The sequence below is a fragment of the Mesoplodon mirus genome (genome assembly GCF_964341445.2).
Source record: "Mesoplodon mirus genome assembly, chromosome: 6".
In the NCBI taxonomy this organism is placed as follows: Eukaryota; Metazoa; Chordata; class Mammalia; order Artiodactyla; family Ziphiidae; genus Mesoplodon; species Mesoplodon mirus.
Window position 1 is genome coordinate 91,246,329 of NC_138982.1, and position 288,358 is coordinate 91,534,686.

General features: G+C 39.1%; 2 protein-coding genes across 2 annotated transcripts; one reads left to right on the forward strand and one right to left on the reverse strand.

The window, feature by feature from the left end:
* Window positions 1–9,005: 9,005 nt before the first annotated feature.
* LOC309806491 (uncharacterized protein C3orf85) lies at window positions 9,006–24,576 on the reverse strand (the record flags this gene model as incomplete). The annotated part of the gene is made up of 3 exons (XM_082625342.1): window positions 9,006–9,095; window positions 10,131–10,264; window positions 24,528–24,576. 3 exons carry the CDS (start codon window positions 24,574–24,576, stop codon window positions 9,006–9,008), a joined length of 273 nt encoding a protein of 90 aa, XP_082481468.1.
* Window positions 24,577–40,501: 15,925 nt separating this feature from the next.
* Window positions 40,502–231,943, forward strand: MORC1 (MORC family CW-type zinc finger 1; the record flags this gene model as incomplete). Its single annotated transcript, XM_082626190.1, has 26 exons — window positions 40,502–40,671; window positions 44,179–44,232; window positions 48,418–48,452; window positions 54,640–54,708; window positions 57,848–57,938; window positions 58,594–58,702; window positions 62,235–62,394; window positions 64,189–64,294; window positions 105,882–106,007; window positions 111,005–111,081; window positions 111,811–111,884; window positions 114,252–114,316; window positions 116,546–116,689; window positions 118,902–119,056; window positions 138,501–138,629; window positions 141,946–142,051; window positions 146,835–146,984; window positions 164,145–164,427; window positions 178,180–178,284; window positions 200,402–200,471; window positions 202,826–202,892; window positions 206,120–206,266; window positions 214,155–214,242; window positions 215,692–215,745; window positions 228,075–228,269; window positions 231,851–231,943. Exons 1-26 carry the CDS (start codon window positions 40,541–40,543, stop codon window positions 231,941–231,943), a joined length of 2,883 nt encoding a protein of 960 aa, XP_082482316.1. The 5' UTR covers window positions 40,502–40,540.
* Between the last annotated feature and the right edge of the window lie 56,415 nt (window positions 231,944–288,358).

Here is a 288,358-nt window from a genome sequence, read left to right on the forward strand (position 1 = left end):
CTCCGCAGTGGGAGAGGCCACAGCAGTGAGAGGCCCGCGTGCCGCAGAAAGGAAGGAAGAAAAGAAAAAAAAAAAGATTAAGAACGTTGATATGGGGAGATTATGCTGGATTATTCAGGTGCATCCAGTCTAATCACAAATCCTTAAAAAAGGAGAACATTTCCCAGCTCTGGTCAAAGTGTGAGGGGAGAAGAGAAAGAGAGAGAGAATGATGATTAATAAAGGGGGAAAGGATGTAACATTGCTGGGGTTTTTTTTTTAAATAAATTTATTTATTTATTTATGGCTGTGTTGGGTCTTCGTTTCTGTGTGAGGGCTTTCTCCAGTTGTGGGGAGTGGGGGCCACCCTTCATCGTGGTGCACGGGCCTCTCACTGTTGTGGCCTCTCCCGTTGCGGAGCACGGGCTCCAGACGTGCAGGCTCAGTAGTTGTGGCTCACGGGCCTAGCCGCTCTGCGGCATGTGGGATCTTCCTGGACCGGGGCATGAACCCATGTGCCCTGCATTGGCAGGCAGATTCTTAACCACTGTGCCACCAGGGAAGCCCCAACACTGCTGGTTTTGAGGATGGAAGAAAGGGACCGTGAGCCAAGGATTTCCTAGAATCTGGAAAAGACAAGGAAACAGATTCTCACCAAGGTTGTTCCGAAAGAAACAGCCCTGCTGATGTTTGACACCTGTGAGATGGGTGTTGGACTTCTGACCTACTGAACTGTAAGATTATAAATTCATATTGTAGGAATATTACCCAGCCATAAAAAGAAACAAATTGAGTTATCACTTTGTTATTTGTAGTGAGGTGTATGGACCTAGAGTCTGTCATACAGAGTGAAGTAAGTCAGAAAGAGAAAAACAATACTGTATACTAACACATATATATGGAGTCTAAAAAAAAAAATGGTTCTGAAGAACCTAAGGGCAGGACAGGAATAAAGACGCAGATGTAGAGAATGGACTTGAGGACATGGGGAGGGGAGAGGGTAAGCTGAGATGAAGTGAGAGAGTAGCATTGACATATATACACTACCAAATGTAAAATAGATAGCCAGTGGGAAGCAGCCGCGTAGCACAGGGAGATCAGCTCGGTGCTTTGTGACCACCTAGAGGGGTGGGATAGGGAGACGCAAGAGGGAGGGGTTATGGGGATATATGTATATGTATAGCTGATTCACTTTGTTATACAGCAGAAACTAACACACCATTGTAAAGCAATTATACTGCAATAGGATGTTAAAAAATAAATTCATATTGTTGAAGCCACTACGTCTGTAAACTGATGCAGTTAGCTACTTAAGACCAGTTGGTCAGGGATGCTTTCACTGAGGAGGAATACTTGAGTTGAGATCAAAATATAAGAAGAAGCCAACGTTGTGAACCTCATGGGAAAAAGAATCCAGGCAGAGGGAAGTATAGGTCCCTGGAGCAGTTGGAGCAGACTTGGCATGCTTTACAATAATGGTGAAGGCCAGTGTGACTGGAACATGTCATGAGTGGGAGCCCAGGATGAGATCAGAGGTACAGGCAGACACCAGGCCACTGAGAGCCTTTTGCTGCTATAACTACCACTGTGGCACTTTCATCACCCCAGCTTACACCTAAGGAGACCCCTCATTACACTTGAGTCCCTTGAGATCCTTAACAGCAGGGACTGCTCCCATTCATCTCTGACACCCAACACAAAGTAGTTGTAGTGGTTCAAACATAGCAAGTCACAAATGTATAGCTGTGGGGTCAATGTTTGAGATTCTTTAGAAAAAGAGAACAATAGTAAGATTAATCTCTGTTGTTTTGGAAATACCCGCACTTGGGAGCTCCCTGAGTTTTAATTTCTTCCTGCTTGTCATCATTTGGGTAACCATTTTATGGTACATTAAGGGAAAATGATCTATGTTGGTCTGTGAACTAAAAAGCAGAAATTCAGGTGATAAAATTGTTGACTGGGGTCCTTAGTGGAAATGTTTTCAACACTGTTATCATAATCAGGTATATTTATAGCTTAAAAAAGAAAGTATCCCTTGTGTGTTTATAGGATGAAGAATTTTCCTAATAGTTAAATCTATTTTGGAAAACAAAGTGGAGATACATGCATTCCATTACTGCAAGCAAGAATTTGTAGAAAGCCTATTTTGTGCCAGAAGCTTATCTCGTGCAAGCCCTGTGCCACCCCACTGAGGTCGGTGCACTTATCATTCCTGTTTCACAGATGGCAAACTCAGCCACAGCGGGGATAAGTGACATGACCAAGGAGATAATGCTATCCAAGGAACCATGACCCCAGGCCTCTGGCTCCAGAGATTACACTCTTAAATACCAGACTACATCCTTCCCATCCCTCAAGGAAGAGGCAGAATTAGGAGTTAAACTTTAAGCCTCTCAGGAAAAATGTCAGAGAGCTGTGAATGGTAAATTTAAAGGTTTCTAAAATTTCAACTATACTACAAGTCATTGTTTTCCTCTCCGTAGTTACTGCCTGGATTAAAGATCATCAAAGAACCCCTTTTAAAATATACTTTTGATGGAGCAAAAGAGGGTAGGCCTAAGAAGGCATACCTTTCCTGAAACTGTCTGCTAAAAACTAATTAGCTTGTTTTCTAACATTATGATCATAAGGAGAAAATGCAGCTGCTTTTGTCACTGTGATGGATGGCATAAAATATTTTGAATTTAGATAATTTATTTTATTTTTTATTTTTACAATTGAACTGCCATCCAAGACAGTTCCAATTTGTGATGTAATCTCCAAAGATTTGTTTTTTGTCTCTAATTTGAAGGAGTCTGGCAATATCTCTGCTTCAGATGGGTAGTTTATATATTTAACCAGTCAATGCTAAATTACTTTCAACAAAATTAATTCAGGCTGCCACTATCATTGAAGATAATATATATATATATATATATATATATAGATAGATAGATAGATAGATAGATAGATATAGTCTCTGCTGGTTCAGTTGCCTAAGATGTCCTAGATCAGTTTGAAGAAAATAAATAGAATAAGTAAAATCAACACATGAAAATAAATAACTTCATTTTTAATTTTTTCTATATGTACAGTACTCCCATTCATTAGTTATTCTATTTAAATTATAATGAATTGCCACAGGAGGATGGATGTCTTTTGAGATTGGGTCTGCTCTGTGGATGAAACTAAAGGCTAGAAATGAAAAAAAAAAAGTTATTGAGTTCTCTTATTGATTCACTGGATAAATTATATTGCATCTTATTTGTTTGTCCAGCCACTGATACAAGAAGGTGCCTTAGTTCATTTGTGCTGCTATAACAGAACACCATAAACAACAGAAATTTATTTCCCATAGTTCTGGAGCCTGGGAAGTTTAAAATCAAGGTGCCAGTAGATTTGGTGTCTGGTGAGAGCCTGCTTCTTGGATCCCAGGTGGCCATATTGCTGTGTCCTCACATAGCCGAAAGGGAAAGGGAGATCTCTGGGGTCTTTTTCATAAGGGCACTAATCCCATTCATGAAAGTTCCACCCTCTGACCTAATCACCTCAAAGTTCCCACCTCCAAACCCATTATTGGGGATTAGAATACAACATATGAATTTGGGGGGAGTCACAAACGTTCAGTCGATAGCAAAGGGTAACAGGAAACTCTTGTGAATACTACTTACCTCCCTGATAGTCATGCTTCTTAACAGTACCAATTGATTCATCAAATTCTCACTGCATACCAGGCACCGTCCTGGATATGGGTGGAGTTGCAAATACAAATCTCATGTAAATCTTGATCTTAAAACACATACTACAATAGTGTAATAGTATAAATTTAGACTATAATAATATTAGTTTAAATATATACTATAAGTATAAAATATAGTATCATAGAAAAGCTGTCATTATAGTGATGGCATATATATGTTATTCCTTTTTTTTTTTTTTTTTTTGTGGTACATGGGCCTCTCACTTTTGTGGCCTCTCCCCTTGCGGAGCACAGGCTCCAGACGCACAGGCTCAGCGGCCATGGCTTACGGGCCCAGCTGCTCCGCGCATGTGGGATCTTCCCGGACCGGGGCACGAACCCGTGTCCCCTGCATCAGCAGGCGGACTCTCAACCACTGCGCCACCAGGGAAGCCCTACATGTTATTCTTACGTGTCCTTTGAAACCTAAATCTAAAGCTATCTCCTCAGTGAAGCTTCCCCTGACGCCCCCAGGCTGAGTAAGCTGTCTATCCTCTGTGCACACATGATTTGTAAATTGAGTTTCTGTAATTCATCTGTATTAATACAGTGGATACTTATCTCTCTTCCTGAATTTAAAGCTCTGTGGAGAAGGGAGTGTGTCTCAGTCCTCTTTGTACCTCTACCTTGACTAGGCCAAAGGAAGATGGCCATGGTGTTTGTTAAATAAGTAAATAAATGAATCAATAAAGGATGCAAAGTAGCAAGAGTATTTGAGGAGAGTAGAGGAAATAATAGGAGAGGGGCGAGATCATGGGGAGCTTTGAGTTCTGGGCAACAGAATTCAGGAGAAAAATTGTGATACAGTGAAAAGAGCATGAACTGTCATAAAACCTTCGGCAAGGGCTTCCCTGGTGGCGCAGTGGTTGAGAGTCTGCCTGCCAATGCAGGGGACACGGGTTCAAGCCCTGGTCTGGGAAGATCCCACATGCCACGGAGCAGCTAGCCCCGTGAGCCGCAATTGCTGAGCCTGTGCTCCGCAACAAGAGAGGCCGCGATAGTGAGGGGCCCACGCACCGCAATGAGGAGTGGCCCCCACTTGCCACAACTAGGGAAAGCCCTCACACAGAAACGAAGACCCAACACAGCCATAAATAAATAAATAAAATAAAATTAAAAAAAAAAAAAACCTTCGGCAAGGTAAGAATAATAGCTAACTTTTTTTTTTTAGAATAGCTGACTTTTATTGAGTGTTTATTTACATGCCAAGCAGTGTTCTAAGTGCTTTATGTATATCATTTTAACTATTCCTCACATTAAGTAAGTCCAATTATTCCCGTATTACAGAAGAGGAAACTGAGGCCCAGAGAGGTCATTAATTCCACAAGATGGCATAGCTAGCAATGGTGAAGCCAGAATTTAAATGTAGACATTCTAATTACTATTTTAGAGCTACCTCTAGTTAGCTCTATCTGGGGAATATATCTAAGCCTTATTTTTTTTCTTTAAGATGGGATCTGCAGGACCTATCTTATGAGAATGTTATCATAATTTAATATAATAAAGTATAAACTGTCTAGTATAGTACACAGCAAAGTCTATGTCAATAAAAAAACATGTTATTTCCTCCCCTCTTCATCAGTCAAAAGTTTTAAAACAACAGGTTTTTGAGCAGGATATATAACAATATTAGAACCATGCTTCTCATGAATTGCATTGAGGAAGACTTGGACTTATTTCCTTGGACCAGGTTAGCATTGGAACATCCACTGGGAAACTATGAAACAGAATTACAGGAATACTAGAGGGTAGAGCGTCCAAGAGACCATTAAAAGGGTCAGTCTGATCTTTGGCATATTTGTTGACTGGTTCTATAAAAATGCAGGAAAACTTAACAGATACTGTTTATGTAATAAGAGTGAAGTTGGTGAGCCTCAAATTTGCACTGAAGTCTCAGGGGAGTCTGAATTTAGTGGGAATATCATTATCAGTCACTTCCACTTAAATACTGTGCCTACTTAATCAGTCAGACAAAGAGGGCAAATCAACATGGTTCCCTTTAGACCTTAAAATGAAAACCTTCTACTTAGAAGAATTCAGAGTCACCACAGCAGTTATGTTCTTAATGCTGTAGTAGAACATGTAAACACCCAACCATGGAGATCATGTAGAGGCTCAGGAAGTAAGTGAGGAAAAGTGTCATCTCTGATCCTCTCTATTTTTCCTAATATTGTCCAGATTGCTTTAGTTTTGTTCTGGTCTCTTAAAAATGTTGAAAGAATCTTCAGTCTTTAAAAAGGCAGATTTTACATACAATTTATAAATTAGATACAGATATAAAGGACTCTCCCACCCCGCCAAAAAAAAAATCACTATGTCAATTCACATACCACTGGGAAAATAATCAGTTAAAGTGAGTCAGCCAGATGATTGGTACCTCAATATGATCAATATCTTTAAGCCCTGAATTCAGAGTTCTTGTAGTCTAAGGCAATTTTGTATGCAGATGCTAAATACGTATTACCTGGGTTTTCTTAAATCCTATCTGTACAACTGAGTACTCACCTCTTCCTGCTCAGCTATGTGGAAGTTAACTACTAGATTTCTACATAAATTATCTTAGGTGGACCTAGGTTGTCTTTGTTTTGTTTGTTCGTTTTCTGACATCCTGTTAATTTCTAATAATTTCTTTAAATTGTTTAGATAAGATACTGCCTTTCCATGCTTGTTTGATCAGATAACAACCTAACTGCAGAATTGCTTCTTAGTGTTATCTAAATCAAAATCAACTTGGCAGCTAACTTATAATTTCCCATTGTTAGTGCCCCACAAGCCACCAAGCTTCTTTCTTGTGGTATACTGAAATGAATGGATGAAAGTCTTTTTCTTTATTTTTCCACCATATGTTGCTCCAATCACAGCTTGGTGAGTGTGTGTTGACAATCTAAATAACTTAAAATGTGTTGTAATAGTTAATTTTATGTGTCAACTCAGCTGGGCCACTCTGCCCAGATATGTGGTCAAACGTAATTCTGGGTGTTTCAGCAAGTGTGTTTTGGATGAGATTAACACTTAAATTGGTGGACTTTGAGTAAAGCAGATTGCCCTCCATAATGTGGGTAGGCCTCATCCAATCAGTTGAAGGCCTGAATAGAACAACAGGCCAACCTTTTCTGAGCAAGAGGGAATTCTACCAGCACATGGCCTGAGGACTTAGACTGCAAGATTGGCTCTTCCGTGATTTTCTAGCCCAATGGCCTTTAGACCTGCATTGCAATGTTGGTTCTTCTCGTCTCCAGTCTGCTAACCTACCCTGTAGTTTTGGACTTGCCAGCATCTGTAAACATGAGTCAATTCTTTAAAATAATTCTCTTTATATTTATATACACATTCTATTGATTCCAACTCTCTGAGAAACCCTGACCAATACATAGGCATTCTGTAATTTTTTATTAAACAGTCAAAGAGTAGAACTTTTTGGTAGCAAAATGTATATTACTGTTGTCAAATTTGTTCTTAATGCAAAACCAAATGATTCGTTTTCTTTCTTTTGTCCATTCAGTTGTGTTTTTATTTATTTATTTTTTAATGGTATTTTCTTATATTTAAATAATTAACATCAATTTTCAAGTAGTTCTTTTTATTATTACAATATTCTATCTTCCTATTTATAGCCACCTTTACTAAACTCACCATTCTGCTACATAATTTAAAAATCTACGTTTATATGTATTAGAGATGAATAACAGTTAACACAATAAATTACGTATTAGCCTCAAATTTCTCACTGAGAATACCTCTAAGGGATGGGATAAGAAATGTGGAATATTGAGTAGCTGCTGGTGCCCTTTTGGAGAAGAAAATGCTGAGCCAAAGTCTTACAGTGCAGCTTCTTGGCATCTGATTTTTGTTGCTGAAAAAGTGCTTAAGACTGTTTTAAGACCACATAAGACCAACTATGGTCTTGTGGGGGATGCTTCTATTTACCAAAAGAAATCCCTGCAGAGACCAATTGACCTATGTATACAGAGAAGTAGACTTCTGAAGGCAAAAAATCCACTTATCTGTGATTACAGGGGGCAGTCTTGGTGATTGGGTATATCATCTCTCAGTACTTCTCAAGCTAGAGTACTGAAGTATTCCATGGATATATGGGAAACTATAGGATAAATGTAGTCCAGTTTTCCAGAGTCCATTTTTCAGCTTTATTGGAAAGATTAATAAAAGCACATGGCCAGTAAGTTTAAAATGTTATTTCTTTCAGTTTTTTATAGCTACAGAAAGTTTATTAGTGGTTACTAGGGGCTGGGGCATGGGGGGGTTGGGGAGTGACTGATAACAGGTGTGAGATTTCTTTAAAATTAATTCATAGTGAAACAAACATAAATATATTATGGACCAGAATGCAAAACCTGCACAAATTTTACAAAATTGCTAAGGAAGACTTTACAGATACGTGGCTTCCAGTGGATTCCTAATCATCATGTTTCCCAGTATGAGTTAAGATTTGATTCTCTATTGCCCACAGCAATACAGCTTTTTTTTTAACTTATTTATTTTACTTATTTACTTTTGGCTGCATTGGGTCTTCATTGCTGCATGTGGGCTTTCTCTAGTTGTGGTGAGCGGGGGCTACTCTTGATTGCGGTGCGTGGGCTTCTCGTTGCGGTGGCTTCTTTTGTTGCGGAGCACAGGATCTAGGCGCCTGGGTTTCAGTAGTTGTTGTGCACCGGCTTAGTTGCTCTGCAGCATGTGGGATCTTCCTGGACCAGGGCTCGAACCCGTGTCTCCTGCATTGGCAGGTGGATTCTTAACAACTGTGCCACCAGGGAAGTCCAGCAGTACAGCATTGATTAAAAACAGTTTCAAAAATATGGTCTTGGAATAGACTGGCTTTAGGAAACAACAAGTATTGAAGAAAAGAGGAGAGGATGAGCTCCATTTGAGAGATCCCATTTCCTTCCTTGAATTAAAAGTGAACTAACTCTCCCAAAGAAGAGGCAATAGAAAGCAGGAGCTACGAACAGAGAGTTTTTTTTTTCTTTTTGGACAGACAGTTTTAATGACACAACTGTTTTGTTTTATAGTTCCTTTTCCCATGAAAGCCCCTTTTTGGTAAATGTTATTACTACAGTCTCTATTTTAGTTCTCATTTTAAGAGCTACCATTTATTGAGAACTTCTAATTCTAGGTCTGTATGTGGGTTTTGGTATTTACTCCTTTCAACAGCTCCACGAGGCAGACATAATAAATAACCTAGTAGATGGTATGGATTTGCCCTCAGGTCTCCAAAGCTGGTTGTTTGGGTACATCACCACTTTTTGGCTCCCTCTATTCTTGCTATCCTGGTTTAACCAGAAAAGCACATTTACTGGGCAGTAGACATGTCAAGGGTGAAAGTATTCACATTCAGATAATACTGTGCTGTTGTTTTCAAAGCAGTCCATGTTTCATGAGCCTGCAACAAGAGGAAACTCAAGTCACGATCTCTGAGTATTTAGAACACATGTTGCATCAATTATTCTGATTATCATGCAGGTATTCTTAAAAGACTGAGAGAAATACAGTGGAATAATAATACTGAGTAAGGTTTGGTTTTCACACTTTTAGTGACCTGTTTACTTCAGTACTCAAATGTTTTGGAGTATGTGAGGGGCCACAGTATGAACAAATGTAGTAGGGTCTTGTTACATTATGGTGTCTGTCAGTTGATTACAGCAATGGTCTACAATTATAGGCAGGAGTGTACTTGCAAATTTCAATATTCCATAAAGAAGACACAGTCTACCAGCTTATGTAATTATTTAATTTGCTGAATAAACAAATGTCTTGTTTTAATACTTCTACATGATACCTGTTGGAGAAAAACAGGTATAAAACTAAATGCATTATTCAAGCTGGTGGTTTTCATCAACAAATGCTAAGCAGAAACTGATCCTAGTGGATGAACTAAAACCCAGCCAAGCAGAATAAGGATAGGACCCAGGCCCCAGAAGAACAAGGACTTCAATTTCTTTATGACATTATACAACCCTCATGCCTGGTGATAGTGAGAGCCTGATACATGTGAAAAGAAAGAAGAATAAGTGAAGGAATTAATTAATTTATTAATTGTACATTTTTGTTTTCTAAGTTGCTAAATTGTAGAGGGAAATCATGAATAATTGAAATTCTCAGATAATTCAGCAGTTTCGTTTTACCCGGAGTTTCAATGTCATCTTCCATCAAAAAGGTAAGCACAACACAGCAAAAAATAATTAATTAATTAATAAACTCCTACCCCCAACATCTTCTTTAAAAAAAAAAAAGAGAGAGAGATGGTGTGTATGTATAACTGAATCACTCTGTTGTACACCTGAAACTAACACAACATTGTTAATCACTGTACTCCAATATAAAATAAAAAGTTTGAAAAATAAAAAAATTAAATTAAAAAAATAAAATAAAATAAAAAGAGAGATGGTGAAAGGCCATTTGTTTCTAATGCAAATACCTGATCAGCCAGTGTGTTTCCCCATGTATTCAGACTGTGGTCTGGGTTCCAGTAATCCTGAAAATATATGTGTCTTTTGAGATGTAGGAACTGGTTTGATGGGTCCTCCAATAAAAATGGTGCTCCCAACGCTCCTGTAATTGAGTCCAAAGGCACAGCATCTCTTAAGGCAATGTTTTACATTTCAGTGTTTCCTCTTAAAGAGTATCCTTTTAAAGCAGCTGTGGTCTTTGGGAGGATGGACAACTGAGAAGGAAACTCTGGAAAAGCTATGCCCTGGGGGAGAAGGCTGCTCCTCAGTCCTTTGGCATTATTGTACTGTCACAACCCTATGTGACCTGCATATCATACAGCATGAAAACCAGTGCTGTGTGGTGGTGGATAAGATTTTCAGAATTTCTGTTCATGCATGGGAGCCTGCAGACTTAAATTCAAATTTCAGCTCTGTCACTTTTTTAGGCAAGTTGCTTAGTTTCTCTGAGCTCTAGATTTCTTGTCTATAAAGGGTACAACAATAATAAAAACAATAATAACATAGTAAGACAATAACAGCCTTACTATAAGGATTGGATACATTAATACATATAAACCACTTGGCTCAAACCTGGAAGTCTACAATCTTATTCTTGCTTTCCTAGCCTTCCAAAATAGAACATATCTTTCATTTTGAAGTAGACTGACCCAAATCTGACACTGTAGTTAAAATTGTTAACATTGATAGAGCCTTCTTTAAATCAAACAGGCTTGCATTTTCTATCTTCTTCCCACTCTAGAATTAAGAAAAAAAATATTTTTTAAAACCCATACTTTTTTAGGATCTTGAAATTTTAACAGTCTATATTGTGCTTTCATTCTTTTTTTTGCAGTATGCGGGCCTCTCACTGTTGTGGCCTCTCCCGTTGCGGAGCACAGGCTCCGGACACGCAGGCTCAGTGGCCATGGCTCACGGGCCTAGCCCCTCCGCGGCATGTGGGATCTTCCCGGACCGGGGCACGAACCCGTGTCCCCTGCATCGGCAGGCGGACTCTCAACCACTGAGCCACCAGGGAAGCCCTGTGCTTTCATTCTTAAAAAAAACTGCAATCACGTTCAGAGTTGTAACTTGAATCAATATAAAGGAAGAACATACTCCTGACTTATTCATGATAACAATATAATTTGTTCATTGCTTGTGATAAAGAAGCATTTATTAAGAATCTAATTGTAAGTAATGTTACATTAGACACTCTACATCTTCATCATTAACAAGCCTTCATTGACCAATAATCTCTATAGATCAGGGTTACAGTGAGTTTGCTATAAGATATGAAACCTCCCTTCTATAGGAGAGGGGATGAAGGGTCCAAGATACAAAATAAAACAAGGCAACACAGGATTTGATTGTGCTAAGGGAGCTTAGGAGAAGGTGTTGATATGAAGCATTGGAGCACTGGAGCACAAGCAGACATTTTCATGGTCAGGGAAATTGCTTAGCCTATTCCTTGAAGAAAAGAATATATTTAGCATAATGGGAGAAGGGGCAAGTCTGTTAATTTGAAGCTGAAAGAATGATGTGAACAAAGGTATGACATTAGGAATCTAAAGACCAATGTCTGAAAACAATGGTTAGAGGTGGCTGGATTAGAGTTTTAAATAAATAAATAAGTAAATAAGTAAGTAAATAAATAAATTAGTTAACATTTGTTGAGCATTATGCTGAATGTTTTACCTGAATTACCTTATTTAATACAACAAACCTAAGAAGTGGTACTGTCTAATTTATTATGTAGACAAGGAAACTAAGGCACAGAAAAGTTACATAATATGTTCAAGGCTACAGAGCTAGTGGGAAGGGGAGATGGAATTCTCTCTTCAGAGCCACTGCACTATATTATTACTAAGAGAGAGGAATGCTTGGGGCCAGATAGCAGTAACAGTAATTATACAAATATTTTGTATTTACAGAAAAAAGGAAATAATCATTCTTTACACATTCCTTATGATCTCATGCTTTCCCAAGCTTGGCCTTGAGCTCTAAGCAGCATTCTAGTTATCAGCTCTATTATTTCTAGTTTAATTTGTCAATCTAGTCAGCTCTAGTTCTAAACAGGTATTGAAAATGACAGCCTCTCTGGATATTATACATCAATCAAGCTGCCTCTGGGTGCAAAACACTGTACTACTAATGGAGGATTGAAAAATGACTCAGGGGACTTCCCTGGTGGCGCAGTGGTTAAGAATCCGCCTGCCAATGCAGGGGACACGGGTTCCAGCCGTGGTTCGGGAAGATCCCACATGCTGCAGAGCAGCTAAGCCCGTGCACCACAACTACTGAGCCTGCGTGCCACAACTACTGAAGCCCGCCGACCTAGAGTCCATGCTCTGCAACAAGAGAAGCCAATGTAATGAGAAGCCCGTGCACCACAATGAAGAGTAGCCCCCACTCGCCGCAACTAGAGAAAGCCTGCATGCAGCAACAAAGACTGAATGCAGCCAAAAATAAATAAGAAAATAAATAAATTTAAAAAAAAAGAAAAAAGGAGAATGACTCAGATGTATTGTCCATTTATAAAAAGTTAGCAATTTTATTTATTCAATGATTTAAAAATAAAAAGCAAATGTCAACTTCAGAAGATAATAGTAACAGATGCCAGAAGTAATACTAACCCGCTGCTAGGTAATCTAATCAATATAATCAAACTAGCATGTCTGTGGAAGCTGTCCTCTAAGATGACCCCCAAAGATCACTGCCTCCTAGTATTCCTATCCTGTGTTGTCCCCTCTTTCACTTAGTAGGGTTGACATGTATAACCACAGGATACTGAGGCAATGACAGTGTGTGATTTCTGTGGCTAAAACATAAAAGACATTACCGCTCCTGCAGCGCCCCACTCTTGGATCACTTGCTCTAAAGGCAGTCAGCTGCCATGTGAGAGGGCACTCAAGCAGCCCTGAGGGAGAGGCCCCCATGTCAAAGAACTGAAGTGTCCCACCAACAGTAATGTAGGTGAACCACCTGGGAATCTAATGCTTTTGCTCCAGTCAAACCTAAAGAAGACTACAGCCCCCATTAATGTCTTTACTGCAACCTCATGAGAGATCCTAAGTCAGAACCAAATTGCTGACCCTTAGAGACTGTGAAATAATAAGTGTTCATTGTTTTAAGCTGCTAAGGTATGGGGAAATTAGTTATGCTGTAGTAGATAACTAACACAATGCATTATAAGCACTAACAAATGTCAAGGTAAACTGTTAATCACCAGAGTTGAGACTAGGATGAAGTGAGGTCAGTAGGGCATAAAATATAAGAAGGAATTAACTCACATAGAAAATGAACTTATGGTTACCAAAGGGGATAGCAGGGGGGATGGAGGGGCAGAGAGATAAAACAACAAAGACCTACTGTTTAGCACAGGGAACTCTACTCAGTAGCTTGTAATAACCTATAATGGAAAAGAATCTGAAAAAGAATATATATATGTATAGCTGAATCACTGTGCTGTACACTTGAAACTAATGCAACATTGTAAATGAATCATACCTCAATTAAAAAAATACAAAAAAGAAGGAATTAACTGTTAAGGTTATACAAATTTTGTGCCATAAGACCTCCACTTGCCTCACCCTAGTTCCTACTCTGAAAATCATCATTGCATGGAAAGACAAACAATAATCCTTGCCACTAAGGAACTCACATTATATTCAGAGTTTTAAAATAATTATAAAAAGATCTATTGTGACTAGGTATCTGAAGGGGGAGTGATTAATTCCAATACTGGCAGGAAGACCTCACAGAGAAGTTGGTTTTGAGTTAACCTTCAAAGGATGTAAAGTTTCCACAGCCAGGAGGAAGGGAGTGGAAGCAAAGAGCATACATGTCAGGCTGAGGAAGCCTGGAGAGCCGAGGCACAGAGGAGCAGAGTAAGGCACGTGTTCAATGACCCTCGCTTTGCCCATGTGATTGAAAGGTAGGGTTGTTTGTGGTGTAGATGTGTCAGAGGTTATGTTGGAAAGATGAGCTGGAGCTCCATTCGGAAGGATTATTGCCATCATACCAAGGAGTTTGGACTTTATAAATAATTATCATTTCTGAACAAGAAAAATGATAGGATAGATATACTTTTAAAATTGTTGTTTTATTGTGATAAAATATACATAACATAAAACTTACCATTTGAACCATTTTTCTGGGGTTTTATCTTGTTCCTTCATCTGGTACATAGCCCTCTGCCTTTTCATCTTGTCTATCTTTCTATGAATGTGGTTTTTGTTCCACAGGCTGCAGGACTGTAGTTCTTCTTGCTTCTCTGAACCCCCCCCTTTTTTTTTTTGCGGTACGGGGGCCTCTCACTGTTGTGGCCTCTCCTGTTGTGGAGCACAGGCTCCAGATGCGCAGGCTCAGCGGCCATGGCTCACAGGCCCAGCCGCTCCACGGCATGCGGGATCTTCCCGGACCGGGGCACGAACCCACGTCCCCTGCATCGGCAGGCGGACTCTCAACCACTGTGCCACCAGGGAAGCCCTGAACCATTTTTTATTGTACAATTCAGTGGCATCAAATATATTCACAGTGCTATGCAACCATCACCACTATCTCCAGACTTCATCATCCCCAGTAGAAACTCTGTACCCTTTAAACAATAACTCCCATTACCCTCTCCTCCAGGCCCTTGTAACCACCATTTACTTTCCGTCTCTATGAATTTGCTTATTCTAGGTACCACAAGTAAGAGGAGCCATGCAACCTTTGTCCTTTTGTGTCTGACTTACTTCACTTAGCATAACATCTTCAACGTTTACCCATGTTGTAGCATAGGCCAGCATTTCATTCCTTTCTAAGGCTGAATAATATTGTGTATGTATATGCCAACGTTTTGTTTATCTATTCACAGATTAACCTTTGCAAAGTCCATTGTCAGTATTGTGGAGGACAGGTGGTAAAAGGAAGAGAGCAGAGTGAGATACAAAGTCGATGCTCTTCGAATAGTCCAGATGAGAGATTAGTAGGACCAGAATCAGGTAAGTGATAGCAGGAATGGGAAGACAGGATTGATTTGGAGAGAACAGAAAACTCTCATTCATCTGGGCTGATTTCTCTGGATGAACCAGCATCAAAATTTTGGTTTTACCTGGGATGTGTTAATAGGTGACTTTTCAAATTTCTCTTCATTCTTTTTGAAGAAAATGTGTCAGTTACAGTGCTACATGTTTAATGTAGATTTTTTCTATTAAAAAAAGGGAAACAAAGGTAGTGGCTAGGCAAGTAGACCCAATACCATCAATATCTAATAAATATTTCTAAAAAAACTATGTTTAGAATATAATTTACAGCCACATAAGAAATTACAGTAATTGCTTAAAATGGTGTTACTTGGAATCATCCAAAAGTAAAACCAATATTCTGTACCATAATTATCCTGGTGCATTGTACAATAACTAAGAAAAAAATGCTATTCATAAATCTTAGCAGAGAGGCATGCTTTAAAATATAAGCCATAGCTATTTTAAGCTCTAATAATTCTGTCTTTTGTAAATCTTCTATCTCTTTGCTCATGGAAAATGTTCCATCTCTTCTTCCCCCCACCTCCCAGAACAAAGTTCCTACCTCAGCATTATGCGCCCAACAGGCACCCAATAAATATTAATTGGTGGTGATAACATCACCCATGAGAGAGACAGAAAGCAGTATTTATTATCCTACTTCACAAATGAGAAAATTGATACATAGAGATGAAATGACTCACTCAAGGTCACATAGTAAGTCAGTGGCAGGGCTGGAAATAAAATGGAAGTAATATAGAAGGGCATGCTATTATCCTCTCTGCTTGAGAAATTTTCCCTCCCTTTTTCATTCTGTCTGATCAACCCTGAAAGTTAGTGAGAGCAAGATCAGAGTTTTGTGTTTGTAAGCCTAGATAATACTGCTGGGGATTGAAACTGAACCCTGAGTTTTATTATTCTTTCGGTTTTTAAATATGTGTGTATGTGTGTGTGTGTGTGTGTGTGTGTGTGTGTTTTAATGTAGGCAGTATCAGCCAGGTTAGTTTTAAACTTTATAATCATAAGTTGTAAAAAAAATCTTCCTCTCTTCCTTTCCAACTCCCTATATACCCTCCTTGCTTTCATGCTGTATCACAGTCAGTTGTAATAGGACCTGTCAAGCTTCGTCCTATTATCTAAACATTTCTGGAATATCCTCTGCAGAAAAGTCTGTGTGACAGAAATAAGGCAGACACTTAAGAGTGTGGAGAGATTTGAGATCACAGCTCTCCCCATGCAAGCCCAGAAGGATCAGAGATCCAGAGTCACTTCTTACTCCTGCATCTCCATTTTATGCTCTGCAAAACAAGGCTGGATCATATGATCTCTTTCAGCTCTAATATTTTGAACTGGAATATATTCATAACAAATAGGTCCTTAACTGAAAATTTCTTTCTCTGTATGGTATTATATCATTGGAAGCATACAGAATATGCTAAATGGGCACTAGTACTGTCAAGGACTTTACATGCTGAGACTTATTTCTGTCTGAACTGAGACAGACAGAAATAAGTGAAAGGGAAGTCAAAAGAGACCTGGCCAATAATTAAAGCAAAACAAATAAAAATGTATTCCCATTAGGCACAAAGAGATGAGTGCCCATCACGGGCTGATAGGCAGTGTGGAAGTAAGGAAGCTATATAATTAGAAGTGGAAAGACTTCCTATATTGCCATCGCCCAGAGGAGGTTGAAAAAGAGTCTTTAAATTTGATAATGAGGAAATGACTGAATAGTCTATATACTATGCTCATGACCGTGAACTGGTCTATATACTATACTCATAACTGTTCCTACTTGTGGTAAGAACCTATACACTGAAAAGATCAGAAAGCCTGATGTGCAACTTAAGACGCAGAATGGAAGGGCAGAGTCTGATGGCAGATTCCTTTTTCTCCCATGCAGAGGGGTCTCATTTAGAGCTCCCTCTTGGTAAATCCAAGAGACATAACTTGGCATGTCCAGCTTATTCTTCCTTTTTCTTCTTGAGAGTGAGCTGCCCTTTCTCAGAACTTGCGGTTCTGGTTCTGCAACCTGAAATCGTATATGATATTCGCCCAATTCTGGGGTCCCGTCACCTGGTCCTGTACATACTTATACTATGCTATATTTTCCTAGTTAGCCTCTCAGTGATAAAGGAAATGGGTTGCTTTACATAATCAACTCTGGTTTATTTCTCAACTTGATCAAAACCAGGACTCAGAAGGGGAGTGTTGTGTGTCAGAAGGTGTCAGAGAATCCAACAGGTGTGTTGTCACAGAGCCTCACTAAGAAACAGGGAAAAAAAAATTAAAAAAAGAGCATAGACCAGGGCACTCAACTAGCAGGAGCTTGTCTTCCCTGGATGGCTGCAACTGTAAACTCCTTCCCTCATGTAACCTTCAATGTCTATGAAGGATTCGATGGGGACAAAAGACACTAGAAGTCTGGCAGATTCACAGGATAGGCCCTCATCTAGCTATTTCCCTTAGGCGCTGGGTGATACTGAAGTTTGTACTGGAGATGGAGATTAGCAGTACAGTCCTGCCACAAGCTCAAAAATACTTAGGAATGGGATTCTGCAAGTAAAGCACTTAGCACTCAGTATAAGCAAGTAAAGAATAATATTTTTTATTTACTATTTTGTTGGACTGAGTCTCCATCCCTGTCCTTAAAATGTTTATGTCTTTAAAAAAAATGAAATAAGTGCCCAGGCAATTATGTGTGCTTATAAATTAAGTACTAAAATAAAGTATAAATGGTCACTAGTAATTAAGTACAAAAAAGGATGGGGAGTAAAGGATATACAGATGTCTTGGAAATATGATAAAATTTTCAAAGATCTCTCTAATTGTAGGAGAAATTTTATAATTTTATGAGAGATTAAAATACGCATGTTTAGGTTCATAGTTTTTGGACTTGGATATTCTCTGCGTTGTAAAGAATTTTCTTTACAAATAATGAAATTGTTATTTTTTTCCTTCCCACTCTAAACTTTAGTCACTGACCCAAAACTTTGTGGCAGAAGACTGAAGAGTTGTATTTTAGTATAATAGATTTTCTCACTTGGCTGCAATTCACATAAAGTTGAGAGAGAGAGAGAGAGGAGAAATTTGGGTTGTGAGAGAAAAACTGTGAAGAAGAAAAAGAAAGGATGAAAGTGAACAGAGAAATCAAGAAAAGAAATCAAAGGAAGGAGAGCTGGAAGAAGGGAGGTTACAAAGGTTACAAATGGTGAAAAGCCATGGGGAAAGGGGCAGGGCAAATAGGGGAAGTATAGGCAGAAAACAAAGAGGGTTGATGGAAGCAAACTGGAAAAAAAAAGATGCTGAACTACAGGACCAGCTTACAAATCCCCATGATTTTATTAAACGGTCTGTTAATAAAACACTTCAAAACTGAACTTTTAACTTGGGAACTTCGGCTTTATTGACGTTACCATTGCCAATGTGTCGAGTACTTTGAAAAGCAAACAGAAACTGGTATTACCTGAGTTTAACTTCAATCTGTTTTAACCCGCTCTCAGTGCACTAACGTACACCCACATACGTGCTCACATGCATGGCCATGTAATTCCCTGGGGCATAGTTTTGACGCTGGCAGGCCTTTTATTAGTTCTGAATTTTGTGGACGGAGACATCTGTGACTCACAAAAGGCAGCATTTTATATGATTCAATCAATGGTGACCCCTTCTGTGTCACTGCCTATGTGTGTGTGGACGGGATTCCCAACTCTAGAGCCATGACCAATGGTGGTACGTGGGTAGGAAAACAGTTTTTCTACAACATCAAGAGTGCTCAGTGAATCTAGTCACAGGCAGTGGCATTTTTTCTCCCACCAAGTTATTTTCCAGTTTACTCTCACTACCCACCTCTTTGACAGCATCAATCAATCTTAAGCCAAAGTGAGTAGGTAAAATTAAGAACAAAATTTTTTTTTTTTTTATAGTTCCCATCTGGTTAGGTGATGCCTTTCAAAATTGAGTTCTTTTTTTTTTATTTGGTTGTGTCAGGTCTTAGTTGTGGCGGGCGGTAGCTGTGGCATGCAAACTCTTAGTCGTGGCATGCATGTGGCATCTAGTTCCCTGATCAGGGATCGAACCCAGCTCCCCTGCCTTGGGAGCGTGGAGTCCTATCCACTGCTCCACCAGGGAAGTCCCAAGAACGAAATCTTATATAATAAACTAAAACTATATCAGGGAATACAGGCTCTCCGAGGAAGTGGAGGGCTGCAGTGATGACTGAGAAGGTCCATTCCTTCTATGCAGAGAGGAAGGCAAAGGGAAGGATTGGAGGTGCTGACAGTGTTGTGGGGAAGAAAGTGTGAGCTTAAAAGCTCTCGTCAAAAACAAACAAACAGGGCTTCCCTGGTGGCACAGTGGTTGAGAGTCTGCCTGCCGATGCAGGGGACACGGGTTCGTGCCCTGGTCCGGGAAGATCCCACATGCTATGGAGCGGCTGGGCCCATGAGCCGTGGCCGCTGAGCCTGCGCTCCGGGGCCTGTGCTCCGCACTGGGAGAGGCCACAACAGTGAGAGGCCCATGTACAGCACAAACAAACAAACAAACAAACAAAAACAAACAGAAAAACCTTCCAAGACAAAGAGGACTTGGTTACTAACTCTGGTTTGAAAAACAAGAGCTGGAACTATGCTAGAGAAACAGGCCAAAGGCAGTTTATTTCTTCCCCTGTCTAAAACCGGAAGGCGTACTTGTACTTTATGGATAGATCTGACCATAAGCCAACAATATGGGCATGAACCCTCAAATTGTTTCATGGATGGGTCAACCCCAAGGACTGCTTTACTTACCCAGTGAAGCACTTTCCAAATATGTGCATTGTCCATATTTCCTCTTTATGAGAAATAGGGCTGTTTCATTTTTAAAAGTGCCCTGTTTCAATACTACAAAACTATGGTAATCAGAACAGCATGGTATTGGCATAAAAACAGGCATATGAGAATAGAGAGCCCAGAAATAAACCCACACACCTTCAGTCAATTAATCTTCGACAAAGGGGGCAGGAATATACAGCGGAAAAAAGACAGTCTCTTCAGCAAGGGGTGTTGGGAAAGCTGGATAGCCACATGTAAATCAATGAAGTTAGTACATTCCCTCATACCATACACAAAAAATAATTTCAAAATGGTTTAAATACTTAAATATAAGACATGACACCATAAAACTCCTAGAAGAGAACATAGGCAAGACATTCTCTGACATAACTCATAGCAGTGTTTTCTTGGTCAGCCTCCCAAGGCAAAAGAAATAAAAGCAAAAATAAACAAATGAGACCTAATTAAACTTAAAAGCTTTTGCATAGCAAAGGAAACCATAAACAAAATGAAAAGTCAACCTACAGATTGGGAGAAAATATTTGCAAACAATGCAACCAACAAGGGCTTAATTTCCAAAATATACAAACAGCTCATACAACTCAATATCAACCAAACAAACAACCCCATCAAAAAATGGACAGAAGACCTAAATAGATATTTCTCCAAAGAAGACATAGAGATGGCCGACAGGCATGTGAAAAGATGCTCAACATTGCTAATTATTAGAGAAATGCACATCAAAGCTACAATGAGGTATCACCTCACACCAGTTAGAATAGCCATCATCAAAATGTCTACAAATAACAAGTGCTGCAGAGGGTGTGGAGAAAAGGGAACCCTCCTACACTGTTGGCGGGAATGTAAATTGGTGCAACCACTATGGAGAACAGTATGGAGGTTCCTTAAAGAACTAAAAATAGAATTACTATATGATCCAGCAATCCCACTCCCGGGCATATATACAGAAAAGATGAAAACTCTAATTCGAAATGATGCATGCACCCCAGTGTTATACAATAGCCAAGACATGGAAGAAACCTAAGTTTCCATCAATGAATGGATAAAGATGTGGTACATACATACAGTGGAATATTACTCAGCCATAAAAAAGAATGAAATAATGGATGGACCTAGAGATTATTGTACTAAGTGAAATAAGTCAGACAAAGACAAATATGATATCACTTATTTGTGGAATCTAAAAAATGATACATGTGAACTTATTTACAAAACAGAAATCGATTCACAGACATAGAAAACAATCTTATGGTTACCAAAGGGGGAAAGGGGCAGAGAGAAATTAAGAGTTTTGGATTAACAGTACTACATATAATGTAGATAACCAACAAGGACTTACTGTATAACACAGGGAACTATATTCAATATCTTGTAATAAACTATAATGGAAAAAAATCTGAATTTGAATCACTTTGCTATACACCTGAAAGTAACACAACATTGTAAATCAACTATACTTCAAAAAAATTAAAATAAAAGTGCCCTGTTGAGGTGGAACAAGTTGGGTTTGGGACTTTTCTTTAAATCAGTACAACGAGGAACTGTTCTTGATTATGTCCTGGTTTGACTCTATTTTCTCAGATAAAATCACCCAGCTCCCTAACTTCTGACCTTTTCTTGTGGAACCAATGGCTACCATATTGGCTATATTACATTTTTGGGAGGAGGTCTTGTTGTGTGTTCTGCTGCCTATCTGATACCTGCATATCCCATACCCGGCGGTGCAGTGACAGAGGGGACAGTTTGTGTGGCAGAAAGAAGAGTTTTGTTCTCAGAAGACCTGGATGTAGAATTTAGATGTATATCTGGCATTGATAATTTTTTAAAAATTTTATTTATTTATTTATTTATTTATTTTTGGCTGCATTGGGTCTTCATTGCTGCACGCGGGCTTTCTCTAGTTGCAGCGAGCCGGGATACTCTTCACTGTGGTGTGCAGGCTTCTCACTGTGGTGGCTTCTCTTGTTGTGGAGCACAGGCTCTAGGCTCATGAGCTTCAGTAGTTGTGGCATGCAGGCTCAGTAGTTGTGGTTCACGGGCTCTAGAGCACAGACTCAGTAGTTGTGGCACTCAGGCTTAGTTGCTCTGCGGCATGTGGAATCTTCCTGGACCAGGGCTCAAACCTGTGTCCCCTGCATTGGCAGGCGGATTCTTAACCACTGCACCACCAGGGAAGTCCCTGGCATTGACCATTGACTGACTGTGTAGCTTGGTCATTTAACTTCTCTAAGCCTCAGTTTCCTCTTTGTATGAGACTCATAACACCTATTTTCAGAGTGATTATGTGAGTTGAAGTAACATATGGAAAGACCCTGACACATAATAAAGATTTAAAATAGTAATATTACTATTTGATGTCTTATTATAGGAGAAGGCAATTCTGGACCTAAATGCTAAAGAGAGGATTTTTGTTTTGTTTTTTTAATCAAATCATGACACTTAGACTTCTAATTGTCTGACCAGGGAATCAGCCCCAATGTGTATAAGTTACTATTTTGGGAAAATCAGTAAAATAATTTGGGGACTCTGCTCATAAATTTAATTACCTGAGTAGGCTCTTCATCATTTTTGGCTTCAGCTTTACCACTAGGGAAATGGATAATGAGATCTTTTCCCTACTTACTTCATATTAAGTTCTAGACAAAAGTAATTTATTAGACAACTAATCTGTAACAGAGAAAACTTTTTTAAATAATAAAAATGAACTTTTAAAAATTGTTGTTTTCTTATGACAAGCAGAAGGGCTCCAGGAAAGTGCAGATGAATAGGCTACATTCTTAAATGAAAAAGGAGGGGGGGAGTGGGTGGGGAAAGAAAAAAGTTGGTTCAAGCTACTGTTTCCTACTTTAGAGCTATGTGATTTAGAAAATGTCAGTTAAACTAGTTTTTAGTGTAACAAATGAATCTGGTTCTAAAGACTGCAGTCCCCTCCTCCTGTAAGCAGTAAAGGATTCTTTCCTGAGATCTGTAGGGTTAATCCAGCAGTGTAAACCTCCCTCTGTCCTTGGATTCTGATCCTCAACTTGTTCTTTCATGAACTTCAACTACTTAATTTTACTTACTTATTTATTTATCAATCAAGTAAAGTTAGTCAAACCAGTCATCTTTATAGGTAGACATATTTTCATCTCATCTGGAGTTAAAGTTAATTCCAACTTGTTTTTAAAGAAGGTCAATGAAAGTCAGTTTACAGAACCATTTTCCTTTTGGCCGTTTTTTTTTTTTTTTTGTGGTACGAGGGCCTCTCACTGTTGTGGCCTCTCCCGTTGCAGAGCACAAGCTCCAGACATGCAGGCTCAGCGGCCATGGCTCACAGGCCTAGCCTCTCCGCGGCATGTGGGATCCTCCCGGACCGGGGCACAAACCCGTGTCCCCTGCATCGGCAGGTGGACTCTCAACCACTGCGCCACCAGGGAAGCCCCGGCCCGTATTTTTGACTCTGCAGTGTTCACAGGTGAATGTGGACCAACTGTAGTGCTTTTACCCTTGCGATCATCCACGATCACCCACTCTAAAGTCAGCTGCATGGACAAGCAGTTAAGGCAAAGCATTGTACTGATGGATTATAACCAGCCCCTGACTTCAGTTTACAGTTGCTCCTCAGACACACTCTTAAACTGAGCCAGCCTCACTTACCTCAGCTGGATGTGTGGGCTGTAACTGGGTGTGACTGTATTTGCCTTGATGATAACTTCTTAATAATAACTTGGCTAAAATTTGCTAAATCCTTTGTTTAAACATGTCCTAAATGCAAAGTGCAATATAGATGATTAAAACTCTTTGTTAAAATTATTCATATGCTTAGGAATAAAGGGCTAATCATATGCACATATATATGTGTACACACATATCTAGATTCATACTCTAAATATATATCTATATCTATCTGTGTGTGTATCTCAAGCGAAATACGTATTTCTTTTGCTTGGGTCTCAAGCTTATCATAAAATTAGAAATTTATTCTGATTTAAGCACCTTCATCAGAAGTATTTATAAATTATAAAAATTTAAGCATGAAAATAATTTACACCTTTATAAGTATTTGCAGTTTTGGATACAAAATGACCTCTCAGTTCAATTCAGATATAAGCCACTGAGTTACTGGGTCACTTTGGCAGCAAATCATCTGGCCTTCGGTGCCTTCAGCACTTCTCTGAGCTACAGCTTGCCTAAAAGGTTAATGAATTCACACTCTCAAGGTCCCTTAGGTTTCCACATAATTGTATCATGTAAGTATTACAGTTTATAAAAGACATTGAAAATTTTTCTTTGTTCAAAGAGCACTTCTTTGGAGGTAGCAGTTAAATAGACTTCTTAGCAACAATAACATGTTAATACATAATTAGGAATAGAATGATCGCACATACAATTAACACTAACATGTCCAAAACCACAGCATGACACAATAGTTTGGTTTCCCCAATGCTTTAGAATTGGTCTATGAACAAAACATGTCTGTTCATTTCTTTAAAAAGTCAAAAGGGGTTATCAATCAACCTAACAGTTGTAAAAGACATGGTAAAAAAAAAAAGAAATAGGCTCTTACCTATAAGCAATGTTGAACACAGGGCCACTTGAAGCATTTTATAGGCCATGATTCCTGTTTTGGAAAGAAAAGATTTATTTATTTTAATTTAGACTGAGCAAAGCTTTAGGGCATATGGGGTACTTTACAGGAATATGAAGCATTTGCTGCATACCTGGAGGCCGTATGAGCTGAGACAAGTCAGAGAGGCTGCTGCATGAGATGGCCTTTTTATATAACTCCTACCTTTTTACCCTTTGGACTTTTTGAATTGACTTTTTACAGGCTGTTCTTATATGGGCTGTGTATTTATTTACTAATTTTACCATCCACACAGACTAATGTAGTGTTAAAAAACATACCGAAACAAAACAAAAAAGGTGAAAAAACTGGCTCACTTACACATCGCTGTGGGGATAGAAAATGGTACAGTCACTTTGGAAAACAGTTTGGCAGTTTCTTACAAATCTGAGTGTACAACTAACCATACAACCCAGCAACTGCACCACTAGGGATTTATCTCAGTGAAATAAAAACTTGTGGGGCTTCCCTGGTGGCGCAGTGGTTGAGAGTCCGCCTGCTGATGCAGGGGACACGGGTTCATGCCCCGGTCCGGGAAGATCCCACATGCTGCGGAGCAGCTGGGCCCGTGAGCCATGGCCGCTGAGCCTGCGCGTCTGGAGCCTGTGCTCCACAACGAGAGAGGCCACAGCAGTGAGAGGCCCACGTACCGCAAAAAAAAAAAAAAATTGTGTTCTTACGGAAACCTGTATAAGAATGTTCACAGCAGCTTTATTAGTAATAGGCAAAAACTGGAAACAATCCAGATGTCCTTAACAGATGAATGTTAAATACATTGAGGTACATCTACACCATGGATTACTACTCAGCAATAATAATATAATAAAAACTATCGATAGACACAACTTGGATGAATCTCTAGGGAATTATGATGAGTAAAAATAGCCAATCTCAACTGGTTACTTCCTGTATGATTCCATTTATTCCTTCTTGACATGACAAAATTATAGATGAAGAACGTTTTAGTATTTATTAGGGATTAGGGATGGATGCGGGTGGGTGTGGTTATAAAAGGGCAATACAAGGGACCCTTGTGGTGGTGGAACTATTCTGTATCTTGACTGGTGGTGGATTTGTGAACATAAACATGATACAACTGTATCATCTTCTTAGATTCCACATACAAGTGATACAAATGAACTGATTTACAAAACAGAAACAGACTCACAGACTTCGAAAACAAATTTTTTTAAAGATTTTTTTTTGATGTGGACCATTTTTAAAGTCTTTATTGAATTTGTTACAATATTGCTTCTGTTTTATGTTTTGGTTTTTTGGCCACTAGGCATATGGGATCTTAGCTCCCTGACCAGGGATCAAACCTGTACCCCCTGCATTGGAAGGTGAAGTCTTAACCACTGGACCGCCAGGGAAGTCCCCCAAAGCAAATTTATGGTTACCAAAGGGAAAGGTGGGGAGGAGGGATAAATTAGGAGTTTGGGATTAACATATACACACCACTATATATAAAATAGATAATCAACAAGGACCTACTGTATAGCACAGGAAACTATACTCAATATTCTGTAATAACCTATATGGGAAAAGAATTTGAAAAAGAATGGATATATGTATATGTATAACAGAATCACTTTGCCCTACACTTGAAACTAACACACACACACACACGAAACATGATAAAATTGCATAGAACTAAATACACCTCTCTCCATCTCTCTTACATACATACACACACACAAATGAGTACATATAAGACTGAGGAAATCTGAATAGGATTAGTAGATATATCAATGTCAACATCCTGGTTGTGATATTGCACTGCATTATAGTTTTGTAAAACATTACCATGGAGGAAGTTCAGTGAGGTCACATGGGATTTCTCTGTATTATTTCTTACAAGTGCGAATGCTTCTACAGATCTAAAAATAAAACGTTCAATTAAAAACAAAGGAATGTTTAACTGAGTGGTAAAATTTGCTTGTTTCCAACAAAAGTACATAATGAATACAATCAGAACACTTTTTTTTATTTTGATTTTTCAAACAATTCCCTTTTTCGGTGGCATGATTAACAGTTAAACGAGTAATTTCATCATCATACAGTTTATTCTTAACAGAAACTATGCATCTTTTAGCCATTCTCATCAATATTATGCAATCTGTAACAAGTAAGGTGTAGGGATAGAAAAGTGGTAGGAGATGACTTTCTGGATGTTTACCTTTGAATCACAGAGTGTTTAGAAACCTGGATCTACCTAGCTGGGAGCTGTGCTTCCAATTACTGATGGAGGGCTTGGGAAGACAGGTATCTGGAAATAAGCACAGCAGAGTCTTGGCAGCCTATCCCATGTGTCCATCTAGAAAAGATTTTGTTGCTGCAACAGCTACTGCCACATTTCTGTAAGCCTCCTTGTTTATTACTTGATGGAGTGGTATAAATATGCACCTGTGTGATAGACTAGAAGAACCTAAAGAAAACCAAAGGGAAAGTACTTTCTTGTTATTTAAAGTTTATAGAACCAAAGGAGAAATTCATCTTTCCCTCTTCTTCTCTTCCTTCCATCATTTTTCAACTTTTGGCACCTAAAATGAGCCTTGTCTGGAGGAGGGATGGGAGCAGGGTTGCATCCTATCTCTTTTACTTCTTTCACAAAATGGGTCATTAGTTGTTTTGGCTGAAGTGTATAATGCAAGTATAAAGTAATAATAGTTCTTCCATAAATTATATATACAGTCTCATTTAACAATTTTATGATGAAGGTATTATCATTTTACAGATGGGTAAACTGAGGCTCAGAGAGATTTAATAACTTGTTGAAGGAGTGTCCCGAAATTACAAGGTGAAACTTTGAAGCAGAAGTAGAGCGCTGCTTGTGCTTAGAGGCAAAAGCCAGTGAAATGAAACAAATTTAGGTGAATGTGGCCCCAATTTGACCCACAGGTGAAGGTGGCCTCAGCAACTCAGGTTCGCAGGGGAAGTAAAGGTATTTGATCCTTCATGGGCCAGAAAATCTTGTACTTCCTGGTGGATGAAGCCATCTCTGATCCCCCAAATCAGATTTGGCTGCTCTTTCTTACATTTGCACATCCTTAGTACATAGGCCATCCCTCTCTGTATTATGGTTATGTATGTACATTTCAATGTTCCTGAGTAGATTACACGCTTCTTGAAGACTGGTGCTGCATTTTACTCCTATTTGTATGCCTTCAGCACCTAGCACAGGACCTTTCATACAATAGCTTCATATAATAGCCCTCAGTAAACATGATTGAACTTAATTGAATCAACTGATTCAAGTTAAATTGAACTGCGTTAAACTGAGTCTATTTTCCTGCACTAGTCTATCAATATACAGCCTTATCCTACTGGCAGCAAAACAAAACAAAACAAAACAAAACAAAAAACAAAACTAAAATGCAGCTGTTTTGTTTTTATGTTAAGCTTTGGTTTTTGAATAGTGTTCCCTATAGCTTGTCTCTTCTTATGATCTATGAAAGAAAAAAGCTAGATCCATAAAAATTGGCAATCTTAATTATAAAGACATAGAAATGCTCTTGGAAATGAAACTGGAATATCTATATTTGAAAAACAGAAATATCAAGTGGCATGAATTGAAAGTCACCAATGGAGTCTGTTTACAACTTTGACGCTTTATATTTAGAAATTATTACTTTAATATGGTCTGATAGACCTTGGTAATATCCCATGGCCTCTTCCATATCAGTGAAATATAAATGTTAGAAGAAAAATGTGTGAAATCAGATCTAATACTATAAAAAAAATTTTTAAACAAGAAAAAATAAAAGAAAGAAAATGTTATTCTACCAAGGAGCAAACTCAATTTAGTTTCTGCTCTGAGTCATGCTACAAATGCAATCAGACCCAACAAACTGCAAAGCTTTGTAGAATGCAATGCTCATTTATAAAATTCTGATAAGAAGTGATGGGGGGCATGGTGCAGCCTAGCATGATTCAGTGACATCATCAGCATCAAGAAAAGGTGGAAGGTTAGTCAACGTGTTGAAGGAGAGGATACTATCCCTTGTAAACATTGTACTGAGCTTTCAGCAGCATTCGACCTATTGAAAATAAGCTGGTGATAGCATTTAGTTTTGTGAAGTTATTTGAGATTCTCAAAGAGTTACTACCTGAGAACAAAATTTTACCATAGCACCTGGTAAAGGAGTCAGTTTGTTTTTTTTGTTTGTTTGTTTGTTTTGCGGTACGCGGCCTCTCACCATTGTGGCCTCTCCCGTTGTGGAGCACAGGCTCCGGACGCGCAGGCTCAGCGGCCATGGCTCACGGGCCCAGCCGCTCTGCGGCACGTGGGATCTTCCCGGACCAGGGCACGGACCCGTGTCCCCTGCATCGGCAGGTGGACTCTCAACCACTGCGCCACCAGGGAAGCTCAGGAGTCAGTTTTAAACTGATTTTACTGCAAATGGGTTTGATACAGTTTGTATTCTAAGATAGAGTATTAACATGTCATTTTTATCATGTCATGTCATTATTATCAGGTCGAACCTCTTAGAGGTACCATTTCCCTCCTAGGACTGAGGGAATAGCCCATTACACTCATGGTTTTGTTTTACATTTAGGCAGAGAATGACACAGCAACTATATCCCAAGATTGAACGAGAGTTTCTGTAGTCTGTCCGACAGGCAGAAAGTAGCTGTTTAGTGAGGCACAAGAAGTCAGATTCAGGCTCAGTTGGTAGAATGCAGAAACTATTTTTGAATTACTATGTAGAATATTGTTTTGTCTTGGAAGCTGGAGCTTTTGTTGTTTTTTTTTTTCTCAATTTGTGAGTAAAACGAAGCCCTGTTGTAGGCAAATAGAAGGTATAGTCTTTCTTTACCTTTTCTCTCCACTTAAGTACACTATATTCCCTCTTACCATCATAACTATTCCCGTTGCGGAGCACAGGCTCCGGACGTGCAGGCTCAGCAGCCATGGCTTACGGGCCCAGCCGCTCCACAGCATGTGGGATCTTCCCAGACCGGGGCACGAACCCATGTCCCCTGCATTGGCAGGTGGACTCTCAACCACTGCACCACCAGGGAAGCCCCATCATAACTATTGACTTTTCAATGCTGTTGTCAGGACATGGGGGCATGTACCCCATCCCTTCATATATTAATAGCAGGAGCTGGATTCATTTGGAGATATTAGCTAAAATGTTGGAGAAAAGTATTCTGCTTTGTATTCATTTTCAGTGTGACTGCTACAGATTTTAAAACTTGCTACAGCTTAAGATGCGTTCGGTTTGATGTGGTTTGGTGAAGTTTAAGGACTTGCCTAATAGACTTCTCTTTTACTAGATGTAGGTGGTTCAGGGTCTTTGAAAGTTTGAGCTGATCCTTCCTGGTTTGGGGAGGAGGGGAGAGCTCCCCACTATCCAGGCTCATTGTCATCTTGAGATCTAGGCTACCCCTATTGTGCGGGGTTCCTCCGCCTCCCACTTTCCCATTTATTTGCTAATCTGGACACCCACTATAGAGCTGTATGAAGACAGACAACGGGGAATTTACAGATTTATCCTTCAGGTGTTCCTTCACTCACCTATTTACTGGGCACTTCCTATGATCTAGGCGCTTTTCAGAATCCATCTATTTTGAACACATTCCATATACATTGTTCCAAGTACTAGAGTTACAAAGATATGTCAAACATTGTTTCTTGTGTGGGAGAAGATCATTTCAGGGAAAGTCTCCCAGTGAGGCCAACTGGATATTTTCGTGAGGACAAATCCAGTTGAGGGAGGAAGAAAATTCCAGGAAAGGAAAGAGGATGGGTATAGCTCAAGGTGCTCAAATGGACACAATACATTAGTCAGCTGTCATTTGAGGCTATCACAATAACATCTGGGAATATTGTACTTAAGCAATCCTCTATGTTATTGATGTTCAATAATTTCAGTGATTTCTACTGGTTTTCACCATAAACAAATTGGAGTAATTTAAAGACGTGTCATTAATACAAATGTATACAGTCTAGCAGTTTAAGTAAAAATACCAATCTGTTTTATGATATGGTGTCAGAATCACACAACTTCTTGATTAAGCTTTGAGATAATGCATGCCAAGGCATTTTCCTCATTATACACTGAATAATTGATAGTTGATGATATGTGACATTTATTGAGCGTCAGCAATGTGCTAGCTAGTTTACGGAGCACAGAACTATCAAGGGACCTTGCCCAATTGGCTCACTATCAAAACACAGTCTGTCATTTGCTACGTCTTCCATGCTCCACTAAACTAAAAGCAAAGAAAGCACTTCTTGAGAATCACTGCAGTAGTGAATGGGGCTAGATTTTTCTCTGCAGGTGGCTCTGTGGACATTAGTATTAGTTCCATAGGGAAACAATCTGTTCCCATGGTTCTGGTAATCTCAGAAGATAAACTTGATAATCTAGTGTAGATCTGAAGTAAAGGCTGTTCTATCATTTTATGATGCTTTTTTTTTCTCTGCTGCAACCTGTAATTGAGCCCTCACCAGTGTGACTTACTCAGGATCAAAATGTAAGGGCATGTGTTTCGGTCTAGTGTATAAAAACAACAGCTGGACTCTCCAGGGAAAGGAATAGCTTTAAAGGATTTAAGTTATTGCTTGAAATGCCTTGTTCCTTGAGGAAAAGATGGGGGAGTTAAGATATAGGAGGTTATGGATGAGGGCATTTGAAAATGAAATGCCATGGATGGGGAGGCAGATTGGGGAGCATAAACAGAAAATCTTGAGTCCTGGGTTGGAAAGGGCAAGAGGTTAAAAGGAGAACATCTGTTGGCACAGTGGCTGCATAAGGATGGTAGAAATTGCTTCCCATTAATTGTTGGGTGGCGGGTATTAGTTTGTAATATGCTAGAGCATATTACAGCTAGGGCATGTAATATGGCAGCTAGAGCTGCCATAGCAAATACCACAGAATGGGTGGCATAAGCAAAGGAAATTTATTTCTCACTGTTCTGGAGGCTGCAAATCCAAGATCAAGGTGTCGACAGACTTGCTTTCCTCTGAGACCCCTCGTTTCAGCTTTTCTTTAGCCTCCCTCTTGCTGCCTCTTCACATGGCTTTCCCTCTGTGCACGCACACATCCCTGGTGTCCCTGTCCAAATCTCCTCTTCTTACAAGGACACCAATCAGACTGAATTAGAGCACACCCTAACATTCTCATTTTAACTTAATTACCTCTTCAAAGGCCCTGTCTCCAAATACAGTCACATTCTGAGATACTGGGGGCTAGGTATTCAACATATGAATACATAAAGTTTGGGGGGGATATAATTCACTCCATAACAAGTTAGCAAAGAGAAGAACCTTCAAACTTGGGTAATTTTGCTTTTCCCAACTCTTGTTTGTCCATAAGGAATAGGAGTATTTGGAAAGTTGACCAAAAATAGTGGATGGAGGAAGAGTCCCCCTGAGACTCTGTCAGCTGATGATGTTTTCCATGGTGAAATTGTTTTTCTCTCTTCAGTAAAAGAGAGGTTTGAGAAAGATAAGAAATGCTCTCTCACAAGCCTCTCTTTCTGTCTTTCCTGATTCAGATTCCATCCTAGGACTTTAAAAATTGTTGAATTATTTATATCTCTGGGTCAACATGTTGAGGCTAATGTAAAATTTTAGTTTCCATTCCCACGGAGGTTGACCACCAGGTTGATGGATACATTTCTTTTCCATGGACGCAAACTGTATTGGGACAGGTATAAATGGGCAAGAATGAATTAGAGAGCTTGGAAAGAGGCCTTTGTACCATGGCAGCACTGGTTTCATTTTTAGCAGGCTATTCAGATAGAGTTCACAAATTTCTCATGAGCCCTAAAACCAGATTATTTGGTTTATTCCTGGTCATATAATAGGCATTAAATGCATTATTATAGTCATTTTTTTGTTATCCCCTGTAATATAGTTCTCAAGCAATCCTGAGAATATTATCCTTTGGAACTAGAAAATCAAATTTAGTGTAGGTTCCAAGGCTCTTGAAATTGTGATTATCCCCATGTAGAGGGTTACTATAAGGAATAGAGATGTAACTTTTAATAGAGGTATAATGACTTTCAATGTCCCAGTCCCCTTTAGGTCACAGAGATGTCATATTCTCTACTGTCACCATCAGACTTTCTGCTCAGGATTAATAATCCTTTAGTTACTCTAGATGAGAATTGTGATGCCACAAAGAAGAGAACTTTAGGTGGGGATAAGAATGGAGGGGTAATCCTGAAAAGGAGGATGAGAAAAAGGAAGAGACTCCAAACACAGAAAGAATAAGCATTAGGACTCAGTCTAAGATAATTAAACAAAGGTATTTTATGGTCTGATTGAGATATGGTTATAAAGACAAGACCATGACAGAGTTTGGGGTATGTCTGTGTTCTAGGGGAAAGTGAAAGACAGAAGAGAGGGTGGGTAAATTACCAACTATATACTATTTTATCATGCACATAGCTGTCTTGAAGAAACTTTTGAATACATAAGTTATAAAATAATGTGAGGCAATATTTAATAAATCCAGCCAAGTCTAATGAGCCTAGTCCCTCGAACTCCTCAGCATATGATGGCATGCTTCTTTGTGGGGGAAGATCCTGCCGTTGGAAAATTGATAATAATAATTACTTATCACCTCAGGTATTATGGGGATTTTTATCTATTAGAGTTAGGTACAAGAAAAAAGGAAATTCCACTTTTGGAGTGGTGATATCCACTGCAAATATGACTTTTCAGTGGTGAGAGACTACCTAGGGATGGGGGCCCCTTAAATGATGGGGTGATTAGCTTTGGCAGGAAGTGATGTTCTGAACAGAGACAACAACCCAATCGACAAATTCGGTGGTTAGTGATCAGAGGGTAGAGAGTGCTTTTCCTAGGAATGGGGAGGAACAAGTGAGAAAGTTAAAGAAACAGCGTCCCCAAAGAAAGAGTGGTGGAGAGAAGCATGTTACAGAAACTGATACAAAGTCAGGAAGCCACTGTGAAAAGGATTCAGGCTCTAAACCAATGACTCACTTCCCACCCCCAACCTCCCTGTGCCACACTCAAACTGAATGATTTGGGGTGAAAAGTTGTGGAATTTGGAAACTCGAGAGTTGTTATGAACTCTCAATCCCCATGTGCATACTTCATATCAAAGCCTGTTGGCATTTTTTGTTGATTAGATGTTTTCCAATAGCATTATGTGTTATCAGTCACCACACCCAAGAAGATGCTCCATCATTAACCATATCACTGGGATAAGGTCTAAGAGCAAGTTGCCTCTTCTGGACGGCACTCCAGTCCCCATCCAAGGTAGGGATATCGAGAAAATACCTCTGAGCCAGAAGAGCAGGATGGCATCAGTGTTTGAACTGGGAACCTTGAAACTAGCTACTTCCACATTCAGCCCACATTCAGTAATTCCTCTCTGCCACACCCTATGATTTCCCCCAGCAGTATCTGTGAAATGAAAGGCTTCACACCTTGTTGAGGAAATATCAGGCTACAAATAACAAGATGGTAGAGTGTTAGGCTGATGATAGATGAGCCCTGATATCACATCACAGGCTCATTTCTTTTACATGTTGGATTTTTTGCATTACTTTTTTGTTATATTTATGGTAGAACAAAGATAATTGAAGTTCAACAGTAAAATAAAACCAAAAACTATTCTAAAACTGTTGTGCAGTTTTGATTGTAGACAAAATTTGTCCCTGCTCTAAAAACTTGTTTTTCATTACAACATTCTTTGAGCATACCTCAAATAACAGAAGTCTGGCAATTTGATATGGGAGGGATATGATAATAGTAAAAATAGTCAGCAAATTTTATATTAAAAACAAAAGTTTATTTAAGTTTCTGAAATATAGCAGGCATTTCCTGGATGTTATTGTGGTATGTTCTGGGGGGAAGACAATACAATTATGGGTAAGAGAGGTCCCCAGACTGAAAATTGTCCATTGGAGAACATACAGGACAATTTGTTTCATTTCAAAGGTCTGCAATTTGAGTTAGATAAGAAATTTTAAGAGGTGGTTCTTTTTGCCACAGCAGGAAAAATGTGCTTACCTCTCCCTTTGAATTGTCAGTGATTCATTGCACGTCTGTAAGTGCTGTTCTCAAAGGTCAGGGTACGAGTCTTACTTACATGTGTGAGGTTTTTTTCACCTTTGAACTTTTTAAAAGACTCATTACAGAGTGCCCCAAAGATCAATGTGTGTTGTTTTATCACTTTGCTTTCTAATAATGCACTAAGTTTGGCTATTTGCAATGATTTTTTTCTTTCTTTTTAATTTTTATTGGCGCATAGTTGATTTACAATGTTGTGTTAGTTTCAGGTGTACAGCAAAGTGAATCAGTTATACATATACATATATCCACTCTTTTTTAGATTCTTTTTCCACATAGGCCATTACAGAGTACTGAGTAGAGTTCCCTGTGCTATGAAGTAGGTCCTTATTAGTTATCTATTTCATATACAGTAGTGTGCATATATTAATCTCAATCTCTCATTTATCCCTCCCCTCCCCCTTACCCCTGGTAACCATAAATTTGTTTTCTATATCTGTAACTCTATTTCTGTTTTATAGATAAAAGGGTTTTGTTGAAAGAAGATGGAAAGAGTTTGAGAGGGATCTGGACACATTATTTCCCCTTCATTTTTTAATGGACAAATCCCAGGAAATACAATTATAAAAAACACTGTCTTGTCTTCTCAGGGTGAAGCTAGTGTGTAATTCTAGGCAGCCTATAGTTGATATACAGCCTCAATTCAGAAATTAGACATCCGTATGTAAACGGGGGTTCAGGAGGGAAAATTTATTTGCAGATTTTTTTTGATCAGTCTTGACAAATATTAACTCATAGCCACAAAATTCGCATTTCCCCATCCATTCACCTGAGGGTGTCTCTTTTCTTCCTGGTATCTTTAACCAGCTTCTCCCATTCCCACGAGCTTCTCAGCCTCTGACTTCAGAGGCACACAAGGCTCAATAACTTCACTAATATTTTCCATAACACAAAATTACATTTTGTTGAAAAATGACAACCTGTTGTTAGCTAACTCCATTGAAGACAGGAAAACCACATATGTATTTAAAGTGTAAGACAATACTCTACTTGGATGTGCTGTTTGTTTCATGCGAAATCCTAACATGACAAAAATGAACTCATTCTCTTCTATCTTTCAAAATGGTAATTTTGGGTGCCTTACCCAATACTGTCAACAGCAAGACCATCTCCCCAGGACTTCAAGCTTAAAACCATGGAGTAACTTTTGCCCTTTCTGTCTTTCCTACTTCCCTCAGACCCCTGAAGGACTAAGTTAAGCCAACCAAACTTGTATTTTCTCCTTGCATTTACTAGTATCTTGTGGTCCCATTTAGGAATGCCCACTCCCAGGTTTTCCTAATAACGACCTTTCTTATTCATCTCTTTCTCTCCATGGGCACCACTCCAGTCCTCATTTCCATGGTTTCTTCTCCACTTTATTGCAAGTCTTCCAGAGATGACCTTTATGGCTACCTAAACTATCAGGGCATCCAGTTCATCTCTTTCCCACATAATATCAAATTCTCCCCAGCTCAGGAGGCTATTTCTCACTTTCTACTACAACACTCTGCTAACTAGTCTTCCTGCTTCCGGGCTTGAACTCCTCCAACCTAGTACTCACATGCATCCAGAGCAATCCTTACAGAGCACAAATTCATTCATAGCCCTCCATGGCTGAAGGCCTGACTCTGGTTTCCAACCCCCACAAGATCCACTCCAAATTCTTCAGTACAGCATTCAGGGTCCACCATGACCTGACTCCCACTTCCTTCCCAGTCCTCTTGAAGCTTGCACCCCCTCCTCTCCTGCCCCACTTTGTGCCCCTCACTCCAGACACAGTGAGCTACCTATTGAACGTCTGTGTAGCTTCACATTTTTCCTTTTTTCAACTGAGCACTCTACCTAAAATGCCAGTCCTGATTCTGTTCACCCAACAAGTATAAGATAATCTTTCAAGGCAGTGGTCAAGTGCCATCGCTTCTTTGAAATCTTTCCTAACCCACCTCCCTCCTTGGAACCCAAACTTCCCTCACAGGACCTGTAACACCTTCATGCATGAATGGAGGCTTTAAAAGTCCATCAGTGTGGTGGAAACTGTGCATCGTTTCCCTTAGTCTCCAAGCACCTTCTCTCTAATCCCTCCAGTTAGAGAGACTGAAAAACTAGAAACTATACTTAGATTCTGGATGTAAAAAATATTGTTTTGTTTTGCTGCTACTAGGCAGGACATGGGATGTGAGTGCGCAGAGGCAATGGGCAGCCTCAGCATTCCTGTACTTGGAAAATGTTTAGCTGGAGGCAGTTGCAACAGTGGCATCAGGAGGCTGCTGCCCTCTGTTCTGAAGCTTCATGGTGTGAGGCTGAATTCAGCTGTCCTGTGGTGGGCCCCTGACTCGAGCCCTACTATCTCTTCCATGGATTTTGTCAATATCCATTTCCCTGCCTCATATTACTTGGTGTCTGACGTATGCAGAATGGTTTCTGTTTCCTACATTGAAACTTGATACACTCTGCCTCTATTAAACTGTAACCAGAAACATGCTACTTATATTTTTATATTCTTGGAACCTACCATGGAGCTGGCTCTCACCAAATGAATGACTGATCCACTGCATGAGCCAATAATGGCTCAAAATTATACATCACTCTAAACATAAATTTCACCCCGACATTCCAACTTCTCTTTAACGCTCTCCTTCCTTATCTGGCCAACACTGTCTCTTCCTGTGCTTTAGTCTAACAAGTCTAGTTATGATATTCTGTATACACACACATGTCTTGCCCCTTCCTCTCTCTCTTTGTTCTAATGGCTCCTGCAAGTGTCTTCCTCTCTACTGACATTTACCACTTCTGGCAAGAAAAGACTTATAAATCACAGTTCATAACAAATAATCTTCTGCTGATGCCCAGTGATGGAAAGAAAGTATGCTTCTGGTGCTTTCTGGCATTATGCTTTGTCTTTATTTCTATTGGTTAAGAACAGTTTTGGCTACAACTAAAAGAAAATCCAATTATAATTACTTAAACCAATAAAGATAAAGTTTTGTTTCATAATGAAAACTCTGGAGGTGAGTGACTTCTGGCTTTGGTTTAGTAATTCAAGAATGTTTGGGACTGCTTCATGCAATTCTCTTTGACTTTCCCTCATGGATGCAAATGACACCTCAAAATCCTGTAATTGCACCTGTATTTAAAGCAGAAACAAGAAAGAAGGGAGGTAGAACCAGCCCCGACTGTGCCTTTTATCTAGTGGTTTCCTAGAAATCACTCAACACATTTCTGCTTTTATCTTATTCAAGAGAACTAAGTCAGATGGCCACCTTTGCTGCAGGGGAGTCTAGAAAAGCAAGTTTTCAGCTTTGATAGTAGAAAGAGGAGAGTTGGGAAAATGGCTAGTGGGTTAGCCAACCCAGAGTGAATACCATATTTTCTAACTAATTTACTACCACCACTATTCTTTGAGCAAGTTTTGGGCCTCATATTTTCTACCGTCTGCAGGGATGCTTATCACAGTGCTGAATATTTGGAAAGATAAAGATGGTCAATTATATGGGTAACAGAATTTCTATAATGAAAACTCCACCATTGTCTAACCTGGAGTGGATTGGAAGAGATGAAAACACACTGACTAGTTTCACACAAAAGCAAGAAAATGAGCAATAATGGTGTGAGGTGCTTTCAGAGACATTTCATTATTATCGATTGAGGGTTATTGGCCTCTTTCAACATTATCACCTTAATAGCATTTGTTTTCTGTGTTTATTATCTTAGGACGACATCACTTCTTATAGTTCTTAGGAGATGGCACACCACTGTGCATGGTTGGAAGGTACAAGTGTCCGTTTTTTATGTTTATAAACTTTGTTTTGAGTTTAAACATGTTTGTGTAGAGTAATGAAATGTTGGTTCATACACAGTTAGTTAAGCGAAAGGGGGAAAGTGGAGTTTGAAAAATTTGAGCCGCCATTTGTGATTAGTACATGATTGTTGCAAAGCTGAAATGTTTGGTTAGGAAGAGCTGAAGAGTCTCGTATCCCAAACTGACTGTTCTTAACATCAGGATCAACCATAAGACGAGCAGATGATGTTCTCATTTTAAATTTCTCCTCCCTGTTATTCCCCTAGTATTTTTATCATGAAGTAATGTTAAAATGAATCCTGAGGCAGGGCTGAGGGAGGTGGCCGAGACAGGCAATCCCCAAAGTATACCTTAAAGAGGAAGCGAATTGCCTTTATGACAGCAGATTGGCAAAGCAGAGTGGAAATGGGGAAAAAGGCTTTTGGTGGATTGTGCACAATGATCTCAGGGCTCTTTTTCAGCACCATCTAATAGATCCCCCCTGCGTGTCTGTCATCCAGGCCAACCAGAAATGTCTAGTGCTTTGGGACTGCCCACTTACTGTAGGAGGGCTCTGCTCAGATCATTAGACGGAGTGCTTCTGTGATAATCACACCCTTTCCTCTGGTAGAAATTAGGTATTGCAGCCCATTACTAATTATAGGCTAGTGGCTCTGGTGCCCTCCCAAAAGTAAATTTCTGTGAGGTAGCAGCTGGAAATTGGGGGTAAGAAAATAAATCCAGAAGAGGCTCGTCAAGCTTTTCTTACCCATAAAATGAAAATAGAATATCATACTTTCATTGAAGTTCTATGAAAGGAAAAATTGGAAAGATAGCTCACGTTGCTGAGTAAAGAGAATTTTGCTATCAAAACACCATCATAGCCACTGTTAAAACAAAAATGCAATCAGGAAAATTACTTGAAATGTTTGTGTTTACTACCGGTTTTCAAATTAGAGCACCATGTGCGCTTGGGTTGCCATTCAAATTCTCTCTTCCTCTATTGAGTCTTACAAATGTAGTAACAGATAAACTTCTTTCTTTGGAAGTAGAATGAGTACCCCAAAACTGACATTGTTTTTCTTTTTTTGTGAGCCTCACTGCTTGTGTAATGCCTGGAAATCACAAACACATCTAGTCCAACTTCTTTATTCCATAGATGCTTGTTTCTGATTTTAAAACTCTCATATAAAACATCTGCTGAGTACTATTGAACTACCTTATTTGCAAGTCATAGTGCCTTAGAATGAATGAGTTTGAGCACTTAGAGGTCACGAGGTCTACTAATTTGTCATCCCAGCCAGCACCTTTCCAGACAGAACACATCCTTGACAAATCTTGTTTCAGCTCAGGTTTTGGTGACTCAGTGCTTTGTATCCCCTTTTGGACAGCTGGCATACACAGCCCTTCCTTATATTTATCCCCAATCCCCCTCTTTCCACCTTCCACTTGCCCAATTCTGTCTTTTGGAACAATACAGAATGTCTATTCTTTGAATCGCGCCAGCACATCAAACAATTGAATGGCAGCTGACAGGTGAAAAAGGTTCTCACGGAACACAAGCGTCCACATTCTGTTCTGATTGCCTTTGGTTCTTCTTTCCTTGCTCCCTCTGGCTGACCGCTTTTCTTCTTTCTTTCCTTCAACTGGAGAAAACACAACCCAAGGGACACGGGTAAGTGCTGGGGTGAGAACACAAAGGGCCTTGACCTCTGCTGTGTAACAACCGCAAAAGGGAAACTATCCATTTTCCTTCCCTACCGTCCCCAGCTGCCTTACCGACCTCGCCACCCAGCTTCTTCCCATTCTGTGTGTTTATGTGTGTATGTGTGTGTGCGATCATTTTTGATCGAATTCTGGCCCCAGCCCTGGGCTCAATTTTCCAGTTGGGGAATGACAGAAAAGAGTGTTTAGTAAGGTTACGTAAACCTCAATTCGGGAAGAGGAGCCTAGCCCAGACGCCTTATCACCACGTGGATCCAAGACCAGCACCAGACTTCACTTGCCAGACACTCGGGCCCACAGCGCAGGGTGAGCTTCGCGCTCCGGCCACCAGGGAGAGCGCGTGCTCGCCGAGCCAGGTGTCCGCGCAAGGGCGTGGGCGTGCGCGTGGGCGTGCGCGTGGGCGTGGAGATGGGCGAAAGGCTGCTGGGCCCAGCGTCTGGGTCCCCGAGGAGCGCGCGGGTCGCGTTCCAGGCCATGGGCGACAAGTATGCCGCTCTGCGGCGGGCCCAGCTGCATCTGGACTTCATCCACGCCAACTCGTGAGTGCCCTGGCGTAGCCGGAATGGGGGAGCCTGTCCACACAATGGAGACGTTTGTCCATCTCCTCATTCTACCATCCTGGCCTATCTCTAATGATTTCTCTCCCTAACACACTGATATTTTAAAGGTTAAAGTTGCCCTCCAAAGAGTAATTTGTATTTATCGATTCCAGCCGCTGTTGCATCCTGAGTCTTTCTGAAAATGTAACCTCTATGAGGATAGGAATCTCACATTTTAGTTATTACTAGGGCACTGTTTCTTCTCTGTCAGGCCAGAAAGTACCAGTTGATAGAAAGGATGCAGCAGATTTGAAACCACAGAAATGGAAATGTAAAGAAGCCAGGCCTTGCTGCTTGGGAAAAACAGTGTAATTTTTTTTTTTTTTTTTTTGCGGTACGCGGGCCTCTCACTGTTGCGGCCTCTCCCGTTGCGGAGCACAGGCTCCGGACGCGCAGGCTCAGCGGCCATGGCTCACGGGCCCAGCCGCTCCGCGGCATGCGGGATCCTCCCGGACTGGGGCACAAACCCGCGTGCCTTGCATAAGCAGGCGGACTCTCAACCACTGCGCCAGCAGGGAAGCCCCAAAACAGTGTAATTTTTACAGACAACAGAATAAAACAAACAGGTAATAGTCAGCAGATATTTAGTTTTATCTTGTTATCATGGAGAATGATATCAAGCTGGAAAGGATGGTACAAGTAATTTAAAGTTAACTGAGGTAGAAGACAAATGAAGAAATAGCAATTTTGAGCAAGTTGAAAAATTATAAGCTGAGTGCTGGAAAGACTATGAATTTTATCTTAGAAAAGTTCCTCAGCCTCGGTTTTGCATAGTTTCTATAGCTATTGCTCCCCACCCCACCCCCCATACTACCCCATTATCAGTTGGTGGTCTGGTAACTTAACAACAAAAAAGACAGCAGCGTGAAGCCACAGCAACAAAATCAGATACAAATTGGTGTAGTCTTAGCTCCCAGAGATAAAATTCTTATCTGAGACTGGCCTCAGTAAAAACAGGAGTGATTTTTTATTCCTCCTTTGCTTCACCCCCACATCCAATCCATCATCAAGTTCTCTTCATGTCATCTCTGTGTCTCAAATTCATCCATTTCTCCCCATCTCTACTGCCATCTCCCCTCTGGATTTCTCATAGCCTCTATCTAAACTAGGTTCTCTGCTTCCCCTTCTTGCTCCCCTATGATCCGTTTTCCTAAAAGCTGCCAGAGTGAGCTTTTAAAAACTTAAACCAGATGGGTCACTCTTCTTTTTTTTTTTCTTTTTAATATTATTTATTTATTTATTTTTATTTTTGGTTGTGTTGGGTCTTCGTTACTGCGCGCGGGCTTTCTCTAGTTGCGGTGAGCTGGGGCTACTCTTCGTTGTGGTGTGCAGGCTTCTCATTGCGGTGGCTTCTCTTGTTGCGGAGCATGGGCTCTAGGCGCGCGGGCTTCAGTAGTTGTGGCATGTGGGCTTCAGTAGTTGTGGCTCATGGGCTATAGAGTGCAGGCTCAGTAGTTGTGGCTCACGGGCCTAGTTGCTTCGCGGCATGTGGGATCTTCTCGGACCAGGGCTCGAACCCGTGTCCCCTGCGTTGGCAGGCGGATTCTTAACCACTGGGTCACCAGGGAAGCCCCAAGGTGTGTCACTTTTCTTAAAACATGACAGTGGCTTCCAGTTGCATGGGGACCAAGTATGAGCTTCTAACCATGGAGTAGGAAGCACTGCACGATCTGGCCATCCCATATCTTGATGTGATCTCCCCGTTTTACCATAGCCAGAGCAGACTGGCCTGCTTGGCTCTTTTCTGCTTCAAGGTCTTTGCACCTCCTGCTCTTGCTGGAGCATTTTCACTCCAGTTCTGCAAGGGACTGAGCTCTCATCTTTCAGGGTTCAGCTCATGTCTTCTGTGAAGAAAGGCTCTCCCTTCCTCACCAGTTACTCTTCCCCATACCTCTTTCTTAGTAGCATTTAATCATTATCTGTGTTATCATCTTTATATGTTTGTTTACTTGTGTATTTTTCATATCCCCCACTAACTTGAACCCGCAAAGTGTAAAGAACATGTCTGCCCACGTTGGCACATAGCAGGCAGTCAGTAAAAATCTCGAGTGAAATGGTACAGAAGCTTATATGGCATTTTTGGCGGGGGGATCAGAATGATTGCAGTTACTTTCCTGAAGGATTGTTTAGAAAGGCTTGTGGTTTGAAGTGCTGCTTTTGTAAAGCATGTCACCGACACTTTTCTTTTGCTCTGTTTTAGATTTTTAAGTACTAACTTTCTTTTGAGTGAAGGACACCTTTTTGCAATAATTGCATTTAGTAGGTTTATGCTTTTTTTCACGAACAGTGCATATTTACTAAAAGGCAACTATTTTATAAGAGCAGCTAAGCTCAGAAATCAGAGACATCTGATGTCTGCCATTAAAGGAGTTAGTTCTACTGTAGGGTATAATTAAGAGTCAAATGAATGGTGTACTAAGCAATTAGGATAGTGGTTCACAAACTTGTCTCTTCATTAGAAGCATAGTAGGTTTATTCTGATGACAGATTTGAAAGCTGACTGGAGTCAAGAGACCCCTCATCAGCATGTGTTTATAGTTTAAAATTCCAAAAGTAGATATATGTATTTTTTTCAAATAAATTTTTAGCTAACATATCATCCTGTGGCCTGAGGTATTTGGAGTCACTGAGATATTGCAGATTATCCTTCCTCCTGTACAAATGAGCAGGTGTTTTTTGATAAATGGGTCTCTCTTGCTTCTGCTACCTGCTTACTAAATATAAAAAGAAAATTGCCTACTGAATCTTACCTTAATGCTGCAATAAGGTTGCTGATTGACATATCTACAACAACAAATGAAAAGCAAGTGTGGGACCCTGAAGATGGCTTGATATCACCCCAGAGGAACATTCAGCCTTCAAAGTATAAATAAGGATGGCTATCTAGTGTGTTCTATTGCCCAGGACTTGGCAAGAGGGATACAGGGGAGAGTGACCACTGGTAATCTGTGAGATTATTTAAGGATCAGCGTTGTCCAAGGTGAAAAGATTGCACAGAAAAATGTAGGTTAGTGGTGCAAACAGGGTCCCCTGCCAGTGCCTGTGTCTGCAGATGGAGTCTTAAGGTCTTTCAGTGAGCCTGGATTCTGATCAAGGTTTTTCAGAAGTAATTTGGCCTTAAATAATACAGCTTTAATGAAACATTCTCTAAAAAAAACTTGAGTAAATGCTTATCAAGCAATTATAAAATGTCAAAATTTGCTTTAAGTAAGTCAGGTCCTTGAAGTCTTTATTAGGAGTAGACAGGATATTTTGGCAATAGTGTTCTTAGCCCTGGCTTTGTCATGTACTTCAGAACCTTGACCACGCTGAGAAAGTAGTTTCTAGAACAACTCCATAATTGATTATCTGCCTAGAACTGGAGAACATTGTCTGAACATGTCTTGAACCTTTTACATTGATTACAGAGTTGGTTTAACTTTGATTTTCCCTCTGTCTCTTCATCAGCACCACTCACAGTTTCCTTTTTGGAGCACTGGCTGAATTGCTGGACAATGCAAGGTAAGGCTTATGTGTAAACAAAGGTTATTCAAAGGGACAAAGGAATTTTATGACATTAATAAAGTCTAGTCATATTAAGAGATGAAAATACGTTGTCATTTCCCCACTTGGAATGCTTTGTGACTTGATTTCCTATAAAATCAAGGTATTATAGGAAAAAGAACAGATGAAAGGAGGAATTATTCATCTTTATTCAGTTTGTATTTATGATCATACTTGAAGTGCAGGTAAATTGGACATCTGTTTTTTTTTTTACATCTTTATTGGAGTATAATTGCTTTACAATGGTGTGTTAGTTTCTGCTTTATAACAAAGTGAATCAGTTATACATATATATATATATCCCCATATCTCTTCCCTCTTGCGTCTCCCTCCCTCCCACCCCTCTAGGTGGTCACAAAGCACCGAGCTGATCTCCCTATGCTATGTAGCTGCTTCCTACTAGCTATCTATTTTACATTTGGTAGTGTATATATGTCCATGCCACTCTCTCACTTTGTCACAGCTTATCCTTCCCCCTCCCCATATCCTCAAGTCCATTCTCTAGTAGGTCTGTGTCTTTATTCCCGTCATGCCCCTAGGTTCTTCATGACCTTTTTTTTTTTCTTAGATTCCATATATATGTGTTAGCATTCGGTATTTGTTTTTCTCTTTCTGACTTAATTCACTCTGTATGACAGACTCTAGATCCATCCATCTCACTACAAATAACTCAGTTTCATTTCTTTTTATTGCTGAGTAATATTCCATTGTATATATGTGCCACATCTTCTTTATCCATTCATCTGGACATCTGTTTTTGTGTTTATAACCATGTAATAACATATATTCATTTGGATTTTATTTGAGTTATGTATCAATATATACTATGTGTTGAGAATTTAGATTTGGGTTTGGGCATTTACTGAAGTCTGCATCAAAGTGAATTGCGTAGTTAAGGAGAAAAGAGCTAAGTGTTGTTGATCCCCTGCTGTGTATCAGATCCTCTTCTAAGCTCTTCATGTACAGGTATTAACTCATTATTCTTGACAACAACACTTGGACCTGGGAATCATTATTTGAATTCCCCAGATGTAGAAATGGATGCACAGAGAGGTTAGATGACCTATTCAAGGACATACAGTTAATATTTGGCAGAGCTAGAATTCAAATTCAGGCTGTCTGGCTACAGAACTCCCTTGCCCCATTTTACTGTCTCTGACAAAGGTATTGATGTTTAAGGAAATCTCTTTAACAATTTAAGACCTGCTCAATAGTGTGTTTGTGAAGGAGTCAGTTTTTCAGCTCACTGAATATGGCATTTGATTGTTTTATATTTGTATTTGCCTGTAACAGAAGATTTTGTCACCTTTTCTGCAGAAAGCAAAGTCCACCCAGGGAGTAGTATGCGGTTGTTAGATAAGGGATCTCAGTGGGGAGATCTAAATTCCCTGCCACTGATTGATCGATGACTGTATTACAATGTTTTGCATTTTCCCCTCGTTTCTGGCCTTTGAAGGGAGGTGACTGAGTGTGACCACAGGGTGTAGTCATTTAACCAGCCATCTAGAACTTCCTGCACAGCCATGCTCAATGCTAAGTAAAAAGTCCCTAGCTCCTCTTTATATGAAACTCTGCAGGACTAATGGAATCACAGTCATCACAGAAAGGGAGGGAAGAGGAGAAAAAGAAATTTGCTTGGTCAGAAGAGCTGTGAATGCAACTTAGGTGGAGCTAACAGAGATGGGGCTACTACACATGAATGTTCATGGTTAGTCTCTACAGGAATTCAGGGTTTCTACTGTTTGCTTCTGCAAACAGAGCTTTGAAGCAAGGCTCCTCCTGTATCCATTAGTCCGCTGTCCTACTCAGTGTCCATTTTCAGCAACTTAACCTCTGTAACTGTGAAAGAACACATTTGTCTCTTTTGCCTACTGTCTTTTCTCCTATAAAGTTGTTTCATTCATTCATTTCAACAAAGGAGGGCAAGTAAAATCAGAATGTAGAAGAAATAGAACAGTGGGAACGGTTTATGGAGTAGAGAGGGTGATTAGCAAAGAAAGATTGACTGCAGACCCAGGGGAGTGAGGGAAATGTGATCAATCAAGCAATTCTTCAAGCAGCATTTGTAAACTGGCAGCCCCTGAACAAGTCCAGCCTGTCTCATGTTTATTTGACTCATACTGAAAGTTTGCACAGTACTTATAAAGACTAAAAAAGAAAAGAAGGAATTGTTTGTAAAGTTTGAGAGGTGCCATGAGGTGCCACATACAAGAATCTGGATCCCATGCTTTTTTTTGTTTTTTTAAAGATTAGACGTACCAACCTTGAGGCTGCCTTCCTCAGTGGGATCAGGTGTGTAGCAGGTGCACTCTTGGGACCAGCCTGTGTTTTCAGCTTTGCCATTCCCAGTGTTCCCCACGGCCAGCCTGAACTCTTCGGCTCCTCTGTCTTCAGGGGACACTGAAGTTTGTCACCACTGATTAGATGCTAGTAATTGACAGCAAATGAAGCTATTTAACAGACTTATGCAAGATGCTCGGTTGGTCTTACAGAGGTCTTCATAAAGTCCCTGTGTTACTCTAAGACGTTATTTTATATCATTGTATTCAAGATTTTGATGATTTCCTGTGGTTGTCAAAATTAGAACTGGAAGGTATTAAAAGAATGTTGTGGAAAGAGGAGGAAAAGATGTGACGGGATAGGAAGGAATTGTTAGGGGACTCTTCCTGATACAACAGATGTTCAGAGAGAAAGTACCTGGGCTCAAGTACAAAGCTTATTATGAAATGTCTTAATATGCTGTAAAGGTGAATGAGTGTTCTTTGTCTCATCCCATGGAATTTTTCTATGAAGAAACTGTTTCTATGAAAAAAACCTTTTAGTACAGTGGCGTTTATCGAGCAATTATTGTATACATGGTACTTTGTATAACGTGTAATTATACAATGGAGATAATGATACCTGTGTGTCATGGGTCTGTGGTAAGGATTAGAAGGGAAGGTTTAAGATTTATTTGTCACATGGATAATGCCCAAGAAATGACAGTGGTAACCCCAGAATTTCTGTAGAGGAGGCACTTAGAAGCAGCAGTTGGCTAGAGAAAGGAGCTAAGGGACCAACTTTGTAGAACAAGTACATTGTACCTACTCCAATTTATCTGGGGTAATTTTGGGTCAGGACTGATGGAAATTTTGGGAGACACTCAGATTTTCCCATCAGAGTCCCACTGGTTGTTATTAGTCTGAGCTTCCTTCTAGACTCTTCCTTCCTTCAACATACCCACTTCCTCATCAGCTAAGCCCTCATTGTCTTTCTCCTTTCTCTCATAGCCTTCATGTGGAAACCAGGATCTTCTGGCTCTTTCTCCTTTCCTTTTAAAGTTTCTACTTTAAAAAGTAATTTAAGAAAATACATAAATAATATCTGTGAATTGTAGAAAACTAAGAAAATAAGAAAAAAAGAAAAGGCACCAGTAACCTCATCATTTGTTGGGGGGGGGGGTCCAGCATACTTCTCTGTGCAAGACCAAATATTAAATATTTTCACCTTTGTAGGCCATGTGTTCTCTGTTGAAACTACCCAACTCTACTATTGTAGTGTGAAGGCAGACTATAGGCAATAGGTAAATGACAATATGTAAATAAATGGTCATGGTTGTGTTCCAGTAACTTTATTCACAAAAACAGTTGGTGGTCCCATAGACCATGGATTGTCAACCTCTGACCTAGAGAGAACCACTGTTAACATTTGATTTCTTTCCTTACAGATATGCACATGAATATCATATATGTTCTTTAAAAATGTGATTATATGGTACACAGTACTTAGTAATTTCCTTTTTCTTTTTGTACTAAAATATGTCATGAAGGTCTTCATATGACTTCTGGATTATTCTCCAACCATTTTTTTTAATGTTCATATCCATTTTCTTTAGCTTCTTGTGTAACTACCACTAAATTCCATCTCTTCTTTTAAATTTTTGAGTTTCAGGCTTTGTGACATTCTCAAATTACGAGTGATCATAGGTCTTAGTCTACAAATGCAGGGTGAAACATATTAGTAAGTGTTTTTAAAGCAATTTAAGCAGATTTCTCCATTATTTGCTATCTGACAGTAGATCATATGTCACATGAGCAATTCAGATTAATGTAATTTTTAAAAATACAATTTCATACTGAAGCAATATTTTTCTGTTGGTTTCAGAGATGCAGGGGCTGCAAGACTTGATGTGTTTTCAGGTGAGCAGATTTGCTTTCTCCTTTTTTCTTCTAATGGAAAAGCCTGTAGTTATTTAGATTTTCTTTTATTTCATGAAAATCAAACCATATTCTATAGATTTTTAATGTAATCTAAGTGATTTGTGAGTTCAGTGACCCCGTGGGGAGCCAGGTTGAGAACAATATACTCTTTGAGTGAAATTGTACACTTGTTAGAGGGCTCATTTACAAAATTAGATCTTCCAGGGTTTTGTGAAAGCATCAGAGTGATTTGGAGCAGTCAGTTTGTCTGCCACGAGAAAACAGTTTTATTTTAAAATGCATATTAACTTAATGGTTATTCATAATTAAGTATACATCATTCCCAACATATCACAGTTTTAAAGTGTGTAAGTGAATGTGCAGTATGAATGTTTGAAGGCTATGAAATTCAAACCAAGCATGTTTTCTTTACTGACTTCATTTCCAGTCACCAAGTATTTATTGCACTTATTAGTTCATTTCACTGAATATGATGCAGAGGAAGTTAGGTTTTGTGATCCAGTCCTATAGTTAACACTACCTGGAGAAACACCTATGGTGATCCCCAACCCAGATTCTATCAGCTCTCCTGTAAATATTGGCTGTTGGTCACAGGCCAGAGAATGTGTTCCATGATATAAAGTCTTTATCATTATTTAAAAAGCAACTCAGTTCAATTCAGTTTTCTAAGTGTTTTAAGATTTTGTGCTAGGTGGGTGCTTCTGGTTCACGAGGAGGAGAGACATGGACATCTTGAGAGATTTGAAGAAACATAATAAATGACACTCTTCTTCCCTTTCTACTCCCAGGTTCTGAGAAGTTTGAGAAATCAAATAAGAGTCAGTCTGCATTGCTGATAAATGCTAGGTTGGACTGTGGAGCTTAGTGTAGGAGAGCATCGGGCACTCGCCCACCTAGTGGAGTCACGTTCTCTGCAGGCAGCTCGCTCTCAGAGGGAACAGGAGAGATCTGAGCAGAACCTTCTTAAGTTACTTTTCCCCAAATTACTAGTCAGATGAGTGAGCTCACTGCTCAGGGAAAAAATGGTCAAGGTACAGAGAAGGGCCCCTTTAGTACTGCTGATTGAACTCCATTCTGCATAGAAGGAAATGCCAGTGGTGGAGAAAAGGTGGTCTTTCCCTATATATCCAATTATATAAGAGTAAAAGAGAATAAGCATCTCTTGCCTAGGAGAGACTCAAAGCATGGTGGGAACACGGAGAAAGAACACCCCATATTAAAGAGCCAGGGCTTGAAATATGGATGTGATTTGTGTCAGGTAGTGTAGGAAGAAAAGAATATTCCTGTCTGAGGAATTATTACGAAAAAAAGAATGGAGGTAGACTAGTTCAGAGACTCATTCATTTATTCAATAACAGTTTACTGGGTATCTATTATGAATGAGCCAAGCAGTTTTCCTAGGTGCTGGGGATAGAGCAATGAATAAAGTGTTTGATTAAGCCTGTGCTCTCATGGAACATGCATTCTAATGAGGAAAGATAGACAATAAAGAAGTGAACAAATAAATATTATACCAGGTCACGATAAGTGCTAAAAAAAAAAACATAGTGGGATAAGAGAACAGAGAGTAATGGGAAAGATGTACTATTTTTCACGTGGTGCTCATGGAAAGTTGCTCTAAATAGGTGATATACCAGCAAAGACCTAAATGACATGAGGCAGTGAGCCATGTATATATTTGGAGAAAAAGCATCCAGGAGACAATGATGGGGCTTGGTTGACTAGGGCTAAGTGTTAGAGCCAAACGGATGAGCACCTTGAATACCATACTAAGATTTTTTGTTTGTTTGTTTTTCTGTAGCCAGTGGACCATTCAAGAGTTTTGAGCAATGTCAGTTGGCAAATTATTCAATAGAAATGTGCTCTTTTCTTTTTAAAGAAAGATACTCTAGCAAGAGCATACAGGATGGTTTGTAGATGGTCTGTAGAAGTGTGAAAGAATGATAGCAGGGAATGGGGCTATGGATGATCCACACAAGATTATATGAGGATTTGAACGAAGGCAGTGGTCCTAGCAGTGGAGGAAGGAGAAAAGATTCAAGCTGAATTTCATTCAGAGCACACATATTATTGAAGGGTCGAAGGGTTGAGAAGAATTATCTGGAATCACAGAAAGTACAACAAATGTGATCAGAATTCACACATTATGTTCTTTTGGGTTTGTGCAAGACATCAGGCCATGGCAGTATTCACTTCACCCCACTTTCTTTAGCACTTGGCATTGTCACAAAAAATAAAAAAGAATCTTTGCAATTTGATTTGAAAGGGGCACTTCTTTCTTTATTTAGGTAATATGTGTTATTGCAGCAAACCACAATATGGCTATCAGCTTTTTGTTGCAGCAAACCACAATATGGCTATCAACCTAGCAAACTGATTTTTCTTCAAAAAATAAAAAAATAAATAAGGCCAGGGCTTATGCACCAATAGATAGAATTGATATGGGGGTACATAATTAATCTAAGCATTGGACTAGTTTTTAAATAATTTACTGAGGCGTGTGAATTACTTTCCAGTCTTAAGTTTTCTTCAAGTAACTTGAGGGCTATAAAATTCAAACTGAATATGTTTAGCCATGGATATTTTATCTTTCTGTGTATATTATTCTAGTAAACATGGATATGCATTCAGTACATTTTTTTAGTGCTTACCAAGTGGCGGGCACTGGGCTAAGTGCTGAGTACACACAGTGCCTGCTTTTAAGGAATTGGCATCCTAGTAAAGGGATCTGTGGAAAATATTGTGTGCAGCTTCACTTTTATGGGTAGAAGGCCGTTGAGCTTTCATCACATCTCTGAGGCAACTGAGTCCCAAAAAATGGAAGAACCACTAGTCTGAAAGAGAAATAGATGCATGAACAGGTATTTGAATATACTTTGAAAAGTGGGAAACACAGATTAGAAAGGAAACATTCATTATGGGCACCTGATCACGTGGAAGGATTAGGAAGGCTTCCTAGAAGAAATCATGTATGAACTAGAGACCTAAAGGGAAAATAGGCCTTAACCTGGAGAATCAAGGATGGAAAGGACGAAGGAGAAGAATGTATAGTCGCTTGAATCTGGAGAGAACATAGGACACCCTGATGGTGTTGAAGAAATGTTTGAGATGTTCAAGATTAGTCCCAGGTGATTATTTGTGTGGAAGTGGAAGAGTGTAGTATGGGCAGGGGAGGGGATGACAAGAGATGAGCTTGGAGGGGTTCTTCAGAGAAACAGAACCAATAGTAGATAAATAGATATCTCTCCCTGCCCCTTCCTCTCTCTCTCTCTGTCATTCTATCTATGGATATACATATAGTAGAGAGGGAGGAAGAGGGGGGATTATTTTAAGGAGCTGGCTCCCATGATTGTGCGGGCTGGCAGGTGTGGAAGCTGTAGGGCAGCTGGCAGGTTGGAAATCCAGGTCAGAGTTGACGTTGCAGTCTTGAGTTCTAAATCTTCAGGCAGGCCAGCAGCCTGGAAACTCAAGCAGGGTTTCTGTGTTGCAGTCTTGAGGCAGAAAATTGCTGTTTCTTTGGGAAACCTCAGTCTTTGCCTTTAAGGCCTGCAACTGATTGGATGAGGCTGACCCACATTATAGAGGGTATCTGCTTTACTTACAGTTAGCTGATTATAAATGTTAATTGTATCCACAAGTACTTTCATAGCAACATCGAGTTGACCAAGCAATTGGACAACATAGCTTAGCCAAGTTGACACATAAAATTAACCACCACAGAGAGGTTGGAGGGTCAGGTGATGAAAGGCAAGCTAGATTTGTTAACTGGTTGGGTTGCACCCTGTGGGCAGTGGGAAGGCATGCAAGGGTTATAAGCAGGAGAGGAGTGAACTGCATGACTGGCTGCAGACTCTCAGCGTGCTCTGATTTGTGGGAGCAAGAAGTGGGGGAGCTGCTACTGGAATCCAGAAGAGAGGTGATGGTTTCCTGAACTAAGGCAGTGTCATGGGGATGGAGAAAGTGGTCAGATTTGAGAGATGTGAGGAGGTGGAATGGAGAAGACATGTCTACATGGGGCGAGGAGGTGGAGAACTTGATCTTGAGCCTTTGACTTGGGCAGCTGAAGCCTAATGGCAGAGAGATGCCATTTATTGAGCAGGACACACCGGAAGGAGGAGCCAGTCTGCTTGGAGAGAAGGTGCTGTGGTTTGTTTCGGACATGCATGCTTAATGGTTAGTAGAAATCGATCTCAAATACATAGTTTTAAGGAATTGAAACAAATGAGACCAAGCCTCTGAGTGGGTACTTGGGGAATATTAAATTTTGAGGCTGTGATTGTCTGTTGATCTTCATGGGAATTTATAGAAAAATTAAACACTCTATTAAGACTCTTGGGAATTTTGAGCCTTTCCCACCTATTCACCAAAGAAATGCCCTGCTTTCTTACATGAGAACTATATACAAAGAGCTGCAAAATCAACTGTTGCAACTTCACAGGCTGAGGCTTGTGTTAGGTGGTTCCCAGTTCTGATAAACCTTAGGATAACAGGGAGGAGTTTTTATTCCTAAACTGCATCCAAGACCAATTAATTTAGAATATATCCCGGTGATTCAAATGTGCAGCCAAGGTTGAGAGCTATCGCACTGGGCAAAGAACTCAACAAGAGTTGAACAGTGGAGACGTGTCAGCCTTAGTCAGGGGACAGCTGAACAGAGCACATACCTAAAGCGGGGAGGAATATTCTGACACAGAAGTTGAGGTAAGCAGACCAGAGGACCAGGTAGGCAGAAGAACTGGGGAAATGAGATGGTAGGGAAGATACAAAGGGTTTGTAAACAGGAGGTGAATTAGAGAGAGGAGGGGGGATTACAAGTGGACATGTGAGCATGAAATTATGAACCCAGAAAACTTGGGTATGACTTTTAGATATGTATTTATAGATTATTTTGAACATTTAAAAAATGTAATTAGAGGTGACCATTGAACCCAGAGTTGACTTAACTGATGTGCTAGAAATGAATCTGTAAGGATGGAGTTAGTAAATCCATGGCTGCCTGGGGATGGGGTCGGGGGTGACAGGGCATGGGAGGGGCAGAAGGCAGAGACTACGAGGGGCACGAGGAAACACCTGGGGTGATGGTCATGTTCACTGTCCTGATTGTGGTGATGCTTCCACAGGTATTTACATATGTCAAAATGTGTCACATTGTACACTTTAAACGTGTAGCTTTTTTTTTTTTTTTTTCTGTACGCGAGCCTCTCACTGTTGTGGCCTCTCTGGTTGTGGAGCACAGGCTCCGGATGCGCAGGCTCAGCGGCCATGGCTCACGGGCCTAGCCGCTCCGCGGCATGTGGGATCCTCCCAGACCGGGGCATGAACCCGTGTCCCCTGCATCGGCAGGCGGACTCTCAACCACTGCGCCACCAGGGAAGCCCTAAACGTGTAGCTTTTTTGTGTGTAAGCTATTTCTCAATAAAGTTGTTACATTAACAAAAAAAGAAGAGAGAGATGTGCTAGAATTCACGTATCCAAATGTTGAAATTACTTCAAGAGCCAGATTACAAACTGTGCATTAACATTACTCTCATTACTTTTAGTTACACCTTCAAAATTTTTTAAACAAGAGATTATATTATGTAATTTAATATCACTTAATCATCAAAATTGACTCCAAATAACTTAGCTATTTTCAAAAATCAAATACATTTTCAAGAGGCAAATATTTGCTGCCACTAAGAAGCATGCACGAATGGCTCTTATGGGAATTAGCTACTTGGAAGAGAGCCTGATGAATTTAATAAGAATGACCTGGATTGACTTTAGAATTAGTGCTTTGGTGGAAGGGCATCAGGATTGATCAATTTGATAGAGGGATCCTGGGACCACATCACTGGCTACCTTTATTCCCTCCCCCAGGGAGAAAACACCTGAAGTTTAAAGGACCAGTCAGATTCCAGAACAGGGCATGTCATGCTGTATACATAATTTATTAATATGTACATGTTTTATGTTAATTTAAAGCCTTTTTGTTGCATGATTGTTCTCCCCCTGCAGTTTCTCATGAAACTGTAGCCAAGATGCCTTTCTGAGCTTTATCCTTGTGCCATAACTCTGTCACTCAGTGGCTGCATTTGAGGAGGACAAATAATTATGTGAGCAGCATGACTCTCTGATGAACAAATTAAGCCCCCTATTTATTAGTAATAACTGCTTTCTCTTACAGTGGATAATGAAGAATTGCAGGGTGGATTCATGTTGTGCTTCCTGGATGATGGATGTGGTATGAGCCCTGGTAAGTTAATTATCTAGATTCCTACCTGGCTGTTAGAACAAACAGCCTGAAAACCTATAAAATAAATAAAAATAAATTGAGCTATATATATATATATAAACAGGTATGGAGCTATTAGGGAAAATAAACCCCAGACTTAACATATTGTTGAGCTTTTTAGGTTTAAATATACCAGCTGACAGAGTAAATTCATTGTAGCCATCTAAAGCAAGACCAAAAGTGAATGTAAATATTGCCAGAAAAATGACAGGCACAGGGCACAGATTTCTTGTAAGGAACAGCATCTGGGAATGAATGGAAAACAAACACAGACTGTGAGATTGTCTTTAGCACACCCTTCAGGTACTGCTTGCAAGAGACCCGAGGCAGTTTCTAGTGTCTTCAGGCTATTTTAAATTTTTTGTTTAACCTTGAGGTAGAGGTCACCTCTCCTTGTTTTTAGCAGTTTGTGTTTTTTCCCTGCACATTCAAAGGTTTAGTTGCTTCTTGAATGTTCTCATCATAGTGAAAGCATCTACAATGCATTGCATGATTATATTCGTATCTTCAAGGCTAGCAAAAGGCAGCACAGAGTAGGTACATAATATTGTTTGCTGTGGAATTGAGATGTTATTCCTTCAGATAAAGGATTTGCATGAATTGGGATACCTTATCCCTGAATTCTTATAACACTTGTGTATGTCCCTCAAGCTAGGCTTTTTGACCACCGGATTTAACAAACAGTGAGGGAGTTCAAATAATATGGTAGTGTTCTGGTCAGTTCCACACCAGAGGAAAGAATGATCATCGGTGCTGATAGAAGCTAAGAATAAAAAATAGAGCAATTATCTTCTTTTGAGTCTCCAAAGACCCCTTTGGTCTGAATGGTAAAAGACTATGTGTGACATATTCTAAAGCAATTCCTTAAAAAAAGAAGCAACTCCTTTATATGGGTCCACAAACAAAATAATCAAAACACAGGCAAGTGACAAATATTCAGATCTTCAGAAGAAACTCACTTCAGTTGACATATACAGTTGTATTTTTAAAAGGCCCAGTAGTGTTGAGAGCAATTCTTTATTAATGTTGGGACTCAGGTGATAAGTTGGAAGAGTTTTTCTGATGACTGAAAATAGAATCCGTCTGTTGTCCAAGCTGAGCTCGATCAATCTTGACCCTTAGAAGATGACTGTGGTGATTTCCAAACTCTTTTCACTTGCAGTCTTGCCCCATTACAGTGCATGTCCCACACAGCCATCCTGAGTGGATTTTTTTTCTTTTAATAGATCATATTGATGCCCCTGCTTAAAACCCTTAGTGGTTTTCCATTACTTTAGAATAAAATTCATATTCCTCAGCAACACTTTCAATTTCTTGCATTATTTGGCCTCTGTCCACCTCTTTGACCTTTTCTCATACCTCGCACTTCCTTGCTTATAGCACTCCAGCCACACCTGGCTGGCCCTTCATCATTTAAATCTCATCTCAGATGACACCTTATGAAGGAGGCCTTCCCTGAGCATTCTATCTGCAGGCTACATTCTTGTTAATTCGCTGTAACATTACCCTGGTTTTATTTCCTTTACTTAGTGCTCTCCGAAAGGATCTTGTTTGTCTCCTTCTTTCTCCTACCATGACATAAAGTTATTGAGGAGAGAGTCATGCCTGTCCTATTCAGTGTTCTGTCCCTGTGCTCAGAACTCTGGCCACCATACATGGGCGTCTGTATGGTGTGTGATAAAAACCATGGGATTTGGTCTTCTGCAACTCTGGGTGATAGTTCTGTGGGTACCATTTATCAGTGTGACCTTGGGAAAGTTACATAAACTCCTAAAACTTAAATTTCCTCATCTGTAATGTGTAGATAATAATAATAGTATCTTCCTTGTAGGCTTGTTATAAATATTAAGTAGTTGGTGCAAATAAAGTATATGATATAGTACCTGGCACATACTAAATAATAAGCAGTAGCTAACATCATTATGGATACCCTCGTCTAATAGCCAACCCTTAATAAGCACATGTGATAAAATGTCCAGTTAGCTTCAGACAAGCGGAGTGTCTTTACACACCTCCTGCCATGTGCCACTGAACTATAGCATGTCTGCCCCCAGACTGACACAGGGTCCTCAGGACAATTCTGGAGCATGTATTCAGGTAGCCCAATTGGGAGACCCATTTCTGTCTTTTCCTATTTCCCTGGGAGCATTCTTGTTTCTTGGAGGTATGTGTATTCTGGAGTTCAGAGGATTCTTCTCTAGAATTCCAGAATGCCCTGGAGAGATCAGGAGAATAACTCTCAAAGTCTGAAATAAGCAGCCCTTCCCAATTAGTAGCAGACCAAAAGCTATTCTGCCCTTCTCAGTCTCACGTGGGACTGGATAAGTGCCAAAAGCATAGAAAATTACTAGTGGTACAAATAATTATAGAACCTTTAATTTATTAGCATTTATTAAATGGCATGTATTGTCTTTAAGGTTAACACATCATCTCATTTAATTCATTTTGTTTATCTCCATCAACAGATCTGTGATATAAGTGTTAGTAGTTCCCTTTTAGGGACAAGAAAATTTTGTTTAATTAATTAATTTTTGGCTGTGTTGGGTCTTTGTTGCTGAGCGTGGGCTTTCTCTAGTTGCGGCAAGTGGGGGCTACTCTTCCTTGCGGTGTGTGGACTTCTCATTGCGGTGGCTTCTCTTGTTGCAGAGCATGGGCTCTAGGCGCATGGGCTTCAGTAGTTGTGGGATGTCGGCTCAGTGGTTGTGGCTTGCGGGCTCTAGAGCACATGCTCAGTCGTTGTGGCACACGGGCTTAGTTGCTCCATGGCACGTGGGATCTTCCCGGACCAGGGCTCGAACCTGTGTCCCTTGCATTGGCAGGCAGATTCTTAACCACTGCACTACCAGGGAAGCCCAGGGACAAGGAAATTAACGCTCTACTTCCCCAGAGTCATGTGGCTCGGTCTGTCTGACCTCCTTCAATATATTGCCGTTATGATCCTGGTCAGAGATTATGGGGCCTGACAAGGATCCTTGTCTTTGGACTGACCCAACAAGTATGGATTTGTCCTAATATATGTGTGACATTCTGACAACTGGACCTCTGGCCAGTGTGAATGACTCATAAGTCCTAACCACTTACATGTCTTTGTCAATTATAGAGGAAGCTTCAGATGTCATTTACTTTGGAACATCCAAGAAACAGTTACCAACTTTGAAGTTTATTGGGCAATATGGCAATGGTCTTAAAAGGTGAGAATTGTTTTCCTTAATGCATATATTATTGATTTTGATTATTGGGAATAATATTTGGTTAAAGGAAATCTTAGAAACAAATATAAACTTGAGAGTCCTATCTTGTTTTAGAATTTCCACTACCCATAACTGACTTGAACCTTTACAATGTTTTAATATTTAATTAAAATTTAAATTAAAATTTAAAATGTAATTCTTAAATAGATGATGAATCTTTTTTTCAGAGATGGCTGAAGTAGCACCCCTGTAGCTTAAAGCTTCATCACATCTCTATGTCCTGTTGTTTCTCAAAGTGTATCTTAGTGTAGGTGTTATATGTGTCCACGGCTTATGTTAGTGGTCTGCCTCAAAGAAAAGTGAGGACATGAGGCTACGATCACCTGTGTAGCACCTGCCAGGGACAGATGATTGTTCTTTGCTGGAGCCATGGACAGCACCTTATCTCAAGCCAGAATGTGGGCCTGGATTAGTTCAAATTCTGCTCTGCTTTGAGAAAAAAAAAAAATCATACACTCTTGGTGATGAGTCAGCAAAACAGTGGAGTTATTTCTATGAAAAGAACAACCTGGTACAGTACACAATATCATGCTCGCCTGTTCCTTCTTTCTAGTGTTTGAGATGTAAACCGTTATGTTCTTGATTTTTAATATAGTGGATCCATGAGGATTGGAAAAGACTTTATTCTTTTCACAAAGAAGGAAGAAACGATGACCTGTGTGTTTTTTTCTCAGACATTTTGTGAAAGAGAAGGTCTAAGTGAGGTAAGGGTTGAGAATTTTCCTTCGGTTCCCATGGTAATGGAATTGTTTTCATTTACCGTTTCAGGAGGTAAAGTCTACCATGGGTTCTTTCTGATTATGCTTTAGAAATTTAAGAGTATATTTTGGAAATGGAGAGAGGGTAGCTGGCCATTCTGGGGTCATTGGAGGCCTGTCCTATTGATCCTTCCTTGAGTAGGTTTGTAACTCCTAGACAGTTTTCAGAACTTTATTTTTATTATCCACGTACACAAATTTTCCAGAATAAGAGGCTCCCTTTGGCACAATGAGCTTTTTGGAAGAAGCTTGTAAAACATTTCCACCACTTGTCTGTAAATTAGAGTATCATTTTTAAAATAGAATATTGGATTCAAAAGACTTGGAAAACAACATCTAAAGAAATTGAATGCAAAGCAAACTTAAAACTGTAACTCTGTTGACCATAATTTCAATTCCATTTGCTGACCCAGAGACATTTTATTAATTTGCAGTGTCTGAGTTTAGTATTATGAACATCAGTTATAATTCAATATAGCAAATACATGTTGAGGAGCTGCTGTCTGCCTAGCACTGGGTAGACCCTGTGGAAGGTAGAAAACAAGCGGGACCACCTGACCATCAGTATTTTCAGTCTTATCACCAAATAAGGCAGACACATATGAACTGGATAAATTAAAAAACAGGGGTGTTTAAAAAGCATGCTGTTCAATGAGTATGTGTTCCTGCTGTTACTCAATTGTCAAAAGCAGTGATATGGATGGAGAGATGAGAGAGCCTTGAGTGGCCAATGAGGGTTTTATGGGGAGAGGACAACGTGTAACTGGAAGGGTTGGTACATGGTGAGAAATGGCATGTGGCAAGTCTCAGGCCTGAGATGACTGTGGGGTTTGGAGCGACAGTCCAGCAGGAGCCCAGCATGCCCGCTGGCAGCAGTGGAGTGGGGCTGGTTAACAGGAATAGTCTGGAAGCAATAGGGAGTAGCTGAGTGGGATTCTGACATGAGGAAAAGCAATACTTTAAGCATTTATATTGTACTTTTTGTACGTAAAGGATATGGGAAATTGGGCCAAAGCTGAGGTTATAGTTTTCCCAAAATGGGCCATTTCCTTTTATTTTTTTTAAACTAAAGCCTGCAGCCCCTTTCCATTTCCACTTCTACAGAGGCAATCTCTTTCAACAGTATTAGCTGATTCTTTTGCTATTTTCCTGTAAATTTCTATATAACATGCTTGTATTGCTACTTCTTGATTTGATTTAGGCATTATCTATTCTATTAACCTCCCACTGTAAAACAGGAGGATTTATCTGTTTCTTTTTCTTTGCTCCCATCACACATACATACCCTTCCAATTCTCCACCCTCAATATGGCTCAGTTGTAATTTTGGTTGTGCCAATATTCACTATTTACATTAGAGACTATATAGGCACTACATACAATTATACCATGTCATAAACTATTATTTTTCTCTCTCCTGCAAAACTTTTAATTAATAATTACTAATTGCCTGCTTAGTGTTCTGTATGCTTATCGCTATCACTGAATATTTGCTTGGTCTTATATGTCTTTTATCACTGTGTTAACCCCAGTCTCAACCTATTATTTTGATGGTTCCACCGTCTTGAAGGACTCTATTCTGGAATCTTCTTATGTGCTGCACCTCACATTCCTGCTTTCCATGGCTGGTATTCAGCTGCCATCCTGGGATATGCACCTGCCATCATTCTGGCAATTCTCTTTACTTCTCTTCTGTGTCAGGTCTTTCCTACTGTGCTCCCTCTTCTTGGTGTAACATATCCTCCATTAGCTTTCTCAGCAAGAGTGCATGAGGGGTAAAATATTTTGAGACTTCACATGCATGAAAATGTTTTTATCCCACCCAAACACTTAATGATAGTTTGGCTTGATGTTTTTTCTTGGAATTAGTTTTCTTTCAGGATTTTGAAGGCATTGCTCCATGATCTTATAATTTCTAGTGTTGAGAAGTCTGAAGCCATTTAGATTCCTGAGTTTTCTAGGTGACCCATTCTTCTCCCCTCCCCCTCTATTTTTGGGAGGGCTTTTCCCCCTCTGTTCTGATTTCAGTGTTTTGCCTTTGGGTGGGTCTATTTGTACCCATCGTGCTGGGTGATTGTTGAACATTTTCAGTCTGGAAACTCATGTCCTTTAATTCTGGGATATTTTCCTGTAATATTTCATGATTTTCTTCCATCCATATTATCTTCTCTCTCCTTTTACAACACCTGTTCTTAGCTCTTGGATGTCTAGAGACAGTTCTTTAGTTTTCTTACCCTTTCTCTCCTGTTTTCTGTCCTTTATATTTTTGTTTTGTTTTCTGGGAGATTTTCTTACATTTATCTTCCAACCCTTAAAAGGAAAGTTTTTTCTGTAATCATATTCTTTACTTCTAAGGAGTGTTTTTAGTCTCTCAATATTCCTTTTTAAAGATATGTGGCTCTTGTTTCATGGATACAGTATTTCTTGTTAGAGCTCTGAAGATATTAACTATGATTGATTTTTTTCCCGTGAAATTTTCATCTTTTTGGTTTTTGTTACCACTGAGTTGCTTTGTTTGTGCTTGTTTATTTGGTCTCTGTCTGTCACATTAGAGGCTTTTCTTAGATGACTGTTAATCCTGAATACTTTAAAGATTAGTTCAATAAAGTGCCAGTTGAAAGCTCTGAGAGTGTGGGTGGGGCTTGACAGCTATGCAGGTCACAATAATGGGATCTAACTGAGATGTTTTATTGGAAAATCCTCAATATAATTTGCCTTATGCCTTTCCTTCTGGGCTGGTCAGATATCTCAAAGAAGACTCCTACAGGCTTCTGCCTGAAGGTCTAACTGACAGCTTCCTGGGAGCCAAATGAGAGAAGAGATCTGGGGTTCTCAGCATCCAATATGTATACTTTTATTTAATCCCTCTAATCTAAGTAAGGTCCCCTGCCAAGTGTGCCTGATATATCCTCTAATCCAGACGTGCTTTGTTCCACTCTTTCCAGTTAATAAACATCAGTCCCTGTGGAGGTGGGGGAGGAGCTATTGCCAGGTGGGGATCTGGATGCTACTTCTAGCTCTCTTCTCCTTTTACCCTACCTCCAGAGTTAATTCATGCCATCAGTCTCTGAGCCTTTTAGCAGACTCTGAATTGTAAATCAGGCTAGTGCTTCTCCTGCCTGGCACGGGCTTTAGGTTGGTTACTTGGATATGTTGTCATACTTGGATATGCTTTTCAACTTCTAACATGCTGATACTGTTGTCCCCTCTGCCATTCTACCCATAATTCCACAGGGGGCTGAGGTAGATTCCATCTGTTCCCACATTCTACAGTGGAACATTTTAGAATAAAACTCCAAGTATATATATTTGTCATGTGTCTCTTCCTTATAAAACTAGAATACCTGGGAAAAGTAAACATTTAACTTAGTGTTTTATAATTTGGCTGGATGGTAAATGAACTGAATTAGGATCAGACAAAAGAATGATGATTTTTCTATGTCTATTTCATAGTAAATTGATGTGTGTTTTTTTAATAGGTTGTGGTTCCACTACCTTCATGGTTAACAAGAACCAGAGAATCTGTCACAGATGATCCTCAGAAATTCTCAACGGAATTGTCTATAATTTATAAGTATTCTCCGTTTAAAACTGAAGCTGAATTGATGCAGCAGTTTGATGTGATCTATGGGAAATGTGGTAAGATCATCACAACCCTGAAATTTTGATGTGAAAGTATTTGTTTTCAGTGTCTTATGAAAGACTATAAATATGATTTCGTATTTTCTTCTATTTACAGTATCACATGGAGTCTCATATGGGGCAGTTATTCATTTTATTTATATAAGTTTTGTCTCAGGAGAATCCAAACGGGAATAATTCTTAAGTCCCTGACATAGGGAGGAAGGTTTGTACTTGTGTGAGCTTGGTGACACTGGGTAAGAGGAGGATGACACAGGCTATTACCGCAGGGAATCACAGTCTCTGCACCAGATGCTTTCCTGCAGCCTCCAAGATTAGATGATGCCAGGGTTTATAAGAGAGTTAGCAATTTATAAAATAACGAATCCAGGTTTCTGTGCCCGTCTTTCTCCAGACTTCTACCACTTTTCATATCTGGAAGCAAAAAGATTCCTACTCTAGAGAAAACTATTTGCATACTACTTTTTGTAATGTTTATATGCAAAATTCTGTTATGTTTATATTAAAATTCTGTTTTATGTTATGCTTATAGCAAAATTCTGAGAATTTTTTTTGTGACTTGGCCTGTGTTACCTTCAAAATTTCTTCTCTAACCTGTGGCATTTTGTTTAAAAGTGATGTTTTATGTCATCCTTTTCCCTTTCTCACAGCGGAAAAATAGTGGCAATTAAATAAATATTCATTTCATTAACATATGTGGCATACTTTATGGACAGTTAATGTAATCTCTTAGTTGCCTTCTAATGGTGAAATACTCATATAAGTGAAAGATGTACTGTTTCCTGAATACTTTTCTAAATGCTTTATAAAAATTAACTCATTTAATCCTCTAAACAACTCAGTGTTTTAGGTACCTCATGAGCTCCGTCATATACATTAGAAAACTTAGGTTCAGAGAGGTTAGGAAACTTACCTGAGGTCATTGTGCTAGTAAATGGTTGATCCAGGATGTAGACCCAAGTATTTAGGCTCCCAAGTCCAAGTCCAAATTCTTAGTCACTCTGCTGTTCTCCCTTCTGTTTTAGTATTACCAAAAAAAGTGTAATTGGTTGTTCTTAAAATTTCTCTGACAATGGTGTTTGTCTTTATGTTACAATCAACTTCATAAAGAATTTGGATTTTTTTGTTTACTGTGCTTTAGAGCAGGGGTCAGCAAACTCTAACGCCTGCAGGCCATATTGGCCCCATAGCTGTTTTTGTTAGTAAATTTTTATTGGAAATAGCCACATCATTCATTTGTGTATTCCCTATGGCAGCTTTCATGCTACAACTGTGGAGTTGAGTTGTGAGTAGATCTGAGAGGCCTGCAAAGCCTGAAGTATTTATTATCTAGCCCTTTACAGAAAAAGTTTACCAACACCTGTTTCAGGGTCTAAAAGCAGTACTTCATATTTATACAAATGTTGAAAATTCATCTTTGTTCTTATGTGCATTGATTTCAGTTCTGCCAGTGAGAGCTTTGCCTATAATACAAACTTGGTTCAGGCTTCTAACAGTTTTTGTAATGCAAATTGTGAAAAGAGTTCCAAAGTTTAAGAATCCACATTGAAAGACATAATGAATTGAATAGTCAAGAGAAGCGCTATACTGTAGAAGCTCAACACTCTTTGGCAGAGAGTGGAATTTGCTACAAGACGTATATCTTGGAACTTATCCAAGCATATTATTTACTGAAGTACAAAAAGGAATTTGGTCTGTAGCAGGTTTAATTCCATGAGTGAGATAACAGCACCATGACTAACACATAGTCTAGTTAACTCTTGACGGGTCAAATATCTATTCTTCCATTAGGTACTTTGCTGGTTATTTATAACTTGAAGCTTCTGCTCAATGGAGAACCTGAGTTGGATGTTAAAACTGACAAGGAAGATATACTGATGGCTGGAGCTCTTGAGGAGTGAGTAATACGAGTGTTTGTCAGAACAGGTGTCAACAATGGCAGTGAGCTGGAGTTAGGAGCTCTACATCCTCGCGCCACGTCGGGGGCCACCACGCCTTGTCTCTAGAACGATTAATTTTACCCCAGCTACAGATGAAGTGAGTTAGGCTAGATGACTGATTCCCAAACCTGGCTGAGCCTCTGAGTGATGTAGGTAGCTTCTTGAGAAGTATAGGATCCTATCTCATCCCAAAGGTACTGAGTCAGGATTTCCAGATATCAAGCCTAGGAATCAATATTTTTCATATGTTCCACAGGTGATTCAGAGGAATATGACTGAATGACAATTCAGAATGGCCCTATGAACTGTATACTTGCAGTTTATAAATAAATAAATGGACATTCATTTTTCTTGGCTACTGGGGATCCATAGGAAACAGAATTGAGAAAACAGTAGGGGGCATGGGTGAAAAAGTGTGGAGAAATATGAAATAGTAATTAACCCTGGATTTCTCTAAAGTAAGTTTGAATTTAAAACTTATTAGCTTGAGCCTATAGTCTCTTAGTGTCAGCATGCTAGAGCTAGACGGGATTTATTTTTTTAATATCTTTATTGGAGTATAATTGCTTTACAATGTTGTGTTAGTTTCTGCTGTGTAACAAAGTGAATCAGCTGTATGTATACATACATCCCCATATCCCCTCCCTCTTGCGTCTCCCTCCCACCCTCCCTATCCCACCCCTCTAGGTGGTCACAGAGCACCGAGCTGATCACCCTGTGCTATGCAGCTGCTTCCCACTAGCTATCTATTTTACATTTGGTAGTGTATATATGTCCATGCCACTCTCTCACTTCGTCCCAGCTTACCCTCCCCCCTCCCCATGTCCTCAAGTCCATCCCCTACATCTGTGTCTTTATTCCAGTCATGGCCCTAGGTTCATCAGAATCATTTTGTTTGTTTGTTTGTTTTAGATTCCATATATATGTGTTAGCATATGGTATTTGTTTTTCTCTTTCTGACTTACTTCACTCTGTATGACAGACTCTAGGTCCATCTACCTCACTACAAGTAACTCAATTTCATTTCTTTTTATGGCTGAGTAATATTCCATTGTATATAGGTGCGACGTCTTCTTTATCAGTTCATCTGTTGATGGACATTTCGGTTGCTTCCATGTCCTGGCTATTGTAAATAGTGCTGCAGTGAACATTGTGGTACATGATTCTTTTTGAATTATGGTTTTCTCAGGGTATATGCCCAGTAGTGGGATTGCTGGGTCATATGGTAGTTCCATTTTTAGTTTTGGGGGTTTTTTCTTTTTTTTTTTAGTTTTTTAAGGAACCTCCATACTGTTTTCCATAGTGATTGTATCAAATTTACATTCCCACCAACAGTGTAGGAGGGTTCCCTTTTCACCACACCCTTTCCAGCATTTATTTCTAGCATTTTTGATAATGGCCATTTTGACCTGTGTGAGGTGATACCTCATTATAGGTTTGATTTGCATTTCTCTAATAATTAGTGATGTTGAGCATCTTTTCATGTGCCTCTTGGCCATCTGTATGTCCTCCTTGGTGAAATGTCTATTTAGGTCTTCCACCCATTTTTTAACTGGATTGTTTGTTTTTTTGATATTGATGTCCACGAGCTGTTTGTATATTTTGGAGATCAATCCTTTGTCTGTTGTTTCATTTGCAAATATTTTCTCCCATTCTGAGGGTTGTCTTTTTGTCTTGTTTATGGTTTCCTTTGCTGTGCAAAAGCTTTTAAGTTTCATTAAGTCCTATTTGTTTATTTTTTTTTATTTCTGTTAATCTAGGAGATGGGTCAAAAAAGATGTTGTTGTGGTTTATGTCAAAGAGTGTTTTTTCCTCTAAAAGTTTTATTGTGTCTGGTCTCACATTTAAGTCTTTAATCCATTTGGAGTTTATATTTCTGTATGGTGTTAGGTGGTGTTCTAATTTCATTCTTTTACATGTAGCTGCCCAGTTTTCCCAACACCACTTATTGAAGAGGCTGTCTTTTCTCCATTGTATGTTCTTGCCTCCTTTGTCGTAAATTAGGTGCCCATATGTGCGTGGGTTTATCTCTGGGCATTCAGTCCTGTACCATTGATCTATATTTCTGTTTTTGTGCCGGTACCATAATGTCTTGATTTCTGTAGCTTTGTGGTATAGTTTGAAGTCGGGGAGCCTGCTTCCTCCAACTCCGTTTTTCTTTCACAAGATTGCTTTGGCTATTCGGGGTCTTTTGTGTTTCCATATGAATTGTAAGATTTTTGTTCTAGTTCTGTAAAAAATGCCATTGGTAATTTGATAGGGATTGCACTGAATCTGTAGATTCTTTGGGTAGTATAGTCATTTTCACAGTATTGATTCTTCCATCCAAGAACATGGTATTTCTCCATCTGTTTATGTCATCTTTGATTTCTTTCATCAGTGTCTTATAGTTGAGTACAAATCTTTCACCTCCTTAGGAAGGTTTATTCATTGGTATTTTATTCTTTTTGTTGCAATGGTAAATGGGAGTGTTACCTTAATTTCTTTTTCTGATTTTTCGTTGTTGGTGTACAAGAATGCCAGAGATTTCTGTACATTAATTTTGTATCCTGCAACCTTATGAAATTCATTGATTAGTTCAAGTAGCTCTCTGGTGGCATCTTTAGGATTTTCTATGTATAGTGTCATGTCATCAGCAAATAGTGACAGTTTTACTTCTTCTTTTCCAATTTGTATTCCTTTTATTTCTTTTTCTTCTCTGATATCTGTGGCTAGGACTTCCAAAACTGTGTTGAATAAGAGTGGCGAGAGTGGACATTCTTGTATTTTTCCTGATCCTAGTGGAAATGCTTTCTATTTTTCACCATTGAGTATGATGCTAGCTGTGGGTTTGTCATACATGGCCTTTATTATGTTGAGGTAGTTTCCCTCTATGCCTATTTTCTGGAGAGTTTTTATCACAAATGGGTGTTGAATTTGGCAAAGTTTTTTCTGCATCTATTGAGATGATCCTATGTTTTTTTTTCTTCAATTTGTTAATATGGTGTATCCCATTGACTGATTTGCGTATATTGAAGAATCCTTGCATCCCTGGGATAAGTCCCACTTGATCATGGTGTATGAGCCTTTTAATGTGCTGTTGGATTCTGTTCGCTAGTATTTTGTTCAGGATTTTTGCATCTATATTCATCAGTGATATTGGTCTGTAATTTTCTTATTTTGTGATATCTTTTTCTGGTTTTGGTATCAGGGTGATGGTGGCTTTGTAGAATGAATTTGGGAGTGTTTCTCCCTCTGCAATTTTTTGGAAGAGTTTGAGAAGTGTCGGTGTTAGCTCTTCTCTAAATGTTTGATAGAATTCGCCTGTGAAGCCATCTTGTCCTGGACTTTTGTTTGTTGGAAGATTTTTAACTACAGTTTCAATTTCATTACTTGTGATAGGTCTGTTTATATTTTCTAATTCTTCCTGGTTCAGTCTTGGAAAATTGTACCTTTCCAAGAATTTGTCCATTTCTTTGTGGTTGTCCATTTTATTGGAATATAGTTGTTTGTAGTAGTCTCTTATAAACTTTTGTATTTCTGCAGTGTCAGTTGTGATTTCTCCTTTTTCATTTCTAATTTTATTGATTTGCATCCTCTCCCTTTTTTTCTTGATGAGTCTGGCTAAGGGTTTATCAAGTTTGTTTATCTTCTCAAAGAACCATCTTTTAGTTTTATTGACCTTTGCTATTGTTTTCTTCGTTTCTGTTTCATTTATTTCTGCTCTGATCTTTATGATTCCTTTCTTTGTACTGACTTTTGGTTTTCTTTGTTCTTCTTTCTGTAGTTGTTTTAAGTTCAGGGTTAGATTGTATATTTGAGATTTTTGTTGTTTCTTGAGGTGAGATTGAATTGCTATAAACTTCCCTCTTAGAACTGCTTTTGCTGCATTCCGTAGGTTTTGGGTTGTCATGTTTTCACTGTCATTTGTTTCTATGTATTTTTTAATTTCTTCTTTGATTTCTCCAGTGATCTCTTGGTTATTTAGTAGCACACTGTTTAGCCTCCATGTACTTGTGTTTTTTACAGTTTTTTTCCTGTAATTGATTTCCAGTCTCATAGCATTGTGGTCAGAGAAGATGCTTGATATGATTTCAGTTTTCTTAAATATTCCAAGGCTTGATTTGTGACCCAAGACATGATCTATCCTGGAGAATGTTCCATGTGCACTTGAGAAGAAAGTGTATTCTGCCACTTTGGGGTGGAATGTTCTATAAATATCAATTAGATATATGTGGTCTATTGTATCATTTACAACTTGTGTTTCTGTATTTATTTTCTGTTTGGATGATCTGTCCATTGGTGTAAGTGGGGTGTTAAAGTCCCCTACTATTTTTGTGTTACTGTCAATTTCTCCTTTCATGGTTGTCAGCATTTGCCTTATGTATTGAGGTGCTCCTCTGTTGGATGCATAAACATTTATAATTGTTATATCTTCTTCTTTCATTGCTCCTTTGATCAATATGTGGTGTCCCTCCGTATCTCTTGTAGCAGTCTTTATTTTAAAGTCTATTTATTTGATACAAGTATTGCTACTCCAGCTTTCTTTTGATTTGCATTTGCATGGAATATCTTTCTCCATTCCTTCACTTTCAGTCTGTATGTGTCCCTAGGTGTGAAGTGGGTCTTTTATAGAGAGCATATATATGGGTCTTGTTGTTGTATCTATTGAGCAGTCTGTGTCTTTTGGTTGGGGCATTTAATCCATTTACATTCAAGGTTATTATCAATATGTATGTCCCTGTTACCATTTCTTAATTGTTTTGGGTTTGTTTATGTGGATCTTTTTCTTCTCTTGTGTTTTCCGCTTAGAGAAGGTTCTTTAGCATTTGTTGTAAAGCTGGTTTGGTGGTGCTGAATTCTCTTAGCTTTTGCTTGTGGGAAAACCTTTTGACTTCTCCATCGATTCTGAATGAGATTCTTGCTGGGTAGTGTAATCTTGGCTGTAGGTTTTTCTCTTTCATCACTTTAAGAATATCCTGCCACTCCCTTCTGGCCTGGAGAATTTCCACTGAAAAATCAGCTGATAACCTTATGGCGATTCCTTTGTATGTTATTTTTTGTTTTTCCCTTGCTGCTTTTAATACTTTTTCTTTACTTTTGTTAGTTTGATTAATATGTGTCTTAGTGTGTTTTTCCCAGGGTTTATTCTGTATGGGACTTTCTGTGCTTCCCAGACTTGGGTGACTAATTCTTTTCCCGTGTTAGGGAAGTTTTCCACTATAATCTCTTTAAGTATTTTCTCAGACCCTTTCTTTTTCTCTTTTCTTCTGGGACCCCTATAATTCGAATGTTGGTGCGTTTAGTGTTGTCCCTGAGGTCTCTGCAATTCATTTCATTCTTTTTTCTTTATTCTGCTCCTTGGCAGTTATTTCCACCATTTTGTCTTCCAGCTCACTTATTCATTCTGCCTCAGTTATTCTGTTATTGATTCCTTCTAGTGTATTTTTCATTTCAATTCACTGTGTTATTCATCTCTCTTTTTTGTTCTTTAGTTCTTTTAGATATTTGTTAAACATTTCTTGTATTTTTCTCAACCCATTCTATTTCCAAGATTCTGGATCACCTTTACTATCATTACTCTGAATTCTTTTTCAGGTAAATTGCCTATTTCCTCTTCATTTATTTGGTCTTATAGGTTTTTACCTTGCTCCTTGCTTTGCTGTCTCATTTCTTTTTTTTTTTTTTTTATGAGTGGGATTGTGTTCCTGTTTTACTGGTTGTTTGGCCTGAGGCTTCCAGCACTGGAGTTTGTAGGCTATTTGGTAGAGCTGGATCTTTGTGCTGAGATGAAGAACTCTGTGAGACCTCACTCCAATGAATATTCCTCGGGTCTGAGGTTCTCTGTTAGTCTAGTGGTTTGGACTCAGAGCTCCCACCACAGGAGCCATGTGGGGTGCCCCCCCCGCAAAAAAGAAAGAACAATAACAAAGTAAAAAATAAAATTAGACTAGGAAGCTAAGAGATATAGAAAGAATATAAAATAGAAAGAATGTAAAAATAAAAATATAGATGTGTCAGCAACTGGAAGGTACATCAGTACCACAGTAATAAAAAAGAGGAGGAGGGAAAAGAAAAAAAAACGGGGTGGGGGGGTACGGGGAAGGCCTTGTCTGTGGAGACCAGGGCCTAAGCAAGGGCAAGGTTTGGGTGGTGGGCGGAGACAATGCTCAGGACCCACAGGGCTGGAAAAGGCCCTGGGGACTGTGCGGGGTGGAGCTTACGCTAAGGAACAGAAGGGGCCCAGGTGTGCCTCCCACCCCTGGTCTCAGAGGGCAGGGGACCTCACCTGGGAGCTTATCAGGCTTCCTGGGCTCAAGTGGGCAGAGTAAATGCCCTCCTCTCCTCTCCTGCTTCTCTGGTTTGGGAAGGGCCCTCCCACCTGCCTCTCCTGATCTCCCCAGCCTCCCTCCTATGCCCCCAGGACCCACGTGACCTGAATGGGGCCTTGTGGGGGGGTTACTGGCTTGGGAGCTCAGCAGGCTCCCTGGCCCGAGTGGGTCAGGAGATCGCCCTCTGCTCCTCTCCTGCTCTTCCTGGAGAGTCCCTCCCACCTGCCTCTCCTGATCTCCCTGGCCTCAGGGGCGCCAATCTTGTCTGGCCTCCACTTGTCCTCCCCGCCCCAGTCCCCCTGTGTCCTACCAGTTCACTCTGGGGTTCCTTCTGTCTCCTTGGGCATCAGGGTCTCCTACCAGTGGCTGGCAGGTGCCCTAGTTGTAGGGAGACGCTAACTCCGTGTCTTCCCACACCTCCATCTTGACTCCTCCCCCCAATAATGTTTGTATTTAATCTGGTATATATAAAATATTATAATTTCAATTTCTGTATGCAAAATATTGAGACATTTTACATTGTTTTTTTTTCCATTCTAAATCTTTGAAATCCAGTGTGTGTTTTACACATATACCACATATCAATTTGGACTAGTGCCCAATAGCCACACATGGCCAGTAGCTACCGTATTGGACAGTGCAGCTTTAGACTAAGATATTGAGACCCAAGTAACACATCAGCTTAGACAACTTCTTTTTCTTTTTCCATGGAGGTGAAATTTTGAAAGTTCTTTTACCAGTTAGAGAATTTAACATTTGATAACCTACTTTAGATTAGCTTTTCTATATTTTTCTAATTTATATTTTTTCTCATCTCATTCTAACATGTGGAATTCTTAATTTACACAGAAATGGAGGTTTTTTTTCCTTTTGGAAAAAAATATCCAGCCTAATTACTGTTCTGCAATTGCTGGGAACCGTTTTGCCAACATTAATGTGCCAATGTCAGAAAGGAGGCTCAGAGTTGTTACTGGCAACTCCATTACTGGCAACTCCTCCTTTTCTTGCTGGCCTTGTCCTCTGCTTAACAACTGGTTTGAAAAACAATATCTTATACTATTTAAAAGCTTTGAGCTCAAATTTTCCAAAAGTTATCTCAGAGTGCCTTGGCATTTCAACACTAGCATCAGGAAACAATACATTATTAGAGGAATAATTTGACAACTAACTATTTGGGAAAAATTCTTACTGTTTCCAGATTGTTTAATGAACCAGAAGCTTCTTAAAGCATTTAGGCAGTTAATTACAAAATAAAAAAATGGATCAGACCCAGGACATGTACAATTGACATGGAACATTGTTCACATTGGAATTTTTGGTTTGTTTGATTTTTCAACAAAAGTTTTCACACTTTAATCACAAGAGAAGTTTTTTTAAAGACAAGGATGGGGTTTTATGAGGAAGGATTATTGTAAAGAGGAGGCATAATTTCTATACCAAAGATGCTATACATTTCATGGCTTCTGATGTGAGCACCTTGATGGTGCCAAGAAGGGACAGCAGTATCTCTTCCTGGGGATGGGATAATAATGCCACTGTAGTTTTCTCCTCTAAAAAGTCAGTGGATTCTGACAATAACACCTAATTCCTCTTCACTAAGGGACTAGAAAAACATTAACTCTTAAGGCTGAAAGAATACATCTGGTCCCAAGGTGGATCTTTTTCTGATTCCTTTTCCATTTATGACTTCTGATCTTTGAACTTCTAATCAGGTACAGTTTACATAATCTTGGTTTCGAGAGCAAGTAATATAACAACTTTTTTACTGTTTCTTTTTCTTCTGGCTATTGTATCCCCTCAAAGCCATTGGGCATAATTTGACATCTGTCCAAAACAAGTTTCAAACCTTCCAACTGTGTAATTTTCACCTTTAGTCTTAGATGGTGTGGTCCTGCTGATTCTGAAAATAATTTAATTTTCTACATAGGAATAGGAAAATCCAGGCTTCAGACTTTTGTTTGGCCTCAGAGAAGAGGTTTCCTGGTATTATTTACTTTCTTCCAATTTTGTTTATTGTAAAATCAAAAGTAAAACAATACTTTTTAACTTTTTAAGGAAAAGAATTTCTACATCATAATTGATTATTTTTTTAATGTATTTGTTTATTCATTTATTTAATTTTTGGCTGCATTGGGTCTTCGCTGCTGCACACGGGCTTTCTCTAGTTGCTGAGAGTGGGGGCTACTCTTCGTTGCGGTGCACGGGCTTCTCATTGTGGTGGCTTCTCTTGTTGCGGAGCATGGGCTCTAGGCGTGCAGGCCTCAGTAGTTGTGGCACATGGGCTCAGTAGTTGTGGCTCGCGGGCTCTAGAGCACAGGCTCAGTAGTTGTGGCGCACGGACTTAGTTGCTGTGCGGCATGTGGGATCCTCCCGGACCAGGGCTCAAACCCATGTCCCCTGCACTGGCAGGCAGATTCTTAACCACTGCGCCACCAGGAAAGCCCCTCATAATTATTAATTTATTATTCCGTTCTAGTGTTTTTTAAGTGCAGTTTCTCTTTTTTCATTTATGATTTGCTTCTAAACTTTATTCTAAGTTATACAGTCTTAATAAGCCTCATTTCATAATGATTTCTTGATAAGTGACCACTGAACTGATTCGTCAAAATTTACGTAACAATTCCTGTATTTTTGGACAGTCTCAGTGTTTCACATTATTTGTGGATGATGTTGGAATAAACATATTCATACAGATTTTTTTTTTATTTTTTGAATTATTTTCTTAAGACAGATTCCCAGGATGGGAACCAGTGAGTCAAAGGGTCTGAACTTTGACACAGTTCTTGTGAATATTTGGTATCAGTTTTAAACTTAGGAATCAAACCCTTTATCGTTCTGCTTTGGGCTGAGTCTCTAAGAGCAGTAATCTGACCATTGGCAGGGCCATGTTTCAAGATAACAGTAACCTCATGAAAATTTCATTAGGAGTGATGTTTAAGCACAGGGCAGTGGCATGTGCTTTGGCAATGTCAGTCTAAAGACAACTTGTTTTCCCTTAAATTAAAAAAAATTGTATGTAGATAGATAACAGTCATCTCAGAATTTCAGAATGCAGATGAGGCAGAAGTTTGCATTTCATGTGTGATATATCAAACTGCAGTTTGAATCTGTGACTGTGGTATGTGGAGAATGCCAGGGAAGCGTACAGAGGTTCCAGGGTGACATGCAGAAAGTGAGTTGTATCTGTAGGGAAAGAATCATGTTGAATTATATCATGTTAAACTTAGTTCCCAGAAAGGGAAGAAGATGATATGAAAAGTAGCTTTGTAAGAAATCAGAAGAAAATCAAGAGTTTGGAATAAAATGGAGGTGCAGGGGAGGGCTGAGAATACTGAATATTAAAGAAATAAAAGTGGGCTAATAACAGAAAACAAGATGTTTCTTTAGGGCCTGCTTAGACAATTTTTGTTTATTAGTTTATGTTGTGGTAATTTTTAGAACTCTGAACCAAGTCCCACACCTCAAACCTTTGTAACTTTTCCCCCCACCAAGTTGTATCTTTTTCCTTTGAAGTAGTCCATTTGTGCAAAACAGAATCAAGTTAATCCATTTTCTCCTTCTCACTGGTGCCTGTTAGTAACCTTCAGTCACAGTCATACAAATTATTGAAATTTAGAGTCATTTTCAAAGGTCCTGTATTGATAGAGTGCAGTAGGACTAAGCAAATGGAAGATGACAGGCTGGTGGAGGATTTTAAAATGAGTCAGTGCCCATCACTACCTCATATGTGGTTAGTATAAATTGGCATCTGCAAAATCTGCAGGGTTGTAATTCTACTTCGGCATTCCTTACTCAGAGAGTTTAGGTAGATGCCAGGTGTGGAATTATAATTCTGTAATTTGGATGTTTTAAATTTCATTCATAAGACATACAGCTTTTTTATGTGGATACTGGTATGGAATTATAATTTCATAACTGAGATTTTGAAATTTGATGTAAGATATGCCAGTGAATCCTGGATCCATGTATTAGTTTTCTTTATTCTCTCCTATATCTCACTCTTCCTTGTTTACCTGGTGGTGCATCACCTGTTCCAGGGGCATTAATCTTTGGGGAAGAGGGTAGAATGTGTATGAAGGGAGGGGCTTCAAGTAGTACACAATATTAATTTATTGAAAACTATTCAAACCTGCATAAACACACAGATCAGAGTAATAGTGCTTCCTCATTCTCCACACCAGTTCCCTTAGTCTCTCTTCTTCTATAGAAATAATTCTGCAAGTTCAGTTTTTAAATATGTCATCTAGTTTTTTTCTAGTAATTGTCACTTTATATTAGATTTAACTCAGACATTTTTCTTCTTAACCTTTTATTTTGAAATAATTTAGACTTTTCAGAAGGGTTGCAAAGATAATACAAAGAATTCCAGTATACCTTGCACTCTGATTCCACAAATGTTATTTTACCGCACTTGCTTTATCTTTCAACCTCTCGCTCTTCCTCTCTTTATATGTACTATGAATCCATGGATTCTGTCTTATTCTCTTTATTCTAAGGGTTATAAACCATCACTATCAATATGAATTTTGTGTCTAAAGTTGTCCTAGATTTGGCTCTGGCTAGTAGGAGCCTGTTTAAGCTGAATCTTATGTTCTTTTCACGTCACCATCATTTTTGAACATTTCTGTACTTGCTGGAACCACAAGATGTTCCAAGCTCATATTATACTCCTATTTCCCCTGTCTGCAATAGGCCATTTCACCAAGGAACCCTGGTTCTCTTTAGTAGATAGTGCTGTATTTCATTTTAAAAGATGACTCTTTTAAAGATGGTATACTTAATTTTTGAAATAGCTGTATACTGATCAATTACTGTATGTCGGTATATAACAATTTTGCATAATATTCAGTTACTATACACTGTAATATAATGTATAGCATGATATTATACATCAACACTCTCCTATTGATGGGACTTCAGTTTCTTCACTCTTTTAACAATGCTGATCTTTATACTTATATTTGGGGGCACATGCACAAGTATTGATATTTCTTTAGTATTCTCAGAAAAAATATTGCCAGATTAAGTGGTGGTAATTTTAAATTTAAATAGTGCTAAAGTATTGTGTGAAATGCTTAAATTTACTATGCACCCAACCAAGGGTCTGAGTTTTCTTAATGCCCTGATTCTTACCAAGAATTTATATAATCAATCTTTAAAATTCTGCCAGATAGCAAACGATCAGAACCTAGGCAAAAGTCAGGGAACAGATTTTTCTTCACAGCTCTCAGAAAAACAAACTATGGTGACATCTTTTTCTCACACTTCTAGCCTTTAGAACTGTGAGACAATGAATTTTTCTTGTTTTAAAAAAATTTAGCGGGTAGATTAAATATTTCTCTGCACTCTAGTTTTCTCCTAATTATTGACAAAATTGAGTATATTTTCATGTTTTTTGAACACTTACTTTGCTTCCATAATTTGCTTATGTGTTTTGCTTATATTCCTTTTTTTTTTAAATAAACATTTTATTTCTAAATAGTTTCAAACTTAGAAGAAAGCTGCGACAGTAAACATAGTAACAAGGAACACTCCTAGAGCTTTTATCCAGATTTATTTACTGTTAACATTTACATCATTTGCTTTGTCATTTGTGCTTCTTTTTTTATAACAAATTTAATCAGTTATACATATACTTATGTTCCCATATCCCCTCCCTTTTGCGTCTCCCTCCCACCCTCCCTATCCCACCCCTCCAGGCGGTCACAAAGCACCGAGCTGATATCCCTGTGCTATGCGGCTGCTTCCCACTAGCTATCTACCTTACGTTTGGTAGTGTATATATGTCCATGCCGCTCTTTCGCTTTGTCACAGCTTACCCTTCCCCCTCCCCATATCCTCAAGTCCATTCTCTAGTAGGTCTGTGTCTTTATTCCTGTCTTACCCCTATGTTCTTCATGACATTTTTTTTCTTAAATTCCATATATATGTGTCAGCATACAGTATTTGTCTTTCTCTTTCTGACTTACTTCACTCTGTATGACAGACTTTAGGTCCATCCACCTCATTACAAATAGCTCAATTTTGTTTCTTTTTATGGCTGAGTAATATTCCATTGTATATATGTGCCACATCTTCTTTATCCATTCATCTGACGATGGACACTTAGGTTGTTTCCATCTCCGGGCTATTGTAAATAGGGCTGCTATGAATATTTTGGTACATGACTCTTTTTGAATTATGGTTTTCTCAGGGTATATGCCCAGTAGTGGGATTCCTGGGTCATATGGTAGTTCTATATGTAGTTTTTTAAGGAACCTCCATACTGTTCTCCATAGTGGCTGTACCAATTCACATTCCCACCAGCAGTGCAAGAGTGTTCCCTTTTTTCTACACCCTCTCCAGCATTTATTGTTTCTAGATTTTTTGATGATAGCCATTCTGACTGGTGTGAGATCATATCTCATTGTAGTTTTTGATTTGCATTTCTCTAATGAGTAAAGGTGTTGAGCATCCTTTCATGTGTTTGTTGGCAGTCTGGATATCTTCTGTGGAGAAATGTCTATTTAGGTCTTCTGCCCATTTTTGGATTGGGTTGTTTGTTTTTTTGTTATTGAGCTGCATGAGCTGCTTATAAATTTTGGAGATTAAGCCTTTGTCAGTTGCTTCATTTGCAAATATTTTCTCCCATTCTGAGGGTTGTCTTTTGGTCTTGTTTATGGTTTCCTTTGCTGTGCAAAAGCTTTTAAGTTTCATTAGGTCCCATGTGTTTATTTTTGTCTTTATTTCCATTTCTCTAGGAGGTGGGTCAAAAAGGATCTTGCTGTGATTTATGTCATAGAGTGTTCTGCCTATGTTTTTCTCTAAGAGTTTGATAGTGTCTGGCCTTACATTTAGGTCTTTAATCCATTTTGAGCTTATTTTTGTGTATGGTGTTAGGGAGTGATCTAATCTCCTACTTTTACATGTCCCTGTCCAGTTTTCCCAGCACCACTTATTGAAGAGACTGTCCTTTCTCCACTGTACATTCCTGCCTCCTTTATCAAAGATAAGTTGACCATATGTGCGTGGGTTTCTCTCTGGGCTTTCTATCCTGTTCCATTGATCTATGTTTCTGTTTTTGTGCCAGTACCATACTGTCTTGATTACTGTAGCTTTGTAGTATAGTCTGAAGTCAGGGAGCCTGATTTCTCCAGCTCCATTTTTCGTTCTCAAGATTGCTTTGGCTATTCGGGGTCTTTTGTGTTTCCATACAAATTGCGAAATTTTTTGTTCTAGTTCTGTGAAAAATGCCAGTGGTAGTTTGATAGGGATTGCATTGAATCTGTAGATTGCTTTGGGTAGTAGAGTCATTTTCACAATGTTGATTCTTCCAATCCAAGAACATGGTACATCTCTCCATCTATTTGTATCATCTTTAATTTCTTTCATCAGTGTCTTATCATTTTCTGCATACAGGTCTTTTGTCTCTTTAGGTAGGTTTATTCCTAGATATTTTATTCTTTTTGTTGCAATGGTAAATGGGAGTGTTTCCTTGATTTCACTTTCAGATTTTTCATCATTAGTATATAGGAATGCCAGAGATTTCTGTGCATTAATTTTGTATCCTGCTACTTTACCAAATTCATTGATTAGCTCTAGTAGTTTTCTGGTAGCATCTTTAGGATTCTCTACGTATAGTATCATGTCATCTGCAAACAGTGACAGCTTTACTTCTTCTTTTCCGATTTGGGTTCCTTTTATTTCCTTTTCTTCTCTGATTGCTGTGGCTAAAACTTCCAAAACTATGTTGAATAAGAGTGGTGAGAGTGGGCAACCTTGTCTTGTTCCTGATCTTAGTGGAAATGGTTTCAGTTATTCACCATTGAGGACGATGCTGGCTGTGGGTTTGTCATATATGGCCTTTATTATGTTGAGGAAAGTTCCCTCTATGCCTACTTTCTGCAGGGTTTTTATCATAAATGGGTGTTGAATTTTGTCGAAAGCTTTCTCTGCATCTATTGAGATGATCATATGGTTTTTCTCCTTCAATTTGTTAATATGGTGTATCACGGTGATTCATTTGTGTATATTGAAGAATCCTTGCATTCCTGGAATAAACCCCACTTGATCATGGTGTATGACCCTTTTAATGTGCTGTTGGATTCTGTTTGCTAGTATTTTGTTGAGGATTTTTGCATCTATGTTCATCAGTGATATTGGCCTGTAGTTTTCTTTCTTTGTGACATCCTTGTCTGGTTTTGGTATTAAGGTGATGGTGGCCTCGTAGAATGAGTTTGGGAGTGTTCCTCCCTCTGCTATATTTTGGAAGAGTTTGAGAAGGATAGGTGTTAGCTCTTCTCTAAATGCTTGATAGAATTCGCCTGTGAAGCCATCTGGTCCTGGGCTTTTGTTTGTTGGAAGATTTTTTTTATCACAGTTTCAATTTCAGTGCTTGTGATTGGTCTGTTCATATTTTCTATTTCTTCCTCATTCAGTCTTGGCAGGTTGTGCATTCCTAGGGATTTGTCCATTTCTTCCAGGTTGTCCATTTTATTGGCGTAGAGTTGCTTGTAGTAATCTCTCATGATCTTTTGTATTTCTGCAGTGTCAGTTGTTACTTCTCCTTTTTCATTTCTAATTCTATTGATTTGAGTCTTCTCCCTTTTTTTCTTGATGAGTCTGGCTAATGGTTTATCAATTTTGTTTATCTTCTCAAAGAACCAGCTTTTAGTTTTATTGATCTTTGCTATCGTTTCCTTCATTTCTTTTTCATTTATTTCTGATCTGATTTTTATGATTTCTTTCCTTCTGCTAACTTTGGGATGTTTTTGTTCTTCTTTCTCTAATTGCTTTAGGTGCAAGGTTAGGTTGTTTATTCGAGATGTTTCCTGTTTCTTAAGGTGGGATTGTATTGCTATAAACTTCCCTCTTAGAACTGCTTTTGCTGCATCCCATAGGTTTTGGGTCGTCGTGTCTCCATTGTCATTTGTTTCTAGGTATTTTTTAATTTCTTTTTTGATTTCTTCAGTGATCACTTCGTTATTAAGTAGTGTATTGTTTAGCCTCCATGTGTTTGTATTTTTTATAGCTCTTTTCCTGTAATTGATGTCTAATCTCATAGCATTGTGGTCAGAAAAGATACTTGATACAATTTCAATTTTCTTAAATTTACCAAGGCTTGATTTGTGACCCAAGATATGATCTATCCTGGAGAATGTTCCATGAGCACTTGAGAAAAATGTGTATTCTGTTGTTTTTGGATGGAATGTCCTATAAATATCAATTAAGTCCATCTTGTTTAATGTATCATTTAAAGCTTGTGTTTCCTTATTTATTTTCATTTTGGATGATCTGTCCATTGGTGAAAGTGGGGTGTTAAAGTCCCCTACTATGATTGTGTTACTATCGATTTCTCCTTTTATGGCTGTTAGTATTTGCCTTATGTATTGAGGTGCTCCTTTGTTGGGTGCATAAATATTTACAATTGTTATATCTTCTTGTTGGATCGATCCCTTGATCATTATGTAGTGTCCTTCTTTGTCTCTTCTAGAAGTCTTTATTTTAGAGTCTATTTTGTCTTTTATGAGAATTGCTACTCCAGCTTTCTTTAGGTTTCCATTTGCATGGAACATCTTTTTCCATCCCCTTACTTTCAGTCTGTACGTGTCTCTAGGTCTGAAGTGGGTCTCTTGTAGACAGCATATATATGGGTCTTGTTTTTGTATCCATTCAGCCAATCTGTGTCTTTTGGTGGGAGCATTTAGTCCATTTACATTTAAGGTAATTATCGATATGTATGTTCCTATTCCCATTTTTTAAATTACTTTGGGTTCGTTATTGTAGGTCTTTTCCTTCTGTTGTGTTTCTTGCCTAGAGAGGTTCCTGTAGCATTTGTTGTAAAGCTGGTTTGGTGGTGCTGAACTCTCTCAGCTTTTGCTTGTCTGTAAACGTTTTAATTTCTCCATGAAATCTGAATGAGATCCTTGCTGGGTAGAGTAATCTTGGTTGCAGGTTTTTCTCCTTCATCACTTTAATTATGTCCTGCCACTCCCTTCTGGCTTGTAGAGTTTCTGCTGAGAGATCAGCTGTTATCCTGATGGGGATTCCCTTGTGTGTTATTTGTTGTTTTTGCCTTGCTGCTTTTAATATGATTTCTTTGTGTTTAATTTTTGACAGTTTGATTAATATGTGTCTTGGCGTATTTCTCCTTGGATTTATTCTGTATGGGACTCTGTGCCTCCTGGACTTGATTAACTATTTCCTTTCCCATATTAGGGAAGTTTTCAACTATAATCTCTTCAAATATTTTCTCAGTCCCTTTCTTTTTCTCTTCTTCTTCTGGAACCCCTATAATTCGAATGTTGGTGCGTTTAATATTGTCCCAGGGCCTCTGAGACTGTCCTCTGTTCTTTTCATTCTTTTTTCTTTATTTTGCTCTGCAGCAGTTATTTCCACTATTTTATCTTCCACGTCACTTATCCGTTCTTCTGCCTCAGTTATTCTGCTATTGATCCCATCTAGAGTATTTTTCATTTCATTTATTGTGTTTTTAATCGATGCTTGATTCATCTTTAGTTCTTCTAGGTCCTTGTTAATTGTTTCTTGCATTTTGTCTATTCTATTTCCAAGATTTTGGATCTTGGAAATAGAATGTTGGATCATCTTTACCATCATTATTCTGAATTCTTTTTCAGGTAGACTGCCTATTACCTCTTCATTTGTTAGGTCTGGTGGGTTTTTATCTTGCTCCTTCTCCTGCTGTGTGTTTTTCTGTCTTCTCATTTTGCTAATGTTACTGTGTTTGGGGTCTCCTTTTTGCAGGCTGCAGGTTCGTAGTTCCCGTTGTTTTTGGTGTCTGTCCCCAGTGGCCAAGGTTGGTTCAGTTGGTTGTGTAGGCTTCCTGGTGGAGGGGACTAGTGCCTGTGTTCTGGTGGATGAGGCTGGATCTTGTCTTTCTGGTGGGCAGGTCCACGTCTGGTGGTGTGTTTTGGGGTGTCTGCGGACTTTTTATGATTTTAGGCAGCCTCTCTGCTAATGGGTGGCATTGTGTTCCTGTCTTGCTAGTTGTTTGGCATAGGGTGTCCAGCACTGTAGCTTCCTGGTCGATGAGTGAAGCTGAGTGCTGGTGTTTAGATGGAGATCTCTGGAAGATTTTCGCCGTTTGATATTATGTGGAACTGGGAGGTCTCTTGTGGACCAGTGTCCTGAAGTTGGCTCTCCCACCTCAGAGGCACAGCACTGACTCCTGGCTCCTCAATTTGGGATGATTTGTTGTCTATTCATGTATTCCACAGATGCAGGGTACATCAAGTTGATTGTGGAGCTTTAATTCGCTGCTTCTGAGGCTGCTGGGAGAGATTTCCCTTTGTCTTCTTTGTTCTCACAGCTCCTGGGTCTCAGCTTTGGATTTGGCCCCGCCTCTGTGTGTAGGTCACTGGAGGGCGTCTGTTCTTCGCTCAGACAGGACAGGGTTAAAGGAGCAGCCTCTTCGGGGACTCTGGCTCACTCAGGCCGGGGGGGAGGGAGGGGCACGGAGTGTGGGGCGAGCCTGCAGGTGCAGAGGCCGGCGTGACATTTCAGCAGCCCGAGGCGCGCCGTGCATTCTCCCAGGGAAGCCGTCCCTGCATCCCGGGACCCCGGCAGTGACGGGCTGCACAGGCTCCCCAGAAGGGGGGTGTGGACAGTTACCTGAGCTTGCACACAGGCCTCTTGGCGGCGGCAGCAGCAGCCCCAGCGTCCCACGCCCGTCTCTGGGCTCCACGCTTTCAGCCACGGCTCGCGCCCGTCTGTGGAGCTCCTCCAAGCAGCGCTCTTAATCCCCTCTCCTTGCGCACCAGGAAACCAAGAGGAAAGAAAAAGTCTCTTGCCTCTTCGGCAGCTCCAGAGCTTTCCTGGACTCCCTCCTGGCTAGCTGTAGCGCACTAGCCCCCTTCAGGCTGAGTTCTCACCGCCAGCCCTAGTCCTCTCCCTGCGCTCTGACCGAAGCCCGCGCCTCAGCTTCCAGCGCCGCCTGCCCCGGCGGGCGAGCAGACAAGCCTCTCGGGCTGGTGAGTGCTGGTCGGCACCGATCCTCTGTGTGGGAATCTTTCCACTTTGCCCTACCCAGGTATGTGGGGAGTTTCCTGCCTTTTGGGAGGTCTGAGGTCCTCTGCCAGCGTCCAGTAGGTGTTCTGTAGGAGTTGTTCCACGTGTAGCTGTATTTCTGGTGTATCTGTGGGGAGGAAGGTGATCTCCGCGTCTTACTCTTCCTCCATCTTCTCCAGAAGTCCTGCTTATATTTCTATTATGTAGTTTTTCTTGTTGATTTATAGGAATATTTAATTTAGTCTAGCTATTAATATTTTGGGTGTTAAATATGCGGAAAATATTTTCCTCCAGTCTGACACTTGCCCTTTTTTTTTTTTTTTTTTTTTTTTGCGGTACGCGGGCCTCTCACAGTTGTGGCCTCTCCCATTGCGGAGCACAGGCTCTGGACAAGCAGGCTCAGCGGCCATGACTCACGGGCCCAGCCGCTCCACGGCATGTGGGATCTTCCTGGACCAGTGCACAAACACATGTCCCCTGCATCGGCAGGTGGACTCTCAACCACTGCGCCACCAGGGAAGCCCTGCCCTTTTTTTAATTGAAATGTTCATTGAGATAATTGTAGACTTACATGCAGTTATAAGAAATAATACAGAGAGAGGCCATGTACCCTTTACCCAGCTTGTCCAGTGTTGGCATTTTGCAAAACTATAGTGCAGTATTCCAACCAGGATATTGACATTGATACAGTCCACCAACTTCGATGCAAATCCATCAATGCATCAGCACAAGGATCCTTCCTTTTGCTTTTTATAAATACACATACCTCCTTTTCTCTCTCCCCACTTGACTTTTAACATTGTTAATATTGTCCTTTGTCTTATAGATATTTTTGATTTTTTGAGGTCAGTTCTGTCAGTGTTTTCCTTTCTGTGCTTCTTACTTTTGCATTCTAAACTCCGAAAGACCTTCCTCAGCCAAATGTGTTTTTTCTTATAATCTCTTTTAACATTTGTAGTTTATTTCTTTATAGCCTTTTAATCCATCTGGAATTTGTTTTTGAAGTGTGCACGCACGGGGAAGGATAGATTAATTTCATGTTTTCCTCATGGATATAGCATTTTTAAAATAGTCCAGCCTTTCCTACTTATTTGAAATGCATTGTCAGTATAAACTAGATTTCCACCATACATGGATCTGATTCTAGACAATCTGTTCCTTTTCAGTGATGTAATATTTTATTCCTGCCCCATTAGAATTTCTAAATTGCTATAGCCCTTATGATCTGTTTTGTTGTTTAGTAAGGGAAGTACCCCTAAGCTCTTCTTTAAATTGTCTATGCTTGTAGATGTTCTTTTCTGTATGAATTTTTAAAATAAGCTTTTTAAGTTTTATTATAAAAAATTCTTGGCATTTTGATTGGTAGTCCATTGAACTTATAGATTAATTGGGGGAAAACTAGCATATTTATGTTTTGGTTCTTATTCCTGTCTTCTATTATATAGCTGAGTGGAGTTTTATAACAGCATAATATATCAAACTAATGAAGAACAGAGCTTTGGTAATGAGACTGTCTTCAGTTTATACTTCTACCTCCTGTGTTATTATGGGGAAGGTAGTTAACCTCTCAGAGCCTCAGTTTACCCATTTGAGAATGCTAATAATAATAATAGTATTATATCACAGGTTGTTGTGAAGATTAAGCAATATATGATGTAAAAAGTGCTTAAAACACTTCTTGGCACATAGTTCATACCCAGTAATTGTTAGCTATTATTATTTCTTCATATAGCTCTTGTATATTTCTTTTTTTTTTTAGATTTTGAATTTTATTTTATTTATTTTTTAATATAGCATGTTCTTATTAGTTATCCATTTTATACATATTAGTGTATATATGTCAATCCCAATATCCCAATTCATCACATCACCACCCCTCCCCCCAGCTTTCCCCGTTGGTGTCCATATGTTTGTCCTCTACATCTGTGTCTCAATTTCTGCCCTGCAAACTGGTTCATCTGTACCATTTTTCTAGGCTCCACATATGTGCATTAATGTACGATATTTGTTTTTCTCTTTCTGACTTATTTCACTCTGTATGACAGTCTCTGGATCCATCCACGTCTCTACAAATAACCCAATTTCTTTCCTTTTTATGGCTGAGTAATACTTCATTGTATATATGTACCACATCTTCTTTATCCGTTCATCTGTCGATGGGCATTTAGGTTGCTTCCATGACCTGGCTATTGTAAATAGTGCTGCAATGAACATTGGGGTGCACGTGTCTTTCTGAATAATGGTTTTCTCTGGGTGTATGCCCAGTAGTGGGATTGCTGGGTCACATGGTAATTCTATTTTTAGTTTTTTAAGGAACCACTGTACTGTTCTCCATAGTGGCTGTATCAATTTACATTCCCACCAACAGTGCAAGAGGGTTCCCTTTTCTCCACACCCTCTCCAGCATTTGTTTGTAGATTTTCTGATGCCCATTCTGACTGGTGTGAGGTGATACCTCATTGTAGTTTTGATTTGCATTTCTCTAATAATTAGTGATGCTAAGCAGCTTTTCATGTGCTTCTTGGCCATCTGTATGTCTTCTTTGGAGAAATGTCTGTTTAGGTCTTCTGTCCATTTTTGGATTGGGTTGTTGGTTTTTTTAATATTGAGCTGCATGAGCTGTTTATATAGTTTGGAGATTAATCCTTTCTCCATTGATTCATTTGCAAATATTTTCTCCCATTCTGAGGGTTGTCTTTTCATCTTGTTTATGGTTTCCTTTGCTGTGCAAAAGCTTTTAAGTTTCGTTAGGTACCATTTGTTTATTTTTGTTTTTATTTCCATTACTCTGGGAGGGGGATCAAAAAAGATCTTGCTGTGATTTATATCAAAGAGTGTTCTTCCTATGTTTTTCTCTGAGTATTATAGTGTCCGGTCTTACATTTTGACCTCTAACCCATTTTAAGTTTATTTTTGTGTATGGTGTTAGGGAGTATTCTCATTTCATTCTTTTACATGTAGCTGTCCAATTTTCCCAGCACCACTTATTGAAGAGACTGTCTTTTCTCCATTGTATGTCCTTGCCTCCTTTACCATAGATCAGTTGATCATAGGTGCGTGGATTTATCTCTGGGCTTTCCATCCTGTTCCATTAATCTATATTTCTGTTTTTGTGCCAGTACCATATTGTCTTGATTACTGTAGCTTTGTAGTATAGTCTGTAGTCAGGGAGTCTGATTCCTGCAGCTCCATTTTTTTCCCTCAAGATTGCTTTGGCTATTTGGGGTCTTTTGTGTCTCCATACAAATTGTAAGATTATTTGTTCTAGTTCTGTAAAAAAATGCCATTGGTAATTTGTTAGGGATTGCATTGAATCTGTAGATTGCCTCGGGTAGTACAGTCATTTTCACAATATTGATTCTTCCAATCCAAGAACATGGTATATCTCTCCATCTGTTTGTGTCATCTTTGATTTCTTTCATCAGTGTCTTTTAGTTTTCTGAGTACAGATCTTTTACCTCCTTAGGTAGGTTTATTCCAGGGATTTTATTCTTTTTTTGCAGTGGTAAATGAGAGTGTTTCCATAAGCTCTCTTTCAGATATTTCATCATTAGTGTACAGGAATGCAAGAGATTTCTGTGCATTAATTTTGTATCCTGCAACTTTACCAAATGCATTGGTTAGCTCTATTAGTTTTCTGGTGGCCTCTTTAGGAATCTCTATGTATAGTATCATGCCATCTGCAAACAGTGACAGTTTTAGTTCTTCTTTTCCAATTTGTATTCCTTTTATTTCTTTTTCTTCACTGATTGCTGTGGCTTGGACTTCCAAAACTATGTTGAATAATAGTGGTGAGTGTGGGCATCCTTGTATTGTTCCTGATCTTAGAGGAAATGCTTCCAGTTTTTCACCACTGAGAATGATGTTTGCTGGGGGTTTGTCATATATGGCCTTTATTATGTTGAGGTAGGTTTCTTGTTTGTTGTTTCTTGAGGTAGGATTGTATTGCTATAAACTTCCCTCCTAGAACTGCTTTGCTACATCCCATAGGTTTTGGATAATCATGTTTTTGTTGTAATTTGTCTCTAGGTACTTTTTGATTTCCTCTTTGATTTCCTCAGTGATCTCTTGGTTATTTAGTAAAGTATTGTTTAGCCTCCATGTGTTTGTGTTTTTTACATTCTTTACCCTGTAATGGATTTCTAATATCATAACGTTGTGGTCAGAAAAGATGCTTCATATGATTTCAGTTTTCTTAAATTTACTGAGGCTTGGATTGTGATCAAAGATGTGATCTATCCTGTTAAAGTTCCATGCACACTTGAGAAGAAAGTGTAATCTGCTGTTTTTGGATGGAATGTCCTATAAATATCAATTAAATCTATCTGGTCTATTGTGTCATTTAAAGCTTGTGTTTCCTTATTTATTTTTTGCCTGGATGATCTGTCCATTGTTGTAAATGAGGTGTTAAACTCCCCCACTATTATTGGGTTACTGTCGATTTCCTCTTTTATAGCTGTTAGCAGTTGCCTTATGTATGAAGTGCTGTTATGTTGGGTGCATATATATTTATAATTGTTGTATCTTCTTCTTGGATTGATCCCTTGATCATTATGTAGTGTCCTTCCTTGTCTCTTGCAACATTGTTTATTTTAATGTCTGTTTTATCTGATATGAGTATTGCTACTCCAGCTTTCTTTTGATTTCCATTTGCATGGAATATCTTTTTCCATCACCTACTTTCAGTCTGTTTGTGTCCCTAGGTCTGAAGTGGGTCTCTTATAGACAGCCTATATATGGATCTTGTTTTTGTATCCATTCAGTGAGCCTGTGTCTTCTGGTTGGAGCATTTAATCCATTCACATTTAAGGTAATTATTGATATGTATGTTCTTATTACCATTTTTAACTGTTTTTGGTTTATTTTTGTAGGTCCTTTTCTTCTCTTGTGTTTCCCACTTAGAGAAGTTCCTTTAGCATTTGTTGTAGAGCTGGTTTGGTGGTGTTGAATTCTCTTAGCTTTTGCTTGTCTGTAAAGCTTTTGATTTCTCCATTGAATCTGAATGAGATCCTTGCTGCGTACAGTAATCTCGGTTGTAGGTTCTTCCCTTTCATCACTTTAAATATGTCATGCCACTCCCTTCTGGCTTGTAGAGTTTCTGCTGAGAGATCAGCTGTTAACCTTATGGGAGTTCCCTTGTGTCTTATTTGTCATTTTTCCCTTGTTGCTTTCAATAATCTTTCTTTGTCTTTATTTTTGTCAGTTTGATTACTGTGTGTCTCAGCCTATTTCTCCTTGGTTTATCTTGTGTGGGACTCTCTGCACTTCCTGGACTTGGGTGGCTATTTCCTTTCCCATGTTAGGGAAGTTTTCAACTATAATCTCTTCAAATATTTTCTCTAGTCCTTTCTCTCTCTCTTCTCCTTCTAGGACCCCTATAATGCGAATGTTGTTGCGTTTAATGTTGTCCCAGAGATCTCTTAGGCTGTCTTCATTTCTTTTCATTCCTTTTTCTTTATTCAGTTATGCAGTGGTGAATTCCCCCATTCTGTCTTCCAGGTCACTTATCCGTTCTTCTGCCTCAGTTATTCTGCTATTGATTCCTTCTAGTGTATTTTTCATTTCAGTTATTGTATTGTTCATCTCTGTTTGTTTGCTTTTTAATTCTTCTAGGTCTTTGTTAAACATTTCTTGCATCTTCTTGATCGTTGCCTCCATTCTTTTTCCGAGGTCCTGGACCATCTTCACTATCATTATTCTGAATTCTTTTTCTGGAAGGTTGCCTGTCTCCACTTCATTTAGTTGTTTTTCTGGGGTTTTATCTTGTTCCTTCATCTGGTACATAGTCCTCTGCCTTTTCATCTTATCTGTCTTTCTCTGAATGTGGTTTTTGTTCCACTGGCTGCAGGATTGTAGTTCTTCTTGCTTCTGCTGTCTGCCCTCTGGTGGATGAGGCTATCTACGAGGATAGTGCAAGTTTCCTGATGGGAAGGACTGGTGGTGGGTAGAACTTGGTGTTGCTCCAGTGGGCAGAGCTCAGTAAAACCTTAATCTGCTTGTCTGCTGATGAGTGGGGCTTGGTTCCCTCCCTGTTGGTTGTTTGGCCTGAGGCGACGCAACACTGGAGCCTACCCAGGCTCTTTAGTGTGGCTAATGGCAGACTCTCAGGGAGCTCACGCCCAGGAGTACTTCCCAGAATTTCTGCTGCCAGTGTCCTTGTCCCTGCAGTGAGCCACAGCCACCCCTCGCCTCTGCAGGAGACCCTCCAACACTAGCAGGTAGGTCTGCTTCAGTCTCCTATGGGGTCACTGCTCTTTTCCTTGGGTCCTGATGTGCCCGCTACTTTGTGTGTGCCCTCGAAGAGTGGAGTCTCTGTTTCCCCCAGTCCTGTTGAAATCTTGCAGTCTAATCCCGCTAGCCTTCAATGTCTCATTCTCTAGGAATTCCTCCTCCCATTGCCAGATCCCCATGTTGGGAAGCCTGACATGGGGCTCAGAACCTTCACTTCAGTGGGTGGACTTCTGTGGTATAAGTGTTCTCCAGTTTGTGAGTCACCCACCCAGCAGTTATGGGATTTGCTTTTATTGTGAGTGTGCCCCTCCTACCATCTCATTGTGGCTTCTCCTTTGTCTTTGGATGTGGGGTATCTTTTTTGGTGACTTCCAGTGTCTTCCTGTGGATAATTGTTCAGCAGTTAGTTGTGATTCCGGTGCTCTTGCAAGAGGGATTGAGAGCACATCTTTCTACTCTGCCATCTTAAATCAATCTTCTTTTGTATATTTCTTGTTACATTTATGCATAGGTATTTTGTGACTCTTCTTGGCATGCAAATAAGACTCTTTTCTTCCTCCATTTCTTTTTTGAATTATATATTTATTAGTGTTCAGTTGGGAATGCCATTGACTTTTTGCCTGTTGATTTTATTTAAAAAAATTTTTTAAATATTTTATTTATATACTTATTTATTTGGTTGTGCCAGGTCATAGTTGTGGTAGGCAGGCTCCTAACTGTGGCTCGTGGGCTCCTTAGTTGTAGCCTGCTGGCTCCTTAGTTATGGCATGCTAACTCTTAGTTGTGGCATGCCTGCGGGTTCTAGTTCCCTGACCAGTGATCGAATCTGGGCCCCCTGCGTTGGGAGCTTGGAGTCTTAACTATGACGCCAACAGGGAAGTCCCTGCCCATTGATTTTATATCTCAACATTTACTGAACCATTTTATTCTAATAGTTTTCAGTTAAATTTTCTATATAGTTTTTATTTTCAAATAGTGTTGGTTTTGTCTTCATTTCTGTTACTTATACTTATTTCTGTTTTTCCTGTTTTAACTAATTAGCTAGTTAAATAGAAGTGGTAATAGCAGACATGGTTTTTTGACTTGTTTTTGTCTCATGGGGTTCTTTTATGTTTGACCATTAGGTGTGATACTTGTTCTAGTTATTCTTCCTTCAAATCAATGTCTTTTGTCAAACTGAGGAAGTCAGTTATTCCTGGTTTACTGAGTCCCTTTTATTTATTTTTCACATCAGGAAATGGGTATTAAATTTTAGTCAATGCTTTCTGATATATGTTGAGGTTATTTAGTTTTGTTTTTCTCCTTTAATCTGTTAAAGCAGTGTATTATTATTATTATTATTATTTTTGCGGTACGCGGGCCTCTCACTGTTGTGGCCTCTCCTGTTGTGGAGCACAGGCTCTGGACGCACAGGCTCAGTGGCCATGGCTCACGGGCCTAGCCGCTCTGAGGCATGTGGGATCTTCTCAGACCGGGGCACTAACCCGTGTTCCCTGCATCGGCAGGCGGGTTCTCAACCACTGCGCCACCTGGGAAGCCCTAAAGCAGTGTATTATTATATTAGAGTTTATGATGTGGAACCATCCTTGCATTGCCCAGATTAACCCAACTAGTTTATGATGTATTATTCACTGTTTTGATTTTGCTAGTATTTTATTTAATGTTTTTTGCTTTTATGTTTACACATGAGATTGACTATAATTATGCTTTTATTATCCTTGTTTTATTTAGTATTGCTGTATATAGACTATAGTAGAATAAGTTGTGAAGTATTTTACCTCATTTATGATTTGGAAGTGTTTATAAAATGAATCATTAGTTTACCTATAGGTTTGGTAGAAGTTCCCTGAAAAATCTGTGGTCCTGTTACTTCCTTTTTACGTTCAGTACTTTTCAATTGTGTTATAACTGTTGATCTATTCAAATTTTAAAATTCTTGGGCCAAATTTATCACCTATAACTTCTTATAAAAATATTCATTTTATTAGATTTTCAAATTTGTTGATATGGTGTTTTATAGAAAATATTCTTATAAAATTTCTCTTTTCCTCAAATCTTACAGTTGTGTCCACTTTTACTTCTTTTTTTTTTTTCTGGAATGAGGGCCTCTCACTGTTGTGGCCTCTCCCGTTACGGAGCACAGGCTCCGGATGTGCAGGCTCAGCGGCCATGGCTCATGGGCCCAGCTGCTCCGTGGCATGTGGGTTCTTCCCAGAGCGGGGCACGGACCCGCGTCCCCTGCATCGGCAGGCGGACTCTCAACCACTGCGCCACCAGGGAAACCTTTACTTCTTTTTTTAAATTTAATTTTATTTATTTATTTTTTGGCTGTGTTGGGTCTTCATTGCTGTGTGCAGGCTTTCTCTAGTTGTGGCGAGCGGGGGCTACTCTTCATTGCTGTGCAAGGGCTTGTCACTGCGATGGCTCTCCTGTTACGGAGCACAGGCTCTAGGTGCACATGCTTCAGTAGTTGTGGCTCGCAGGCTCTAGAGCGCAGGCTCAATAGTTGTGGTGCATGGGCTTAGTTGCTCCGTGGCATGTGGGATCTTCCTGGACCAGGGCTTGAACCCATGTCCCCTATGTTGGCAGGCAGAATCTTAACCACTGCGCCACCAGGGAAGCCCCCTTTTACTTCTTTTATCATGTAGTTATGCCATCTCTTTTTCTTGGCTGGAGATACTTAATTGTTTCAACTGTCTTTAAAAATAAAACAATTTTGGATTCTTTTTATTAAGTCTGTTAGGTTTATGTTAATTATATTAAAAAAATTTTTATATATTCTTTGGATTTATTTCCCTTCTTTCTATTTCCTTGAGGTGTGTATTTTATCTGTTCACTTTCAATCTCATTTTCTCTTTTTCAAATATATTTTTAGTTTTTTAAATAGATCTTTATTGGAATATAATTGCTTCATTTTCTAATCTAAACAATTAAGGCTCTTATTTACCCCCTGCATATGGCTATATTGTGCAGATTTCAAAATGTAGAACTATCATTGTTGCTTATTTTTAAATAATTTATAAATTCCATTTTATTTCCTCTTTAGCTCAAAAATTATTTTTAAAAATATTTAAAATATCTACAAGAGTTATATTGGGGCGTATCAAATATCCTTTTACTTATTGTTCTAATTTTATTATATGGTGTTCAGAGAATGTAGCCTGTATTATATCTGGTCTTTGAAATCTTCTGAGATTTTCTTGTGACCTAATGCTTTAAACATTGGAAAAAATGTGACACTCTGATAAGGTGAGATTCTGATACATCAAGCTTTCAAATTAAGATATTCAAACCTTCCATTTCTTTTTTCCCCCTTAATCCCTCAATTTCTGAGAGAAGTGTGTTAGAACCTCTTAAGTGCCTATAAATATGTCCATGTTTCTTGTATTTCTATTAATATTTGCTATATATTTATCTGAGTCATTAGATTTGTGGCAAATAACTCATTTTGCTTAAGTGAACCTTTTATTAATTTAAAATATCCCTTTATGTTCCAGCTAATGCTTTCCAATAACTTTGATTCTACTTTTGTCTAATATTAACCTATGCTCTCTTTCTTTTAGTTAATATCCTCTTACTATATGTTTTACCACTGCTTTACTAACAACAGTGTTATTTTGGTTTTGGTCTGCCTCATATAAGTGTTATAAAACTAGATTTCCTACTCAGTCTAAGTGCATCTATCTTTTAATAGGAAATTTGTCTAATTCACATTTATAATGACATCTGATATAGTTGGAATTACACTGCCTTCTTATTTTACGTTTCATTTTTCTTTGCTTCCTTGGTTGCTTTGTTTACACTTGGCTTTTATTTGTTTTATTTTGTTCTGCTTTATTTTTCCTTTCTCCCCTTTTGTCAGATTGGTTGAGATCTGATTTCTTTTTCTCAAGGATGAAGATTCATTTATTTTCCATTCCACGTTTGAAAAATTATACATTCCATTCTGTTCTTTCAGTGGATTATCTTTACATCTTAAATAAACATATATAAACTTACATATAGTTTTCTTATTAAAGTTTACAGTTAATCAGTATCTATATCTCACAAAGAAGGCCTTAGTATGCTTTTATTTCTCTTCCTTACCAGTTCCTACTTTGAAAATTATTTTATATTAAATTTATTTACAAATTTTTAAAATATTTTATCACACCCTGCATAAGTAATTATTTAGACTAAATTATAAGATTAAGAAAATTTTTTTTCTGCTTACCACAAAATCTTCCACCCCGTATCTTCTTTATTTCTTTATTGGTTAATTTACTGGATTATATTCTCAAATAATTATATCAGAGTCTATTGGAGGTAAATTTATGGAAGCTTTATATCCGTAAAAGTGCCTTTATTGAGGGGGATTGGTTCAAGATGGCAGAGTAGAAGGACGTGGACTCACTCCCTCTTGTGAGAGCACCAGAATCACAACTAACTGTTGAACAGTCATTGACAGGAAGACACTGGAACACACCAAAAAAGATTCCCCACATCCAAAGACAAAGGAGAAGCCACAATGAGATGGTAGAAGGGCCACAATCACAGTAAAATCAAATCCCATAACTGCTAGGTGGGTGACTCACAAACTGGAGAACAGTTATACCATAGAAGTCCACCCACTGGATTGAAGGTTCTGAGCCCCACGTCAGGCTTCCCATCCTGGGGGTCCGGCAATGGGAGGAAGAATTCCCAGAGAATTAGACTTTGAAGGCTAGCAGGATTTGATTGCAAGACTTTGACAGGACTAGGGGAAACAGAGACTCCACCCTTGGAGGGCACACACAAAGTAGTGTGCCCACCAGGACCCAGGGATAAGGAGCAGTGACCCTTAGGAGACTGAACTGCTAGTGTTGGAGGGTCTCCTACCTGCTAGAGGCAGGGGGTGTCTGTGGCCCATGGCAGGGACAAGGACACGGGCAGCAGAAATTCTGGGAAGTACTCCTTGGCGTGAGCCCTTCTGGAGTCCACCAACAGCCCCACTAAAGAGCCCCTAGGCTCCAGTGCTGGGTTGCCTCAGGCCAAACAGCCAACAGGGAGGGAACTCAGCCCCACCCATCAGCAGACAAGTGGATTAAAGTTTTACTGAGCTCTGCCCACCAGAGCAACATCCAGCTCTACTCACCACCAGTACCCCCCATCAGGAAGCTTGCACAAGCCTCTTAGGTAGCCTCATTGACCAGAGGGCAGACAGCAGAAGCAAGAATAACTACAGTCTTGCAGCCTGTGGAACGAAAACCACATTCACAGCAAGACAGACAAAATGAAAAGGCAGAGGACTATGTACCAGATGAAGGAACAAGATAGAACCCCAGAAAACAACTAAATGAAGGGAAATAAGCAACCTTCCAGAAAAAGAATTCAGAATAATGATAGTGAAGATGATCCTGGACCTCAGAAAAAGAATGGAGGCAAACATTGAGAAGATGCAAGAAATGTTTAGCAAACACCTAGAAGAATTAAAGAACAAATAAACAGAAATGAACAATTTAATAGGTGAAATGAAAAATACACTAGAAGAAATAAATAGCAGAATAACTGAGGCAGAAGAATGGATAAGTGACTGGAAGACAGAATAGTGGAATTCACTGCTGAGGAACAGAATAAAGAAAAAAGGATGAAAAGAAATGAAGACAACCTAAGGAACCTCTGGGACAACATTAAAAGCAACAACATTCCCATTACAGGGGTCCCAGGAGGAGAAGAGAGAAAGAAAGGACCCGAGAAAATATTTGAAGAGATTATAGTTGAAAACTTCCCTAATGTGGGAAAGGAAATAGCCACCCAAGTCCAGGAAGTACACAGAGTCCCAGGCAGGATAAACCCAAGGAGAAACACGCTGAGACACATAGTAATCAAATTGGCAAAAATTAAAGACAAAAATTATTAAAAGCAACAAGGGAAAAATGACAAATAACATAGAAGTGAATTCCCATAAGGTTAATAGCTGATTTCTCAGCAGAAACTCTACAAGCCAGAAGGGAGCAGCATGATATATTTAAAGTGATGAAACGGAAGAACCTACAACCAAGGTTAATCTACCTGACAAGGATCTCATTCAGATTCAATGGAGAAATCAAAAGCTTTACTGACAAGCAAAAGCTAAGAGGATTCAGCACCACCACCTCTACAACAAATGCTAAATGATCTTTTCTGAGTAGGAAACACAAGAGAAGAAGAGGACCTACAAAAACAAATGCAAAACAATTAAGAAAATGGTAAAAGGTGTATACAGATTGATAATTACCTTAAATGTGAATGGATTAAATGCTCCAACCAAAAGACACAGGTTCACTAAATGGATACAAAAGCAAGACCGATATATATGCTGTCTACAAGAGATTCACTTCACACATAGGGACACTTACAGACTGAAATTGAGTGGATGGAAAAAGATATTCCATTCAAATGGAAATCCAAATAAAGCTGGAGTAGCAATACTCATATCAGACAAAATAGAACTTAAAAAATAGAATGTTACAAGAGACAAGGAAGGGATACATACATAATGATGTATGATGTATGTTGTATTACATACATCATTATGATCATATTATATGATCAATATATGATCATATCATATGATCAGTAATATGATCAATCATATTATTGATCCCTACATAATGATCAAGGGATCAATCCAAGAAGAAGATACAACAATTATAAATATATATGCACCCAACATAGGAGCACCTCAATACATAAGGCAACTGCTAACAGCTATAAAAGAGGAAATTGACAGTAACACAGTAATAGTGGGGGACTTTTAACAATTCATTTACAACAGTGGACAGATCATCCAGTCAGAAACTAAATAAGGAAACACAAGCTTTAAATGACACAATAGACCAGATAGATTTAATTGATATTTATAGGACATTCCATCTGAAAACAGCAGATTGCATTTTCTTCTCAAGTGCACATGGAACATTCTCCAGGAGAGACCACATCTTGGGTCACAAATCAAGCCTCAGTAAATTTAAGAAAATTGAAATCATATCAAGCATCTTTTCCAATGACAACGCTATGAGATTAGATATCAATTACAGGGAAGAACCCATAAAAACCACAAACACATGGAGGCTAAACAATATGGTACTATGGGCCTCCCTGGTGGCGCAGTGGTTGAGAGTCCGCCTGCCGATGCAGGGGATACGGGTTCGTGCCCCGGTCTGGGAGGATCCCATGTGCCGCGGAGCGGCTGGGCCCGTGAGCCATGGCCGCTGAGCCTGTGCGTCCGGAGCCTGTGCTCCGCAACGGGAGAGGCCACAACAGTGAGAGGCCCGCGTACAGCAAAAAAAAAAAAAAAAAAAAAAAAAAAAAAAAAAAAAAACAATATGGTACTAAATAACCAAGAGGTCACTGAAGACATCAAAGAGGAAATAAAAAGCTACCTAGAGACAAATGACAATGAAAACATGACGATCCAATACCTATGGAATGCAGCAAAAGCAGTTCTAAGAGGGAAGTTTATAGCAATACAATCCTACTTCAAGGAATAAGAAAAATCTCAAATAAACAATCTAACCTTACAACTAAAGTAACCAGAGAAAGAAGAACAAACAAAACCCAAAGTTAGTAGAAAGGAACAAATCATAAATTTCAGAGCAGAAATAAATGAAATAGAAACAAAACAATAGCAAAGATCAATAAAAATAAAACTGGTTCTTTGAGATGATAAACAAAATTGATAAACCTTTACCCAGACTCATCAAGAAGAAGAGGGAGAGGACTGAAATCAATAAAATTAGAAATGAAAAAGGAGAAGTTACAACAGACACTGCAAAATACAAAGCATCCTAAGAGACCACTACAAGCAACTTTATGCCAATAAAATGGACAATCTGGAAGAAATGGACCAAATTTTAGAAAGGTATAACCTTCCAAGACTGTACCAGGAAGAAACAGAAAATATGAACAGACCAGTCACAAGTAGTGAAATTGAAACTGTGATTAAAAGTCTGCCAAGAAACGAAAGTCCAGGACCAGATTGCTTCACAGGTGAATTCTGTCAAACATTTAGAGAAGCGCTAACACCCATCTTTCTCAAACTCTTCCGGAAAATCACAGTGGAAGGAACACTCTCAAACTCATTCTACGAGGCCACCATCACCCTGATACCAAAAGCAGTCAAGGATACTACAAAAAAAGAAATGTACAGACCAATATCACTGATGGATATAGATGCAGAAATCCTCAACAAAATACTAGCAAACAGAATCCAACAATACATTAAAAGGATCATACACCATGATCAAGTGGGATTTATTACAGAGATGCAAGGATTCTTCAATATATGCAAATCAATCAATGTGATACACCATATTAACAAATTGAAAGAGAAAAACCATATGATCATTTCAATAGATTCAGAAAAAGCTTTTGACAAAATTCAACACCCATTTATGATAAAAACTCTCCAGAATGTGGGCACCGAGGGTACCTACCTCAACATAATGAAGGCCATATATGACAAATCCACAGCAAACATCATTCTCAGTGGTGAAAAACGGAAAACATTTCCTCTAAGATCAGGAACAAGACAAGTATGTCCTCTCTCACCACTATTATTCAGCATAGTTTTGGAAGTCCTAGCTATGGCAATCAGAGAAGAAAAAGAAATAAAAGGAACACAAATTGGAAAAGAAGAAGTAAAACTGTCACTGTTTGCAGATGACATGATATTATACATAGAGAACCCTAAAGATGCCACCAGAAAACTACTAGAGCTAATCAATGAATTTGGTAAAGTAGCAGGATACAAAATTAATGCACAGAAATCTCTTGCATTCCTTTATACTAATGATGAAAAATCTGAAAGAGAAATTAAGGAAACACTCCCGTTTACCACTGCAACAATAAGAATAAAATACCTAGGAATAAACATACCTAGGGAGACATAAGACCTGTATGCATAAAATTATAAGACACTGTTGAAAGAAATCAAAGGTGACACAAACAGATGGAGAGATATACCATGTTCTTGGATTGGAAGAATCAATATTGTGAAAATGACTGTACTACCCAAGGCAATCTACAGATTCAGTGCAATCTGTATCAAATTACCAATGGCATTTTTTACAGAACTAGAATAAATAATCTTAAAATTTGTATGGAGACACAAAAGACCCCGAATAGCCAAAGCAATCTTGAGGGAAAAAAACGGAGCTGGAGGAATCAGACTCTCTGACTTCAGACTATACTACAAAGCCACAGTAATCAAGACAATATGGTACTGGCACAAAAATAGAAATATAGGTCAATGGAACAGGATAGAAAGCCCAGAGATAAACCCACGCACCTATGGTCAATTAATCTATTACAAAGGGAGTAAGGGTATACAATGGAGAAAAGACAGTCTCTTTAATAAGTGGTGCTGGGAAAACTGGACAGCTAGATGTTAAGGAATGAATTTAGAACACTTCCTAACACCATGTACAAAAATAAACTCAAAATGGATTAGAGACCTAAATGTAAGAGTGGGCACTATAAAACTCTTAGAGGAAAACATACGAAGAACACTCTTTGACATAAATCACAGCAAGATCTATTTTGACCCACCTCCTAGAGTAATGGAAATAAAAACAAAAATAAACAAATGTGACCTAATGAAACTTAAACGCTTTTGCACAGCAAAGAAACTATAAACAAGATGAAAAGACAACCTTCAGAATGGGAGAAAATATTTGCAAACGAATCAATGGAGAAAGGATTAATCTCCCCGATATATAAACAGCTCATGCAGCTCAATATTAAAAAAACAACCCAATCAAAAAGTGGCTGGAAGACCTAAATAGACATTTCTCCAAAGAAGACATACAGATGGCCAAGAGGCACATGAAAAGCTGCTCAACATCACTAATCATTAGAGAAATGCAAATCAAAACTACAATGAGGCATCACCTCACACCAGTTAGAATGGGCATCATCAGAAAATCTACCAACAACAAATGCTGGAGAGGGTGTAGAGAAAAGGGAACCCTCTTGTACAGTTGATGGGAATGTAAATTGATACAGCCACTATGGAGAACAGTATGGAGGTTCCTTAAAAAACTAAAAATGGAATTACCATATGATCCAGCAATCCCACTACTGGGCATATACCCAGAGAAAACCATAATTCAAAAAGACACATGCACCCCAATATTTATTGCAGTACTCTTTACAATAGGCAGGACATGGAAGCAACCTAAATGCCCATCGACAGATGAATGGATAAGGAAGATGTGGTACATATATACAATGGAATATTACTCAGCCATAAAAAGGAATGAGATTGGGTCATTTGTAGAGACGTGGATGGACCTAGAGACTGTCATACACAGTGAAGTAAGTCAGAAAGAAAAACAAATTTGGTATATTAACACATATATGTGGAATCCAGAAAAATGGTACTGATGAACTGTTTTGCAAGGCAGGAATAGAGACACAGATGTAGAGAAGAAACCAAGGGGGGAAGTGGGGGCTGGTTGTGGGATGAATTGGGAGATTGGGATTGACATATATACACTAATATGTATAAAATATGTAACTAATAAGAACCTGCTGTATAAAAAAATAAAATAAAATTCAAAAAAAGTACCTTTATTTCCCCTTTCTACCTCAGTATTTGTTTAAATGGATAAAGGAATATTGGTTTAAAAATTGTTTTTCTCAGTACTTATTACTCGTTTGACTTCTTGAATCCATGTTGTTAGTGAGAAGTCTGATGCAGATGTAATTATTAAAATTTTGTAATACTCATTTTTCCTGTGCATAGCTTTTAGGATTTTCTCTTAACCTTTAATATTTCCATAATGTGGGTCTTGGTTTTCTCTAATTCTTCATACTCAGCAGTTGGAGGACTTTTGTAACTTATTACTTTCATATGGGCTCTGCCTTCAAATAGATCCAGATCCAACCACTTATCATCTCCTCTGCTGCTACGATCCTGGTCCAGGCCACCCTCATGTCTCACCTGGATTATTGCAGAAATCCTCCCACTGGTCCACTGGTCTTCCTGCTTCCACCCTTGGCCCTGTAAAAACTATTCTACCCTTGCTCCTCTGTAGCAGCCAGAGTAGTCTTTTAAACAGTCTGTGTATAGAATTCTCCAGTGACTTCCCATTTCACCCAGAGAAAAAGTCAATGTCTGTACAGTGTTCTGCAGCATCCTGCATATTATTCACCTATATTCCTCTGATCGTCTTTCCCCTTTTTCTCATTCCTCTCTAGGCACCCAAGCATCCTTACTATTCTTCCTTGGATTTCAGCAGGAGACTAGTATGTGTTCTAAGTCTACCAACTTGATTCTAGCTATGTCTGATTTTTTAAAAAATATTCCTTTATATGATGTCATGGTCTGTCAGCAGAGACATTAGGGTTAATTGAATGAATGGGCAGCATTTGTAGTCTAATGCCATATCATATATTCTTTGTAAAGTCCATACAGAATTAGAAAATATGGGCACCATATCCTTGAATCCTGTTCTGTGGATGGAGTTGAAGGAGCCAGAACCTCAGGCTTACAGGCATGTAGGGGCTGTGGATGGAGGCTGCCTGAGCCCGTCCACTAATTCCCACCACTCCGCAGCAGTGCTGTGCATCCAGCCACTCAGCCTTGGAGGCAGTAGGTACATTAGAAAAAGCGTGGACTTTGTAGTCACTTAGAACTGGTCTCAAATTCTGGTTCTTCCACTGAGTAACGGACTATAGATAGATTCACTTTACATTCACTCATTCAGTGGATATTTATTGAGTGTAAGTATCAGGCCTTGCTTTAGGATCTGGGGATATATCAGGGAAGAAAACAAATATCTCTGCCCCCAAGTGGCTTGAATTCTGTTGAGAGAGCTTTTATTCTAATGGTAAGTTATTTGTAGTCTCTGATCTTCACTGTTCTCATCTACAGGATGAGGCTATTGCATCATCTACTTAATACGAATACTGTAGAAACAGAAGAGGCACAGTACTGGGCATGTGGAAGTTCTCAGTGCGTTTTAATTCTGTCCATTCTTCTTCTCCCATAGCACTTCTTTCTAGCACTTACTATAATGCTCTGTAAACTAACTCAGTGCCTGGTACGTAGCAAGTAACAAATGAATTCAGGTAAACCGAATTGAATGTCAATGTCTAGGTAATTTTCTAAGGATATTGCAAATACTTTCATTGGAAGGTGCTGGCACTTTCCGTAGTGGGTTCTACTGTCCTCCATCCCTGAAGATCACTGGGGACCTTTATTAGGATGAGAGAGGGAGTTTTAGGAAATTTTGTAAAGTGCTTCTGTTACCTTTGAAATCTTTTTTGACTTCCAAACTGTGAAGGCTTGATCACTCCTATAGCATTTTTCCTGATTCCCTTTTGGGGGGCCAGGATCATATGACCATTTCACGTGGTCTGTTATATATGCAATTTCCTTGTGCCCATGTTGTTTTCAATTACTTAATATCTTCTTAACATATTCAACTTTATGAAAAAATGGAAGAAACCACGGGCTCTAGTAAAAAAAAAAAGGCATGTCATGGAATTGGCTGTCATCAAAAGGGCCTTTCTTGCCCCTGGAATCCATCATGGCTCAGGATCTCAGGCAACTAGAGGACTCCATCCAAAAAAAAAAGCTCTGAAAGTAATGATATAATATGGAGTAATGGAGTTGAAATTTTGTGCTAAGTAATGTTTTGAAATTAGGTGTCATGTTGCCAGTGTGTTTCTAAATTGACAGTCATTGGGCAGCATTCCATAATGTCTCTAGTTTATGTCTTAACTGAGCTGGCTAGGAACACATCAAAAGTCACAGCTTCAAATTGTTATAATGTAGTGCTTGCCATACTGTGCTTATGGCAGAAACACTTTCATTACTTTGCGTAGCTTATAACTTTTCTTTTAAATTGCCTCTTTGAGTTGACATTTCTCTTAGGTATAATCTACCCTGAGATTAAATGTGGTTATCCCCTTTATAGTTCAGAACTTAAACTAGTTAAAAATCTTTATGCACTTCTTTATACAAGATAATATAGGCCTTGTTAATTTCAACTTCAAGAACTCTTCAGAGATTTTATAGGGACTTTAGCAATAAATTTAGAAAATTATAAACCAGTTTTGGTTATAGTATACAGTATTTTCATGAATAGAAATATAGCACTTAAGAGATACTCCAAAAGAGATTTAATTTAGTCTGGTGCCCAGATTTTAGAGGTGTTTTCTCAACTATGGAAGGTAGCTCAGTGGTTGGACTGGATAGGAGTCTGTTGTCTGTGTACCCAGTGTAGATAAATGTGGAGGGTGTCCTAGGTCCAAACACCTTCAAGAGATTGTTCTGCTCCCTTCTTTCAGGAAAACTGCTTTGCATACTACCCTGTCCAGTAGGTCTACCAGGCAATGGTTCTTAAAACTGGTAGAGTTAAAGAAACACCTGGATAGTTTTAAAAAAATTCACATTCTCAGACTCCAGCCACAGAGAATCTGAATTGGTAGATAAAGGAGATTGGACCTTGGTCATGAGACCCCTCTTTCTGGACCCTCTCCTACCCTTAACATAGTTTGGTGGTCCCAACACACCAGTCCACCCATGATATGCCACGTATGGAGCAACACTTCCAACAGCAGGAGGACAGGGTGGATAGGCTGGGAGAAGAAAGAGGCCACACAGAGGCCACAGCCACAGCTGGAGGCTAAATTTGAGACTTTTTGAGAATACCCATTGCTGAGCAGGGGACAAGCACATAGATTACCCCACCTCGTCCTATCATATTCCACAGACTATAAAGCCAGTTTCTGCCTGAAAATTTTCCCTTCTCAAGTCTGTCATGTGACGGTGTGTGTGTGTGTGTATGTTAGGGAGCTTGCTCTCTTTCTTCCTTTCTCAGTTTATTATAGCCAGTTAAATAGAAAGTAAGAGAGAAAGATGATACAGGCAAAGAGAGAGAGATATGGATACTTCTGGAAAACTTTAGGTTGGAAAAAACATTTAGGAGGAAACGAGAGACAAACACCTCTTGGAGAAGATATATGAAGCAGCTCCTGCATGATGGAGAGTAACACTATATTTTTTCTTAGATCTTCTGAAGATACCATGATGACAGAGTACATTTGTATCTCAGTTTCCCCAGTGGGTGGCTTTATTTGTAAACACGGGTAACATCATCACTGAAGATGATCAGTCACTAAAAAGTCTTATATAGGGAACCCTCTGTTGTTCATTCTAAATTAAGCCAAGGAAGTCCTGAATAATTATCATTTATTCAACAAATGTTTATTGATGAGGATGCTAGCCTCATGGAGGGTACAGCCTGATGGAGATACAAGTAAGTAAACAGTCAGCGACACCACAAAGTGGCAAGTGCTGTGGAGGGGGCCACAGAAGAAGGAGGGGAGCACCGGAGGAGAGTGATTCACCCAATCTTGGGGAGTGAGGGAAGGCTTTGAGAGGAAGTGCAATCTGAAGCGTGAAGAGGAGCTAACTGAAAATGGCCACAGAATTGAATGTGCCAAGGCTTGGGGGTAAGAAAGCATGACCCCATATCTGGAGAACTGAAGTGGTCCTAAATGGCTAGACTGAAGCTGGCAGGAGACGAGGCTGGAGAGTTAAGTGGGTTCCAGATCGTGAAGGACCTTATGTATCACATAAAGACATTTGAAAGTGACATTGGGTAGCCTGTTTCATATACAGATGTCATATTTAGCCTTCTTTGTCTTTCTATCACTGACATGATAATAGCATAAGAAGTATTGCTGTTCTCTTTGTCACAAGTAAATAGGAACTTTCAAAAGTAGGTGTGTGTGTAGAAAAGGGTTAATGCTAGAAGTCTTGCTTGCAAGATTGGCTCTTGGCTGGCTTCTGGGAACTTGGCTGGTAAACAGTTTCCCTCACTGATATAAAACTTTCCGTAACAGGTGAGGGTGGCTCACTGTATCCAGACTGTGCAAATAACATATGCTGAAAATCTACTTTTTTTCTGGGACTCTGGAATTTTTATACATGCTAGGCAGAGGGTGTTTATATGACCAGCCCCAGTAAAAAAACAAACAAACAAAAAAACAGAAGCAAAGAACAAACAATGATGAAAAAGCCTTGAGGGCCCAGAGTCTCTAATGGGCTTCCTGAAGCAAAAGCATCACACACACGTTGCTACATTTTCATAGCTGGGGAAAGAGTATTCTCTGTGTGACCCTTCATGAGAAGGGGAGAACATAAGAAAGCCACACGAGGATTCCTCCAGACATCACCTTTCTTTTCCATAAGAGCCATTGTATATCCTTACTTCATCACCATGATAAAGCTTAGCCATGAATACAATTACATGCTAAGTCCCATGAGACCTTCTAGCGCATCTTCCTCACATAGGGGAGGTCTTGAGGATCCCCAGCACGCATGCTATGGATATTTACCTATAAATATTAATGGAATGAGTAAGGAAGTGACCTATTAAGAGGTAGACATATTAGTGTCCTTATTTTATATTTGTATAATATTTTTTTTAACCAAAACTTGTCTAACCCAGTTGGATCTCTCACCAGATTTCTCAAATTCTCAAACTTGTCTCTGAATTACTTTTGACTTTTACCTTCAAATGACAAAGAAGTGTTAGCTTTGAGGAGAGTCAAAAGAAGGAGTTTCTAGCTGTAAGGGCAATTTCAAATCAGGAGATCCAGAAAGGATTTGAATAATGGCAGAAGTCCTCAGAATTTTTATAGTGTCCCAAGGTGACTTTTTTTTTTTTTCTCTTAACAGGGGAGGACTTATTTGACTGTGCAGCTTCTGGTATACTAATAATTGACTACATTACTGTAGTCATGCAGATAGCCTTTCGTGTCACATTAAAGCTGCACTTGTATTTATGGAGTAATAGCCATGGACTAGATACTTTTACATAATTTATATTGGGAAATTCTACTGAAGGCTTACTTTTTAAACAACTAATAGAAATTCCTGACTTCATAATGAGCTATAGATCCTGCCTGGAGGAACTTATAACCAACCAGGAAATCCTTGGACTGCCTATGGATTTTGTCTTCATTTTTGTAAATTCCTTGGAGCTCGGTTCTTTCTTACTGAGTAATTGCCAATAATGTGACCCCATTGAGCAGCCACCCCCCAACAGGCTTTATATTTCCTTTCCACCAACTTGTCTCCCTCTGGACTGAGGTAGGATTATAAAAGTGATAGGTTTACTGCTCCCTGCTTTCTATTTGTGCCTTGTAGCCCTTCCTTTGTAGACTTTTCTAGGACCCAGTAGATGAAGAGCACTGCTTCTTAAGCATGGCTGGGCCTGTTTTTGATCTTTATTTCTTGTCTAATTGGAGAGGATTTACAGTTCACAAGTAGACTTTAATATAGAAGGTCCCTGGAGTTGTTATACAGCAACACAGCGACTTCTCAACAATGTGCAGTTTTACAAGGGTAGTTTTCTTCATAGGCTATTTATGTTGTCTCTGCTCCCATTTTATTGCCTTTCCACCCTTTATTTTTCTCTTTTCTTTTTCACTTATCATGTTATCAGACTCCTCCCCTCAGTTGGCCATTAATACTTATTTTAACACTTAATTGCACTTACAGAATGAAGTTTTATGTTTCTTGTTTATAATTTTCAAAGCAAATGAAACATTTTATTGTATTTCTCTGCTTGCAGTAACTTCATGGAAATGTATTTCATTCATGTGGGCCTAGATTCATTTTGTTATGTTTGAGCAGGGGGATTGTTCTGTTTATTTGACGCGGTTTTGTCTTTCTGGGCTGATAGCTTTAATGAAAAGTATCTTTTCTATTGCTGATGTAAGTCTACTTTGAATCAGCTAGTTGCCAACCAGAGTTCAGTTCTAATCAATGTGTAGGTTATTCACGGAAGCCCTTGTATTTAGGGGTGTGTGAGTGTTGCAGGATTTGCTGGTATTTGTTGTGTCATTAGTTTTAGAAAAAAGTTCCTGAAGCTGCTAGTAGTAACCATTATGACTTGGTAGTCTTATTTTTTCTCCTCAAATAATGTCATTATTACATTGTCTACAGTATGACCTTTGATATTTTCTTTTCTAGTTTTCCAGAGAGATGGTCATTCAGAGCCTATACATCTATTCTGTATTTTGACCCTCGGATGAGAATATTCATTCAGGCCCAAAGAGTTAAAACAAAATACCTATGTTATTGCCTCTGCAGACCCAGGTAACTCACCTTTGTTCAAGTATCTTCATAGAGTTTTCATTTGTAAAATACCTCCCACCCCAGTTGTTAAAGTGATTTGATAGTAAGATTTTTATAATTTGATAGTAAGATTTTTACAATTGCAAATAAAATTCAAACTGCATCCTGGAAGGTTTGCTGAAGAGTAATTATATGAAACAAATATTTGGCCATAATAGTAACATACTGCAGTGAACACTAAGTTAGATGGTCCCCCCAAGTAGGAATATGTTATTTACTTCAGTGACTCCTAGGTGCTTTGATTGTAATGGGTTCTATTAAAAAAATCTGTTCACTTATATTTTCTTTTTACTCAAATATATTTGAACTATTAAGTCATATACATATATGTGTATATATTTTATATATAGAATGCACATATGTATAGATATACATCTGGTTCACTTATATTTTAATTACCATTTATATTTTAGCATAAGCTTTTTTTAAGCTTACATTTGCCTATTATATAACTTATCTTGCACAACTATGCATGCTATGAGAACAGTTTTTTTTTCTTGGTGTGTGGTGTGTGGGTGGTCATTAATTTATTTTCTAAACATTTATCAAAACCTTCTGTTAGTCTGAGATTGTGCTAGAAAGATAAGATTAGTTCTAGTTTTCAGGAATTTACTATCTACTGGGAGGAACATTTAATACTTGTACATTGTCTATATGTACGCCTTTTTTTTTTTTTTTGCGGTATGCGGGCCTCTCACTGTTGTGGCCTCTCCCATTGCGGAGCACAGCCTTCGGACGCACAGGCTCAGCGGCCATGGCTCATGGGCCCAGCCGCTCCGCGGCATGTGGGATCTTCCCGGACCGGGGCATGAACCCGTGTCCCCTGCATTGGCAGGCGGACTCTCAACCACTGCGCCACCAGGGAAGCCCTATGTACACCTTTTGATATACATTATGTTATTTAATTTTTGCAGTGGCCCTGTGGGTTATGTTTTATCATCATTTAGAAATAAGTAAATGTCAGAACTAGATAAGAACTCAAATCTTCTGGCTCTGAATTCTTTACCAATTCAAATTCCATGCTCTTTCCCCTATACCACACTAATTCTTTATAACAGACCCACATTTGTTATGTTGTCTTATTTCCATGAATAAGTAGTTGCTGTTCTGGGGCCTTGCAATCACTCATATTGATATTAATATTAAAAATTGTGGATCTCTGAATTGAATGCCCTGACCACACACGAATGGATTCCTCAAAAGCTTTACTTGGATTTCTGATTCTACTGCAGGTCATATTTTGAAAAATGAAGTATACCAAGCCTGAGACTTACTCTATAAATCTGTTTGTTCCTTAATTCGTATGAAAGTGATACTTCCTTTTCATCAGTCTCCTTCTTCTGGGAAGCACCAAGGGTTTCCTGGATCAATCAACATAGCTGATCTTTTCAAATTAAATTATTCCTCTCTTAGTGAGTTTGGGTAAAAAATGGTTTAAGCCAGTGGAAAATGTGGATTTATCTCTATGTTCTGAGGGAATTTTATTAAATTGAATTTCGTCTACCTAAATTACTTATATCAAGTGATGGCTGTTTCCCACCCTAGTATATTTTTTAATGCACCTTTCAGTGTAATATTCTTAGATATATCTTACCAGGGAGTAGATATAATATAAATACTTATTCCTTAAAAGTTACTTAAGGAGGCTCTGATACTTACATGGGGCTCTGATAAACTGTTAAGTCTGATATGTTTTGGGATCTACAGTCTAGACAGGTTTAATTTTTCATAGCTTTATCCCTTAGGCTTAACTTTCTCTCCATTTGACTTATTTACTTGCATATTGTTTTCCTCACAGCTTCTCTGGTGGCAGAAGTTTTGTGTAAGAAATATGTGGCGTTCTCTCCATGTTATCTCACCCCTAGTGGGGTGACCCTTACTTTATTTCTTCCCTAAATGGTACTCTAGCTCTAATGGCTGTATGGAAACAAATTAAAAGCTGGGAATGACCCTATAGGACCAGAGTAGAAGCATGTAAAATGTATTAAAAATGATTAAATACTCTGTCCACTTGACCATCGAGGCTCCAATAAACTTCTAGACATGAACCCTGAAGTATTATTTATAATACATACCTATACTTTATGGTCAGCCATTTCTCTATATTTTCATAGCAAACAGAAAAAAGAAGATTGGATTGACTTACAGTTGCTGTAGTTCCTTTACCCCAATGTCTCTAACAAGTTCAGAAGGGGCTAGGGGGGAATTTTTGGTGTCATGTCATTGGTTTCCTCCCTTAATCATATTCTGTTCAGTGTTTTTATCAATAGCTTGGGTAAAAAACAGGCATGTTTGAATTCATAATAGACCCTGAACTAGAAGGATTATCTTACATCAGGCATAATGCAAACAAGATGTGAGAGAGTTGAAATACAAAAGATAAATGTAGTATAAATAACCTACAGTCCCGAATTTAGATTTAAAAAATCTATTGTGTTAATATCCTAGACTTGGACAGTGATTTACATGAAAAAAAATAGATGTTTTCATTGACCACAAGTTTAATCTAAGCTGATAGTGTGACAGGGTTGCTGAAAATATTTATGGAACTTAGCGAGCAGCACAAGATGGTAGCCATCCGTTCTCCCCCTGCCCCGCCGCGGGTCCCAGCGGCTCGGGTGGCGGGAGCAGCGGCAGCAGCCAGGCAGCCCAGCTTCGCGAAGGCTCTGTGCCTGCAGGCACCCAGCCTGCGCCCGCCCCGCCGCCACGATGCCCAAGAGGAAGAAACCGGCTCCTGCAAAAGTAGAAACGAAGCCCAAAAAGGCGGCAGGAAAGGATAAATCATCAGACAAAAAAGTGCAAACAGAAGGGAAAAGGGGAGCAAAGGGAAAACAGGCTGAAGTGGCTAACCAAGACACTAAAGAAGACTCACCTGCAGAAAATGGAGAAGCTAAAAACGAGGAGAGCCCAGCTTCTGATGAAGCAGGAGGGAAAGAAGCCAAGTCTGATTAATATCACACACCTGGTCCTATCAGGGGTCCCTGTCTCCCTCCTTGTACAATCCAGAGGAATATTTTTATCAACTATTCTGTAAATGCAAGTTTTTTAGTAGCTCTAGAAACATTTTTAAAAAGGAGGGAATCCCACCTCATCCCATTTTTTAAGTGTAAATGCTCTTTTTTAAGAGGTGAAATCATTTGCTGGTTGTTTATTTTTTGTTACAACCAGAAAATAGTGGGATATTGAATATGGGAGGTTTTGATTGTCTTGGGTGTCAGCTTAACATTCCACAGAATAGCTGTGGAATGCTGTGGCGGGGGTAGCTTTTATATCCTATAATACAAAGCATACTAAATGACAGTTTGGAGGCAGTTGTGCATTTAATGTCTTAAACGCTTTAAATTACTTCTCTTCCCATGTTGTTTTTGGTAGAATTGTTTCCTAAAGGAAACCACTCACCCCTTGATCTTGGCTCTCCTGGGCAGAATTTTGTGCACTTTGTAACATCTTTGGTCATGGTAGCCCAGTTCTTCTAGTAACTGTTAATGTGCTGTGAATGACTGACAATTTGAGTATGTAGTGTATATGATATTAAATTGTGAATTAGTGGGACTTACGATGTAACAGCATATTAATATTTGAAGGTATTGGTACTTGATATCCTGTGAAGGAAAATTTGCCTCCAAATTTTAAGCTGGAAAGTCACTGGAATAACTGTTCAGAAAAGAATCACAACTACATGATTTTTTAGATTTTTGGTACGTATATTGAGAATTGTGTACAAATTGAAATGTCTGTGTACTGATCCTCAAAACAACCAATAAAATCTCAATTATGAAAGAAAAAAAAAGAAAAGAACAAGATGGTAATACTACCAATAAACCATGTCCTGCTTATACCATGTCTGGAGGGTGATGTTCAGATGAGGATGCTTTAGGAGGGAAGGGACTTCCTAGCTCACAGTATAAATTAACTGTCTGGTTATCCGGTAGGGGGTCATTGGTGGAATGGAGCATCATGCCGTGGATGAGGGAATACACAGGGCCTGAGTGAAAATGTGAAAAGCTGCCATGTGATGGTTGGAATTCTAGAGGGCAGAACTTGGATGGCTGGATAGAAGTGGAAGACAGAGCTAGCTCAGCATGAGAGTGTTAGGCTGTTTTTGCAAGGCAGAGACACACAGATTACCTTTTTCTATCGGTGTTTATTTATTTAAATTTATTTGTTTATTTATTTATTGGCTGAGTTGGGTCTTCGTTGCTGCGTGAGGGCTTTCTCTAGTTGCGGTGAGCGGGGGCTACTCTTCGTTGTGGTGCATGGGCTTCTCATTGCGGTGGCTTCTCTTGTTGCGGAGCACAAGGTCTTAGGTCTTAGACTGTAACAGAAACAAGCTGCGAGCAGTATTTTGCCTATGCCTGGCATAGGCTCATTGGGCATATAGATGTAGACTCTCTCCTCTGCCTGAACAGATGCCTCTTTTTATATGTCTTTAAATGTTCCGGCTTCAAGAGATGTTCTAGAATTCTCCATCTACCTCTCACTGCCTTTCTAAACATTGCCTTTCTGCACATTGACGTTATCAGAGAATGTTAAGCTCCTGAGTCTACATGGGTATCAGACAAAATTAGGGACTGGGAGAAGCAGTTTATTCAGTATCAGTGATGATCTGGGTAAGAGGGCTAGGTATATTAACCAGAAACTTTGATAATGGAGCAGTTACATAGAAAATTTTCTTTTTAAGAAAATTGTCCTATTTTACATGTATAAGTAACATTTATGTGGGCAGAGATTTTCTTATATCTCTCCTGAAGTTCCCTTACTAAAGCAAAATTGCCAAGTATTAAAAGGCAAGAAATTTTTCTTAGGTCTAAACTTTGCTGACTTACAAGCTGAATGCAACTTACTTGATGACTTTTTCTTAATAATAACATCTCTGGAGCATATAGTCTTCCTAAAGAACATTTTTGTATTATGAACTTTAAAATGATAATCTGACTTACGTTCTTGTTTCATTTCAGAAAGTATCTGTATGTCACATCTTTTAAAGGGGCATTTAAAAATGAAGTTAAACAAGCAGAAGAAGCAGTAAAGATAGGTATGTAATTACCTATGGCCTACATCATTATTGTTAATTTATTCAGCAGATGTTAATTGAGCAGTTATTCTGAGACATACCCTGCTTTGGGCATTATAGGAATAAACACAAGTAATCAAATGTAATTCCTACCTCTAAGGAACTTCATAACACATTTTCCATCTTTGGTTTTGTCTAAATATGATGTTATTATTATAAAAGTAATTCAAGTTCTGAGTACACACTTGGAACTAGATTGATGTATATTAGGGTTGTCCTGATGCAGAGTTAGATCACTTTAGAGACTGGTGTTACATCCACTTTAAGAAGGCATGCTCTACACATTCACTCCTCCTCCAAAAAGACAAAGCCATCCTTCCCCAGTGATCCAGGAGTGAGGAGTAGCTCTGTATCCATATTTCATGGATTTTAGAGAGTTTTCAGTCAGCCGAACATTCAGTCATGACTTTTGAATTTGTATGTATATATATATATATATATATATATATATATATATATATATATATATATATATATATATATGCCCTATATGTTGTCATGCCTTAGAGGACCCTATATGGCTACCTAGTCTTGGAATGTGTGAAAGCTGTAGAAGGAATACAGGAGTTTCTGAGATTATTATCTGTAAGCCATTCTTACTGGTCATGGATATATTATATATATGTAATATTCATTTAAAGATGCTTGAAAGGATTTCATTTTATTGAATTATCTTGCTTCTGTTTCTAGCTAAACTCATATTGAAAGAAGCACAAATCAAAGGAAAACACTCTGACAGAACTTCTTTGTCTTTTCCTGCCAAGGTATGACATATAGAGTAGTCTTCTTAAATGGTGAACAGGGTCATTTGCTTTTTCCTGTACACAGATGACTCTTATTTATCACTTACTTCTTAAACCTTTAAACAAGCTCAGAAGATTGTTAATTTTAACACAGGTAAACAGAATAGATGGGTGCAGAGAAAGGGGAGGAAACTCAGCAAGTGGGGGGAAGGCTGAGATTGAGAGCAAAGGTGATCAAAATGTGGGGTGAATTGAGAGGTAGGGAAGATCATCACAACTCATTTCTTTAAAAGGAAGGGAAAAGTAACAGAAAAGGAGAAAATAATGAAAAGGAAGCAGAAAAAACTAGCCTATCAAGTCTCCCTGAAAATATCTCTTCAAATTTTAGCTCACTATGGACCTAAATAAATAGGGAGAGCAAGGAGAAGACTAATACGCAATCCTTCTTTCTAGTGCTAAGAATTATATACTATAATTATGAATATTAACAACAATGCTTCCAGCTTACAAAGCTCTTTTCTTATGAGTTGCTCCACACAGCTCATAAAGATTCTATATAATCCTTGCAATATGCCCATGAGTAAGATAGGTTATAAAGAACTATTATTATTAATTATAATGCATAGCAACTAAGAGAAAAAGAATATTGTGGCAGGACATGTATTGTAAGTTTGCTAACTTTTACCAAAAATATGGTACCAAGCTTTCTACCACAGTAACTCATTGCACAACATATTTACGTGCTTGCATGGGATAAGGAGGTATAGGGAGAAAAAAATGCTTCACTTCACCCTTCCTTCATCCTCTTCAGTGCACTCAGTATATGAATTCTTTCTGTAATTTGCCCTCAAACTTTCAAGAGCGTGTCTGATAAAGAGCTCTCATATCTAATGGTCATGAATATGGGATGAAATCAAAGAGTAGCACATGTTAATTGCCCAAATCTATCCATGACTGTCCCCAAATTCTTTTACCTTTTTCACTTATTTTTTTAAGGTAAACATAGACCTATCTTATTGTTGTTGACTTTTTTTTTTGCGGTACGCGGCCTCTCACCATTGTGGCCTCTCCCGTTGCGGAGCACAGGCTCCGGACGCGCAGGCTCAGCGGCCATGGCTCACGGGCCCAGCCGCTCTGCGGCATGTGGGATCTTCCCGGACCGGGGCACGAACCCATGTCCCGTGCATCGGCAGGCGGACTCTCAACCACTGCGCCACCAGGGAAGCCCTTGTTGTTGACTTTTAAGGAAAAGTTTAAGCTTTCTTTATTTTGTCTCTCAAAAAATCAGTTTCCTTGGCTGTATGTATTTGGGAGACAAGAGAAACAGACTCTTTCTACCCGGTCAGGACCTTGCTTTCTTCTTGCCTTAGCCAGTTACCTCTCGCTGCCTCTTTGCTCTGTGCTCTAAGTTCATTGACAGGAAGGGCAGGGATGTCTTTGAGCAGCTTGCTTTGTTGCTCTGATGCACACTGGTTTCTTTAACTCAGAGAAGAGAGCTAAGCAGAATGACCTTGGCTTTTGACCTCTTAAATTCCTCTAGGCAGTTGGGTGGTTGAATTTGAAGTGAAATACTTACCAAGCATTTACCATTTTCTTTTACTTTAAAGGCCGTGAAAATAAGGTTCAGTCAGTGGTATATCCATCAAATGAGATGCCCATCTTTCACATCAAGTGGATGGAGCACATTAAAAGTATTCTTATTTGTGAAATAATAATAATGCATTGTTTTTTTTCTGCCTGGTTATAGAGAGCATACCAGAGATAGGGTAGTAAATGAGCCTGTATATCAAATTAAAAGAGAAGAAAAGAAAGACAGGTGGGTACTGGTATTGAGGCACTCTGAAAGGGAGAAAGCCCAGGATGGATATCCTATAAAGGGAAAGTTTGCGGAGGATTAGTTAGGGGTATATGGAACTTGATATAGAGGAGACATTTTCTTTTGGCCTCTGATAAAATTTTTTAATTACAATTTTTTTTTCCTGAAGGAAGCCTTAGTGATGGATCACGTGATTCATCATTTTCTGTTCTCACAGACAAAAGCCAGAGTCTAGATGCATTGAATGACTTTCCCAAACTTTCACATAGTTTGTGTGAAAGCCACTGTGACATTACAGGAAGCAGTGACTCTTTCTCTAAAGCCAGAGAGGACATTGGGATATGTGCAAAGAGAGAACTGTGGGCTTGGATTTGGTTTGTCTTCTTAGCTATTGGAACTTAATCATTTATCAAGTATTTATTGAGTATCTGCTCTTGTAGAATTGCATCAGGCAATGTGACCTATCACTATTACCCTTGTGAAACATTTAGATAATAGGATAATAAATATCAACTCAGCTCTCATTTATTTAATGGCATTATGTGCTCTCCTAACCAAATGTACTTCTCCAGGATGTATTACGGAAAGCTTCGGAAGATGTAAAAGCAAAGCAGAAGATTCTTCAAGAGAAACGGAGGTAAGACGTAAGATTTTCTGTTTGCTAAAATCCTCTGTACTATGTTAAAACAAATTCTGATTTCTGAGTAGGCAGATTTGGTGATTATTATGACAGTTTCTCTTCCTTAGCTGTGACATCTTATGATATTAAGCATAATATGGTCAAAATCCCCCAACCAACATAATCAATGGAAAGTATTTGTAAAGTATATATTTTCGTGTACACATATGTTAAAACTTCTCAATACAGAGTGAAAGATTAGTTCAGTGTTTGATTAGATAAGGAAGAGAACTGCCCAGGGGTCCAGCTGACAACTTCACTTTCCCTGTGTCCTTTGCCATTTAAACTCTGGAGGGTTGGTCCCAGTTCCTTCCCTCTTCCAGTACTGCTTACAATTTAAGATAGAGTATGCTTCAAGTAAAAGTATCACTTATATACGGTTAAAATAAAAAGAGCAAGCCTATATTATAAAACCATTGTTTACATTGGTAGGGTTGACTTGATGTCCAGTTCAGGTGTTAAGCAAGTTAAATTGAAAATAATCACTGTTGTCCAAGTAAAGTCAGACTTTGGAAGCTGTGATAACTTTGAGAAACAAATTTTTAGGGAAGTGTTATTAGTTTTCGGCATTTTTTGGTGTGTGTGAACCGTGATGTGCTATATAACCATAACTTTCTTCAAAACTTAAATTTGAAACGTTAATTATGCATTTATCAAAATAAATATAAAATAAATGTCAGAAATCTTCAATGAAAAGCAAAGGCCTCTTTAAAGCCTTCAGATAGAAAAAGCTGGTTGATGACTTTTTTGTCATCACAATGATAGGTATGAAAGGTGACCAATCCTATTACAATAATGCCATTTGGTGTGAACTTATTTTTATAGCAAAATGCTTTTTTTAAAATTTGAAAACAATCAGTGTGCCATTTACTGTCGCAGAGTGATTATGTCATACCCTCCAATACTCTGTTTTGGGGTCCCTTACAAAGTCAGTATTCTATTTAGTTAAACAACGGGAACCTAATTATAGAGTAGACATTTTTGAGAAAAACTTTGATTCATATATATTTAACCCTATATGTATACGCATTTAAAAAATACATAATATATTAATTCATGTCAGTAACTCCCTCAGAAAGTCTGATGTACTCTGTATATCATATCCACATAGAAGGACTGATATACAACTTTGTCATTGTCCTTTAATGATAGATATATTTAATCAGTCCAGTAAGTATATTATGTCAGTTGTAATAGCCCATGGTCATGAATTTGAAAAGAAAAGCTGTTTTTGTGTAATGAGAGGAGCTACAGGGTGGGTGGAGGGAAAGAATTATATTTGGTACCATTCTTGGTTGGGAAAGGAGAATAACATTTGCCAGGCACCTAATGTCTTCCTAGTTTATATGGAACATTATCCGTTTTACTCCTCACGGAATCCCAAGTGGCTAGGCAGGTATTATTCCCATTTTTCAGACGAGACAGAAAGTTGAAGCGACTCATCCATAGTCACATGGTTGTTACAAAGACAAGCTTGTATTTGAAGTCACATCCATCTTTCTGGTTCTTACATCCAGGTGTTTTTCATAGCTCCAAGCAGCCTCCTGTTATTATGACTGTTTCTGTCGTGTCTGCTATGTCTCATTTTCTATTTTTACACTTTTAATACAAAAGCCACATAAAACATAGTATAGCAGACAGAGTCAGAAAAACAGGAGCTAATGTCTGTTGCCCTTGTAAACTTGCTTAATTAACTTTGGTTTACCTTTGAATTTGGAAAAAGAGAGAAAACTAAAGAATATCTTTTGGCACATTCCAATCTGTGTAGAATATTTGGAGGTTTGAGAACATGCTGAAAGTTAGAAATACCTAAATTTTAAAATGGTCAAATCATCATTTTTCAAAAAATGCTGTGATGTACATATTAGACCAGTTAACATTTCACAACTTGCACTTTCTAGTTCTTGTAAACTGTAAACTTTCTAGTTCTTGTAAATTTAAATTGGCAAACTCATTTTTGAATCAAAGAGTGCTTGTGTTTGACTGGTATTGTTATTGCCTATCATGTTTATGCAAAATGCTTGGCCATACTGAGATACCGAGTGTGCTTACTAAGTCTTGCAAAATACCTGTATATTTTATGTATATAGTTCCTTTGATATTTATCATCTGAGTTTGTTTATTAACTGTTTGTAAACTGTATATTTTTATTAATATATTTTTTTAACTTTCTAAATGTAATGCTAGAGAATTTAAAAAAGCAAGGACACTCACCCTGTTCTTTGGTGTGAACGTAGAAAACCGAAGCCAAGCTGGGATGTTCATTTACAGTAATAACCGCTTGATCAAAATGCATGAGAAAGTGGGCCCACAGTTGAAACTGAAGTCCTTGTAAGTATGTTTTTGTTTTCAGAGGCACAGGCAGGATGAGGGAAGTTGCAGTAAGATTTTGTCTGTGGAGTTAAGTGATTAATCATAATGGGAGCAGGTGTCATATCCCCCATCCACCCTTCCCATCAGTGTGCAGGCATTCATCTGCCTAATTTATAATGTCAGTGGAGCTGTGTGCCTGCTCTAAGGAAAAAGCACACTTTTGGAAATTTTACCATTTCTTGTGCCATCTACTAAGGTTAAGTTTCTGATATTTCACCAATTAAAAAATAATTAAGCAGAGTAAAGAAATTTTAGAAAAGAAAAATCCATAGTCTTATACCACAGACCTGTTAACATTTTGTGCAGCCCCTGCATGTATGAGTTCCTGCCAGTTACCTGCATGAGCGTATATTCTTAACACTCTTCAGCCTGCTTCGATCCCAGAGTAATACATTCTGGTGCTTTCCCAGTGGCGGGTCTGAAACTCCACAAGCTGCTCTCATGAATTATGTAGAGTTCCGAAGAGAGACCATAGAAAAGCACAGAGTCAGACAGGATAACCGCTAGCAATAGGATGGCTCAGGGGGACAGTTTTTTATCTTGTTCCCTCACTCTCAAGGAATTAGTGATTCACTCATGTGTTCATTCAACAAGCACTTGTATTGCAGTATCTTGTGCCAGGTACTGTACTAAGCTCTGCAGACAAAATGCTGAAAACCTACTACCTTTTGCTAAGGAACTTACAGTCCAGTGAGATGGACAAATGTATAAATACGTATTTATTATTGTGTGGGAAGAGCAAGAATGACCTTTTAAAACATAATTTAGTTTAGTCTCTTGCTTAAAATCCCAGTGCATGTAGAATAGAACTTGTTTTCATAGTCCGCCAGTGATCTGGCTGCTGCCTGGCTCTGGGACACACCCCACCCATCCCCAGCCTCTGCCTGCATTCCCCTCACACCAGCAGGCTCCCTGTTCCTTTGACATCCTAAGCTTGTTCCTGCCTTAGGGCCTTGACATTTGCTATTCCCTCTGCCTTGAACCTTCTGTCCTCAGATCTTCTTACTTCTGGTCCTAGCATGTCACTCAGGCACCAGCTCTGAAGTCTGCTCCACAGGAAGGTCTTCTTAGACTGTCTAATTAAAATCAGCCCCTGCCATCACCCCTCTCTACCTTTTCTCTCTTCACAGATTACAGCACCTGCTGTATTTTCCTTATACCACTTATTGCCATCTGAAATGCCCTTATCACCCTTAATGTCTGTCATCCTTTAATAGAAGAGAAACTTCATAAACAGGGACCTTGTCTTTCTTATTCATAATGTATTCCTAGTTCCTCGAATAGGGCCAGGTGCTGAGCGTGAATGAATTGATGAATGAACAAATATATGTTAGAGGCAAGTGTCAGGTGCACAAAGCCTCTTAGGAGGGGCAGTAAATGAAACTGGGGGAATTTAAGTTAGGTTTCCTGGAAGAAATGATGCCCAAATTCAGACTTACAGAATGACTGGCTGAAGGGAGGGCAGGGCGGAAGGGGAAAGTAATGAAAAACATGATAGGCAGCGGCCCCAAATTGGGAAGGTGTGACTTGTGTGCCAGGCTGCGGGCACTGGGGAGCCCCTGAAGAGCTAGACTTCTGGATGCCCTTTCCCTAAACAAGTTATAGCACTAAGCAGAATATCCCAGCTACACACATCGTGAGCTGCTAAAAATGTGAAAAAAAAAATTGAGTTTATCCATCAGACTGTTACTTCTCAGATAATACAGCCCATGTATTCCCACTGAGCACCTGTGGACCTCTGCAATGATGAGGAGAAATCCAACCCGACAGGTGAAATGAGGGTGAAAAAAGTGACTGGCTCATATTGTTAAGAGGACCATGTCAGTTTATTGCTGTAAGGGATTGTTAGGGATGTTTATTGCTAAACGGCCTCCTCTTCCCACCCACCTTGACTCCCCATGTCAGGTTATAGGTTTGGAAAAGGAGTCATATTAAGTCAGTAATGATGTATTTAAGAGATTTTGTATTATGGGACCAAGCACAACCAGGATAACCGTAGACTTACATTAAAAAGTACAGTTATAAGATAACTTGTTAACTTTGACATGGTCTGGACCAAATGACTGAATTTGTTTTTTAAAAAATTGATTTTGAAAGATGAGGGTATATTAGCTTTTTCTGTTTCCTTAGCTCAATTTCGTATAATTCCTATATGTATTTATTCTTCCAGACTTGGTGCAGGTGTGGTTGGAATTGTTGATATACCCTTGGAGATCATGGAACCATCCCATAATAAGCAGGAATTTCTCAATGTCCAAGAGTATAAACATCTTCTAAAAGTTATGGGACGATACTTGGTCAAGTACTGTAAGGACACTGGAATCAGTGAGTATTCAGTAGTCATAGTAAGAGATACTTAATGGGAGATTAACTTGGTGATGTCTTTAAGCTGGAATGATTGTACTGATTCGGGTAACCAGTAACCCCAAACCCTGAAAGAGAGTGCCTGCATTAAAAAAACAAACATAAGGGAAATTAGTCTTAAAATCTTCCCCAGAATATTGCATGAGAAATAAAGCAGCAGATTAAAAATTCTAAGAGGAGGGCAATCAGAGAGCACTATGAAGTGGCAGCTGATCCTGTAGAGAGGGGGCAGAAGTTTGCTGGAAATAAGCTGAGAAACCCCCAAAGGACACTCCAGGACTCTACTGTGTAGGAGTGCAGAGTCCCACATGGACGTGAGTAGCACCTGCAGTATTGTTATATCATGCTGTAGAATAATCATTGTTGACCCTGGATAATTGTAGATATATTAAACCATGTTTTGTATATCTAGTAAGTCTTGAATATGTTAACTCCAGAAAGATTTAGATGAAAAAAATCACTAAAACACATATGCTTGGAAACGTAAAAAGATAAACTTTAGTTATCTGGAAAATTTGACTTTTTCAGATCACCTCACTCTCCAGAGACACCTGAACAGTGGTGTGCTGTGCATTAATTAAATAAACTTCCTTTAAATTATGCAGACATAGGGCTTAATTTGTGGAAAGAAATAGGCTACTGTGTATTTGTTCAGTGAATTGCATGAAGTATGTATAATTCCTGCATATCAAAAATTATGTCTCTAACCTTGAGACAACTTAAAATCTTATTATTGTCCCACTTGAAGTTGTAATCTTAGAATATTTTCTTTTCTTTTGTACCCACTCTGCTTGGTTCTGAAATTTTCTCATACCAGTGAAACAGGAAAGAGTGCAGGAACTCAGGGGAAAAAATGTAAAGGGGGAATGACGTTGAGGGCACAGATTTCCTGCCCAGACTGGATTTTCCTGTCACAGTGTTAAACCTCCTCAGAGTGTGGTCTGTGGACTGGCAGCATCAGCATTACCTGACAGCTTGTTATAAATGCAGAATCTCAGGTCCCACCCAAGAACTACTGGATTAAAATCTGCACGTTAGCAAAATCTCCAGGAGATGTGTATGCACACTGAAGTTTAAGGAGCACTACTCTGAAGAGTACATCTTTTGCTTAGCATAGGTATACTTTTTCACATGTGTTTTTTTTTCTCTCAGAGACATGTTTGAAGTTATACTAAATGTAGGAATGACTACATTATTTGGCTAGCTGTGCTTAAAACTGTAGAAGACATAGGAATATACAGGGTGAGGTGGTATAAATCAATGATCTACTTGCTGGTCTTTAAATGCTAGCATGATATGGTTCAAAAAGAAAACGCTGAGCATTTGAAAATTATGTCACTTCCCCCATCCTCATATTTTCTCTGGAAGCTCCTTTGTGTGGAGTGTGGGTAGACTCCAAACTTTGTACTCTCAACTCCAGGGTGTGACTTGCCAGCCTTCCCCCCTGTATGTAACTTCCTATTTCTATCTTATCTACCTAACTTTTTCAAAACCTTCTTAGTAGATGTAATAAGATTCAAGATTAGTAAGTTATATTTGTATTATAATTATTGATGGTTAATAACATGTTGATTTCCTAATTCCATAATTGTCTATGAATTGATTTAGGGCTAGAGGATACTCTCACAAAAGATGTTCCTCTAGAAGGAAAGCAGAGAGTGGAGAAAGGACAGTGAGCATGTGCATTTGCTCACGTATCTCACAATTTCATCCCCAGACATCATTATCAAACTGAATCAAGTGATCAGGGTCAGAATTGGTAGTCTCAGGAACTGTGCTGAGGAGATCGACCTTCAAGGTCTTTGCTTATTAATTCCCACAGGAGTGAGCAAAGTTATGTAATGTTTAACTAATACTCTGAAAGCTAGTATTACAGGACACGCAATTTTAATGAAAAGTATTTGGGTAGATTTTTTGCCTTATAAATAAAAGATGCAGTCTTTGTATTTGCTGCAAGTCTGATCAGTTTCTATGGAAAACTGGGCCCTTGTAAAAATAGAATCAGCAGAAAGGGGAATGGAGAGGTAATGACTTTTGTGTCATTTGTCAAATCTGCATTTACTTTTGGCACAGTTCATGCTAAGAATCTCAGAAGCGTTTTTCTTGACTCTGAGACTGTCCTCACCTCACTGTCTGCTACTGTGTTTTCTGAAACTTTATGCATCCTTTATGCATCCTTTCCAGTAAAATGGAAATATTAATCATCAGCTTTTTGGAATAGGGAGAGAAGGAGAAGAAGAAGATAGAGGGAAATATCAAATGAAATTTGAGTTGGAGCAGCAGCAATTACGTAGAAGTGTATTACTCAAATTTTCCAAAATGGATCAGAATATAGCTGACGTGCTACAATGAAATCTATGATGTAATAAGCACAGTCTTTCCTAGCAGCACTCAAATCATAGGGCCTCAGGTTGGTAAGAAGGTTAAAAATCATTTAATTGAGTCACTACCTCCCACCCCATGCTTTAATTCCCCTCTACCTCATGCACCCCTGCCCTAGGCAAGTGGAAGCCATTTTAAGCCTGTACAAGGGTTTTCCATGAAAGAAAAATCACTACTTCTTGAGGCAGCCCATGAATCTATGCACAGTTCTGTTAGAAAGTACATTTTCATGTTAATGTCAAATCTGTTTCTCATATGTTCTTTTACTCATTCGTCTGTGCCAGGCATGGAGTGTTATAGGACCAACACATCAGATGTGGTCCACCCTTTCTGGGAATTTACAGTCTAGCAGGGCTAACGGAAGTTCGCAGTTAGAAATGGGATTGGTGCCCAACAGAGAAGAAGTGGGAGCCAGTGATCAGGAGCTCAGAGTTTAGAGGCCAGAGAAGGCCTCCCTGAGGAAGAGATACTTCCTGAAGGGTGAGGAGGAGTTAGCAAGGGTAACTTCATTCTCCCCCCTTGGGGTCAGGAAGGATAGGTCTAAAGCCTTTTCAAATGACAGCCCTCTATTTGAAGTTTTCTGTCTCTCTTCAGTCTTATATTATCCTAACATTTCCAAGTTCTGTTGTTATTCTTTATTTGACAAGGCATTAAATATATTCACCATTTTCACATTATTTTTTGTGAAGTCTATTACCTGGAAACAAAAGTTTCAGATGAAACCTTGAATAAAATGGGATCATCATCTCTTTAAGTTGTAATTCTGTTGCTATAGCCTAATATATTCTGAGTAAGCACATTATTGACCCTCAGTATCTTTATTACCAATTAAAGTTCTTAATAAAATGCTTAATGGGTGTTCTTGTTAAGCCATACTTCTTTTATATTTTTCCAGTAATTGTTTTTGGACCCTGGTGTAGAATCCTACATTTACTCCTATTAAATGTTATCACCTTATTAGGCTCATTTTTCTCATGTTGTCAGGACCGTTTTTGGAATCTAATGGTGACTTTTACCTAATGTGCTATTCTTCCTGATATGTTAGGTTTGGCCAGTATTTTCTCTCTGATTTTATTTAAATCCTGTTGCACAGGATACAGAAATCAAGCACTTGGCCCTCCACCGATGACCTCCAATGAGGTAGAAATGGGACACTGAGTGAGGACAATTAACCATATTAATTTCTCAGCTTGTGTAATTTTGAAAGTAAGGGATACTATTTGTTAGATGAATAATTCTTTTAAAAATAGATAACTCTCTATGCCTTAGCTTGGGCTGCTATAGCAAGATACCATAGACTGACCAGTTTATGAGCAACATAAATTTATTTCTCATAGCTTTGGAGGCTGGAAGTCCAAGATCAGGGTGCCAGCACAGTTGGGTTCTGGTGAGAGCCCTTCTTCCAGTTTGCAGGCTGCTGACATCTTGTTGTATCCTCCCATGGTGGAAAAAGAGTGAGTGAGCTTTCTGGCCTCTTCTTATAAGGGCACCAATCCCATTCATGATGGCTCCCCCTAATGACCTTGTTACTTCCCAAAGGCCTCACCTCCAAATACCATCGCCTTGGGAATTAGGCATCAACATAGGAATTTAGGAGGGACACAGATGTTCAGCCCATAACAGTCCAGTAGCCAGATGTAGCTAGCTGCTCACAATAAAATTTTGTTTCTCTTATTATATACTTAAGTCTCTCAGATCTCAGGAAGGCACTTCAAGAAAAGTGAAACACAACGTTCTGCTAGGGATACACGTTGAGTGAGGAAGCCTGTGTAAGTATTGAAAGATGAGGCTATGAGACAAGTTTATTTGAAGGTGTAGGTTGAGAAGCAAGTCATTTTTTTAAATTCAGTTTTTGAAGTTACGGATTTTATGTGTTTATTCTATTGTATTTTTAAAATATTGTATTTTATCTTTTATTTAAAAACATTTTTATTATGGTGGTATGGGCTGAATTGTGCCTCCCCTGAATTTGTATGTTTTAGTCCTAACTCCCAGAAACCCCCAGAATGTGATTGTGTTTGGAGATAGGACCTTTAAAGAGGTGATAATTTTAAACGAGGCAGTTAGGCTGGGCCCTAATCCAATGTCATTGGTGTCCTTATATGAAGAGGAAATGTGGACACACGAAGAGACACCAGGGATGGGTGTGCACAGAGAAAAGAATATGTGAGGACACAGTGAGAAGGTGGAGAGAAGCCTCACAGGAAACCAACCTGCCAACACGTTGATCTTGGGCTTTCAGCCTCCAGAGCTGTGAGGAAATAAATCTCTGTTGTTTAAGCCACCCAGTCTGTGGTGTTTTGTTATGGTGTTTTGTTATGGTGTTTTGTTATGGTAAACTAATATATATGGGAAATTGCAAAATTAGACAGATTTAAGGAAAATGAAATCCGTAAACCCTTCATCCAACCTCAGCAGTTATCAACTTCTGGGCAAACTGGTTTTATCCATGCTCCCACCTACTCCCCCACAACTGGGTTATGAAGGACATTCCATACACTTTATAATTACATCTGTGTATATATATATATATATATATATTTAAACATGGAAGAACTTTTTAAATAAATTTATTTATTTATTTTTGGCTGCATTGGGTCTTCGTTGCTATGCGCGGTTCTTCTCTTCTTGCAGCGAGCGGGGGCTACTCTTCGTTGCGGTATGTGGGCTTCTCATTGCGGTGGCTTCTCTTGTTGCGGAGTACAGGCTCTAGGTGTGTGGCACCACAAGCTCTACTTGTGGCACACGGGCTCAGTAGTTGTGGCTCACAGGCTCAGTAGTTGTGGCTCACGAGCTCTAGAGCGCAGGCTCAGTAGTTGTGGCTCACGAGCTCTAGAGCGCAGGCTCAGTAGTTGTGGCGCACGGGCTTAGTTGCTCCGTGGCATGTGGGATCTTCCCGGACCAGGGCTTGAACTCGTGTCCCTTGCATTGGCAGGCGGATTCTTAACCACTGTGCCACCAGGGAAGCCCCATATATATTTTAGCATGTATTCCTAAAAGAAAGAACTCTGTTTAAAAACATAACCACAATACAAGTATCACACCTAAAAAATTATCAATACTTTCTTAATATCGTAAAAATATCCAGCCTATCTTTTATCTTTCGAATTATTTTCTGTTATAAATCATAGCGCCTCTACCCCATCCTCATATTTCTCTTTACTGCTCACTCTCTCTTTTTTTTTTTTGACAGGGGGAATTTATTTGTAGGAAAAACTGAGTTGGTTGTCTTATAGTTTTCATGGTTTAAATTTTGCTGACTGAATTACTGGGTGTAGTTTAACAAATTCTTCCATTCTGTTTATTTCTCTGTAAATTGGTAGAATCTAGCAGCTTGACCAAATTCAGATGCATTTTTTTTGTTGTTGTTTCATCAAGATGCTTCAGAGGTGGTAGTGTGTTCTATCAGGAGCCATAAGTCATTTGATTGTCTCTCTTTTAATGATATTAACAGTTAATGATCAAAGCTCAGATCCCTTAAGAGTTCCAAAATCTTATATTCTAATTCTTTCATATTTTCTTTGATTATTAACTCTAATACTTCTGTAAAGAAAAACTTTTTTCATCTACTATTTGGTTACCCATGTTAGTTGGTAATTTACTATTTGACAGCAGAAACAATAGAACTCTATACGACTAAACAAATTACATTGGCTGAAAGCTTGATTTGAGAGGAATTAGAGATAAAATTAAAATATTAAAAAACATTATAGACATTTGCCTAACTGATTTATATGGCATAAATATGTACTCTGTTTAAAATTGTTACTTTGTGCCAGCTCCCAGCAAATAGCAGGATGGTTCAGGAGTTCAGTGGATTGATTTCTGTTTTTTAAAAATGATCACATTCTTAGATTTTATCCATTTACACTGCTTTCACCTGGTAATTGAAATTATCACCATTGACAGCACTTACGCTTCCTTTTCTTTCTGACTGCACTCGTATTATTATCATGATAATGACATTTTTTACATCTACAATGAAGTTTCTTGCTAAAATATCTCAGAGGATCTCACCTATATTGCAAATAAAATATGAAAAAGCCAGCCCTTCTTCTTTTGTCTGGAACTAAATACACTTTGATTCTTACAGTTTGATTTTTCCCTGCCATACCAGAAGCAAGTCCTCAAAACTCTCTTCATTAGTCTGCATATGTGTACCTTAGAAGAAAGAGTAAGTTGTATCTAATGACTCTGATATTAAGACAGTGCAATCAGAATTAAACACAAGTGGTATTAACAACAGCGAAAAGAGTCTTTACACTTTTGAGACCATTAAGTCAGTTAGGGGGCTTTGTGTATGTCTGAGTAAGGTAAAGAGAGTCCTGGTAGAAAGAAAAATTATGCTAATCCAGGTATTGAGGAGACTTAGGTAACTAACTAGGCTATTGCCCATGATAACACAGAATGTTTTATGAATATATTTCTATTATTATGTCTAATTTTGATTTCCACATTTTAGAAAGAATAAGAAAAAATGAGTATATCTAAAGAAAGCTATGAACATGACGAAATAAAAGTATAACCTAAAAAGGGAAAGTAAAATTGCTCCTTTATAAGGAAAGAACCAGTAGAAACCTAACTCTCCTGAGGTTTGTTTTTGAAAGTTTGTCACCCTGAGGCCTCCATCCATCTTCCTTCTAGTGTCCAGTGTGCAGAACGATGTGGTTCTGAACGGGTAGACAGGAAGCCCTAGGGGACCTTAGAGGGTCGCTTGGAGTCCTTGAATCCCTGGCTACCAGTGATTGTCTAAGATGGCATTATGTCTTGTACATGTACATGCTACAGTTTTTCAAATACATATGGATGTAGTTGTGGGTAGTAAGATGTAAAATCACACAAAAGTATGATTAGGGGCTTCCCTGGTGGCGCAGTTGTTGAGAGTCTGCCTGCCGATGCAGGGGACACGGGTTCGTGCCCCGGTCTGGGAGGATCCCACATGCCGCGGAGCGGCTGAGCCCGTGAGCCATGGCAGCTGAGCCTGCGCGTCTGGAGCCTGTGCTCCACAACGGGAGAGGCCACAGCAGTGAGAGGCCCGCGTACGGGAAAAAAAAAAAAAAAAGCAGCATGATTAAATTCATGATTTATTTATTTATTTTGTCATCATGTATTTTCTCAAGTCGGGAGCAGGAGGTGGTTCTAAAATCATTTTTGAAGCTTAAGCAGATACTTGTGGGAAGCAGCTGATATGGAACGAGAGAAAATGATGTGACCTTGTCAGGTGAAGTAATGACCTTACTATGAAGTTGGACCAACTCCGCAGATTCCTGGAGTCTGCGGAGTCTGCTGTGCTCGTGCTCACAGTAGAGTGGAGAAGGAAAGGTATTCAGACTGCAGCTGCCACCTACTTCTGCCATTGACTGTACTGTACCATGAGACTGACCCAACCCCACTCCGCCACATCCATGAGCCAAGAGAAAGAATGGCGCTGGAAGCACCTTCAGCACCACTGAAGACATCTTGCCTTGTTTCACCTCACCTCAATTTAAATAGAGTTCTTTGGGAGGTGATCATATAGGCCCTCTCTCATGTCAAATGCACCACACGTTCTCTAAGCCATCATGGCAGTTCTTCCTGATAAGTGGCCACTGGCCTCAAGAGTGTACAGGCTTCACTACCAACTGATGGGAGTTGGCGTATCAGTTGAAACCAGTTTGCTATCCCTAACCCAGAGATGCCATCAAGACTATAAATGATAAATGATCACACCATGGATCAGCTTAACAAGGGTCTCATGTCTAGCTTAGCTAAGAATGACACAGGCAATGACAAATAGGACAATATTCAACAGACGAGGATGTGTGATCAACAGTCCTCTGAGAATGGATGTGTAATTTCTATTTGAGATCTTTAAAAATAGAATATAATCATCTATTTAGGTGCAGAACTACCTGAAGGCAGGGACCTCATTTAAATACCTTCTCCATCTTAAGATTTTCCTGGTGCTTTGATTTCATAAGCTGTTTTAGGTTTCCTTATTTTGATTGAAAACATCAAAGCTTTGCTTTGGTAGTTTATTACTGAATTTTATTACTTCTCCACTTGGCTAACTGATTCCCTGAATGTCATTATACATTCTATGAATAGATACGCAACTGACATCTAGGAGGCTGTTAACATTTCTCCTCTTTTTAAGAGGCAAAATCTATGTGAACTGCTCTTTTAGTTACTGGTTTTTGACAATTTTTTTAGTAAGTTATTGCACTAGTTCCCACTATTTTTTCCTGGTTTTAAAAGGCTCCTGAAAAATTTATCAAATTAATTTAAATGTTAGGAATCTTCTGAATACAGTACTCCATACATAGCAATAAATTAAATTTTCACAGATTTTCTCAGATACTTATTCTAGAAATCAGGACTTTAATTCTGTGTGCATTAATCCCTGATTATTCCATTAATTTAACAAGCTTGTTGATTATTCAAATAAGAGTCTCAAGGTATGTATTCTATAATTTTGAATATTACAAATATTTCCTGTTTATAAATGTAAACTGAATTTTAAAATCAGAATACCTTGAGATTGTTAAAATAATATAATTGTGAAATTAATAAATTTTGGGTTACCTACATAACATTCTCCATTGGCTGGAAATATTTAAGATGTATTTTTAAAAGTCAAGTACTTTTTCATATTTTGAAATTTCAGTTTTTTTCTCTTAATAGACTTCTTGATGAAAGGGCAATTTAAAAACCTTCATTAATACACATTAACAAAAAATGGTTTATTAAAACCATATATTAAAAATATCCATAATTGTATACCACTTCATATGTTAAGGCCAAGCTGGTTTAATAAATTTTATTATTAATTTTACTACTTCTTGCCAGACTAGAATAGACAAGAATTTTTTTCCAGGTTTATTGGGCTATAATTGACAAAAAAAATCGTGTATGTTTATAAAGTGAACAACATGATTCATGAAATATTTGTGAAATATTTACCACAGTCAAGTTAATTAAAACATCTGTCACGTCACACAGTTACCTTGTTGCATGTGTGGGGGATAAGAATGCTTAAGATCTACTCTCTTAGCAAATTTCAAGTATGCAATACAGTATTATTAACTATAGTCACCATGTTGTACATTAGATCCTCAGAACTTACTGAGTTTATAACTGAAAGCTTGTACCCTTTGACCAACGTCTCCCCATTACCTCTGGCCCACAGTTGCCAGCAACCACCATTCTACCTTCTGTTTTTATGAGTTCAACTTTATTATTATTATTTTTAGATTCCACATATAAGTCATATCATGTATTTTTCTGTCTGGCTTATTTCACTTAGCAGTAATGACCTCCACATTCATTCTTATAGCAAATGGCAGGATCTTCAAATTTTTTATGGCTAAATAATATTTTATTCTCTCTCTCTCTCTCGCATGTGCACACACACACACACAATTTTCTTCAACCATTCATCCATCGTTGGACACTTAGGTGGTTTCCATATTTCCATATCTTGCCTGTAGTGACTAATGTTGCAGTGAACATGGGAGTGCAAATATCTTCTCAAGATACCGATTCCATTTTCTTCAGATATATACCCAGAAGTGGGTTTCTGGATCATATAATAGTTATATTTTTAATTTTTGAGGAAACTCCGTACTGTTTTCCATAATTCTCATACCAATTTACATTCCCACCAACAGTGCACAAGGCTTCCCTTTTCTCCACATTCCCAGCATTTGTTTTATCTTCTCTTTTTGATAATAGCCATCCTAACAGGTATGAAGTGATATCTTATTGTGGTTTTGATTTGCACTTCCCTGATTATTCGTGATGTTGAGCACCTTTTCATGTACCTGTTGGCCATTTGTATGTCTTTTTTGGAAAACTGTCTATTCAGGTCTTTTGCCCATTTTTCAGTAGGAGTTTTATTGTTGTTATTCAGTTGTGTGAGTTCTCTGTACATTTTAGATATTAACCCCTTATCATATAAATTACTTGCAGATATTTTCTCCCCTTCTGTATGTTACCTTTTCATTTTTCTGATTGTTTCATTTGCTATATAGAGACTTTGCAGTTTGATATAGTCCCACCATTTTTTTTTTTTTTTTTGCTTGTGTCATGTCAAAAAAAAAATCATCACCCAGACCAATGTCAAGGAGCTTTTTGTATGTTTTCTTCTAGGAACTTTATGGTTTCCCGTCTTACAATTAAGCCTTTAATTCATTTTGGGTTAATATTTATGAGTGGCATAAAATAGTTTCATTCTTTTGTGAGTATATCCAGTTTTCCCACCATTTATTGAAAAGAATGTTCTTTATGTGTGTTCTTGGCACCCTTGTCAAAGATTAGTTGGCTATATATGTGTAGGTTTATTTCTAGCCTTTCTGTTCTATTCCACTGGTCAATGTGTCTGTTTTTATGCCAGTCCCATACTGTTCTGATTACTATAGCTTTGTTATAATTTGAAATTAGAAAGTGTGGTGCCTCCAACTTTGTTCTTCTTTCTCAAGATAGCTTTGACTATTCAAGGTCTTTTGTGGCTCCACACAAGTTTCAGTATTGTTTTTTGTACTTCTATGAAAAATGTCATAGTAATTTTCATAGGGATTGCATTGAATCTATAGATTGCTTTGAGTAGTATAGACATATTCTTTCAATCAAATATTCTCTCAATCAAAGAACACAGGATATCTTTCCATTTATTTATGTCTTCAGTGTTTTTCGTCAGTCAGTAGATTTCAGTGTATAGGTCTTTCATCTCCGTGGTTAAATTTAATCCTAAGTATTTTATTGTTTTTGATACTATTGTAAATGAAATTGCTTTCTTAATTTCTCTGTCAGATAGTTCATTGTTAGTGACAGAGACGCAACTGATTTTTGTACATTGATTTTGTATCTTGCAACTTTACTGAATTCCTTGTTTAGTTTTTTGGTGGAGTCTCTAGGTTTTGCATATATACTATCATGTCATCTGCAAACAGAGAAAATTTTAACTTCTTCCTTTCTGATTTGGTTGCCTTTTGTTTCTTTTTTCATGACTAATTGCTCTGGTTAGGACTTCCAGTACTATGTTGAATAGAAGTGGCAAAATTGGACATCCTTGTCTTATTCCTGATCTTGAAGAAAAACTTTAACTTTTCACTGTTGAGTATGATGTTGGCTGTGGGCTTGTCGTCTATGGCCTTTATTATGTTGAGGTACATAGTTTCTGTAATTCATTTGTTGAGAGTTTTTATCATAAAGTGGTGTTGAATTTTGTCAAATGCTCTTTCTGTACCTATTGAGATGATCATATGATTTTTAGTCTTCATTCCATTAATGTAGCGTGTCATATTTATTGATTTATGTATGTTGAACTGTTTTTGCATCCAGGGATAAATACCGCATGATCCTTTTATTGTTCTGTCGAATTTGGTTTGCTTTGTTTTGTTGAGGATTTTTGCATCTATGTTCACCGGTGATATTAGCCTATACTTTTCTTTCCTTATAATGTCCTTATCTGGTTTTGGAATCAGGGTAATACAGGCCTCATAAAATGAGTTTGGAAGGGTGTCCTCCTCTTCAGTTTCTTGGAAGAGATAGAGAAGGATACGTATTCATTTCTTTAATGTTTGATAAAATTCACCACTGAAGCCATCTGGCCCTGGGCTTCTTATTTGTTGCGAGATTTTTTTAAAAAAATTTTATTGACATAGAGTTGATTTACAATGTTGTGTTAGTTTTAGGTGTACAGCAAAGTGAATCAGTTATATCCACTCTTTTTTTTTTTTGATTCTTTTCCCATATAGGCCATTACAGAGTATTGAGTAGAGTTCCCTGTGCTATACAGCAGGTTCTTATTAGTTACCTATTTTATATATGGTAGTGTGTATATGTCAATCCCAGTCTCCCAATTTATCCCTCCTGCCCCTTATCCCCTGGTAAATATAAGTTGGTTTTCTACATCTGTGACTCTACTTCCATTTTGTAAATAAGTTCATTTGAACCCTTTTTATTAGATTCCACATATAAGTGATATCATATGATGTTTGTCTTTCTGCGTCTGACTTACTTCACTCAATATGACAATCTCTAGGTCCATCCATGTTACTGTAAATGGCATTATTTTGTTCTTTTTTATGTCTGAGTAATATTCCATTTTATATATGTACCACATCCTCTTTATCCATTCCTCTGTTGATGGACATTTAGATTGCTTAGATGTCCTGGCTATTGTAAATAGTGCTGCAATGAACATTGGGGTGCATGTATCTTTTCAAATTATGGGTTTCTCTGGGTATATGCACAGGAGTGGAATTGCTAGGTCATATGGTGGTTCTATTTTTAGTTTTTTAGGGCACCTCCATACTGTTCTCCATAGTGGCTACCCCAATTTACATTCCCATCAACAGTATAGGAGGGTTCCCTTTTCTCCACCCCCTCTCCAGCATTTACTGTTTGTAGATTTTTTGGTGATGGCCATTCTGACCGGTGTGAGGTGATACCTCATTGTAGTTTTGATTTGCATTTCTCTAATAATTAGTGATGTTGAGCATCTTTTCATGTACTATTTGGCCATCTGTATGTCTTCTTTGGAGAAATGTCTATTTAGATCTTATGCCCATTTTTTGTATGGAAACACAAAAGACCCCAAATAACCAAAGCAATCTTGAGAAAGAAAAATGGAGCTGAGGAATCACTCCCTGACTTCAGACTATACTACAAAGCTACAGTCATCAAAACAGTATGGTACTGGCACAAAAACAGAAATATAGATCAATGGAACAGCATAGAAAGCCCAGAGATAAACCCATGCACCTATGGTCACCTAATCTATGACAAAGGTGGCAAGAATATATAATGGGGAAAAAGACAGTCTCTTTAATAAGTGGTGCTGGGAAAACTGGACAGCTACATGTAAAAGAATGAAATTAGAACACTCCTTAACACCATACACAAAAATAAACTCAAAATGGATTAAAGACCTAAATGTAAGGCCGGGCACTATAAAACTCTTAGAGGAAAACTTTGGCAGAACACTCCTTGAAATAGCAGCAAGATCTTTTTTCATTCACCAACTAGAGTAATGGAAATAAAAACAAAAATAAACAAATGAGATCTAATTAAAATTAAAAGCTTTTGCACAGAAAAAGAAACTGTAAAGAAAACAAAAAGACAACCATCAGAATGGGAGAAAATATTTGCAAATGAAGCAACTGACAAGGGATTAATCTCCAAAATATACAAGCAGCTCATGCAGTTCAATATCAAAAAAAAAAAAACCCGATCAAAAAATGCTGGGAGATTTTTGATTACTGAGTCGATCTTTTTACTCACTCTTGGTCTGTTCATATTTTCTATTTCTTCATGATTCAATCTTGGTAGTTTGTATGTTTCTAGGAATTTACCCATTTCTTCTTGGTTATATCATTTGTTGGCATATAATTGTTCATAGCAGTCTCTTAAGATCCTTTGTATTGATAGTTCTGTGGTATCAGCTGTAATGTCCCCTCTTTCATTTCTGACTTTATTTGAGTCTTCACTGTTTTTCTTGGCTAGTCTTATTAGCAGCTTTACAATTTTGTTTATCTTTTCAAAAAGCAGCTCTTAGTTTCATTGATCTTTTCTATTGTTTTCTGTTCTCTATTTCATTTATTTCTGTTCTGATCTTTGCTCTTTTCTTCCTTCTGCTAACTTGGGCTTAGTTCTTTTTCTACCTCCTTGAAGTATAAAATTAGGCTATTTGAGAATCTTTCTTGTTTCTTAATGTAGGTGTTTATCGCTATGCGTGGGTTTATTTCTGGGCTTTCTGTTCTGTTCCATTGATCTATATTTCTGTTTTTGTGCCACTGCCATACTGTTTTGATGACTGTAGCTTTGTAGTATAATCTGAAATCAGGCAACCTGATTTCTCCAGCTCTGTTCTACTTTCTCAAGATTGTTTTGGTTCTTTAGGGTCTTTTGTATTTCTTTTTTTTTTTTTTGCGGTACACGGGCCTCTCACTGTTGTGGCCTCTCCCGTTGCGGAGCACAGGCTCCAGACGTGCAGGCTCAGCGGCCATGGCTCACGGGCCCAGCCGCTCTGCGGCATGTGGGATCTTCCCGGACCGGGGCACGAACCCGCCTCCCCTGCATCGGCAGGCAGACTCTCAACCACTGCGCCACCAGGGAAGCCCGTCTTTTGTATTTCTATACAAACTTTTAAATTATGATAGGGACTGTATTGAATCTGTAGATTGCCTTGGGTAGTATGGTCATTTTAACAATATTGATTTTTCCAGTCCAAGAACATGGTATATCTTTCCATTTGTTTGTGTCATCTTCAGTTTCTTTCATCAGTGTCTTATAGTTTTCAGAGTATACGTCTTTTGCCTCCTTAGGTAGACTTATTCTTAGGTATTTTATTCTTTTTTTTTTTTTTTTTTTTTTTCTTTTTGCGGTATGCGGGCCTCTCACTGTTGTGGCCTCTCCCGTTGCGGAGCACAGGCTCCGGATGCGCAGGCCCAGCGGCCATGGCTCACGGGCCCAGCCGCTCCGCGGCATATGGGATCCTCCCAGACCGGGGCACGAACCCGTATCCCCTGCATCGGCAGGTGGACTCTCAACCACTGCGCCACCAGGGAGGCCCAGTATTTTATTCTTTTTGATGTGATGGTAAATGGATTGTTTCCTTTGCCCTTTTGATTTTCTCTTTGACTCTTTTGTTGTTCAGTAGTCCATTATTTAATTTCCACCTATTTGTGAATTTTCCAACTTTCTTCCTCTTGTTGATTTCTAGTTTCATTATGGTCGGAAAAGATACTTGATATGATTCAATCTTTGTAAATTTGTTAAGATTTATTTTGTGACCTAACATATGATCTATCCTGGAGAATATTCCATATGCATTTGAGAAGAATGTTTATTTTGTTGCTATTGGATGATATATTGTGTGTATGTCTGTTAGGTCCATTTTATCTAATGTATAGTTCAAGTCCATTTTTTCTTATAATTTTATCTCTGGATGACCTATCCATTGTTAAAAGAAGGGTAATGCAGACTCCTACTATTATTACATTGCGGTCTATTTCTCCCTTTAGATCTGTTAATATTTGCTTAATATATTTAGGTGCTCTGATATTGGGTGTATGTATTTACAACTGTTAATAGCCTCTTGATGAATCAGCTTCTTTGTCGTTAAATAATAACCTTCTTTTTCTCTTCCTACAGTTTTTGACTTAAAGTATGTCTTGTCTAATAATAAGTATAGCTACCCATGCTCTCTTTTGGTTTCCATTTGCACGGTATCTTTTTTTCCATCACTTCAATTTGAGCCTATGTGTGGCCTTAAAACTGATATGAGTCTTTTATAGACATCATATAGTTGGGTCTTGGTTTTTATCTATTCAGTCACTTTACATCTTTTCATTGGAGAATTTAATCCACTTATATATGAAGTAATTATTGATAGATAAGGATTTACTACTGCCATCTTATTAATTGTTTTCTGGCTGTTCTGTAGTTCCTTTGTTTCTTTCTTCCTCTCTTGGTCTCTTCCTTTGCGATATGATAATTTACTGTAGTATTATACTTTGAATCCTTTCTCTTTATCTTTTGTACATCTGCTAGAGATTTTTGCTTTGTGGTTATGAGGCATACATAAAACATGTTATAGTTATAACAGTCTATTTTAAGTTTACAACAACTTAACTTCTATCACGTATAAAAACTCAACTGTTTTACTCCCTCCCCCCACAAGCATTTTATGTTCTTTATTTCACAATTTACATATTTTAATATTGTGTATTCATTAATAAATATTATAGCTGTGGTTTTAATACTTTGTCTTTTAACCTTTATACTAGAGTTAAGTAATTTATATACCATCATTACAGAATTAGAGTATTCTGAATTTGACTATATACTTACCCTTACCAGTGAGTTTTATATTTTCACATTTTTAAGTTACTAATTAGCTTCCTTTCATTTCAGCTTGAAGAACTCCCTTTAGCATTTCTTGTAAGGCAGGTCTAGTAACGAACTCCCTCAGCTTTTGTGTGTTTGGGAAATTCTTTATTTCTCCCTCATTTCTGAAGGATAGCTTCAATACAGGTAATGTATTCATGGTTGGCAGGTTATTTTTTTCTTTCAGCACGTTGATTATATTATTCCACTCTCACCTGATCTATAAGGTTTCTGCTGAAAAATCCACTGATAAACTTTTGGGGTTCCCTTGTATGGGAGGAATTTTTTCTCAGGATAGTTGTATAAATCTCTACAGACTGAGTAACACATGAAAGAAAACAGAAACTGGTGTGGTATGTTTCCTCCTACTGCCGTTTCTCTGGCCAACTTACTTATCCACTTGCTGAAGCATCTACCTAGTCTTCAGGGTCCACTCCATGGAAATTTGTTTTAACAACATATTATAAATTATGCATATTGGAGTAGCTGCTGTCTGAAGGAAAAAAAAAAGTTCCATTGGCAGTTAGGAAAAGCAATTTCTGATTCCCAGATTGAATATCTCTGGTTATTTCCTTTGTCCTGATATCTACTTTGAATAGTATAATACCTTCTGTCAGTCCTGGTCATTAGATGTTGGGCTACTGAGTGTTCTCATTTATATCTTTGATAGCCAGTAATTCTTTAGTATTATTTCATCTTATAAGTAAACATTAAGCTCTGAGTGTCAGCCACTGAAAGCAAGCTCCTAAACATAGCCATTGTCTTCAAGGATTTCACTTTCTAGAGGGAAAATAGACATAAAGTGAACTGAAATGTAACGTGTAAGCATTGTAAGAGTGGTGTGACCACAGAGCAGGTATCACCCCACCCTTGAGAGGCATGTGCCTGTGTTTCTAACATGCTAGTAGTTTTATCGCTTTTAAAATATTTATTTTGGGATTCACAGTTGATGTTCGTTTTATAAGTTTGCTGGGTTGTGTTAACTGTGATTAGTTAATGTTTTCAGGGAGAGATGCTATTTCACTTCCATTTTATCCCAAACAAAACATTAATAAGCTATTTTATCAAGAATGGCAGCAAGATTTTTTGAGGGCTTATTAGGTGCAGGTTGCTGAGCTCTGAGTTGAGGACATGCATAGTGATAAAGCACAGTTCCTTGTTTGCAAAAGTGAGGTCTTTTTGGGGAAGTAACGTTTAGAGAGAGAACAAATACAGAACAGCAGTAACTTAAATTTCTGCACAGCACTACTGTTTTTAATGCACCTTCATATTTATTCTTAGTGATAACCATGTAAGGCAAGTTATTGTAAACACTTTATGGATAAGAAAATTTACTGGCTTTCCCACAATTACACAATAAATCTGTGATAGATAGCACTCAAAGTCACCTGACTTTAATCTACAGCACTTCCTGCCTTGACATAATAAGAACTGAGTAGTTCATGTGGAAATCAGAGAACAAGGTCTCACGAGCCCTGTCCAGACACTAAAGAGTGTTTCAGGATCTGGTGTGCAGCGAAAAAGTGGAGTCTGGGCTGGGCCAATACCAAATGCTGAGCGAAGAGCAGAAAACCAAAAGTCTGAGTTGAGAAAAGCCCAAGAAGCAGGATCCAAAGGGAAATCTGAGGCAAGAGCTGGTAGGGACTTTGTGAAGAAACAAGGTAGGAGACCAGGGAATTTGTGAGGGTAGCTGTCAGCCCAGCTCAATTGCAAAGCCCCTTTGGAAGACTGAGTTCCTTCCCTGCTGGTCTTAAAGGCATATAGCATTCTGAACCTAAATTTTAAAAGGTATAGGAAAGTGTAAAGATGTTTACTGGTATTTTGCCTGGATTACACAGTCAATTGTTAAGGTTGATGTAAGGCTGGCCCTATTTCATGTATTTTTTATTTCCAAGGTATATATTTTAGAATATTACTTTTTGAACTTTGTACATTGATGAAATGTTCTCTATCTGCCACATTTCAATGCTCAGTAGCCACATGTGGCCAGTTGGTTACCATATTGTACAGAATGGTAAATATGGATGCTTTTTTCAAAAAAGTACTTCTAAAGTAATACATGCACATGTAAAAATACTCAAAGTGTTCAGAAAGTAAAAAAAGAAAAGTGAAAGTACCTTCCCCTGCCTTCCTCTCTACCTCTGTCCTTTCTCCAATGGTATCCACTATTAAAACTTTCTTTTGTGTCCTTTTAGGAAAAGAAAAGTGTGTCCTTCAAAATTTTATACGTATATGCTCTTTTTTTACATTACAAAAGTTGATTATACTAGGTTTGCTATTTTACATCTTTTTAAAAAATTATTATTAAAACTCTGTCTTGGAGATCTTGATGCAATAATATATTTAGCTCTAACTCTGTGTTTTAAAGTTTATCTAATGTTCCCTTGTTTGAAAATGGGATTTGTCAGTTCCCTATTCTGGACTTTTACCTTGTTTCCAGGTTTTTTTGTTTGTTTGTTTTTTTGTTTTCTATTCAAACAGTGCTATGATATATACAGCCATTGTGTTGTATGTTTGTAGGGAAGATTCCTAGCAGTGCAATTGCTGGATCAACAGATAAGAACACAGCCTCTTAAGGAGGACTCCTGAATGGGCCTCCATGACAAGTACTGTTCTAAGCAAGGAGGAAGTTTAGAATCTAGGGCAAGGGTAGGGCATAAACAATAGAGACTGGAAGAGAAGGGAACCAGAGATAAAACAGAAACTCTTGACTGTGAGACAAGATGATAAATATTTGTATCAATAGTCTTAAGGGTGGCTTTTAAGTTTAATCAGTGCAGTCCGTCCTAGGAGTATTTAAGAAAAAAGTTTTAAGTGTCAATGTATTTTATTGCAACAATAAAAGTGTGTATTATTTTTATAACTGCAATTGTGTTCAGTTTTATTATAAAGATGTTGCATGTTTATTACATATAGTTTGGAAAAATGCAAGAAAGTGTAAAGCAGAAAACAAATTTCATCCATACGCAGAGGAAACCAGTGTCAAATATTTTAATCACTTATTTCTGTATATATATTAGTTTTTACATGTTCGAGATTGTATTGTATATACATGTGTTTATGTCCAAATTTCCTTTTGCTTATCATCTTTATCTTACTGATTTTATTTTCTTTCATTATTCTTTGCCTGCTTTTTTCTTTCTTTTTTTAGGTAATAGAAATCTAACATTGTTTTGGAATGAACTTGGATACCTGAATAATAAGGACATGGAGAAATCTTCAGATTCTATTCAATATCAAAGAAGACAGGCCATGGCCATCCCATTCATTATTCAGTGTGGTGAGTGTTAAATTTCATTCCAATTAGCAAACTTTTAGTGAGAGCCTAATATGCAAGTTGTTGTGTTAAAAAATAGGGCATGAGGAAGACAAAGGTGGGTAAGACAGGGTTTTTGCTTCCAAGGAGATTAGGGTCTAGGAGAAAGGTTAAGATGAGTATGAAAATAATTGTAATAGAGGTGAAAATAGTGTAAATGATGTAAAAGAAGCCTAAATTTGTTTGAGGGTTCAAAGAAAGGGAAGAGGAGGAGATTAAAGCAAGGCTTCATGACAGAGGTAGCTTTGCCATGGTCTTTAAAGTAGACTTTTGAAGGGCAGAGATGTAGCTGGAAATCTGTGTTAATATCAGGTGTATACTTCAGCTAATATTTTTGTGGTGGATAATAGAAAGTCATTTTTTTTTATTTTTAATACTTAACACTATGTTAAATAAGAGTAGGTACTTAGTAATTGACTACTGACTGAACGAATGATGAATAAATAATAGAAGAGAAAACTGTTAAGTTGAGTAAACATGCTAAATGGCCTTGAATGCCAGGTTAAGGAGTTTTTACTTTAATAAGCAATGGAGAGGCACCAGAAGTTTTTCAGAAGGAGAGTGATATCATTGAAGCACTGAACACTTATTACGTGTCTCTACTGTCTGCAGGGAATCGGCCATTCAGTGGGGAAGGCAGTCAAGCAAACAAAATATCACCCTGTAGCTATTTACACAGGGCCAAGGGAACACCTCCCCAACCTTGAGCCTGGGGTGGTCCAAAGAGGACCTGACTGGTTAGATGTCACTTGTAGTAAGGTTGCTCTGGCAGCTTAGTGCAGTATGATTTGGAGGAGGGCTAGAGCAGAGGTTGGGTCAGACCTCTGACGAGACTACTGACATAATCCAGGATCCAGGTGAGAAATTGTAAATGTCTGAATAAAGGCATGGCAGTGAGATTTAAGAGGAACACAAATGACAGACAGATGCTTAGAAGGTATAACTGAGGAAATTGATGACTATATGCAACAGCCTATTGGATGATAATATTACTGGCTAAAAATGACAGTGTTTTTGACATGTGCAAGGTACTGCCAGAATCCAATCTCCAGTACCTGAGAGCTGTGTGAAATTGGGCAAATTCCTTAACTTCTCTAAGCCTCAGTTTTCTTATTTATAAAATGAGGTTAGTATTTGTAGTTACATCATGAAGTTTTGTGAAAATACAATTAATTCACACATGTAAAGTTTAGTAGGTGCTTGGGATAGTGTACTAGGGTTTTCCAGAGAAAGAGAACCAATAGGATAGATAGATTTATGGACGGATGGATGGATAGTTAGATAGATATTAATTATAGGAAATTGGCTCACATGATTAAGGAGGCTGACAACTCCCAAGATCTGTAGTCAGCAAGCTGAAGACCTAGAAGAGCCATTGGTTTAATTCCAGTTTGAGTCTTAAGGCCTGAGAACCAGGAGACCTGATGATGTAGTTCCAGTCTAAATGTTGACAGGCTCAATACCCAGGAAGAGCCAATGTTTTAGTTCTAGTCTGAAGGCAGGAAAAAACTGATGTCTCACTTCAAGACTGTCAGAGGTTTCTTCTTACTTGCAAGAGTGTCAGCTTTTTTTTTTTTTTCCTCTATTCAGGCCTTCAACTGATTTGTTGAGGCCCACCCATATTAGGGAAGACAGTGTGCTTTACTCATTCTACCAGCTCAAATGTTAATCTCATCCAAAACACCCTCACAGATACACTCAGAATAATGTTTGACCAAATATCCAGACACCCCTTGGCCCCATCAAATTGACACATAAAAGTAACCATCACAGATAATACCTAGCAGTGTTGGCTTTTATCATTGTTATTATATCATATAATCCTCAGGAGCCCTTTTAGGTAAGTAGTAATATTAATCTCTTTTTACAGATAATGATACTGAAACATAGCGCAGTAATTTTTCTGAGATAATAGAGATAGTCATTGTGGAGCTATTCAGATTCTTTTTTTCTTTTTTGCAATCAAATTTTTAATAACAAAAATACTATATTTTAATATGGTGAGATACATTTGGCTAAGTACAGATTTTAAAAAACAAAAATGTCTAGCCCAACAGTACAACCATACAGCTTTGTACAGAACATTCCATAGATCAACAGAAAATACATTTGAGCACAAAAATAAAAAATATTTAAAGAGAATCTCTAAGCAGCATTTTATTTCTTCAAAACAGACATATAGTACTGATTAAATATCTATAAATGCTTTTCCTTTACAAAAATACATATATTCTTAATAGACTAAGTCATTAACAATGACCTGGTAATCTTTCACTTCAATTTGAATGATTTATAAGCTAAATCTTACAACTACAGAAAGGTTTTTATTTGTATGTTAAGATGTTACCACTTTTGACCAAAAAGAAAAAGCTTAAAATATTTTACATTTCAAAGGAAAATTAGCAACATAACTGTACAATATAGTCTATGATGGTTTTATTTAATGTGAAGGCTACCCTATTAAAAACTGGTGCTTGCTGTTGTGTTGCCAAATGCAGTGAGATGTAGGTATTGGTTGTGGGAATTACAAAAATGAGTGAGTTTGCCATAACTTTAATTTTCCGGGCTATTCAGATTCTTAACCACTGTGCAAACTGCCTCCATCTTATATGAGCAGAGGGAAGTATTTACCCAAGAGCCATTAACAGTGGGTCTGGAGGGAGCTTAGGATTAAAGTGAGGAATAGCCTGGGGAGAATAGAGTGCCTTAGTCCTAAAAACCAGGAGGGACTGAAAGGGAGAAAGGGATAAAGAAGTCAAAACTGTAGACTGGAGAGTAGGATAAGACCTATAAAAAACAAAAATGCAGAGCAAGGAACTATGTGTAAATGGTAGAGAGAGCTTGATTTGCCTTGTTATGTTAGTCATGTGGTTGGAGATGAACAGTGGTATTGTTGGCAGATAGATAATAGGTCAGAAAAAATGGGAGAGTCAGGTCACTGGAAGTCTTCATATGGTTTGAGAAGAGGTAAAGAGGGACCTATTAAGATTCTTCTGGCTTAAACTAGTAGCAACCAACTGGAAAGAACTTAAGCAATAATGGTGATAATAATAATAACAGCAGCAACAATAATAATTTATTGATGGTGTCCTAGGGTAGCTCATAGAATCCTGAACTATTTGTGCCATCAAATATAATGGTATATGATCAAGGATTCACTTGTCTTTGGATTGAAATACCTCATACTTTCGGTATATGCAACCTGACATCTTACTATGTTAGATTCACTTCTGATTGTGGTCTTTCTTGTATGTATGTGGTTTTGTTTTTATTATTTTAGATCTTTGCCTTAAATGGAGAGTCTTGCCTCCCTCTACTAATTATCAGGAAAAAGAAAATTTTGACTTCTGGATTTGTGCTAATAACACTAACCTCTTGGAATACAGGTAGTTTTTGATAGTTTTCTAAAATTCTTTATTCATTTTTAATTCCTAAAATATATATGTGTGAAACTGGATACACAGATAATTTTTAGCTTAGTAGCTGTCATCTCTTCTAACTCTTTCTAGCCCCTTGCCACCTCTGGAAGGATATTTCGTTAGTGCTCTTTTCCATCAAGTTAAGAGAGTCCTGGGTGTAACTTTTTGTCAGCATTTGGTGTGCAGCTCTGTGCTTCCACTGGCAGGAGACCTACCCTGGTGTTTAAGAGTTCTGCCTTCCAGTTCATTTACACGCAATGTACAATCTTATCCTGCAGGAGTCTTATCTAGAGGGTGTCTCTAGAGGCACTAAACTGTTAGACTATGTGCTTTTCCTGTTTGAGTCATATATTGATTTCATTGCTTTGTGCTTTTGGAGGAAGAAGTTCAGACTAAAACAGGAAAAAAAAACCAATTAAATATTGATGAATGTCAATGTTACTACAAGCCCTTTTTGACTTACTTCTTTTCCTTGTGGGCAAAAGAGTTAATACTCCCCTTTAACAAAGGCACCCTTAAGTGAAGCATCGCTTTTCCATGGAGTTTATTCTAAGTACTTTGACCTGGATAAGTGGATCAATATTGCTAATACAGACATTAGGGTAATAACTCTTGTTTATTTTTATCCAGCCCTGAATTTTAAAAAAAGACCGACTGAATAAAAATTAGAAAGAAGAAAGCATTTAGAAACTGCTACTAAAACCCCTTCCACCTGGAGTCTCCAGGTTAATCATATTTAGAGGCTAACGAAAAATGTCAGAGGTGACAGGGGCTCTTAGATTTCACATGGCCCAAGGTGTTTTTCAGTCTCCCTTTCTTGGTTTGCAGCAGAACCTTTTTTTTTTTCTCCCCCAAATAAAATTTGTCTCTGACCTCAAGTATATAAAACAGATAACAACAGAACTGTCCTGATTGAATTGGAGGTTGAGAATCTGGGGGCCAGAGGTATCCACTTCTCAGTTCTGTCCCTACTCTCTCTAAAAAGCTTAGAGCTCCAGGGAGCATGATTATAAAACAGTGATATAGTCTCACTTCTCCATTTTAGAGAAATGGAAATTGAAGCCCAAAATGGGGGGTGAAAAGCCTGTTCATGAAGCCGCTGGCCCAGGTCTTCTAACGCCCAACCTGATTCTAGTCCTAACTTGTAACTTAAATATCTCCCAAATAGGAACACAGTGGTGGCTCATTTTCAATATTAAGAATAGGTAGTGTTTTCATTGTCATTGTCATGATTTTCACCCAAGTGTTGTTTAAGAGAAGTTTTGTTGTTGTTTTGGTTTTGATTTTTAAATTTCTGCGTGGAAAGCCTTGTGCTAGGAAATGTAAGTAAAATTGGTCCAAGCCCGCAACTGTCAAAAAAAAAAAAAGTTAATAATATTGATCACTTTCTGTGAGCTCAGAACTTTCGTACAGTGTAGGATAGTGTTTAGAGTTCAGACTCTGGGTCCAGACTGCCTGGGTTTGACTCCTGGCTTCATTAGCCTCTTAAGCCTTGGACAAATGATATAACCTCTCTTTAACTCATCTTCCCATCACCTAGGATGGAGTGTAATAATAGTACCTTCTGCATGTTTTCTAGGTCCAACTGAGCCCCTTTTAAGGACAGTCTAAGTCCCTGGTCACTGGTCACTGGGGGCCCCTTGGTAACAAGCCATGAGAATTTAGATTCCTCCCCACATTCTAACCATATACCCATTACTTCTCACCCCAGTCTTAGGCCTTCTCGGACCCACAGAACTGGGAATCTATCCTCTGTAGCTTCCCTTTTCTCAAACTTACAATTGTCCTTGAATTGGCATGGTTTCCCCCTCTTCTCCTTGAAAAGTGATGATGCCATCACAGAACGTTATAAAATTAGTTTCAGAACTGTATTAATTCTCTTTTACACATCAAAACACTGCCACTTGTGATGACAGGCAAGATAAATTTGCCATGTTGGCAGAAAACTGATGGACCTTAAAAGCAAAAAATCTTATATTTATAATTTCTTAAGTCCTTGATTCTTTAAATATACTGACATAATTTTGACCATCTGTATTTCATTTCCACTGAAAAGATTAGGACAAAAAATATGCTTAAAGTGATAGCAAGAGATTTAGAAATGGGAGCTGTAGAGAAAAACTCCTGATTATAAGGGCAGTTTCTTGAGAGCTGGCACTTCCTTTATGGGAGATCGTTAACAGTGATGCAGATGAAGATTCCCAAGGGAAGAGGAGTTGATCTGATGACCTCACTCAGTCCTCTGATTCAGTATGTTTGGATGGACTGTGCATAATTTGAGACTAAGCCATGAATTAGCAAAACCCTGATACATATGTGTTATTGGATTTGGATAGAATCACATAAAATAAGTGTGTTAAAGTGATGAGACATGAAATATAGTTATTTATTAGGCAACATTTGATGAGTGGAAGGACAGAGTAATGGGGCGAAAAGTGGCATCGTCTGTATTTACAGAAAATACGGTTTATTGTCAGCAGTTAATTGCCAATTGTCCTCAGGGTTAATGCCACTGAATAGCATTTGAGTGAACAATGTCCGTGTAACCAGAACTGGGGCAGGAAACATAATAATAGCTCTCTCTTACATAGCAATTACACATTATGTCATTTCTTCTTTACAATAATCACGTGAGCTTTCTCCATTTCTCAGAGGAGAAAACAGTGAGGCTAAGGGAGGTCCAGTGACTTGTCCAGGATTCCTCCCTAAACCTGAAACTTGAAGCCAAGCACTTTGATGCAAAACCTGTACTCCTTCTGCCTTACTACATCACGGACTCTCCGAAGGGATCCTTATCTCAGGAAGCCTAATTCCAGACAAATACTTTTTAGTGACAAAACATATCATTTTACAAATGGTAGTATTTAGAGTTGGTGACCCAGGCAGGGTAAAAAGGAGCCATTCTTTTTCAGACCACCGAAGCCTCTTTTTGTTTTCCACCTTAAGCACAGAGGGAGGCTACACATTTTTGTCACAGTACCCAAGAAATAAATATCAGTGTGCTTCCATTACATTCATTCTGTGCGTTTCTGTGTATTGAAAATAGGGTTCACCAGCAGGGTAAAAATGATGCCTATCATTTGACTAAACCCAAAAGTCTGAATTTTGAAAAGGATGTTAAAAAATATCTGTGGCTTGTATTTCATATTAAAATTTAATTTGTTTCTAAAAATATTTGAGGACAATTGGATGGATTGCATTTTAATAAAATATCTGAGGTTTCTCTTTTCTAAGTAAAAACTTAATGCTGCCACAAGGTTCTTTTCTCAAATGAAATAGAAACCTGTGTAGGCACCACCCCACAGATGTCTTCAAATGAACACTGCAGGTGGTTATATATATATAGGTAGGTGTCCCCTGATTTGTTTACCTACCACCTTTCTTTGAAAAATAACAGTAAAAACAAATACCATATGTGGGTGGAATTAAGTGTTTTTTCACAGTAGTAGTTGAATTTGATTGTAGTCCTCACTCTTCTCTGCTGGTGGGAGCAAGAAAAGTATATGCTGCAGCCTTGAAAAATAGAGGAATATAGTGGGTATGATATGCTTTGCTTTTCCTACACTGTTTCAGGTGGGAGAAGTCCTTTTCTCTATTTTCAACCTCCTCCTCCCTTTCCTAGCTTAATACCCATTTATTTTAGAACATGAACTTCCCCCTCTTTTTGGTCCCTACCAATGATGAAAAATCATTCTTGTGTAAAGCAGGCTCTAAGAATCGACCTCAGCATTTTGTTCCCTCCTCCCACCCCCCCACCATGTCCCCAGCCATGCTCTGAATTGAGGCCTTGTCCAATGGGAATGGAACTTCTTGTCTCTGCCAAGCCTCCATACCAAAGTGAATAAGATGATATCTCAATTTTTCAACAATTTGGCTAGCTCAGCTCCCCAAAACATAGCCATGAAACCAGAAGTAGGAAAAAAAAAAGAGGCCTCAAACCTCTCCAATCATATGTCTCAAAAATCATTAGTATTTTTTGTAACCATAAAGATGGATGCCTTCATGCACAGCCTTTTTATTGCAATTGAAACACAATTCTACTTGACTATGTACAATAATACATGTATTAACCTACTAGTGGTTGGAGACAGCACATCAGTAAGGCTGGGAAACAGAGTGCCCACCAGCAGCAGGTGCACTGACAGCAGCAGGGAGAGGAGGGTGCTAGGGTGCTGCATCAGGTCACTGGGAAGCTTGATGAAGGGCTCCACTACGCAGCTCCGTAACCCCCAAGGTGGTCCCTGAGTACCGCCTCCCATTGCAGTAGTTGCTGGTCTTCACAGTGATTCTGAGTCATCAAACGAAGGATCTCTATGTTTCAGAAGCAGAGTTATTTGGTATCTTTTACAGAGACATAGAGATTTCAATCCCAAATTTTTTTGGAAGAAGAAAACCACTTGGTAGTAATAAGGTAAGCTTCAATTATCTAAAAAACATTTTTGCAAAAGGCCTCATTTCATGATAACGCAGGATAAATGAAGCATTAGTAAATAATGAATATTCTCCCATTCTCATAAATATGTACTACCCTCCACATTTTCCAGTAAGTTCTTTTCCAAGCAAATTGGAGATTTAAGGTCATGTATTACCTAAATTCTCAATATAATGCTCTATTTGAGCAATGCTGCATTTGAGTTTTGGATATAAGCCAGAGAGTTACTCCTGGTAGAAGTAAATAATCTTTTACGGACAGTAAATAGTTTTATATTTCCTCCTGATGTTATCTTTTGTACTTATTGATTGTGAAAAGTTGTCATCAGACACAACGACTACCTTCCATCCCCCTGGGCACTACAAGAACAGTATCACGATCAAAAAATGAGAAAGACAAGCAACTTCGAAAGTCAGTCCAGACATATCAAAATCGACAGGCAGAACCTCATCAACAGGTGAGCTGTTAGTTATTCTTTCCAAAATCTACCCAGAGTCTTGAGCTGTTAATTTTGTGTGTGCAAATTGACTGATGTGGTTTACCCGAGTAAAATATGTAGCCTCTTTTTTTCATCTTTTTTTGTCACCTCCTTTTAATTTTGGATCTAAGGACTGTGCTAGAGGTGATCACAAGTACTCCAGGGGTCCAGAAAGGAAAAGAACTTCTTCAAATAATACTACATTTTGTACGTGATATCAAAGTCCATCTCCACAACAGTGCGTGTGAGGAACAGGGGAATATATTTCCACTCTAGGATGTAGAAGTCAACCAGCGTGTTGAAGGTCACAGGGTCAAGTTTGGGACACTGATCTGTATGACTCCAAAGATTAGGCTCTTTTTATTTCTTTGGGCTTCTTCCCTGGGTTTTTGAGATAAAGAGTTGTTCTTTTAAAATATTAGCCTATTAATACAGCAACTTAAAGTCGTATTTAATTATTAAGAAAATTCAATAAATAAAATATTACTATCAGTAAATGTAGGTAACCATGACAATTGCAAATGAAAAAGTGGCATGCAGAATTTTTCTTTTAATCTCTTAGCTAATAAATTAATTACATCTCTGTTTATAGATTTAGCACCCAACTTCAGCATTTTTTAATTGTGTAGCCTGTCAAGCTCCTCAAATAGGAATTGAGAAGGTCTGCAGCATATGTCCAAATATGTTGACTCCTGTGTAGATGTCAGGAAATAAAATGCTTATTTGAGTAGAAAACTGCCGTCCTGGGTGGGAGTTAAGACATCCAGGCTTACCACCTGATTATTACATGTATTCCTGGATTCTTAGAAGATGAACTTTCTTTTCTATCCCAGCTTCATCTTCTTACCACTCCGACGTTGCTGGGGATCTGCCATGCAGGTCAGCCAGCACCTGTGATCACAGACAACAAAACCTGACCCTCCCTTTTTAGTCTGGAGTCTCAGGGTTTCTTTTGGGAAGATAACTGAGAGTTGTTTAGAAACATATTCTAAGCATTCTTCAATCCCTAAAAGTGGCTCAACTTTTTACAATTCTTAGAGCATCTGGTTGTGTTTTGTTTTGTTATTTTCGGTACGTGGGCCTCACACTGTTGTGGCCTCTACCGTTGCGGAGAACAGGCTCCAGACGCGCAGGCTCAGTGGCCATGGCTCACAGGCCCAGCCTCTCTGTGGCATGTGGGATCCTCCTGGACCGGGGCACGAACCCGTGTCCCCTGCATCGGCAGGCAGACTCTCAACCACTGCGCCACCAGGGAAGCCCTGGTTGTGGTTTTGATAACAGGTCAGATGTAAAAATATCACCACCTGTGGGTTTTTTTTTTTGCGGTACACGGGACTCTCGCTGTCGTGGCCTCTCCCGTTGCGGAGCACAGGCTCCGGATGTGCAGGCTCAGCGGCCATGGCTCACAGGCCCAGCTGCTCCGCGGCACGTGGGATCTTCCCGGACCGGGGCACGAACCCATGTCCCCTGCATCGGCAGGTGGACTCTCAACCACTGCGCCACCAGGGAAGCCCTGTGGTTATTTTTATAAGCAATTAGGTGAAGTCAAATCTTTTCAGTGTGAAATATCTTAATTTGTTTTGTTTCTTATTTTGCTTACCACTTCTTGTAGCTTTGTGAAGGCATTCAGAACATCCTGAATTGATTTTATCTTTATTGTAGTCTCTGGATATTTCTTTTCTTACAGAAGTCAGAGCTGATCCTTGGACAGTGATAGTGCCAATCACTAAGTCTTAACTACTTTGTCTTTGTATGGGATTGGATGTTTTATTCATCATTGAGGTAGAGATTTTGATAGAGGCTGATGGAGTAACAGATCTGGGCCATCTGTTCTACTTATTCTTTCTTTCTTGGTAGTTGATTTTTTCATAAAAAATTTGAGCCAGGTTTATAGATTCAGTCTGCTTTAGATATAAACAAAGAAGTTTTGGCAGGACTTAAATAGAAACATACTCCTACCAGTTGAAAGGACGTTAAGACTCTTCACCATCCTCCCCTACCCCATTTTATGAAAATAATCCTCACATCTTTTTTCTTCTTTCCTTTTTAATTTTTTGGCTGCATCGTTCGGCATGTGGAATCTTAGTTTCCCGACCAGGGATCAAACTCCTGCCCCCTGCAGTGGAAGTGTGGATTCTTAACCACTGGACTACCAGAGAAGTCCCAATCCTTGCATCTTTAACACACTTCCAGCATGCAGGGCCCTTCACTGACCCTGTTTTTGTGGTAGTCAAGGAAAAGTTTGGCTAGGGGTCACCTAACCACGGGCAACCAGTTGATTTTGATGTGGTCATTGAACACACACTTGCCCTTGGGTCTGTCCCATGCTAAGCTTGGTGGGGAATAGAGTGACTCTAACACCAGAATGTAAGCCCTGTGACTGCAAGGCTGGTTTTGGTTTTGTTCATTGTCTGTATTACCAAAAACACTGCCTGGCATGTAGTACGTACTCAACAGATAGTTGTTGAATCACGGGATAAAATATGCCCTCAGATAATACACAGTCCCTTTGAAGACCAAGTCTGACAGCTATTTAAAAGATAGCCACTACTGTAAGACAGTACTAGTTTACTACTTGTCTGATCATAGTGGAAACTGAATTAGAAGTTTATTACAAGGAGATAGTGAGGGCAGCTTCATTCAAAAAAGTTTCATAGAGGAAGTGGCACTTAACTTGTATCTTGAAGCCTATTTAGGGTAAATAAAGGGAAAGTACAGGGCATTATAAGGGAGAAGAACATTATAAATGTAGACTTGGAGATGAGCATGGGCTTGTTCCTTCATAGAACCAATCTTTTAAGTTACATGCTAAACTTATGTATTTTTAAAAATAAAGTCAGCATTTGTGTGACATATTTGTCTTTTAAAAATGGTGTAACTCATTATAAAATATGGTAATTACTGAATAGAGGACCTCTGAAAGGTGACCTCAGTTCCCCTTTCACAAAAATAAATCATGAAAGTACTCAAAAACTAATTAGGTGATAGCTGCCTGATGCCAGAAAAAAGACTCAAAACCATCCAACGTTCAGTGAGAATTTACTTTCTTCCTGACTGCTTTTTAGAAGTGCTGTTAGACTGTGACGTAGGAAGGGTGGGAAAACTATAAAAACAGGACGTTGGTGCCATTCAGGTTCAGGGCAGATGTGATTCAGGTGTAGGGTAGGCACCACTGGAAAATGAGGTAATGGCTAGTATATTACCATGATTCCACTGTCTATTAATGGTGCCCAGTCTCTCAATATCAGGAAATAATGAGCTGCATGCCATGAAATTATGGTTTGCCCACCTCCTGTTCTCTCTTCCTGCCTCCCACTGCCAATGCTCACTTATCCATTGATTAAATCTGGGGAGCAAATATAAAAATGACCTGTATCCGCACACCCTATTTCTTACTGTCTTGCATTTCAGCTTTAGTGGCAGAAGGCATTCTGATCTGGAAAATGAAATGTTGACTTGGTAAATCAAAGACCTTTCTGGATCTTAGATTCTTTGGTTCTGGGTTTTGTGTCATTGACAACCAAAAGGGATAGAATAATGGTAGGAAGGGTAGTATTATGGTACTAGTATCAGAAATCAGCAGCTACAGCCTCTTTTCCACCTCTCATACACCCTATTGGTATGTAGAGTGACGAAAGTCTAAATTTTAGGTGTCCTACCCACAGGGTGCCCTAGTTACAAAATATTCACAGTGATTCAGAAAACTTTTCTGGTAGAAGAGGTACCTCAATGATTAGATCTTGTCCTCTAGGAGAAAATGAAATAGCTAGGCCCAAAGCTGTCATTTCCACAGATGGTATCATATTTAATCCCCACAACATTACAGCTAATTATATCAATTATAGCATCAGAAGGGGAGTGAATTTCAGAGAAGTTCGATAACTTGAATCAGTCAAACATCTTTAAATGGTGAAGTTGGACTTTGTTTCCTTTTTGCCTAATTCCAGCACCGATCTGCTCACAGTATCATATGATAAATACAGACAAAAAGGATATGAGAACATTGACAAAGGTAACAAACTGATATAATGCAAATCATGTTTGTTAAGGGAAATGTGTAAGTTCAGTAAACCTAATAAGAGGGCTCAAATCCAAGATGTAATTGATAAGCTGTGTCAGCAAGCCAAGGGCTCTTTATAAATTGTGCTTCTGGAACAGCCCATTCTTTTTCTCCTTTCTGAATAGATGAATTCCTAACTCCACGTTTCCCCTCATCCTTCTATATCGAGTGACAAGTGCCACCTGCTGGCCAAGCAATGAAGCATTTTCATTTTCATCATCTCTCGTGATTGTTTAGCTACTAATTGGCCTATCATCTAGATAATTGTTATTCTGTTTTTCAGTAAGCCTAGACAATAATTTTCAAACCATAAGGTAGAGTTACAGAGTCAAGTCCTCTGCATTTGAGGACTTTCCAGTCCTCAATTTTGCCCCTTTCTCAGTTTTAACTCACAATTTACAGTCTCTTCTACCTTCTGTTGTACGACAGGACAACTATGTCATAATCAAACACACGGAATATAGTTTTAGGTCATTTCATTCAGGGATTTTTGGTATCACTTCAAATCCACTTAATGTCTTCAAATCATTATAAGGCAGATGATAACGTGATTCCCTGAATGAAGCCTGCTCTATATTTACCCATTTGTACATAAGTATAGTTAATGGGTAGTATATTTATATAATCAATATGTTTGTGCAAATGTGCTGTATTGCTTATATATTCTCTAGGTCTTTCTGGGTTCATCTTTTCTGATTCATGTTTATTTCTCACCTGGAGCCATAGTTCAGGCTCTCTCTAATCTGACACTACTCCTTTTTTGGCCTGAGTTTCTTCCCTTCTGCAGCATTCTCCCACTGAGCTGCCCCACGTTCCTTATCTGCTTTCTCCACTTCCGTGCAGCTGAGTGTCTTCGTTCCGCCATTTTTTCTGAAGGGACCTCTGCCCCTTCCCTAGTCCTTCAAGATCCAAAACTAATGTCATTGCTGTATGAAGTCTTCTCTCATTTCCCTACCTGTAAAAATATCTCCTTCCTTCCAGTCCCCGTTGCCCTTGATGTCTGTCTTTCTCAAGAACATGTTTCACTTTCTACCTGGTATTACAGCTAGTTGTGTATCTGATCGGTCTCCTGTATGCGACTATAAGATTTTTGAAAGAAGGGACCATTCTTATTTATTGCGTTTCCAACAACACCCAGGCCTGGCCATTTTACAGAGTAGGTGTTCACCAAACAACGAGTGAAGGACTGAAGGAACAATTTGATTTGTTCCTTCACAAATAGGTACAAAGAATTCTTCACAAATAGGTAGAAAGATAATAAATAGTTTACATTGGATGGGTTGAAGTTATGTAGGTTAGACTTAAAATCTTCTGCATATGTTCTTGGAGACCATAATGTTCTTACACTTGGTCAAAATAAAGTGTTGCATTGGAGTGGGAGTATAGACTATATTTGGATTTCATTTGTCACATTCATAGTTTTTGCGTCAAATGAATAGCCTTTGTAAATTTCCATGCCTGTTGGAAAGGAGCTCCAGCAATAGCATTCTGTTCTTTTGCAGTGCTCATGTGGACACACAAACTGAAACTGTATAGTCTGGCAATTCCCACATTGGTCGTTTTAGCGGTAAATGTGGAGCAAAGAAGGCTTGCTGAACTTGTAGCTGTGTTTTTCAAATCGAAATGGCGTATCTGAGCACAACTTTATAATGAAGAATGTGGATGCATTTTCCCATTTAGAATTTAATCTTTTTAATGTGTCCTTATTGTGTAGGATGCTGAGATTTCAAATCTGTATAACTATGGAGACAGATGCTTTAGAAAATATATTTATTCATTGAGTAATTTTCAGCCTCCTTACGTAAACTGCCATGATCTAAAATTTATGACACCTAAAGACCCTTGTCTAACAAGAGGCTAATATACTCCCTGTAATTGAAATGTTTTACTTTATTACTCTTGCTACAAAGATCCCATTTTTCTGTGGTGATGCATTGCCTTCCCAAAAAGGATAATGCATGATATACTCACCCTCGTGGGCCCTGTGTTCACAGCATAGCAGACGAGATGTTATCGCTCATGAGGAACTAATGTAGAAGTTCCTTGAGGGCAGGTATCATGTGTTCATCTTCTCATGTACCTCTCACCATCACATCTGGCTCATTGTTGGGCACAGTAGACGTTGAACTGCAGCTGTTCAACTCCTTAGCTTGATTTACTTGTCCAAATTCTTTTCTTTTTTTATTGAATTATAATTGACATACAGTGTTATAGTAGTTTCAGGTGTATAACATAGTGATTCTTTTTTTTTTTTTTTTTTTTTTTTTTGCGGTATGCGAGCCTCTCACTGTTGTGGCCTCTCCCGTTACAGAGCACAGGCTCCGGACGCACAGGCTCAGCGGCCATGGCTCACGGGCCTAGCCGCTCCGCGGCATGTAGGATCTTCCTGGACTGGGGCACAAACCTGTGTCCCCTGCATTCGCAGGCGGACTCTCAACCACTGCGCCACCAGGGAAGCCCATGATTCAATATTTTTTATGTGACAGAATGATCACCACAATGTTTAGCTACCATCTGCTACCACAGAGGTTTATTACAATATTGTTGACTGTATCCCTTATGCTCTACACTACATCCTCTTAACTTATTTATTTTATAACTGGAATTTTGTATCTCTTAATCACTTTCACCTATTTTGCCCATTTCCTCATCCCCTTCCCCTCTGGCAGCCACCAGTTTGTGTCTATGAATCTGCTTCTGTTTTGCTTTGTCCATTTTTTTTTTTATGCTCCACATATAAGTGAGATCATGTGGTATTTGTCTTTCTCTGTCTGACTTACTTCACTTAGCATAATACCCTCTAGATATATCCATGTTGTCACAGATGGCAAGAGTTCATTCTATTTTTATGGTGGACTAGTATTCCATTGTATATATATATGCTACATCTTCTTTATCCATTCATCTGTCCATGGGCATTTAAGTTGTTTCCATATCTTGGCTATTGTAAATAGTGCTGCAGTGAACATAGGGATACATATACGTTTTGAATTACTGTTTTTGTTTTCTTCGGATAAATATCCAGAAATGGAATTGCTGGATCGTATGATAGTTCTGTTTTTAGTTTTTTGGGGAACATCCATATTGTTTTCCATAGTGACTGCACCAAGACAGTTCTGCCAGTGGTGCACAGGGGTTCCCTTTTCTCCACATCCTCACCAACACTTGTTATTTTTTGTCTTTTTGAGAATAGCCATTCTGACAGGTGTGAGGTGTCATCTAATCTCATTGTGGTTTTGGTTTGCATTTCCCTGATGATTAGTGATGTTGAGCATCTTTTCATGTGTTGATCAGCCATCTCTAGGTCTTCTTTGGGAAAATGTCTATTTAGGTTCCATGCCCATTTTTAATTGGGTTGTTTGGGTTATTTTTTGATACTGAGGTTATGTAAGTTCTTTATGTATTTTGGATATCAACCCCTTGTCAGATTTGCAAATATCTTCTCCCATTCAGTAGGTTGCCTTTTCCTTTTGTTGATGGTTTCCTGTGCTGCGCAAAAGCTTTTTAGTTTGATGTAGTCCCAGTTGTTTAGTTTTCCTTTTGTTGCCCTGTCTCAGGAGACAGATCCAAAAAAATATTGCTAAGCCTGATGTCAAAAAGTTTACTGCATATGTTTTCTTCTAGGAGTTTTATGGTTTCAGGTCTTACATTTGAGTCTTTAACCCATTTTGAGTTTATTTTTGTATATGGTATGAGAAAATGGTCCTCCAAATTATTTTCTTATTCATCGTTTCTTGAGGAGCTGATGTCACACTACCTGACAGAACAGCACTGTAGTTTACTAAACAAACCAGGATAGTACCTGTGATAGGAGCATCAGAACATCCTGGCTTCAGGGAACAGTGTGGTGTGGGGAGTCTATGACAGTCCCAGCTCCTGGCTTCGTACGTCACCCTGTTTTGTCCTGGAGGTTGGAACCAAGGAATGCCATCCATTGTTGTCTGCTCCTGGGTTTCACATAAGTGACCAAATGTTGTTACTGAGGGACAGTAGGAACTCCAGAGGGAGCTCATCCTTCCTCTGAGAAGGACAGAAGCAGCTTTGACAGTGGCTGGCAGGCTTGCCGCATTACGTCCCTCTCTGCATGTCAATCAGCCATTCTTAGTCACATCTGCAGAGATGCAGAGAGAAGGAGAGGTTTAGGTGTGTTGCCTGAATGATTTTCACTGCAGAGAATACTAATTTGGGTTTTACTGCAAATACACCTATTTGATCAGTGCCCATAAGCACCTGAACTCTATCCACACCAGTTTTTGATGAGTGCACGTACTAATCAGGAACAGTCAGAGGCTGCCTCATATCCCAGATGCACCTCAGGGCCTGTTTCCTGACTCTTCTCAGAGTGAGGTTCAGGTATTTGGCCTCCTTCCAGAGCAGGCTACTCTCTGGTTCCCTCTGAAGGAACCCTGTGTGTCTGAGCCTGTACCTCTGAGCACCAGCCCTCCTGAGCCCTCCCCTCTGAGCTTGAATACTGTTTCTCATCCGTTAGACCTAATCTCACTTCTTACTCAGGACCCAACTTCACATTTTGAATTCAGTTTAAGGAAATGTACCTCATGATTTTTCTGATTTTGAACTCAAACCCCATAGCTTGTGCCCCTCAATTTAACCTTGTTAAGTCTTTGTCTCCTGATCATATTCTTGATCTGAATCTGTATTCTTCTTCTGTCCTAACTCCTGTAGGCTTAAGCAGAATTTAAACTTAATCTCACTTGAGTTACATTTTCCACCTTGTCCTTTACCAGTTTATGCTTTAACTCCAGCTCCTCCAGTCAGTCTTGCCTGGCTGGGCCCAGCCTTTTAACAAAGGGCATGGGGTCTCTTGACACACTGGGGGATTCTAATCCAGTCCAAGAGAAATAACTGATGTTTGTCCATGACTTTTGCTTTGCAGTGGTCTAGAAGCATCCCTCCTCTACTCTGAGAATCCTCAAGAAGGTCTTCTAGCCAAGACCACTAGTAGTAATACCTGGCATTTGAAAATAACTAAGTATTATTTAAAATACTTCTGAACAAGGGCAGATCTAGTTTTCTGGAGTCTGAGGTTTATACATTTTGGGGGATCCCCTTCAAAAAAAGAAGATGCAAAATTATAAACATGAAGTGAGACACAGGGCCATGGAAGGCCCTGTGTAAGGGAGGGGTCCTGAAGCTCACACTTCATTTGCTTCATGATTTATCTGCCATGTGGTTCTGCACATACTATACCATTTGATCACCACAGGGTTTTTGTAGTAAAAGATAATTGCATAGTTTTCGGATGTCCAATTCCCTTCTCTCCAGTTGTTCCCTAAGATTTCCATAATGATGTATATTTCGGTGAATTCTAAAACTACCCTGAATGATTACTCTAACTGTACATATTACATACATGTGGAAACTTAAATGAGAAGGATGAATGGAAGGATTAAATGATAAGAGCACTTACAATGTGCCACCCTTAGAGGTGCTTTATTTATTTATTTAAAGTTATTTATTTATTTATTTTTGGCTGCGTTGGGTCTTCGTTGCTGCGTGCGGGCTTTCTCTAGTTGCGGTGAGCGGGGGCTACTCGTCGTTGTGGTGCGCGGACTTCTCATTGCGGTGGCTTCTCTTGTTGTGGAGCATGGGCTCTAGGCATGCAGGCTTCAGTAGTTGTGGCACACAAACTCAGTAGCTGTGGCTTACAGGCTCTAGAGCGCAGGATCAGTAGTTTTGGTGCATGGGCTTAGTTGCTCTGCGGCATTTGGGACCTTCCCAGACCAGGACTCGAACCTGTATTCCCTGCATTGGCAGATGGATTCTTAACCACTGCGTCATCAGGGAAGTACGACATGCTTTAAATATACTGACTCATTTAATCCTTATGACCATCCTGTGATTGTTATGAGTCCTGTTTTATCCACGAGGAAACCGAGGCACAGAGAAATAACTTGCCAAGTGTGGGGTTAGGAATCTGCAGAACTGTGATTTCAACTGACACAGTCAAGCTCCAGACCCCTCATTCTATTACTAGACTATGTTGCCTCTCTGGCTGAGGTCACAGAAACAAGGTAGGAATAGAGCTAGATCAAAAATACGAGATTGAAGGCCTTCCCTGGAGGTCCAGTGGTTGAGACTCCGTGCTTCCACAGCATGAGGCACAGGTTCAGTTCCTGGTCAGGGAACTGAGATCCCACATGCCACACAGCATGGCCAAAAAAATTAAAAAATGAGATTAATTCTTAGTTCAAAGCTGTTTGAACTACTCTGCTCTCCTGCTTTCAGTTTGGATTGCTAGCTCTTCAGTGTGGGAGAAATTGGGTAATTAATAGCTAATGGTAATCAGATTTTTTGTTTTTTGAGGGGCTCTGACTATATTAGGCAGAGTTGGAGGGCAGTGATCATTTTGGAAAGCTGTGCAGAGGGAGGGGTGCTTAGGGGCTCCTTGAAGAAGGAGGCCGTGGAAGCAGAATATGGCGGACAGTACACTGGCCTGCTGTCAGGATACCTAACTTCAGGTCCTGGCTCTGCTGTTTATAAGCTGAGCGACCTCAGGTCTGTCTGATGTCACTAGTCCTTGATCCTAGTATACCCCTCCCCCTCCAGCTCGGTAAAAAGGGATTAGACTAGATATTTATGAAGACACATCCAATTTTAGAGCCTATGCGTATTAGTTGCCCATCTTCATTTACAGGCGAAGTTTAAAATATCTATATATATTAATTTTTATTCTGAATGCAAACATGAGGTTTCTGGAGCAGAGCAGATCATTATTTAATTATAGCAAATAATCGTGCTGATTCCCTTTTGCCCTAATTTGTACCCCTGGGGCAACGGCTGAGATGAGGCAGATCGTATGTTATCCTACATATACTGGAGTTTGTACCACTAGCATGGAACTCTGAAAGAAATGAATCTGGATATTTATATAGGAGAGGGACAGCCATCTCCCTAACCCTACACTACCCCCTGACAGACAAACACACTTCTTTGCTCTTTGAGAAGGATTCTGGGTTCGTACTCTTACCCTTTGGAATATAAATAAATCTCTTGGAGGCAAGATAAGACTACCTTCTCCGGCCATGTCTCCATGGCCCCAGATCTCATTCCTTCCTTAAAATGTAAACACATACCTCCAGGGAGGTAAATTTCTTCAGATGCTCTCTCACTAATAATTAGTCATAAATTAAATTCCAAGATTTGTTCTCCTAGGCTAGGTCTCAAGTTTTGGTAAAATTTGATCAGAAAGGCTTCACGGTGCAGAAACATAAAAATATTTTCTCTACAGTCCCACAAAGCATGGATATAAAATTAAAAGGGAGAATCCCCTGCCTTCCAGGGCTGTGAGTCTATGATGATTGGGCCATCTGTGTAAGAACTTCACATGTTTGTAAAAATGCAGGTTCCTGAGATCTACAGCAGACTGACTGAACAAGAATCTGTGGGACAGAAGCCTTAGAATCTGCGTTTCTGCACAGCTCCCCACACGATTCTTATGCACCGCAGACTTTCTCTTCTTTATTCCTGAGTTAAGGATCCTTCAGTTTTTCTGCTGCCAGAGATACTTCATATTATGCAGCTTTTGCTATTGAATCTGTGATTTTCAGGACTTTCCAAACATGTAAAGAAATGTAACAGTCTTGCCGGGAGAGTTTATGAGTGTCATATAAAAATAAATACTGATATTAGAAAGGTTTCTAGGGTGATGATGATTCTTTGAATTCTGAAAAGGTGATGGTGATGGTAAAGATGATACCACTAGTAAATAACTACTCGTTAAGTAACTGAGACAGAATTTGAAATGGATTAGCTATGTTACATGGATTTCTGTTTTACAAAAACATGCAAAGATGTGCCACCATTATTGATATTTTTCTATTCAAAATGTAGTTGAGACATTTTCTTTTTTAATATTTTATTTATTTATTTATTTGGCTACACCGGGTCTTAGTTGCGGCATTTGGGATCTAGTTCCCTGACTAGGGAATGAACCTGGGCCCCCTGCATTGGGAGTGCGGAGTCTTAGCCACTGGACCACCAGGGAAGTCCTTAGTTGAGACATTTTTGCTGTGTTTTTCTATGATGTCTGAAGTTCTTTTTTAGAAACACAACTCTGAAATGAATATAAAAAGAGGAAAACTAATGGAATTAAATTTTTTTTTTATTACTCACAACTCTAGTGATGAGATTAGTAGTTCAGGTCAAAACTCATTACAGTAAAATTTTATAGCCAAAAGTAATTATCTTTAAGCTAGCACCAAAATTATACAAACCCAAATGATTTAAGTGTATCATACATTGTTACTAGGCTAGGCTCAATCCATTTTGCTATTTAGGAACAAGACACTGGCATTTAATATAAAGCATCTCAAAGATATGATAACATCTGACAGGTAGTGGAGAAGTTTAGTCACATTATAAGTGCAGAATAGACTTGTGGCAGTGTTTCAACAGTGGAAGAGGTGAGCAGTAGGCCCTGGGAGCATCTGTTAATCCTGTTAATCACCAACGTTTTACTGAGTACCTATAAAGTGCTAAACATTGTGATAGGTACTACAGATAAAAAATGACTTTGAGAGTTTACAGTCTGTTGAGAGAGATACCCGTGTTAAGACAGTGTGATACATACCATGATAAATATAGGTAGAAAGGGATATAGGAGGCTTCTGCTATAAATATGGCTATATAGATGTAGCATCTTCCTGTTTTTCCTGGGAGTCTTCTAAGAGCAACAAGAAAACAGAAAACAAAAATGCAACTCCAATTTCAGTCAAGCTAGGAAACATAATACCAAAATACTGCAGTGCTGCCAAAAGCAGTCAAGATAATGCAGGAGCTCCACAGGAGGAAAGGAAGAGAAATGGAAAGACGAGCCCAGCAATAGCACCTCTAAAGAATTAACACAAATACACTTACTGAAGAAGCGTTCATCTGGAGATGGAAAAGCTATAGCCTTTATCTACAATAGCTGGGAGGCAACAGGAACCTTACTGGACCTGCTTTGGTTCACAGAAGTAGAAGATGTGGAATGTACATGAAAGTACTCCAAAAAGCCGTATTTGCAGAAGCAGTGTTTTTTGGATAACAATTAGAAGAAAAGAGGTTTTGCTTGTGGAAAAAAAAGAAAAAAGAAACTTGCCTAGACTCTTATCCTCTACCTACCCTTCCTATAGAAAATTCTGGCAAAGAGCTAGTCCTGGAAAACCTAACTCTTATAATGATGTATTTAAGAAACAAACTAGTACAATAGCTAAATATCTATAAAAAAAATCCGGTAAAATATGAATATGGCACCACATAAATAAATAACATATAAATATCATAAACAAAAAGGAAACAAAATCCAGTAAGATATAAATGACAAAAAAGGAGCAACTACATCCATTGCTGATAAAAAAAAAAACTCTTAGCAAATCAGGAACAGAAGAAAACTCCCTCAGTGTGATAAAGGACATCTACAAAAACCTTACAGCTAAAATTGTACTTACTAGTGAAAGACTAAAATCTCTCCCCTAAGATCAGGAATTAGACAAGGAGGTTTGCTCTCATCACTCCAATTCAGCATTTACAGGAGGTTCTAGAAGTACAAGAAAGACAGAAAAGAAATAAAAGTCATTCTGACTGCAAAGGAAGAGGTAAAAGTGGTTCTTTTCAGATGTGATAGTCTACGTAGAAAATTGAATGGAATCTGTTAAAAAGTTACTGGAATTGGTAAAATGAGCTTAGCAAAGTTGCAGGGTTCAAAATCAGTATATAAAAATCAACTATTTTGACTTACTAGCATTAGACAATTGTAATTGAAATTTTAAAATATAATACCATTTCCAATAGCATTAAAACAGATGAAATACTTAAGGAAAATTTTGACAAAAGATGAGTAAGACCTGCACTGAAAACTACAAAACACTGATGAAAAAATTAAATAAAGCAAATAAATAGAGAGATAACCTATGTTCATGAGTTTGAAGACTCAATATTGTTAAGATGTCAATTCTCTCTAATAGGTCTGTAGATTTAACCCAATGTTAATCAAAATCCAAGCTAGTTGTGTGTGTTTCTTTCTTTTTGTAGAAATTGTAAAATATAAAATTCATATGGACTGCAGAGGATTTAAAATAACTTTGAAAAAGAACAAAGTTGGTGGGGTTGATGCCATCTAATTTCAAGGCATTATAAACCTATGGTAATCAAGACAATTTGGTATTGGTGTTAAAAGAGACAAATAGAACCATGGGACATAATAAAGAATACAGAAATAGACTCAAACATTTGTGGTCAATTGTTTTTCAACAAAGGGACCAATACATTTCATTGGGAGAAAGAAATAATCTTTTCAACAAATGATACCAAAACACTTGGACAGTCATATATACCTCAAAATAATGAACCTTGACTCTTAACCTCAAACCAAACAAAAATTATGTGAAATGCAGCATAGGCCAAATGTAAAAGCTAAAACTATAAACCTTCTAGAAGAATGCGTGGGAAAAAATTTTAGTGGCCTAGGGTTTGGCAAAGATTTCTTAAATATGATACAAAAAGCATGAGCTATAAAAGAAAATTTAACAAATTTGACTCCATCAAAATTTTAAAACTTTGCTCTTCAAAGGACACAAGAAATCAAAAAATCAAGCCACAGACTGGAAGAAAACATTTACAAAACTCTATCTGATCTGGACTGATATCTAGAATGTATAAAGAACTTTAAAAACTCAATAATAAGACACACAACACATTTAAAAAATAGGCAGGTTTGAGACTCTAAACAGAGGACCCAGCTGAGCCACACTGCACTTGGGTTTCTGACCTATAGAACTGGTACTATCAGTTCTTCCTTTTGTCCCTCCAACCTGAGGGCTCTAAGAGCTTCCTGCTTTTGCTAACATCTAGGGTACCTTCCATCTCCTGGTAGTCTCCTCAGCCTCTTCCGTCTCTTCTGTTACCAATCACTGTAGTAAATTCCTTCTGCTTTAAAAAAGTGGGAAGAACATTTGAACAGACATTTCACTAAGGGAGATATACAGAGAGCAAATAAACACATGAATGTAAGCATACATCTACACAAAAACTTATACTTGTATGCTCACAGTAGTTTTTCTTTTATATTTTTTAAATTTTTTAATTTTTTGACATCTTATTAGAGTATAATTGCTATACAATGGTGTGTCAGTTTCTGCTTTATAACAGAGTGAATCAGTTATACATATACATATGTCCCCATATCTCTTCCCTCTTGCATCTTCCTCCCTCCCACCCTCCCTATCCCACCCCTCTAGGTGGTCACAAAGCACCAAGCTGATCTCCCTGTGCTATGTGGCTGCTTCCCACTAGCTATCTATTTTACGTTTGGTAGTGTATATATGTCCATGCCACTCTCTCACTTTGTCCCAGCTTACCCTTCCCCCTCCCCGTATCCTCAAGTCCATTCTCTAGTAGGTCTGCGTCTTTATTCCTGTCTTGCCCCTAGGTTCTTCTGACCATTTTCTTTTTTAGATTCCATATATATGTGTTAGCATATGGTATTTGTTTTTCTCTTTCTGACTTACTTCACTCTGTATGACAGTCTCTAGGTCCATCCACCTCACTACAAATAACTCAGTTTCATTCCTTTTTATGGCTGAGTAATATTCCATTGTATATATGTGCCACATCTTCTTTATCCATTCATCTGTTGATGGACACTTAGGTTGCTTCCATGTCCTGGCTATTGTAAATAGAGCTGCAATGAACATTTTGGTACATGACTCTTTGAATTATGGTTTTCTCAGGGTATATGCCCAGTAGTGGGATGGCTGGGTCGTATGGTAGTTCTATTTGTAGTTTCTAAGGAACCTCCATACTATTCTCCCTAGTGGCTGTATCGATTTACATTCCCACCAACAGTGCAAGAGGGTTCCCTTTTCTCCACACCCTCTCCAGCATTTACTGTTTGTAGATTTTTTGATGATGGCCATTCTGACTGGTGTGAGGTGATACCTCATTGTAGTTTTGATTTGCATTTCTCTAATGATTAATGATGTTGAGCATTCTTTCATATGTTTGTTGGTAGTCTGTATATCTTCTTTGGAGAAATGTCTATTTAGGTCTTCTGCCCATTTTTGGATTGGACTGTTTGTTTTTTTGGTGTTGAGCTGCATGAGTTGCTTGTATGTTTTGGAGGTTAATCCTTTGTCAGTTGCTTCATTTGCAAATATTTTCTCCCAGTCTGAGGGTTGTCTTTTGGTCTTGTTTATGGTTTCCTTTGATGTGCAAAAGCTTTTAAGTTTCATTAGGTCCCATGTGTTTGTTTTTGTCTTTATTTCCATTTCTCTAGGAGGTGGGTCCAAAAGGATCTTGCTGTGATTTATGTCATAGAGTGTTCTGCCAATGTTTTCCTCTAAGAGTTTGATGGTGTCTGGCCTTACATTTAGGTCTTTAATCCATTTTGAGTTTATTTTTGTGTATGGTGTTAGGGAGTGTTCTAATTTCATTCTTTTACATGTAACTGTCCAGTTTTCCCAGTGCCACTTATTGAAGAGGCTGTCTTTTCTCCACTGTATATTCTTGCCTCCTTTGTCAAAGATAAGTTGACCATATGTGCATGGCTTTATCTCTGGGCTTTCTATCCTGTTCCATTGATCTATATTTCTGTTTTTGTTCCAGTACCATACTGTCTTGATTCATAGTAGTTTTGTATGTAATAGCCAAACACTGGAAGTCACCCAAGTGACTATCAATAGGTGAAAGGACAAATTGTGGTATGTCCATTCAGTGGAAAGCAACTCAGCAATAAAAAGGAATGAACTATTGATCCACAAAGCAATATGGATTAATTTCAAAATAATCGTTCCTAGTGAAAGAAACCAGATGAAAAAGATTTATGATTCCACTTAAGATAGTCAGGAAGCACAGTGTATTCTCAATTTGGGGTCTTTTGCATCCTCAAAATCAGAAAGTTTCTTGACTCAGCCAAGCTCTGCTAAATCAAATTCTGAATGGGCCATTACAGCTGTATATATTTGCCAACGTATTTGCAACATACATTTGCCAAAATTCTAAGCTTCTGATTTTTAAAATTGTTATTAGAAATAAATATCATCTAATGTCATAAGATTATAAGGGAAATGGTAATTAATTATAAATAAGCCAGCTGCCAAAAATTAAAAGCATGTTCTTTGTTATTTAAGGGAAATACGAAAATTCAGAGAATCAGGCCTTCTGGTGATGACTTGAAGCATGAGTCTCTTTCATCCTTTGAGCTTTCGGTCAACCATAGAGGCCAGAAAAGTAACACAGGAGAGGCCGATTCCGATGTAGAGTATGTTTTAGAGACTAAAATTACGAAGGAGCCTATGCAGAAGAAAGTGAAACCTCAACAGTGGAGACATCCAGCCGCCCTGCTGGAAAATGTCAAACTAGCTGAGAGATCCCAGGTGTTTTTTTTTTTTTTTCTTCTCTTATTCACAAAATGTATAGTAATTCACTTTTCCAGGAATAGCATTCTTTAAGGGTTTTGCTTCATTTTCACATTTTTTTTTTTTTCTTTTTGCGGTATGCAGGCCTCTCACTGTTGTGGCCTCTCCCGTTGCGGAGCACAGGCTCCGGATGCGCAGGCCCAGCGGCCATGGCTCACGGGCCCAGCCGCTCCGCGGCATATGGGATCCTCCCAGACCGGGGCACGAACCCGTATCCCCTGCATCGGCAGGCGGACTCTCAACCACTGCGCCACCAGGGAGGCCCCTATTTTCACATTTTTAAAGCACTCTAATTATAGCATACACATTGTAATCTGAGTTTCCTGGACAAGGTCCCAATTTTTTTTTTTTTTCTATATTCTCTCTTTTGGAGCAAAAGTCAGTTCGCTAATACCAGCACTGAAGGGCTCCTAAAGAACACCTCTGTGGGATAAAGATTTTAATCTGTATTTAAGAGAGAAATATTTATATAGGATAAACCTGTAATCTTGAGGATTTTGCATTCAATGCTTTATAGCAAAAATGCTTAGCCAAATTTTACATACGTAGTTATCCCTGCAGTCAAACTTCATTTTTGGGTAGCTCATTCTCTTAAAATATTTGAAACCCAGTCCCATATAATTTTGAAACTATGGCCCTAAGTCTTTTCTTGAGACTATAGAAGAAGCTAAGCTGAATCTGTCTACAATCTTCAGAATTTTACTTTGAATTATGTATCATATTTGAATGTAAAAATTTATCTGTTCAGCAGATACTCAACTTCTGCTATGTCTAAAAAACTTCATGCTTATAGTATAAAAAGTAGTTGCTATTACTTTATAGTTATATCTCCTTTAACCCCTGATTTCCATTCATCAGCTGTGGAATTTCGAGATTTGGGATTTGTAGGCTTATTTTATGGGTGGATTGCATGCTCCATAAACAACGTACAAGTGATCACAAAGTTGAAGTGAGCCCAGGTGTTAGAATAACACATTTTAGACTTTAAATATGGAGATTCACATATGTATATGTGAATATATATATGTATATATATAAAATCTTCTATTATGTGCCATTCAGTATGCCAGCCAGCTACAGGGGATTCAACTATGAGCAAAATCACATATGGTCCCAAATCTCCACTGAATTTACAGTCTAGTGATGGAGACAGACAATCCAATGATTATACAGACAAATGTGAACTGCTACTGTGGTAATTTTTATGAAATAGTAGCATGAGTCCTTGTAATAGGAGATTTGACTCTGGGAGGACAGAGAAGTCTTCCCTGAAAAAGCAATGACATATAACTTTTAGGATTGAATTCCAGCTAAGTGGGTAAGAGGAGAGGAAGAGCATTTCCAATCAATGCAAACATCATTTGCTAATGAGGGAACATGTAATACAAAGTAACTTAAGAAGACAACTAAGCTATGGTGGGGCAGAGAGGGAAAAGGGGGCTGTGGTGTGAGATGGGCGGGGAGTGATCCGAACCATGCAGGCCTATAGGTTTTGATAAGTGGTTTTGTATTTATCCTGAAAGCAATGGGAAACCACTGAAGGGTTTTAAGCAGGGAAGTGGTGTGATCATATTTTCCTTTAGAAAAGATTGCTTTGGTTGAGTATGAAAGATGGATTAGTAGAGAGCAGAGTGAATGTGGGTAGAGCAGTTAAAAGGCTATTGCAATGGCCCTGTGGGGGAATAACGGTGTGGGTGAGGGTGATCCTGTGGAGTGAAGAGGAGTGGATACTTTGTTCCTTGTGTGTTTGCCTTGAGGAGGGATCACTGACCTGTTTGTTGAGATATTGGGTGTAGATGGTCAGAGAAGCTGAATTCTGCTGAGAGGCTAACTCAAGCAGGCAAAGGCCTAAAAAGTCCATTGACTTAATGACTTAGCGGTAATAGGGATGATGACAGGAACAATTTTATTGTTGTTGGACTGGAGAGAATAGAAACCAGATTAGAATGGATTGATTAGCAAGTGGAAGGTAAAGAAATGAAGACATGTTGTATGTCAACTCTTGGGAAGATAGGTTTACCTCAGAAGATAGTCTATACTAAGAAAATCTGGAAGTGAAGTGGATAGATCAGGAGACTGAAATTTTTGATAAGAACTTGAAAAATGAATTTAGTCAGGTTTAAACTGCAATTCAAAAGGCTTTTGATTACTTGAGGATTATTTGCAGTACATTCTAATCTCCTATCCAGTTAACACAACAATAGGCATTACCACTTCCAGACAGAGGAAGTACAGGAAGTGTGATTAATTTTGATATTAGCCTAAGTAGATGGAATTAGGAAGACAGGCTAAACACTCCAACTAAATCTTATCATGTGTTCCAAAAGCTTGATAAAAATGGCTCTGGAATTAGCCAGTGTTTTACCTTATATATACCACAATTCAGCTCTCTTAATACAGGTAATTAATTAATTGTTCTTCCTAGAGAACTGTTTTATCACATACTTGAATTTCTCAGAAGATTCCACTTTTTTTATCCTAACCTCCCCCCACACACACCATTTCCTGAATGGGGCTCCCAATCAAAATAATATATTTGTTTCCTACATCTGCAACTTTTAATTCCTTTGAATTTTCCCTCAGTTTCCTTGATTAATGCATTTCACTCAACAAACGTTTATTAAGCATTTCCTCTGGGCTGGGTGCTGTGGACTCAGAGATAAATAAGACAGTTTTTGCCCTCAAGAAGTTGAGTCTACCTCTAGCCATTCCAATCAAAGGAGACCTTTCCCTGTATCATAAATTTTTCATTCCAGTGGTTTCTCACCTTTTCAAGTATGAAGAGACACTTTCCAATATCAAAAAGTGACTGCATTTAGGTCTTTAATCCATTTGAATTTATTTTTGTATATGTTGTTAGAGAATGTTTTAATTTCATTCCTTTACATGTAGCTGTCCAGTTTTCCCAGCACCACTCATTGAAGAGACTGCCTTTTCTCTATTGTATATTCTTGCCTCCTTTGTTGGTAATTGAGCATAAATGCGTGGGTTTATTTCTGGGCTTTCTATCCTGTTGCATTGATCTATGTGTCTGTTTTTGTGCCAGTACCATACTGTTTTGATTACTGTAGCTTTGTAGTACAGTCTGGAGTCAGGGAGCATGATTCGTCTAGCCTCTTTGTTCTTTCTCAAGATTGTTTTGGCTATTTGGGGTCTTTTGTGTTTCCATACAAATTAAAACATTTTTTGTTCCAGTTCTGTGAAAATGCCATTGGTAATTTGATAGGGATTGCATTGAATCTGTAGATTGCCTTGGTTAGTATGGTCATTTTAACAGTATTGATTCTTCCAATCCAAGGACACGATATATCTTTCCATTTGTTTGTGTCATCTTCAGTTTCTTTCATCAGTGTCTAATAGTTTCCAGAGTACAGACCTTTTGCCTCCTTAGGTATGTTTATTCCTAGGTATTTTATTCTTTTTGATGTGATGGTAAGTTGGATTGTTTCCTTAATTTCTCTTTTTGATATTTCATTGTTAGTGTATAGAAATGCAGCAGATTACTGTATATTAATTTTGTATCCTGCAATTTTACCAAATTCATTGATGAGCTCTAGTCATTTTCTGGTGGTGTCTTTAGGATTTTCTATATATAGTATCATGCCATCTGCAAACAGTGAGTTTTACTTCTTCCTTTCCAATTTGGATTCCTTTTATTTCTTTTTCTTCTCTGATTGCTGTGGCTAGGACTTCCAAAACCTATGTTGAATAAAAATGGTGAGAGTGGGCACCCTTGTCTTGTTCCTAATCAAAGAGGAAATGCTTTCAGGTTTTCACCATTGAGTAGGATGTTACCTGTGTGTCTGTCATATATGGCCTTTATTATGTTGACATATGTTCCCTCTATGTCCACTTTCTGGAGAGTTTTTATCATAAATGGATGTTGAATTTTATCCAAAGCTTTTCCTGCATCTATTGAGATGATCATATGGTTTTTATTTTTTTTAATTTTTATTTATTTATTTATTTATTTATTTATTTATTAAATTTTTTGCCTTATAACAAATTTAATCAGTTATACATATACATATGTTTCCATATCCCCTCCCTTTTGCGTCTCCCTCCCACCCTCCCTATCCCACCCCTCCAGGCGGTCACAAAGCACCGAGCTGATCTCCCTGTGCTATGCGGCTGCTTCCCACTAGCTATCTACCTTACGTTTGGTAGTGTATATATGTCCATGCCGCTCTTTCACTTTGTCACAGCTTACCCTTCCCCCTCCCCATATCCTCAAGTCCATTCTCTAGTAGGTCTGTGTCTTTATTCCTGTCTTACCCCTATGTTCTTCATGACATTTTTTTTTCTTAAATTCCATATATATGTGTTAGCATACGGTATTTGTCTTTCTCTTTCTGACTTACTTCACTCTGTATGACAGACTCTAGGTCTATCCACCTCATTACAAATAGCTCAATTTCATTTCTTTTTATGGCTGAGTAATATTCCATTGTATATATGCGCCACATCTTCTTTATCCATTCATCCGATGATGGACACTTAGGTTGTTTCCATCTCCGGGCTATTGTAAATAGGGCTGCTATGAACATTTTGGTACATGTCTCTTTTTGAATTATGGTTTTCTCAGGGTATATGCCCAGTAGTGGGATTGCTGGGTCATATGGTAGTTCTATTTGTAGTTTTTTAAGGAACCTCCATACCGTTCTCCATAGCGGCTGTACCAATTCACATTCCCACCAGCAGTGCAAGAGTGTTCCCTTTTTTCCACACCCTCTCCAGCATTTATTGTTTCTAGATTTTTTGATGATGGCCATTCTGACTGGTGTGAGATGATATCTCATTTTAGTTTTGATTTGCATTTCTCTAATGAGTAAATATGTTGAGCATCCTTTCATGTGTTTGTTGGCAGTCTGTATATCTTCTGTGGATAAATGTCTATTTAGGTCTTCTGTCCATTTTTGGATTGGGTTGTTTGTTTTTTTGTTATTGAGCTGCATGAGCTGCTTATAAATTTTGGAGATTAATCCTTTGTCAGTTGCTTCATTTGCAAATATTTTCTCCCATTCTGAGGGTTGTCTTTTGGTCTTGTTTATGGTTTCCTTTGCTGTGCAAAAGCTTTGAAGTTTCATTAGGTCCCATGTGTTTATTTTTGTCTTTATTTCCATTTCTCTAGGAGGTGGGTCAAAAAGGATCTTGCTGTGATTTATGTCATAGAGTGTTCTGCCTATGTTTTCCTCTAAGAGTTTGATAGTGTCTGGCCTTACATTTAGGTCTTTAATCCATTTTGAGCTTATTTTTGTGTATGGTGTTAGGGAGTGATCTAATCTCATACTTTTACATGTCCCTATCCAGTTTTCCCAGCACCACTTATTGAAGAGACTGTCCTTTCTCCACTGTACATTCCTGCCTCCTTTATCAAAGATAAGGTGACCATATGTCCGTGGGTTTAACTCTGGGCTTTCTATCCTGTTCCATTGATCTATCTTTCTGTTTTTGTGCCAGTACCATACTGTCTTGATTACTGTAGCTTTGTAGTATAGTCTGAAGTCAGGGAGCCTGATTCCTCCAGCTCCATTTTTCGTTCTCAAGATTGCTTTGGCTATTCGGGGTCTTTTGTGTTTCCATACAAATTGTGAAATTTTTTGTTCTAGTTCTGTGAAAAATGCCAGTGGTAGTTTGATAGGGATTGCATTGAATCTGTAGATTGCTTTGGGTAGTAGAGTCATTTTCACAATGTTGATTCTTCCAATCCAAGAACATGGTACATCTCTCCATCTATTTGTATCATCTTTAATTTCTTTCATCAGTGTCTTATCATTTTCTGCATACAGGTCTTTTGTCTCCTTAGGTAGGTTTATTCCTAGATATTTTATTCTTTTTGTTGCAGTGGTAAATGGGAGTGTTTCCTTGATTTCACTTTCAGATTTTTCATCATTAGTATATAGGAATGCCAGAGATTTCTGTGCATTAATTTTGTATCCTGCAACTTGACCAAATTCATTGATTAACTCTAGTAGTTTTCTGGTAGCATCTTTAGGATTCTCTATGTATAGTATCATGTCATCTGCAAACAGTGACAGCTTTACTTCTTCTTTTCCGATTTGGATTCCTTTTATTTCCTTTTCTTCTCTGATTGCTGTGGCTAAAACTTCCAAAACTAGGTTGAATAAGAGTGGTGAGAGTGGGCAACCTTGTCTTGTTCCTGATCTTAGTGGAAATGGTTTCAGTTTTTCACCATTGAGGACGATGCTGGCTGTGGGTTTGTCATATATGGCCTTTATTATGTTGAGGAAAGTTCCCTCTATGCCTACTTTCTGCAGGGTTTTTATCATAAATGGGTGTTGAATTTTGTCGAAAGCTTTCTCTGCATCTATTGAGATGATCATATGGTTTTTCTCCTTCAATTTGTTAATATGGTGTATCACGTTGATTGATTTGCGTATATTGAAGAATCCTTGCATTCCTGGAATAAACCCCACTTGATCATGGTGTATGATCCTTTTAATGTGCTGTTGGATTCTGTTTGCTAGTATTTTGTTGAGGATTTTTGCATCTATGTTCATCAGTGATATTGGCCTGTAGTTTTCTTTCTTTGTGACATCCTTGTCTGGTTTTGGTATCAAGGTGATGGTGGCCTCGTAGAATGAGTTTGGGAGTGTTCCTCCCTCTGCTATATTTTGGAAGAGTTTGAGAAGGATAGGTGTTAGCTCTTCTCTAAATGCTTGATAGAATTCGCCTGTGAAGCCATCTGGTCCTGGGCTTTTGTTTGTTGGAAGATTTTTTATCACAGTTTCAATTTCAGTGCTTATGATTGGTCTGTTCATATTTTCTATTTCTTCCTGATTCAGTCTTGGCAGGTTGTGCATTTCTAAGAATTTGTCCATTTCTTCCAGGTTGTCCATTTTATTGGCATGGAGTTGCTTATAGTAATCTCTCATGATCTTTTGTATTTCTGCAGTGTCAGTTGTTACTTCTCCTTTTTCATTTCTAATTCTATTGATTTGAGTCTTCTCCCTTTTTTTCTTGATGAGTCTGGCTAATGGTTTATCAATTTTGTTTATCTTCTCAAAGAACCAGCTTTTAGTTTTATTGATCTTAGCTATCTTTTCCTTCATTTCTTTTTCATTTATTTCTGATCTGATTTTTATGATTTCTTTCCTTCTGCTAACTTTGGGATGTTTTTGTTCTTCTTTCTCTAATTGCTTTAGGTGCAAGGTTAGGTTGTTTATTCGAGATGTTTCCTGTTTCTTAAGGTGGGATTGTATTGCTATAAACTGCCCCCTTAGAACTGCTTTTGCTGCATCCCATAGGTTTTGGGTCGTCATGTCTCCATTGTCATTTGTTTCTAGGTATTTTTTTATTTCCCCTTTGATTTCTTCAGTGATCACTTTGTTATTAAGTAGTGTATTGTTTAGCCTCCATGTGTTTGTATTTTTTACAGCTCTTTTCCTGTAATTGATGTCTAATCTCATAGCATTGTGGTCAGAAAAGATACTTGATACAATTTCAATTTTCTTAAATTTACCAAGGCTTGATTTGTGACCCAAGATATGATCTATCCTGGAGAATGTTCCATGAGCACTTGAGAAAAATGTGTATTCTGTTGTTTTTGGATGGAATGTCCTATAAATATCAATTAAGTCCATCTTGTTTAATGTATCATTTAAAGCTTGTGTTTCCTTATTTATTTTCATTTTGGATGATCTGTCCATTGGTGAAACTGGGGTGTTAAAGTCCCCTACTATGATTGTGTTACTGTTGATTTCCCCTTTTATGGCTGTTAGTATTTGCCTTATGTATTGAGGTGCTCCTATGTTGGGTGCATAAATATTTACAATTGTTATATCTTCTTCTTGGATCGATCCCTTAATCATTATGTAGTGTCCTTCTTTGTCTCTTCTAGTAGTCTTTATTTTAAAGTCTATTTTGTCTGATATGAGAATTGCTACTCCAGCTTTCTTTTGGTTTCCATTTGCATGGAATATCTTTTTCCATCCCCTTACTTTCAGTCTGTATGTGTCTCTAGGTCTGAAGTGGGTCTCTTGTAGACAGCATATATATGGGTCTTGTTTTTGTATCCATTCAGCCAATCTGTGTCTTTTGGTGGGAGCATTTAGTCCATTTACATTTAAGGTAATTATCGATATGTATGTTCCTATTCCCATTTTCTTAATTGTTTTGGGTTCGTTATTGTAGGTCTTTTCCTTCTGTTGTGTTTCTTACCTAGAGAAGTTCCTTTAGCATTTGTTGTAAAGCTGGTTTGGTGGTGCTGAACTCTCTCACCTTTTGCTTGTCTGTAAACGTTTTAATTTCTCCATCAAATCTGAATGAGATCCTTGCTGGGTAGAGTAATCTTGGTTGCAGTTTTTTCTCCTTCATCACTTTAATTATGTCCTGCCACTCCCTTCTGGCTTGTAGAGTTTCTGCTGAGAGATCAGCTGTTATCCTGATGGGGATTCCCTTGTGTGTTATTTGTTGTTTTTGCCTTGCTGCTTTTAATAGGATTTCTTTGTGTTTAATTTTTGACAGTTTGATTAATATGTGTCTTGGCGTATTTCTCCTTGGATTTATTCTGTATGGGACTCTCTGTGCCTCCTGGACTTGATTAACTATTTCCTTTCCCATATTAGGGAAGTTTTCAACTATAATCTCTTCAAATATTTTCTCAGTCCCTTTCTTTTTCTCTTCTTCTTCTGGAACCCCTATAATTCGAATGTTGGTGCGTTTAATGTTGTCCCAGAGGTCTCTGAGACTGTCCTCTGTTCTTTTCATTCTTTTTTCTTTATTTTGCTCTGCATCAGTTATTTCCACTATTTTATCTTCCACCTCACTTATCCGTTCTTCTGCCTCAGTTATTCTGCTATTGATCCCATCTAGAGTATTTTTTATTTCATGTATTGTGTTTTTAATCGATGCTTGATTCATCTTTAGTTCTTCTAGGTCCTTGTTAACTGTTTCTTGCATTTTGTCTATTCTATTTCCAAGATTTTGGATCTGGGAAATAGAATCTTGGATCATCTTTACCATCATTATTCTGAATTCTTTTTCAGGTAGACTGCCTATTACCTCTTCATTTGTTAGGTCTGGTGGGTTTTTATCTTGCTCCTTCTCCTGCTGTGTGTTTTTCTGTCTTCTCATTTTGCTTATGTTACTGTGTTTGGGGTCTCCTTTTTGCAGGCTGCAGGTTCGTAGTTCCCGTTGTTTTTGGTGTCTGTCCCCAGTGGCTAAGGTTGGTTTAGTGGGTTGTGTAGGCTTCCTGGTGGAGGGGACTAGTGCCTGTGTTCTGGTGGATGAGGCTGGATCTTGTCTTTCTGGTGGGCAGGTCCACGTCTGGTGGTGTGTTTTGGGGTGTCTGCAGACTTTTTATGAGTTTAGGCCACCTCTCTGCTAATGGGTGGCGTTGTGTTCCTGTCTTGCTAGTTGTTTGGCTTAGGGTGTCCAGCACTGTAGCTTGCTGGTCGTTGAGTGAAGCTGGGTGCTGGTGTTGAGATGGAGATCTCTGGAAGATTTTTGCCGTTTGATATTATGTGGAGCTGGCAGGTCTCTTGTGGACCAGTGTCCTGAAGTTGGCTCTCCCACCTCAGAGGCACAGCACTGACTCCGGGCTCCTCAATTTGGGATGATGTGTTGTCTATTCATGTATTCCACAGATGCAGGGTACATCAAGTTGATTGTGGAGCTTTAATCCGCTGCTTCTGAGGCTGCTGGGAGAGGTTTCCCTTTCTCTTCTTTGTTCTCACAGCTCCTGGGTCTCAGCTTTGGATTTGGCCCCGCCTCTGCGTGTAGGTCGCCGGAGGGCGTCTGTTCTTCGCTCAGGCAGGACAGGGTTAAAGGAGCAGCCGCTTCGGGGACTCTGGCTCACTCAGGCCGGGTGGGAGGGAGGGGCACGGAGTGCGGGGCGAGCCTGCAGCGGCAGAGGTCGGCGTGACGTTGCACCAGCCGGAGGCGCGCCGTGCGTTCTCCCAGGGAAGCCGCCCCTGGATCCCGGGACCCCGGCAGTGGCGGGCTGCACAGGCTCCCGGAAGGGCGGTGTGGGCAGTGACCTGCGCTCGCACACAGGCTTCTTGGCGGCGGCAGCAGCAGCCCCAGCGTCCCACGCCCGTCTCTGGGCTCTGCGCTTTCAGTCGCGACTCGCGCCCGTCTGTGGAGCCCCTTTAAGCAGCGCTCTTAATCCCCTCTCCTCGCGCACCAGGAAACCAAGAGGGAAGAAAAAGTCTCTTGCCTCTTCGGCAGCTCCAGAGTTTTCCCGGACTCCCTCCCGGCTAGCTGTGGCACATTAGCCCCCTTCAGGCTGAGTTCTCGCCGCCAGCCCCAGTCCTCTCCCTGCGCTCTGACTGAAGCCCGAGCCTCAGCTTCCAGCGCTGCGCGCCCCGGCGGGCGAGCAGACAAGCCTGTCGGGCTGGTGAGTGCCGCTCGGCACTGATCCTCTGTGTGGGGATCTCTCCGCTTTGCCCTACCCAGGTATGTGGGGGTTTTCTTGCCTTTTGGGAGGTCTGGGGTCTTCTGCCAGCGTTCAGTAGGTGTTCTGTAGGAGTTGTTCCACGTGTAGCTGTATTTCTGGTGTATCCGTGGGGAGGAAGGTGATCTCCGTGTCTTACTCTTCCGCCGTCTTACCCCGATCATATGGTTTTTAGTTTTCAATTTGTTAATGTGGGGTGTATCATGTTGATTGATTTGCAGATATTGAAAATTCTTGCATCCCTGGGATAAATTCCCATTGATCATGGTGTATGATCCCTTTAATTTATTTTTGGATTCGGTTTGCTAGTATTTTGTTGAGGATTTTTGCATCTATGTTCATCAGCAATATGGAACTGTAATTTTCTTATTTTGTGAGATCTTTGGTTTTGGTGTCAGGGTGATGCTGACCTCATAGAATGAGTTTGGAAGTGTTCCTTCCTCTGTAATTTTTTGGAATAGTTTCGAAAGATAGGTGTTAACTCTTCTTTAAATGTTCGATAGAATTCACTTGTGAAGCCATCTGTTCCTGGACTTTTGTTTGCTGGGAGTTTTTTAAATTACTGATTCAATTTCAGTACTGGTAATTGGTCTGTTCATATTTTCTATTTCTTCCTGGTTCAGTCTTGGGAGATTGTACCTTTCTAAGAATTTGTCCATTTTTTCTAGGTTGTTCATTTTAATGGTATATAGTTGTTTGTAGTAGTCTCATAATCCTTTGTATTTCTGTGGTGTCCATTTAATTTCTCCTTTTTCATTTTGGATTTTTTTGATTTGGGCCCTCTCCCTTTTTTTCTTGATGAGTCTGGCTAAAGGTTTATCAATTTTGTTTATCTTTTCAAAGAACCAGCTTTTAGTTTCATTTATCTTTTCTATTTTTTTTTTCTTTTAGTCTCTATTTCATTTATTTCTGCTCTGATCTTTATGGTTTCTTTTCTTCTATTAAACTTGGGTTGGTTGGTTCTTCTTTCTCTAGTTCCCTTAGGTGGAAAGTCAGGTTACTTGAGATTTCTCTTGTTTCCTGAGGTAAGCTTGTATTGCTATAAACTTCCCTCCTAGAGCTCCTTTTTCTGTGTCCCATAGGTTTTGGATCATTGTGTTTTTGTTTTCATTTATCTCTAGGTATTTTTGTTTTCCTCTTTGATTTCTTCAGTGATCCACTAGCCATTTAGTAGCATATTGTTTAACCTCCACGTGTTTCTGTTTTTTGCAGTTTTTTCCTTGTAATTGATAATAAAATAAACTCAAAATGATTAAATACCTAAGTGTAAGACCGATACTATAAAAATCCTAGAGGAAAACATAGGCAGAACACTCTTTGGCATAAATCACAGCAATATTTTTTTGGATCTGTCCCCTATAATAATGGAAACAAAAGCAAAAATAAATAAATGGAGCCTAATTAAACTTAAAATCTTTTGCACAGCAAAGGAAACAATAAACAAAATGAAAGGACGTCCTACAGAATGGGAGAAAATATTTGCAAATGATGCAACCAACAAGGGATTAATCTCCAAAATATAAAAACAGCTTATACAGCTCAATATCAAAAAAACAAACAACCCAGTCAAAAAATGGCAGAAGATCTAACTACTGTTTACATTTCTCCACAGTAGACATACAGAAAGCCAAAAGGTACATGAAAATATGCTCAGTATCACTAAACATTAGGGAAATGCAAATCAAAACCATAATGAGATATCACCTTACACCTGTCAGAATGGCTGTCATCAAAAAAAAAAACACAAATAACAAATGTTGGTGAGAAAAGGGAATGCTTGTACACTGTTGGTGGGAATGTAAATTGGTGCATTCACTGTGGAAAACAGTATGGAGGTTTCTCAAAAAACTAAAAATAGAACTACCCCATGACCCAGCAGTTCCACTCCTGGATATATATTCGAAAAAAACCAAAAACACTACTTTGAAAAGATACAAGCCACCCCAATGTTCATAGCAGCATTATTTACAATTGCCAAGATATGGAAGCAACCTAAGTGTCCATCAACAGATGAATGGCTAAAGAGGAGCTGGTTCATATATATACAATGGAATACTACTCTGCCATAAAAAAGAATGAAATTTTGCCATTTGCAGCAACATGGATGGACTTTGAGGGCATTATGCTTAGTGAAATAAGGCAGACAGAGAAAGACAAATACTGTATGATATCACTTATATGTGGAATCAAACAATACAACAAACTAGTGAATATAACAAAAAAGAAGCAGACTCACAGCTATAGAGAACAAGCTAGTGGTTATCAGTGGGGAAAGGGAGAGGGGGGCAATATAGGTGTAGGGAATTAAGAGGTACAAATCACTATGTATAAAATAAGCTACAAGGATATATTGTACAATACTGGGAATATAGCCAATATTTTATAAAATGTATGTTGAAACTGTCAAAAATTTTTTTAATGACTGCAGACATCTCACATGATACTAGGCACATTCAGTATCTACTGATTAAGAACAATATAATAGGGACTTCCCTGGTGGCACAGTGGTTAAGAATCTGCCTGCCAATGCAGGGGACACGGGTTCAAGCCCTGGTCCAGGAAGATCCCACATGCCGTGGAGCAACTAAGCCTGTGTGCACAACTACTGAGCCTGTGCTCTAGAGCCTGCAAGCCACAACTACTGAGCCTGTGTGCCACAACTACGGAAGCCCATGCTCCTAGAGCCTGTGCTCTGCAACAAGAGAAGCCATTGCAGTGAGAAGCCTGCACACTGCAATGAAGAGTAGCCCCTGCTCACTGCAACTAGAGAAAGCCTGCTCACAGCAACGAAGACCCAACGCGGTCAAAAATAAATAAATAAAATAAATAAATTTATTTTAAAAAATAATAAAATAAAAGAAAGCCATCATAGATACTTTGAAATGAATATATATCTTATTTCCCCCAGAGACATCGGCATAAATTTTAAGAACAATGTATATATCCATATGAGACATTATATATTCAGTATATAGACAGTAATTCATGCAGATTCTTTGCAAAATACTATAAGCCCTTTGATTCACCATTGAGCACCATAATCTACACCACGCATTTCATACTTAACTTGCATTATAATATTATTTTGTTGTTGTTTTCTATTATTTAGCCTTCACATGTGCATATCTAAGTCATACTTCTTGAAGGCAAAGATCAAAAAATGAGTTTCCTCTGTTTATCCTACAGAAGTCAGCAGTTACTAGAGGCTGAAAAAGGAAAGAGCGAAGGTGGTTTAATGTGTACTATTGATTGTTACTAATCCTTGCATATTTTTTGTTAATACCTTGCTATAGGCCTCTTCCTGGGAAATGAAGAGGAAGCAGAGACAAAACCCTGTGCAGGAATGTGAGGCTCTGATTGAAACTGAAACCAGCAACAGCAACTTGGATATAATCCAGGTGAGATAAATTTTACTGACTAAATGACACCTTGAAATTTATTCGCATCCATAAAGATGAGAGGAATCCAAGAAGCATTTCACATTAGTGCCTCAAGTAACTGAAACGTTTAATTGAATAACCTAGTTTTTAGGTGAAGAAACAAGACTCAGAAAGTTTGTTGCTTGCCCAAAGCTACAGAAACTAGTAAAAATACAACTGGGACTTATACCTCCTGACCACTAGTCCATAATGCTTTTCATTTTAGTTATCAGGGTGAGAAAGTTTTAATATTATGTTAATGTGTATGTGTGTGTATATATAAAACTGAAAGTTCATCTCAAAACCTGCATGCCCAAATCCAAAGCATCTGAACCTTTCTGTAATTCACAGTGTGGATGCTCACCAGAAAATATAATTGTAATCTGACTTAAGTTAGGCCACTGCCATAAGTCCTGCTAAGAGAAGTCTTTCCAAGAAATATGGACATACTTTCCATTTACTTCGTAGATTGTGTATCCCTGATTCTAACTTGGTAGTCAATTTCAAAGACCTACATATCTGGACTACCATACCCTAGACCCCAGCAGAGTTGCCTTCCCTCATTGAACCAAGTGTAAAAGCCCTTAGCGTATAGGAAGAATCGACTCAAGGAATATGAGGAACACTTCATCTGTGAAGCCATGTTAAAGACACTGTCCATTATGTTATAGAGAGCCCTTTGTGTTATAATAAGAAGGTTCATTTGAATGTTTAAATTTAATATCAGGAAAAAATCAATTTCATATTTTCTTTTATCGGAATATGAATTTTATTACTCACTGTATTTCTCTTTAAACCTCAATTGCCAAGAAGCTTATAACTGAATTTCAATTGAAATAAGAATAACTATAGTTGCCATGATGTTTGCTATTTTCTGACACAATAATATAAGTGAGAGTATTTAGAAAAAGGCCTGTGTCATTATACATGTCTTTAGGTAAATTACCTCAAAATGCTATTTAGGATTGTGGATTAAGTTTCAATTATAAATGAGCCAATGAGGAGCATAATGTCTTCTGACTTTAGCCTAATTTATGTGCTCTTCTGCAAAACAATATTATCACAAGGTACATGATATAACAATAATGGAGGTTTTATTTTTAAAAGTTTTCATTATGGAACATTTCAGACATAGCAGAGTCAACCTGAATGTGCCCATTTCCCAGCTCCAGCAATTATCAACTCATGGCTGGTCTTGTTTCATCTGTATCCTCCCCCTCCCTTGCCACCCTCATTACTCCCAACCATTATATCATTTCATCCATCATTATAACTGTTTTAAGAAGGTATCTGAAGCGATGTTGAAAAGCTCTAGGAGTGATTTGTGAATGAGAATTTATTGACAGTTAATCCAGAATGTGAAGAAAGTGAGCACCAACATGTTTTCAAAAGGAAAAGGGTCAAACTTTAACCAGAGGCCGGAAAAGAAGACTACAACTGGTGTCAATAACTCAACCTCTTTACCTCTTTGAAGCCAAAGTGATATAACTGTACCTGTGAATATTACTAGTCATGACCTGCTTTGCAGAATCGTCAAAGTCTTTGTGTGTTTTTCATGTAGCCATTGCTTTGTCACCTCCCTAAGCTTTGCATGCAGCTTTTAGCAAGTGCTTTTTCACAAATTAGGTATGACATTTATATTAAAATTTTTGCTGTCTTTTTATGTAATATTTCTCAAGTTCTTACGTTACTTGTGTGAATGTGTGTGGCATGATTTATTTGTGTTCTGTGATCCTGACAGGAAGTCTGTTTTCAAATTCATGGGATCTAATTAATTTGGATAAATACTGTACATTATCCAGTAATGCCCATTAATTTTTCTGTTTGGCTGCGGTTGCAGCAGTTCAAGTAGGAAGTAATTGCTTCTGAATGCTTGTCTGCCTGGACTTCTTAAACTCAGAAATTACTAAAAGATTGTTCTTAACCCCTGGGCTCCTCCACAGTTATCGTCTAACTGTGGTGCTTGTGTTGTGTATGTGTGTGTGCATGTGCTTTAATTCTGACCCTGCACCTGTCAAATTTAAAGAAGGAGGATATGCAGGGCTGCAAGAGGTTATCACGTAAGGAAGAGCAATTGGCTACCCACCACCTGCTGCAATTAGGTGGTTTTTATTATTTTGGTGAACTTACTGCAGCCCAGGATCTTATTTTCAGATGTAATAGGCTCCAAAATATATGTTCAGCTCCACAAAGAAAGGCCGTCTCACAGGAATGACTTCACATTATCCAAACTCCCAAGACTGTTGTATTATATCATAACAGCAGTTTAATCATTTAAAAGATAAATCCAGCCTCAGTCCACTTGGAAGATACATTCTGACTTTCGTCGTGTATTCTTTCCCTTTATACCAGTCTGCATGGGTTGGCCAGTTACAGTCTGATGGTGCTGGTGAGCTATGTGCCTGAATATTTAAAGGGCTTCCAGCTAAGATAGCCCGCTGTGTCCATCTCCCTACATGGGATGACAGGGTTGATGTTACCAACTGCAACTGTGACATTAAAAGGGCACTGGCCCAGCACCCTCATCCTGTGCCTCCCTGTGCTCTTCTGAGAGTGTTTTTCTCACATTATATGGAGAACATCTCTATTCCGGTCAGCACGTTCTTTCTATTGCGTATTGTTAATGTCTGTCACTCTGCCTTTGGAAAGGATTTTTTTTCATATTAGGGCATTTCATTTCCCTCTCTTCCAAGTTTCAGGCACATGTCACTCTGGCTCTTGTACCAAAGGTGTGCAATTTGAAGTGAAATGATAAGAGTATTGATTACTTTTCAGATTTATATTGAATCTGACCACTCCTGATTATTTCATCTATACTGTCGTATAATCTCCAAGATCACCTCATCTGCTGTGGCTCAGGGTTATAACAGTTTGATCTGTTTTCCTAACTTCTTCCTCCTCCTACTCCCTTAATCCTTTTTTTTGGGGGGGGGGTGTCAGATTTTATTACAGTAATAAAATTGAATTTTTATTATAATTGGGCTTCTCTTCAAAAATCAGTTAGGGTTTTACTTTATTTTTATTTTTTTAACATCTTTATTGGAGTATAATTGCTTTACAATGCTGTGTTAGTTTCTGCTGTATAACAAAGTGAATCAGCTATACATATACATATATCCCCATATCTCCTCCCTCTTGCATCTCCCTCCCTCCCACCCTCCCTATCACACCCCTCTGGGTGGTTACAAAGCACCGAGCTGATCTCCCTGTGCTATGTGACTGCTTCCCACTAGCTAGCTATTTTACATTCGAAAAATACTACAACTAACTCAATAACTACAAGTAACTCAACTTCGTTTCTTTTTATGGCTGAGTAATATTCCATTGTATATATGTGTCACATCTTCTTCATCCATTCATCTGTCGATGGACACTTAGGTTGCTTCCATGTCCTGGCTATTGTAAATAGAGCTGCAGTGAACATTGTGGTACATGACTCTTTTTGTTTTGTTTTGTTTTTGTTTTTTTTAACATCTTTATTGGAGTATAATTGCTTTACAATGGTGTGTTAGTTTCTGCTTTATAACAAAGTGAACCAACTATACATATACACATATCCCCATATCTCTTCCATCATGCGTCTCCTTCCCTTGCACCCTCCCTATCCCACCCCTCTAGGTGGTCACAAAGCACCAAGCTGATCTCCCTGTGCTATGTGGCTGCTTCCCACTAGCTATCGATTTTACATTTGGTAGTGTGTATATATCCATGCCACTCTCTCACTTTGTCCCACCTTACCCTTCCCCCTCCCCATGTCCTCAAGTCCATTCTCTAGTAGGTCTGTGTCTTTATTCCTGTCCTACCCCTAGGTTCTTCATAACCTTTTTTTTTTTAGATTCCATATGTACATGTTAGCATACAGTATTTGTTTTTCTCTTTCTGACTTCCTTCACCCTGTATGACAGTCTTTAGGTCCATCCACCTCACTACAAATAACTCAATTTCATTTTATATGGCTGAGTAATATTCCATTGTATATATGTGCCACATCTTCTTTATCCATTCATCTGTTGAGGGTCACTTAGGTTGCTTCCATTTCCTGGCTACTGTAAATAGAGCTGCAGTGAACATTTTGGTACATGTCTCTTTTTGAATTATGGTTTTCTCAGGGTATATGCCCAGTAGTGGGATGGCTGGGTCGTATGGTAGTTCTATTTGTAGTTTCTAAGGAACCTCCATACTATTCTCCCTAGTGGCTGTACCAATTCACATTCCCACCAACAGTGCAAGAGGGTTCCCTTTTCTCCACACCCTCTCCAGCATTTACTGTTTGTAGATTTTTTGATGATGGCCATTCTGACTGGTGTGAGGTGATACCTCATTTTAGTTTTGATTTGCATTTCTCTAATGATTAATGATGTTGAGCATCCTTTCATGTGTTTGTTGGTAGTCTGTATATCTTCTTTGGAGAAACGTCTGTTTAGGTCTTCTGCCCATTTTTGGATTGGGTTGTTTGTTTTTTTGATGTTGAACTTCATGAGCTGCTTGTATGTTTTGGAGATAAATCCTTTGTCAGTTGCTTCACTTGCAAATATTTTCTCCCATTCTGAGAGTTGTCTTTTGGTCTTGTTTATGGTTTCCTTTGATGTGCAAAAGCTTTTAAGTTTCATTAGGTCCCATTTGTGTATTTTTGTTTTTATTTACATTTTTCTAGGAGGTGGGTCAGAAAGGATCTTGCTGTGATTTATGTCATAGAGTGTTCTGAACGCCTATGTTTTCCTCTAAGAGTTTTATAGTGTCTGGCCTTACATCTAGGCCTTTAATCCATTTTGAGTTTATGTTTGTGTATGGTGTTAGGGAGTGTTCTAATTTCATTCTTTTACATGTAGCTGTCCAGTTTTCCCAGCACCACTTATTGAAGAGGCTGTCTTTTCTCCATTGTATATTTTTGCCTTCTTTATCAAAGATAAGGTTACCATATGTGCGTGGGTTTACCTCTGGGCTTTCTATCCTGTTCCATTGATCTGTATTTCTGTTTTTGTGCCAGTACCATACTGTCTTGATTACTGTAGCTTTGTAGTATAGTCTGAAGTCTGGGAGTCTGATTCCTCCAGCTCCATTTTTCTGTCTCAAGATTGCTTTGGCTATTCACGGTCTTCTGTGTCTCCATACAAATTGTGAAATTTTTGGTTCTACTTCTGTGAAAAATGCCATTAGTAGTTTGATAGTGATTGCATTGAATCTGTAGATTGCTTTGGGTAGTATAGTCATTTTCACAATGTTCATTCTTCCAGTCCAAGAACGTAGTATATCTCCCCTTAATCCTTGATTGAATGCTTTTTAATATTCCTTTTTCTCCAAGGCCTACCATCTCTGGAGGCTATTTAAAAAAACAACAACAACATATTCTTTAGTTTTCTTCTTTCTCAGTGAGATAATCCTTATATTTGAGTCAGTTTTAATGTTTGCATCTTGTGTGTATCACATTTCACATGCTCCCTAATCCTTCATGTGGTGTTGGATTTCGTTTTCTTCATCTCCAGTTGCTTCTTTTTTTTTTTAACATCTTTATTGGAGTGTAATTGCTTTACAATGGTGTGTTAGTTTCTGCTTTATAACAAAGTGAATCTGTTATACATATACATATGTTCCCATATCTCTTCCCTCTCGCATCTCCCTCCCTCCCACCCTCCCTATCCCACCCCTCTATGTGGTCACAAACCACCTAGCTGATCTCCCTGTGCTATGTGGCTGCTTCCCACTAGCTATCTATTTTACATTTGGTAGTGTATATATGTCCAAGCCACTCTCTCACTTTGTCACAGCTTACCTTTCCCCCTCCCCATATCCTCAAGTCCATGCTCTAGTAGGTCTGTGTCTTTATTCCCGTCTTACCCCTAGGTACTTCAAAACCTTTTCTTTTTTTTCTTAGATTCCATATATATGTGTTAGCGTATGGTATTTGTTTTTCTCTTTCTGACTTCCTTCACTCTGTATGATAGACTCTAGGTCCATCCACCTCACTACAAATAACTCAATTTCATTTCTTTTTATGGCTGATTAATATTCCATTGTATATATGTGCCACATCTTCTTTATCCATTCATCCGATGATGGACACCTAGGTTGTTTCCATCTCCGGGCTGTTGTAAATAGAGCTACAGTGAACATTTTGGTACATGACTCTTCTTGAATTACGTTTTTCTCAGGGTATATGCCCAGTAGTGGGATGGCTGGGTCGTATGGTAGTTCTATTTGTAGTTTCTAAGGAACCTCCATAATATTCTCCATAGTGGCTGTATCGATTTACATTCCCACCAACAGTGCAAGAGGGTTCCCTTTTCTCCACGCTCTCTCTAGCATTTACTGTTTGTAGATTTTTTGATGATGGCCATTCTGACTGGTGTGAGGTGATACCTCACTGTAGTTTTGATTTGCATTTCTCTAATGATTAATGATGTTGAGCATTCTTTCATGTGTTTGTTGGCAATCTGTATATCTTCTTTGGAGAAACGTCTATTTAGGTCTTCTGCCCATTTTTGCATTGGGTTGTTTGTTTTTTTGTTATTGAGCTTCATGAGCTGCTTGTAAATTTTGGAGATTAATCCTTTGTCAGTTGCTTCATTTGCAAATATTTTCTCCCATTCTGAGGGTTGTCTTTTGGTCTTGTTCACGGTTTCCTTTGCTGTCCAAAAGCTTTTAAGTTTCATTAGTTCCCATTTGTTTATCTTTCTTTTTATTTCCATTTCTCTAGGAGGTGGGTCCAAAAGGATCTTGCTGTGATTTATGTCATAGAGTGTTCTGCCTATGTTTTCCTCTAAGAGTTTTATAGTGTCTGGCCTTACATTTTAGGCCTTTAATCCATTTTGAGTTTATTTTTGTGTATGGTGTTAGGGAGTGTTCTAATTTCATACTTTTACATGTACCTGTCCAGTTGTCCCAGCACTACTTATTGAAGAGGCTGTCTTTCCTCCACTGTATATTCTTGCCTCCTTTATCAAACATAAGGTGACCATATGTGCATGGGTTTATCTCTGGGCTTTCTATCCTGTTCCATTGATCTATATTTCTCTTTTGGTGCCAGTTCAATACTGTCTTGATTACTGTAGCTTTGTAGTATAGTCTGAAGTCTGGGAGCCTGATTCCTCCGGCTCCATTTTTCGTTCTCAAGATTCCTTTGGCTATTCGGGGTCTTCTGTGTATCCATACAAATTGTGAAATTTTTTGTTCCAGTTCTGTGAAAAATGCCAGCGGTAGTTTGATAGGGATTGCATTGAATCTATAGGTTGCTTTGGGTAGTAGAGTCGTTTTCACAGTGTTGATTCTTCCAATCCAAGAACATGGTATATCTCTCCATCTATTTGTATCATCTTTAATTTCTTTCATCAGTATCTTATAATTTTCTGCATACAGGTCTTTTGTCTCCTTAGGTAGGTTTATTCCTAGATATTTTATTCTTTCTGTTGCAGTGGTAAATGGGAGTGTTTTCTTGATTTAAATTTCAGATTTTTCATCATTAGTGCATAGGAATGCCAGAGATTTCTGTGCATTAATTTTGTATCCTGCTACTTTACCAAATTCATTGATTAGCTGTAATTGTTTTCTGGTAGCATCTTTAGGATTCTGTATGTATAGTATCATGTCATCTGCAAACAGTGACAGCTTTACTTCTTCTTTTCTGATTTGGATTCCTTTTCTTCTCAGATTGCTATGGCTAAAACTTCCAAAACTATGTTGAATAAGGGTAGTGAGAGTAGGCAACATTGTCTTGTTCCTGATCTTAGTAGAAATGGTTTTAGTTTTTCACCATTGAGGACGATGTTGGCTGTGGGTTTGTGATATATGGCCTTTATTATGTTGAGGAAAGTTCCCTCTATGCCTACTTTCTGCAGGGTTTTTATCATAAATGGGTGTTGAATTTTGTCAAAAGCTTTTTCTGAATCTATTGAGATGCTCATATGGTTTTTCTCCTTCAGTTTGTTAATATGGTGTATCACGTTGATTGATTTGCGTATATTGAAGAATCCTTGCATTCCTGGAATAAACCCCACTTGATCATGGTGTATGATCCTTTTAATGTGCTGTTGGATTCTGTTTGCTAGTATTTTGTTGAGGATTTTTGCATCTACGTTCATTAGTGATATTGGCCTGTAGTTTTCTTTCTTTGTGACATCCTTGTCTGGTTTTGGTATCAGGGTGATGGTGGCCTCGTAGAATGAGTTTGGGAGTGTTCCTCCCTCTGCTATATTTTGGAAGAGTTTGAGAAGGATAGGTGTTAGCTCTTCTCTAAATGTTTGATAGAATTCGCCTGTGAAGCCATTTGGTCCCGGGCTTTTGTTTGTTGGAAGATTTTTAATCACGGTTTCAATTTCAGTACTTGTGATTGGTCTGTTCATATTTTCTATTTCTTCCTCATTCAGTCTCGGCTGATTGTGCATTTCTAAGAATTTGTCCATTTCTTCCAGGTTGTCCATTTTATTGGCATAGAGTTTCTTGTAGTAATCTCTCATGATCTTTTGTATTTCTGCAGTGTCAGTTGTTACTTCTTCTGTTTCATTTCTAATTCTGTTGATTTGAGTCTTCTCCCTTTTTTTCTTGATGTGTCTGGCTAATGGTTTATCAATTTCGTTTATCTTCTCAAAGAACCAGCTTTTAGTTTTATTGATCTTTGCTACTGTTTCCTTCATTTGTTTTTCATTTATTTTTGATCTGATTTTTATGATTTCTTTCCTTCTGCTAACTTCGGAGGTTTTTTGTTCTTCTTTCTCTAATTGCTTTTGGTGCAAGGTTAGGTTCTTTATTCGAGATGTTTCCTCTATCTTAAGGTCGGATTGTTTTGCTATAAACTTCCCTCTTAGAACTGCTTTTGCTGCATCCCATAGGTTTTGGGTCATCGTGTCTCCATTGTCATTTGTTTCTAGGTATTTTTTAATTTCCTCTTTGATTTCTTCAGTGATCACTTCGTTATTAAATAGTGTATTGTTTAGCCTCCATGTGTTTGTAATTTTTACAGATCTTTTCCTGCAGTTGATATCTAGTCTCATAGTGTTTTGGTCGGAAAAGATACTTGATGCAATTTCAATTTTCTTAAATTTACCAAGGCTTGATTTGTGACCCAAGATATGATGTATCCTGGAGAATGTTCCATGAGCACTTGAGAAAAATGTGTATTGTGTTGGTTTTGGATGGAATGTCCTATAAATATCAATTAAGTCCATCTTGTTTAATGTATCATTTAAAGCTTGTGTTTCCTCATTTATTTTCATTTTGGATGATCTGTCCATTGGTGAAAGTGGGGTGTTAAAGTCCCCTACTATGATTGTGTTACTGTCGATTTCCCCTTTTATGGCTGTTAGCATTTGCCTTATGTATTGAGGTGCTCCTATGTTGGGTGCATATATATATATATATATATATATATATATATATATATATATATATATATATATATATGTTATATCTTCTTCTTGGATCGATCCCTTGATCATTATGTAATGTTCTTCTTTGTTTCTTGTAATAGTCTTTATTTTAAAGTCTATTTTGTCTGATATGAGAATTGCTACTCCAGCTTTCTTTTGATTTCCATTTGCATGGAATATCTTTTTCCATGTCCTCACTTTCAGTCTGTATGTGTCCCGAGGTCTGAAGTGGGTCTCTTATAGACAGCATATATACGGGTCTTGTTTTTGTATCCATTCAGCCAATCTGTGTCTTTTGGTGGGAGCATTTAATCCATTTACATTTAAGGTAATTATCGATATGTATGTTCCTATTCCCATTTTCTTAATTGTTTTGGGTTTGTTATTGTAGGTCTTTTCCTTCTCTTGTGTTTCTTGCCTAGAGAAGTTCCTTTACCATTTGATGTAAAGCTGGTTTGCTGGTGCTGAACTCTCTCAGCTTTTGCTTGTCTGTAAAGATTTTAATTTCTCCATCAAATCTGAATGAGATCCTTGCTGGGTAGCATAATCTTGGTTGTAGGTTTTTCTCCTTCATTACTTTAAATATGTTCTGCACTCCCTTCTGGCTTGCAGAGTTTCTGCTGAAAGATCAGTTGTTAACCTTATGGGGATTCCCTTTTGTGTTATTTGTTGTTTTTCCCTTGCTGCTTTTAATATGTTTTCTTTGTATTTAATTTTTGATAGTTTGATTAATATGTGTCTTGGTGTGTTTCTCCTTGGATTTATCCTGTATGGGACTCTCTGTGCTCCTGGACTTGATTAACTATTTCCTTTCCCATATTAGGGAAGTTTTCAACTATAATCTCTTCAAATATTTTCTCAGTCCCTTTCTTTTTCTCTTCTTCTTCTGGCACCCCTGTAATTCGAATGTTGGTACGGTTAATGTTGTCCGAGAGGTCTCTGAGACTGTCCTCAGTTCTTTTCATTCTTTTTTCTTTCTTCTCCTCTGCAGTAGTTATTTCCACTATTTTATCTTCCAGGTCACTTATCCATTTTTTTTTGCCTCAGTTATTCTGCTATTGATCCCTTTAGAGTATTTTAAGTTTCATTTATTGTGTTGTTCCTCAAGGGCTTGTTTCCTCTTTAGTTCTTCTAGGTCCTTGGTAAATGTTTCTTGCATTTTCTCTCTTCTATTTCCAAGATTTTGGATCATCTTTACTATCATTATTCTGAATTCTTTTTCAGGTAGACTGCCTATTTCCTCTTCATTTGTTAGGTCTGGTGGGTTTTTACCTTGCTCCTCATCTTCCGTGTGTTTTTCTGTGTTCTCATTTTGCTTATCTTACTGTGTTTGGGGTCTCCTTTTCACAGGCTGCAGGTTCGTAGTCCCTGTTGTTTTTGGTGTCTGTTCACAGTGGCTGAGGTTGGTTCAGTGTGTTGTGTAGGCTTCCTGGTGGAGGGGAGTAGTGCCTGTGTTCTGGTGGATGAGGCTGGATCTTGTCTTTCTGGTGGGTAGGTCCACATCTGGTGGTGTGTTTTGGGGTGTCTGTGGCCTTATTATGATTTTAGGCAGCCTCTCTGCTAATGGATGGGGCTGTGTTCCTGTCTTGCTAGTTGTTTGGCATAGGATGTCCAGCACTGTAGCTTGCTGGTCGTTGAGTGAAGCTGGGTCTTGCTGTTGAGATGGGTATGTCTGGGAGATTTTCGCCGTTTGATGTTACGTGTATCTGGGAGGTCTCTTGTGGACCAGTGTCCTGAAGTTGCCTCTCCCACCTCATTGGCATGGCCCTGACGCCTGGCTGGAGCACCAAGAGCCTGTCCTTCTAGTGTTGGAGGGTCTCCTGCAGAGGCGAGGTGTGGCTGTGTGTCACCGTGAGGACACTGGCAGCAGAATTTCTGGGAAGTACTCCTTGGCGTGAGCCCTCCCAGAGTCTCTCCAGTTGCTTCTGATCACACAGTTTGTGGGTGTTACTTCTGTGGCATTTTTTTTCTTTTCGATATTAATTTGTGCTTGGCCTTTCAGCCAGGGTAGGCCATTCATTTTCAAAGTCCATGCAGTGAGAGTGCTCTTGGTAAGAGCTTGCTTGCATATGCTGTTCGTGGCTGTGGCAGTTTCCAACTGGGATTCATTTAAAACTCCAGACATTTTTTTAGAGATTAAAATACTGTCATGAAAATAATGAGGAGGTTTTTTTTTAAGGACCTCTTAATCCTCTTCAGAATGCCCTAGATAGCTGCTTGATCGGACCTTTGGAGCCATTATGTGTGGAGCCATCAGTCTGCACTGCAGCAAACTTCTTTCATTATTTTACACAATCTTGTTAGCACAGCTACCATTCCGTCCCCCATTTCAGGGCAACTAGTGCGATCCCAATTTATTATCTCAGCTCCTGCAAAATTGTATTTTTCTGAAATTCTACTCTGTGTGTGCGTGCATGTGTGTTTTAGTGGAGTTAGCCTTTCCTTTTTCAATGTGGCTGCGATGAAATTCAGCTGCTATTCTTCACATGTATCATCTCATCTAATCCTTTTAATAACCTGAGGGGTACATTCTCTTTTCATCCCCATTTTACAGAGGAAGAAAATAGACTCGCTCAGGATCACAGTCAGGAACTGGTCACCTTAAACCCTAGCTGTTCAACCTCAGCTCCCACTTTCTTAACCACTCCTCATTGTGACTTCTCCCTTTATTGCCCATCTGCATGGGCTGACCCCCACATCAATTCAGCCCATTGCACACAGGTGGGTTGGAATGCACAAATACACTTTTCTCAGGGGTGCGGATTTGAATATTTTGGCTTAGACAGGTTTCCAAAGTTTCATAGATGGGCATTCTCCAGCCAAGAGTCTTGAATTCGTTTAAAAAACAATCAGGCCATCATCCACTCCTTGCCCAGATTAAGCTAACTTCCCATTAGCCCATTTCTGACCTTATTCACCCCAAATCTGACCTGCACAGTAATGTTCTTTTGTGCTCAGTATCTGACTCTTTTCTTTCCAGTCAACCTAGAATCACATAGGAACCATCAAGATCATCATCTCAGGGATGATTCCTGGAAAGGAGAGTCTTCTCCTTGCCCAAGATTATGAGTCTAGTAATATGGCTGCGGTCATAACCATAGCACCAACCCCTCCCATGAGCTGGTGTCTCCTGACCCTTGGCCTCCAGAAAATACTATTATTTCCCATCTTCCATCTCAAAACACATGCCCTACCCTCTCTTTTAATGAATACTGGATGTTCTGAACTGTTTCTGTCTCAAGCATTTACAAACCCGTGTGTAAAGTTCAAATATGTCCCAGTTAACCCCAGATGGGGAGGAAGTAGAAATTCTTTTCTGCACCCCTTACAGATGTCAGGGGAATCAACATCTGAGTGAAGCTTGCTACAGCTCTGCTTTACTGGAGCAATGCCCTGTGGTACTGTTGTAATTAAGGGTTTGTCTAAGTTCAATTAAAAACTCCTTGTGCACTGCTATGTGATAAATTGGCACTTCAACTTTACTCCAGGCAAAAATTTGACATATGAGCTCCGTAGGACCCCAGTGCCCCTCAGAGTAATGCAGTATGATCAGCTGTCACTGTACCATGCTTAATAGAAGCAATAAAAATAAAAATGAAGCAGTGGGACTAGATTCCCAAGCATCTTGTCAAAGAGGTAAGCAGTCTCAAGTTATGTCACCAGTTGAGATGTAAGAAATGACTACACAGAATAGACATCCTGGAGGATCTATTCTGAAAGGTGACTGGGAAAATTAGGTTGCCAAACCATAGCAGATGGTCAGGCAAGCAGATGATCAATTGGGAGAATGCTTCAAAATGCAGGAACACCAGGGGAATAAAATTACCAATGCCAACAATAAGTTAGAGAAATTGAGCAGGAAAAATATTCTGAGACGTAAGTCAGACCGATGAAAGTACTAACTTTTTCTTACACATGGGCATGCTTTTGTTCAACTTGGTGAAGCATGTACTCCAAGTTGACATTATGCAGATTTTCTGACTCTCATATGAAGCAACATTTACCTTTTTCCTATACTAGTATTTGTTGTTTTTCCATATTTTATAATAATCTTCTTTCAGTTTCTGCTCTGAATATCAGTTGCTAAGGCAGTGAAAGAATATCTATGGGTGTGGTTATTTTAAGTCAGGTTGGACCTGCCTGTTTAATAACCAGGAACCATACTACCTTTTTGGTTGGACTGGCTTTGGCCCTTTTGTCCTCTGTGGTCATTTAGGTCTTTTTTGCCTTGCACCTGGCCTCAGGAGAAGACTGGCAGATGGATTCATTTCATTTTCCCAATCTGAAGACATTTAAAAAATGCAATGGCCAGATCACCACTGACAGATGTATTTTAAGAGTTTGGCAATGGAGTCTCTGGCGTTTACTCTGAAAGGTGTAACCTCCAGCATCTAGTCCAGAGTGTGATACTTTCTGGGGCTGAAGAAAGATTGATGAATAAAGGAATGAATGGATGGAACCATCTTCCTGTTTTGGCATGAGCTAATAACCCTTTACCAACTACATCTGGTTAGCTCTTTAGGGCATCTTTCAAAAGAAGCTGATGCCAGCTCAGGAAAGGCATCAACGCACTCTGAATCCCTGGGGTCATTGATGGGGCCTCTGTGGTATGTTACAAAAGCTGAGGAATGTCTGGAAGAGCTGATGAGTTTCCAGTGTCTAGGTTTATGTTCTGTGGTAGCCAAAAACAAACACCCCAAACCGCCAAACAAACAAACAGACAAACAAAAAACAACAGTAAGTACCCTGTTTTGGTATCAGTACTATATAACAATGAAAGTGAAAAGGTGACTCAGTAACCCAAAAGAGGTGAAGAAAGAAGAAAAGCAAATAACCTGCATAGTCAGTACCTAAATCAGCTGCATCCACCCTAAATACGCAAATTTTTCTGACTCCTAACAGAAATTTTTTTTAAATGGGAAACTGCATTGATATTGCACTAACATGATTTCTGATGATTAAAGTTGCCTTAATTTCAAAAGCAAGACATTTATTAGTCAATTTTCCTGGTTGATGATGTTACCATTGCCTCTATATGAACCTGTATCGTCCTGTGATGGTTGCTAACAGTATCAGAACTTTCACAGACAGAGCAGCCCCCTTATGAGATATAAACTAGAGCTGCCCCAAGGGCTCTGGAGGAAGAATTGCCTATACTCATCCTCCATAGCATCATCCATCAACTCACCAACAGACTTACAGATACAAAGACAATATGTGATACATCCCCTGACTTAAAGGAAAATCTCCTGGGCAATTTATAATGAATCTAAATATTCAAGTGCTAGTGGGTGAACTATCAGCAACCATGCACCAATTCAAGACACATTTACTGAACAGTACTATGTTAGAGATTTTGAAGGACACCAAAAAAAAAAAATGATCTCTTCTCTAAAGGAGCAGAAAAATTGGAAGACAATTCTACAAAACCATGAGTTAGCATTATTTTATGGTAAGGAGACAGGCTCTGAACTCTGACAGATCGACCCAGGTTCACATTCAGACCTGCATGCCACATGTCAGTTGTATCAACTTATGGTCTTCTGTTTTCTTTTCTATAGAAGGGGAATAATAATATTACCGACTCTCAAGGTTATTATGAGAATTAATGGGATGATTTGTGACAGAATGAAAATAATTCCTTGTGTTACAAGAAACATTTTTTTAAAGATTTTTTTTGATGTGAATCATTTTTTTAAAGTCTTTATTGAATTTGTTACCACATTGCTTCTGTTTTATGTTTTGGTTTTTTGGCCACGAGGCATGTGGGATCTTAGCTCCCTGACCAGGGATTGAGCCCACAGCCCCTGCATTGGAAGGTGAAGTCTTAACCACTGGACCCATGAGGGAAGTCCCCAGAAAAAACATTTTTAAAACACACCTTTGTAATTCCAAAGAAGGAAAATTCAGCTTTGGGTAGGCTAGGAGATGGGAGTAAAGAATGAAAATTGAGAGAGTGGCATTGCTTTGTGGAAGAAAAGGTAGAGCTAGAGAGTGACCCTGTGTTTGTGGGAAGGGGTGGGAGGAAGGAGAAAGGATGTAATCACACAAGCAGAAAAACACTGGTGCTGCAGCATTGGAGAGTCTGGAGGGGAAGGTTTGTAGAGAGAGATGAGTAGGCTAACAATTGACAAAGTAAAGTAGACCTGCTTCATGGTGATTTTAAGCTGATTTTTGCCTTGTGTAACTATTTCCTCCATTTCTCAACACAATTTTCAGTAAAATCTGTATATTTATTAATGCTTTGTACAGTTGGATTTCTTTTTGGGAGGTGGACCCAAGTGTTGAATTCTGTTTTGAAGTGTCATGGCAAGAATCAAGGCTACTACAGGATCCCAGTCTTATCTGGATCCCGTAGATATGAGGCTTGGCTATTAAAAATAATTAAAACTCTTTGTAATTTACTGTTAATACTTTTTCAGAGAAAGGAAGAAATCAGTATGTGCGAGAGTAAATAAAATAGACATTTTGGAAAGAGTATGACTTATACTTGTCTTAAAAAGTGGGAAAGACATAAGAAAAGGAGGAAAGAATGTATTTCAGGTAGAGAGAACTATGTGGGCAAAGGTATGGAGGCAGAAGTCTACCTAGTGGTTACAGGGAATTCTGAAGAGAACTTTTTGGTTATTATAGAGAATGTTTATTAATATCTCCAGATATCTTAGAATCACATTGAAAAGAGTTTTAAATACCAGAAAAGGGTTTGTACTTGAGGGAGAAAGTAGTCAGGACCTGTAGGCAAGTTTTGAGAAGGAACATTTAATCGTGGAGATTTTTGTCTAAAGAATTAATTCTTTGTGTTATGAAAATGTTGTGATAATGAAGCAATACTGGAAAGAAGAGAAACTAAAGACAAAAAAATCAAGTAGGGTGCTGCTGCCTGGAGATTGTAGTACAAGAAGACAAGGAAAAGTGAAACATGTTGAAGAAACATAGCACAACTTGGGAAGGCATATGGTAGACTAAGCAGTGACAGCAGTTTTGAGATGGCACAATCTGGACTGAAAATGTTCTTACAAATAGAAAGAGGACTGGACCAGAGGAATCTAAGCGGGCAAAGGTGAGACTGAGGATTTGAAGTTCAGCAAGATATTCAAGGGTAAGTGTCCTGAAGTCAGTTGGAGATAACTGGGGCACAGATGAGAAGTTAGGGTGGATGATGCTGGGAAGCCATTGTTTGCATAAGGGTGATAATTTAACCCCCTGAAATTTTCTTTGAGGGAACATTTTCTTTGAGGGAAAAATAATAATTACCCAGGAAGAGTTGGGACACAGAAGGTTATCAAAATCAAGAGAGGAAAGAATTCCAAGGGACTTCTTCCTGCTTCCCCATCTCAGTAAATAATGCCATCACTCACAGTGGCTCGGGCCAACACCTGAATTTCTCTCCTTTCACACCCTGCACTCAACCCATCAGCCAATCTTGCTGAATCAATCTTCAAACACATACTCTGTTCTACCCCCTCCACAGCTACCCACCTGGCCAATTCACTAACATTTCTTACCAGGATTCTAGCAGTAGCCCTATAAATGATTTCACTGCTTCTTTTGGCCTCCACAGTCTAAAAATCTGAGTATCCCATCCAAAATATAAGTCAGATTATGCTATTCTCCTACTTAGAACCCTCCACTGGCTTCTTTTTTTAATTTTTATTGAAGTATAATTGAGTTACAATGTTGTATTAATTTCTTTGTTACAGCAAAGTGACTCAGTTATACATATATACATATATTCTTCTTTTTTAAATTTATTTGTTTGATTTATTTATTTTTAGCTGTGTTGGGTCTTCGTTGCTGTGCGCAGGCTTTCTCTAGTTGTGGCAAGTGGAGGCTACTCTTTTTTGCGGTACACAGGCTCTAGGCACGTGGGCTTCAGTAGTTGTGGCTCACAGACTCAGTAGTTGTGGCTCACAGGCTCTAGAGTGCAGGTTCAGTAGTTGTAGCACATGGCCTTAGTTGCTCCACGGCATGTGGGACCTTCCTGAACCAGGACTCAAACCTGTGTCCCCTGCATTGGCAGGCAGATTCTTAACCACTGCACCACCAGGGAAGCCCCCCATATATTCTTTTTCATATTCTTTTCCATTATGGTTTGTCACGGGGTATTGAATATAGTCCTCTGTGCTATACAATAGGATCTTGTTGTTTATCCATCCTGTATATACTAGTTTGCATCTACTGATCCCCAATTCCCTTTCCTTCCCTCTCCTCCCCCTTGGCAACCACAAGTCTGTTCTGTATGTCTGTTAGTCTGTTTTTGTTTCATAGATATGTTGATTTTTATCATACTTTAGATCCCACATATAAGTGATATCATATGGTATTTTTCTCTTTCTGACTTACTTCACTTAGTATATGATAATCTCTAGGTCCATCCATGTTGCTGCAAATGGCATTATTTTATTCTTTTTGATGACTGAGTAGTATTCCATTGTATATATGTACCACATCTTCTTTATCCACTCCTCTGTCGATGGACATTTAGGTTGTTTCCATGTCTTGGCTGTTGTGAATAGTGCTGCTATGAACATAGGGGTGCATGTATCTTTTCGAATAATAGTTTCGTCTGGATATATGCCCAGGAGTGGGATTCATGGAGCATATGGCAACTCTATTTTTAGTGTTTTGAGAAACCTCCATACTGTTCTCCATAGTGGCTGTGACAATTTACATTCCCACCAACAGTGTAAGAGGTGAACCCTCCAATGGCTTCTGCTCACACTTAGAATGAAATATAGTGCCCTGCAAGGCCCTACATGACCTGGCCTGACTTCCTTGCTGTCCTCACTGCCTATAATTCATTCCTTCTCTCACTGTACTCTAGTCACCCTCACCTTCCTTGGCCTCCAACACCCTAAGCTTATTTTTCCTTCACAGCCTCTTCCTTTGTTGTTCATAATGCCTGGACTCCACTACTCCCTACCACCAGCAACACACGTGGATTTTCTTGACTAGCGGTTCAACTTTCTTTTATTCTGTGAGTATATGGAGCATCAGTTACTGTCCTAGACATTGGGGATACAGCAGGAAAAAATTAGGCACTCCTCCCTGTCTTCATGGTGCTTCCATTCTAGCGGGGAAATCAGACAATAGACAAGATAAATAAGGAAAACATGTTGCATGGTAGACAATCATAAGTGCTAAGGAGAGAAATAGAGCAGAGGAAGGGGACAGGAAGTGTCAGTGTGGGTGTGGTGAGAGTGAGAGCAATTTTATATAGAGGGGACAAGCAAGGGCCCAACTGAGGGGAGATGCTTGAGGAAAGACTAGAAAAAAGTTGAGGGGAATAAACAAATCAACAGCAACTCAAAGACCTGGAGAAAGGAGGGTGTGGAAGATTACAGTGACCCCAGAGAGGCAGTTGGGTAACCCAGGTCATTCTCCTTCTCTTACCTGTGATGTTTTTCTTCAAAGAATTTACATGATTACATATCCATCTTTTTATTTATTTAATATCTTTCTCCCTCACTAGAAAATAAGCTTCATAGTCTTCATCATAACAGTGTCTGACTCCAACTGGGAACTCAGTTTTACTGAATAAATTAATGAACAAAAGGGAGGCGCCTAGAACATAATGTTAACCATGGAAGAGTGAAAACAGGAAGGGCCTTTGAACTTGGCAGGAGGGCAAGAACTGGTAGCCTTTATGGGTCCTTAATAAAATGTTTGGGGTCTGTGTGGAGGGGCAAAGAAGCAGAAGGAAAGAAGCCAGACAAAGTGATCTCAACCAGTTCTTAAGCTCCTTAATGCGGGTTGAATGAGAAAAGTGTTACACAGTTGACTATGGTATGCTCTTTTTCCTCTCGCTAACTTATTTATGATTTATTTATCCTCTTAAATAGATACTTCACAGAATTGAGCATGTGGTATTATTGCTGATCCTTTGCATGCCTTGGAGAGTTCACAAATCCCACTCTACTCATAGTTAACATAATTTTAATCAAGGTATCTAAACCCCTTGTTAAGACTTAACTGTAATCTCATTTACTGTGTGGGAAGTATTATCTATTTCATGACCGAAGTACAGTCTTAGGAAAACGATATCCTCAAACTGCAGAGTATGAGACACAGTTAAGCCTAAGTGGCTGGAGAGCATTTCTATAATGAAATGAAGTAATATATGTGAAGGAGCTTCACAAGTATCAAAATACACAAATAGTGTCATTGAAAAGACAACTGCATGTTTTCTTGTCTCAACTTGAAAAAATCCAGACCTTCAAAGCTGCAAGTACATTGTAAAAAAAAGACGGCATCCTATGAACTCAGATATTTACATAGTGTCATTTAAAAGGAGATGCTGTAGGCTGTGAATTGTTTATCCAAAATATTTTAAACATTACTATGCCAAAGAATAAAGGAAATAAAAGAAAGGAAAAGAAAAGAAGGAAATCTCTCCTGCAATAGAGACGGTAAAGCTTCGTGTAAGTAACACTTTTGGGGTGAGGGGAACATATCTGACCCTCATGGAAACAGCCCTCACATGGCAGAGCTCAAAGCAGAGAACCAAACAATAAACTGCAAAACTAATTTCAAGAGGCTGTGTTAATAATACCGCCACCAGGAGTTCCCTGCTGGGAGTGCTGTCATTTTTGTTAAGCTTGGATACTTTTATCTTGTCTGCTTTCCATCATAAGGAGAAGTTACCAAAGAAAATGAACACATCCTGAGCAGGATCATCATAGATTATTACAAAGTGGTTATTACTAAAGGCGTTAAGTAGTTCTTCTCATGAGCTTATCTTGTGGCTGCTGTTAACTGTGGTAGGAAATAGTCTATGCTGCTTATAAACTGGTCAAAAAATATTCATTTCAAAGGAGAGACACAAAGTATGGAGCTTTTCCTTACATATCAACACATCAGGAGAAAACTTTAGATTTTATGTTACATCAGAAATAAATAAGATACCATTTTAAAGTCATTTTGCAAAATGAACTTTAAAAATATATGCATTTCTGTCCTGCGACTTGAGGACGCAGGGAGGAGGAGGTAAGCTGGGATGAAGTGAGAGAGTAGCATTGACATGTATACACTACCAAATGTAAAACAGATAGCTAGTGGGAAGCAGCTGCATCGCACAGGGAGATCATCTCGGTGCCTTGTGACCACCTAGAGGGGTGGGATAGGAAGGGTGAGAGGGAAACACAAGAGGAAGAGGATATGGGGATATATGTATACATATAGCTGATTCACATTGTTATACGGCAGAAACTAACACAACATTGTAAAGCAATTATACTCCAATAAAGATGTTAAAAATATATATATATATATATGCATTTTATTTACTTACTGGGACATGAATTTATTTACAGTATAAGAATAAAAATATTTTGAAATGGACCAAAGTAGCTTAGAATCAGTTTTATTTGTTTCCCCCTACCTACAAGGCTTGCTTTCTCTTAATTTGGGTAAAATAGAAAATGACGGTGATGGACGGCCTCACAGTTCTTTCGTTGCTAGGTTACATGTGTGTCCATTTAACCTGCTTCCTGACAGAGCACAGTTTCCAGAATGCCATGTAAAATATATGCCTTTGTTTCCTGGGAGGGGAGAAAGGGAGGGTTGATAGCCTCCCCATCCCACGTTTGTTTAGCAGTTTAGAGGGGGCAATGAAAGGCGAAGGATACACACAATGGGTAAGCTCCAGAAAACTGACAGCTCTACACCTCACACCAGGTGATGGAGTCAGGAGCCCAGTGTGTCTCAGCACGTGTTCAGGGGTCTTCAGATCAAGGAGCAGACAGAGCTTTTGCTTTACCCTGTCTTCTTCAGATTCCTTTTTTAACTGCCTTTGCCCCACCTTCTCAGATACTTAAAAATACGTGAAAGGAGCTTCCGCATCTGTTTTCCTGGGTCGCATAAACAAACTCCATCTCTCTCTCTCTCTCTCTCTCTCTCTCTCTCTCTCTCTCTCTCTCTGTGTGTGTGTGTGTGTGTGTGTCTCTGATCTAAAGAAGTGCATTCCCAAAATGTAAGTTTCTTTTGCTTGAGCCTTGTAAAATAGGCTGACAGGGTTCCCAAGGCGATGGGGGACCTGGCTTCTGATTGCCATATTCCACCCCACAACCTCTCCGAAACCCCCTTGGCCCACATCCTGAACACCACACACACACACACATCCCCTCACTGTAGGTACCACCAACCCTCCTGGCCCCTACATTCAACACATTAAGGCTCTGCAACTCATTTTAAGCAGATTTCCTGAGATTCTGTCAAAAGACAAGGTGTCCCTTCCCTCAACTTCCCAGGTGTGCTCCCCAGCCCCATCCCCATGTTCTTCCTCATCAGGCCCCGACCTCCTCAAAGTTCTCATCGCGCTGATGTTGAGCTCATTCTCTGTGTCTGCTCTGCAGCAGCAGGGGTGTGACAGTCCTTCTCAAAGCAGCAGAAGCTCCACTCCTGGTGATCAAACACTTGACCCATGTGTGAGAGTCACTGTTACATCCATATAAGATATGGATTTTTTTAAAATATCTATGCAAATATTGGTAGAAATGTAAAAATCCCACTAAAGAAATGATAGACATGACAGTTATAATGCAACCATCCTTGAGCTGCACACCAGTATAATTTTTGACAACACGTATGATTGTCTCCCTTCATAACATGTCCCTAAACTATCCTGGCAACTTTATGGTCTCTCTCTGATACAGGCATTGATGTTCAAGGTCATTTTTGCACCTTACTATACGTCCTTTTTTTTTTGTACAGCTTTAAATACAGAGCTTGTTTTTCAGGTTTTAGATAAAAGTGACACTGATGTTTCACTGCAACAAGAAGAAATGGAAGTTTCTCTTATGGAAAAAGGTAAAAAAAGAATTCAGTTTACATATATTAGCTGTAATGTCTTGAGTCTTTTTCAGTATGACTTATGCGACATATCTTATGTAGGATATAGATCAGAAGTTTGGTAGCAGTTCGGATTTAAAAAAATTAAATCTGTTGTTCCAATAGTGGGAGGAGAGGTGGGTAGAGAGTGAGCTGCCAACCTCACACATTTTGGAGGGGCAGGGGGACACTTCCTGCCTGAGCGCACTTCCCCCAGTACTACCTCACTGCCTGAAATTCCAACAGTGGACGTATGTCACCCCCTCATTGAATTCTACTTAGAAATTTGCTGACGATTGATATCAGGTCTATAATTTTCAGAAACTATTTTTGAAAATTACGATGACATTCCTCTGTTTTCAGTCATTTTAGTTCTTTCCCTATTTTGCATGATTCCTCTGAGATCACTAAGAATAGTTCAACAAACGCATTTATTAGTTCCTTCATGTCCATGGGATGTAATTTGTCTTAGGTGAGAGACTTGAGCTTCTTTTAAGCATAAAGTTGCCATCTGATAATATTCAATCTAAAGACAATTTCCCTGCATAGAGAAGCTGGAAACAAGCTAGACTCAGAAAATTTTATTTTCTTAGTGTCCATTCATTATTAGTAGTAGAATTCTTTTATTATGTGTTACATTATTATTATACCATTGTCTCCTTTATTGTAAAATTATACCATTGGGCCTAAGCAGCAGGACCATTATTTTCATTGTCATCTTCTTATTCTGAAATAAGATTTAAAGCCTTTCTTAGTCTCCTAAACAGGTCTCAGTTCATTTTGACTCCATAATTTCCAGTTGTTTTTGTGTTGATCTATGCCATCATTTCGTGTTCACTCTTGGTTGTAAGCTCTCCCTTCTTTTATCCTTCGTTGCTTAGGTAACCTAATCAGTCATTCATTCACATCTTTATATTTGAACCCATTAGTGAGGTCCATAAGGAATCACACTTTTTCTTTTTCATCATAACTAGGATAATTAGCTATTCCACAATCAAGATTTCTTTTGTAAGGGTCTCTTAATTTTAAAGCCAGTCTTTTATAGACGTTTCAAACTGTTAACATGCCTTCAAGTATGTGCCTGTTGGATTTCCAAATTGTAATGAAAAAACTGTTAATACAATTTTGATCCTAAAATTAATATTTAATTTCAAATACTCATCCTGGATTTGGAAGGAACAAATTGTGAAATATTTTCAAATGACTGTAATTATGAATTAGTTGGCTAATGGGTTAAGAAATTTTACTTTGCATGCAGATCATGAGCAAAATCAACTGTGCCTGCAGTGTGCTTGGAAAACCTCTCTGTCTATTCTCTTTTATGTTTCCTTAGAGGAGTCAGGCAGGTCCTCAGCCATTTACTCACCATCCAAAACTTTCCTTGTTGCTCTCCTGTTCCCCTTGGCCTTCAGTGGCCCTAAACTTATTGGCAAGGGTTTACTTGGTGGAACAAGATCACAGTTCTCACAAAGAATTCTAGAGACAGCTGGAAGAAGAACACATTGACTTATTTCTTACACTCCCCCCAAGACACTCTTGAAACCAATCCGAGGGGATCAAAGCATTTCTGCTGTTCTATGGACTGTAAACAAATCACTAACCTCTCTGAACCTCGGATTCTGAAGTTCCCTGAGTGAGAAGATTAACTCGATGACTGTAGGTCTCTTTCTGCTTTAAAGTTCTGCTCTCTCCTAGAGGCACATTTCTGATTGGAATCTGTCAGGATGTCTTTGAACCTGAACTCAAAATGGAAGAGAGTAAGACACTGGGGGAAGACAAGTGGTTGTCTCAGCAGAGGCTGCTGAGAGGAGGGACACTGAACATTTCCCATTAGTCATCCCGTGCACAGCAATAGCAGAAAATAAGCATTATTAAAAAGAAATTACAGGGCTTCCCTGGTGGTGCAGTGGTTGAGAGTCTGCCTGCCAATGCAGGGGACATGGGTTCGTGCCCCGGTCCGGGGAGATCCCACATGCCGCGGAGCGGCTGGGCCCGTGAGCCATGGCCGCTGCTGAGCCTGCGCGTCTGGAGCCTGTGCTCCACAACGGGAGAGGCCACAACAGTGAGAGGCCCGCATACCGCAAAAAAAAAAAAAAAAAAAAAAAAAAGAAATTACAAAAAACACACTACAGAGGCTCTTGGATTCTTTATTAAGAGGTTATTATAAATTGCCTTAAGAACATATTGGTGCAGTTTTACAAAAGAGTGTTTGAATACAAAACCAAATTATATACAAGCTGTTAATGAACTGCTAACACTTCTTTCAGTTCACTTCATTGTGTAATCGCCAAAATGTGATTGATTTTCTTCATTTTGTCTGTGTTCTTTTGAAGAAAAACAGGAGCTGTGCAGTGATACTCCAGAAATAAAGAGAAACCCTTCATCACCTGACTGGGAAAGGTGAGTGTACTGCAACTATACAAATTCCAAGGGAGTACAGTTATACTGTTGAAAAGTAATTATCAATGTTTAAATACAAGAAGAAAGAAAATAATAGCAACAAGCAAAGGCAATTAAGAGTGGAACCAAATTTTACAAAGGAGACAGAAAAGAATAGAATACACTAGATTTCTTACCCTTTTTCATTTTCTTTTGTGAGGATTTGGGAATTATGAAATGGAACAGGCTTAACTTCCTGCTCACAGAAAGCAGCTAATTCAAATTATTGTAATATAGTCAAAGAACTAAAAATGTCACATATATGTATGACTATGAAATCATGAGCTGATTTTCTTTGTGTGGCTCGTTATCTTATGGCCATACATATGTGCAATAATCATCGTATGCTAGAATTTTCTTGACATGAGACTCTTGTCACTTTTAAATAGAAGCTGAATATTTTGTTTATCCAATAGAATGAAAAAAAAATGTTTGCAAGGAAGCAGATTCTTATCTGCATGCTGCTCCAAATCTATCTAAGCTGCTTTCCAAGCATTCAGACCCAGTGTTGCTGGGAAGAATCCTGTGTTCTTTTTGCAGAGGGGCACACTGAGTTAGGTACAAGAAAAACAAAACAAAACAAAACCGGAGAGGAGCTGTTATTGTCCTGCACTTGCTGACTGAGTAGTCACTCTTATCCTCAAATCCCATCCCTCCACTCTTCCACTCAGAAGCCTTTCATAGCCCCACCACTTTTAAGACAAGGCAGAAACTCCTGAGCATGGCACAAGCCCCCTGTGCTCATGACTCCCAGGTTAGCTCCCACTTTGCTTCCCAGACTTTCAAAATTGCTTCCCGTTCTGTTTTATCAGAAAATTCCACCTCTTTTTCCACACCACCTCCTGGGTTTGAATGCCCTCTTGTGTACTGGTCTGTTACCCTTTCATTCACCTCCCAGTTCAAGTGTTCTCTCCTTTGGGGGCCCCGATTCTCCTGGGCAGACTCAGGTGTTCACAGAGCCACCACTGCGGGGATCAGATTGCATCATAGTTCATTCACCTGCAGTAATTATTTGTTAAATACCAACCATGTTCTGACACACAGTGTGAACAACTCCTCACGTCAGGTGGAGTTGTCGTCTGAGTATCTGTCTTCCCTCTGCATGTGAGCTTCATGCAGGACAGGGCTCATATCTTTTCTTCTTTGTAACTCTGGCCTCTGACAGGTCTTCCCCAAACACTCCATCTAAAATAGCCCACCCCACTTCTGATAAGGCACACCATCAAATTGTATCATCCCACTGTATTTCTTTCAGAGCCTTTATTACTATTTTAAAGTAGCTTATTCAATTACCTATTTCTTTTAACACTTTACATTCTAGCTTTCTTATTTTCTGTATTTTCACTTGAAACTAACTCACTCCACGAGGGCAGGGGCTGTCTTACTCACCGCTGTGTCCTTAGTGTCCAGAATAGCACCTGCCTCAGACTTGGCATTCTATAATATTTGTTGATTGAATAAATGATGTAATTTTTCCCCCAGTGCTGTTGTTAGGTCATTTTATGCATGATGCTTTAACCTAGAGTTATTTATTAAAATTTGAGTTGAAATTTAAAATCCATCCAAAAACTAAAACATGTTTTTTTGCATGTGTGTGTATTATTTCATATATTACTTCTAGGCTTTTATGAACTTGTGTTTTTTAAAAATAATCTTTGAGTCATAACTACAATATGAATGTTAGAACTATTATTCAATTAAAACAATCTTAATGGGAGAATCTTATCAAATTCATTAGTAGTGGTAGTAATAATAAAGATGATTATAATAACATTGATAACGAGATACTGTCTGCTGAGCACTTACTGTTAGCAGGCATTGAGCTAAATTCTGTGTATGTATTATGTAATCCTCAGCACAGCTCTGTGAGGCAGGCACTATTATTATTTGGCAGAAGAAGAAACAAAGGTTCAGGGAGGAATCTCTGTGCTCTGGTGTAGTGCATTTTACCCTCCACCTCCCACCCCAGCACGAATTTCCAGCATTCCAAAAATGGTAATAAAAAAAAAAAACTTTAAAAATTGAAGGACTTCTTTAATAAAATTTCAGCATAAAGGAGGTTATAATTAATAGGCTTCAGACATTGTATGAGTGTTCTTTAACAGACAATTAAGCATTAGTTATAACACAGTGTTCTTAATCTTATATGAAGTATCAGCTGAAGTTAGGCAGTATAATTACTGACAAAGAACTGTTGACAGTAGAAGCATGTTCCATTTGATATAAACTATTATCCAATTTTTTTAAAAAGGTCCATACATTGTAAACATAGGAAACTCTCTAGAGCTGCAGTCTTAATTCATGGACGTTAGCATGAAGGGATTACTAAAATCTCCTTTCCACTTGACAAATAAGACCCTACGTGATCCGGCCCCTACCTGCCTGCCCAGCTTTGCCTCCCGTATTGCGTGTCCCCCAGCCCCTTGAGCTTTTTTGTTCCCCTGGTACTGAAAGCCTTGGGGCTCATTAACACACTACACACTGCATCCTCATTGTGAGCTCTTCTCCATGCTGCAGCCAGTTATCCTTTTAAAACATGTATCAATCAGATCACCTCACTCCCATGGAAGAAACCCTCCAGTGGTAGCACCTGCTCTGCTTAAAATAAACTCCAGTCCCCACCCCATGGCTAGTGCCTCTCATCTCCTCTCTCTGCCTCTTCTTCCTGTGCACTCCACCCTTGCAGCCCTGGCCTTCTCATGTGTCGCTCAACAGCCCTACCTTGTTTCTCCCCCAGGATCATTACACTTCACCTGGAACGCTCTCTTTCCACCAGATCTTGACTACATATTTTTTTCAGCTGACTTTGCTTTATTTCTGGACCTACCTTCTGTACCTACCTTCCCCCAGGCTAAAGTAGAACTTGGGTTTAAAAGCCTCTTTCAGCAAATAAGAGGCAAATGGTATATGAATACTGTTATTAAGAATAAATTACTGCCAATTCTATTTAATTGGGGCTACCCAAAAACCTTGAAACAAGATTTGTCAGGAATAAATAGTAATTCTTATACCTGAGAATTGATTTTATGTAACTACATAAATGACAGTGTTCAGCATTACATCTATGTCCTAGCTTTCATTTGTTGTGTATTAACATCTCATTTGTTGTGTATTAATATTTCTGAATTTATTAGTATCTAATGTGATTTCTACTTAGAAATTATAAACCTTGGCTTGTTTTTGCCCAGTATGCCAGTGGAAGATTTAAATTCAAGTTCTGGATACAAAGCCGGAGTGTCTGAGAGGTGTGGTTGTAAAGTTGCTTCTTCACTGACAACATCTTCTCAAAGCACATCTGTCAAGGAAACAGTAAGAAAACTGGCATCTAATTTAAGGTAAAGATACTTACTAGCATATTTCTACATGCTTTGTTGAATTTTCTAAGCAGTGACAACTCCTGTTATTTTTTTCTCTGTTGAGTGGTGATATTATTGAGAAAATTCAATAGAATGACTTTATGACTTGTCTCCTAACTGCACTGATCTAGATATAACGTGGGTGACATGTCTTTTGAAAGAGAACTGTTGTCACTAACTGCCCTCTTGTTACATGGTCCAGCAATATGGTGGATGTTAATCCTCTCTCCAGTGTAATAAAGAACCAGGATCTGTAAGGATAGAAGACAGGACAGAAAGGGCTATTAAAAAAAGATGAATGGTAGTGTATATATGTCCATGCCACTATCTCACTTCCCCCTCCCCATGTCCTTAAGTCCATTCTCTACGTCTGCGTCTTTATTCCTGTCCTGTCCCTAGGTTCTTCAGAACCTTTTTTTTTTTTTTTTTTTTAGATTCTATATATATGTGTTAGCGTTTGGTATTTGTTTTTCTCTTTCTGACTTACTGCACTCTGTATGACAGTGGGAAGCAGCCACATAGCACAGGGAGATCAGCTCAGTGCTTTGTGACCACCTAGAGGAGTGGGATAGGGAGGGTGGGAGGGAGATGCAAGAGGGAGGGGATATGGGAACATATGTATATGTATAGCTGATTTACTTTGTTATAAAGCAGAAACTAACACACCATTGTAAAGCAATGATACTCCAATAAAGATGTTTAAAAAAAAAACCCAAAAATGAACGGGGCAAAAAAAAAAAAAAAAAAAGAATTCTTACTGAATTTCTTCCTTCCTTCCTTCTTCCCTCCCTCCCTTTCTTTCCGTTCTTTCTCTTTTTTTTTTTCCTGTCTCACGAAGACCCTCATGACATTATGGCCTTCTAGAAAGTCTCTTTTTGTAGCTTTAGATACTGAACTTATTGAGGGAAACTGAGTTTTACTTTTTGGTTCAGTGTAGAATCTTAACATTTATGGACATGGTTAATGAGGGATTAAATGTCTGGATCTCAGTTCTCAAAGGATGGAGACAGGGAGGGCATAAAGTCCAAGGTTCAGAGTTTTTCCAGGTAGGGACCAATGATAGGAGGGGGCTTTACAGTCAAGCCAAAGAAGTTAGTATACAGAAGAGTGCTCTCAAATAGGTGTCATATGAGTGGGCGGGGGGCAGGAGCAGAAGCACCGCTAAATTAGTACAGCCAATAGGTTTGGTTGGGCTTCACAAGCTTTGAGGGGCCTGGGTGAGGTAAGAGGCTTCCAGCAGAGGGAAATACACAACATGCTCTAGCTGGAATAGTATTTTCCCTTAGGATGTTACTTTGACTTTCTGATCAGTGACTGACAAAATCTTCCTGAAGAAAGGAGTTGGCAAAGGATAGAAACGGGGAGGAAGAGAAAGTTAGAGGTGAGGCATATATATAGGGAGCTATGGCCCCTATGCAGGTCCAGGATAGGGTCTAGGGTCCTGTGTGTGACAGTAGACTGCAAACTACTGGAAGCCATAAACTCCATTCTGCAGTTGCCCTGGGCTTTATGGAAGTTTCTGTGGCAGTGTCTAGGGCTGCGGGGCTGTGCTTACATGGGTGAAGGCCCCACCCACCATCCTTTAGGAACACACCCCTAACATCCGTCCTGCCCTAGGAGAAAGGAGGATGCTCTTGTTATATTCAGGTGGATCCACCTGGGACTTTGCATCAGGACACATTTTCACTGATGACACTAGGGATCCAGAGACAAGTCACTGATCAAGGAGTGAAGCCAGAGTGCTGCATTCCTGAACAGTAAGTTCTGACTACCAGATCTGCACAGTGTCTGGGTTGGCAAGCTTGCACAAGCCTGGGAACGGGACAGAAGCAAGCCAGACCTCAGGGTTGTACGAATATTATGAGGTTGAAAAGGCCATTCATCCGGTGATCTGGATGGGTGTCAGTCTCATACTGCGGTGGCCTACAGTATAGTCCCTAGAAAATGGGATTCTCCAACCATCGTCTTGCCTTCTGTCAATGTTTGTCCAGACTAGTATGTAAGATCCTCATCCTTGATGTTCGGTAGCCTTAGGTTTGAATCCTGGTTTCTTACTCACTAGTTCTGAGATTCAGGCATGTCAATTGGTCCCTAAGACATGGTAGTATGGAAAAATTATATATCAGTATGCCTGTGTATATCTGAATAAATGTGTGCATATTATTAAAAAATGTATGGATATGACATGTCCAATGATTGGGACATTGCTTCAAGTGAACCAGGCTTTCTTGATGATAATAATAGCCACTATTTATGAATCATTATTATATTTTACACAGTCACCTAAGTGCTTTGTATACATTAGCTCCGTAGATAAACTTACAGGACTGGTATTATTTTTATTTATTTATTTTTTTTTAATGCTAAACTGAAAAAGAGAAACTAAGTAACACTCAAAATCACAAAGACAATTACACAGCTACTAAGGACAGGGCTCCCTGATTTGGAATCTCTTGCTCTTAATCACAGTGTATATATATACTCACACATATATATGTACATACTTACATATATACACACACACTTTTTGTAATATTCACTACATATACACACACAGACACCCACACATGCTTTGCTACTCTCTGCACTATGAACCTGGAGAGATTTGCCTGGTTGTGTTGCAGCAGAGTTTGGATGTACAACTGTGCATTATCATTTTCTTTATTTTTTCTTGGCTAATTTTTGTTCTGTCTCTAAGTGTATCATCTTTATTAATTTTAATGAGTTACATGTGATCAAAAAGGAGATAATCTGATTGAGTGTACTAAGGCTTTAAGGTACATCCACCTCTATAATTAGGCATCACTAGAAAATTTAAATTTCCCAGAAACCATCTCCCTAATGAACATGTAGAATCTTTAGTACTTGAAATCATCATACTATTATCAACTGAACACTCTGAAAGCCAAATGAAGTGATAAATAAGCTCCTTTCTGTACCAGCTTGAATTTTTTTGTGGTGATTGTTTTATAAAAATATTCAGTGGGAAAAGAATTGTACACAATGTGTACACAGCCTTGTGTACACAACACAAGGCTTTAACTGGAACAAAAGGAGCTCCTCGTTTACCAATTTTCTCTTTTGCCTTTGGCAGCATGTCATATGTTTTCTCACATTTCACCAGTGAAAACAGATTTCTTGTCTTCTTTATGTTTTCTTGCCTGTACTGCACTATTCTATTGTCTGGTCCACATATTAGTCCTTGTGTTTACTAGACTTTAAATTCCTGCAGGCATGAAGATTGTGGCTGGCCATGTACAGTGTGGAGGGGACCATGTTCTTTACACTCACAGTTGTTCACCAGACTTGCGTTGCTTGTTACAGATAAGAGAGCAGTCAGGCCCTTTGAATTGTGTGGAGTGTTCCCTCCACTTGGTTCACCTTGAACATGACATCATCCTTATCCCTTCCTACACTGCTAAATGGGCCTCTTCTATTAGATTCATGTTATAAATTAATAAAAAATAGTCATTCTTATTGGCCGTTTTTATCACCCGATTATGCTCAGTTTAACATTTTCCTATCTTGCATTATGTTTTGTTTTATGTGTATTAACTCCATTGAAAACAGATTGAATTTTCCACACTGTGTCCAATGTGTATTGGTAGATTTTCAAAAATAATTTTAGTTAAATTGAAAGGGATTAATGTAAAAAGCAGTGAATAGTACTACTGGATGTTAAAGTATTTTCAAATAATGGGGTGCAACTGAGTTGTGTGAATAAGTCAGAGGTAAATAAGGTAAACTGAGATCCAGATTGTTAAATTTTATCAAATGGTCCTAAATATTGAAGCAGTATCAAATCTCAGATCGCTTTCAACAACCACAACAACAATAACAATAATACTTTTATGCACTTACTATGTGCCAGGCACTGTCCTAAGGGCTCTGCATATGTTAACTCACTTAAACCTTAGAGCAACCCTATAAATAGATGCTTTTATTATCCCCATTTTACAGATGAGAAAATTGAGGTATGCAGAGGTTAAGTAATTTGCCCAGCATTACATAACTCTTAAGTGGTAGAGCTGGGATTTGAATATTGGCAGTCTGGTCTCATAGTCCTTACTCACAAATGCTAACCTATAATGCCTTGTTTTAGTTTATCGTTGTATATGTAAACTTGACATAAGTCAGGCTTCATTTATGTCACCTCTACAAAAGTGCAAACATGCTTCATGTTATCTTAACTTTTTAAAATACCAAAAATAAAACTTAAAAAGAAAGTCGCTTTTTACAGTTGGCTGCCAGTTACTGAAGCAAAAGAAAAGACCACAAAAATAAATAAATAAAAAAGCATTAGCAATTGAGGTCTATCAAAAACCAGGACCTGACTCCTGGTTTTAGAAAGTAGAGCCATGCCATTTCCATAGCCTTTCACTGGGTTGAAGGAGGGAGTTTCGCTCTACCTGAAGTAGGAGGCTTGCCCTTCTCCTTAGCCAAGACCAAGCTTGTTATTAACTATTTACTCTTTAAAAAGAACAGCAGGATACCCAGGAACCTCTGTGTATCTCCACTCATGTCTAGAGAGAGCAGAGTTATATTAATGCAAGAAAGATTTTTCTTAAGGAAAAATTACCCTGTTGAGAAAGGATATGACCATGGATTGAAAAGGAAATGGGCCTTAGCTGGACCTTTTCAAGGCTTGGTCATCATATATGGAGACAGAGCTGATTTAGTGTTGTAGCTCAGCTCGTTGAACTCTATAAAAATTTCCAACTCAAACTTGTAGATGTGGATATGGTTTCTGTAGGAATTCAACTGAAATGAGCATTATAGCAAGAACCTATTACAGTCCTGGGTACAAACAATAGCTCTGGAAGATCTTCAGGTTACTTATTTCTTGAATCCCCAAGAAGAGAGACAATGTTAATAAAGACAAATTCCTGATTTTATGAGCAAGTTTGGAGGTGGAACTATGAATAAAACCTCCAAGGGAAGAAGGGGTGTTCTTGGTAAGAAAAGACTCCCCTTGAATAGTAGCTCTTGGTTCTTAAGTCCCTCCAAAATACACAGTATCCACTTGGATACTCCAGACACCAGGTTATTCCTATAGTTCTGTGCTGAGCACATCCTTGAAGGACCTTTTGTGAATTAGAGGATCACTGTTTCTGTCTTAAAGGAAACCTGAAGTTTGAGGGTGGAGAGAAGTTTGATAATATGTACCCTCCTCAGGAACAAAAGAAGGTGTCATTGAAGAATTGCATCGAAGAAAGGGACTCAAGACAATAAATGAAGGAATTTTTAAAGAGTTCTTAAGCATCTACATTCAGCCCCCACATTTATGATTTTTGGTAGCTTACAGTTTTTAAGAGGATCTAACAGTTTTCCTGGATTAATTTTTCAGGAAAAGGAAAATGTGGAGGTCTGTGCGTTTGTGCTTAGAGACTACAGGAGCAGGATAATTTGTCTTCCTCTCCACTCAGTCTCGTGGGACAGAATCCCTAAGGGAAGAGCCGTTTAGCAGAAGTGAGATGGAGGAGAGAGTACAAAGGTGGATACTAAGGTCTTGGAGGGAGAGGGGCAAAGGAGAGTACAGGTGGGCGTGGAGATGAGGATCCTTAACAATTAGGGAACCAGAGAGGTTCAAAATAGGAATAGGTCCTCAATCAAAGAGCTTCCATAAAGATGACATGAAGTTTTGTATATGAAGCCTATAGCAACACTTAGCACATTTCCAGCACTTTATAAAGAATGGATGAATCTGACCAGGGTGCTCAATACCGTCAGAAAATACTCAGTTCCCCAAAATATAGTGCAGTTGGCCTGGCATTCTTTCTTCACAGGCTGTACCCCCCCTGCCCCGCACAGCTAGCTGACTCCTACCCTTCCTTTTTGGGGCTTCCCAAATACGAATTTGGGCCCCTCCTCTAGGTAGCCATGGTGCTGCATTCCCATTCTAGCTTCTGTCACACTGTATTGGAATAGTTTGCTTCCTTGTCTGCGTTCCCTACTAGGCTGAATTCAGTGCAATAAGAATGTATTGGGTTCCTAGCATGGGGCACGATGCCAGGCTCTGGAAGGTGCACTAGATAAAGGCTTTCTTTTAGTAGCGTTCAGAGAATGTCTGTGGAATTAATGAGCTTGAGGATATTGAGAAAATACAACATGATGAGCTACTTGTGACAAGTGATTCCAATAAAACCTTTACATAAAGTGTTTCACTTTAAAATAATCTCTCCTCTCTGTGTGTGTCTTTGTCTCTTTATCTGTCTTTAGAAATAATAGTACACACATGTGAGACATTATTCAGACTATAATGGTGTTTCATGTAAATTTTGATGTAGAGATTTCACAGACTGAGAATAATCCAGAACTAATTCAGAACTTTGTCTCTCCCCAACCTGCCCCTTCACCCTTTCCCACTCCCCACCAAATGCCACCACCTCCGAATATTTGTTTTTCTAGAAATACTTCCTTGGAAGATTGCTGATTAGCTCTAAATCTAAACCCCACAGAATTTATACTCACCATGAAAAGGACCCATACTCAGGACAAGTACAGGGGTTTCAACCCTGTATTGGAGGAAGGGAGGCTGGATTTAGGGGAAGAAAGAGGTGGTTTGTATTTAAAAATACCTCTTACCACTTCTCGACCAAACCTACCATAAACTTGACCACAGGCCTCCTTTCCCAGGGACTCCACTTGAAGCTTTTCTTTCTGTGCCATCTGATTTCTGCTCAGCTCAAATACCCAGAAGCCTTTTCTCATCCTGCCTCTTCCCTACTCATCTTCTTGCCAGCCAGGCAAATAATTCTGAGGACTGTGTGTGTGTGTGTGTGTGTGTGTGTGTGTGTTACATTTGATGTTGTGAAATACTGAGGATTTTTAACTTTTTGGATTGAATCTCCTTAAAATTACAAATGAATATTGCCACAAATAATATAATTAAAATACTAGGAATGTAAATTATATAAGAAATAGCTGTTTTATCCTTTGTGTGCCATGTTATTTTATAATTGAAAAATTTTGTAAATCCCTTGGGTAATATACATGAAGTTCTTGGAACACTTCAACATAAAACACTCTGTATACTTTTAAGATGTGGTAACTGTAAATTTCTAGATTTCATATTCTCCCAGGAATGAAATGTATGTCATCTAGGGGATTAATCCTAGAAAAGTCATCACACTAGAAGGGTGGGGTGCTCCTGCCTTTTGACAAAATGAAGCACCTGTCAGAACAATGACCATGGCTGTCTGGAAAGAGCAGGGTCCATGTATGATTTCTAGGAGTAGGCCCGGAGGCCCCGATGAAAGAATTACTCCAAAGAGTTAAGTTCTTTGGTTTTCTTAGGGAAAAAGTCAGTAAGCCTGTAGTCAGCCTCTTTTCCTCCAGGAATTTTGCAATGCTGACTTAGTTCTCTGCCAAGGAGAAATTCAAGTAGGTGCAAGGCTTTCCTGGACTGCTTGGTTATGGACGGGCATTGTGAGCTCATGCTTGCTTGCTTTAATAAACATTTTATTTTAAGATAAATGTAGATTCCTGTGCTGTTGTTAAGAAATAATACAGAGATATCCCCTGTACCCTTTACCCAGTTTCTCCCAATGGTAACATTTTGCAAAACTATAGAACAATATGGAAATTAGGATATTGACATTGACACAGTCAAGATACAGAAGACTTCCATCACCACAAGGATTCTTCCTGTTGCCCTTTTATAGCCATGGTCACCTCCCTCTCCCCAGCCAATGCCTTTTGAAGAACACTTTGATGCCAGTTATAAAAACAAACTATTTGGCAGGCACAAATGTTCATCTTTGCCAAGATATTTAACAAAACCCAGGAGATAGAGCCAGTTCGGACACATGAGCGCTGCATCTCTTTTCCTGCTATATTCTCATCTCTGCTGTGCTTATATTCCTAGGGAGATTCTTCTGTATTTTTTCCCTGAGTATTGTCTACCATCAGAACCTGGCCACATATCTCTGGAGGAACTTACAGCAAGTTTGGAGGCAAGCTGACTTTTTTTTGAACTTTGAGGGAATGACAGAACACCCTGAATTGAATCTTCAGTGAAGAAAAATGTAAAGGGTTACCAATGAGAGGACCTAGAATAGCTTAAGTGAATGAGGATGGGGATCTTTGTACTAAGTGGGTAACTCGGAATTAAAGCTGCATTGGAAACCAGCATGGCCAAGATTTAAATAAACTCTGGGAAGATTGTACAGACTGAGGGTATAGTCAGTCTCTGAGATGAAAAGAGACAGGATATAGTCCTTAACTTCTCTCCCTGCACCAAAAATAGTTCCTATCCCTTAGATACACTTCCTCAGCTACCTTTTATGAGGAACTGAGGCGAAGATTGGGTTAGAATCACTAAGACATCACAGGGAAAGATGAAGAAAATTGCCTTTACCAAATCTCCTTTCAGAGGCAATACTATATATGATGGGAAGGAAAACTTTGATCAGCAGCTACCTGGGGTGCACAGGGTGAGCCTGGCACTGGCCCACAGTGGGCGGTCCCTGAGCTGCTGAGTCACAGCAGGCTGTGGTGAAGCTGAGTGGGGGGTGCAGGCCTCAGGCCGCCAGAGCTGCTCACGGGACTGGAAGAGCCCCTCCAGGTACAGGAGGGTGGGGGCCTCCTTCTCCACCCTCATGCTCGGTGTTGCTTGTGGAAGGGATGGATACACATGAAAAGCTATCAGTGAAAAGAGCACCACACGATTAATTTGCAGAGGTGCCATATGTCTTCATCTGATCCTAGATGAAGTCCTACATCATTGTCTCTGCTTCTTCACCATCTACTCTCACCTCATTCTTTCCCGTGAGGCTTCTGACTCAGCAACGTCACTGGGACTGTCTTGTCAAACCACCATGACCACTGTGCTGACAAGTGCAGTAGTCACTGACCTGACCTCTGCAGCCCAGCTGACCACTCTCTCTTTCTTGAAGCATTTTCTTTATGTAGCTTCCATGACAACACACTTCTCATTTTCCTGCTTCCCTCCCTCCCATCCTCTGTGCTGGCAGCTCCTTCTCTATTTGGTTTCTAAATGTCGGTGTGTCTGAGGGCTTGTCCCTGGACCACTTTCTTCTCTCTATTAAATGTTGTTTCTAGGTGACCTCAGCTAGTCTCTGACTTTAAATACTATCCCACATGCCAGTGACTCTCCCTGGTCTATTTCTGTGGCGTCCCCATCCAAAATATCTAGACTCCAACGGCTTTATTATTTATCATTTACTTTTCCCTCACCTTGATTTTCTTTTTCATCTGTGAAATTTTAAAACCATGTTGTATAATATAATTAGACCCTGGCTTAAAAGACCCACAGCACCAATGTTGGCAAGTTCTAGGCTTTGATGCTTTTTTATACTAGGTACTTGCATGTTATAACTCTACTGTAGACAGCTCATTCCCTAAAAGTTAATATCCTGTTCTGTTATCATTTATGAAAACAGCTGGAGCAATGCCCAGAGCAGACAAACAAAAAGCTGAAAATGTGTTTCAACCAGGTAAGCTTCCTTTTAACGTAATCATTTATATTCTAAATGATCCTGTATTCCAAAGGAGAAATAATATACATTTCCAAATGTTAGGTTTGAAAGGAAATCAAATTTGCATTTGCTTATCAAGACTTAGATTAATCTGTTTGCATTTACTTATCAAGACTTAGATTAATCTGTAGCATATCAGATGCCGCAAAGCAACATCTTTTTGAGTTTTAAAGATGCAAATGTTTCCAAACCATAAAGCTTATGAAACACTTGGAGTAGGACTATATTTTGAACAGGAAACATGACATTCTGAGTCTTTAAGCAATAGGTTCACTGGATCCTCGAGACACTGTGCTAAATCAGAAATCTTTTGTACAAAAGTCTTTAATTATTTTGGACAATTTGATATCTCTCTGGGTTTTTAAAATTCTATCAACAGCTTTTTCAAGTTTATGAGTTTTCTATTTTAAAAGCAGCTATAAAATAATGCTAATAAAAGAAAGTAAAAGGAATTTTAAGAAATTCATCCATAGCCCCAAACCATTCCAAGATCACTGGTATTTTTTGGTGTGTTTCATTACAACCTTTCTCTCTGGGTAGATTTTTTTTTGTTTTTTTTTTTGTTGTTGTTGTTGTTTTTACAGTTTTCTTATAATACCGTGTATCTAGTTCTTAAAGATTTCCTGGGCAGCGGCAGGGAAGAGTCCATAGAGTCCTTCAGTTCTAGTAGAGAAATATCTCAAAAAATCATATGCCCTCAACTTCCTTAAATCACACTCAAGGGAACTGAGACTCCACGATGTGAAACTGGCCCAGCTAACACAGGGGACTAGCACTGGAGCCCGTACAGCCACTGAGGTTCCCAGATACTTCATGGAGGCCACACAGTCTAGAACTTTTCATGGCACCAGGATCAATATTGAGATGCTTAGGTCTCCGCTGACACTTCACCTGTGTTTGCTCAAACAGGTGCAGCAGCTGTGTCACCAGCACACACACTGGCATCTTCTTCCAAGTGCTTACGTTTACAGCCCTCTTCTGGAAAACGCTCATAAGGATATGCAAATCTGTAAAGACTGGGAGGTGAACGGTGCTCCCTGGAACTGTGCACAGCACAGCTGTAAGCACAGGCGCCGCCTCCTCTCTTTTGTGGGGAATGGAATATATTGGAATATTCATGTTTTATAAATGAAACAGAATTGGGAAGTAAGTTCCCCAAAGCATATAACTAGGCAAGCTTGAAATGAAAATTAGAACCTAAACTAGATTTCTTCCTAGAAAGGCTGTGTCACAAAGTGTTTGGATTTTAGGGTGTGCCTAAATGTAATACCCCTGTTGATATATTTGCCTCTGATATTTCTGCCTGAGTGCCTACTGGCCTGTGATAAGCAACTGGAAATGAAGGAATATTGTGGTTCTTAATTTCTCATCATTGTTCAACTGAAAAGTGAATTTATTTTCTGAGTAGCATTTTGTTGAAAGAGCAGTAATTGAACATTTTCATTGTGAAGACTTAATTGTCATTTCCTAATTAGAGTAAAAGACAGCTTTTTTCCAACATACTTTTGACCCTATTCTAGCACTACTATTATTTTTTTTTTTACTAGTATTATTTTCACCAGCAAATCTAACACTGTGACTGATTAGGAGCCACTAGCTCCAGGCACTACACTAGGCCTTTTATATATGTTACTTCAGTTACTTCTCACAGCTTGGGGATGTATAGGTGCCACTGTCTCCGTGTTAGTAATGAGGAAGTGGAGAACCAGAAAGATAACATTCCAGTGTCATGGTGCAAGTAAGTAGTAGATTCAGGATTGGAACCCAGATTTGTGCCACTCCAAAGCTCTTTTCACTACCTCATTTATTCCATCTCATTCTTATCCAGACTGTAATACTTCATCCTTATGATAAAGTTTGCAAGTATTACTTGCAATAGGTATACTACAGCTTCTCAGCCTATTGGCATAAAAGAATTATTGTTTACTTACTAGAGACCTTGACATTACATGGTGAGATGTATATGGGGAGATGCTGACAGTAAAATATGGTGTGGGGAGGGCATGTGGTAGGCAGGTTGTTTACTGTCCCACCGGGAATTGTCCCAACTCTGTCTGTGGCAGCCAGCTTGACAAATCACCAGTAAGGTTCCTGGATCTCTTGACACATCCTTATCTACTGGTTAGGGAACTCTGATTTAACTATTTACACTAAAAAACTTAGAAATTTGCTAAGAATTAGTTTATCATACATCTCAGCGTATCCAAGCTTATACATGTCCTTCACGTCTGTTTCTAAATGATATTTTTTCAGTGTCTACACTCAGTAATGGAGCCAAGTTGTTGGGTCTTGGAGGCCAGACTGAATAAGTGTTTATTCAAGGTGTTAGCACAGATGATGAGTAGAATCCTCGTCATGTTCAGGGCAAGTGGGATTCAAAGAAGCAAAGCAAGATAAACAGTCGAGAGACCATGAGTTCCTGTTGACATGGAGATGTTGCAAGCAAAATACAGAACAATTGGAATCATGATTTTCTTCACATGAAACTGGTCTTAAGGACTTTATTAATGATTAGTAGCTTTAAGTGGATGGTTATAAAAACTATTGAAATCATTTATTGCAATCCATGTAGGGTTAACTCTATGCACCTTGCTTTAAGGTGTGTACGTTTAATAAAGGGAGGACCCTTTGTAAGGCACAAACTTTTTTGGTCACCTCGCCCGGACCACATCAGCAGTGTCCATAACTATTAGAGTAGAAGATGATTCATGACAGCATTGGTGGTCCTTTGCAACCCAACCTGAACCACCATCTTTTATTCTTTCCTCTTGCAAGCCATCTGCTCCATCCAAAATGGAGTTGCTCCAACCTACTAGACTGGCCTGCCTCTGAGCATTTCCCCGTGCTGTCTCCCTGAATACTCTTCTCCACTCTCCCAGGCCACGGTTGGTCTCTGGAAATCCTGCCCACCCTTTGTACAGCCTGATCAATGCTACCTTCTACGTCAAGCCTACCTCCGTCTCTCCGTGTGAAATTAGGCTTGACTTCTGTGTTCTGAGAGAACCTTAAAACTCTACTTGAGCATTAATTAAATTTTCTGCCTTGTATTACAGTAGTTTCCTGTATTTTATTTTCTCCCAAACTAGATTATCGAATCCTTGAAATTAGCAATCCTCTCACATCCTAGCAACATCAATAAGTAGCTTTGGTCGTATGGGCCTCCCTGGTGGCGCAGTGGTTGAGAGTCTGCCTGCCGATGCAGGGGATGCGGGTTCGTGCCCCGGTCTGGGAGGATCCCATATGCCGCGGAGCGGCTGGGCCCGTGAGCCATGGCCGCTGAGCCTGTGCGTCCGGAGCCTGTGCTCCGCAACGGGAGAGGCCACAACAGTGAGAGGCCCACGTACAGCAAAAAAAAAAAAAAAAAAAAAAAAAAAAAAAAGTAGCTTTGAATGCATCTGGACCTTACTATGGTGCATTGATTCAAAGTTGATTGTTTCTGCTGTAGTGTCTGCCCACACAAACACATGCATATTCTTGTAAATAGGGTGCAAAATCTATAGATTTTGTAGTCCTGCCTTACTTTGTGCAAACTTATTAGGATTCTGGAGCTCCAGAGCTGCCAGAGCTCTGACTTTTTAAATTCAAGGCAGAAAATTAAAATCTCAGTTGAATATCCTTTCTTTCAAATCCTAATTCCATTCTGAATTAATGGGGTTTGGAAGAATTCCATTTTTGATCTGCCGCAAATACCACTACAAGAGTGAGTTCAACCAGCAGAACTAAGCCTCTCATCCTGTTACAGTTCTCTACTCACCTTAATTAAAATGTTAAAACAGGGCTTCCCTGGTGGCGCAGTGGTTGAGAGTCCGCCTGCCGATGCAGGGGACACGGGTTCGTGCCCCGGTCTGGGAAGATCCCACATGCCATGGAGCAGCTGGGCCCGTGAGCCATGGCCGCTGAGCCTGCGCGTCAGGAGCCTGTGCTCCGCAACGGGAGAGGCCACAACGGTGAGAGGCCCGCATACCGCAAAAAAAAAAAAAAAAAAAAAAAAAAATGTTAAAACAACCAGAAGTCCTTTTATATTGAGCTTTAAAAGTTGTCAAAATTGTTACCTTTTATAGAAACCTCATTGAGGTGTTAGCCTGAGAAAGGAGGAAGCATAAATCAGGAAACTGGCTAAACTGGCCGTTAGTGCTTGAAGGAAATATAGTTTGCTGGTTACAAAATAGTGAACGTTGAGAGACTGAATATGATTTTGAATGTAGCATGCTGTATAAACAGTCTTTTTTTAAAATTTATTTTTATTTTCTTATATAGCAGGTTCTTATTAGTTACCTATTTTATACCTATTAGTGTATACATGTCAATCCCAATCTCCCAATTCATCCCACCACCACCACCACCACCACCCCCCTACCACTTTCCCCCCTTGGTGTCCATACGTTTGTTCTCTACACCTGTGTCTCAATTTCTGCCCTGCAAACCGGTGCATCTGTACTATTTTTCTAGGTTCCACATATATGCGTTAATATACGATATTTGTTTTTCTCGTTCTGACTTACTTCACTCTGTATGACAGTCTCTGGATCCATCCACGTCTCTACAACTGTCCCAATTTCGTTCCTTTCTATGGCTGAGTAATATTTCATTGTATATATGTACCACATCTGCTTTAGCCAGTTGTCTGTTGATGGGCATTTAGGTTGCATCCATGACCTGGCTATTGTAAATAGTGCTGCAGTGAACATTGGGGTGCATGTGTCTTTTTGGATTAGGGTTTTCTCTGGGTATATGCCCAGTAGTGGGATTGCTGGGTCATATGGTAGTTCTATTTTTAGTTTTTTAAGGAATGTCCATACTATTCTCCATAATGGCTGTATCAATTTACATTCCCACCAACAGTGCAAGAGGGTTCCCTTTTCTCCACACCCTCTCCAGCATTTGTTGTTTGTAGATTTTCTGATGATGCCCATTCTAACTGGTGTGAGATGATACCTCATTATAGTTTTGATTTGCATTTCTCTAATAATTAGTAATATTGAGTAGCTTTTCATGTGCTTCCTGGCTATCTGTATGTCTTCGTTGGAGGAATGTCTATTTAGGTCTTCTGTCCATTTTTGGATTGGGTTGTTTGTTTTTTTAATATTGAGCTGCATGAGCTGTTTATATATTTTGGAGATCAATCCTTTGTCCGTTGATTCGTTTGCAAATATTTTCTCCCATTCTAAGGGTTGTCTTTTCGTTTTGTTTATGGTTTCCTTTGCTGTGCAAAAGCTTTGAAGTTTCATTAGGTCCCATTTGTTTATTTTTGTTTTTATTTCCATTACCCTAGGAGGTGGATCAAAAAAGATCTTGCTGTGATTTATGTCAAAGAGTGTTCTTCCTATGTTTCCCTCTAAGAGTTTTATAATGTCTGGTCTTACATTAATGTCTCTAATCCATTTTGAGTTTATTTCTGTGTATGGTGTTAGGGAGTGTTCTAATTTCATTCTTTTACATGTAGCTGTCCAGTTTTCCCAACATCATTTATTGAAGAGACTGTCTTTTCTCCACTGTATATCTTTGTCTCCTTTGTCATAGACTAGTTGACCATAGGTGCATGGGTTTATCTCTGGGCTTTCTATCTTGTTCCATTGATCTATATTTCTGTTTTTGTGCCAGTACCGTATTGTCTTGACAACTGTAGCTTTCTAGTCTAGTCTGAAATCAGGGAGTCTGGTTCCTCCAGCTCCGATTTTTTCCCTCAAGACTGCTTTGGCTTTTTGGGGTCTTTTGTGTCTCCAAACAAATTTTAAGATTTTTTGTTCTAGTTCTGTAAAAAATGCCATTGGTAATTTGATAGGGATTGCATTGAATCTGTAGATTGCTTTGGGTGGTATAGTCATTTTCACAATATTGATTCTTCCCATCCAAGAACATGGTATATCTCTCCATCTGTTGGTATCATTTTTAATTTCTTTCATCAGTGTCTTATAGTTTTCTGCATACAGGTCTTATGTCTCCCTAGGTAGGTTTATTCCTAGGTATTTTATTCTTGTTGTAGCAATGGTAAATGGGAGTGTTTCCTTAATTTCTCTTTCAGATTTTTCATCATTAGTATATAGGAATGAAAGAGATTTCTGTGCATAAATTTTGTATCCTGCAACTTTACCAAATTCATTGATTAGCTCTAGGAGTTTTCTGGTGGCATCTTTAGGATTCTCTATGTATAGTATCCTGTCGTCTGCAAACAGTGACAGTTTTAGTTCTTCTTTTCCAATTTGTATTCCTTTTATTCCTTTTTCTTCTCTGATTGCCATGGCTAGGACTTCCAAAACTATGTTGAATAATAGTGGTGAGAGTGGACGTCCTTGTCTTATTCCTGATCTTAGAGGAATTGCTTTCCATTTTTCACCATTGAGAATGATGTTTGCTGTGGGTTTGTCATATATGGCCTTTATTATGTTGAGGTAGGTTCCCTCTATGCCCACTTTCTGGAGAGTTTTTATCATAAATAGGTGTTGAATTTTGTCAAAAGCTTTTTCTGCATCTGTTGAGATGATCCTATGGTTTTTATTCAGTGTGTTAATGTGGTGTATCACATTGATTGATTTGCATATATTGAGGAATCCTTTTATCCCTGGGATCAATCCTACTTGATCATGGTGTATGATTCTTTTAATATGTTGTTGAATTCTGTTTGCTAGTATTTTGCTGAGGATTTTTGCATCTATATTCATCAGTGATATTGGTCTGTAATTTTCTTTTTTTGTAGTATCTTTGTCTGGTTTTGGTATCAGGGTGATGGTGGCCTCATAGAATGAGTTTGGGAGTGTTCCTTCCTCTGCAATTTTTTGGAAGAGTTTGAGAAGGATGGGTGTTAGTTCTTCTCTAAATGTTTGATAGAATTCACCTGTGAAGCCATCTGGTCCTGGACTTTTGTTTGTTGGAAGATATTTAATCACAGTTTCAATTTCATTACTTGTGATTGGTCTGTTCATATTTTCTCTTTCTTCCTAGTTCAGTCTTGGAAGGTTATACCTTTCTAAGAATTTGTCCATTTCTTCCAGGTTGTCCATTTTATTGGCATAGAGTTGCTCTTAGGATGCTTTGTATTTCTGCTATGTCTGTTGTAACTTCTCCTTTTTCATTTCTAATTTTATTAATTTGAGTCCTCTCCCTCTTTTTCTTGATGAGTCTGGCTAATGGTTTATCAATTTTGTTTGTCTTCTTGAAGAACCAGCTTTTAGTTTTATTGGTCTTTGCTGTTGTTTTCTTTGTTTCTATTTCATTTATTTCTGCTCTGATCTTGATGATTTCCTTCCTTCTGCTAGCTTTGGGTTTTGTTTTTTCTTCTTTCTCTAGTTCATTTAGGTGTAACATTAGATTGTTTATTTGAGATTTTTCTTGTTTCTTGAGGTAAGCTTGTATAGCTATAATCTTCCCTCTTATAACTACTTTTGCTGCATCCCATATGTTTTGGATTTTCGTGTTTTCATTGTCATTTGTCTCTAGGTAGTTTTTTATTTCCTCTTTGATTTCTTCAGTGATCTCTTGGCTATTTAGTAACGTATTGTTTAACCTCCATGTGTTTGTGTTTTTTACATTTTTTCCCCTGTAATTCATTTCTAATCTTATAGCGTTGTGGTCAGAAAAGATGCTTGATGTGATTTCAGTTTTCTTAAATTTACTGAGGCTTGATTTTGGACCCAAGATGTGATCTATCCTGGAGAATATTCCATGTGCACTTGAGAAGAAAGTGTAATCTGCTGTTTTTGGATGGAATGTCCTATAAATATCAATTAAATCTCTCTGGTCTATTGTGTCATTTAAAACTTGTGTTTCCTTATTAATTTTCTGTTTGGATGATCTGTCCATTGGTGTAAGTGAGGTGTTAAAGTCCCCCACTATTATTGTATTACTGTCGATTTCCTCTATTATAGCTGTTAGCAGTTGCCTTATGTATTGAGGTGCTCCTATGTTGGGTGCATATATATTTATAATTGTTATATCTTCTTCTTGGATTGATCCCTTGATCATTATGTAGTGTCGTTCCTTGTCTCTTGTAACATTCTTTATTTTAAAGTCTATTTTATCTGATATGAGCATTGCTACTCCAGCTTTCTTTTGATTTCCATTTGCATGGAATATCTTTTTCCATCCCCTCACTTTCAGTCTGTATGTGTCCCTAGGTCTGAAGTGGGTCTCTTGTAGACAGCATATATATGGGTCTTGTTTTTGTATCCATTTAACAAGCCTGTGTCTTTTGGTTGGTGCATTTAATCCATTCACGTTTAAGGTAATTATCGATATGTATGTTCCTGTTGCCATTTTCTTAATTGTTTTGGGTTTGTTTTTGTAGGTCCTTTTCTTCTCTTCTGTTTCCCACTTAGAGAAGTTCTTGTAGCATTTGTTTTAGAGCTGGTTTGGTGGTGCTGAATTCTCTTAGCTTTTGCTTGTCTGTAAAGCTTTTGATTTCTCCATCAAATCTGAATGAGATCCTTGCCAGGTAGAGTAATCTTGGTTGTAGGTTCTTCCCTTTCATCACCTTAAGTTATCATTCCACTCCCTTCTAGTTTGTAGAGTTTCTGCTGAGAAATCAGCTGTTAACCTTATGGGAATTCCCTTGTATGTTATTTGTCATTTTTCCCTTGGTGCTTTCAATAATTTTTCTTTGTCTTTAATTTTTGACATTTTGATTACTATGTGTCTCGGCATATTTCTCCTTGGGGTTTTCCTATATGGGACTCTCTGCGCTTCCTGGACTTGAGTGGCTATTTCCTTTCCCATGTTAGGGAAGTTTTCGACTATAACCTCTTCAAATATTTTATCAGGTCCTTTCTCTCTCTCTTCTCCTTCTGGCACCCCTATAATGTGAATTTTGTTGCGTTTAATGTTGTCCCAGAGGTCTCTTAGGCTGTCTTCATTTCTTTACATTCTTTTGTTTTTGTTCTGTTCCGTAGCTCTGAATTCCACCATTCTGTCTTCCAGGTCACTTATCTGTTCTTCTGCCTCAGTTATTCTGCTATTGATTCCTTCTATTGTATTTTTCATTTCAGTTATTTTATTGTTCATCTCTGTTTGTTTGTTCTTTAATTCTTCTAGGTCTTTGTTAAACATTTCTTGCATCTTCTCAATCCTTGCCTCCATTCTTTTTCTGAGGTCCTGTATCATCTTCACTATCATTATTCTGAGTTCTTTTTCTGGAAGGTTGCCTATCTCCACTTCATTTAGTTGTTTTTCTGGTGTTTTATCTTGTTCCTTCATCTGGTACATAGCCCTGTGCCTTTTCATCTTTTCTATCTTTCTGTGAATGTCGTTTTTGTTCCACAGGCTGCAGGATTGTAGTTCTTCCTCTGTATAAACATTCTTAATGTTGTACTGTATTAACAGTGCTGTCTTTTGAACCTTTTAAAAAATTAATTATAGATACACAGCAAATTATAGAATTGTAGAGAGCTCCCCTGTACCCTTTATCCTAGTTTTTCCAATGCTTATGTCTTCCATAATTGTATACTTATAGTACAACATCAAAAGCAGGAAATTGAAATTGGTAAAATGTGTGTCTTGTTTTATCACGTGTGGATTTGTATGGCCACCACCACTGTCAGGGTAGGAGCTCCCATTGCCACAAAAATCTCCCTGTGCTATCCCTTTATAGTCACACTCCACACACACAAACACCCCTAACCCCAGGCAACTGCTCATCTGTTCTCTGTCTCTATAACTTTGTCATTTGTGGGATGTTATCGAAGTGGTATCATACAGTAGGTGTCACTTTATGATTGGCTTTATTCACTCAACATAATGTCCTTCAGGTCCATTAAGTATATCAATCGTGTGTTCCTTTTTATTGCTGATGAGCAATACTGTTATTTTTCTAGGTAATATTATTTTTCATATTTTATAGTTTTAATTTTATTTGTTTTGGTTTGTTTTATTATTGTTGTTGCTTTTTACAAGAAAGTGTTTCCTGGCTATTGTTTAGGATGGCAAAAGCTACAAAATTCTAAAGTTCTGAAAACTAAGAACTATAATTGGCTGCTGACATCTGAACTGTCCGTGACTCTGTCCTCATTATTCCAGCTGTGTTGAATTATTTACCCTACTCTACCTTCAGGCTGTGGGAGATCTCACTTCCTGGGTTTGACAGAAGCCTCCACGGGAAGCACCTATGAAGCTTTTTGGAGGAGGTGGTTATTGCCTTAGTTTTAAGCCATCAACTTCTTTTAGGTTGAATTGAGCATGTTCAAAAAAGGATGCCCCTCCAAGATCTCAGAATGTAGCCTGCATTTCAAGGCAGGTTTGGCCCTCGTATTTGAAGTCACTTTGCTGTGAATTCTGAACATCTGCTGTCCTAACTCTTCACTATTTAGTGCCACGTGACAGGCGTTGGAAATAGAGAGGTGTACAAAACCAATTTTTTTTTTTTTTTTACATTGAGGTTACATTCCCGAGGGAAAGATAGATAACAAACACTTAAATAAAACATAAATAAACATGCAATGTGATGTGCCATAAAATAATTGGGTAAGGCCAGGGGATAGACAGTGATGGTGTGTTGGGAAAGGGGAGGCTATTTCAGATACAGAGAGCAAGGATTATCTGAGCCATGTTTTCATACTGGTTGAGACCAAAAGTGAGTCTTGTGTATATCTGGGGCTGAATCTGCTGAACAAAGAAAGCAGCAAGGGCAAAGGGCCTGTGGCAGGAGGGAGCTTGATGTATACCTGGAAGGGCGAGGCCTAGAACTCAGGAAATGAGGTAAGAAGAAGCAGAGCCAGGTCAAGGATTTCAGAGTCTAATTCCTTGTGCCCTCACACAAATATCCAGGCAGTGTAAGTCTCGAAAGAAATCTAAGATTTCTTTACGTGGCAATCTACAGATTTCACAATTAACTCTCACCTTTAATACAACACATGATACATATGTGTGAATGTATGTGTGTATATATATAAATGCACACATATATGGCCATTGTTTACCACTGTGGAGTGGTATTTGGCTCCCTGCTCCCAAATATTCCTCTCAGTTAATAGCACATGAATAGTATACATAATTGCAGGTAAATTAGTGATGTCAATCCAACTCAAATACCTTAAGTCAGAACTTTAATGCTCTTCTATTTAATGGAGACTCCACACCCGCCTCTCAACTCTAATAATATCTGTGCCTTACTTGGGGCACAATACATTTTCTCCCATAAAGATACAGTATTTACATACTTGTATTATCTCATTCTGTAGACTAGAAGCTTCTTGAGGGCAAAGACTGAATCTTACATATCTCTGCATCATCTATAATAAAATTCAGTGCCTCGAATCTAGGAAGTAGTTGGTGAATGTCTATTAAACAGAATTCAGTATACTTAAGGGGTTTTGTTTGTTTGTTTAAAGAATTTTATAGAAAAAGGAGAAATATGTGAGGTCAATGAGTGCTTAAAAGGGATGATGTGTCAGTGTTGGGGAAGGGCCTGCATGTATTAGTGAGTGTAGTGGAGGAGGGTGAAGGGGGACAGGGTGGACCCAGAAGACAAACGAGGCGACCTTACAATTTTCCTGGCAACCCAGCCTATTAGAATACAGAAATCTTCTTACTGCTGAAACATTCAAATGTTTATCAAAACAGGATTTGCCCTGTATCTCTTTTCTCAGAATATCCCCTGGCCCTCTCAAAATGTTGATACAGGCAATTAATGTCATTTTGAAATTGAAGCATTTGGCCACTCCATTACTTCTTTCTATTCTGTGAGTGTCTCAGGCGCAACACGAGCTCTCGGAAAATAACCAAGACTCTTGAATTAGCTAAAGGTCACATGCGTTAGTATATAACCGTACTCTTTACATCAGATTAGGGAACCCAAGGAGAGTGGCAGACTAGGAATTCCTCTTACTGTAGCTTCTGTGCTTTTCAGATGCTACAGACTTGAGTTATAAATCACACATTTAAAGCCCCAAGTGGCTGGACACTCTGTCGTCATCTATGAGTTACTGGTGCTGTGGTGAGTGGTCACAGGCACCTGTCCCCTTTGTGCCTTGAAGAATATGGTAGCCCTGGTAGGAGAACAAATTCAAGCATTACTAGGTTTATTCTTTATTCCAAAGCAAGGGTTTCTGAGCTGACCTTGGCATGCCTCTTTATATTATAGTTACTGGACTATTGTGCATTTTTCCTTCTTTCTCTTCCTCTTCCATCAGATTGTTAGTCCCTTAAGGGATCAACATATCTTAAATGTAGACCACCCATAGTACATACGTACAGAGTTGACACTTGGTATATATGTGTAGAATTGGAATATGATATTCTGCTATTAGGGAGGAAAGTAATATTTTAAAAATATACTAAAACTGTTTTTAAAACATTCCCAGATCCATAATGTTTACATGGTCCAATATGATAAAAAACTAAAGGAAACCATGCAATCCATTATCTGTGATGCAAACAGAAGAAGAGTGGTTAATGAAGTATCCCTGGGACAATGTGAAAAAAGAAGAAAAATCACTGAAGACAAACTGAATAATCTTCGTGTGAAACTGACGGTATTATTGCAGAAACTTCAGCTGGTAAGAAATGAAATTTTATTTGAGTAATAGGAACACATGTTGTGTAGAGAGCGCTGGGCTAGCTTCCTCTCCTAATGTCGTCATCCACTTATGACTTTGGACGAGTCACTTAACCGAGCCCTAACTCTCTCTTAATGGATATTGAAATCACAAATAAGTGAAATTTGAAAGTATAAATTAGAACACTGTTTTAAAGGCCTATTATTATTTCCCTTTAAAAAATCAGAAGCTTTGCTTGTGCTGTTGGTATAGTTCAATCATGCTGTCTCCTCAGTAGCATATTTCCAGTAGGAATTTTTTTCTAATTTTTTCAGACAACAAAATATTTTAATTTTTATCCTAATACAGAGGTTAAAAAAACAGACTCTTCTAATCTTAGAGGAGAGGTTAGAGAGGTTGGAAAATATCATGTAACTATGAATTACTGTTCTTCTTGTTTGTTTATATATTTGAATGCATAAAGAATTGGGCTTCTATGATAGATTGAGCCAGTGAGGAAAGACCCATCTTCTACTACAGCATATACAAATGCTGGGGAGAAAACATCAAAAATTAAAGTATATATATCCAATGTTGAAAAGTCTTTCTGTAGATGCTAGAAATAAATTGAGAAATCAACAGTGAGCCCAGGAACTATGACTGTGTTTCTCAGCTTTCCTTGGGGTATAAACAAAGGTTGTTGAGTGGGACTCCTAGGAAAGCTCCCTAAGAGGGGGTCAGAGAGCTCTCTGGGGGCCCGCAAGGGCAGGTCTGTGTCTGGAGCAACTTGGCATCATACACTCAGCACCCAGCACTTTGTGTTGCTTCCCCAGCACTGGTGATGGACACCTGGGCACTCTCTGGGCTGCCTCAAGACTAGCCTTTGGCTCAGTTTATTGTCATGGTAAACTGGAAGCTCCTTAGATATCATCTAGCCTGCTTTAAAAAAGTATATGGAGGGGCTTCCCTGGTGGCGCAGTGGTTGGGAGTCCGCCTGCCGATGCAGGGGACGCGGGTTCGTGCCCCGGTCCGGGAGGATCCCACATGCCGCGGAGCGGCTGGGCCTGTGAGCCATGGCCGCTGAGCCTGCGCGTCCGGAGCCTGTGCTCCGCAACAGGAGAGGCCACAACAGTGAGAGGCCCGCGTACCACACACACACACACACAAAAGTGGACTGATGAAATAAATTACGGTTTCTATGTTAAAAAAAAAAAAAAAAAAATCTAAAAAAGTATATGGAAATAGGGTCTGACAGGGAGAAAATTGTCTCAGGACCCACACAAAACTCAGACATATGCCCTGAGTCTGGAACAGGAGACAGGTCCTTCCTGGTCCATGCAGGGAGAGAGGGCAGGAGCTGTCTCCCAGAGAGACCTGCCTGGAGGCCTGGAGGACGGCTTTGCCCATGAAGGGGGTTGCGGAGAGACGAGGAAACTTGCTGAGCATCGGTATTGAACATGATGAGCATGGACTTTGAAGCCGACTGTTTGGTTTTCAGTCAGTGTGAGAGTTCATTGCTCTTTCAAAAACTATACATCTTTGGATTTTCTGGGATTTCTCTTATATAAAATACAAAATAAAAACACAGAAAGTATTTTTGATTAAGTATATAGCCAAAAGAGACGATCCCTCTCTTCTTGGGTGGTCTAGGCAACAGTTAAACTGTTTCATTATTAAAATTAAAAGGATGATTAAAGCTAACGGTTTTCACATAATGGTAATTATATTTGTCCTTCTGTCAACAGTACTGCCTAAGCCAATTTGTGAGAGTGGGATTTGAGTGGAGCTCCTTTGGGTTCTTGTGGCTGCAGAGGGTGGCGAATGTTTTTGCATGTAAAAGGTCTGGTGGAGCCTCACATGATAGGGTTTCAGTGATGACTGTTGTTTCACTAACAAGAACAACTAGAGAGACCAAAGAAGTTCTTTATCATAGTAACGGAATACCACTGTCTATCAAGAAAGTTCATAAAAATTATTTGGTTCTCACAATAGCAAATCTGTTCGGCTAGGAAAAACAAAATGAAAGAATAGTAGTTTACTCTTCCGTGTCAAACCCCTGGGTTCCCGCATAGTAGCCAGAGCAATTATACTAACTTAATTTGTTTTATTCACAAACTTTAGTAAAGAGGTGAAGGGCTTTAGCCCACAGAATGTGAAATGTTTTATCCAGTCTCATTGGAGAGGTACTCAAAAGGCTCCTGCCCAGATATGTTTACTCTCATCCCCCACTTGAAATTTCCATTTTCAGTGCCTTTAATTGCCCGAGCAACTACCAATGGAGTAGAGCAGACACATGAGATGCGGTGGAGCTGGAACAGACGGTTGGGGCAGCACATGAAGAACCTGGGGACAGGGCCTCCCTGGTGGCGCAGTGGTTGAGAGTCCGCCTGCCAATGCAGGGGACACGGGTTCGTGCCCCGGTCCGGGAAGATCCCCCATGCCACGGAGCGGCTGGGCCCGTGAGCCATGGCCGCTGAGCCTGCGCGTCCAGAGCCTGTGCTCTGTAACGGGAGAGGCCACAACAGTGAGAGGCCCGCGTACCACACACACACACAAAAAGAACCTGGGGACAGGATCAACCTGGAGTCCTAGAAAGAAGTCTAGCCTGCAGGGTAGAGAGCAGGAGCCAAAGGATTAGACCAGACTTAACAGGCTGAGAGCTGTCAGTGTCAGAAAGGGTCACACAGGGCATTCCTCGGGGTCAGTGAATATTTGGAAATCCTAGTGAATATCAGTATCATGGAAACCCAAACAGGGTCCTAGTTACAAAGCTGGGACTCAGTACAATTCAGGCTTGTTAGAAGACTGAGCAAACCTAGGGCAAAGGGAGCAAAGCAAAAACACATTTAATAGAACCAGATGAGGGATGGAGAAACTATGATAGCGCCAGACACTTATTGGAAACAATAATAACATTGGGATTATTTCTGAAAGGTCCTTCCTAAAAATTCTCCTGTCCATCAGCGCAGTTGGAGAATGAGGTGATCCCATGTTTGGGCCTGAGAGAGTGAGACTTAGGTCAGTAAAGAGGGAGCATTTGTCCAGCTGGTCATGGATCAAGAAGTTCAAGGAAGGAGAGCTTGAGATTACCCCAATGGAGAACTGAGGGAAAGAGAAAAGGGGACAGATCAGGGCAGCAAGCCAAAGGTTGTGGGAAAAGTTGCTGCAGAGGAAAAAGGAGAAACAGAGAAGTCAGAATATGCCTACCCGTCTGTTTTGCCTCTAAGGCTAAAAATTCATGAATTTTAAGATGGAAGATCAGAGCCTATAACAGAAAAATGAATGAGGGCAGGGGCTTTAGGAATATGACAAGTAATTAAATAGAAGGGGGAAAAAAAAAACCCAAAAAACACAGTTGAACTAATTTCCACTAAAGAAGAAGAAGAAGAAGAAGAAAAAAAAGATTCAAGTTCCTAACCACTTGTGAGCATAAAATGAGATTAAATGCAAAAACATTTCAAAAGGTTAAAAGCATTATTCAAATGCAAACTGGGTTTTGTTGCTACATGAATCATAGGGAAGACTGGTCCGAGGCCACCCAGATTACAGGAATAAACCCTGTAGCTTCTTCCCCTCCTATGATTGTTGCTTCTCTTTTCCAGGGCGGTCCAGCAGGAGACCTGGAGCAAACTGACACTTATTTAGAAGCTCTGCTTAAAGAAGATAATCTCCTTTTTCAGAAGACTTTTAAATAAAGTGACTGCAGGTACAGAACACAATCTTCTTTCAGAAAAAAAGGAAAGTACTTCTCAAAATTAAAAGAAAAGACATTCCATTTTTTAAAATGCTAATAAGAAAAAAAGATTCTTAAAAAAAAATCCCCTCTGCACTTGTTATTGTAAAGTTCATCTTGTTTAACAGTAAGAAAATTTTATGTTTTAGAAATGGAGACTGGTTTACAATTTGTATGTTTCCCTGTTCTATTCCCTAACTCTTCCTGTTCTTTCAGAAACCATTTCTAGAGTTCTTTAATTCCTGTGAGCTGCTAAGAAAGATGGAAATAGCATTTAGGCTTAAATTTTGTTTTCACTAAAAAGATTGTAAAAACTGGAAAACAATGGTTTTTAAGCACCAAAGAACTACAGAATCACCCCCTTTTGAAACTTGAGTTGAAAAAGAAAGACATTATACCCCTTCTTCACTACAGCCAGTACTCAGTAAAGCAGATAATATACATCCCAAAAGAACTTTGAGATATATTTTATATGATAATTTTATTATTGAGTTATAGTAAAAGAACCAATCTTCTAAGCATAATATGAATACATATTACATATATGTAAGAATTGTGTTTTATGTTTTCCTTGACAACTGTTTATTTTATTTGTTTAGAAATGTCTGCAACTTTGGACAAAAGCAATAAAACATTTAATAAATGTGTAATTGTATAATTTTAATTTTATGAACATACACATAGTACAAAATTTAGAACATGTGAAATGGGATACAGTACAGTGAAAAGTCTTCATCCCGTTCTTGTCTTTAGTTACTTAATTACTCTTCTCAAGAGGCATGGTTTTACTAGTTACTTATGAATTCATCCAAAATCAGTCAATGTATATAAAACCATATAAATCATTATGTGGATATAAATATGGATGTAATAGCATCCAAAATATGCTTTTGGTTTTTTCCACTTAATATATCTTCAAGATCATTCCGTATCAGGATCAGTATATGTAGTGCTGTCTCATTATCTTTAAACTGCTCTTTATTATTCCATTCTATAGGTATACCAAACCTTATTTTAGATAAATATCCATCTTATGATGGACATTTACATTTTTCTTTTTTTTCTCTTTTATAAGGCTTTTACTTTTCTTTCTTTTTTTTTTTTGTTTTTTTTGTTTTGTTTTGTTTTGTTTTTTTGCGGTACGCGGGGCTCTCACTACTGTGGCCTCTCCCATTGTGGAGCACAGGCTCCGGACACGCAGGCTCAGCGGCCATGGCTCACGGGCCCAGCCACTCCGCAGCATGTGGGATCCTCCCGGACCGGGGCACGAACCCGTGTCCCCTGCATCGGCAGGCGGACTCCCAACCACTGCGCCACCAGGGAAGCCCCCTTTTCTTTCTTTTTTAAAAAATTTATTTTATTAAGGTATAGTTGATTTACAGTGTTTTGTTAGTTTCTGGCATACAGCAAAGTAATTCAGCTATACATATATATAATAGTTTGCATTTGCTAATCCCAAACTTCCGATTCATCTCTCCCTCTCCCCCCCTCCCTCTTGGCAACTGTAAGTCTGTTCTCTATGTCTGTGAGTCTGTTTCTGTTTCATAGGTAAGTTCATTTGTGTCATATTTTAGATTCCACGTATAAGTGATATTATATGGTACTTCTCTTTCTCTTTCTCACTTACTTTGCTTAGTATGATAATCTCTGAGTCCATCCATGTTGCTGCAGATGGCATTATTTCACTCTTTTTTATGGCTGAGTAATATTCCCTTGTGTATATATGTACCACATCTTCTTTATCCATTAATTTGTTGATGGACACTTAGGTTGTTTCCATGTCTTGGCTATTGTAAATAATGCTGCTATGAACATTGGGGTGCGTGTATCTTTTTGAATTATAGTTTTGTCTGGGTATATGTCCAGGAGTGGGATTGTTGGATCATATGGCAATTCTATTTTTAGTTTTTTGAGGAATCTCCATTCTGTTTTCCATAGTGGCTGCACCAGTTTACATTCCCACCAACATAGGAGGGTTCCCTTTTCTCCACACCCTCTCTAGCATTTGTTATTTGTAGACTTTTTAATGACGGCTGTTCTGACTGGTGTGAGGTGGTACCTCAGTGTAGTTTTGATTTGCATTTCTCTAATGATTAGTGATGTTGAGTATCTTTTCATGTGCCTATTGGCCATATGTATTTCTTCTTTGGAGAAATGTCTATTTAGGTCTTCTGCCCATTTTTGGATTGGGTTGTTTGTTTTTTTGTTATTGAGTTGTATGAGCTGTTTATATATTTTGGAAATTAAGCCCTCATTGGTCACATCATTTGCAAATAATTTCTCCCAGTCCATAGGTTTTCTTTTCATTTTGTTTATGGTTTCCTTTGCTGTGCAAAAGCTTATAAGTATGATTAGGTCCCATTTGTTTATTTTTGCTTTATTTCTATTGCCTTGGGAGACTTACCTAAGAAAACATTGGTATGATTTATGTCAGAGAATGTTTTGCCTATGTTCTCTTCTAGGAGTTTTGTTGTATCATGTCTTATATTTAAGTCTTTAAGCCATTTTGCATTTATCTTTGCGTGTGATGTGAGGGTATGTTCTAACTGCATTGATTGACATGCAGCTGTCCAGCTTTCCCAACACCACTTGCTGAAGAGACTGTCTTTTCTACGTTGTATATGCTTGCCTTCTTTGTCAAAGATTAATTGACTGTAGGTGTTTGGGTTTATTTCTGGGCTCTCTATTCTGTTCTGTTGATCCATATGTCTGTTTTTGTGCCAATACCATGCTGTTGTGATTACTGTAGCTTTGTAGTATTGTCTGAAGTCTGGGAGGGTTATGCCTCCTGCTTTGTTCTTTTTCCTCAGGATTTCTTTGACAATTCTGGGTCTTTTATGGTTCCACATAAATTGTAGGATTATTCTAGTTCTTTGAAAAACGTAATGGCTAATTTGATAGGGATCGCATTAAGTCTGTAAATTGCTTTGGTTAGTGTGGCCATTTTAACAATGTTAGTTCTTCCAATCCAAGTGCATGGAATATCTTTCCATTTCTTTGAATCATCTTCAGTTTCCTTTATTAGTGTTTTAGAGTTCTCAGCATATAAGTCTTTCACCTCCTTGGTCAGGATTATTCCTAAATAATTTTTTTGATGCAATTTTAAAAGGGATTGTTCTTTTACATTCCCTTTCTGATATTTCATTGTTAGTGTTCATTTTTTTTTCATGTTTACATGTTCTCATCCTTTTGGATTTACATGCACACAACAGTGAACATTCTTGTAAATATGTTCATTTCACACATATGCAATTATACTTGTTAAGGAAACTTCAGAAGATGTATTGCTGGGTCAAAGGGTACACACAGATATTATTAATAGATATTGCCTAATAACACTTCATAAAAATTGTATTAATAAATACCCTCCAGCAATATATTAATGTCTGTTTCTCACACCTTCACCTATCCCATGAATTATCAAGCTTTCTTATGTCATTGATCAAATAGGTGAAAAGTGGTATATACTTGTAGCTTTAATGTACATTTCTTATGAGTAAGACTGAGCACCTTTTCATGTTTAAAATTCATTTGAATTTTCAAATTTGGCCTTTGTTCATTTTTCAACTTGGTTGTATTTTCCTACTAATTTATAGGATCTATTTTCATATTAGGGAAATTATCTTTTTATATGATGTGTGTCACAAATGTTTTCTCATAATTTTTCATTTTTTAATGTTTTTATTATGTTTTGAGCCATGTGAGATTTTCAGAAATGTATGCTTTAATTTCCTTTCATTTATGGCTTCTGAGTTTTTTAGTCATATTTAGAGAGTACTTTCCAATGCTAAAATTCAAAAGAAATTTTACATTGTTTTCTCTAATGATTTTGATAATCATATTGCTAAATCTTTGATTCATCTAGAATTTATTTTGCTGTAAGGAGTATGTTAGAGATCTGACTTTGTTGTGGTGTGTGTATTTCCACAATAATGTCCCAGAATTATCAGTTGAGTAATCAATCTTTTCCCCAATGATCTGCAGTACCACCTTATTGCATGTTAAATTCCTATTTGTATTTGCACTGAGTTCTAAAACACAAAAAGATCTCTATTTTTTTCCATTGATTGTCTCATCTTTTCTCTTATTGGATCCATGTTGTTTTGGTAGGGCTAGCTAATAATTTTCTTTTTCGAAAATTTCCTCTGTATCTTTGTGTGTGTAATTCTTATTCAAACTTAGAATTAGGTTTCAATTCACTACCTACCCCTCAAATTTTGTTTGTACTTTGTTGGGTTTGTGGTTAGGGAGAATTGCATATATATGTATATATATATGTCTTGCTACTCAAGACCAAAATATGCCTTTCTATATGTTCAGGTCTTCATTAGTGACCTATATTAGTATTTAAAATTTTTCTTCAACTATATCTAGTATATTATAGTTATATTTTTTGTAATTAATTAGATTTATTCTATGGCCTATTAAAAATGAATCTTTTTTCCCATTATCTTATGACTGGTTAATGTTTTATATAGCAAGATTTCTGATTTTGAGATATAAATATTATATCCAGTGTAAGAATTCTCTTTATTTCAAGTAATCATTATGCAGTTTTTTTTTAAAGCATAGTTTATATGATCAAACAGTTTCTGGATCTCAGGTCCTTGCATTGTTGATCTATACAAAGTTTTCCTTCCACAAGGGATTTTCTTGGCCCCTTAAAAGCTTTCATTATCCTCCTCTGCCAACATCAGTATCCATTCTTCCTTTAATCTAAAAATTGGTGATTAATGAATGTTAATGGTGATAAGAAGTCAATGCCTCTGAGCATTCTTCTGGCAGACATTTAGAAAGAGTCTGAAGGGGGACTTCCTCAGAGAATGGTTTTTGAAGATTTTTACAGGATATTCCTCATATTTCCTAACTGAATATTCCCAAGGGCTGAGTCCTCATTATCTCATCTTCTCTCTTTATACTCTGCATAAAAAAATCTCATCTACTCTAATGGTTTCAAGTAATACTTCCAAATGAATAAGTTCTAAATTTCTATGACCTGACTGAACACTTCATTTAAATCTAGTTATGAAATAGAAATTTTCTTTTGAAAGTCTATATTGGTATGTTTGACAGAAAATTAATCATAACCTCTCCGATTCCTGTCAAGTTCATTTAGGCCCCAGTGGCTCCAGTTCTTGGAGGATCTGGGGTTTTAAACAGGTAATCAGTTAGGACTAAGGAATGGGGACTAAAGTAGTAACTAGACTTATGAACTGAGTCAACATGGGAATCGGGGGGGAAAAATGGAGTAAGTTTAGGGGAGGAGAGCCATGTTGGGACCAGATGACTCCAGGAGGAAATAATATAACTCTGTTGCTCTTAACTATGGTTGGTAGCAAGATGGCTTGGGGACCACACGGGGCAATTCATTTCCATTATTAGACCATGGATACAGTTCTTAGGCCCATTGGATCAGCTCTGAAGTCCACTGGCAATTTGGGCTTGGCTGGGACCAGATAAGCTCAGGAACTAGAGTGGGATAAAACCAGCAGGCAGAGGGTATGGCTAGATGCAGGTTTTGAGAGACAAAAGACAAGAACAGAAAGCGGGGGTGGGGCGGGTGGGTGCGGGCAGTGGCAGGTACAATGCCAGAAGACACAGCCCCGTATCTTCCTTTACCTGCAGTCCACATTTTACAGCCTACTACATCTACAGCTCTTCTAACTACTTATTATCTGGTTATCTCTGCCTATTTCCCTCTCGTACATAGAATTCCTTTAACAATACTCAGAGTGTTTAATTTTTCCATGGCTTAAAAAAATGTTCTTCATCTAAATTTATCTTCACAATATTCAGATGTGAGCAGGCAGATACTCTTAATACTATTTTACAGATGGGAAGCTGAGACTTAACCGAAGTAATGGTTCAATGTAGTTAGTAAGTGGTAAACAAAGCCTACAACCCAGACTTTCTGATTGCAACTCTAAGTTCCTTCCATTAAACCCCACTGTCCACTCAATAATGTAGGCGTAACTTATGGCTAACGATATGGCAAGGGTTACCCTCTAAAATACTGTCTCTGTCCTTTACAGAAAACTCTATCTCTGAATGGCAATAAGCAGCAATCCCATCAGCTAGTAAGTGACCTTGGTCTTAAAATTGTACAGGTAAATTAATCTCACTGGCTTTCTATTCTTATTTAGCTTATAGCCATAAGAGGTTTAGAGTAGTTTCTAAGTGCATATGTTAACCTCAAGTTTTAGTGAAGAGTGAGGGACTAAATCCAGAAAGAACTTACATGAAAACAGCGGGAGAAAACGTGTAGACTGTGAATCAGGATGGGGGATAGCAAATCTATAGCTGGTGGTGAGACAGCACCTCCTGCTAGAGACCCGTGTGGTACAGAAAACTTAAAATGCAGTATCCATCCGGTCTGCAAACACTGTGTGAGTGTAAGACATGCTTGCGTCTGCAAAGTCTAAACCAAAAAGCCAGTCAACATGTTGATCAAATCTGTAATACCATTGACAAGAACAAAGTAAGAACTTTCACTTATCATTTGGCTATGATTCTCCATTTCCCTCTTTTTTCAGTGAAATAGCCTAAGGTAAATGTGTGTGTTCCACTGAATGGGGAGGTCTTCAGAGAACCCACAGCTTGTAGGTGAGTCATTAAACACATTTAGCACTGCCGGCATGAAAATAATTGGGAACTAGCCTCTCTGCCCTTGGAAATGTTCTGCATGTAGGGAGTTATTTTAAAACCAAATTAAATCTTGGCATGGAATTCTAATGCTATCCTTTAAACAAATCTAATAAGTGCAGATTGATTTACAAAGACTGTTTTCAAAGTATTTAATGCATTGGTGACATTTTATAGAAAAGCAAATTACAGGAATCTGCTTTTAAAAGTGTGATTGCATCTAGACTAGCAGATAAATCAGTACAAATTAGCCAACATGTTCATACTCAAATCAAAAGTTAGAATGCTTCATAATCCTTTTCTTTTTTTCATATCTGACCAATTTATTTTGGGGAAAAACAAAATAATTTACAGTTTTAAATTCAGATAAATATTAGTTTCTAAAGATTGTTACTCAACTGTTGTCTTGAATTTACTCATTCCTGAGCTGCAGCACATTTTACTTCATGTCTAAAAAACCATAAAAATGAGAAAAGGAAATATGAAATAGAAAAAAATAAGACAAAAAAGTAACAATCTGAAATACTAGGCTACTGTCTGCTTTTCCTTGTCCATTTCAGTTGTTTTACCTGTAGATCTGTATATTTCAAAATGTGCTGATGCCATCTAGAATAAAAGGGAAGGGGAAATACTACTGCTAGAAAAATAGATGACTTTAGAAGGCTGTGCATGGTAATAGAAGATGAAGAAGGGATAATTAATTCAGTACAGTTAAAACAACTGGCTGTCCATTAGGATGTATGGAATCTAATACAGCCTTTTGAGCCCTTAAGCCAAAAAAACCAGATGACTTAAAAGGAGGTAACATCCAGGAACTGGGGAAAATTAAACCTATGCAAAATGAACAGTTATTTTAATCCTGGTAGCAATGTCAGGAACATTTCTTTTAGGACATTACTGTCCTTTGTTCTTTGTTTTCAAATATGAATTAAGGACTGCCTGCTTATGACTGTTTCCCTCCTCAGAAATTTTTACTTAGTGTAGTTGCAAGCAAACCCGGCTCTGCCCTCGAGGAGCTTACAAATCAGTAGAAAAATGAGGCAGATTCTGCTTTTAACTCTGAAAAAGCTTTTGGATATGCTATAGACTGAGTATTTATGTTCCCCTCTCAAATCATATGTTGAAATCCAGACCCCAATATGATGGTATTTGGAGGTGGGGGGTCTTGGGGGGGTGATTAGGTCATGAGGGCAGAGCATTCATGAATGGGATCAGTGCCTTTATAAGGAGGCCCCAGAGAGCTCCCTTGCCCCTTCCTCCATGTGAGGACACAATGAGAAGACGGTTGTCTATGGGAAATGCGTTGTCTATGGGCCCAGGAAATGGGCCCTCACCAGACACTGAATCTGCCTATGCCTTTGATCTTGGACTTCCCAGACTAAGAAATGTGAGAAATAAATGTGTTTAAACCTTCCAGTCTATGGTATTTTTGTTGCAGCCTGGACTAAACAGGACGACCCTGTGTGCACACTGGCATGTTGTCTCTCTTTGTCTCTGCCTGTGTATGTATCTCTCAGCTCTCTCTCCCTCTCTGTCATTCTCTGTGTCTCACTCATGTGGCAGCTGCTGACCCACTTTGCCTGCTGTGAGCGTCCCAATTTCACAGTGGAAGTCTGTTGCTCTAGACAGCAGCTTCTCAGGCTCTGATGGTGCTATTTCTGAGAGTTTAGAAGATGAACTATCAAGTTCTTTAGTTATTCTCCAAAGGTGTTGATGTCACGTCCCAGGCCAGCAATTTTGTTGTTAGCCCAATGTTTGTGGAAGCACTGTGGGTGTCAGCAGTTCATATGCAAGAACAGGAACATGCTGTCGAGGAAGCAGGCACAGACAGCGTCCAAAGTGTCTGGGGCTTGTGTGCCACTGGAGTGAGAATCCTCTTCGTGGCAGTCATGGGATGGCCAAACTCATCTCAGGAGCTCAACTGAAATGACTTGGAAGTTCTTCTCTTTATGATTTATCATAGAGATTTCATGTTTGCTTAAGGAGCAAGTAAACCTAGGCAGGCAGTGATGACTAATGCCACGAAAGGTGTGGAGATCTCAACATAAAATCAGGTCGTAAAATGAGAAGAGTAAGGATTGTTCATTATCAGGTGATAGCGAGAAATGATATGCAATTATGTACAGGAAAACAAAAAAAGCCACATGTTTAATTAGATCAATAAAACTATCAGCTGTCCAGAAACCTGGAGGATTTACTCTAAGAAGCTCCTCTGCAGTTTTACTATTCTGGATGGACATCATTCTAAAACAGTTTCCTGCTTAACGTGCTGGTAAAACATTTTCTTGATATTACAGTCATTAGTATGAACATTGGTTATTTCATTTATGAAATGCCAAGAAGCACCTATGCCTATTGAAGTTGCTGGAGCTAAGTTCCCTGATGTCAAAAACCCTGAAAGGGCCTCCCTGGTGGCGCAGTGGTTGAGAGTCTGCCTGCCGATGCAGGGGATACGGGTTCGTGCCCCGGTCTGGGAGGATCCCATATGCCGCGGAGCGGCTGGGCCCGTGAGCCATGGCCGCTGGGCCTGCGCATCCGGAGCCTGTGCTCCGCAACGGGAGAGGCCACAACAGTGAGAGGCCCAAAAAGAAAAAAAAAAAACCCTGAAAGTATGCACTTTTGTTGTGTTTGCTCTTACTGTTTTTCTCTCCCTTTCCCTGCTGTCAAACACACTTTACCCAGCTTTCTGATTGTTATAATACTAAAAAGCTTCCAATCTCTTTCTACTCTGCCATTTCTAAGTGGCTTCGGCTTGTACTCAAGTTAACCAAGACTATTAGAATAGTGCTTAAAGTAAATAGATTCCAAAATTTAGAGTATAAAGTTTATAACTATTCTTTGGCTAATCACACACATTTGCAGCCTGCTCTTTGGCACTCAGTAAAAACAGTTAAGGCTTTCTGAGCACTTGTGATGTGCCTACCCCTGTTCTAGGCACAGTACATAGACTAACACACTCAACATAATGATGATAATAAAACCTGCTTTACAATAGTGGCCATGATGTTAACACCCCAGACCTCCAGAGAAGGTAATTAAACAGGGCCCCAGGTGCATCGCTTTGAAACCCATCACTGCAGTTGAGCTGAGTCTGTGCCCAGGTTTAGAATATGACCAGTGATTGAGTGCAGCAGAAATAACAAGGTCAGCCCATTCCTAAGACAAGGGGACACCTCTCTCAGCTGGCTATGGCTCAAGGATTCCCTGGCGGCTTTGTTGAACCGTAAGTTTCAGGAGTGTCAAGGACACTTCCACCCAACCATCTCTCAGCTGGCTATGGCTCAAGGATTCCCTGGCGGCTTTGTTGAACCGTAAGTTTCAGGAGTGTCAAGGACACTTCCACCCAACCTTCTCTTGCTCTCTTCACCTGGGTCAGATTAGCATCCTGGTCTGGCAGCTCATTCAACCTTCCCTGACTTCCTTCTTGTTTCCTTCCACACAGCGTTTTTCCAAATAAAATCCTTAAATTGGGATTGATAGGTCTAATATCCTGTGAGTGAGAGTCATGGAAAAACAGCCCAGAGAAAATGTAAGATGACATAACAAACCAGAAAAATAAGACACTATCAGACACATGTTTCACAAGGGCCTGGCACAATCAAAAATAGAGATCAACCTACAGCATATGCTGAGAAATTTTGTAATTTTCATAAAAGGGGGGAGAATGGAAATCAAATTAGCACTGGGCTTTTTTAATTTTTTTTTTTCTTTTGTGGTACGCGGGCATCTCACTGTTGTGGCCTCTCCCGTTGCGGAGCACAGGCTCCGGACGTGCAAGCTCAGTGGCCATGGCTCACGGGCCCAGCCGCTCCGGGGCATGTGGGATCTTCCCAGACCGGGGCACAAACCCGTGTCTCCTGCATCAGCAGGCGGACTCTCAACCACTGCGCCACCACGGAAGCCCCGAGCATTGAGCTTTTTAACACCTACACCAGAGACTAGAAGTAAATGGAGAAAAGCTTCCAAAATTTTGAGGGGGAAGGTATGAGGCCAAATCAAATGTGGGGGAAAAAAAACAACATTCAAGGACTGAAAAGTTTTTCTTCACATTTATTTTTCCTTAGGAAGCTACTGGAGCAGGTGCTCCAGCAAAATGAGGGACTAGATCAACAAAGGGAGAAAATGAATCCAACATAGGAAAACATGTGGGCAGTCCAGGGTCATGGAGGAGGGCAGTGCAGATCAACAGCTATACAGAAAGCCCAGTGTGCAGCTCCTCCGATTGAAAGGAAGAAGGGGGACTCAGGGAGGAAAACCTGAAGAAATGACATTGATGGATTATCTACTATGTTTAAGGATTTCAAAAACAGTATTAATTCATTAACTGATATTTAACCAATCTGATGTGGTACATTGGAAAAAAGTTACAAGGCTAGTAAGCACAAAGAAAACTATTGAATAGATTTAGAATGAAGCAATTACATTCTTTTATTATGAAAATTTTACACCTATTCTAAGTAGAATAATCGAGTAATCTTGCATAGACCCATCATCCATCTTCAACAGTTACCAAATTTTATTATTTTCTTTCATCTGTCCCCCTATATTTTTCCCAGGGTTTTTTAAAAGAAAAAAATTACTCAAACTTTGCAGGATTTCACCTGCAAATAATTCATTATTCACCTATTACCAATAAGGACACTTTTTAGCCATAACTACTATGCCATTATACATGGCAAAGACAACAATAATTCCTAATGCCATCAAATACCTGGTCTATGGGCAAATTTTCCTGATTGTCTCAAGCATACTTTTTAATTTTTCCTTGATTTGAGTTTGGATCCAAACAAGGTCCATACATGAAAACAGGGGGTTATGACTTTTAAGTCTGATTTTTCTATAATAGTAGTTTCCGACCTCCCTGCTCCATCTATGCTGTTGAGTTAGTAGGAAAAGTGAGTCGTTGGTCCTGTAGAATATCCTACATTCTAGATTTAGTTGGTTGCTTTCTTGTGTCATCTAATTTGCTTTCTATTCTTCGTATTACCCATAAACTGGTATTTAGCTGTTGAAGCTTAAATAGATTCAGATTCATTTGTTTGGCAAGAATACTTCATAAGCACATAATTACTGGTTGCCTTACTTTTTGTGGATTGTCCGTTAACTTCAGGAGGTGTCAGCACGATGAGGCAATTATTAACTCCATGTAAAATAAGGAAGTCAATAATTTTGGAATACCAATGAGCTATGCAGAGAACAAAATTTACCAGAGTTGTTAAAATCAAACTCCTGACTTTTAGATTAATCTACAATTGTGAGAGTATTCAGGAGGAACAGTGGTATGCTGGGAAATGTGTAACAACTTGTTTTCTGGGGGGAAATAGCCCTGATAACACTTGCTGGTTTCCATGGCATAAATACTCCCACCATGGCCAATTCCAAGCTAACAATCATTTAATAGTTGACTTGCAAATTTTCTGAAAATTTAACAATCAGCTCCTATCAGCAGGTAGAATAAGCTCCAGCACACCACTGGAATATGTATAGGAGTCACAGAGTTAAATACTTGTCACTTGCTATAACAGGAAGTAAATAAAGTCTAAAATTGATCAATCAAGGCATAAGCAGAATAAGCATCTCAATTGCAAACATGTATATAAAAGAAAAAATAGCCCCAAAGTTCAAAGTTTTAAATTATAAGACTTTTAGTTTAATTTTAGATTATGTGTATGATGTACATGATAAAAAATTAAAACTGATTTTTAAAAATTTTATAACAAAGGAATGGAAAAAATGATGGTAACACGAAAGATATTAGCAAATCTTTGTAGGTGAGGTCAGTGATGGAAATGGCTCTCCTCAAAAAAATAAGGTCTGTCTCTGTGCAAGGCACAACATAGATTCCTTCATTTCTACAACTAGGAATTGTCCATTCCATTATGGAAATCCTATGGACTTGAAGCTGAGGGTCTAGCCTGGCCCAAACTTGGAAGTGAGTAACCTTGTCAAAACATGAAGTCTCCATTAAAAAGTACAACACAGTGTTTTCTAGATTCCACATATATGCGTTAACGTATGATATTTGTTTTTCTCTTTCTGACTTTCTTAGCATGGATACCAAGAGGGGAAGGGGGTGGTGGGATTGATTGGGAGATTCAGATTGACATATATACACTACTATGTATAAAATAGATAACTAATGAGAACCAACTGTACAGCACAGGGAACTCCACTCAGTGCTCTGAGGTGACCTAAATGGGAAGGAAATCCAAAAAAGAGGGGATATATGTATACGTATAGCTGATTCACTTTGCTGTACAGCAGAAACTAACAACATTGTAAAGCAACTATACTCCAATTAAAAAAAAAAAAAGTACAACATGATGAAAGCGTGTGGCTCTCGTGATCAGTATTAAACCCACACAGGGTGAGACTGTGGGACTTGAAGTTAAGTGGGCTCCAAGGACTGACCAGGGCCACCTCCTCCCCCCACATTTACGCTATTGATTTGCTAGGGAAAATGAGTCATTGCCTAATGACTCACTGCCAAAGGAGAAGCTGATGAAAGGCTGATGAGCATTCGAGCTGGGTCTGGGCCAGCACCAATATTCCAAAAACAAGAAACACTGTGAAATTGTAGATGTTGTTGCTGGATACTGGTTCCTAAAAGGCAGTGAAAGTGGACATGGACTGCACTGTTCTCACCTAAGTATCCACATGCTTCACCTAGAGATGGATGCAAAATGCCCAGTTCCCTGGAAACTACTTCCTATACTAGACATGACCCTGCACCCTGGGCTCTCTGCATCCAGAGTGCGTGACACTGAACTTACTTCTGCTCTGCTGAAGTTCGGGCAGAGCCTGGCAATGAAGGAGCACCTAACCCTGCTCTTCATCCTGTACTCCTTGCATTCCAGCCACACTGCTTGCTTCACACTACGCCTTCAGTTTGCCCTTCTTCGTGTCTCTTTTTTCTTTTTAAATGCAAGTGGTACATGAATTCATCCTCATGAAACAGCAGTGCAGAAACTGAATAATAAAAATGAAGAATTAATCATCCCCTGTAAACCCCGCATGCTTCCGCAGACTACACACCTAGCACAGTGGCATAAAGTGGATGTTGAACAAATATATACTGAGTCATTAAACAAAATAATAAGGGAAGTAACAACTCCAGCACCCTATCTTTTATACATGGACTTCTTTCCTTTCCATTCCTCTCTCTCTCCTTCACTCCCCCTTTTCCCCATATTTATACCAAGGAAGGCTACTGTGTCTTCCAAATTTTAACCTAGTGCTGGAGTGATTATCTCAAGGGAAATCTTTAAATGTATTTTTTATTGTGTGTAGCTGGTAAGAATTTCAGCTCACACACTCAGGCATTTTAAAAATGTAACTTTTGTTTTTCATAATAAAATTAATTTATATTTTGAGTCCCCATTTTACCAAAGAGATTTCTCCCTCCACTTCCCAGGGTTGCATATAAACCCCACGGGTGCATCTAAAACTCAAGGTATTAACACAGGTCAGAGGAGCATCCGTCCACACTGGTATTCACTGAGTCAGAATCTCTCCTCATCTCCTGCTTCACTTAGAAGGCTGCTGTCTCCGCACGGCTAGGCCTCCTGAGTCAGATTCTCTCTCAGTTACTTTATGCTCCTAGGCTTGGAAGCCTGTTAGGCTGGCTCAGGGTTGTCTGACTAGATACTCCTTACAGACTTTCCTTCCAAGCTATGTTAGGTTCAGGGGAACTTGGTGAGTTTCTACCCAGTAAATCACAGGTGCTTCTGCTCTTACATCTGCCAGCCACACCTGGTGTGTCTCCTCCCCCCCACCCCCCGCCACCTCCAACTAGTCTTGACCCTCACAGAGCAGTGCCCCTAACCCACTGTCTTGTAATTCTCTTTTCTCTCCCTGTTCCACACTTCCCCAGCCTATGGAATTTTTGTCTAGCTTGAGAGTAGCCAGAAGAAACTGGCTCTAATTATGTGTTCTTCCAAATCTTTTGTTTGTGGCATAAACCTTATGCTGTGAATCCCAAATGGCTTAAACTATTGAAACTCAAGAGCTAAGAATGAACTCTCGATTTCTGCTTTTCTGTTACAATGACTTATCTCTCCGGCAATGAATGTCTTTACTGAATGTGGGAGGGCTGGATGATAGAAGGGATTACCAGGAGCGAAGTCACATCCTTGATACACAATATTATTACCCCACTGCATTTGCAAAAATGTATTGAGCTCCTGGGAGGCATGGTGGAAGGTAGGCAGGCACAAAGATGATATAGGAATTGATCCCTGTCCTCAAAGGAGTTTACAATCTAGTGAGATGACAAATGCAACCTCAAAAAATAAAAGTTAGTAAATGAAGAGTCAAAGATTGAAAGAGGGAAAAGCATTGTACTGACTCTCTAGTTTCAAGGTTCCAGATGAGTCTTGGGTATTATAGGGCTGCTTTTAAAACCTGCCCAGTATTGTGAGTAATGGTCCAGCCTATGCCTAGACAGGCAAACTGGATGGAAGGGCCAGGGGAACTCTTCAATCCCATCCCAGCAGGGCAGGTAATAGAAAAATCACACTCAGATTTTGAAGGGGTGTGGGGATGGGGGTGAGCAGGTAGGTAGAAGATATGATTTTCTGTGCCCCCAAAGAGTTTACAGTCTAGTGGATAAAAGTCATGTCGAGATTAAATGCCTTAAGAAGAAAATAAGGCAGTATAATATAACAAACTATAGCAGGGTTGTGCTATTCAAGGTACATCTACTGGGATCAGAAGATGCAATGAAAACTAAGTTGCCGAGTTAGGAAAGGCTTTCTGGAGAAGCTGAGGCATTTTGAGATCTTGAAAGAAGTTAAGAGATTGAATTATTACTAAGAAAAGTAACAGTTCCTTAACATTTATACCAGTCACTGTCTTAAACACTTTACATTTATTATAGAATCCTCAACAATAATGTAAAAGTAGGTACTATTTTTTTTGTGTGTGTGTGCGGTACGCGGGCCTCTCACCGCTGTGGCCTCTCCCATTGCGGAGCACAGGCTCCGGACGCGCAGGCTCAGCGGCCATGGCTCACGGGCCCAGCCGCTCCGTGGCACGTGGGATTCTCCCGGACCGGGGCACGAACCCACGTCCCCTGCATCGGCAGGTGGACTCTCAACCACTGCGCCACCAGGGAAGCCCAAAGTAGGTACTATTTTTATCATTCCCATTTTACAGGTGAGGACACTGAGGCACAGAGAGGTTAAGTATATTGCCTAAAACCACACAGCAGAATTGGAATGCTGGCAGTCTGACTCCAGGGGCTTCACTCTAAGTTGCTATGGTATTCCACTTTTAACAAAATAGTTGAGTATTTCAACAAAGAGAACAGCTCAAATTAAAGTACAAGGTAGGAGAGAGAAGGGTCAGTGGGGACCTAACTAAGGCAGAGGGTTACTGCTAGCGCATAACTTGGAAGCACACACTCTAGGTGCCTCACCTATATCTTTTGCTCCATGCAGACAACCAGTCTGTTGCTGGGACTACATTTATTCTTACATTGTGGCTGAGAAATGAGGCACTCAAAGAACCGAGATGCTAGGAGTGACTTGCCTGGAGAATCTCAAAGCAGAAAACCGGCCCTCAGTCCCTCTGGCCTCTGATCCACATTCTTGCTGCTATAATAGGTGTGAAGGTCAGTGCACAACCCTCAGGGCCACACCTAGGCATCTGGGGATGAAACCGTGGGTTAAATCCATTTCACCTGCCTTCACTAATCAAGGTCATTTTAAGATTTGCATGTCCTCCAAGCTGCACGTAGCCTAAATAATAAGATGTTTGCCCGAGTTGTTGTCCAGGAACTTGGAGTCAGCTGCGCCTAGTTCGAGCTGAGCCAATTAAGATGAGATAGGACCACCGACCATCCAACTGGGCATGCGCGAGTGTTGCTCAGTGACCTTTTGAACGTGCAGAGGCGCGTAGACTAGTTACGCCTGCGCAGAATGTCGATTACCGCACCTTTTTCCAATCACCTTTCCCCACCTCTCCATGCTCCCCGTGCCTCAGACCACCCTGCTGCTTCATTCCTCATCCCATAAATACCCCCGCCCCTTGCCTCCTGAGGGGAGGGTTTGAGTTCTGTTTTTCTGTCTCTTCGCCTGGCTGCCTTGCCGCAAATATATAACTCTCTCTTTGCCTCAAATGTCGGTATCTCAGCATCTTGGCTTGCTGTGCTCAGGGCGAAACAAACCGTAAGTAGTGCTCTCCAAACAGTGCTATTGTCTTAAACTGAATCCAGGGTTCTCTAAGAATAATCTTTTGTTAGGTATGTACCTGCAGCAGGGCAGGGATGAGGCCATTTCTAATAGGCAGAAGTGGGGTAACAGAAGTCTGATTACCGGTATAGAAGAAATGGTGGGGGGAAAATGGACCTAAAAGACTTGTCAGAAGCTTTGGCTCCTGTAAAACTCTGAGGGCTTACGAGGGAGGTGGAATAGTTTCTCTAAATTTGTGGGTTTGGAACTCAAACTCTTACCGAGTCCCAGCTCGTACAACTTGCTCGCTGCACGGCAGGCCAATAAGTCAGGGGATAGTGTCAGGGCCAGAATAGAGACTTTTCGGAAAGCCAGCAGACCAAGAAGATGGCGGGCTAATGTCCTAAAGAGCTATCCTAATTCGGGGTAGAATTCAGGCCTCTCTTCTGCTAAGGAAAAAGCGGGATTGCAGACTTCTTAGAGCCACTTGGCCTTGAACGAAAGCATCACATTTCTTTCTCTGCTTGCTCAGGTGGGCTGGATCACAGAGCTCCAGCAAAACATTCAAGTAGTTACTTTTACTTTACCACTCTTATCTCTGCTTATTCGAAAGGTTTCTAGGCTAAAGGTGAAGTTATCTACAAGTAATGTCTGTAACTAACCCAGGACTACGGGATGGGAACTTTCTTAAGGGGACTTAATGAGCTATTCGGGCACAAGAAACATTTCTTGAACGCTTAACTTCTGACGTGAAGGGCTAAAGTAGTAAAATACATAGGCTAAAGAAGGAGAGAAACAGTTTCAATGTGGTGTTCTGTGCTTTCTGTTACAAAACCATAAATAGAGCGGTGGTTTGAGCCAGAAAACGTTGTCAACAAGGATACGTTGGAACACTAGGATAAAACAAAACCGCCAACACAAATTCTCAGATTATTTAAATTAGCGACCTCAGACAAATCCTGGGAATCAAGCGTGAGGGAATGGTGAGGAATTTTTAGAAACATGGGTGATTAACCTGTTTACAGAAAGAAAAGTGAGAAGGGCAAGCTGTGGGATTTAATGATGACTACCATGTGATCGTTTACCCATAATATGTACACAAATCAAATCTTTGCTTTAACATATCAGAAGTCCTTGCTCTTTTTAAGGAGCCCTTCTGTGAATCTCTTAAATCACCGGCCGGTCACCGAAGGGCCAGTGGGGGCAGTACCTCGGGAAGAGTGGGATTGCTGGGCTCCTGGCCCAGCTCTGACCCTTACTGCTGTGGACAAGGCTCATGACTTCTTTGTGTCAAAGTCTGCAATCCCAAAACTGAGGCAAAACCTATACTGCCTACATTATCACTGAGCTCATGTGAAATAATGTTGGAGAAAACTTTGAAAATATGTGTAATAAACAGCCCACAAAGGGAGGGTATGTTTATCTGTAAAATGCAGGTACCACTGACCTCAGGCCCCAACAGAGATGAACTCTCCTTGTTATCAGCTGTAGTTATACTTCTATACGACAAGACGTGCCTACACGTGCAGGGGTTGCTTTCCTGCAATTTCTTGTCTTTTATTGATCTGAGTGCATCAGACATTCACCTTGCTGGTTGGGGCAACACTGGCCCTATGTAATGGTTGTCAGTCACAGAACAAAATTACATGGGAATCATCTTAAGAGTTTTGACTGTCTTCTTAATCTAACCCAGGACACCTGAAAGGGAGCCCCAGCTCTACTTGACATTCAGAAGTGACCTTTGGTTACCTGGTTTCTTAGCTTCTCTTTGTGTGAGAGCCCTTAAAAATTGCAGTAGGCAACCTGGCTTTTTAACTTGTGTCATAATTGTTGCTGATGATGAACCCCGTGGCTGCCCTGCAGCCTGTAATGCTGTATCTGGTTGTCGGGCCTACAGGGTGACTGCAAGTACTGCTGCTATTCATAGGACACACACTGGAAGCAAATGACCATCTATTCGGTTGTAAACAACTAGGCCAAAATCTCTTAATAAGGGTAAAGACCAAGGCTACTAACTTCAGAACTCCCAGTATAGACATTCTTAGGAAACATTTGTTGGTGATTAGTAAAAATACCTCATTTGTTTAGCACTTTAGAATTTACAAAGCATTTTCCCATATAGCACCAATTATTAACATTTTGGCTGAGTGTCTCAGGCTTTTACCTGTTAAAGATACCAACTCTGCTTGCTGAGGTACAGGACATTTAAACTTAAGCTGTTGTAACTCATATTTTAACAAAATCTCTTGGAATTGTGGTTCTCAATTCTGGTTACATACTAGAGGTGCAACTGAGTAGAACCCTATGGGACCTTCCTGGGAGAGACCACCCCATGTTCTCTGCCTGCCTCTTGCTTACAGAAAATTTTAGCCTCTTAGGCCCTCCCCAGATTCCAAAGAGCAAATTTAATCAGAAAAGTGAGAAAATGCAGAAACAGAGGAAAACACTCAAGCAAGACAAAATAATAGCTTAGCCATTAAAGTCAAGGACCTTTAGTTCCTCCTGAACCATACCCTTGAGCTCTTTGGCAGATACTGAAACGCCCACCAGGTGGAAGAAGTTAAACTGCATGCTGACCACAAGCACGTAGATCCCCAGACTGGTTGGAACTAGAAGGTTGATGTTGACTTCGGATTACCTCACCACCAACTAACTAGAGTATGTCCACAAGCTGATCAAGCACTCAGCAGCCTTTTCCCTCACCCTGTCTTTAAAAACCTTTCCCTGAAATCCACTGGGGAGTTCAGGTCTTTTGAACATTAGCCGCTAATACTCCTTGCCTGGCCTTGGCAATCAAACCCTGCACTTTCCTTCAGCACAACGCGGTATTGGTAGATTGGATTTACTGCACGCAGGTGAGCGGACCCAAGTTTGGTTCGGTAACAGAAGCACCTGGGGGTATTACAGATACCAGGGGCTGGGTCGCCACCTCAGTCCAACTGAATCAAAATGATGTTTTGTTTTACTCTGTCAGGGGGTTCAAATGTGCAGCCAGCACTGCCGTTATACCAGAAAGACTGCAGAGTGGCAGAAAACTGGGTTCTAGGCCCATTGGTACAAAGAGCTGTGTACCATGGATACATATAAAAAGGGAATTCTGGGTCCCAAACTATTAATTCAGAAGCAGTTCCTCTGACTGTTCTTTTTTTTTTTTTTTTGCGGTACGCGGGCCTCTCACCGTTGCGGCCCCTCCCGTCGCGGAGCACAGGCTCCGGACACGCAGGCCCAGCGGCCACGGCCCACGGGCCCAGCCGCTCCGCGGCATGCGGGATTCTCCCGGACCGGGGCACGAACCCGCGTCCCCTGCATCGGCAGGCGGACTCCCAACCACTGCGCCACCAGGGGAGCCCTGACTGTTCTTTAAGATACAGCTATAGTAAGAAAAAAAAGTGCTGAAGCCAGGAATTATATAGGTACACGCTTTCCACCTTCTAGCCTGCTGTCGTCCACATCCCCACCTCTCCTAGTTACTAAAGAACTAGGGTCCAGGCTCCTCCATGGGAAATAATACAGTCTTAGGAGGCAGGCTGACTGAGTTAGGGTGAGACTGGATTTTATTTTATCTGTTGCAGTATCAGTTGAAGGAGACAGGTGCTCGTAAGAAGAAACCCACACTGGCTAGTTGAAGTTCCTTGCGAAAGGCTGCGGTTGCTATAGTCGGGGGCAGGTCTTCTGTAGTTAGCTTGTGCACAGGTGATCAAACTTGGACGCCTATCTTGCCTTCTCCCAAACGTATGCGAGACTGGCTTCTAATTCACCGTGGGCCGGGTATGCTGCTGGCTGCATTCTGGGGGCAGATGGTCAAGGCTCCCTGATACCCAGGAGACCTATTAACAGTCAGGACCTTGTCTGAGAAGGCTTTGTCCTAGAATCCTCGAATTTTGTACAGTCACGGCCAGGACAAGAACAGCCGTGTCTGATCTGCATGCCATTCACGTTACAGAACCAACTGACCAGGCCAGCATCATATTTCTCATGTCACAGAGGCAAGGTTCTCCTCAGGACATTCCAGCAGTTCCATGGCTGAAAGAGACTAGGTTTGCTGGTAGTAGAAGAGTCAGTAGGTGAAAACGAGCTAGGTCGTAAATGCCAAACGTCACGTTTCCCTTAACAGGTTTTAAAAATTCACAAAAGTATTTAAAGAGTATTCACATGTATTTGATGGGATAGAGATGGCCCTTATTGCCTACTTTCTTTTCAATTCCTAAAATGCAAAGTAAACATCACTGACAATGGTGGATCAACAATATAATGCGCTTATACTCGCTCTCTGGGTTTCCTTCTGACCATCTGAATAACCATTTTCAGGCAGAAATTTCAATTCATATGTTGCTACTGACCTGCCACAGCTGGCAAAATGTCACTGAAAAGTGTCACATGTAAAAGAATGGAAACATCTAAATGTCTCTAGGTTAGAGGCTGTGACGATTCATGAATTTTTCACAGATGGTGATTCTGTGAAAAGTAGCAGAAAGTTAATGCTGTGGAAGGGGAATAGTTTTAATCTGGGCTAAAGTTTGGATTTTTGTTGGATTTGGATTATTTCCTGAGGGTGCACTAGAACAAATGAGGTTTTATGGCTAGTTGTTGTTGTAATAACAAGCATTTATATTTCCACGATCTTAATGTTACTAGAACCCAGACGCTGTGCTTCACGGTTAATACTGTTGGGGCCTTGTTAGGGTTAAATGAGCTCCTATGTGTAAAGCATGATGCCTGGCCCTATATGTATAGCAAAGATTACATGAACACCAACAGTTGTCACTGCTGTCGTGATTATTATTATAATTGTTATTACTAGTCCAGTCCATTTTTCATCTGCAAAATGAAGGACTGTTTCCACTGAAATTCTATGATTTGAATCAGTGAAATGAAGCCAAGTTTCCCTAATGATATTACCCAGTTCATAAATTCATAGTTCTATCATTGGGACAAAACCCTAAAGAGAATGTCTCAAATATACTGAGATAGCTTTCAATATACGTATCTCAAGGTCACTCAGGCAAACAATGATGGCGGGACCACACTGAGCCTATCAGATGATATGTGCAGTGAGATTTTACCCAAAGGTTTTATAGGGAGGGGAGAATGGAGGAGTGAGGGCTGTAATGCAGAATGTAATGCAGGTGTGAAGGCCTGAAGAGGGGGGAAATGCTGAACCAAAGCAAGAACCAGCTGCACAGTAAAGGAAGGCTCTAGATTCCCAGCCAAGAGCGTGGATGAAGACTAAGAACAGGATCGGCTGAAAGAGAACCAGTTTGTGTGCTGGTTCAGCCAATCAGCTATCCTGGAGGAACAGCTGGGAACACTTCCTAGGGGAAACTGTAAGCAGAGAGAGGCTGTTCTCTATGGGGGTGCTGGAGGCTAAACCATGGGCCAGGAGAGAGGGGCTAAGGATTCCAGATGGACAGAAGTGTTCATCAGACATGGGAGCAGGAGAGGGCAAGAGGAGGATGGACACCTTCTGTCCTGCTGAGCCAGATGGCTACGGTGGCAGGATGAGGGAAGGCCTGGAAGTGGAGGCTCACAAGTCTCCCCTAGGCTAAGTGGCTTAGAGCATGTGGCCAGCTTTACCTTGGGCAGCACCAGGTATGAAGGAAACAGGCTCCAAGGTGCAGCATCTTCAGACGCTCTTGAGTTAGCTCACCTTATATGATTGCACTACCAAGTAGTTCACACATAGGAATCCACAACAACCCACTGCATTGAACATGTCCCATCTATTCAAGTCTACAAACACCTCTTCCAGAAAGAGAATTCAATTGTTATGAATTCTGAGGGCAATGTTGGATGATACGAAGAAAAGTCTTAGAGGAAGACTGACTGGATCTTAAATCCTGGATCTGCCCACACCCCAGTTTTGCTACTTTAACTAGTTCATTTAACCTCTCTGAAAATCAGTTTTTTCTCTTCTATAAAATAATAAGGCTACCTATAAGGCTGCTGTTAGAATGAGAGAGATGCATGGACAGTGACCAGCACAGTCACTGGGACATGGGCTACTCCCGACCTTTTCTTAAATATATTAATTGTCATTCTTATACTTAGTAATAAATAATAAAACAATTGTCTTCATATGCATATCAGCTTTATAATTTAACTTTCTACTTTCATTTCAAATTGATTATACTCTTAAAACAACTGTGATTTATGGCAGGGCGTGAACATCACCTGGAGATCACACATTCACGTGTGGATTTCCCGTTGCACAAAAATACATGACTGATTTCCTTATTTTTTTATTAGACTTCTAAAATTTCATCTCTTTAGTGGTAGCAAAAGCTTAGTTTTTACATCTTTAACCTTTATAGATATAAAGTATACCTTATATTTTCTGTACATTTTAGAGACCATGAGAAAGCTTAAATTTGAAGTTTCCATGCATTTTTTTCTCTTTCTCTCATTTGAACCCCCCTCTACAAAATGATAACTTATTAATGGAGACAGACTCCTTCAGGAACCTGAGAAACTGTCATGTTTCCATATCTTGACCCCTGTTTAACTCTTCCCTGTAATCTACTCCATCCTAAGAACAAGATATATAAATCTATAAACACGTTGGGAGTAAAATTATTTTTGTACATAGGCTCCCAAACTCTCCTTTCCTGAGGCTCACCAGAATGGCTTTGTCTGCACCCAGTTTTCTCCTCTCCTTCAACCTCAAAGGAGGATCCTGCCCTTGCCAAACTCATTTTTTAGGATTTTGTGATGCAGAATTATGAGAGAAGTTGGTGGAAGAAAAGAATGAAATGTTCTCATGGTAGGGCTGGCAGTGAAGGAATGGGGCCGTGGAGATCACTGAGGACTGAGCAGCAGGGTGTACGTGGAGGAACAGATGGGAGAGGAAGGCGGTGTTGTGAAGAAACCCATAAATGTCTTGCAAGTTGTGTTTTTTCCAGAAATGAAAGACTTGCTGTTATTTTGAAATTAATTTTTGATGGCTGGACTGTATTCATGACATTATCCTGAGACTGAACCATGTGGGTCATAATTTTTCTAATTAGTCTTAATAAGGTTAAATTCATGTGAGAGTAAGCCACAATGATAAGAGCCACTTGGAGGGATGGTTAGATGTTAACATTGCCTACGAAGAGACACGGATAAGAAAAACAGCGTAGGTCCGTGGTTCGCAGATCTTAGGATACACAAGAGTTACCTGAGGAGCATTTTACTATGCAGCCTCTTGGACCCCATCCCAAGTAGTTTTTTTTTTTTTAAGAAGATGTTGGGGGTAGGAGTTTATTAATTTATTTTATTTATTTTTGCTGTGTTGGGTCTTCGTTTCTGTGCGAGGGCTTTCTCTAGTTGTGGCAAGCGGGGGCCACTCTTCATCGCGGTGCACGGACCTCTCACTATCGCGGCCTCTCTTGTTGCGGAGCACAGGCTCCAGACACGCAGGCTCAGCAGTTGTGGCTCACGGGCCTAGTTGCTCTGCGGCATGTGGGATCCTCCCAGACCAGGGCTCGAACCCGTGTCCCCTGCACTAGCAGGCAGACTCTCAACCACTGCGCCACCAGGGAAGCCCCCATCCCAAGTAGTTTTGATGCTATTGTTGGGGTCAGAGTCTAGGAATCTGCATATTTCATTGTCCCCACATGATTCTGACACAGAGTGTCTATGAACCCCATTCTGGCTCAAGGCCAGTAGGTGTCAGACTTCTCCAGATTTCTGTGTGCCATGGGGGCTCCTGTAGCTCAACCACAGAAATATAATCTTAGCAGTGTTCCTTTGGATCGGCCCAAAGAAAAGTCTCTAGACATTTTCTATTGCATGCTTACTAGTCATTTTTGCAGAGACATCTCGCCTTCTCTGTGGCTCTTTATCTCCCCTCACCCTTCTTTATAATCTATAGATCAACTGAAGACAAGAATTGTTTTTTTCTGTTTTACGGAACAAGCATTTATCTAAAACCCTCTCCAACACGAACACAAGCTATTAAATTACATTAACCGGGGTTGTCTCAACAATGCAAATTTCTACAAAATCTTAATAGGACGATAATTGGAAAAAAGAGTAGTAGGCTGCGGATTGTAAGGATTAATTTGCCTGACTACATAACAGAATGCTGTAATGAAAACACGAAATGTTTTGCTTGCAGGAGCCTTTGAAAGAGGCTGCATTTGTCTAAGTAGAAATGTTTCCTCACCCATAATCAACTCTGGCTGTAGATTAGCCAGGTTGCCCATTTGTAAACCACACAATGAAAATATTTATGCTTGTCTCCTGGTAGGGTTTGCCTAGAGCTTTCAGAGCCTTGATTGGAAGGTGCTAGGACCACCCACCCATTGTGCCTCATCATAAAATACCAAAAGTTCTAAAGACAACATTGCTCAATCTAGCCTGTCGCCATTCATCATGCAGGTGACACAGAAAATTGTGATCCCTGAAGCGGGACTCAATGTGAAATGAATCATCATGAAATATATGATTTTGTGGAAACGCTAGAATATCAGCTTGCCAGCTCAGTCCTCACAGGGAAGATGCCTCTGTGACCTTTTGGTAAACATGCACAATAACTACCCAGGAAATGGCTGTATTGATTGGTCAGCCCTGGAGACGCAGGAGTAAGAAGACCTAGGAGCAGATGTACCCATGGTTAGATACTGTTTCACCCAGCTTTTATCCTCTACACCTGTCTGTCCTGTAATGATCATGTCCCACCAAATCTGGAGATGATATCCATCTTAAATAAATTTCAACTCTATAATAATGTATTTCCCTTGTCTCAGCCATAGCTCTGCTAGGGATTAATAAGTGAAGCGGTAGCAAGCAATAAGAAAAGCAGTTGGAGAAAAGGTAAAACCACTTAACTTTTTGGATACTTGAGCCAACTTCCTTTAGGAAACCATTCTACCAGACTCCTATCTGTTAGCAGAAGTCTTATCTCTTAAAAGACATATTAATTATTGATGGGCTAAAGATGCCTGTTGTAAAAATCTAATACCCAAAGGTAGTGAAATGATTTTTAAATATTTTCTTTTTTTTCTTTCTTTCCACAGTGTAGAAAATTTTAAAGTGTAACTCATTTTGAAGACAATGCTATAGTGATTAACACACTGGCTTCCAATATCTGAGATGTTGTTGTTGTCTTAAAAAAAAAAAAAAAAAAAAAGCCAACTTAAAAAAAAAGACATTAACCAGCCAAACAGGCTTGCTTCACATCCAGAACTGCTGGTGGTTTCTCAGTTACTTTTCTTAGAGACTTGGGGGAACTAGACTTAAAAGCTTAAGACTCAAATCAAACACATAGCACTTTACAGACCAATAAGCCTAAAGCCCTTTATTTCCAAGGGAAAGAGGTACTTTATATCACATTCTGTTTTGTAAATAGGACTTGATATCCCAAATATTCCAAAGAGAATGCAGCAGATAGCATGTTTTCCTGGGCTGATGATGCTCCCATCAGCAGCTGAAAGCACATGGAGAAACAGCGGAGAGTGAGTCAGACACCTCCCTAGAGCTGGCCACCTTTCTCAAAACAGCTGAGGATTTGGCTGAGCAAGTTTGGAAGTATATGATTCTTAAGAATGGCACAGGCTGTTTCTGTTTTCAACTGAGAATGTTTTACAGATTTAAAACAGAATGAGGGGAACTACCTAAGCTTGCACCCCTTAAACAATCTTTTCTAAGACTGAATATAACAAAAATCATTATTAAAAAAGATGCTAATAAGGGGACTTCCCCGGGGATCCAGTGGTTAAGACTCCATCTTCCAATGCAGGGGGCACAGGTTCGATCTCCCCTGTGAGGTCAAAAATTAAAAAAAAAAAAAGAGGCTAATAAATTTTGATTCATACTGAAAATGATGCAATTACAAGGAATCCTGGAGATTAGCAGTCCAAAAACTTCCACCAGTTTCTCTAAAACAGTATAGAATTTAGCTACTTGGTATGTTTCCCTTCAATTAAAAATTCATTCCTGGTCTTCTCGCTGAGTGGACGACAAAACCTGAAGATATTCAGAAGAAGACAACCGCTGTAGGGTGCTCAGTGGTGAGAACTCAGCCTTCCATCATGGCATTTCAGAACCTTTTTTTTTTTTTGTCATAAGAAGTAGACATTTTCTCTAAAAATGTACTCACCTATTTAAAGTTACTTGTTTCTTTACACTTTATACCCATTTTAAAAAATTAAGTGCCAGGGAGAAGTTTTATGCCAAAGTCTTGTGGGTTGTATTAAATTGTACTGACAGTCCTGCTCATGAATGATGACTTTGCAAATAAAAAATAATTGGTCTTAAATATTTATTTCCCTTTCCACCTTGCTTTCCATAGGATGGATGTATTGCTGCTGTAAATCTAGTACAAGGAAAAATGAAGCAAAACTTAAAATGGTATTTTAAGCTGTATGATGCAGATGGAAATGGTTCTATTGACAAAAGGGAACTACTGAACATCTTCGTGGTAAGTGAAGTACTAAAGTATCCTTTTCAGGACATTATATAGTTAATTCAGTTTTCTTCCCTGTGGAGTCAGTGACAATTCCCTATGTGGTTGACTATTCTCGGGATATACATTTGGAATGGCTGAAGCAATGTCAGTTTCACCATCCTATTGGTTACTGAATGTGCAATTGTGTATCAGCATTTTCTGCTAGGTGTAGTCCACTCTGAAGTTTACAAATTTAGCAGGGTATTGAGATGAAAAATAAACATGATGTCCTAAAACAACTTATCTTTTTTTCTCTGCCTCGGTGCAGAAAGTCTGTGGGAGCAGCTAAAATACAAGATGGTTTATGTAGCAAAAAGACAGGGACAAAGACTAAAGGTACCTGAGGAACTAATCTTTCTGGGAGCTTGACTAAAGTATTTTCTAATAGATAGCTCAGGGATCTCAGATCCTTTCCACCTCTAAAGTTCAAGGAGTTCCTTTATAAATCTTACCCCCCCCACCCTCTGCCAGTGGAATGAGGATAGTGATTACCAGGGTATGAGATAAAATGGATCCCAGAGTAAAAGAGTATTAAGTGGGATACTGTGCCTGAATAAAGATATGAAGTAAAATAAACATTATGAATGTAATACACTGAATTTGTAACACAGAATCAGAACTAGAATCAGATATCTTAGAAACGATCTGGTCCAAATGCTCTCATTTATAGATGGAGCTGAGTCCCAAACATAATACATAGTATAAATCTTAGCAAAAATGCGAGGAAAAATCAATGGGTAGAGCTACAATTATGAGTGAATATTTAAACAAATGGACAAAGCTGTTAAAAATTTAAAATTATTTTAACAAATGTATAGTTAACCAATATATGGAAAGAATTCAAGAGTATTGTAATACTAATATTGCTTCCAGTTTAATCTCATCAGGGAGAGTATTAAGATATATTTTGTAGTTGAACTTTGTAAGCATTAAAATTCAGAAATACTGCATACATACTACATGTTGCAACACAAAATTGGGAATCTAAAATATTCTGTAGAGAATTCCCAACCCCATGTAAATTTTCAAATATCCTCTTAAATATACTTATTTTAAAAACATTAAGTAATACAGCATACAAGTATTAGGGGGTGCCTCCAAAGCAGTACTCAGATCAGGGGTTCATATTCTGGGATCTATGGATCTATGGCCTTTAGGAATCCTTGGCCACCCCCTTGGAATCAAGGGCAAAATTTTGCCTGCATGTGATCCATTTTCTTCAGGGGAGGGAGAGGGTCATCAGATTCTCAAAAGAACTAGGAAGAACAAAAGGATAAAAGTTATTATTTTCTAAATCTTATAGGAAAATTTATGTAGGTTTTCATTAGTTAAAATGTGTAACTTAGTGAGTCAAGGAAAGAGAAATATTAAATAGTTGAGTTTTTCCTTAAAATGTTTAGAAAGAGAACAAAATAAAAGGGAAACATAATAAAAGCACAGAGCAGAAATTAATTTAATAATTGGATACTATTTGTCTTTGATTAAATCAATAAAGATTAAAAACAAGAAGATGTAATTCTGTCAAGGGCACTGTGAGAAGAGCGCCCTTACACACTGTGGAGGGAGCATAAATGGATATAACATTCCTGGAAATTGGGTGGTCTGCATTAACAGGCTAAAATTTATCTTCATTTTTAGAGTCAACGTTACTTACTTTTGGTCAGGAAAAATAATAATTAATGTTGCCAAAGACAAACGTTCTATGATTTTACATCACAAAATCATTTAAGATAGTAAAAATAAATACAACCTAAAGGAGGGTAATTTTAAAATTAATGCAATGGAATATGTACTTATAAAAAAAATCAGTGGTCTACAAACATACTCTCTATATAATGGCAAATGAAAGAAAAACAAGGTAAAGAATAATACATACTGTATAACATAAGTTCTCTCAACATATGATAACAGGATGTTAAGATGGAATTCAGCCCCAGGTATCAAGAGATTCGAAGGAAATACTAGATTATAGGCAGAATTTACAATGGAAGTAGTTACATCTTTTTTTTTATCTTTTTATTTTTGGCTGTGTTGGCTCCTCGTTTCTGCATGAGGGCTCTCTCTAGTTGCAGCAAATCGGGGCCACTCCTCATTGCTGTGCGCGGGCCTCTCACTATCGCGGCCTCTCTTGTTGCGGAGCACAGGCTCCAGACGCGCAGGCTCAGTAATTGTGGCTCATGGGGCCAGCTGCTCCGCGGCATGTGGGATCTTCCCAGACCAGGGCTCGAACCCGTGTCCCCTGCATTGGCAGGCAGATTCTCAACCACTGTGCCACCAGGGAAGCCTGGAAGTAGTTACATCTTAATCTCACTTTAAGGGTATGAAACAGTCAAGATGAGGGTTTTGGAGAAGGACTACTGGAGAGGATTTCTTGTGTAAAAGCCCTCACGTCAGTAGCATGAGGACTTAAGGAGACCAGTGAGGTGTGGCGTGCCCTGCAGTTTGGGGAACGTGATGTTCCAGTGCTTGAGTCACACGTGAGAAATCTAAAGAGCAGACCGTGGCAGCAGAGTAGCAGGATGCATTCCTGGAATCTCCTGGGACAAAGGATGCTTGGGTTTCTCCATGGATCAGCTATGAGCCACTGAGAGAAGAAGCTGGCAGAGAGCTGTCTTGGATCGTGTCCAGCTGAGCCACTTGGAGAAGTCAAGAATCCTCAAAAGAAGAAAGCTGGAGGTAGATCTGAAGAGTGGTTCTCAACCAGGAGCGATTTTGCACTCCTATTCCCCCAGGGGACACTTGGCAAAGTTTGGAGACATTTTGGTTGTCAACTGGAGAGATGGGGAGGGTGTGGTGCTACTACTATCTATTGTTTAGGGACCAGGGATGCTGCTAAACATTCTACCATGCACAGCACAATGCAGAGCAAGAAAGAATTGTCGAGTCTAAAATGTCAGTGGTGCAGATGTTTAGAAACCCAGACTTGGAGCCTGTAGAGGGAGCCTCAAGGGATCAGCTGGAATAGGTAGAAATAGAAATACCATTCTTGCATATATGCTCAACAAAAATTTGTGTACATCATCATCAAAAGACCTGACCAGGAGTGTTCATAACAATTTTTGTAGTAACCAAAAGGTGGAAATAACTCATGTACATCAACAGTAGAATGGCTTTAACTTGTGGTATATTTTCCCAATGATATATTAGAAAACAAGAGGATAAACAAACTATTGCTATGTACAACAACATGCATGAATTTCACATACTTTAAAAAAAGTGTGTGATTCATGTCTAGGGAGTTGTAGGAGAGTCTCAGTAGTGAAAAGGGGGTGGGAGGCCTCAGAGAAATAGTGGTCTTTAAACATCTGCTATCCGGAGAGCTCTAAAACTATATGATCATGACAGTACCTGCCAAGTCAGGGCTCTCCTGGTCCCCTTTTCTCTCCTCCCTCCTCCTGTTCACACTCAGAGGGGTCAGAGAAGGGCCTAGTAAGATGCAGGAGAAAGAGTAGATGTACTAAATGAGGAAGGAAAGAAGGAAACAAACCACGCCTCCTTGCCCATTCCCCCCACCCCCATGCTTTTCCTAGAAGAAGAGGGAAAATATGAGGCATGACAACTCCCTTCAAATTATTATCCTCTTAGGCCTCAACAATCTTCCAGTCAATCCTTCACTCTCACTTATATTGCCTGGAGTTGGGTGATGGACAAATTCTAGAAATTTCATAATCTTTTCTTATGACTTACGCATGCAGTCTAGTATCACTTCAGGATGTGGGAATACTGGATGCCTAGCCAAATTTTCGAGGCTTTTGGAGCCTCTGCAAAGACACTGAGAAACCTTAAAAACTTTCATCTAATAGGCTACCTGTATCTAACCGTTACTTTTGTAAGTATTATTTAACTGTGAGATTTTAGCTTGCTAAGGCCAAGAGTGGTGCTTTGCCACTGTTAATTATGATTGATCATTGGATTCAGGATTAGTAATGCTTGGGAAGCAGCGAGAGAGAGTTCTATTTAAGACAATGCCTCTAATTGAAATATGTTGCCAGCAGTTTTTCTAAAGATTCCTTCATGTTCAATCAGGATAGTTATGTTCAAATTCCCAGATGACTAATCCATTCTCTCTCTGTCTCTCATTTTATTAGGAATTTCTACATCAAATATAGTCATTTAATTTAATCACCTGGGGCAAGGGTGGGGGGGAGGAAGGGTGGTTAAATCGTCTCTCTAGGAAAGCTGGAAATGTCATTTTCCCTGCGCCCCCTGATAGCTTTTATGATGAAAAGATGCTGGAGGAGTGTGAGAAATTCAGTGTCCTTCCAAGGCATGCATAGCTGTCTTCCCAGTTGATCACTCTGCAAAAGGGCACAAAAAAACCCCCAAAGGTGCCAGTGGCAGAAGCCAGAGAGGAAGCATTAGATACTTACAGAACATCCTTTTATATTCATCTTAAGATCAAAGATAATTAGTCTAAAATGAGAACACTGTTTTCTGGGTCCAGCATTCTGATGACAGTTAACACTTCGATGTTTTCTCCAGTGGGCTCTTAGAACCTTTTGTTACTTAATATGTTGAATGGATCCCTTTGTTCTGTAGAAAAAACCTAGACTATACTCAGTTCATTTAATTTCCAAGCCTCATTACCCAGAACTGATATACAATCTTTTTATTTGTTTTTAACAACTGAAACAGGTTGGATAGCAAAACTGACATAAACAATTGCTCCAATTCTGTCACATTGGGGTAAGAAATGTCACAAAATGAGTTTGCTTCCAGAAGAGTTGAACTCTCTGATTTAGTTTCTTTGCAGCCCTCAATGGCCATCAAACTCTGAATCCTGAAGAATTTACCAACTTGGTGTTCCATAAGATCAATACAAACGATGACAGTAAAGTAGCTACTCACCTTGGTCTCACTTTTCTTACTGAGCAGGCAGTGTGCGAGATGCCCCATTTAGACAAAAGCATGAACCTTTCAAGCAAACCCCACTTGTAATATCACTGGGGCTCCATAATTTGACCGGTGCAGTATTCTCCAGTTGATACAATTGAATTGAATAAATATTTATTGACCATATTTACACTTAATGCACAGGGATTGACACTTTGGTATATATAAAGAAGAGTAAAGGGAGAGAAAAGGAAAAAAAAGTTGGAGAATAGGAGATGAAGGGCCCTCTGCTGTTTGCTCTGGGAATTTCTTTCTACTGGAGGCTTCTCATCAACTTACGAATAAATGTTTTCCCTCCTAACTTCAATTATGCCATCTTCTATCAGATTTTTCCTTCCCTTTGACAGTACATTTCTGGAAAGAGTTGTCCACACTTGCCTCCACTTCTGCTCTATCTTTTCTACATTTCTACTCTTTCTGCTCATTTCTTCAGCTGCTTTTTTTACCTGAAAATCTGGTCTCCTCTTTATCTCAGAGAAGGTGCACTTCTTCAGAGGTAGGAGTGAGAAGGGAGGGTGCTTACACCAAATGGCTTTAACCTGTAAACTGGTAGATGAGCATATTGGTTTGAGATTGAGGCATCATATCTAGGGATGATCCTTGAGAAACAGAAAGCTTGGAATTGTGGAAAATATGATGTTAGTAAGATTAAAAAGGGTTGGAGGCAGGGGATAGATTCGAGGGATTGGGAGTCATGGGTGTCATCAATCCACAGACTCAACCTTCTGGCCATGCATCACTTCTTGTAGTGGACACTGGAGAGAAGTAGAGACTCACGTGGTAGTTTGTATTAGTCAGACTGGCTGCTCAGTCTGGCAGGATGTGAGGAGGAGGAGGCTGGGAGGAAGTTCAAATAAAATCACCACTATGAGCGAACCAAACATTTGGACAAGAGTATAATTCTCAGAAAAGCAATTTGGAAATGTATCAAGAGCATCGATCTTCCTCTTAAGGACCTCGTCCTCATCTCAGTCTGAAGTCGGTATGCTCACTTACTGGTTTACCAAGTTCAAAGCCATTTGGTGTCCTCACTCCTATTTGGGTCTATATGGATGGAGAATAAAACAAGTCAGTTCATGTGAAAGCTTGCGAGGAACAGATTCAGACCACCCAGAGTTGATAAGGAGGCTAAGTAAAGCTAGAAAAGAACCAGAAAAATGGAGAGAGGAAGGCCCGGTGAGACCAGTGAAAACTTTATTTGGAATATGCATCCGAAAATGGTAATCATCAAACAGGAGAAATGCCAGAGATTTTGTTGTGTTTTGTTTTCATTTTTAATCCCAGAGGTGCTGCAGGGTGGCAGGGATTGGAGTAGAGAGGATAAACCATTCAACCCAGGGTCAAAATTGTTGCTCAAAGGATGAGTATTCTGGAAGTAGACGGAACATCATGAACGTTTAAGACTTAGCATCATAAGTGAATTTCAAAAGGACAGGTCAAGAATGTTTGAAAATATCCATGGATCCTGCTTGTTGTGCTGGCAGGGTGCGGGTGGGGGAATAGGAAAAGTGACTTCCCATAGAGAAGTATGAGGGTGGCTCAGTTTGAGGAGTCGGAAAACATGTTCCAGAAAACAGAAAATTGTGCAAGACTTTTTGTTTCCTATCTGTGCTGGTTCCTCAAGAACAAAGTATAAGGAACCAGTAAAATGGGGAATGTAGTTGGAAGGGGCCTAGAAATAGAAAGAGCTGAGTTGAAAAAGGATGCGAATCTGAAAGAGAGAAAGTGTTGGGCTCAGGCAACTGAGGTTACCTGCAGTTCGGGAACTAGGATCTTTGACCTGTAAGAGTATCTCAGAAGGAAGAGGATACATTATGATTTTTGGACAGTTTACAGATCTAATCGCACAAATCATTTCCTCTGATATAAAAACTTATATTTTAAGAAAAAATATTGACTTTTATAAAATGGAGATACCAAATAAACTAGTTGCACTCTGGAGTAACAATGAACCACTGTTTCTTGGCAAATGCATATACGGAATTAAAACTGATAGAACTTGCTTTTACATGGAAATTATTGGAGATTGTTGTATTATCTCGTCAAGGGACAGCTGAGCCATTCCATGTATCAAGAAAAAAGATGCTAAAATTGTTCTGTTGAACACAGGCAGCTCAGTGCACCAGAGGACAAGGAAGAGAAAGTAATGAAGACATAGAGGGCTGATATTTGCAGAAGTGTAAAAGGACTTTGCCAGTATTTGACAGAGGAGAATAAAGTGCTTCACTCACATGTAAAGGGAGAGTGAGCCTCACAGAGAATATTTGCAGTTGTACAAGCCTAAGTATATACCTCAAATAAGATTTCTGTTGTTATCATTGTTATCAAAACATCAGTGTTGGGAGAAATGGAGATGTTTGATTAGGTGTACCAGAATAGCATTGACTATGTGCCAACATATATATATATATATTTTTTTTTTTTTTGCGGTACGTGGGCCTCTCACTATTGTGGCCTCTCCCATTGCAGAGCACAGGCTCCGGACGCGGAGGCTCAGCGGCCACGGCTCACGGGCCCAGCCACTCCGTGGCATGTGGGATCTTCCCGGACTGGGGCATGAACCCGTGTCCCCTGCATCGGCAAGCCGGACTCTCAACCACGGAGCCGCCAGGGAAGCCCCATATATCTTTTTTGATTTCTCAAAATAAAAAGCAGCAAGCACACCATTGGTATCTGGTGACCCAATGAATATTGAAACCAAAGATCCCCAGCACACCCAGATACAACCAAAACAACTTCAAGAACATATATGAAAATCCCATTTTGAATGCCAATTGTCTGCAAAAGAATGACCAACATCAAATCTGTTGGAACAGAAAAATACACAATAACTATAGAATTCTAGACATAATTATCATGGTCATTAGCAAATCAAAGTTATAAGATTAATCAAAAGAGAGGTATAGGGTTAATACTAAGATAATAAAACAATGAAGAGCCATAAGCTCCATGAGGGCAAGAGCTATTCTGTTTTATGTACTTTGGTATTTCCTGTGCTCTCACACTTTCTGGCACATAATAGGCGCTCCATAAATAGTTGTAAAATGAATGAGTGTCTGATAAGATGTCATATGAAAAGCAAATGAAGAAATAAAGAAGAAACAAGCAATATGCAATGCTATCTGTAGGAAGAAAGGCCTCTAGGAGACAAGTTTGGAAATTAACATATATTTGAAAATGCATTGCAAATGTCAAAATATAAACACAGATCGATTAGCAGAAGTTAATTACCAGTGGAAAGTAGCACTGGGGGGCCAGAGAGAGGTTAAAAGGAGATTCTTTTTATTACACTTTTCTGTAGGGTTAGTTGTTTTTTGTTTTTGTTTTTTTACCATGAGCATGTATCATTGCTATAATTCAACAAGTTAGTTTTTATTTTTATTTTATGAACAAAAGCATCCAGGAAGGAGATCTTGAAGAGAATCACAAGGACAGAAAATTGAAGCTCAACATTCAATATTACTGAAGAATGAAAACAGAAGGGACCTCAAGACAAGTCAGGATACATGATCAAGCATGAAATTCTGCAGACTTTACTTGGAAGTATAGCAATTGGCATGCTACCATGCGCCGCTTAGGAGCCGTTCTTGACATGATTTAGGAAGATTTATAGATACTGTTTACAACCTCAAGAGTAGAAAGTGTCCAGACAACAAAGTGCCAAATAGCCCAGAGACAAAGGAGACTTAAGTGGCTCGTGATAATAAACCATGAAAGTGAAAAGAGAGGAAATGAAAGGTTATTGAGCAGATATTTGGAGTAAAAGAAAACGGGGACAGAACATAATGGAAGACCTTTTACTGAGCGACTAACCAGAAAGACCAGTGTTTTAGACTGGAACACCATGGAATCAAACTGGGAAACTGGGAACTACCAGGAGATAATAGGGAATCAAGCTTCCTTATAAAAGAGAAAAAACTGCAGCTTTTAACACGCTGCTGTAAAATGCTGCTAAATGCCTCTAGTGCCACCTTGCTAATGAATACAGAACTTGTCATTTAAAATCCTGCATCCTCCCTTGAAAATCTGGTCATTCTCATCTCCTGAGACGCTCCAGTCCCACCTTTGCTAATTTCCCAGCCCCAGCACAAATTTTCATGAAGTTCTTATTTGAAAGAATTGAAAAACAATTCCTTGACACAGGTTGGCTTCTTTTCTAGGTTGACGTCTTTAGAGCAAGAAATGCTAATGTGAACGTGTACAGTAAATTTTGACTTTTTGGAGGGAAGAGGCAATTTTTTGGTAATGTTATAAAAACATTTAAGATATTAATGGGAAGAAATACATGATCCATAAATATCAACAAAATAACCAGATTGCAAAAACAAGACTAAAGACAATATTCGAGTAGCTGTCCTATCACCAATAAAACTGCTGAACTTGGTAGTGAGTAATGGAAAAGCATCCATAACACTGAACTTCAGAGTCCCCAGGAGTAGCGAATGTGTTCACCAGCACAACAAACAGCCCTGAATAACGTGGATATAAATTATGTGCATATGTACATTTCAACATATAAAAACTGCAATTCTGAATTATGCCTTACAAAGATTGATATGTGTTTTTAAATAGAAAAAAAAAATGAAAACTCAGACGTCTATCATTTTAGGTCCTTCTGAGTCCCATGATCTCCAGCTCAATCATCTCTCAGCAGCTTCAGCTCTTGGCTGGTCTATCTTTTGATGGGAAACTTCTGGATCTGCACAGGCAATCCTTTCTAGGGAGACCCAGAAACCAACCTTCTAATTTGTCTGGGCATAAATCCACAGGCAAACTGAGGAGGATTAGGAAGCAATGTGTAAGAATATCAGAAGAAGGAAAGCAATTCGTCAGCCTAGGATTTCTGAGCACCTTCCACATTCACAACCCTGGTTGGCTGTGCTGGTGGGGCCATGTAGTGAAGGAAATGGCAGTTGTAGTCAGGGCTTGATAAATGTTCGGAGAATGAATGAATGAATGCTAAGACTTAGAAGGAAAAGAGCGAGGAAAACTTCAAAATAAATATTTAGAAATAGTAAGCATCATAAGTTGCTATAGGTAGAGGTTGGCTTAATTTGGAAAAGAGAAATTATTTTTTGGTAAGTGATAACGTGGAAAAAGCAAATATGCAGAGTTCATGGGTATTTTGAAAAACGTGATGAAACATCAGCGAAAAATCCATCTTTTAAGTTGTTAAAAGAGGAAATCTTAAAAGTTGTCACCACAAGAAAAATATTTGTAACTATGTGAGGTGATGGATATTGACTAAACTTACTGTGGTGATCATTTTACAATATATACATATCAAATTATGTTGCACCCCTTAAACTGATATGTCAATTATATTGCAATAAAACAAATCCCCAAAAAGCATTTTCTTTTTTCTCTTTTCCACATCAGTAACCTGCATTGCTTTTCAACACAGGCAACTATATCCCAGCACCTTCCGATACAGCTTCTTTCCTTGCCAGCACTGAGAATGGAGAAGTGTTACTATAACTAAGTGGTCAAAACAGATTTCAGCTCCCCTGTCTCCACTCCCACTTCTCTGTTGGTCATGCTGAGTCCCTAGAAGTTTGAAAAATCTTTTGGGTTGTGAACTTAGCAGTGTGTTTTCCCTTTGCAAAGGATGGTTATTCTTCTGTTAGTTATGATCCCCCTGACATTCCCTGGGATACATAGGGAATTCTAATCCTACCTGCTGTTACCGGGGTTTTGCACAGACTTCTTTGGCATAAGGAAAACATAAGGAACAAAGGTTAGATTTCTCTGTAAAAAAAAAAAAAAAAAAAAAAAAAAAAAGACAAAACATATATTAGTATTTTGCCATGGAAACCAAAAGGAAAGTATCTTATGAGAATGTGATGATTTATGCTTTATATTTGAGCCACTATTGTGGCGTTTAGATATTTGTCTTTATCCATTAAAAAGTACAGGGACAGTATAACACTTGCTTTCACTTCCTGCTGACTTTCTGCCTCAGGGGCATGTTCCCTAGTTAGTGACTCAGTGTATTTCGCTTGTCCTTGGTTGAACTCCCACCAAGCCACAAACCCTATTAAGTACAATCTCCTTAAGATCAGAAAATTCTTCTGTACCTTTCCACTTGAATGTGCCCATAATTACAATCCAAATGATTTAAATCGAGAACCCCTCATGCCCAACCCCCAAATGTTGAAAAGTTGTCTTGTAGGATGAGGGTAGTGGGAAACAAGGCAGCAGGTGCCCATGGGTATAAGGCGATAGTTTTATAGCACTGGGCTGGTCAGCATAGACCTAAGGCTTAAGTCAAGGTGATACAATGAGAAATCAAAAAATCAGAAAGGGAGAGGAGAACTAGGGAATGAATAAATGTTTAACCTTCTGCACAGCTTTGGATGGTCCTTGAAATTATTTCCTCAGGGAGAAGAATATTGAAAACAGCCTTGCAAACAGTCATTTCCTTCTGATCTTAGAAGTCTGCAATTTTCATGCTCCTATGACTTGGTCATAGCTTCAAGATTAAAGGTCAAATAATCAATATCGTGTAGAGATGTAAATGTATATGTGAACACAGGTACATTACCTGATGTTCTCAACTCAAAATGAAAAGAGATTTTATTCGTCACTTGTATTTTCACCTAACAACCCTACCATTGAATGCTTTTCTATGTAAGGATATTCAAGGAATTAAAGAGTCTGATTGAGATGAAAGGATATAAAAAGAAGAATGTCAATAAAAATGCCAGTGAATATATTGTATATGCCAGTGGGTGGTATTAGACAAAGGCTCTTGCTAATTGTTCTTTTACTATTTCCTGGGAGAATTGACTTTAGAAGAATTTATCAATGGCATGGAAAAAGAATAGCATCTTCTGGAGGTTGTTTCCAAGAGTTTTGGCCTTTCCAATGTACTGAAAGTAATGTGATGAGAAACAGCCAGACAGACATAGGAGAGAGGCTTCTTCCAAACCATCTGACGAGGCTTGTCTAGGGAAGGTGAAAATGAAGTGTCTATGGGAACGCCTTAGCCAGCTTTCAGTGGATACAAAACTTTCAGTAGAGAAGAAATGTGATTTTCTGTACATACATGCCATTGATTTCAGGTTTTTATTATCATTGGTATCCGCTTATGAATAACCCACTTAAGTCCCACAGAGACTGTCACAAAGATCCTAGACAGAAGCAATGTTGCTTCTGTTTATACATTAGTCCTCTCTCCACAGATTAGAATGGGGTGATTAAACTGGAGGATTGCCTCCATAGCTATCAGTTCAAAATAGAGCTCGCGCGTATGTTTTCTTGCCCACCTAAATTGGTCTGCATCTTGAAGTAGAACTGGATTATCTGGGCCATGTCTCCACAGTTGAGCATTCTTAGATTAAACGTGCATTTGGCACATGTGTTTGCTGCCTCATGGCTCTTGTCGCATCTGTATATTATAAGTGACTGAGTTCTGGTCTGTTAAGAAACTTTTTTTTTTTCTGCCCTTTTTCTCCTCCCTTACTCTGGACGCTGTCTTGAATCAGTAGTAATGTCCTGCTCTGAAGGAAAAGTCTTAAACTATGTAGTAAAAGGAGAAAATTTCCAGCTGGGCAATGAGAATGTTTCCATCTGATTTGTTATAAATCTGGGTCCAATTGTGCATGAAAATGCAATGCATCATCTGTAATTATTATGCCAGTTGGAGGTTTGATCAGAACAGCAGACAGCCAGGCTGTGCAACAATAAGCACTTGACATTTCAAACAGTCCTGACATTATAGCTCTGACATTTCATTTTTTATATCCTTTCCCAAAAATGATATGATGAATGGGATTTCTTGATGGGTTAGAACTTTTAAAGTTTTGGGTTCTATATCACAAGCCCATTAGTACCTCTGTCAATGCCAGCCTTCTTATGGAAGCACAGTGGAGATTGAAGAGAAGATGTAAGCTGTCTTTATGTTAAAAGCTTCCTAATTACACTTTCAAATTTGGGTTAAAAACACACAACTTAAACTACAAAGACAGGAGTGGACTGTCCTTATCTCCTCCATAGTTACAGATTTGGATAAACTATAGATAGAGTTATAGATGAGACACACATGGCAGTAGAAATGAAGTGTAAATGGAGGTAGGAAAGTTATAGGCAAATATATCGATGAAGATACAGATGAAGGTCATATAGATGGAAGTAGAAATATTCTAGGATCTTCCAGTAGGCTTTGAGGAGATTTACAAAGTACATAATGTAATGTAAAATATATTGAAATAAAATGATCACAGATAAAGTAAGGCGAGAAAAATCATTGCAGCCCTAATGCCACAAAGTCCTGCTCATTTGGTGAAGGTGGGCTACCCACTGGACTCTGAGCTCCCTAGCAGTAGAGGTGAAAAGGAAAACATCATTACAGTCTTACCCCAGCATCAGCCCCATCCTGCAGTAGTGGTTGATTTCATTCTATTTTTCACCCACATTCCTCTGAGGCACCCAATATCCTTTCCACATAAACATGGGTCCCAGTTCCCACTTCCAGGCTTCTGTGTGCTAATAACCTCAACCCCTTCCCTTTGTTTTCCCAGTCTAGGGTGGAAGCTGCTCCCTGCCATTTCTGTGTTACTTTAGTGTCTTCCCTGTGCTTTTCCAGTCCTCCAGTGTCTTTTGAACCATTTTTTTTTGTATTAAATTCTCTCTGGTAAAATAACTGGTGTGTTTCCTGTTTCCCTGACGGGATCCTGACTGATCCTGGGCCCTGACCGATTGAAGGGTCAGTCCTCTTTAGGGTGGGAAACTCACCCCTTCCTTTCCCTCTATGTACTGAGTCCTTACTCTGGAATTGTGCTGAGTGGGCTTGTTTAATACTAATAGCCCAGTGACGTGGCTGTTATCCCCACTTTATGTCTGGTAGCTGAGACTCAAAGAAGTGATCATTTTCCCAGATTATTGCCTGATAGTAGCACATATTATAGGTTGAGCATAACAGGGAAACTGCTGGCAACAGAGCAATGTAGTCAGCAGGACCCCAGCCCAGCACCACAGAGAGGAATATGGAAGGATGGGTTTGGAGCTGAGGGTTTATAGCTTAATTACCAGCACAGATGGAATAGGTGGGGCAAGCCCAGTAGACAACTTAAGGACACCTCCCCACCCATAGATACCATAGTAAGAGCATCCAAGCTCTGCTTTATCCCAGGTCCCATCTACCACTTTATGCTTTGAACCCTGTAGTTCTCAGGTGGCTTCCCCAGGCTCCAGTCACCCTGTTGCCTCCTTGGATTCTCCTCCTCCATTCATCACCCCCTTTGGAATCATGACTGGTTTGTCTAATTTACCAGGTTTGGTTTCAGTTTTTTCTTGGTTGCTGCCTCTTAGATTTCTAAGCTCTGTTCCATCACTATACCCAGCTCTCACTCCAGATCTGTCTCTTCTCAAGTTGACCCAAGGCTTATGGAGGAGAGGTGAGAACAGTACTCCCTTCCCTTTCCAAATAATAGCTTTGCTCATCTGTGAGAAGGGTAGGTAAGCCCACAGGGCATACACTTGTCATCTTCTTAGGAAAATGGGTTTGTGGGTATAGTTGAAGGCTGTGAAGGTACTAGTTGTCTGTTATTAGAAAACAAATCATAAATTAATGTCTACTACATAGTTTTGCTGAGGATGGTCCTAAGAAGGAGATAAGCTGAAATTCAGGTACAAAAGAATTTTGATTAAATCATGGATTGGTGAGGTAGAAAAAAAACTGGAAAAACAGAACCATATTCTTTCCTTCCAGTCTCCATCTCTTAAGACCATGTCTCCCCAAAGTCATGTTCTTCTCTATGGTTTCTTCTGTAACTTAGCATTGTGATGCTGAGTCCAAGGAAATAGTCCTAATTGAAATATGAGGTCATGTTACTTTAATGAACTGAATATTTTAAAGTAAATTTAAATTCATCCTTTAGATGATATGCTTTCATCAGAGCCTCTGCCCAGTGCTTTTTCTTTTTTTGAATTTTGAATTTTTATTGTATTTATCAGAATTCCTTGTGTTTCCCCACTAATGGTTTTAAAGTAAAATTTCAGGCAAGGGATTCCATGACAAGTAGGGACTGGTGTGTGAAGAACCTCAACAACTTTAATTTCTGAGACAGTCGCTCCCATTTATCAAAGGGCAGTAGAATTATAGCATCTAACGAGATCCTAGATCTTCCAATGTATTTTCCTCTTTTTTAAAAATAATTCCTTGATGTTTTGAAGGAAAGTGAGTCTATTTTAAGAAGAGAGAAAGATGAAAGGGAAGGTATTAAAGGAGCTAATAATCTTTACCTTTATAAAAATAACCCCCCCCCCTTAAAAAAGGAGGCTGAAATCCTATCACTCACAGGTCTCTACATAAAGATGCAGCAGAAGGAATATGGCCTGATTCTTTGGCCCAACTATCAACAAAGAAAGGAAATAAGGGAAAAGAGATGAGTGGCAGCTGGTCCAGGATGAGAATAAGCTCTCTATGCAATTTCTCTTCTTTCTCCTCAAGTCAGAGACTGGCGTGCAGTTGTTGCTTGCCTTGGTTCTTTCTGGCACAGAGAGAGGACACTCTCCCTAGAGAAGAGTCTACTGACGTAGAACTGCGGTTTAAAGCAGAAGAGTATGCTTGTGGGGACAGCAGAATGGTTTAGGTGGGGCAAATATTTCCTTCATTTTTCTTTCCAAAATGTATTGGCATAAGTGTAATGGGAAAAGAAATGAGAAAATATGGTTTGTTTAAAATTAAATATATGTCTGAGAGGCAAATGAAGAGGCCTAAAGGAAGGGTTACTGCATTAAAGAAACAAGATGAGTGCTGGAGAGAGCCTGCCTGCTCCGCTCCCTCCCTCACCCACCAAATTTATATTAGAGTAACCTTTAAAATGAAAATGAAATACAGAAAATTCCTGACATTTAAAACCAAGCTAGGGTCTTATGCTTGCTGAAGAAACCTAATCGTTAAAACAGTGTGGACAGGGAGTAGCTTTTTCAGTATTCAGAGTCTGTGGGGACAGCTGTAGGTAGGCAAAATTGGACATCCAAACTAAACCCAGGGAATACCAAGTTTTATCAGTAGGATGACTGACAAGATTGAGAAAAATACCTGGGGAGGCAGAATTGCTTGGTGGAAAGAGCAGTGGACTAAGACCCAGGCCCGGATTCTTGTGACCTTTGACAAGCCATTTACCCCTCTGTGTCTTGGTCTGCTCAGCTCACAAAGCAGTGTGGGTGTGGGGAAAATCTCTGAGGTCCCTTCCACCTTTAGTTTTCTATGATTCCGTGACACATTCATAATGCAGGGAATGACACCTCAGTACCTCAAAAAGATTAGTTGCTTAGAAATAAAATTTAAGAGAAAACTTGTTTGATACAAATTGCATGAAGCCCAGATTTCTTTAGACTCATGGCCAGTGAGTTTCAGGTTGCTACCTGTGGGCTCTGTGTTTCCGTTTGTTACTTCTGGGCCTAACCCCTCATTCTGAGTTGCTCCCCATCCTGAATGGAAGGGAAGATAATTGACAGGCTGCCTACAGAGAAGTCACCTGAAAATCTTTTTCAAAATAAATGTTTTTATATCCCCGATATCCCTGGTGATTCTAATGCATGACCAGGTGTTGAAACCACAACTGCCCACATCTCCTCTCTGAGATACCCACCCCCGCGGTCATCCATCCACTGTCTCCTAGCATTGATCTTTTTAAGTTCTTTGGAACCATGGAGTCCTTCATACTTCATTTATAAGATACAACAAAAAGATCAGTCTTGCATGTAGGCAGGCAGACTAATTTAAATCCTACCTCCCTCACTCACTAACTGCATTACACTTTAAGTCACTTTCCCTCAATGTGTCTGAGTTTCCACACTCATGAAATGAGATTAAAAATACTCCAATGTTGGGCCTCCCTGGTGGCGCAGTGGTTGAGAGTCCGCCTGCCGATGCAGGGGATACGGGTTCGTGCCCCGGTCTGGGAGGATCCCATATGCCGCGGAGCGGCTGGGCCCGTGAGCCATGGCCGCTGGGCCTGCGCGTCTGGAGCCTGTGCTCCGCAACGGGGGAGGCCACAACAGTGAGAGGCCCGCATACCGCAAAAAAAAAAAAAAAAAAACTCCAATGAATTGTTATGAAGATGGCAGGACAGAACATATATAAACACCTACCACAGAGCTTGGCCTAGTATACGCTTAGTACATGCTGTTTCTCTAACTTTTAGAATATTTAAGGCCTTAGATACATGGAGCTAAGGCTACTTCTTAGGGAATAGATTCCATTCCGGCCTAGAGGGAGACTATATGCTTGTCCCAGATACTTTAATCCCTAGCTTCTCAAGCCATATTTAATTGGCTCTTCTAATGAAATCTGAGAAAAGAGTCATCGATAAACTATTATCTCTAGGTGGGCAAAACTTTTAACATGCCCACAGGGAATGGGTCATCTAACTGTCAGCTGCAGACTTTTACTATTTTGCCCATGTTCTTCAAATGACAATGAACCCTCATATGCATTTACAGACAAGAGTCTTACAATCAGACTGTACACTTGGTCCCTGCTCCAGCAGAGACGATCATTCCTTCTGATCACACACTTTACATTTCTATAACATTTTATACTTTTTTTTTACATCTTTATTGGAGTATAATTTCTTTACAATGGTGTGTTAGTTTCTGCTTTATAACAAAATGAATCAGTTATACATATACATATATCCCCATATCTCTTCCCTCTGGATCTCCCTCCCTCCCACCCTCCCTATCCCACCCCTCTATGTGGTCACAAACCACCGAGCTGATCTCCCTGTGCTATGCGGCTGCTTTCCACTAGCTATCTATTTTACGTTTGGTAGTGTATATATGTCCATACCTCTCTCTCGCTTTGTCACAGATTACCCTTCCCCCTCCCCATATCCTCAAGTCCATTCTCTAGTAGGTCTGTTTCTTTATTCCTGTCTTACCCCTAGGCTCTTTATGACTTTTTTTTTCTTAAATTCCATTTATATGTGTTAGCATACGGTGTTTGTCTTTCTCTTTCTGACTTACTTCACTCTGTATGACAGACTCTTGGTCCATCCACCTCATTACAAATAGCTCAATTTCGTTTCTTTTTATGGCTGAGTAATATTCCATTGTATATATCCATTCATCCGATGATGGACACTTAGGTTGTTTCCATCTCCTGGCTATTGTAAATAGAGCTGCAATGAACATTTTGGTACATAACTCTTTCTGAATTATGGTTTTCTCAGGGTATATGCCCAGTAGTGGGATTGCTGGGTTGTATGCTAGTTCTATTTTTAGTTTTTTAAGGAACCTCCATACCGTTCTCCATAGTGGCTGTACCAATTCACATTCCCACCAGCAGTGCAAGAGTGTTCCCTTTTCTCCACACCCTCTCCAGCATTTATTAACATTTTATACTTTTTTTTTTTTTTGCTGTACACAGGCCTCTCACTGTTGTGGCCTCTCCCGCTGCGGAGCACAGGCTCCGGATGCGCAGGCTCAGCGGCCACGGCTCACGGGCCCAGCCGCTCCACGGCACGCGGGATCCTCCCGGACCAGGGCACGAACCCGTGCCCCCTGCATCGGCAGGCGGACTCTCAACCACTGCGCCACCAGGGAAGCCCAACATTTTATACTTTTATGAGCATCTTAAGAAACATAATATCAAAACTATTCACAATTTATTAAGATAATTTAGATATTACGATTATCATATTATGAGCAATTCATATGAGAATATTGAATAAAAAATATATCCAGAGCTTGACCCCATTCTCTACCAAGCTACCACCTCCCACACAACCAGAAGCTCTAGGCTGCCATCGTCCCTCACCTGGATTATCATAGCAACCTCCTGACTAGACTCCCTGCTCCCACCCTCTCCCTCCACAACCTGTTCTCAGCAGGGTGCCATAGTGCTCCAGCTAAAGCGAAAGGCAGATCACGTCAATCCAAACGTTGTGTGGCTCCTAGTTTCTCTCAAAATAAAAGCCAGAGTTCTTGGACTGATCTGCCCTCCCCTCTCCCCGTATCTTTCTCAGCTCCTCTGCTGCAACTCTTCCCCTCATTCACCTCACCTCAGCCATAGTAGCCGCTTTTTCTTCCTAAAATATCCCCGGTACCAGTCCTCCTCAGGGAGTTTCTTCTTCTCTCTGCCTGGGATGCTTCTCCCCAGATAGCAACCTGGCTTTTTCTCTCACCTCCTTCAAGCTGTATGCTTAACTCCTCATCTTCTCAATGAGGTCTTCCCTGACCACCTACTTAAAATTGCAAATGTCCCTTCTCTCCATCCCCCTACTCCCTATGGCCCTTCTCTACTTAACTAGTGCTATGGAATAAATTTGGAATAAATTTATCTTCTAACCTACTATTTCACTACTTGTTTTGTTTATTCTTTGCCACTCCCCATTAGAATACAAATTCTACAAGGCAAAGTTGTTGGCTGTTTGGTTTATTAACATATCTCCAGTGCTTAAGACAGAGCCCAGCATGCAGTAAGCACTCAACAAGTATTTGGTTTTTTTGTTTTGTTTTCTTTACTTTTTAAATTGGTAATTAATTTATTTATTTTATGTTTATTTTTATTTATTTATTTTTTCTTATTAGTCATCCATTTTATACACATCAGTGTATACATGTCAACACCAGTCTCCCAATTAATCCCACCACCACCCCACCCGCCGCCACTTTCCCACCTTGGTGTCCAAACGTTTTTTCTCTACTTCTGTGTCTCAATTTCTGCTCTGCAAACCGGTTCATCTGTACCATTTTCTAGGTTCCTCATATATGCGTTAATAAACAATATTTTTTTTTCTCTTTCTGACTTCACTCTGTATGACAGTCCCTAGATGCATCCACGTCTCTACAACTGACCGAATTTCATTCCCTTTTATGGCTAAGTAATATTCCATTGTATATATGTACCACATCTTCTTTATCCAGTCATCTGTTGATGTGCATTTAGGTTTCTTCCATGACCTGGCTAGTGTAAATAGTACTGCAATGAACATTGGGGTGCATGTGTCTTTTTGAATTATGGTTTTCTCTGCATATATGCCCAGTAGTGGGATTGCTGGATCATATGGTAATTCTATATTTAGTTCTTTAAGGAGCCTCCATACTGTTCTCCATAGTGGCTGATCAATTTATATTCCCACCAACAGTGCAAGAGGGTTTCCTTTTCTCCACACCCTCTCCAGCATTTGTTGTTTGTAGATTTTCTGATGATGCCCATTCTAACTGGTGTGAGGTGATACCTCATTGTAGTTTTGATTTGCATTCCTCTAATAATTAGTAATGTTGAGAGCATTTCATGTGCTTCGTGGCCATCTGTATGTCTTCTTTGGAGAAATATCTATTTAGGTTTTCTGCCCATTTTTGGATTGGGTTGTTTGTTTTTTTAATATTGAGCTGCATGAGTCATGTATATATCTTGGAGATTAATCCTTTGTCCAATGATTTATTTGCAAATATTTTCTCCCATTCTAAGGGTTGTCTTTTCATCTTGTTTATGGTTTCCTTTGCTGTGCAAAAGCTTTGAAGTTTCATTAGGTCCCATTTGTTTATTTTTGTTTTTATTTCCATTACTCTAGGAGGTGGATCAAAAAAGATCTTGCTGTGATTTATGTCAGAGTGTTCTTCCTATGTTTTCCTCTAAGAGTTTTATAGTGTCCAGTCTTACGTTTAGGTCTCTACTCCATTTTGAGTTTATTTTTGTGTATGGTGTTAGGGAGTGTTCTCATTTCATTCTTTTACATGTAGCTGTCCAGTTTTCCCAGAACTACTTATTGAAGAGACTGTCTTTTCTCCATTGTATGTCCTTGCCTCCTTTGTCATAGATTAGTTGACCGTAGGTGCATGGGTTTATCTCTGGGCTTCCTATCCTCTTCCATTGATCTATGTTTCTGTTTTTGTGCCAGTACCACACTGTCTTGATTACTGTAGCTTTGTAGTATAGTCGAAGTCAGGGAGTCTGAGTCCTCCGCTCCATTTTTTTCCCTCAGGACTGCTTTGACTATTCGGGGTCTTTTGTGTCTACATACAGATTTTAAGATTTTTTGTTCTAGTTCTGTGAAAAATGCCATTGGTAATTTGATAGGGATTGCATTGAATCTGTAGATTGCTTTGGGTAGTATAGTCATTTTCACAATGTTGATTCTTCCAGCCAGCTGAAGAACATAGTATATCTCTCCATCTGTTTGTATTATCTTTAATTTTGTTCATCAGTGTCTTATAGTTTTCTGCATACAGGTCTTTTGTCTCCCTAGGTAGGTTTATTCCTAGGTATTTTATTCTTTTTGTTGCAATGGTAAATGGGAGTGTTTCCTTAATTTCTCTTTCAGGTTTTTCATCATTAGTGTATAGGAATGAAAGAGATTTCTGTGCATAAATTTTGTATCCTGCAACTTTACCAAATTCATTGATTAGCTCTAGTAGTTTTCTGACATCTTTAGGACTCTTTATGTATAGTATCATGTCATCTGCAAACAGTGACAGTTTTACTTCTTTTCAAATTTGTATTCCTTTTATTTCTTTTTCTTCTCTGATTGACGTGACTAGGACTTCCAAAACTATGTTGAATAATAGTGGTGAGAGTGGACATCCTTGTCTTGTTCCTGATCTTAGAGCAAATGCTTTCCGTTTTTTCACCACTGAGAATGATGTTTGCTGTGGGTTTGTCACATATGGCCTTTATTATGTTGAGGTAGGTTCCCTCTATGCCCACTTTCTGGAGAGTTTTTATCATAAATGGGTGTTGAGTTTGGTCAAAAGCTTTTCTACATCTATTGAGATGATCCTATGGTTTTTATTCTTCAATCTGTTAATATGGTGTATCATATTTATTGATTTGCATATATTGAAGAATCATTGCAACACTGGGATAAATCCCACTTGATCATGGTGTATGATCCTTTTAATGTGTTGTTGGGTTCTGTCTGCTAGTATTTTGTTGAGGATTTTTGCATCTATATTCATCAGTGATATTGGTCTGTAATTTTCTTTTTTTGTAGTATCTTTGTCTGGTTTTGGTATCAGGGTGATGGTGGCCTCATAGAATGAGTTTGGGAGTGTTCCTTCCTCTGCAATTTTTTATAATAGTTGGAGAAGGATGGGTGTTAGTTCTTCTCTAAATGTTTGATAGAATTCACGTGTGAAGCCATCTGGTCCTGGACTTCTGTTTGTTGGAAGATTTTTAATCACAGTTTCAATTTCATTACTTATGATTGGTCTGTTCATATTTTCTATTTCTTCCTGGTTCAGTATTGGAAGGTTATACCTTTCTAAGGATTTGTCCATTTCTTCCAGGTTGTCCATTTTATTGACAGAGTTGCTTGTAGTAGTCTCTTAGGATGCTTTGTATTTCTGTGGTGTCTGTGGTAACTTCTCCTTTTTCATTTCTACTTTTATTGATTTGAGTCCTCTCCCTCTTTTTCTTGATCAGTCTGGCTCATGATTTATCAATTTTGTTTGTCTTCTCAAAGAACCAGCTTTTAGTTGTATTGATCTTTGTTATTGTTTTCTTTGTTTCTATTTCATTTATTTCTGCTCTGATCTTCATCATTTCTTTCCTTCTGTTAACTTTGGGGTTTGTTTGTTCTTCTCTCTCTAGTTCCTTTAGGTGTAACATTAGATTGTTTATTTGAGATCTTCCTTGTTTCTTGAGATAGGCTTGTATAGCTATAAATTTCCCTCTTAGAACTGCTTTTGCTGCATCCCATAGGTTTTGGATTGTTGTGTTTTCACTGTCATTTGTCTCTAGGTATTTTTTGGTTTCCTCTTTGATTTCTTCAGTGATCTCTTGGTTATTTAGTAATGTATTGTTTAGCTGCCATGTGTTGTGTTTTTCACATTTTTTTCCTTGTAATTAATTCCTAATCTCATAGCGTTGTGGTCAGAAAAGATGGTTGATATGATTTCAATTTTCTTAAATTTACTGAGGCTTGATTTGGGACCCAAGATGTGATCTATCCTGCGGAGTGTTCTGTGAGCACTTGAGAAGAAAGTGTAATCTGCATTTTTTGGATTGAATGTCCTCTAAATATCAGTTATATCTATCTGGTCTATTGTGTCATTTAAAGCTTGTATTTCCTTATTAATTTTCTGTTTAGATGATCTGTCCATTGGTTAAAGTCCCACTATTATTGAGGTGTTAGAGTGAGGTGTTGAAGTCCCCCACTATTATTGTGTTACTGTTGATTTCCTCTTTTATAGCTGTTAGCAGTTGCCTTATGTATTGAGGTGCTCCTATGTTGGGTGCATATATATTTATAATTGTTATATCTTCTTCTTGTATTGATCCCTTGATCCTTATGTAGTGTCCTTCCTTATCTCTTGTAACATTCTTTATTTTAAAGTCTATTTTATCTGATATGAGTATTGCTACTCCAGCTTTCTTTTGATTTCCATTTGCATGGATTATCCTTTTCCATCCCCTCACTTTCAGTCTGTATGTGTCCCTAGGTCTGAAATGGGTCTCTTATAGACAGCATATATATGGGTCTTGTTTTGTATCCATTCAGCAAGCCTGTGTCTTTTGGTTGGCGCGTTTAATCCATTCACGTTTAAGGTAATTATTGATATGTTTGTTCCTATTGCCGTTTTCTTAATTGATTTGGGTTTATTTTTGTAGGTCCTTTTCTTCTCTTCTGTTTCCCACTTAGAGAATTTCCTTTGGCGTTTGTGTAGAGCTGGTTTGGTGGTGCTGAATTCTCTTAGCTTTTGCTTGTCTGTAAAGCTTTTGATTTGTCCATCAAATCTGAATGAGATCCTTGCTGGCTAGAGTAATCTTGGTTGTACATTCTTCCCTTTCATCACTTTAAGTATATCATGCCACTGCCTTCTGGCTTGTAGAGTTTCTGCTGAGAAATTAGCTGTTATTGCGAGTTCCCTTGTATGTTATTTGTCGTTTTTCTCTTGCTTTCAATAATTTTTCTTTGTGTTTAATTTTTGCCAGTTTGATTACTTTGTGTCTCAGTGTGTTTCTCCTTGGGTTTATCCTGTATGGGACTCTCTGCACTTCCTGGACTTGGGTGGGTATTTCCTTTCCCATTTTAAGGAAATTTTTGGCTATACTCTCTTCAGATATTTTCTTGGGTCCTTTCTGTCTCTCTTCTCCTTCCTGGACCCATATAATGCGAATGTTTTGCATTTAATGTTGTCCCAGATGTCTCCTAAGCTGTCTCCATTTCTTTTTATTCTTTTTTCTTTATTTTGTTCTGTGGCAGTGAATTCCACCATTCTGTCTTCCAGGCCACTTATCCGTTCTTCTGCCTCAGTTATTCTGCTATTGATTCCTTCTAGTGTAGTTTTCATTTCAGTTATTGTATTGTTCATCTCTGTTTGTTTGTTCTTTAATTCTTCTAGATCTTTGTTAAACATTTCTTGCATCTTCTCGATCTTTGCCTCCATTCTTTTTCCGAGGTCCTGGATCATCTTCACTATCATTATTCTGAATTCTTTTTCTGGAAGGTTGCCTATGTCCATTTCATTTAGTTGTTTTTCTGGGGTTTTATGTTGTTCCTTCATCGGGTACATAGCCCTCTGCCTTATCTTGTCTATCTTTCTGTGAATGTGGTTTTTGTTCCACAGGTGACAGGATTGTAGTTCTCTTGCTTCTGCTCAACAAGTATTTGTTGAATGAATAGAGGAATTGTGACACTTGCCAATGATTATACATCTTAACAGTGACTGGAGCTAACAGAGCTGCTCTGAGTCTCTCTGCAGAGCCTTTCTTCCACTCCATGTGTCCCTTCATTATGTCACAAAAGTCAGAATGGCGAAATAATTTTTTCCATTATCCTTCACATTAACTTCCATAAGATTTCATATAATCCATCTGATGCTGCCATTTAAAAAATGCTTTAGAAATTTGCTTTTAAGCAGTTTCTTAATCACACAAGGAAATCATAATGTTATCATCATATTATCATCACAGCTGGCTGATGGTTTTGTTTTCCAGTTTGTTCATTTTTTTACCAAAATGATATTTGTGTATCTGTACTCTGGTTACCTGAACCAGCTATGAATGGTTCCTGGCTCTTTTCAGAATTCAAAATATTTCTCAAAGAGTAAAATGACATGTCACCATTGAGAGCAAAATAGCTCTCAAAATGTGAATAGATTTTTAAAAAGATGTTTAAGTATTAGATTTTTACTAAACTATTGGATCAAAAAATTAAAAGATAAATAATATGTTGAATTTATTTGTACCAGTGTGACAACACATTTAAAATATAAAAATTCAGACAAATTTACAGGAAAAACACTAAGACTCCAAAGATTGGGAAGTCATCAGGAAAGAAAATTTGCACAGGAGAAAATACAACTGAAAACGTTTCTTTGTGTTTGTTAATCACAGATAATAGGAAGGTCACAGATAGTAGGAAAAACACCACAAATTTAAACAAAAGAAACAGTTGCACACGTCAAATATACACTACCATGTGTAAAATAAATAGCTAGTGGGAACCTGCTGTATAGCACCCGGAGCTCATCTTGATGACCTAGTTGGGTGGAATGGCTTGGGGTGGGGGAGGAAGGTCGAAGAGGGAGGGGATATATATATACATATACCTGATTCACTTTGTTGTACAGCAGAAACTAACACAACGTTGTAAAGCAATTATACTCCAATAAAAAATAGCTTATTTTAAAAGTCAGTCATAAGATGGTAATATTAGGGGTTGTGGGGTACTGGATATAAGATAATTATTTTGTACTATTTTTGCAACTTTTCTGTAAGTTTAAAATTTGTTCAAAAAGTTTAGGAAAATAATAGATGCTCTGTTCTATCTCTATCTCTGCAGTGATTTATACTCTTAATCACTACGACATTATAAGTCTTGATATCTGATATCTGCTTTCTTCTTTGCAATTGTCTCAACAATTCTTGACCCTTGGCATTCCCATATAAAGTGTAAACTCAGCTTGTCAATTTCCACAAAAATCACTAGAATTACTTTGAATTTATAAGTCAGTTTAGGGAGAATGAACTGAAAGATATGGGATGTGTATGTCTTCCTCTGTTAGTGCTCCCTGAGCTCCTCTCTCAGGTCCTGTATATGGAATAAAACTGGACCTGATCAGAGCTTAGGTCTCTGCAGATTTACTGGCTGGTATAATGGGTATATTTTTCCACTTGGATTATTCCCTTCTGATAAAATTTTAATCTGGTGTAGAAAAGAAAGCTCATTCTTCCTGTCTTCTGAACTAAGTCCCATTTTAGCAGCTGTGTGTATCATGGTTTAGAGTAAATTGATGACCCTACTCACACCAGTGTAGGAGTTGAGGATGCAGGTTAATTCCAATGCAGTCGTCAACAGCAGAAACCTAGCTTAAAATAGCTTAGGTAGAAAAGGGAATCTACTCACATAACAAACATTCAGACAGCTGGATACGGGGCTCAAAGAATGTATCAGCTCTTTGGATCTCTCATGTCTGATTGTCTCTGTACCTGGCCTCATTCTTTTCAATGTCCTCCCTGAGGCTGAGATGGATGGCTGCAAATGAACCTAACCTAAATTATTTTTACAATGCTCCATTCCAAAGAAAGAGAGCCTCCCTGCCCCCATCTCTCTATCCCTCTCTATTTCTTTCTTTATCTCTATAGCTCCAACTCTATCAGTATCTGTCTTTTCCCCCTTTCCTCCCAAAAAGCACCCAGATATCAAATCTTAGGGAAGACTGACTCTCTCAGGTCATTGCCTGCATCAGTCACTGGCCAGGAGGATGGAGGGCTTGGCTAACCTTGCTCACATGCTCACCCTGTTTGAATTGGTGTATATTGAGGTGCTGGGAGTGGGAGCAAACATCAGCCTCCCCTGAATCTAAAGAATGGTTTTCCCACAGCAGAGAAGAGCTCTGTTTCCAGAGGGTGGGGGGAAAGCTGGATAGACGAGAAAAGCATATGTCACTGAAGTTCCAAAAGTACTCAGCCTCATTTCATACCACCTGTGGCAGTGTTCAACTACCTCTCCTTCAGAGAACTAAGTGCATGACAAAGTAAGGCAAAACACCTTTCATGAAATATTGTAGAAACACAAACTTTGCAGAGTCTATGCAAATTTTAATTGTGGTCTGAAACATTAAACATGGTCTAAAAATTCTGTATAAATCCTTTCCTGTTTAGGATTTTAATGTCAGTGCTCAAAACTATTTCCTTTCTGATGTGGATCCCCATAAGGCTTCAGCACTTTCCCACTTCTGTCCGAATGTACTAACAACCACTACTCTAGGTGTTGGGCAAACTCTTCACTTCCCTTTATCACTTTGGTGACAACAACTGGGCTGCACATTAGAATCTCTTGGGAAATTTTACAAAATTCCCATGCTTGGGATGTAACCCAGGTCAGGTGAATTGGAATCTCTGGGATTGGGACCTAGGCATCAGCATTTTTGAAAGCTCTTCAGATGATTACAATGTGCAACCAAAGTTGCCACCACTGACCCGCTGATGTCAGTCTGCTTGCTCACTCCTCCCTAGACAGGTCTTGCTTCTAAAACACAAAGGACTGTGATGTAATCGGAACCTCAGAGGGAATAGACAAGGAAGTAGCTCTGCCTGTGTTGATTGTAGTCCATGAATCCCAAGTAAGAAGTTCATGGGCCAGATCCAACCATTTTTTGCTGCCCACGGTATATTTTGAAAATTGGAAAATAAATTCCATAAAAATCTAGATTTTTATCTTCTCTTAAAGTTGGAAGATTGGGGAAATAGTGGGCAGCTGTTGAGTAGCAGCTGTGGCCTCTAGACAAAAAAGTTCTTCCCAGTTTCCACCACTTTGTATTAATATGACCAGTTAGGGTCACTAATTAAAATGATTTGCTTTGCCTTTCTGGGCATTTCAGTTTACAGACACTTCTAGGTGCTAAGCCTCCCTGTAACCTAGGCAAAAGCAATTCTTTATGTAATAGAATGTAACTCATTAGAATTGGGTTCCCCATTGGGATAAAGGCCTCACAGTAACAAGGTATGTTTATTACCTTGAACTTTTCCCCTGGACACAAATCTCTCTTGAGTAACTGTGTCAGAATAAGTCATAGAGATGCTAGGTTCCATATGGATACAGAGATATATTGACGCATATGTCCTTGTAGATATAGATATATCACACCTTTAACAAGACTTCCCATGACTATCAACAGGCCGTAAAAGATGTGGAGACAGATCTCAATGCTTCTCTTCTTCACCAAGGCAAAATTAATACTATCTTCAAAGGGAATCAGCTGAATTCAATTTAATTTAGCAACAACAAATAATAGCATCTGTACAGAACTTTCCAATTTACAAAGAACTTTCACACTCATTCGTTATCTATTTGATCCTCATAGAAGCTATTTGAGGGAGTCTTTATTACGATTCCTAATTTATAGATGAAGAAATTAAAGCTCAGATCATCTTAAGAGATCTTAGGTCATTAAGTCCCCAAATCAGGACTTAAATATATGCTTTTTATCCTAAATCTTATACTCTAAGTCATAACACTGTACTCCCCCCCAAATAATAACAGTTGGAGGGGAATGTTGAGAAGTTGTGATGGGCAATGGAGCTAGAAAATTTCACTGTCTTATGAATGCTAAGTCTGTTTCAAACCATTCCAGGCACTAGCTGAGACCAACTACAGTTCCCTGGCCTCCACAGAGCAGAGGTTCAAAGTCAGGTTTAACTTGGTTAAGGGCCAAATGAGCAGCCTAGGTACGGTTAATGTTAATTTGGACTCTACTTATCCAGAATTTATGAAATATTTAATCATTGCTAAACTGCTGTTCACTTTCAAACTTATATGATCCAGGGAATTCCCTGGCACTCCAGTGATTAGGACTCCCTGCTCTCACTGCTGAGGGCCTGGGTTCAATCCCTGGTCCGGAAGCTAAGATCCCACAAACCATGCAGTGCAAGTTTGTTATATGATCCCAAATTATTTACTAAGTGTATAGTAAAATGGAATTTTCTGGGGATTTAGAGAGGAAATTATCAAGATATTTTAATTATTTGACTCAAATTTCATATTGAGGATTTTGTGATCACCTACCTCAAGGATATGTACCTATCTTTTATTTATTTATTTGTTTGTTTGTTTATTTATTTTATTTTTGGCTGCTTTGGGTCTTCACTGCTGCACAGGGGCTTTCTCCAGCTGCAGAGAGTGGGGGCCACTCTTCGTTTGGGTGCGCGGGCCTCTCATTGTGGTGGCCTCTCCCATTGCAGAGCACGGGCTCTAGGCACATGGGCCTCAGTAGTTGCGGCACACGAGCCCAGCAGCCGTGGCTTGTGGGCTCTAGGCATGCGGGCCTCAGTAGCTGT